At 32.8% G+C, this 205,056-nt stretch overlaps 11 protein-coding genes and 1 long non-coding RNA gene across 14 annotated transcripts in view; 11 read left to right on the top strand and 1 right to left on the bottom strand.

Annotated features, from left to right (window-relative positions):
- Window positions 1–10,219, top strand: part of LOC134251449 (uncharacterized) — a 22,992-nt gene extending 12,773 nt beyond the window's left edge. The window contains exons 1-8 of one of the 2 annotated variants that reach the window (XM_062733871.1): window positions 852–1,245; window positions 4,593–4,617; window positions 4,725–5,306; window positions 6,862–7,761; window positions 7,846–8,412; window positions 8,675–8,710; window positions 8,814–9,389; window positions 9,637–10,219. In XM_062733871.1, the coding sequence (XP_062589855.1) occupies window positions 1,195–1,245; window positions 4,593–4,617; window positions 4,725–5,306; window positions 6,862–7,761; window positions 7,846–8,412; window positions 8,675–8,710; window positions 8,814–9,389; window positions 9,637–9,644 (2,745 nt within the window). In that variant the 5' untranslated portion in view covers window positions 852–1,194 and the 3' untranslated portion in view covers window positions 9,645–10,219. Of the gene's footprint in view, window positions 1–851; window positions 1,246–4,592; window positions 4,618–4,724; window positions 5,307–6,861; window positions 7,762–7,845; window positions 8,413–8,674; window positions 8,711–8,813; window positions 9,390–9,636 lie in introns of those variants that run through there. The other variant, XM_062733872.1, reaches the window with a different exon arrangement.
- Window positions 10,220–15,851: 5,632 nt separating this feature from the next.
- Window positions 15,852–23,924, bottom strand: LOC134251441 (collagen alpha-3(VI) chain-like). Its single transcript, XM_062733861.1, has 9 exons — window positions 23,783–23,924; window positions 23,613–23,637; window positions 20,912–21,493; window positions 20,652–20,693; window positions 18,560–18,610; window positions 17,910–18,464; window positions 17,722–17,754; window positions 16,694–17,251; window positions 15,852–16,352 (listed from the first exon to the last, which is right to left on the bottom strand). The coding sequence occupies exons 1-9, from the start codon at window positions 23,834–23,836 to the stop codon at window positions 16,345–16,347; spliced, it is 1,908 nt and encodes a 635-aa protein (XP_062589845.1). The 5' UTR covers window positions 23,837–23,924; the 3' UTR covers window positions 15,852–16,344.
- A 14,949-nt stretch (window positions 23,925–38,873) lies between these two features.
- Window positions 38,874–42,465, top strand: LOC134251429 (heat shock 70 kDa protein 12B-like). The gene is made up of 8 exons (XM_062733836.1): window positions 38,874–38,988; window positions 39,108–39,293; window positions 39,416–39,604; window positions 39,692–39,771; window positions 40,084–40,381; window positions 40,519–40,737; window positions 40,819–40,975; window positions 41,158–42,465. Exons 1-8 carry the CDS (start codon window positions 38,914–38,916, stop codon window positions 42,129–42,131), a joined length of 2,178 nt encoding a protein of 725 aa, XP_062589820.1. The 5' UTR covers window positions 38,874–38,913; the 3' UTR covers window positions 42,132–42,465.
- Window positions 42,466–50,527: 8,062 nt separating this feature from the next.
- LOC134251430 (uncharacterized) lies at window positions 50,528–51,769 on the top strand. Its single transcript, XR_009988741.1, has 3 exons — window positions 50,528–50,579; window positions 50,874–50,971; window positions 51,593–51,769. It is a non-coding gene; the product is annotated as an uncharacterized LOC134251430 (long non-coding RNA).
- Window positions 51,770–51,773: 4 nt separating this feature from the next.
- On the top strand, window positions 51,774–55,041 carry LOC134251417 (polycystin-1-like protein 3). The gene is made up of 7 exons (XM_062733826.1): window positions 51,774–51,821; window positions 51,974–52,129; window positions 52,379–52,721; window positions 53,336–53,415; window positions 54,078–54,311; window positions 54,504–54,674; window positions 54,883–55,041. Exons 1-7 carry the CDS (start codon window positions 51,774–51,776, stop codon window positions 55,039–55,041), a joined length of 1,191 nt encoding a protein of 396 aa, XP_062589810.1.
- A 2,614-nt stretch (window positions 55,042–57,655) lies between these two features.
- On the top strand, window positions 57,656–61,203 carry LOC134251418 (polycystin-2-like). The gene is made up of 4 exons (XM_062733827.1): window positions 57,656–57,728; window positions 58,546–59,136; window positions 60,476–61,033; window positions 61,115–61,203. The coding sequence occupies exons 1-4, from the start codon at window positions 57,656–57,658 to the stop codon at window positions 61,201–61,203; spliced, it is 1,311 nt and encodes a 436-aa protein (XP_062589811.1).
- Window positions 61,204–61,588: 385 nt separating this feature from the next.
- Window positions 61,589–63,752, top strand: LOC134251402 (uncharacterized). The gene is made up of 3 exons (XM_062733811.1): window positions 61,589–61,761; window positions 63,184–63,373; window positions 63,612–63,752. Exons 1-3 carry the CDS (start codon window positions 61,595–61,597, stop codon window positions 63,723–63,725), a joined length of 471 nt encoding a protein of 156 aa, XP_062589795.1. The 5' UTR covers window positions 61,589–61,594; the 3' UTR covers window positions 63,726–63,752.
- A 7,509-nt stretch (window positions 63,753–71,261) lies between these two features.
- On the top strand, window positions 71,262–89,712 carry LOC134251419 (uncharacterized). The gene is given in 30 exon segments (XM_062733828.1): window positions 71,262–71,277; window positions 73,200–73,336; window positions 74,112–74,214; window positions 74,632–74,738; window positions 74,871–75,113; window positions 75,425–75,580; window positions 76,855–77,200; window positions 77,991–78,020; window positions 78,167–78,255; window positions 78,433–78,666; window positions 78,890–79,060; window positions 79,234–79,403; window positions 79,783–80,467; window positions 80,561–80,648; window positions 80,818–81,080; window positions 81,720–81,891; window positions 84,248–84,343; window positions 84,739–85,329; window positions 85,511–86,062; window positions 86,190–86,221; window positions 86,444–86,628; window positions 86,740–86,953; window positions 87,076–87,171; window positions 87,350–87,583; window positions 87,674–87,794; window positions 88,330–88,450; window positions 88,547–88,589; window positions 88,677–88,701; window positions 88,898–89,221; window positions 89,438–89,712. Coding segments are annotated over 30 exon segments (5,658 nt in total). The 3' UTR covers window positions 89,452–89,712.
- Window positions 89,713–97,481: 7,769 nt separating this feature from the next.
- On the top strand, window positions 97,482–119,067 carry LOC134251420 (uncharacterized). Its single transcript, XM_062733829.1, has 31 exons — window positions 97,482–97,554; window positions 99,997–100,119; window positions 101,511–101,647; window positions 103,618–103,720; window positions 103,965–104,059; window positions 104,193–104,435; window positions 105,331–105,486; window positions 105,789–106,137; window positions 106,848–106,877; window positions 107,101–107,189; window positions 107,435–107,668; window positions 109,321–109,491; window positions 110,384–110,538; window positions 110,835–111,519; window positions 112,346–112,442; window positions 112,899–113,161; window positions 113,488–113,659; window positions 113,838–113,933; window positions 114,050–114,640; window positions 114,771–115,322; window positions 115,417–115,452; window positions 115,638–115,803; window positions 115,934–116,132; window positions 116,385–116,489; window positions 116,625–116,858; window positions 116,941–117,061; window positions 117,295–117,415; window positions 117,627–117,669; window positions 117,764–117,788; window positions 118,055–118,378; window positions 118,600–119,067. Exons 1-31 carry the CDS (start codon window positions 97,482–97,484, stop codon window positions 118,605–118,607), a joined length of 5,796 nt encoding a protein of 1,931 aa, XP_062589813.1. The 3' UTR covers window positions 118,608–119,067.
- Window positions 119,068–141,340: 22,273 nt separating this feature from the next.
- Window positions 141,341–145,871, top strand: LOC134251413 (probable tRNA (uracil-O(2)-)-methyltransferase). The gene is made up of 11 exons (XM_062733821.1): window positions 141,341–141,726; window positions 142,189–142,315; window positions 142,712–142,919; window positions 143,132–143,200; window positions 143,290–143,397; window positions 143,509–143,580; window positions 143,865–143,971; window positions 144,168–144,351; window positions 144,568–144,889; window positions 145,125–145,241; window positions 145,607–145,871. The coding sequence occupies exons 1-11, from the start codon at window positions 141,354–141,356 to the stop codon at window positions 145,819–145,821; spliced, it is 1,902 nt and encodes a 633-aa protein (XP_062589805.1). The 5' UTR covers window positions 141,341–141,353; the 3' UTR covers window positions 145,822–145,871.
- Window positions 145,872–147,720: 1,849 nt separating this feature from the next.
- LOC134251425 (protein Spindly-B-like) lies at window positions 147,721–153,453 on the top strand. The gene is made up of 2 exons (XM_062733832.1): window positions 147,721–148,697; window positions 151,376–153,453. The coding sequence occupies exons 1-2, from the start codon at window positions 148,673–148,675 to the stop codon at window positions 152,968–152,970; spliced, it is 1,620 nt and encodes a 539-aa protein (XP_062589816.1). The 5' UTR covers window positions 147,721–148,672; the 3' UTR covers window positions 152,971–153,453.
- A 10,818-nt stretch (window positions 153,454–164,271) lies between these two features.
- On the top strand, window positions 164,272–200,680 carry LOC134251433 (uncharacterized). 2 transcript variants are annotated; one of them, XM_062733839.1, is made up of 10 exons: window positions 164,272–164,364; window positions 167,323–167,351; window positions 180,633–180,812; window positions 181,370–181,474; window positions 181,718–181,880; window positions 181,973–182,103; window positions 183,583–183,615; window positions 188,504–188,536; window positions 192,360–192,392; window positions 198,154–200,680. In XM_062733839.1, exons 1-10 carry the CDS (start codon window positions 164,327–164,329, stop codon window positions 198,243–198,245), a joined length of 837 nt encoding a protein of 278 aa, XP_062589823.1. In that variant the 5' UTR covers window positions 164,272–164,326; the 3' UTR covers window positions 198,246–200,680. The 2 variants fall into 2 exon arrangements, with proteins under 2 accessions (XP_062589823.1, XP_062589824.1); XM_062733840.1 differs by lacking the exon at window positions 192,360–192,392.
- The last annotated feature ends 4,376 nt before the right edge of the window (window positions 200,681–205,056 follow it).

Consider the following 205,056-nt stretch of genomic DNA (forward strand, 5'->3'; position numbering starts at 1 on the left):
CAGTGCGTTTGTACTTTATAATGAAGCACTTACTTCCGAATGGAGATAACCAAAAATATTTATCCATAAGAAATAAGGGAATATATTGATAAATAATTATATACTGATTTTGAATAAAATCAAAACAAAACGAATAACATGTGAGCAAAACTGGAAATAATTCATTTCATGTTATGTAATATAATTTTTTTACTAGCAATTAGGACCCTTAGCGTAACATGCTTGAAAGATTTGCAAAAGCGGTGACCATGTTTTGCAATTGGTTCAAGGAGTTAGTTTGAAGAAACCATTTGACTGCTGATAAGTATATTTTAGATAATTTCAATTTTCAGAACAGGAAGGAAAGTTCGACATCACAGAAATAGACATTTATCAAGGAGGATGCTAGCTAAAAGTGTATTAATGATGATTAATTTATGCAAATAGTGTTATTTTCAAACGCTTTGTGTTTAAACCCAACCTGCAGCCAACTAATCAAGAAAGAAGTCTTTTAACAATTTAAAACAAAACATTGAACACAGTTCCTTAATACAGTTTACACCCACTTTTCTATGCTCTTCAATATTAATGAAAACTACAAAAATAGACCGGTTAGACAGTTATTTGTCGACATGGGGCTTATGGCTTACAGATGTTCTTGTCTTCCATCAAAACAGCTAAAATGCTTCATTATTCCAAGACCTCAGAATCAACTCATAAAGGTAACCACATCTTAAAAAATTACTCCCACAATCTTCGTGTTTTAAGTTGGAAACAAATTATGATTATGAACTCCCAATGATTTCATTGATGACAAAAATAGCCAAAATTCCACTTGTAATTCCCATAAGATTTTAGTCATTCATTGGGAGTTTTACCCCGCATTATGATTATACAATTCCAGCTGCTAGTGAAATATTCGGATAAAGTTCTGACATATCTCAGGTAGATGTATAAATTTCAGGGATGCTTTAAGAGTTCGGTTGAATGATGCTCCTTGATAAAGATACATTGGATATTGAGGAGAAAAGATATAGAAATAATCCTAGTGGTGCCTCATCCTGATTCTCCGCCCACGGGCACCTGTCTTTGTTGTTAAACATTAATGGAATAACTGTTTCATGACAGCCCAGTGATGTTTGATACAGAAATGTTTGGATAATAAGAACACGCCAATTAGTTAAGCTGACGAAAGGAATAGATAGTTTTTTCATTATGGAACCTCTCAGAACAGTATCACTGCTGGTCCTACTGATTCCTTTAACAGTAAGTTACTTTCAGAAAAATAAAATAAAATACATTGTTACGTACTGTATATCAATAAGTTTAAATTTACATTTAAATTTATACTAACGCTTTTTAACATTAAATGAATTGTAGGGTTTTATATATTTTGGAAGACGAGAGATGATAAATAAAGATGATGTAAGCTCATCAATGTCTTCTACAGTCTTTATTAATGCATATATTACCGAAGAATAATGAAAGATTCTTATGACCAACGGCATTTTTGTAATGATAGCACTTTATTCTAATCTTTATGTAAAATGATCAATTTAAAAAATAAACTAAAGAAGTTAAAAGTATTATCCCCATATTCATTTAAAGTTTGTCCTTACAAAGTTTCAGTTTCTACTCCTCTACTTAAATATACAAATTTTAACACTCTCTCTCTTTTAAAGACGATTGCTTATCCTTCTATCTGTATTCTTTCCTGTAGTTGCGAAAAGAAAAGTTTATTTTCTAAGAAAATGATTATAAAATCTGTAAACAACCATCTTTAAATAATGGTCAAAGAGTTAGCATTCGACTTTATAATATATTGTTCTTGCTGACAAAGTCATTGTATAAACCATAGAATTTCGAACAAGACTATTGACCAACTTTTTTCACAATTGCTTGCTTCATATTACAAATTGTTCGAAGATAAAGTATGCTCTTGCATATTGATTCAACTAAGAAATTAACCTAAAATGCACATGATAAGAGTATATTTCTACATTAGTAAGGGAAGTTGACGAGGAAAATTGAATGAAGTCATCATAATTTTTTTTTTTTTGACAAATTGAGTTTTTGATAAAATATCCAAATATGAAACAGATGTGTCAGAATGAAAACACAATGATTTATATGTTAAAAAAAATACTTGTTTGAATATAATTTTGTTGTATAATGTCATGATACAATATGATTTACATCTTTATCAAGCATTTCATGACACGATTGAGGGTTCAGGGAACTAAAGTGACCCAACTGATATACGTTTTTGTGTCAAGGGCAGATCATTTAATGCCGTGCTGCTTAATCATTGGAAGATAAAACGACAAACATTGCATGTCTTCAACACATGCGCCATCTATCGGACTGGAATGCCGAAAACATATCTATAAACTATTTCAAGTTTCTTTATCGGTGGCGGAGGTTAATTGCTACAAGGTGGTGATCTGTTTAAAAAAGTAGGAAGAAGCTGTTTTGCATTATACGACAGCTATTTACTGAAAGGTTATTTTTAATAGATAATTTCTGGCGAGTTTTTGCTTGAGTGATAGGAGCCACCAGAGAGTTAATATTATGTTGTTCATAAACATCCGTAAATCACAAATATATTCATACATTAATTTCATGGCATATACATGCTTGTTTTGTTATCAATAATCATAAATTCACAATTTCATCATTTGGTATTGCGTAGACTTCAATTTGAAAATCACATATCAAAGATGCAAATATTTCGCTTATGTCTCAAAGCGTTCCCCCGAATCTTAGAAATAACTCTTGTCTTTTCCAATGCAGAAATTACCTGTTTTCAAAAGTTCAAAGGCATACTTGTCTTTATTTTGTAATCCATTTGAGAAGATGAGGCAAGCTCTTTGAAGTTTAATTACCCCAAAAGGCAAATTCAGTAACGTATAGAAAATTAACGATACTTTACAATAATTATAATAAAATGTGGACGACAAGAAACAATTGCAATTTTTAATCTCAGATGAAATCTGACATGCTCCTTTGAGTAGTACATTACTGAAAAGGATAAACCAGCTAAGCTGAAAGCTGATTATAAGATTAGGGTATATATATATATATAAAGTATTAACCTTTATAATGTTACTTTTTATGTGATGTATTTATGTGTGTATTTGCATTATATGTTTTTACAGTCACTTTTAACTTAGCTATGTTCATTGTATGAAAAATAAATAAGTGTTTGGTTTTGAAATTAATTGTGATTCTTTTGTATTTGTTTATTTTTGTTAATGTTTAATTGCATGGTTAAAATTATAATACTAAACAAGATTTATATTATGCATTTCAACATATATATGGTGCTTTGTTGAGGTATAGGAAGGAGGAGGCATAAATATATATATATATATATATATATATATATATATATATATATATATATATATATATATATATATATATATATATATATATATATATATATATATATATATATATATATATATATATATATATAACTTTATATTTATTTTATCTTGAAATTAAATAAATTAGATGAATATTTTCGTGATTAAAATTGTAATACAGAAATTATGTAACTAGCTTTGTAATGTTATTTTAAAAGAAATTGAACCTATAAAATTTTTTTTTACATTCCAAGTAATAAAAAAAACTTAACAGCATTAAACCCAAGATCTAATATCTTGAAGCAAAGGTATAAATAAATGCATGACATAAATAATCTTAAAGATTTTCTGATATATTACTATACGAACAACTTTATAACAAATGGTGTCTTATCTTTTTTGTCGGCTAGACGGAAAGATATTTTTTATATAATGGGTTACTATGTCAGCTAAGAATATAGAGCGTGTAAGAAACAGAAAAAATGTTGCAAAGTCCTGTTTATCTGAAAAGTAAAAAAAAATATGAGAGAATGATTGAAGATTTTAAAACCATTAATAGAAAGTTATTTACAGTTAGCTTCGAAAATGTTACAATACATTCGTGTAACACGGAATGGCATTTTTCACAGGATTGCAAGGTTAATTAAACAATGTAAAAAACTCAGAGTATTCTTAAAATAAAAGATAGGCATTTGGAGAAACAACGTATATTGATTGTAGATTTATTTTAATCTGTAACTTGTGCCAACTTAATCACGAGAAGGTAAAATGGCAATTGGCAATAGGAATCTTTGCAATCGTTGAATTCCTTTACTTAAGCAGCAATATTCCCTTGTCACCTGCATACGGGGTTTACTTCTCTCTGTTAATTCAACTTGCACGAGCATGCTTTACCTATGTACAATTTCTATAAAGAGGTAAATTATTCACACACTGCTGAAACAAGGATACCAGCAGTCTCGTTTAAAGTCATCATTTCGTAAGTTCTATGGTCGATACAATGACCTTGTCAGTGAATACAATTTATCATTAAGTCGAATTCTTACTGACGTTTTTCATACTAACAGTTAGGTCATTATTTTCACACTAAATTCTCGATAGACTTTCACGTTATTTCCCGATCATGACAAGGAGCACACGGCGGATGTGACCGGTAGGCAATCTTATGTAAGAAAAAAGTAACGTAAGCAATTTTATAAAAGATTTATTCACTGCCGAAACTTTATTTTCTTTATTTTACAGATTTGTCAACTGACCCTGTTAAAAGGTAAGGGCTCTACGAAGAACACTTTGTTGGTTCAAAGATTTATGTGACACGTTCGAAACGCTTTAAAAATGTGTGAAACCATTATTTATTATTTTCTTTTCTTTTAGAAAATGAATATTTCTGCGGCAACAAGCCAGCTGATATAGTTATCCTGCTTGATTCTTCTAATAGTATATGGGCTCCAAACTTTCGAACGCAGATTGACTTCGTAAAGAACGTGACTTCTATGTTTGACATTGGAGCAAACAAAACTCGTGTCGGTGTTGTTACATATAATACTGACGTTGTAGAAGAAATAGGACTTGGTGACTACACAAACAAACCAGATCTCCTCCTTGCCATCAATAACATACAGCAAAGAGAGGGATATCATACACATACATTTCAAGCCATAAAATATATGCGCAAACGAATGTTTAAAAAAACTTTCTTGGAAAGAGGAAATGCCGCCAAAATTGGTATTATTGTCACAGACGGACAGTCGTCAAATGTTCTTTTCACCATATGGGAAGCTGCAAGGACAAAGAGGAGAGGCATTAGACTTTTTGCGGTTGGAATTGGGGATAATACAAATTCTCGAGAGCTGAAAGGAATTGCTAGTAAACCTGAAAGCGATCATGTTTTTAAGATAGACAACTTCGGAGCCCTGGATTCTATCAGACAAATATTAGCAGTTCGTACTTGTGAAGGTAAAAGAATATAAATATAAGAGAAAGCATACCAAACTTCAAAAGTAATTATCATCTATACAAGGTATTTAATGTTAGACTTGAAATATTCACCTGAGCAACCAGGAGACATGTTGCTACTCGTCTGCGTACGTCGTCACCCCTTTTGATAGTTTCTCCTCTTTTAAACAATTTTGGGTTTAAAGAGGACAGACATTAGAATCCCCTTTCTCGCCAGGACAAAATTATAGAAATCTGTTGTACTTAGTAGATTTAAAACTATCTTCTCTATAATTGGACCTGAAAAGGTTAATGATTTTGAATGTCTGAATCACAAAACTTTGACGTTTTTGACCCTTGGAGAATTTTAAAAATTAAGGTAAAGTATTCAGACCTAAGGGTGGAGTGAATTGATCATGATACAAATACATCGTACAGTATTTGTGCAAAATACATTGATTTACACCATAATATATCAATTAATTGGTAAAATAAATCTTTGGAAGCTCAAAATTTCGGTTATTTTCTTGCTTAGCGGATCGTAGCTATAGATCTGTAGCTCGCTGGTATGATAAAATTTGAATAGAACGACGACCAGAAAGCTACAGTGTCATAAAGATTGCAGGGTAGGGCTTTGTTTCATTTTTTTTATCATTTTCTTTGTAATATCTAGTGTACTTGTACTTGGAATTTAAAAAAAAAATATGTAAATATATTTCAAGGCCTATCAGTTGTATTAGGTGGCTTCCATCAAAACTTTAATACCATAACTTTTAAAAAGAATAAAGAAAACATTAGAAGGTAACACTCCATATGAAGGCAAACTATGAGCAACAGATATGAAGGGACAATGACCTGACTCCGGGGCCATAAAACTGAGACGAGTTCACTTTTGATTTCAGTCTCGCTTTTTCAAAAGGGATTGATAGTGGAAAAGTAAGGCTTAGATTGAAAGTGAGCTCATCTCAGTTTTATGGCTGACGCCTGAGGTCTTCATGTCAAAATCAAGGTCAGGGGATAGATTAATTAATCAGATATCAGTTCATTATACTTTCTGTTAAGAATAAATATAACATTCAGTTTGTGTATAAAAGTCAGATAAGCATGATGAACTTAATATCATGTATTGGTGGCTCAAGTTTTAGAGAGCACGTCGAAATATTCTTGATATTTGAAGATTAATGTAATCTCTCTTATTTACTAACTTCACTTTTGGAGCATCATATATTCCGAATCCATTATCACTGTCAATAAAAGAAAATATCATCAAATATCTGACGAAAAACATAAATGAACTATGGGGAGATAACGAACAGAATTCAGACTCAAAAGTCCAAACAATACAAAATTGGAGCAGAGCAAACACGGACCTCCAAAATATTCAGAGCGGGATCAGATGCCATGGCAGTGAGAATCCCCTGCTGACCAGTCACACCTGCAGTGTGTTCTTATATACACATGGACCGCCTCCTGAATTGTTTACAGTGCATTTATATTTCATTTCTGATGATCAAGTTGTCGAACAACGAATGTGGTTTTAAAATGCCTTATACATGTCTTATCTGTTCTTTTGTAGTTATACCAGAAACAACAACAACGACAACAACATCCGCCACAACGACAACAACAACCACACCCACCACAACGACAACCACACCTACAACAACAACCACACCTACTACAACGACAACGCCCACTACAACGACCACACCAACCACGACAACCACACCTACAACGACCACACCAACCACGACAACCACACCTACAACGACAACACCAACCACGACAACCACACCAACCACAACAACAACTACACCTACCACGACAACCACACCTACTACAACGACCACGCCCACTACAACGACCACACCAACCACGACAACCACACCAACCACAACAACAACTACACCTACCACGACAACCACACCTACTACAACGACCACGCCCACTACAACGACCACACCTACCACGACAACACCAACCACGACAACCACACCTACCACGACAACCACACCAACCACGACAACAACACCAACCACGACAACAACTACACCTACCACGACAACCACACCAACCACGACAACCACACCAACCACGACAACGCCCACTACAACGACCACACCCACCACGACAACTACACCTACTACAACAACCACGCCAACCACGACAACCACACCTACCACAACAACCACACCTACCACAACAACCACACCTACAACAACAACCACACCCACAACCACGACAACAACACCTACAACAACGACCACACCCACTACAACGACCACACCAACCACGACAACACCAACCACGACAACCACACCCACCACAACGACAACGCCCACCCCAACGACAACACCTACCACGACAACAACAACCACACCTACTACAACAACCACACCCACTACAACGACCACACCTACCACCACGACAACACCTTCAACAACAACGACATCGTTTTTACAGTATGTCAGGCAAGGTATATAGTTTTATCCGCGTCAAAATCCAAATGTCTTGATTTATACCAATGAAATCAGTTGCTTACATTTTAATTTTATTTCAGCCTGTGCTGGAGACAAAAATGATATCATGATAGCTATAGATTCTTCAAATAATGTACGGGACCACGAATTCAAATTACAACTTAAATTTGTGGAGGAATTAGCCAGAAATATGAACCATAAGACACTCAGTACTCATATTGGTGCAATATCATATAGCACTGTCGTTGACAGCATTGTGACTCTCGGCGAATCCCAAAATATAAATCATATCGAACAAAGATTAAAGAATGCAAAAAGATCTCATGGCAGAGGAAGAGTAGATGAAGCTATAAGATACGTAAGGACAAAGGGATTCCTCAGAAGCACAACGAGAAAGGATGCCACACAGATAGGCATTATAATAACCGCTAGCCCTGGAACTGCAAAGTCCATTCGAAAGTCAAAAAGACAAGCCTCAAAGGCAAGAGACACAGGGATTATTCTCATAGCTATAGGGATAGCTGACATTAATACAGAGGAACTAAAAGCGATTGCTGGAACTTCTGATAGAATTCTGCAATATCATTTTCCATCAGCTAGATACCTCTCTGCAAATTTAGCAAACTTGGCACATGGAATCTGTACAAGTAAGTATGTCAAATTCAGATGGAAAATTGTGTTGTACAGTATGCTTTTGACTTCATTGACAGAATTGTAAAAGATATTGGACTGTAAGTGATGTATCCTTGCAAGATTCGTTTCTTTTCCGCCGGCAATATGAATATTAACTTAAATCTGTGAATTCTTTCATTGAAAGCAATAGACCTACATCTTAACTACTGTTTGAAAAAAAACAAACTTAGTAAGTGCACCAATATTTTATATATATATTTTTTTATATTATTTCAGTTGATAGAACATCTGTCAAGGCACTTTCAGACAAATGTAAGTACCCGCTTAATATACAGAATACATCGTATCAAATTAAATGAATATAAATGTTTGCTATAATGAATAATTTACCTAGAATATGGCTTATACATTCCAGCATGTGGCTCTAGACAAGAGGCAGACTTTATGTTTATGTTGGATGGGGTAAATGCCGGAAAAACCAATACCCGAAAGGTTTTAGCTTTTATACAGGACATAATGAAGGACGTGGAGGTTGGCCCTAGAAAGGTGCGAGTAGGTGTCGTGTCAACACAGCCAGATTGTGGAGAAGACTTTACTGGATTTAACCTCAATACCTACAAACACAACAAAAAACTTAATCGCGCCTTGGAAAAAGTCAAAGGTGCTGATGTATCGGCAGTATTAAAAAAGTTAAGACAAAATATGATCTCCCGGGCTAAAGGAGGAAGAAAAGGTGCTAAAAAGGTTGCCATTCTGTTTATAGATGAAGGACTAGAAGACCCAGTAAAGGCCTTTCTAGAGGCAGAGAGAGCTAGCATTCAGGGAATAGAAGTTTATATTGTAAAAGTTGGTAAAGGTCTTTCCATCGAGAGCGATAAGATTGGACAAATGATGAATGATGAAGCACTTAAACAAAATAATGTCTACCACATCTCAAATTATGATGAACTGCCAAACATTAAACAGAAGATTTGGTACAATATGTGTGATGGTAAGTACAAATTTGAAGGCGTTGTTCGTAGGTAATGTTCAAAAGAAGGGAAAAGAAGGATACCATATTGTCGAGTTTATCTGGAATTTTAAACCGTAAATTACATCTTTAAAGTTATTTTTGATTTGTAAAAAAAAAATATAGGTACATGTATGAACGGTATGTCATATTTAGAGCCTTTCTTTGGTTAAAAGAATGTTTTTGTTCCAAAACCCTTTTAATTCCATGATTTTGTCATTTTAAACAGAGCTTTGATCGGATGCGAGAAACACTCTTGAACTGGGACCAATAAAATAAACCAGACCCATGATCCTGAACATGGAATCAAAGAGAAAGATGATCCAGGACTAATATTATTATTTTCCCGCAAATGCTGTCTAAAAACATACTTGTTACAAAAAGCACAGCACGCAGTGATCTCGATGCCTACAAATATTTTAGGAAAAAGGCAAATTCTAGACAAGCTAAATAAAGAGAGATCAATATCTCTACAGAAAATGCATCCCATCTCAAACTCAAATTATTCATGTCTGACACGATGTCAAAGAGCTGGTAAGTTTTATCACAAGGAAAATCCCCTTGAATTGAGTGTATGTATGTTTGTGATAATATTATATCGTATATATAATTATGCAATACAAACTGTTGTAATTTGTATTGGGAGAAAGAATGTTTCGTATAAAAGAATTGTGTGGACGTGATTATTTTATGTTGATAAAAAAAAATTGTTGCATGATTTACCTTTGCTATTTTTATACATTCTGGACTAAAACATTTGTCTTTCTACTTATTTTTATAACTTTTGAAATATTTATTAAAAATGAATACATGATTAGTTTCTTTTCACTTTAACTAATAGAAAAGAAACAATTAGCGGCCTTACAAAAGATGCGATTTGTCCTACGTTTTGTTTTTAGGAAGATAAATAGGAAAAAAATCTTACGAGCACTGCCTCTGCAACAACAACAGCGAAGACACAGTTTTTTTTAATTCTCAGTTTATCTTTTTGTGGAGGAATGAGAAAGATGCCACACAGTTATCGTAAAACTGATTCTGAACTGTCAGGAAACACGATAAATCTAACCTATACGTGTTTAAATACATAGAAAGCACAGGTACCCTTTTTACATTTGTGTGTAGTCCCCATGCCAGATAATCAACAAATCGTATGTCGGATCTGCAGACAAATATCTCCCAAAAATACAACAGAAGTATTATAAAATGATTTATAATCGACACAATTATTTTAAAAGAAAAAAAAAACCCATTAGAAAAAATCAAGGTCATGAAGTCAGTTATCTCAGAATTTTACATAAAATCGCCTTTAGTCATTGTAAAATAGTATTGTATATAATGATTAAATAGTATTGCTCTGATTGGGTGAAAAAAAGCTCGGCAGAAACGGGGAAAGTGATACCTGGGTATCCTTGTGTCTGTATTATTATGTTGAAAATTCCTCTCTGGTGATATTTATTGTCTAATAGACCTGCCAAAGTCAGACAACTGTGGAATATTCGGGACAGACGTGGGATACCATTGAATGGAGTACCAGGATATACTAGAACCTTTACGTCAGATAACCGTTGACTATATTAAGTGGTCATTTAATCAAGATGAAGAAACGGTTGTGGCATTTTGTTTGTTTTAAAGTGGTCAACAAAAAACCCACCGTTTACGAACTCTGTGTGTAACGCCTCGGTGATAGATGATAGATTACCAAACAACAGCTCGGCACATTGCCTATCCAAAAAAAATATTACCGTCTTTTTGTCAAGTAAAGAAAATAGAATGTCAGAGAAAATTTCAAATATCTAAGCTTTAATTTATTCTTCACGGGAAGTTTATGATTGCAATCCGGGCATATCAAAAATGTCTGAAAAATGTTAATTACATATAATATTTGACCGTATGCTCCTTCCCATTCATACACTCTTTTAAAAAGCGCTACCAGATGTGCTTTGCAGAAATCTGACAGTAATCTTACTCCTCTAAAATTACACATTTAGGTTTCACTAAAATTTTATTGCATAGCGCCGCTGTTTAAAGGTGCCTTATCTACTGGCACAGTAATAAAATAAGTAATTTACTGCGCTTGTTTGATATGGCATGCTTTTGAGATGCATATCAAATCTGCTAAAAACAATTGAGGACTATTTGAATGATCTGTGAAGCATTTTGCTTTTGAGATGTATATAAAATCAGCTAAAAACAACTGAGAACTTTTCATAGACCTATGAAGCATTTGGCTAAAAAGACAATGACAGAAGAAACTCTTTACACAAAACTTCACAATTTCAATGATTTAACATTTCAAACACGTATCAATACACTCTATTATTATAAAACCATTCAGTAACAGAATAATGTTAATGGGATAAAAAGTCTGAGAAAGTCCTTCTGAAAAATACCTGTGTATTGATATACTCTATGTATATGCTATTTGTATTCATACAATGAAATGAAGTAGCTATTATATATGATATAATAACTTCTTTATTTACTGAACAATCTCTAAAATTCCTGGTATTATGAGACAATTAGTAAGAGGGATATAAACGTCGGATGAGAAGAAGACTTTGTTTTTTATGAATTATTCCGCTTGTGGCAGTTCCAAAATGAAACACAAAACAAGAAACAGTGCCTAAAAGATTCAATTACAGAGGGATTTATAGCATAACTATGTTCTTTGTCTAATACATTTCTAATGGTTTAGCTGCCGCAGTAAGAAGAAAATAATAGAAACAACATGAGACATGCAATTTACAGAAAAAGGAGAAAAGAAGCACGCAGTTAGCCCGTCACGATCAATAAATATCATGGCTTCCTGCAGGTGTCCGTAATAAAACATAAAATCTAGAATCTTGGCAAATATAAGTTTACAAACATATTATGCACCAAAAAAAAAAACTCTGGCACTGGCATTGAGCGTCTTAGGTACTCAAAAATTTGTTGTTATCTCATAGATAGATATGCATTTGTCTCCTATTCTTAGATATATACTTGCATAACTCGAAAATGTTACACTCAATGTATCAACAACAAAAATTTCTGGGAACGAGACTCTTTCAAATGAAATTCCCAGTAAGTCATTGCTATCTTTCCTTGTAAATTATGTGGTATAAAATCTTCACGGTAATGCAATAAAGTTCTATCTGTAGTGCTATTATACAATTTAGAAGGGAGACAACACCAGTTATCTATTTATTAATTAAAAAGAGTAGAAAATAGTAATTTATCAAACCTTTTGTCTTCTACTTTGCTCTGATTCCATACTTTCAAAATATGTAAACAGACAACTTTGACGTCATCGTTCACTTAGAATTTATTGTTTACCGATCCCGCATATTTAGCAATTGTGTATGTGTAATTATGAATTAGAGTTATCTCGCTCAAACCACTGTAATTTCATTTAAAGGTTGACAATAAACTTGTAACCCTGCATTCTCGTTTACGCTATCTCATCGTTATCTGAAGGGTGAGAACAGACTTTGTCACCCTGCGCGTGAGGGAGACATCACACCTCACGTGACATGCTCTAAGCCAATTAGACTGACTGTGTATAATTCTGAAGGCTAATAAATAGGAATTGTCAAAATTGTTAAATAAAATTTTCATTACTTCATGTAGAATGTATCTGTAAAACTGAATTTATTATCAAAACTTAAATTTGTAAAGATATATCCTAAAGAGTGTCATTTTACATTTTAATTTTGTTTAGTACTTTTTATTTTATATTTCATATTTATAATTTTTAAAAATCTTACATGTACCTGTTTGTAAGTATGTTGTATTGCAGGGCAATTTTGAAAACTAGCATAGCTGCTAAACTATGTCATCTTAAATAAATAAGAGCTGTATTATTATTGTCATTATTCTAATTCTCATATCTGTATGATAACAAATTTAATTTCATAGACGTCAGTTATTCATATATTTGGTAAGAAATCATTTCATATTTTTCTTACACAGTCGGAAAAAAGTGTCAGATAATTTAGATGGGTTTGTCTTTTTTTCATTCCAGGTTATTTTTCCTTATTTATTCATTCATTCTTCGTTCATTCGTTGTCACGAAAGAGAAGATTTGAACCTTTATCTGGACTACTTTTATTTTCTATAACGGATGTCCACGTCCCCCATTGCATGTTAATGATATAAGGGCTTTGCTGTAATATCCATGTGTCTCAGTGTTTGTGAATGCTGTTTTCTCTTCTATCATCATTGACGCCTTTCCCAATTTTTTCTCCTGAAACAATCGCGAACAGATCCACTATGTATAGTTATGCGTTGAATCATTGCTTTAATAATAGTGATAACATCTCAACATTTCTAATCTAATCATTTCATAGTGCATTAAGAATAAGAGTGCTATTTCTGGAAACAGAAGTTGATGAGGCGCTGCTGATGCGAACTCTAAAAAGATTCATCTGCTTAATAAAGACAGAAACTGATGAAACATTTCATGATAGGAGATAGGAGAGCCGACCTAATGACATAATAAAGGACCCAGCAAAAACCCACCTGTTGATTAGGATACATAGAATAAATGGCGAAATTGACCAATAATATATATCAAGAAAATATATGCACATATTTTATTATTATTTTTCGTAAGCAAAAATGATAAAATTCAGAATAAGCTGCAGTATCTTAGTGAGCTTTGTCAAAACAGACAACAAAGAAACATGGTTTACATCATGATATATTCCAAATGTGTAACCAAAACTGTTAAAAGAAAGAATTTCCCTATTGCTCTTTCTCAGTGAATCGTTAAAAAGTTAAACATCTTAACTTTAAGAAAAAATATGTTTATGCTGAATGAATCACAAAAAATCCCCTATCAAAACGTGAATGACGGGAAACTCATTTATAATCAAGATCAGCATATCTGATAAGAATAAACATATTCAATATATAAAATTAATATTAAACCATTGAATAAAATAATCTTATTGCTTCTACTCAATGAATGATCATAAAATGGAGAGAAAAAACGATAATAAAAAAGGAAGATGGTTATAAATTAATGTGGAAAAACTCCAAAACTTATTCAGAGCAATTTGATTTCACGGACAATTAATGTAAGGTACAGGGATAAAACATAGGACATAAGACGTCTGAGTAGTAATTCTCAAACCAAGAAACTGTGGTAACTTTGTAGATGAGAAAATAATTAACAATAAGAGCGCCCCGTTATTACCAGACCTATTTTTGTAATCATATGAAGACCTATCCAACACCTCAAACATGAGAAGAAGAAAATGTTTGCTATGGTTTTCGATATTTACATATATCGACAACGTATCATAAAAAGTTACTTCCATTCATAAATCGACACAATGTATCCGATATATCCCAGTGAGCTTGAAAGTAAAGATACCACCGAGTCTTAATAGGAAATAACATTAATGGTAATCTAACAACCAATCATTATCGTAAATGTTGTGTCTATACCTTTCCAATCACCAACCTCCATTATGTAGCAGTTTACACATATCACCTGCATATGTTGATATTGGGAAACATCTCTCATATTCGATACGCTACGGCATACTCTCCGTATGAGCAATTTCTAAAAAAAACAAGTTTATGAAACAAGAATATCAAACATCTCGTATAAACCATCACTTCGAAAGTCTTACGGTCGACACAAATACCCATCAGCAAATACAATATATCATGATCATTTCACATGCTGATGGGCGTTTTTCATACTTGTAAGGCTATTATAAACTCATCGAATTGTCTAGGGATTTTCTCAGGTCAAGACAAGGGGGACTATACGAGTGTATTCGATCAGCAGGGGATGCTACGAAAGCCTAGAAGGCTCATTCGAGATTCAAATTTCGGAATACGAGATTCAAAATTCGAGTTTCGAAATTCAAGATCCAAACTAACCAATCAGAAGCGTATTTCGTATTTTGAATCTCGAATGAGCCTTCTGGGCTTTCGTAGGATGCCTACTCCTTTTCATGACATCTGATCCCATAATGATGTTTTAGAGGTCCATGTTCGCTCTCCGCCCTATTCGTATTGTTTGAATGGATTTTCGATCTATTGCTGTTCAGTATCTCTAAATTTCATGAGAATACATATAAGCAACATTTTGTATCTTAATAAACTCTGATATAATTGATATTACTCATAAGAAACACATTGTATCTTAGGTCTCTTCATACTCATAAACATCACTGTGTACCGCAATCGACTCGGATTCAAATAATATTACACATAAGCAGGGTCATACCAACAAACGACTTGGATTTAAATGGTGATACTTATCATAATGATTTTATGCCCAAAACCACTCGGTATTTGATGAAGATTCTCGTATGCAAGATTTCGTACCCTAAAGCTTGGATTAATGGTACTTACATGCAACACTTGGACCCCCTAAAAATGATATGGATTTGCAAGAAAATACTCCTTTACAGCAGATCCAACTATCCAATAAATTTAACAGCATTTTTGTAAAACCAGTTTAATGAATCATTCAAAGAATAAAATATATAAACAATAAATATATCAACAACAAAAGTACAAAAATATATAACGTATAAACAAAAGTACTATACAATCACATAGAAATATTGGATTAAAGAAAATTTGATGAACAAATCATATAGGTGAATGATATGATGAGGTTTAGTGTTATGGAAAAAATATTTTTTCTCGGGTACAATTTCTCAACTGTGTAAATGAAGTAAACAGCAGGTAGCTTTTATATATTATGCAATACCTTTATAAGACACATAATGGAGAAATAAGATGCTATAAATATTTACTCCTGTGAATGACTTCTCGTTATTGATGGCAGTCACATTTACTGAACTACATGTATTTAAAAGAAGACCCGCATTCCTTTGTCTACAAACTGTTGTTCCTTCTGTCTGGCAGTGGATCAATGCATCCAGTCTCGAACAGGAAGATGGCCACAACATGGGATTAAAGATTAACATTAAAGTTCTGCAAAAAAGTAATAGAAAAAAGATCAGAATTTTTGAAAGTGCTTACCTTCTATCCATGAGATACATTTTAACTAAAGTTTATTTCCATCTCAAATGACTTTTAACGTGGTCTAATCAAATCTACTTATAATTTTTCCACTAGTATTATGAACAGCCCTGCCAATGGTCATTTTGAAATATCACACTACTTCAATGTTGTTTTTCCTTAAACCATTTCTATTTTTTGTATTAATCATCATTTTTTCTTAACTTTAAAGCCATGACCAAGACCCACGTTATGAGATTAAATGTTCAATAAAATGCACTGAATAATGAAATTAAAAGAAATTCAATACCGACCATCACATAAACTGTCCCAAATTTTCTGTTTCACTGCCGGAAGATCCTTGTAATCCGATACTTTGAAGAATGTTTCCTTGGAAGGAGAATCGCACATCATCAGAACCTCCTCCTGAGGTTTGTCCTCTCCCACTTGAACCACAATCACTTCAACTCCATGAAGCTTTGCTCTTTGGGCCTCGGTGAGTGCTCGAAGTGGTTTCTCGAGACTTCCATCTATGACGAGTACCGCCACCTTCTTTGCGTGACGTCGTCCCCCTTGGCGATGACTAAATGCTCCATGTCGCATTTGTTTAATTAAAGCAGAAAAGTCTACCGTCTTGGCCTTCGTTAGAGCATCTTTTACTTCATCTCCATTTTTGTTAGAGCTAAGTGCAAACCCGGGGCTGTCTTGTTGACATTCAGCCGACATCAATCCAACCTGAATTTTGTCTTTATCGATAGCTAGTTCTTTCGTAAGATCTTTGAGGAAGGCCAGTGCTCTCTTCGTATTTGTGCGACCCGCGTTTACACTGTCTAATATAAACATTATATCCGCCTCTTGACGAGAGCCGCATGCTGAAAAAAAATCAGAATATACGTATTACACGTTTTAAACGAGTCAAAAATTTCATACTAATATTTTCAATTTCGTGACAAATTTAGTCAATGCTTAAAATCACATGACAGTTCTTTTATCAATTTTTTTGTATATATTATATTTTCAGGCTGGAACATCATTAACGCATACTGAAATAAAGTTTTAATAGTTTATTACAAGTAGTATATCTACCCTAACGAAAACCACTATGTTAATGATTATGCATTATTTTACGCAAACCACTTAGTTTACTGGTATATTAAATAAAAAAAACTAAGCTTACTAACAACTCTAATGCTACATGATTCAAGACTTTAATGGCTAACCTTCACTTCTTTTGATATCAAGGATTTATAAATTGATTTTGATACCAAATGCTAGTATATTACGCATAAAAACAGATATATTGAAAGCAGTTTCAAATCATTAGGAATTAAATCATAGGTACCTTGATCCTGTATGGGTGTCTCAGCTTTTGGAACTGCAATACATAAAAAAATTATAAAAGAGTGTACATGCTAATATTGACGAATCTTAAATATTCACGGTTTTTAAAATACATGTACGTTAAATACCGGTAAACAAAATTTTATATAATTATATAGTAACTAACAATGAAATAATGACAATAAATACCTCTACATGTTTCCAAAGCCACCTCTCCAATAAGGCTAGATAAATCCTTGAAAGAGGGCACTTGATAAAAATGTCCAGAGGGACCAGCAATTGATTTTATTTCCTCAACGTCGAAGTTCCCTACACCAATAGGAATGATGGAAATTCCAGAGTTGTTAGATTTTTGAGCTTCTATCGTTGTATATTTCTCATAAGTGGAAGGAGATCCCGTGAACACAATAGCGAGTTGAGCAGAATTCCTTCTAGCTAGACCTCTCCGAAAGCTTTTGGTGCGAATATGTTTGAGGGCTAAATCCAGTCTGTTATTTCCGGCAGTTCTTTTGGTTTTGTCCAGGGTTGCTATGACATCATCTCGGTCATAAAGGTCATTCAAGTCCAAAGCGTTAACTACCTGGTCGCTGTATAAGATGGCTCCTATTCGAGTGCCATTACCTTGTACATTCAGAGTGTTAATAATTTCTTTTGCAAACGACATTTGATTGTCGAGGTCCAGGTCCGAAATGCTCGTTGTAGAATCAAATGCAAAAATGACGTCACTGACTCCATCTTTACACACTAAATGAACAAAAAAATAATTTAATTACCTGTGAATCTATTTTTATTGAAATGATATTGGCAAACCTATTGAATGAAAAGTGCATACCACTTACCTTCTCGTGCTACTTGAAGCAATGAAGTCGTCGTCGGGGCTGGAGTAGTAGCTGTAAAATACAAAGGCTACTTATAGACATGTATACTACATAGAAATAGACCACTTCCCCATTCATCTTGAATTCTTATCGCTTGTCCTAAATGTTGCTTTTTTCATGGGGTTAACTGATTTTTTTTTAAACATATAAAAAGGTTGTTGTTGATTTATATCTTATTGAAGTAGTACTTGAATGTTGACTAGTTTATTTTATTACCCCGAACGAAGTCGAGGCGACATGTTATAGTTCAACGCGTAACTTTGGTATCATATTCTCACTTATGGCTTGGGCAATCCCAAAGAACTCACAGTTACAGAAAAATGACCAAGTCTATTTTTGTTTTCAAGATTATATTATCAAATGGTAACTACACAAATATATGAAAATAAACTTAATTTCATTTTTTTTTCAGTCTTAGAATGTGAAACATCAGAGAATTATTTTTGCATCCAATCAAATGAAAAATGAAGAGGACAAACAGAAGTCATGCTCAAAAGTCTACTGAAATAATACAAATCAGGAGGAGAGAAAACAAGGACGTCTTAAACATCAGAGAAGGGGATAATGTCCAATAGAGAACTGAGCACTTTCTGTCGTTTAATTACGCTTTTGCAACCCAAAACACGAAAATGAATCGACTTGGGCAACTTTTTGTAAAGAAAATAAGGAAAAAGAGAAAAAAAAATAATTTTTTTTCTTTAAAGGGTTTTTAAATGGGCAAACGTTTCCGAAAAGATTCTATGTTTCTAAGTTGTCATAATTTTTATTTCCTTTACAGAAATACTGGATTTTTAAAAGTTTTTTTTTAATTTTGAGATATTTTGTATACAAGATTAAAATGAACTGGTAGAGAACATAAATAAGTCTGATAAATTGCATTAAAGACGCAGGTTTCTATTTCATGGGATGAGTTTTAGATGATAAAACGGGATGAAATGGATTATAAGGGTCAGATGTGAAAATGTCAATCCCCTCGGTGAAAGTGTTTCACCTCTACCGGAACGCACCTTGTTTTTGTTTTTTTTTTATCCCGACTCGATACCTGAGGGGGAGGCTTTGTTGTACAGATATATCTTGTGCTGATTGTTACTATCAAATGAACAAGAAAATGCTTATGTTCGTTTAGTAAGAAGAAATTCCCTTCAATTAAGAAAATAACAAAAACTTTTTGTGTACGGTAAGTTGACTAGTAACCTTACATAGTTTTACCGTATACTAGAAAATGTAATTACTTTTAGAATAATAAATATTTCTGTTGATTTGAAATACTGTTACACTTAAATTTAAAAAAAAAATGGTTTACTTTATTTCAACTTCGACTTATATAATTTAATTTTTAGTAAACAAAGCGCCTTCTACTTGTATTATCTGTTCGAGAGGAATACATAAAGTAATTTAAAACCCACTGTACAGCTCTACATACATGTACGTGTACATAATAAAATATTGTTGTTTGTGTCTTCTTGAAAAGAAGAGACTCACATTTGGTATTCTAAATAACTTTTCGCATGCAGGAGTGCACGAAATGTGGGAAACAAATACTCTGTCTTTAATATTTTCAAACCTTTGAAAATAAGATGGAGAGGACTTTTGAAATATACGGAGATAACAAACAGTAATAAGCTCAAAAATTCAATAAAGAATACAAATTTTGGAGCAGAGAAAACATGGCCTTATAAACATAGTAGGTAAGATCTGGTGCCATGGAGAAGTGAGCATTCTCTGTGGACCTGTCACACCCTGTGTATGCTCCTTGTCATGATCGGGAAACAATGAAAAAATCCGTTGACAATTCAGTATACAACGCCTTCTTTCCAATTCTGTTAAGAATGTTTTTGATAAAATATGTTTCAAAATTAAATTCAACTTGATCTTAGTGTACATGTGATATAGGCTGCCTTTGCTAATTTGTGACTATTCCGGTTTTGTAGCAGCACTTTAATATGATTATCCTTTTACTAGAATAACAAAAAATTACTGTCATTAAATTATTTTCTTCTTTGATTTTGGAAAGTAAGAAATGAGTTTTAGAAATCAATAGACGATAACTCACTTGTTGTCGTTGTTGTTGTCGTCGTTGTCGGTTTTGGTGTAACTGTCAATGCAAAATCAAAAATATATTCAAAGATGAGGAAATAAAACGTTATTTTTTCATAAATGCTGTTAACAGATGTACCTTTAAATTATTTCTAAAAAGTAATAAAACATTGGCAATAATAATAGGTGTTTTATATTTGTCGTTCAGGAATTCAGCTCAGGTTTTGTTAGCATATTATGGAAGAGTGCTTGCCAAAGAAAATGATGTAACTGTACCTCTACATGTTCTGACAGCCAGAATGTTTTTTATGTTCTGAAGTGCATTGAAGTCTGAAACTCTGAAATAATATTCACTGGCAGGTCGTGTGGCCATCATTCGGAGCTCTCTTGCATTGATCCTGGATCCGATTCCAATTGAAAATATGTGGATATTTTGTCTCTTGGCTTTGGAGGCCTCCCACACTGTCATTAACATATTACTCGATTGTCCGTCCGTCAGAACGATTCCAATTTGAGGCACATCCTCTCTTGCCCCATTGTGAAACGAAAACATTTTTTCCCTCATGAATTTAATAGCCTTGTTTGTATGGGTAGCATATCCGTGCATCTGTTTAATGTTACGAATTGCTGAGAAGACGTCCTCCTTTGTATAAAACTTGTCAAGATAAAATTCTTTGTGAACACTAGATGAATAAGTTACAACACCGACTCTGGTGGTGTTTTTACCGATTTGGAACATGGATACCACATCCTTGACAAATTGAAGTTGCTTCTGGAAGTACGGTCCCCAAATACTGTTGGAGGAATCGAGTAGAAATACGACGTCAGCTGGCTTGTTACCACAGTAATATTCGTTATCTGAAAAAACAAAATAAATCAAAATTATTTAGATTTCTTCAAATAAACGATATTCGTACATGTTGATCTGTTAAAATCATATTTTAATTATGTTGAAATAAGGATAATATACCGAGACACTTCAATCATATGAAGGTCACTGACTTGATTTCTTAACCTTGGCTTATTTGTAAACATTAGCAAATACACTGTGACTGAATATAGAACATCAGTAAAACCGACATTTCCCCTACCGCATAGATGAACTATAATGCAACAAAAATTCTAATTTAATGTATCATTAAATCGAGAGAAAAAAGAGAAATTAGGACAACATTGAAAATTATTTTGAATTAACAAACGGAGCACCTTGGCAAGAAATTCATCTTTTGCATGTTTGAATTTGTATATTTAAAGAGGCTACGTTTTCAGTTAACGAAGTCTTTAGATTTACTTAAAAGTTTCAAGGCCCTGATCCTTCATTTACTCGGATGCCCAAATGCTCAATTAAAAACGAGTATAATCTGTCTGTGCCTTATTTTTCTTTTAAGTGGGATGACTTACAGACACAAAAGTAAACTTTTCACTGTTGATACAGCATTAGTTTAATTACGCTCTTTTAAAATCACAGATAATGGAAAAGTAAGAAATGTCAAGAATTCATAGATTAAAGAGTTTTGTTTTTCTAAGATTTTTTTTATTGTTCTTTAGAAATAAAAACAAAATCGGAATTGAAATGTTCTGAGGAGTAGAAGTTATTTAATTAAACAAGAATTAGCCAAGTTTAATACATGTATCTTCGCACATTTGCCCCACCTTCTTACTTTGATTATGGTAACAGAAGACTTAATGTTCTTTACATAATTGTATATTAAATACCTTTTAGATGCAATTTAAATCAAGTCCCTTGTGCACGTGCGGTAAAGTTGAGGACACATATCATTATTTTTTCGTATGTCCAAAGTATGCGAACGCCAGGAATGAATTTTTTCATAATTTTTTACAATTTGATACAATCCACATACTAGATACACATGTTTTATTATGGGGGGTTGAATCTCTGAGTGCTGCAGAGAATTAACATCTCTTTTCTTTAGTTCAAACATTTATTAAGCATTCTGGTAGATTCCCTTGTTAATTACTGTACCAATATTGATATATGAATTTATTTAACTTTTATATATTCATACATATATGCAAAATGCATCATACTTTTGCAAATTCAATATTTTATATAGCATGTTTAACTGTGACAATATAAATTGTAATTTACATGTATAGGGAGAGGGCGTTATAAGTATTCAGTACTTGTGCTCAATCCCTTTGTAATTATATTACAATAAAATATGTTCAAATCAAATCTTCGCACATAGAATTAACACTTTACATATTATTTTCATTTAATACCTGTAATTGGCCATTAGGGCTTTTGAGATATAAGAGATAACCTTCCTTGCCATTATCTACTACGAAAGGGGATCTCAAATTATATGCGCTTGTCCGAATGACCTCTTTGCAGATCCCTCAGTGGGATTCGTACGTACATGTAATTACGACTCCTTACTCCGTCACTCTGAAATACCCATACCACTGCGCCAGGTCCTTTTGAATATGCACGTAGAGAATATTCGCAGAGCATTGATGGTGCAAAGGAATACTCTCTGTATTAAGAGAGGTTACCTCTAAGCTTAAAAATTGAAGGGTATTTTTTTAATTTGCAATATCAGAAATAGATCCCTATTTAGTTTTACACTGTATATAATTCTCTCGTTTTATTTAAAACACATGGAAGCGAAATTCTTATATTAAGCACAACAAAGTACATAAGGCAAAATTTGAAATATAGAAGATATTTTACTTTTTTGCATGTTTTGCTGCATAAACCAATTATAGTTTACCATTTATTATTTTGAATTTTCTTCATGCATTGCAAAATTTACATAGTACAAAGAAAAGGAACTAAGTGGAAGTTATAAAAATATCGTATTGACGTCCATGATTTCATTTTGATTTTGGTTAAATGATGCTATTTATTCTTAAACAAAGTCATGCATTGTCTCCTCTAACTAGAACGATTCAAAATAACCCTGTTTTAAAGGACAAATATTGGCATCAATTTTGCAAAGATGCTAGAACTTACCATCAAGTCTTTGAGCTAGAATTACCTAGAAAATAAAAATATATATAAAACATTAATTCAGCTGATTTGAAGGAAAATTAAATTCATTTGAATTTTATAGATGTGCAAACTTAAAGAGGATGGGAAGTAAAATAAAAATAGATATAAAGACTATAAATATAGAAACTCACCGCCCCAAACGTCATTAGAATTAAAATAACATAATTCAGTCTTAAATCCATCATTTTGATTTTTGTGTTCCCTCTATATTGCACTATATTATGTCTCGTCGTTTGTTGTTGTAACCGACAATGCTTGAATGGGTTTTAAATATACTTTCTCGGTGAATTCTCTCATGCAGTGGGCGGTCTTAACTAACCAGTCTTACGTGATTTACTACAAACCTTGAAGCTTCTCGTTAAGAGTCAACTTTGTTATGTCATTGACAAAATATTTGACAAAAATTGCTATTTTTGACAAGGAGACAGGTCTGATGTTTTATATGCTCCTCACTCTTAAAAGCTCTCTGTATGTTATGTAGTGTCTCCCACTCAATATGATTACAGCGATAAGACAGGTTAATTCTAAACTGATTACTCAGATTCTTATTTATGTGTTGTCTTCCGGAAAAATTATATAGGGCTCAACTTTTAATGTAAATTGGTATAGATTCCTATATAATAAGTGTTTTGTTGACGCTTCATACGTAAAATACCTAAGATTCTGAGCGGCTGTTTCATAAAATTCTTACTTATTTTAACATCAAGCAAATATATCTATGAACAAAATTGAATTTTCGTCCATTTTCATGTTCATTATTTATAGTTTTTTTAAAAAAAAAGATTCATTCACATGTTAAGTGCAAATTTATGGAAATTCAATCCATGGCAATGATAGGACACCATTTGCAATCATTATTATCATAAACTAGCACACGTCTAAGCGTTTAAGAGAGGACTTTACTTGCAGCACCATCGTGATCATTGCAATTTTCAAATGCAATTTCATAATATGCTACACATTAGCATATATGAAGTATTTTACGAACTGTTGAAAATTTTTGAAGAGTACCTATTATTTGTAAATAAACATCTTTCCACTTAATTTTTCTTTCATATTCGCAAGAAGAAAAACATCGTGCAAACATTTACAACTCAAAGTATTGCAAGTTAAACAGATATAATGAATTTATAATGAAATCGTGAGTAAATATCATTCATTATTTCAAACGTTGTTTGCAACAATATTTTAAGGCAGATAATGACATAAAACCATCCTCAATAAACGGATAAAAGTTTTATCCTTTTGATTTATATCCTTGGAGGAAGTTTAATATGGTTTAAGGCGTATGCCAAAGGCATATATATATCAAGAGACACAGTTATATGGTTTATTATATAATTACGTAACTAGAGTCACTCGGGTGACACATTGTTATCTGATATCACCATATATTGTACGTCTGTAGTAAACTTTAGAACATTTCAGAACATTTTAGAACTTCAATAATTTCAGGGATTTTTTTCCAAATTTTTGGCCACTGACCCAAAGATATCAAGAGGGAGATCAATATATGTAGAAAGGAATTGAAAGCTCTCAATAGCCTCTTTATTACTCAGGGACATATGACAAATTGTTTGTATGATTAAATGAGTAGCAAAAATTATTAAAATTCAGATATTGTACTGAATGAAATATATGGAGATAAAGAGCAGTATTCAGTCTCAAAAGTCCATTACACAATGTAAATTTTGGAGCAGAGCAAACATGACCCTCTTAACATCGGAGGTGCATGCACGGATCATATGCCATGGAGGAGTGAGCATCCCCTGCCGACTGGTCAAACCCGCCGTGTGCTTCTTGTCATGATTGTTAAATAAAGTTATTATCCGTTGATAATTCGTTGTTTAAATAATTGCCTTACAATTAGCATTGAAAGCTTCAGTCAGCATTTGACATGACACCTGATCCCTCCTCAGATATTCTGGAGGTCCGACTTTTGAGCTTGAAAACTCTTATCGTCATATACAGATTGCACATGCTGACAAGACCATTGTATCGACCCTATAGAAATGAAGACCTTAAACGAGATTGCTGATATTCTTGTTTCATTAACCTGTTTGTCAATAACTTAACTCGTTTTAGAAAGTGTTTCAAAGTAGCGTATACTCTGCGTATCGAATCAACTGAGAGATATAAAACTCGAAAGCAGTTATGAAAATATATTGCTGCATAATTATAAGAAAGAGAAGTTGACGATTGAAAAGTTAAAGTCATCTCGTTTATCATAAGATTTTGTTGTTAGATAAGCATTAAAGTCTTTTTCTAGTTAAATATCCAAATATGAAAGAGAAAGAGAAACACAAATTATAAAGCGAATTTTCAAAACTTTTATTCATGACTTTTTTATTTAGAATTTATTATTAACAAAGAATTATTTCATCGAGGCAATGAAAAAATAACTCCTCATAATTCCCCATGTGCAGATTTTAACATAAAATTAATGCAAATAGATCTGCGGGTCCTGCGGTCGTTCACATCTCACCACCCTGAAGCCAGAGCTCCAGTATTCGGAGTGTTTAAAGTGTTTAAGCCTGAGAACCTCATAATACTCATATGACTGCTATTTTCTCTGATTATTTTACACTATATCATCTTAATGTCTGCTTGCCCTTCCTACCACATCAAATAAGAACATAACTCCTCTTTAAAGAATAAAAATGGTCATTTATTGAAATATGCAATAAATGACAGTGGATCAAAAGCACAATATAAAAAAATTATTAAATATATATTCATATATCAATAAAGATAATTCTTATGCAATGTAAAGAATATTTTTTGCACAGTAATAACAATGGTATATACACTGTGACATTAATTATTGTTTTCTGCTTGTAATGTGCTGGGTTTATGTACAGCTGTACATGTGCATTTAAATTTTCAATTTTGATGAATTAGGCACTTGCACACCAAACTTCTACTGTTACAAGGACGGTTAGGAAACTCAAATATAATTATCTATCATATGACAGAGATGTAAACTGGAAATAGAAATCATCTTTATTCAATGCTGTCTCTGAGATTTCTATGATATATTGTAACTGTCTTTTCCCTGCGTATTAACCTGTATTCATGAGATATACATAGCTGTTCTACATATCTAATGAACAGTTCATACAACAGAGACATAAAAGGCTGAGGCCACTCAAGTTATAGCTCATTTCTAAGTAATCTGTACATTCTTCAAAATGTATATTTCTGTTAGATGATTTTTTTTGGTGTCAAATCAAGTACTAATGCAGAGTTAGTTAAAAGCGATTATTAGACTATTAGACTATGCAGACAATATCTAACTTCTTTGACTTGAAGTCCAAATGACGAACTATTTGCGAGGGACCCCAGGTCCTAGTTGAGCGTACGTTTTATCCTTCTGCTGTCCGCAGATGCAAGATATCAAATATCCAATAAATATCCTTTGTTCTTTTTTTGAAAAAGACGAATTACCATATTCTCAGCGATTGGCACTTATCACTCTTTTATTTAAAAAGGGCGACAAGAATAATCTTAAAAACTACAGACCACTGAGTTTAACAAATACCGATTACAAGATTATAGCTTTTGTTCTCGCAAAAAAATTACAAAGCGTCATAGATAAATTATTAGCAATAAACAATCAGCATATATCAAAGGTCGTTACATAGGTATAAATGCAAGATTGATTTTAGACATTTATGAATACTGCATGGAAAATGAAAAAGACGGAATATTATTATTTTTAGATTTTGAAAAAGCTTTTGATTCGGTCGAGTGGAATTTTCTTTTTCAAGTTTTAAAAAAATTTAACTTCGGTGATAATTTTCTTCAATGGATCCGAATTCTATATAATAAACCAATATTCAGAATTAAAAACAATGGTTGGATTTCTAAAACATGCAGCATGAATAGAGGTATTAGACAAGGATGCCCTATTTCAGCTCTATTGTATCTATTTATGGCAGAAATACTGGCCTTAAAATTAAAAATAACAATGAAATACAAGGAATCAATGTTTCAAACATGAAAAGGGATATTAAAAATATTCAACATGCAGACGATATCACATATATCTTCTTTGAAGGTTGCAATTAAGACTGTTAATGATTTTTGTAAACACGCTGGTTCAAAGGTCAATATAAGCAAAACACAATGTATATTATTGGGTAGTACACTAACATAGAAGGTATCCAGGTAACAAATGATGCTGTTCGATGTTTAGGTATACACATTGGCCATAATAAAATTCAATGTTATGAATTGAACTGGCTAAAGACTTTTCAAAACATGGAAAAACTCTTTGAATCTTGGAAAAAAAGAAAATTGACTATTTTTGGGAAAGCATGTGTCGTTAACTCTTTAGCTACGTCACAACTTATAAACATGGCTTCAATATTACCAATGCCCGATCCCGAACATACTCGACAAATTAAGAAAAGCATATTTAATTTTATATGGAATAAACGCGATAGGATTAAAAGAGATACTGTGATCGGAAAACAGGAAGATGGCGGAATAGGTGTGATAGATACTGAATTGAAATTTAAGGCCTTAAAGGCAGCATGGACTAGATACTTAATAGAAGAAAACTGTATAATTGGCGAAATAGTAAGAGGATATTTAAATCGTCTTAATATTGATATTAATTATCTATTAACATTATCGGAGACAAAACCCCCTGACTTTCAAATCATTTCAAACCTTCCGGGTTTTTTTTATAAAGAAGTACTTTGCAGTTTTAACGATTGTACTTTGCAGTTTTAACGATTGTAAAAGATACATAGATGAAACTAAATTGTCTAATGTAAGTTTTGCTCAACAACCAATATGGAATAATAATATGTTTAAATATGAAAACAAAACAATATGTTTTAAACATTGGATCAAAAGTGGGATAACACATGTTAAAGACCTTTTTAACAAAAATGGAAAATTTAAAACTCTGCAAGAGTTGTCCGGTGATTTAAAACAAAAATCGAATTGGATGTGTGAATACAAAATAGTAAAAACAGCAATCTATAAAAAATCTTTAAGATTCAATATGACTTGTTGTGTATACATACAAAATATAGGGAAGTGTTATTTTAATTTTGTAAATGGTGTACATTGTATTGAAGATAAAAAATGTAATTTTTTTTACGATAATTTACTCTTTAAGAAATTTAAAGCTCCAGGCCATCAATTAATGTATAAAAAATTATTTTCTGTTGCTCAAGAGAGTTGGAAAGATATATATAGAAACAAGGTTAAGGTTATCTATGACAAAAGAATATGTGAATTTAATTACAAATTGTTGAATAATACATTGTTTTGTAACAGTTTTCTTTTTAAATGCAAATATAGAGCTTCTGCTTTATGTAATATGTGTGATGAAATTGAAGATATTAGACATTTAATTTTTGATTGTGAACATGTTCATATACTATGGAAAAATCTGAGTTCTGTGTTAAATTTTGATGTACAGTGGAAGCATGTCGTCCTAGGTTTTTATTCTGAACGGAATTCCAAAATACAATTTATAAATACCTTTGTGTCTTTCATAGCATATAAAATATATAAATTTAAAATGTTTTGTAGAGTTAAGAACAAAACTGAAACAAAAGATATGTTATTTTCTTATGTAAAAACAAATATTAAAAACAATATGGACATTTTACTGAATTTAACAAAGACTCACATGTATAAAAATAAGATGGTGACATTTGTAGAAATGCTTTAATTAATATATGTTGTTCTGTTATTTTTGTTATACTAACTATCCTGGCCCGGGTTAGTTAGAAATTGTAATCGGGTGTGCATAATTATTAATAAACTTATTTAAAAAAAAAAAAAAAAAAAATCCTTTGTTTTTTTTTTGTTGTTGTTGTATGTTCCGTTATAAACATTCGTGCTTTATACATGAAATCAGTTTGCCATTTTTGTTATTGATGAATGTAAAACTATGCATTTTTTAACCCCAGTCGCACAAAATCAGGAGTGTTTAGAAATTTTTTTTTACTGTATAGCTAAATAGAAAAGAATCTTAAACAACAGCATTGCATGTGTATGAAAATTCATCTCAACACTCAATCACATCTATTACAAATTTTGGTGTTTTAGTAGGGAAAGACATTGCTAGAAAACTGTTAAAATTTGCGATAAACTTGATGACTTCAATATTTATATCGACAACGTCTCTTTTGAAGCTAAGTACGATTATCACATGCATACAGGTATATGAATTTTATGTAATAAGACACCGCGATATAGCTGCTGAAGTTGTAACACATGTACATATACAATAATAGTAGACAAAAGAATATAACATATATTTAATACAGGAATAAATTGTTTGCCCTAAGAACTTGAAAAAAGTATGATTGACATCGTTGACGAATATCTGACAATTCATACTATTTACAAAAGTATTTGCAGTCTTTGAGCTGCTTTGCATATCAGTACTAATGGTTGTTGGGTGTAACTACATGCTGCTTCTAATTCTTGGCAGTTGGTGTATTAGGAAATTCAGACATGCGCGCCGAAATCTACCAGTACTGTTACAATTAAAGACAGTTAGACATCTCGTATACATTTATCTGTCACTTGACAACAATGTATGATGGAGAAAGAAATAATCTTACATTCCATGTCTTACAGGTCAGACTAGGATTATTCTTATTCGATTATACTACGGTTGTTCAAATAAAGTTGTCATTAATATAAACATTATTGATATAATGATAAGATATATTGTAGTATTTTATCAAATCCCTCTACTTATTCCTTTCGCTTTAAACAATTTATTCCAATTTTTGCATTGACTTTTCACCAAATTCTACTCACAAGCCTGAGAAATAACTATTTACTAAAATTTTAACTGGATTAGTACTAGAAATTTTTCCCAAGTGTTTTTCATTTCATTTGTAGTCTATTTTTATACAGGAAGTTTTATTTACCTCTTAAGTTGGAGAGTCATTGTACCGCGGAAAAGGAATACATAAACCTCAATGCTGAATTAAAGTACTATTTATTTTTAATTCAACATTAAAATTGTTGCCCGCATTGCGCAATGGCTAAACGTTTTTTCCTAGATTGTGATAGCAGTCGATTCTTACGTCGTGCGTTTGAATCCAACAATGGACGTGGAAACCAGCACTTGTGATGAGACCGTATAAACCGGTCCTCTGTCGTAGAAGGTGCTGACATGAAAAAGCCTCCTCATTACTGCATGGTTTTTAGTGTCGAGTATAGGTCTTAAATTTGAAACTCTCCACCGGGAAGTGGTGGCATCTCATCAATCAATATGAATGAAAATTCTTGAAAAGGAAGTTAACAAATTTTCAAAAATTAAAACGATTTAAATTTCAAAATGTCTATCAGACACGTAAGAAAAAACTTTTTAAAAGCTAATTAATAATGCATGGAATGTGAAGAATTTTCGCATTGACAACACCCACTGTTTTTGAATTCATCTGAAGCTGAAATTATTCAAACAATCCTACCTGAAAACTGTTTTATGAATAACAATTATTCTATACCTTTGGTCTATGAAATACGAGGGGTTATCAAAAAGTTCGTGGACTGAGGCAGTAAAATTAGCACTATGTATTCTGTGCTTTCAAAATTTGTAAGGGACATAAAGCAACAAAAAATAAAGAAATGTTGAATATTTGAGCTTGATTCGTTCATTTTTTGCTAAAATATGATAAAATAAAAAAGACATTATATGGTTACCCGGCGCCGTCGCCGTTTAGTTTCATGACGTCCCATAACGTCATTGTTTTTCAATGTCCGCTTCTTCTACCTCATACAATTAATTTGATGAAATTCCCTGGAGTTGAGTAAGGACTTAAATCCGTCTTGTTTTTATGACTTTACAATGTCAGGAACTGCGGCTTTAAATGCATATAATATTGCAAATGGATTGGTACATTGGGAGAGATTCTCGCTCGATTGTGCCAGCATATTTTGCTTTTGGGAGTTTAATACCTACAACATATGATCAACGTCATTTTTTGACGTGAATGATTTTTCACACCTTGACTAGGAATCGACATTAACTGTGCATCCCTTTTCTCTCAGAACCTTTTTTACATTAAAAAAACAAGTTCTCTGGATGCATTAATTTTCTCCATAGCCAGTTTAAACATTTCCTAGGTCTATACCACTTTTTTCAGGGCCAATACTTTATAGAATGTTGGAAAGTGAAACCCCTCCCCCTTTTGACGTCATTTTCAAGGACTTATTTGTTTAGACACTCCATGTCAAATTAACGATAAATTTTCATAGAACTTTCAGAATGAATTGAAACCTTCATATTTTATGAAGCCATAGTGTCCCAACATATACCTTAATTAATCAGATTTTTGGATGTCAAATGTTCATATCAAAAGAGTTTTTCTTAGTTATGCTTCGGTCGAAAAAATGCCATATTGGAGGTTGCGCCGCTTGGACATACCATAGCTTACAAAAACATTATTAATTTATTTAAAAATAAAATTTATGATCTGCGGTTTATTCTATAGATAGAAAAGATGATGCTAACCAGATATTTTAAAATTCATTGATGTACCTAAAGCGGTTTTAATTTTATGGCGACAGTCCACGAACTTTTTGATAACCCCTCGTATATGGAGATAAAGAACTGTATTCAATCTCAAAAGACTGTATTCAGTCTCAAAAGGACTTTTGTAACATCAATCCATTCTATTAAACCCGAAATAGACGACACCACAGAGTCCGACATATTTGTTCAATATTTGGGTATTTAGCAGCGTAACAAATTGGGGGCAAACTGACAACTTGACATGATAAAGGTGATGACTTCTCTCTGTCATCATTCCTCCTTGGTATTTAAGCAATATGCCTTTAACACCTACATTTAGCTTTTATGTGTCTCCTAGTTGATTCGATATAAAAGGAAGATACTCTACCTACAAATAATTTCCAGGAGAAGACGGCTATTTACTATTTCAAGGCACCTGATCCAACCCCTGTTTTAAGATGTCCATGTTGGCTCTGTGCAAAATTTGTGATTTTTTAGTAAACTTTTGAGAATGATAACTGTATGTTTACGAATTATTATTAACCTCGGGGTCCTTCTGTGTAGGATGTGCATGCGTAAACACACAGGTCGAAGAAATAGCTGTTTACGATATCAAAGAATATGGTCTTTCATTAAAGGTGTTTGATTTCTTTGTATTTTATAGCTGTCTATAAATTCATATTCTTTTTTGGGTTTTTTTCTTAAATAAATCAGTCTAAACTGTCTTGTTGAATTTTGTTAGAAGTAAAAACAAGTTTTTTGCAAGTTGGCACCCTAATCAGGATAATATGATTGTTAAAAAAGTATATTGAATCATTACCGAGCTAAGCTTTCCAAAAACGAATATTAAAGAATATTTAAGAAATGCTTGCAATTTACTTTCTCGTGAAAAGAGAAACTTTTTGGTGATTTGCATTTGCAGTATTTAATCATCGACCGGCGTGACACAGTGGTTAGAGCGTCGACTCTAGAGTAGCGAAGTTGGGAGTTGATCCTTACATCGCGGGTCCGTATCCCACAGTGGGACATGGAGACCGGTCCTTCGGATGAGACCGTATAAACCGAGGTTCCCTCGTCGCAGTAGGTGCTGGCACAAAAAAGATTTCTCACTGCTCGATAGCCCTAAGTGCCAAGTATATGACAAAATTTGTAGCTCTCCACCAAGTGGTGGCGTCTCCATATGAGTGAAAAATGCACAAGAGGGACGTTAAACAACAATCAATCAATCAATATGATCATCGTATACAAATTGCCATCGAACCTCTGAAAGTTAAATACCAAATACGTACTTTTGAGGTATATCAAATGCAAAGTTAAGTATATGAAAAAAATTGAACTTGAACTTTGTCAAAGGGACATACTGTAGAAACTTTTATTTGTGTGCGAAAACTGTACGCGAGTCTCGTTATAGCGAATATTTCTCGCCACGAACCGATCCAAAAAGTCTCTGTGTCCTTTAACAACAGTTCCTAAAAGGGCATGATCGCCGATAACTAATCGTCGCGAACTAGTTTACCCCCGGTAAATCACGAAAATAAGTCGTCGCAAATATAAGTTGGATTATAGTAAGTTCAAGGTGATCTCATGATTCTTAATTTTTTAATTTATCTTCCTTTTGGCCAACTTGCTTTATAAAAAATGGCCGTCATCGAAGTTTCGGGCATCTTCTATTCAAAGACTCTCATAAAAAAAAAAAATTAAAAAGCTTTCAGCTAAATTATGGGTCAATCGATTATGTGAGAATCTAATCAATTTATCACCTGTACAGATTAATCATCAAGGAACAACGTCAAACGTAAAATCATTTTAACAGCAAATTTCTCTCGTAAATGTTATACCGTATAACACGATCAATGTTTTACTTAAGCATATTATGATATTCTTTAGATAATGTTTGAAGAATAACATTGATCTGATAAAGTGATAAACATTAACTGAATTTCTTGCATAACAATTTCGCTTTTATCTCTAAAGAATGCATTCTAGTATATTTGTAAGTCTTAGAGTATCTTATTCATTTCAAACGTATCCCTTAAAACATCTGATGTGTAATGACCGAATTCCAAAATGGAACAAAATGCCTGCAACAAAAATCTATACTACATGTATATAAGTAATGTCATTTCCATTATACTTTGAACTGTTTTATTTGACCAGTCTTAGTTTGTATGCATGATGAATATTCCGATTCCTATTCTGATAGACTTGTACGTTTTTTTTTTTTATTAAGAAGCAATACTTACAAATTGTAACATAAAAAAATCAAACCAAACCAAAATCGAGCCAGCTGTTGAGTGTGCGATCTTTTAATGTTTATTCTGAAGCAATGTAATGTTCCGTAAATTGCTTGATTGTTTAAAATATAAAAATATGATTCATACTTTGGTGGATTGGATGTACTTGTTTTCGTCTTTATCCCTTCGTTATGGGTATTAAATTTTTGTTAAGTTCTCTTTATTTTGAATTAGTGATTTGATTGCCTTCAAACACTGAATCTGAATTTGAATGATGTGAATACTTTCAAACACGCATCATATTTTAATATATAACTTAAATACTTGAGATTTCTCTCTAGATTTTAAATCAAGTAAACTTTTTTTTTTTTTTTTTTTACAGAAACAACACATTACATATATGTTCGGAAGCGAACATTTGGCACACTCACATACAGAAATACACACACTTACATACAGAGTGAGACACACGCCTACAATATTACATGTGGAAGGGGGGTGAAATAAATAAGAATCAAGTAAACGTAATCCGTAAAAAAAGATAACTTTCTTTAGTTAGCTAACTTTACATATCTACTTTCTTTGTACATCTAGTAAAATTTAATTCACCAAATGTACAATTTATGCATATACTGTTATTACATCCATTCCGAAAATTTCCACGAAGTCATAAAATGTTTTAATTTTAATTAGGTTGAAAACAATATGTGTATTTTAAATAAATTGTGTGATGCTTTTCAAAAATAAAAGTTCTGTTAAACACATTCAAAGCATCAGATGCATTCATGGAATCATGACTTCATGTTCGATAGAAGAAAACAGAGTGAAAAGAGCATTTTCCCGTAGAAAAAACTGACTCTAAACAATTTGTGATATACTTTATAACCTAAAAATACAATATCCCTTCTTTTAAATCAAATTATTTAAGTAATTTAATACAAAGGCTAGACACTCGATTAAATCTGTAACACAAAAAGGGTGTCGAAAGGTCAAACACAGCATCCTTTTCTGTACATTTTCACACGTATGATATGTTAACCCCTGTATATGTTTTGTTTTTAATCTGACCTATCTACATTTGATGTTGTATGTAAGTTCATTTTTGCATGGTGTAAAGATCAGACTAGTTGAAGACTACAAGCATGAAAATGTATATTCTGGCGTCTCAAAAACTGAGAAAGTTATAAAATAATGGAAGAGAAAATTCACCTAAAGAAATTAAAGCTAGATCCCTTCAAAGCCAACATATTATATATGTTAATTCATTAGTTAAAATCTTTTTGAAAATGAAAAAACCAACGAGTTGTTGCGAAGCAAAATGAACAGTGTTTAGAAATAAAATTAAAAAATCAAAAATAACCTAAAGGCCATGAAGACAAATCACAGAAGCTATTTTTTTTTTATTTGTTCAAACGATTTATTGATGAAAGAAATGTAACTCTTCTTTGACACAAGTCCTATTTGCTTTGTGAAAAGCTTTTTCTGGGCCCTCCACTATAGGATGAAGCCATCTGTGAGATTTTTAAGTCAAGTCCACGTTGCCATTTAATTTTTTTATAACAAATGTTAGGGTTAATTCTTTATAATTACGTATAATGCGGTAAACCGAATCTGAAACAAAACCATCCAATGTCTTTGTGATTTCCTTCGATCACCTCATACTTTAGACCTGTTATTACTGGTGACATAAATAATAAAATATGTGGAGATAAGTATTATTTAAGCTAAATAGTCCAATTAAACAATAAAATCAGGAGTAGAGCAAACAAACACCTCTACAACATCCGAGATGGGATCTGTTGCCATTGAATATCACCTGCCGAAGGGTGTACAGCCGCAGTGTGCTACTTGTCACGGTCGGGAAATAAAGTAAAAATCCTTCGACAATTTAGTGTGAAAATACTAGCCTAACAATAAGAATGAATTTGCACTTGACTTAATGATGGATTGTATTTGCTGACAAGGTCATTATATCGACCATAAAATTTACGAAATGATAACTTTATACAAGACAATTTATATTTTTGTTTGTTAATAATTATATCATTTTAAAAATTGTTCCTATGTACATCATGGTCTTGCGCATCCAATCAATTGAGATATATGTAAACCCAAAATGCAGCTAACAGAGATTAATTGCTGCATTGATAGGGAAGCTGACAATTGAAAAGTTGGTGTCATTACATTTCACATAAAGCTATGTTATTATATTAGTATTAAACGCTTTTTTTTTCTAGTAAGATATTCAAATATGAAGCAGATGTGTCAAAAATTAATTTTGAAATAATAAAGGCCTTGAATCACTCACTTTAAGAGTGACAAATTGAAGGGAATCCGAAGGGAATCAAATGGCAAAATAATTTCATAGATATTATAAATTCTGCAAAGGATTACGCAAGGCGATATAAGGGTTAGTCCTTGCGAACCATTCGGCTGATAAATCTATTCCTTTCCATTTACGGATTGAAAATAGGTTAACTTTGCACCCATCCGAGAGATTAAGGGTTAGCTTTTGTACCCACCTAAATATCTTGCTAAGATATAATACACTCTTACGACTGATTTGGGTAAGTCACACATATCCAAGAGATGATGAGTAGACTCACTCTTAAAATTAATTTATATCTTTTTTTAAACATCGAATCTCTAAACATTGCGTGGTATTGCAATTTGTCGCAGCAGCACTGTGACTTCGGAAACGTTAATTGTCATCGGTCTTTGTCGTGTTTGATTAACCAAATACTTTAAAAATTTTGAGTTTGGCGTGAACATCGAACTGAAGTACATGAAATAATCTGAAAGCTAATTCAAACTGAGGAAATGTAACTTTAAATTATCCAAAAATGCGAACGTTCACAATACCAAATGACACCCACTCAATGATATATAGTTTGTTAATTACAAACAAGTGAGACAGTGGAGGGAAAAGATAGATTGCATTACTTTCAAGTTATGCTTCATAGGGAATGCTGATCAAATTCTCTAAATCAAATACAGCTACGTTTTGATTTAAAATCTAACAAAAGTAATTATGTCATTTTTTAAATTTAAAAAGTAAATCAAATCTCTAGATTACTAATCCTGTTATTTTATGAAATGTTGTTTTATCAGAAGTTGACAGCAATCCTTGAAATTTTGACCTTGTGGAAAAAATAAATTCTTTAAATTTCTTTTCACATTGAATGATTTTACATGCACATTTGCATAATATACTATTTACAATATGTTGTTCATATTGATTTCTGTCTTACTATACAAGATAAAGCTGAAAAATACATTAATACCTGGGCTTTTGAAAATTTTAAGTAGATATTTATCTTAGATTAGGTTCTTAGGTTTTTAGATAGGAATCCTTGAATGTAACTATACTCAAGGAAACGGAAATACAGGGATAATACCGGGGTAACTTTTGAAGTGATTTACTGTAATTATTTTAAACGTATATTTCAAACATTATTTTCTAAAATTTCAACTTTACCTAAAACTTTCCTTGAACATTCAGAGAAAATAGAGAAGGGTTTGTGAAATTTTTCAAAAATAATTTTAAACACAGATTCGGATGAATGATCATTGGTGGATGTTTTTGTTGTTGTTGTTACTTGCTTACATTTCGTTTTGTTTAATTGATAGCATTGTTAACGTGAAAAAGTTCTTTCTGGAACGGTAGACAGCGACACACGGCTCGTACTAAGGCCTTCCGAGCATCTGCTCCGATTTTGTAAATTTTGTAAATTAATTTCATAAAATATTTTTTGAAAACTAATGAATCAGTTTTTACCCTTTTCATTCAACATCACATGGAATGTCCAACGCAGCGAAACGTAATAAACTGTTTATGTTTACGTTTACTTCTATGTTTACAGAGATAATCATCCAAGCTTTTTTAAAAGTCATTACTTGTGATTATAATTTTTTTTACACGTTTGAAACAAAGTTGGTTATGTTTTTAAGAGAAAAAAAAACGCCATCGCTTGTGAATATTGATAAATGTGTAACATTCTTTAAACACAGATAATCACCTCTTTTTAAAGAAGAGAAAGAAAAGAAAGCCATGGCTTTTGAATTTATAAAACTGTAACATTTTGAAATTTGATATGGTTCCGTAATGAATGCTTATTGTTTAACACACTCAATATACAGCATTTAAACTCCACTACCCCATTTTCCAAAAACGACTTCAACCCAAAAGATCGATAATCATCTACATAACAACCTTCCATACGCCTTGACCCACTATCAAGTTTTATCTTGTTAAAGCTCTAAGACAAGACAAACATGCAGTTTGCACAATTTATTTTACTGTCAGTGCTAAGAAACTGAGGTCAATTTTAACTGCGAGTACCTAAAAGTAAGTACAATAGTGTGCTAAAAATTAAAGTTATCTATCGCTACTTCTTGAATGTAACATTATTAGAAAATGAAAATTGAGAGGAGAGCAATAACTTACTCTCGAAACTAATTTTTTTTCAGACACATTTTTACAACAAAACATTGAATTTTCGAAATAAAAAAAGGAAATCGTAATAGAATGTCAGGGCCCGACAAAAAGCAAACGTCCAATCCAGTGCCACCACCAAAACCACCGAGGACATTTGCGTCAAAGGTAATATGAAACAAATGAATAGGAAACAATCATTATACTCATCAATTCGAGAAAATATGTCCTAATGAGAGACCATGACATGCATACATGTACATTAAATTTTGGGAATTATTTTGCAGCCAAAAACAAGTGCAGTTAAACCAGATCAAGTGGACAAGGAATCGGAGGATTACGATACAATCTGGCCTTCCAAAAGTGAACATCTTCTGAAGAAGATAGAAAATCTTAAAGTAAAGAATGACTCTAAACCACATAGAGAAGACTCGGGACATACTACTTTGTCTACCACAGGTGGTCAAAGAAAGGTAATTTAAAAAAAGAAAGTTTTAATAACTTATTTTGACACTATACATTTTTAAAGCCAGTTCTCAGATAAAGTACATGTAATGAATTAGTAAATTGTGTGCATTTGTATGTTTCAAATCAGGGACAGGAATCTACGGGTTCTGTTAAGGACAGGATACGACAACTCGAGCAGAAAAGTTGCAATGCAGAAGTAAAACCCATGCAAGAACAAAAGCGTGACAATTCTACATCGACCATGGTACCTACGCATGTAAAAGGAGAAGTAAATAGAAGACCACCAAAACCAAAACCTAGATTAAATAAAAGAAAGGTAGGGATTTAGATCATTAATAATGTCAGATGATTATGGATTTCTCATTATGAATTTTGCTCTCTAGACATATTATACGCATTTTAGAGCAATGAAGAACAAAGAATGGAACGGGAATTGAAAGATGAGATTTATGCAGAAATAAATGATGAAGAAGACGACAAAAGGTGAAACTGAAATATAAAATCTATTTATTTCATACAGCATCATAATCAAAAGTTTAATTAGGAGAAATTTAACGTAGAAAATACAATGAAGCAAAGGATATGTTTATCTTGATTACACCCTGTCACTATGTACACATCATCTTCTGCATAAAAGGGGCAAATTACATGCAACAATAAATGCAAATATGAATGATATAACTGATATAAGCTACTGCAGTTCCTATCAAATCCAGTCACATAGCTTTAGTTTGTTTTATTTTGCGGTTTTACACCTTTAGATCGTTGTGACTTCCCATTTTTGTATATTTCCAGGAGCAATTACGAATTTGTAGCGGCAATTGATATCGGAACGACTTATTCAGGGTACGCCTTTTCAAGCCGCGAGCAGTTCAACAGTAATCCTTTGGATATTTTCACCCCGCGATGGAATGACGGTCTGTTCCTATCCCTGAAAACATCCACCTGTGCATTGTATAATGAGAAAGGAGAGTTTGACTGTTTCGGATATGAAGCTGACAATAAGTACTATGAAATGACTTATAATGACCCAGATCTTGTGGAACGTTGTTTGAAGTTTACAAATTTTAAAATGAAATTGTATGATACAAAGGTAATTATACAGATCTAATTGTTTAAACATCAACGATACCAGGAGTGAAACATTTCATATATTACCTGTATTATATAAAGGTCAGAAATGTTTAGTCAACTGATTAAAATTAACTCTTGTAATTCCGTTATTTTTAGGGATCTTTAGAAGGCTTGGTCCTAGAAGCCGATCAAGGAGGTACAATGCCAGCTTTAATTGTATTTTCGGACGTTATTTTTCACCTAAAGAGTAAGATTATGAATGACATTCGCCAAATAAAATCTAATGTCATTGAGGATGACGTGCGATGGGTTCTCACTGTTCCCGCAATTTGGAATGATGAAGCCAGGAAGTTTATGATTAGAGCTGCTGTAAAGGTAAGGGGACACAAATATTTCCAGTAATGCAGGACAGAATGATTTAGACCATAAGGCGACCTCTCTTACCTTTTATTTTAGGCGGGACTTCATGCAGACGATCTATTTCTCAGTTTGGAACCGGAAGCAGCTGCTGTAATGTGTAAAGAGCTGAAAGTGCAAAACTATATCCAAACAAAATCCGACAGTGTTTTAGCCTTCATGTTGGGTACAAAATTTGTTGTTGTTGATCTTGGAGGTAAGTTAACTGGCTAAGAGGGTTTAAATTGTAGTGCTAAAAAGGGAATGGTAATTTTTTTATGTAAATTTGTCAAAAATTGGGAAAAATGTTTAAATTAGTACAACTTTAGATGCAATTATGGTTGAACGTTTTTCTTTTACTTTATCATATTTTTGTTGTTTTTTCTTTTTAAAAAATAGGTGGTACAGTAGATATAACAACAAACGAGGTTCTCTCAAATGGCATGATCCGGGAACTCAAGTGTTGCAGAGGAAGTGACTGTGGAGGAACATGCGTGGATAAGTGTTTTTGGAAATATATAAGAAAAATTCTTGACTGTGATTTCGAAACTTTGCGTAAATCATATCGAACTGAAATGCATGACTTATGGAGGAGCTTTGAGATAAAGAAAAGACAAGTCGATTCACAAAAATCTCAATACGTCATGCTCCAAATACCATCTATTATAGCTAATAAAATAAATTCCAAGAAATTAAGCCAAGACAATGTTCTTCTGGTTCGAGACAAACTTAAATTTCCAATACAGGTTTTCAAAGATTTCTTTTCTTCGTCAGTCTCAAGCATTCAGGAGTGCCTTCGTGGGGTTGTTACTGATGATATTCACTCAATACTGCTCGTTGGCGGCTATGCTGGTTGCAAAGAAATCAAACAGGCCATCAAGCAAACCTACCCATCAATTCGTTTAGTCTGTCCCCCTGACTCCGATTTGGCTGTAGTTAAGGGAGCAGTTATTTTCGGACACAATCCAGCCGTCATTTCTTCGAGAATAAGTAAAATGTGGTATGGTATTCAAATAACACCTGACATTTCTCCTATCAACAAAATCCCTGAAGGAAATTTCTATCATGTGACCAAAAAAGGTCAACCGATAAAAATTGGTGAAAAGTCACTTCACAAATTTTACATAAGTGAGAAGCTGCAAGACGATGTTCTGAATCTTAGGCAAGTTAGTTCCTCTGATGATAAGATGCCAGTAAATGTTGAAACAAATTGCACAGTTTCGGATCTACGCATACCTATTCCTGTACATCAGCACCACATGAAAAGAATTCTAAATATCTCAGTGAAATTTAAAGGAACAGAATTTGTGTATTCTACATTTGTTACAATGAAAGCCTGCAGTCCAACTAGACTTGTTGTTAAGGTTACCTGATACTTGAGCAAATGCTTTATCTTTGGTCTTAGTGTCATATAATCAGGTTCTGGAAACCACATATATGGAAATAACAAGTCAAGATTTGGTTAACAATTATAGTTTTAGAAGTAAATTATAATTTATAAAGAAATAGCAGTCAAAATGCGCGGTGATGAGATTTTTAAAGATAATTTTAAGAGTATGATTTACAGTAAATGCGCGTACAGAAAAGTTAAGTCTTCAATATTTGCAAACGCTGGCTTCTGTAAATAGACTTTTACTAGGAATTGTGTGCTTGCTTTCGTTCTATTTACATCGATGTTGAATGTATTTGAAATACATCAAATTTGAATTTGTGTTTCTCTTTTATTTTCCTATGCACTTGCGTTCAGAAATCTTGCATGTATTGGTATCAACTTTTTAATCTATCTTTGTATTATAAATGGGGTTTGGATTTAATTGAACGATTTCTTCTTAAATGTATTGTTTTAATATTTATTTTGATTTCCTTTTTTAAGAGTTGACATTTTACACCAAATTCTTTAATGAAAAATAAACATTTCTAATAAATCTGTTAAATGATTAACGTATACGTAGTGAAGAAGAAGGTTGCTATCGGTGAGAATAGAAAATTTCTGTAAACAATTAAACAATCATACGTATTTTTTGAGTTGGATCGAGTAGCGAGCTACTCCCTGTTGACATAGCTGTTTCAGAGCTGTAAACTTTCTCACGCATTCATCAAGGTGATCCATACGCCAAATATTATAGTTCTAGCAAAAATTGCTTTTGCTTGAGTGATTGTATAAACTTAGGATGTAAAAACTGTATAAAATTTCATACTGTATTATTATTTACGTCTTCATGCTTTTAAAGAAATTTTTGATTAAATATCGGCACGATGTACAATTACTGCGTATGAATATATGTTCAAGCACATTAGGCGGATCTAATCTTCCTATCTGAAGTTTATTTATAATTGACCTAGAATACTCCCTAACACAAACACCTGCTGTTCTCATTAGCTGCAGCTAGTGTGCTTGAAAAATCTATTTTTAGAATCCAGCTTTGCAGTGGGAATCTTTAAACTAATTACTCCATAACACTGACCACTGCAGCTAGTGTGCTTAAATTCATTGTAGAATCCAAGTTTGCATTGCTGCTTCTCACAGTAATATGTACTGTACGGAAGCCCATTAGTGCCAACCTGTATATATAAAGGAAAAGAATTATACACTTTATTTTTTAACCGAGCATGGAGACTTATAATATTCAATCGCTTAAGATGCAAAATAAACTGAATATAAGGTATGGTGTCCAGATGTATGAAAAAGCTAAATTAACACTAGCGAGTCAACTCGCAGGCCCTTCAGGCCTTTGATTCTTCTATTTCTTAATTAAAAAAACAATATTCGTAAAATTTATTACGTCAAAAATAGAAAAGAAAAAAAAAATAATTATTTTATATTAAAGGTTTCAAAGTTGTATGCATTGCAATACTGAAAAATCCTAGTTTGAAATGCACCCTATTGGTATGCTTTGAATGTGGATATTTTGAGCTGTTAATTCCAGAGGCAGGACCATGTACGCAGGGTGAGTAAGCTTCCCCTATTGACAAGTCACACCAGGAAACATCCAAATATGAAACCAATGTGACAAACTCTCAGGTGTCTTTTATTATAGTGCGATATATTGTGTCGAGATACGAAATGAATAACTTTTAATTGACAAAACATGATTTATCGGAATGTGGAATTAAAGGCCACAGCTAGTGTTTCTTCTACTTGAAAAGAAGTTTTTGAATAAAGTTTGCTTTATACGAGTAGGTATATAAAAACGGGTCAGCTAATAAAGGAATGTTCACAATTATTACCCATAAAAATATGGCCATCGATTGTCCAACAGCTTGTCTCCGAGGACTACCTAAATGTTGTCAATGAGGAACTCCAGCATTCTTTTAATATCGACTTCGGAGTACTTGTGTGTACTATCAAAGTGCGGTTTAACGAAGTAATTTTGCTGATGACCAATCACAATATGTGAAAATGTTCCTACTTCATTTTATCTAAATAGCAGTTGTCTACGATATTAATAATTCTAGATTTTATTTACAGTGTAATTGCGAGGAATTGTTGTATAAAGTGAAGAAAAGTTGAAAGTTTTGATAATATAAACTTAAGAAAAAAATTGGGATATATAAGTCTCTGACTAATTATAAAGTTCTTTAATTTTTCTTTTACACCATATCTAGAAGAATCTGAGGCACAGTGCGTCTGACGTTGCCCGTTTACAGGAGTGAATATTTTTTAAAACAGTTAAGATAAGGGCTTACTAGAGTATTTGCTGAATCAACCAATGTTTGTATGAGGTTTAGGAATCCGAGATTGGTGCGGTACACCACACTCACCTCATCAAACTGGTATATTAAAAGTATTAATGACTGAAATGTTATTATGATGAATATTTCCCTTGAAAGCGATCTGAAAGTATTTCTTGGATTATCAGAGTTACTGACGTAGAATTAAAACCAAGTTCTTTCAAAATACAGTTTTAATAGTGAACATTACAAAACAAACAAAGAAGATATTGTAGCAAGCGTCATCTGATGGAACAAAAACATATTACTTTTGTTTGTATAGTCTCTCGAACTATTTTATCACTTGCAGTTTATTAAAAAGCAAAGATAATATAACATCCCATATTTACGTGGGGTGAAGTTTTCGTGATAGGAAATAAAAAAAATAATTGTGTGTGGAGACTTGTTTTTCATTTTCGTCAAAATTGTGCTCCATAGACAGTCCAAAAGGCGTAACTGTCCGCTCATTCTCATCAACGTAGTGATATGATATTATACCTGTGTTTATGTATTTAATTAGATTGCGATATTCAGGCTATAATCTTATTTTTATACAAAGATATTTTCATGTAAGATTTACATCTGATATTAAAAAGTTATTAATTTGTACAGATCCCTCGATCTTTAATTCACTTAACATGACAAGAGGGGTAAAATTCCTATTTGAGTAGGTGTACAAGGTAGCTATGACCTCTGTGAAATATTTAAGAAATAAACAACGTTATTCAGTGAACATGGCGTTATGAATAGCAATTGCTCTGCTGGCATATTCCATGATGCGCGCTAGGAAAATATGCCAGCGGAGCTATTGCTATTCATGACACCATATTCACTGAATATACGTTATTTATTACTTATATTTGCATTCTTTGATGTTGCCAAGAATATCAAAGGAAATCCTGACTTCCATCAGGACACGGCTTCTTGTCTTCAGTAAAGAAAAACAGACGGCTATGAAATCAGTAGACCTAATAAATTAATGCACATTTTCTCTAATAATTCACAAACAATTTCTAATTTAAAGTATTTGCCTCTCAAACACTGTTATCTGGATACCAGCTGCCCCGTCATCACATTCTCTTAATTTTTTTGTTTTGATGCAGTTGTGACGTAATCAATCAATCAACGTTATTGAAACCCTCTGACATAAATCAACATTTACATTTACTTTATTTAACTATAATAAAAAGTATTATAAAATTTCAAGTTATAAATACACATAACACACAAGACCAAATCAACAAAGTCTGTCTGGCGTATGAATAAAGTGACTTCGCCATTACAGTTTAAACAAATACAGTGTTGACGTAATCAATCAAGTTTAAAGTGAAGAAAAGTTGAAATTTTTGATTGAAACCCTCGATAAACTCAATATTTACATTTACTTTATTTAACCATAATAAAAATGTCTTATAAAATTTTATATAAATACACATAACACATTCATTTGTATTTCTTTGTTTCAAAATATAGTTTATCATTTAAGATTGAAAAATAAAGAAAACTTTGATTATTGTTATTTGTTTCATTGTGCACTATTTTCGTTTGCGGATTTTGGATTGTGTGTAAACGAACTCTGGCGGGAAACTTGGATTAAGCTGTTTCAAAAGCTCTTCTATCAATTGCAACTTGCATGAAGGATAAGGCGGGAATTTTAATTAAAAGAATCAAAATTGCGTATCATGGCGCACATTTTCTTCTAATAATTTTGAATATGTCATCACATTCTCTTAATTTTTTTGTTTTGATGCAGTTGTGACGTAATCAATCAATCAACGTTATTGAAACCCTCTGACATAAATCAATATTTACATTTACTTTATTTAACCATAATAAAAAGTATTGTTATAAATACACTAACACACAAGACCTCAAACTGTCTGGCGTATGTAATCTCTGGCGGGAAACTTGGATTAAGCTGTTTCAAAAGCTCTTCTATCAATTGCAACTTGCATGAAGGATAAGGCGGGAATTTTAATTAAAAGAATCAAAATTGCGGTAAATACAGGGGCTAAAAAATGTAAATATAAGCATTGAATTATCATTTTTTGAAAGATGCAGTCTCATAACTGCAATGGTGTGTGCAAAGAAATTTTCATAACGCGCTCAGGCGCGTAACTCAATTTGTTTGCAAACACCATTGCAGTTATGAGACTGCATCTTTCAAAAAATGATAATTCAATGCTTATATTTACATTCAATGCTTAAATAAATTTAAAACTATGATGAAAAAAGAGAATGCTTTAAAAATGATTATAACTCTTGAATGCTTTTCTGATTTTTTAAGTTCTTTTATTTATTATTAAGAGCTGAAATAGATTTTGTAAATGTTAAAACACCCAAGGAGAAGAGTTATCCTTCTTTGTACAAATATGCGAAAATATCATGAGAAAAAAAATATGACACTTCTCTTCAATTTGTCAAACGTTTTATTATACAATGAAATACATTGACCAAAATTAAATTTTTAAAAATATAAATCAGCAATTTTAAATTATTCTGAAGTTCTTTTTTCCATATTATTAAAAACTTATATTTATTACTTTTGCAATACATTTCATATATACACTTCTGAACGAACGTATCAAGTGTAGTAAAGCTTGTACACTGTACTATGCGAGTGTGAAAAAGGAATTGCACTCATAGCAGTAGAAGATGCGTCTATAGGCCTATGGACGAAAATGAAGCCTGTAGGTTCATAGTGGGAGAAAGCAGAGTGAATGCAAATATCGGGATATAACGAACAGTATTCAAGCTGAAAAGTTTATTAAACAATACAAAATAAGAGCACGGCACTCTGAAACATCAGAAGTGGGAAAAAGAAATCAACATAATCAAAACAAGAAAAAATAAACCCTGACTGGGATCACATCAAAAATCATTAATATGAAAGGATCAGGTGCCAAGTAGAAGTGAGCAGCTCCTGACGACCGGTCGCTCTCGCTGTGTGCTCCTTGTCACTAATTGACTAACAATTAGTACGAAAACGTCAGTCTCATTTGACTCAATGATTAATTGTATTTGATGTCAAGGTAAATAGTATCGACTATCGACCATAGAACTAACGAAATGATGACTTTAAGCGAGACTGTTGATATCCTTGTTTCATCAACTTGTTTGTCAATAATTTACCCCGTTTAAGAAATTGTACATACGTAGAGTATGCTCTTGTGTATGGAATCAACTGAGAGTTATAAACTCCGTATGCAGTTGATGAATGTATATTGCTGCATTAGTAAGGGAAGATGACAATAGAGAAGTTAAAGTCATCACGTTTATCATAGAACTTGGTTGTTAGATTACCATTAACATCTTTTTCAAGTAAAATATCCAAATATGAAACAGATGTGTCAGACTCTTTGGTATATTTTATCTCAAGCTCACCGGGATATATCGTATGGACAATTGAATGGAAATAACCATTGCTAACTGACAATACATCGTCGATATATCTAAATGTCGAATTGAAGGCCATAACAAGTGGTTTCTTTTATCATGTAACAGATTTTGGACAATTTTTGCTTCGTATCAATACAAAAAGAGTACTGCTAATAACGGGCGCAATTGGAATTCTAATAGGTTGATGGAAGACCTGGTCTCCAAGATCAACAAAGATATTGTCAATAAGAAACTCAATCAGAGTACTTTTGTGTACAATCAGAATGTTTTTAACAAAATAATTTTGCAAATGACCAATGACAAGGTTAGTAAATTTACAAGTTCCATTTTGTTATTGAAAAAGCAACTGGATAAGGGACATATCAATAAAAGATAAAATACAATAAACATGTTTCCTCTCTCGTGTAGATTTTTTTGTCATAAATACTTGTATCTGTCACTAAATTGCTTAAAATATACAATAATGTATACATGTATACTAATATTTAAATATTGTAACCCTTACCCTTTTGGCAACATTAACTTGTAGTCTGGGATGGGCTGAAGATGGATTTGTTCAATGAAATTTGTGTAAACAGAATACAATTTCGATTGAGTTAAAACGTGAGAGATGAAAAATAAATAAGATAATGCGACATTGTTTAATCAAACGTTATGTCAAAACATTGTTCCATCTTTGAAAAAAGCTTTAGTTAGTAGAACATTTACTCAATATTGAGTGTATGTCAAATAAACCAAACAAATTACCTATTAGAATTGGATTGAAAGTTTATTTGTGGTTATTTGAGGTTCCCACTTATATATCACAATGTAAGTAGCTGAAACACAATAGTACATTCGACTTTAAAACCTTTCCAGTTTTCCTTTTATTCTTGGAAAGCTGTGCTGGAATCAGACGAGAGAGGAGGTATGGAATAATATTCCATGATATAGATGTATTATGTAAATAGTTTTTACATTGCAAATATGAACTTCACATTTTTCGTCCATAAGAAATTTTTTCTTAAATTCTGAAAGGAAAAAAGAACATAAAAACAGGAAATTGTTTCAAATTTATTCCGTTAATCATTGATGTGTTCGGCCAGACTGATAGAAGGTTAACCTTAAACATATTTTTTTCTTTTCAGAGTACGGCATGGAGTCCATGATAAGGCTATTTGGTATGATAAACTATCCCTAGGAAATATTTCTTAATTTCTTATTGAAATCGCGATCTGTTTCTATGGTTGTAGTTCAAACTTATTTTTCTTCGATCTCTCAAAGTTTATGAATCACTTTTCTCTTTGTCAGTCATAAACATTTGAATTTACCTTTTAAACGCAAAACCAAAACACACTTTTTTAAATTTTTTCTGATTGCATGGATATCGTTTTTTTCTTTTAATTCTAGGGGAAACATGTAACTAGTAGGGGAAAATCATAATCACTCAAAAACTGAAGGAGATCTTATATGTATAGAAATTGTAAGATATTATAAGATCCCGATTTACTCCTTGTTGGAATATAGTGCATGCAATCCCTACGAATATTTTTCCTTTCGCGGACAGTAGACTAACAATTCTTTTTATGTTGAATGTGAATTTGATATGTTTATTTCAAGTGAAGGACTAAATGTTTTCAAGTTGTTTATTTCTTTAGTTTTGTGTACAAAGAATATCATCAGAATTCTAGTTTATAATCGAGGTACTTGATAATATTTGTGAACTAAGTTCTCAAAAATATGAAGCATTTTTTTCTGGACACAATCAATGAAGACTTACATGTATAATCCTGCTGTACTTAGAATTATTCATCAGTACCTGCTTGACTTTTGCCAGAATATATTTTAAACTCATTTAATGCAATCATATGATATAATACCAATGTTTATATTTTTCAACAGCTGTATTTGCCATTGTGTTGAGCTTTTCACACATCGGAACACCTTGCCCTTGTTCTAACGGAGGCACTTGCCTTTACGATAAGTTTGGTGTAGGATATTGTGTCTGTACCGTAGGTTTTTATGGTGGACACTGTACGGATAGTAAGAACATAATTAATTACAGCAATATAAAGTCTGGAGAGTTTAAAGTAATTTCTCTTTTTACTATATTTTATCATTGATACTTGCCTGTATAATTACTTTCTTAAATTAACTAAATTAATTTGATCGGAGATGCTTTCTTTGGTTTAATATGTATCCCTTTCTCTTAAAATGTTTTTATGTTCGATAGCAAAACATTTACTGTATAATCTGAGAGATAAAACAATGATGAATTTTGAATTACTTTTTGAATATTTCAGATGCTTTGATCCCTCTAAAGAATTCAGTGGTTAATGATAATTTCACTCTACCACAAGCAGAAAAGTACATGAAAGATGCGCATGAAATTATTCAAGAGCATCTGTCAGCGAATTATCAGCTTTCAAAATCTATCGCAAGTATTCATCATATCTGATTGGAATGCCTTTATGATATTTTCAATGCATATATTATAGTGTACTTCTGCAGGAGTCCAAAAGTATGTAAACTTGCTTCGTTAAGAACTTGAATTTAGATAGATATCAAAATAACATATGTATTTTATATTTTACAATTTAATGTATAGATATAACTAATTTTTTTTATATATTGTTAGTATTATTTAGCATGCATTGGTACCTTAGTTGTTGAGGAAATGGACGAGAAGTTCCAAAGCATTCGATATGAGGACCTTCTGCCCCTAACGAAAGGTACCTTTTGTTTTAGATAAAATGCTCACTGCTACATAATTCACAATATGTAATCACGAAGTTGATTGTAATAAATAATAGCTTAAAGCAATTTCAAAAAATCTATAAACAAAAGAGTAATTTAGGAATCAAGGAAAATTATTGTAAAACACGACTGTTTAAACATGATAAATTATTATTATTATTGTTTAGCGCCAATATTGCGATTTGCCCGCCATGTTTTTGGCTGTTTAAACTTGCAATGGCGTCCATAGAAAGTAAACCAAGTAGTGGAATATTAATTCTTTATTGCAGAAATGGCGGCCAGTATAAGTTTTGTTATATCTATCCTGGATATAGAGGGATGCCAGTTACAATTACCAGTAGCTGATTGTAAAAACACGACAGAAAACGTAAGCTTACATTCTCAATATTTAAACTCAATTCAACGTCTTATTCTCTAAAGAAATTGTTTCAGGATTTTTGAAGATTGCAACCGAAAGCATGCTTTATCCTACTTGCAAATTTACAGCTTACATAGTTATTGTGCTTTATATTCTGCTATCACCTGCATATGATGTTAACATCTTCAAACCTAATCGATACTCGAGAGGGCATGCCATGCTCAGAGTACAGTTAGTTCTTAAATTGAGACAGTTACTGATAGGTTACTGATAAATTGATGTAACAGGAATTTCAAACACCTCATTTTATCTCAGCATTCGTAAACTCTATTGTCATTGTTGTAATATCATTATTAGCAAATATCAATAGGTAGTATTTTGAATGATCAATCTACCAGATTATGCAATGCATAGGACTCATATAGCGCACGGCGGGTTTGACCCCTCCAAAGCACCGGATGCCACCTTTGGAACTTCAAAGGTTCCGTGTTCATGCCCTCTACACTGATTTATATTTTATTAAGAGATGATACGTTGATATGTATGAAATTGTTCAATAATTTCATTTTTGATAATCTTTGAAAACAATTAAAAAAGACATTGAGAAGTATTCATTTGAATGTTTTAAAGTGCACCTATTTAATCGAAAGAACTGAGGCTAACCTTGTTAAAGTGACAAACTTATACCTTGGATCTGCTTATGGAGAGGGGGATTTTATTACCATCGACGAGCGCCCAGATGATCCAATACTATCCCTAACCGTCATAAAAACATCTGGAAGAAAGGCACCTTTTCTCTATCAGGCCCGATATGGATCACTGGAGTTACCTTACTGGGGCACCCTCCAAAACCACATTGGTTATAGTCTGATAGCCATCAATGTAATTCAAATCTTATTACAAAATCTGAAATCTTTGATACATTATCTGTAAATACAATGAATTACTCAATTTCATTAAAAACAAGCATTTATGATTCCAGATATAACCATTTTGTCTTAAATATATCAGGTACTGACATACAAAAGTAATCCTTACAAATATTCTGCAAATGCTGCAAACATCACGTCCTCTGTTGTGAGAATTGTTATAACTGACAGAAGAGGAAATGACGTCAGACTGTATGATCTACAGGATCAGTTAACGACTACAATGGACCTCAGTCAGGTGCGTTACCGTTATGATAAATTTTGATTTACCCTTAATTTTGCTTTGTCTATCATGTGTTTATTCGTTCAATTTTAAAAGAATTCACGAAGTTACTTTTAGCAAACAGTCATTTAAAAATACTGGCCCCTTCAACTGATTTAATTATAACATAGTGCCAATTTTAAAAAAAATGGAATTTACAAAAAAGAATTAAACATACATTACAATGCTGTATGCATTGTTACATGGCTATCCAACAATTTTCAGGTCTTGTCTGGAAATACTGAATGGATAGACATGAATCACAACGGAGAGGAATGGAAACTTGTGGCACATACAAATTTATCAGTGGAGGCAATGGTCGTCGATATAAAGCTGAAAAGTCGGTACGACTGTACTCTCTATGGGCTGTTTGGTTGGACGGGGTATCCATCACGTAGATCGTATAATATCAAGGTGGTCACCCGAGGTGACAACAAGATTGTTAGGAAGAGCCCGTGGAGTCTACCTTTATTCTACAAAGACAGCGAACTTCAAATTACAATCTATAACACTGAATTTATCGATGGAGGGTATATACCTCCCTTGTTGATGACCGTGAAATGTCAAGGTAAGAATGTTTATATTCCTAACTCCTAGACTTTGAATGATTTGCTTAAAGATAAAAATCACTTTTGGAGAAAGCAATACAGAACCGTCAATTGTTTGCAGTTTTCTGATTAATAAGTCATATTGGTGAATGTAAAAATATAAAGTCATTTCTTGTGATAAGTCGAAAATAAGAGAATCATTTCATTTACTCGTAAGTGTCACTGCTTTTCAGCTCCCAGAATTTCAGATGGATATATCTTAATAGTAAAAGTGTGGTGACATATCAATTTCTTTGATGAATTTCATGGTCAGTTATGATCATTGTAGGTATAAAAAGAGTAACATACGCATTGATATCCTTTTTCAGACGACGATTTCTCAAGAACTTCACGTAAGTAAGATGTATCTGATGCATGTAAGTAGTGCTTTTGATAAATACAAACTATGCTAGATGAATGCTTAAATAACTTTCAAAAGGACATGATCTAAAAATAATTGAAACATCTATTATATTTTATGTAAATTATATTTTCACAGACTTCCACTGTTTATTTATTTTGTTTGTTGAGATCTGTCACTTTTCGTTATCTGTTCGTTATCTTCCCTTTTACATTATTGTTAACACCTGTTCAGAAATCCACCAGTACCGGGTCTTGGATCTGGAATCTTACTACCTGGAGAATGACGACTGGAGCAAAAGTAATAAAGCAAGGGTAGGTGTCGCCTTTTTTCGTTATCTTACTCAACTTAGCTTAAATGAAATATATTCATGTATTTAAAATAATTTAAAATAATAAAAGTGAAAATTATTAAGAAACTTATTTATAATATAGTAATGATTTATGAGATATAGTCCGATGTTCAGTTTTTTAAAATGTATTTTGAGTTAATGTATATTACGGAAGTCATTTCCCTTATTCAAAAGATATGAGAAATTGAAAATAATGTTAAAATGCTTGAAATGGTCAAACTGCAAGTCATAGTCATGGGGGTAAAAAGTCGTAGCTTATTTTGAAAGGTCTTGTCAAACGCAATATACATGTGAAATATGAAACCATATCGTGACAAAATTACAGACAGACAGACTGACAGACGAATGGGATTGAATGTGATTTGTAGACTTGATTTCGCAAAAGCGGGAACAAAAAATTATTCCCTAGAAAATACAGTTAATGCTCATCAAAGTATTTGCCCCCCCCCCCCAAAAAAAAAAGAAAGAAAGAAAAGAAAAGAAAAAAATCTTTTGAAACAAAATAAGTAAGAAATGTTCATCTGTTTCCTTTGTAACAGATCTGGAAGATGTTTTCTCAAACGTATACTTGTATTTCATTTTCTATAAGAGTAATAGAATATCTAATTTGATGTTTTTTGACAGGTATATAGTGTACAGGGGACGAATGTTGTGATCAAAAACTCTTTTTTCGGGACTTTTGCTGCCAACTCTTTATTTATCCCTCCAAGCCCAATCGATTTTGATAAAATCTTCGAGAACTTCCTAGAGAGGCTGACCAGCACTCCTCATGTTTTAGTGGCGATTATCATTGTACTGCTGGTAACTATACCGGTCAATGTATTCCTCCGCCGGGCAGATAAAGAGGACCATTACAGGGTAATTATTAAAAAAATCAACTGTACGATATCGGTTATTGTTAAATTAAAATACGAAAATAAAAGATTTTTTTCATTAACTTTTTGATTTTTTTCTTTAATCATGCAAAAATCTTGTCATATCAAATAATACCTGGTACTTTACCAAAGGATTCTAGAAGCAAGTTTACTGGAACTTATTAAACTTTTTCAGTGGCTATACCTTCCTCTTATTGATAACGGTGAGGGAGAAACCTGTATGTATTTCCTCTCCATTTATACGGCGGTGCGATCGTCGCGGTTCCTGACGTCACACTGTTATTTTAATCTTAAAGGCGAAAGTTCAACAACAGGCGACAGAATTCTAAGTGATGGGTGTCGGCAAGTATGAATTTGACTGTATTTAGCTATAATATATACATGGGTAATTTCAAATTTGCCGACAGTACTGTTTATACTTTTAAATAAATTTACATTTTCTTGAAACCTAAAACATATTAAATTATTATTATATTCTGTTCTATCATTAAGTTGATATTAAGCTATTTTGTTTATAGTTGTTTTGTTTCTGTTTGTTATTTATTTACCTTCAGAACTTTACACGTGGTACATGTTGCAATTTTCTTCTGACAACAAAGCAAGAATTGGGACAGCTACAGAAGATCACAGTTTGGCATGACAACAAGGGAAATAATCCTAATTGGTTGTTGTCTAAAATCGTGATAGAGGATGCACTTACACGTGAAAAGTAAATCTTTTTTCTCAATCCAATAAAATAATAAATTCTACAAAATAGAGCAGGTGTCCTAAAACTGATTCCTATTCCATCTGTTTACATATACGTTCACAATATAATCACTAATAATCAGTTAATTTTTATTCATTAACCAGGTACATATTTATTTGCGAAGAATGGCTTTCCTTTGCTCACGATAGCAAGACCTGGATGGAGTTATCACCCTTGACCCAGGATCACGTGAACGGAAGTCTCGTTTTCAATGAGAGTAGTCGACGCGGATTCTTTGATGACCATTTATGGTTTTCACTCACGATGAGACCTAATGCTAGTAAATTTACCCGTGTTCAAAGATTATGGTGTCTTGTTGCTCTACTGTTTCTCTCCATGGTGACGTCAGCCATGTGGTTCAAAAGTAACCCTTCATCGTCCATTGATGAGGTTAATCAAATGAAGCTCGTCAGCCTTGGTCCGTTTACATTCAGCTATCGAATGCTATATGTGGGGTTCTGCTCGTCATTAATTACTTTCTTACCATCATTTGCATTTGTATTTATTTTCAATAAGAGAAAACTTCGTGTGAGAAAGCCGACTGAACAGTATGTATATCAAAAGCCAAGTCCTGATCACCAGAAATGCCAGTTACCTTGGTGGACAATAATCGTAGCCTATTGTTTGATCGGATTGTCAATTCTAGCAGGCGGGGCATTCACATTTTTCTACTCTTTAGAGTTTGGCACTGAAACGACAAATGATTGGCTTATGGCGTTCGTCTTTGGTACACTTCAGAATATATTTCTACTAGAACCTTGTAAGGTACGCTCACTTGAAGGTTATACTACTAAGTCGAGTAGGTTATATGTACATATAAAAAGAAAATGAAATGATTTGTAAACTTATATTCAGTAAAACACACTTATAGCGAACACACTTATAATGAATTGACGCTTACAACAGTCTAAGACCTGACATTTTACAATTTACTAGTATGTATTCAAATCCAATTATACTTCTCTTTTTCAATTGAAGGGAAGGGAACATTAAAAATACTATATTTTTCAGGTTTTCATATTGGCTGTAGGATTAAGCTGTATTTGTTCTTCATCTTTACATCAACTTGAGAACACGGAAAGCATCTCCAATCCCACTAATGGTAGAATCAATGTAAAAAAGGTGTTGATAAATGGACGAAAGCTAATATGATTAAAAATATAAAGTTATCATATTTTCATTCACGCTTTGATGCGTTATTTGTAGGTGAAAATGTGACAATATACGAAGAGAAAAAAGAAATAAAACTATTTCCTTGTCCTCAAAACCAAGAGTCAAAGGAAATCGAGGATAGAAAAAATCGTCAAAAACTGGATTTTCAATTAACACAGCATCTCCGAGCATGGTTGTTGGTAGCTAGTCACGTGACATTGGTGGCAGTCATTTGCAATCATAATGATATTACGGATTCCTTTTGGCAAAATGAACATATTAAAAGAGCAATAAATTCGTCTTTTAACGTAAGTATTATTGTACCAAAGTAAATTTTAATCTTATCATAACTTTCTTTATATTATCTTTATTCAAATATAAAATCTAATAATAATTCATCATACACAATACATTACTTTTTTCATATGCATGGAAATAAATTTTGGAAGAATTAATAGTCTAAATTTGTTATTTTCTTTCGCCAAGTCAGATTATAAGGAAAAACATGCATATATAATATATTTTATGATTTTCTAAGGGGAATACAACGGATGATATATTCACCTGGTTTGATACTTACTTTATACCTTCAATATGGCCAACACACGCTTTGAATGGAGATACAAAGCTTGCTTACGAACAGAGATTTCTGATGGATGAGTACCATTATAGAGTGTCGTTAACACAGATAAGACAAGTCAGGAAAATGGGTGAACACAATCAACTCATCTTAAACTTTTACTCAAATCCAACTATCAAGGGTTCTGTGGACTTTTCTGGTCAAAGTTTGCTTTGGGTTCTTACGTCTTCCTCTATCTATTAAGTCAAACCTGGCACCATGTTAAAGAAATTACTAGTTAAACTTTTTTAATTTATAAAAAAAATATCTATTTTGGATAGTTAAAAATTCAATAGTTTGATTTCTTAGAGACAGAAGATCTTGTTTAGAACTATATTTTTTAAGTTGAACATATGGGTCAGAAGTAAACATGGGAATATACTCAGTAAGTACATGTGATAAATATCCTTAAATATCAGCATTTTAATTGTATGAACGTTTGAGGGTTGGGGTTCATTTGCATGGGATTTTATGTTTTTTAGCGAAAAAACAAGAAACACCACAGATAAATGCGCAAGCATCCCCATTCTTAAGTTTTGATCGCACGTTTGCCCTGGTCATGGCTCCTAGCCCTAAAAGGAAACCAAGATAAATGTCAAAGTATTTACTAATATACTTAAAGTCTAAGCTTTTCTTTATAGCTATGTACATTAAGGAATTCGACATATTACACTATATCACATTAGAATGCTAGCTAAAACATGTGGATCTCATTTTTCATATCTTTGTTATTTGTTTCATACTAAAAAGCTTATGCTGTGTATATATATTTTATCAAGAAAACTGCACTGAAGCTATTCCGGGAATAATGAATCCGGTGGAAACTGTGTGTTATTCAGAATTTTATTTCCTTGATTCAACAAATGAAAATTTCTGTAAAGGTAAGTTTAGATTTTCTGGTTCTGCGATATCCTTCTGATTCGAAACATCTGACAATGGATAAAAATACAGTCAGTCCTTAAGTTATGAAAAATTGCTTTGTCGAATTTTCAATTGTCAGAATTGAAATTAACTTTGAAGTACACGTACATATGTATATTACTTCACAGTTCCTTGGTACCCTCCCTACTTTGTTAACTGGACAGATATGACTGAAAATAGCACATATTTATTTGTCTGAACAATTTTTTTTTTAGAATTTCTGAGGGCCACAAAAGACCCTAAGTGGCTCTTGCTCTTTGTTCCATAGGAAGATGATTGTTTCGGAATCAACATCTCAAATATTAGATAGCAAAAACTTGTGTTTGGAAAATTATTGCATTCAGTTCATAATTATGCAGGTTTTCAATATTTATACATGAAGAATTTTTTAGGGACTGAAAATTTACCTTTGGATATTATATCCCAAGCTGACAGTTTGTACCAATCTCTTAAGGAAATTCCGTTCCTCATTGATATTCATCTAAATAATTGATACAGGGTGGTTATCTCTTTAAACTAAAAATACATTATGTAGATTAATTATCCTCATTTTGACAAATGCTTACTTTCTACATGAAATCAAACTGGATGAGAAGAAACGGGTGTCTATTTTGTGTAGTTACTCTAAGTGAATGGGTATTGGTGGATTACCGAACTTAAAAATAATTTATCTCCACGGTCTCATTGAATATTCAAATTTTTTAAAATCTATTTTTCAGTGAACTTGAACTTCACATATCCATAAATTAGTGAAAACGTGTCATTGATATTTTGCAGACTGGACACCTGATAACGGTTCTTGCTTTGACGATAACGAGGCTATTGACATTAGCTTCCGGTTCCGGACATCAGATGAGTTGAAAACACTACCATATGTTGGTGTGTTTTCTGTATACGGTGGAGGGGGATACAAAATCGATATTGGTCCAAAACAATCATTGGCCATGGATTACCTATCACAGCTGAAGTCTCTTAATTGGATAGATCTTTATACGAGAGCTGTGTTCGTAGACACATTTCTGTTTAATGCTAACACAAGACTATTTACTAACATCAAAGTTGTGTTCGAAATATCTGAGTTTGGTTCAATGGAAATGAAAACAAATACATATTCATTCAACATGTTTCCATATATCACACCGTGGGATTACTGTGTGTTGATCTTTCAGTTACTTTTTATTATAATTGTTGCTGCTAGATTCGTATTCCTCGTAGTAAATATTGTAAAACTTCGCTTAAAATCGTTTTCGTATTTTGCAACGTATTTACGAATGGCAGAGATTGTCCTTTCCGTCTCTGCTGTTATACTTTATATTCTCAGGATTGACCAGACCTTACAAGGCGTTACAGATGTTGGAAACTATCTAGGTAACTCCCCTTAGAGAAATCATGACATGGTCGTAATTAATTGACTATATTCCTCACAAAAATGTTCCAATTCAATGAAGCTGTGCTGGAGTTATCTCTAAGAAATAACGAACATGTTCATTGTCACTTCTAGTACCATTCTATATCAGATTTATTCGAGATTAGTAATTTTCAGACAAAGATGGTGGTGGTATATTTCCTCTTCCTTTTTTAATTTTTATGTTGCTCTCATCAAAAAGATTGGGGTATATAGTTTTTTGTTCTGTCCATCCGTCTGTCTGTCTGCAAAAATATAATAACATTGTCATTACTTTTGATTTGTTTGTGCAATGGCTTTGTATTATATTTGAATTTCTTATGATGTAGCCTTTATTTATGTATCAACATACTTTTAACTCATACCCATTTTGCCAAAAGTTAACCATGCTTTTATTTTGGTCAAATTTTGTTTGGTCATTTTGACAACACTACATAGTTTTTTTTTTAAACTATGACCAGGAGTTTCTCTACTGTTGAAATATCTTTTCCCTTTGAATAGTTTTTAATATTTTTTTTATATTTCACAATTATTTTTCTTGAACCAAGACCCGCGTGGCACAGTGGTTAGAGTGTCTGCTTAGGAGTCCCGAGAAAAATTGATCTTTATGTCGCAGGTTCAAATCCCACTGTGGAACATGGAGACCAGTCCTGCGGATGAGACTATAAACCGAGGTCTTGTGTCGCAGTATGTGTTGGCACGAAAAAGATACCTCACTGCCCAATGGTCGTAAGTGCCGAGTATAGGACAAAATTTGCATCTCTCCACAGGCAATTAAGTGGTAGCGTCTCCATATGAGTGAAAAAAGTATCGAGAGGGACGTTAAACGACATATAATCAATCAATCAATCTTGTGACAAGATCTTCCCTTTGTTATTCTTACTTTTTGTCCTTTGAGCTTGACCCACATATATGAAAACAATAATCTGAGTCATAACCTTTGAACGAATGGTGTTAGGGTTTTCATATTTCACAGGCATATTTCGGCTTGCATATTTCACGTGAATATTTCTTGTGATTAGTCTTTTGCTTTGGATAAGAAAAATTTTTGATTTCCTGACCTTGACCTTGGAAATTTGCTTGCAGTCGAAAAGAATATTATTATTTGCCATGAGTAGCCATTGGGTGGCATCGGTGTTTCACAAACACAGCTTGTTTTTCACAGTGAAGTTAATAGTTATCGCTATGTTGATGGAATATTGTTAAAAATTCGTTGCATCTTTCATTCAAAATGACATTTTAGTAGCCAATTTTCTTACTTTTATGAATGCAAAATATCATGCTTGTCAACTTTCTTTGTAGAATCACACGTTTCTTTTGAGTTTGCCATGATGTACGACCAACTTTACCAAGAGGCGCTGGCAGTTGTGATGTTTATAGTGTCCCTGGATTTGTTAAAACCTCTTACCTTTAACTCCCACCTACACATTCTATACTCATCCCTTAGCAATGGAAGAAAGGAACTCTTATCTTATATGTTGCTCTTTATGATAGCAATATCAGCTTTTGCCTCCTATCTACACATTACCACTGGGTATTTGGTGTACGATTTCCGCAATCCATTTACAGCCATTTTGACCCTGATGCAAATTCTGTTATCGATGATTTCTTTGAAGAAACACCCGGAGATATCGTCTCTTCAAGCTCAAATTGTTATCTCCATATTCGCTTTTGTAATGACGCTTGTTTTTCTTAACTTCTTTATCTCTGTGCTTAACTTTTACTTTTCGGAGGGAAAAGAAAACTTAGAAAAATCTAGCCAGTTTCTTAAACATCTGAATGACCATTTTTGGTGGAGATGCAACCGCTTTAGTAAGGAGTTTTGGAGAACGATTTCATGCCAGAAATTGCAGACACAAGGTATATTTCTTTACTGAATTGGAATTTAAACCGTTCATAAGATACATAAATTATTTGCATACAATTTTTCATTACTTGCAGATGACCAGATCGAAGAATTGCTCCGTCTTTTGAAATCCGTAAGAATTTTATTTATTCTGAACCCTCATTTAGATTACTCAAAACATTAAAGAAAATATGATCCCTCTTGGCTCAATTCAGCCAGATTTCAAAATTTGTCCAACTGAAGCTTATGTGTATATGTTTGATCATATTTTCTACAGGTCATTTACATACCATAAATACGTAATTCATATTTACCAGCAATTTTACGTTTATTTGAATAAGAAATGTCGAAAGAAATCTTGATTTATCTTTATAATGTAAATCATGTATCATCAAAACTCGTAGGATTCACTAATAGTTTATGAACTAACATAAAATGCATTTGGGTTTATATTATATTTGAAGTACTAATATAAGATAATTGAGAATGGACAATAGAAAATGGTTATATTTTATCTAAACGTGCAGAAAATGTCCGCATTATTGTTGTTTACTTGGTAGAAATCTAGAGAGAAGATGCTTCAAGACATGGATGTTTGCAAGAACATGATTGTAAAACTTTTGCGGGAATTACAAGAATTTCATTCGACAGCACCAAATACCTGCGCTTCCATATATGAGTCTAACACTCAATCTCTAATGGATTGTCTTATTATCCATATGCCTAACAGGATAGAATGCAGGTAAAAATAATCAAGGCTTGCCATTTCAAAATTTATAATTTGTAATAATCAGTCATATATTTTCAAAATTGTTCGTGATTCTTAACTGCTAATATCCTGTGCTCATAACTTAATAAAGGTACAGTGAACAACATGCAGTAGCTATCAGGTGACCATAAGGATTCATAGGCTTATTGAATGTTTACTCCTTTTTTATTGATGGGAAATTTAGGGAAAAAATATGACCTTATCATGATATCACGATAGTTATAGACCCAGTGTGGGTAAAATTTCATTTGACATTTTTTTTAAATTTGTTTTTTTAATAATACATGCCCTATACATTAAGTATGCACACTCTTGATTAAAATGAATAGACCTTCTAAAAAGAATTGATTTCTGTTGATTTCAGATTTAGACACCAGGACAGGGGCTACATTTATATTAAACATGGAAAATGCATGCCGCATTACATGTTTTTAAATATCATTCCTTGTTGCTGGACATCTAGTAGGAATATAGATTAAGTTTATCTATAAAATTAGGCACATAGTTCTATACTAAAATTATATAAATAAAAAATAAACACAAAGCCCTGGATCTATAGTCTAGGCGTCCGAGTGTTGCCAGTCGGCCAGTTATAGAAAATATATTACACTTAATAAAAACCTTTAATATTTAACAAGCGAACTATTTGCATGGTTATAGTAAGAAACAATCCCATAAATAAAATTGGAAAAATTCAGTTTCAAAAAATCTTGATACATTTGAAAATAAGTTCAAGGTTGCAATTTCATATTGGTCCGATCTTTATACAACTCAGTACCAAAGGGTCTTTTCTTAATAATACAATGACTAAGTCTCTTCAAATGAAATTGGTTGCAAACGCTGGACTTATCTCTCTTGGTACAGACACGAAAAGTCAATTCAACCATAGCGAAAAAATTGCATGAGCTGCTTATATTTCTTATACCATAACTACAAAGTTATTGAAAGTTTTTCATCATATAGAGAATATACTTGGGAAAAAATTGATATATTAATTTTACTTACTAAACATGTTGACAGAGAGAAAGAGGAAATGAGTGAGTGGTCTTTTTTTCTTTTATTAGACGGATTAAACTTTATAACTTTCAGCTATTAATTTCCTTCTTTTAAAGGAAAAGTATTCGAAATTTTATTGAAAACTGTTCCGATATATATTATAAATGAAAGATATGGAGATAACGAACAGTATTTACGATCAAAAATCCATAAAACAATACAAAATAGGAGCAGCGCAAACACGGGCCTCCAAAACATCACAGGTGGGTTCAGGTGCCATGGAGGAGTGAGCATCCCCTGATGAAGTTGTGAGAATATGCGTTGTCAAATTACTTTTATTAAGGGCATAAGGTTAGTTACGTATTGCAAAAATAATCAAACGTTCTAAACCTATTCCAGATTTTACAGCATTTTGGACGACGGAATGAAATTTACAATTGCCGTTCCGCCTGTTGCTTACTCTTTGGTGCCGGATCTTATCTGCTACGAGAATAATGTTGATTTATTTGTTGATCGTCTTCCAACTGCCAATACTAAATTGTCGTCAGGGATATATGAAATAAAACAATCAAAACCATACGGTCTAGAGGTATGGACAATGACTAAAACAAATGGTCCAAATATGTTCAATTATCTCAATGGAATTGATACTTATCCCTTTAAATCAATGTATTTACATTTACTCTTTACACATTTCCATCGTTTGTGACTTTGATCCATCTCTGTGAACTTTGATATTGTTGTTAATTGTTTTGTTGTATGGTCATCAATTACATTACACAGACGATATTGATTGTAAAACAGTAATCATTGTTATCTTTTGACAGGTACTCTACTGCTTAGAATTACCAATACGTGGATGCAAAGAGCACCAGTCTATTTTGTGTAGCTTCGACAACGGCCAAAACTGGTCGATCTTGACATTAGAAAAGGTGCGGTAATTCCAGAATTTAGTTCTCTCATTAATTAAGTCATATAATGTTAATTTGGGGATCAACTTCTGCACAATATATGTATTGATATCATAAATCATGTACATAGATATCATAATATGTCAAAGTTATTTGTTCTATTCATAGAGCATTGTTCCATGGCCACTTGATTGTTATTAAAAATATGTTTGTGGAATATTAATAAAATTTATTTTATCGACAGAAGACATCTTCCTTTCAAAGGATATTTGAGGACCTACCTTCCCATTTTGCAATGACTGAGTGATATTGGATGAGATTGTGTTGCTGGAGAAATATTAACCAAATGAATATAACTATGAGAGAAAAGCCTGCAAATTATTCAATTTTACTTTATGTAATGTAACTTCAACTACTAACCTAAAAATCAAAAGATTATTTCTCGTATCGTGGTACTTGAAGATTTTGATTTTATTAATTATGAAATTGATAGGAAACAAGACATCTACTTCCCCTTGCACGCACATTTCTACATTCAATATAAGTTGCTTGCATTATATTCTAATGTTCATCTTAATTTAATAAGGGAATATAAATATTTCTACTTCACTCCATACCTTTATATAATTATTGATAAACTAGAAATATCTATATTCATTAACCAAGATACTTGTGTATTACAATTCATTTGGGATAAGTGTACCTAATGAATATTTACTTACTGATATTGTTGTTTGTATAGTTTAAAATACAAGTAAAGTTTTTTTGACGCCATAAAATGATTAAAGCGAAATCTAAACAATGGATGAGTTCTAGTTTGGTCGCATTGTCCTGAGAGCGAGTTGTCTAAGGGAATATGCATGCGCAAACCCACCTTGCATATATATATTTTCTGTGTGCACCTCAAGATTTCACGCAATAAAATAGGAGTGAAATATATAGAGACAACGAACAGTATTCAAGATCAAAAGTCCATAAGGCAATACAAAATAGGAGCAGAGCAAAGACGGACCCCAAGAACATCGGAGGTGCGACCAGGTGCTCATCTTCTTTTGCTAAAGAAAGTGCAAAACGTTTTACTGTGCTTATTTAAAAACGTTTTATTTTTTTCTCTGAGGATCAAGAGAAATGCCTTAAAGTCATTACTTTTGCATTCACCCTTGTTACCAAAAGATGCAATTCCATGAAATATATACTTAAAAATACTGACCAGTCAGAAAAAAATGCAAAATAATAGACACCAGTCAATATATATTTGGATCGATTTTAATAAAAAAAAAATTTAATTTATCTTGATTCTTTTTGTATTGGTTTTGGTCACGTGTAACTTTTACCGAGATGTAAACCATACGCATACAACATTATTTCTTCTCTACCAAGTACATAAAGCTTCACCTCCATTACCTGGTAAATGGACATTTATTAATATTTGATTGGTCGGAATATTTACGACAGATCCATCTTTTATGTTTATTTGCAGCACTAACCCTCCTTAAAGTTACGTGAAAATCCTGTCAATAGTGATGAAGTGTTAATACGTCCGAACATTGTTTCTAATTCATGAACAATGTACTTGAAATTAACAGTTGTTGGCCTGGTATTTAGGAACACCAGATGTACTTTGAACTTAATTAAGAAACTTTCGAATTTTGAATGTAATTGTTAATATAATGGTTACCTATGCATTTTAATTCCAGAATAATGCTATTATTGCACAATACTAATATACTAGCTAAATAGAAAATAGAATTTTTTTCTTATAACCAGTAAACTTCTTTCATAGAGCTCCTTAAGAAATCGACTTTCTGGCACATTCGTCAAATAAATTATTCATAATTTGGATTTGAAGTTAAAAATTGATTCATATATAGATCCTTTTTTTCCCCTATAAATCGATTCTGCACGAAGAAATTGCTTTAATGCTTTTGTTTTCATGTTTAAACAATTACAACTCAATAAGAGAAATTGTTTATACTATTTAACAACAAATAAAAGGTTAGTTTTTATTTGCTTACCAGGTATTGTGTAATGGTCAGGGCATTCACTTTTTTTACGCAACACTCGTGTAGAGGAATGTGATTCAAAAAGAAAATTCATTTGAAGTTATTAAAAAAAGAATATTTGTTTGACAATCTTATGATTTTATATATTGTATGTTGCCTATCTTATTCTAAGTTGAAACGATTTGTTTGGCGAACAAAGGAATCTGATCAACTCTTTAATTAAATTAAAATGTATATAAATTTCTATAAATCATTTGTAATAATGTAACTACGTTCACACTCCACATTTTACGCTCTTACACCACAACATTGGCATTGACATTTGAGTTTAGCCCAAGGATTCCTAATATTCAGTATGAAACATGAGATAATGAATACGTAGTACTCAAGATCAAAAGTCCACAAAACAATACAAAATAGGAGCAGAGCAAACACTGACCTCAAAAACATCAAAGGTGGGATCAGGTGCCATGGAGGAGTGAGCATCCCCTGCCGACAGGTCACACGCGCCGTGAGCTCTTTGTCATGATCGGGAAATAACGGGAAAACCCGTTGTCATTCAGTGTATGGACACTTAGTATGAAAAACACCAGTATTTGACTCAATGATGAATTGTATTTGCGGACAAGGCCATTGTATCGACCATAGAACTTACGAAATGATGACTCTAAACGAGACTGCTGATAGTCTAATTTCATCAACTTGTTTGTCAGTAATCGTTCTAGAAATTGTCATACGTAAAGCATGCTCTTGCGTATCGAATCCATTGAAATATATAAACTATATTTAATCAATTTACATGGACAAATATTGTTCTTGTTAAGAATATAATTATATAATCAGTAAATTTCTAAATTCTTTATCGAAATTTAACTTCATATATGTTGAAGTAGTTTCAAAAGACTTCTAGATATTGGTCAAATAAAATTACCGGATCTCTAGTATTTATAACTAAATATTTATTTTCAAACGAACGACAAAATCTTTTTTGGAAAGGCTCACGAGTACTATTCTTTGATATATCAATATAAAATCGATTTGTTGTTTTCCTTTCGAATTAGTATTCATCTGATAAATTTGAATTGAGCGTTGCCATATTAATTGTAGTTCAACACAGCCTATAATTAATAGATGTGATACATTCTTAACAAGTTAGATCGTTAACCATCCTCCATTGTATCAACACAGAGCATTTCTCCAATACTTCTGCAATGATTCTGTTATTAATGGTAAGTATTTTTATGCATCCCTGTTCAAACTAAGCTCAAAATTATAAGGATTTTTTGAAGAGTACATTATGATTTAAGGAAAATACGAAGAAAAAATTCCTTAAAAACTATTTTCGCTATATTAAAGTTCCACATTATTTTTTGATTTATATTTAAAAAAAATTAAAAAAAATGTTTAATACATTCTTTAAAGCAATTCTGGAAAAAGTATTAAAATTCTAAGCTAAACAGATCTAAGCTGTCAGACTTCATAAGCAAAAAAAAAAAAAAAACCTAGAAAACATTGATGCTGACATCGACATACGCCGTTATATATGTAAAGAAATTCTGATTATTTATTTAGTTTGACTGTTATCAATGTCAAGAAAACGATAAAGATAATTTGTGTGTTTCAGAATTCAAAACTGGTAATATCAATAATACATGTATCAATAATATGAAAAGAAAAAATAAGGAAAAGATACGGGAATGATCTATCATTTTTATTATTAATATATTTTTCAAAATTGTTTTTACACATTGAAATAAAAAAAATACGACACTGCCTATTAAATGACATTTTAAATTCAAATCTTATCAAGCAAATCTGAGTGTAAAAAAAATGAAATCTGATCGTGTTAATCGCAATTTATACTAGAAACAATATTTTTTTAACAGGTCGGAGAGAATACTCGAAATCGGGTATTATCTGTGAAATCGCGTATAATACCCGATATTAGGGTATCGTTGAATCCGCGAAATCGGGTATAGGAGGCGTAATCACCTAATAAAACTTAAACGATGGGATGGCGCATGTTGCCGAGCTAACTTTCATCTAGATACACATATTTTCTATAGGTATCACTAGCCAAGTAAGAATTTGGGCGCCAAGATTAATGCGCTCAGGACAACAAATACCCGTGGAGCTCAGTACATTTCATGATCATAACACAAAAAGGCATTCGATTTGCTTTATATTTTTCCTTATGTTGAAAGTATATGCATCTTCCTAAAGTTCATTCCCAACACAACAGAATTGTAAAGTATCAGAATTCGGGAATTTATAATAATTCAACATCAACACGACAAACATGAACAATTTAAATAAAGAAATCAAATTATACGGAAACACATTTCACACACAAGATATGATGCCATGTATAAACAAGGAATTGTCTATAGTATCTAATTAAGCGTCATTAATTACTTTCACATTCATCTTGTGCATAAAATCAAATTTATTTATGAATGTATAAATAATGTAATGATAAAAATGTCTAAAATTTCGGCCAAAAAAATCCTCTTTCTCTCTCTTTTTTTTTGAAAATCTTTTTTTTTATCATTCATACATATTTGCAGAATATGTCTTTAACATTTTAGCAGAGACAGTGATAGTTTCAGGAATACAGCTTATGAGAGAACATAACTGTTGATCGTTTAATTTCGCTAAGTCATCAATATTTTACCAACCATTTCTTGGCGACTTCAAGGGGGGGGGGGGGGCTAAAGGCTTCTTGACCACCTCTGACTAAACAACCTCAACTGTGTTCTACATGTGTCCAAGAAACCTCTCTTTGAATGTCACTGTAATATATCTTTAATTGTAGGGAAGATTTATTCATCAAATAAAAATCATATAGGTAAACAAAAAGCAACCTGTTATTTTCTAACACAATATGAGACTACAAGTAACTAGAATTCATCTTTATTTTTTTAACACATTTTTTCATTATAGATGAGTATTAGGAAAAGCTATTGCCATGAGTAATAAGTATCATAGATATAATAACTAAAAGAAAACTGTGACATATTGTCTAGAACCAATCAGATAGTGCGTTGTATTAGCATATTATAATGAGGTAGAAGATAGCGTTCTCAATTTACACACAAATGCATAAAATAAAGGTAAAATAGCATATATCTTGTATCGATTATATTAGCATATTATAATGAGGTATAAGATAGCGCTCTCAATTTACACACAAATGCATAAAATAAAGGTAAAATAGCATATCTTGTATCGATTAAATGCAACCAAAAAATTTACGGTGTCTTTGAATAAAATTTCCATGCTAAATTGACATAAAAAAGATGCTCACCTCCAATTAGCTATTTTCAACCTGTTTTCCCGTGGGTATTTTTTTAATCTTATTTTATTTTCTTCTTTATAATAACGTTGGTATTCCATTATGGCAGAGATATACAATTATGACTTGCTTATATTGTACTCTGTAACTGTTAGGAATAATTTATATTTCACGTGAAAGGAAACCCATACATTTTTCAGTAAAAATACATAACACGGCGTTAGTCGTTTAATTTCTTTAAAATTTCACATTTTGTGAATAGTGCACAAATAAGAAAATTAAGTATATGGAATACTTTAATGGGAAATAAAGACAAACGAAGTTTAGTTTTTAGAAATTATATTGAAAAATGATAACGCCATCGTGTCCTCTTTGTCATCCCAGCAGTGTTTGTCGTGTGATTTTAAACTTATTTGACAACCGTATGAATTAGGTTTAATAAAAATAAATCCACAAGATACTGATGTACAAGTAACAGTAACTGGCATAATGCGCCGTTGCTTTATTCTTTAGTTTTTAATAGAAAGTTGCACGGAATACCCGATTTCGCGGGTTGAACGATACCCTAATATCGGGTATTATACGCGATTTCACTGATAATACCAGATTTCGAGTATTCTCTCCGACTTGTTTAAAGCAATAGTTACAAGAATATTTCAACTGAAGAGATAAAAAGAGTAGCTGGCTGGTTTTGCATGGTCAAATGAGTTCTCTTGCTACATATTTTCTACTCTTTTTTATATAATCATTATTATAATTTCCAATTCTATTCAATAGCAGCATGCACAGGCACTTGTTTCGGAAATAAAATCTAACCCATAGTACCGTTTTATGGTTTAGTTCGACTTTTCAACTCGGCGAGCAGGGTTTTGACGCTGTTTACAAAGATAAACGAAAACAAAGACATGCATGTCGCATATGGTTGTGAAGATAAATTATCGTAGAAGATAATGGTAACAAACACATTGCAATTGCATTTTCTCTGAAATTTTAAATGTATGCATTTCTGAGGAGGGGGGTACTGAGTGTAATTCAGAGTTACATGTAGATATCTTGTGTTATTATTATACTATAGGTTAAAATTTTATGTCCGAAACAACTGCCTGTGGCAGCGTGATACGCATTTCGTCAAAAATTCATTAATTACTGCAATTTTTTTAATCAATTATTTAAAATCTTAAATTGATAGAATTTTTGTAATAACAGATGTTCATTTACTTTTTGACTTCAATTTTTAGAAAGATGTCTGTGAAGAAAGTAAAAAGACACATTTACGAAATAAAGAAAAACGAATCTATTATTTTAAAAGTAAATGTATTGAATCATTCATTTCAAAATGAATCCATATATTAAAAAAATTAAGCCCGTTCAACACATTTATTTATTTATTATCAATTTACAGATGAAGCTTCAATGGACTCTTGGAATTATGTTCCTCAATTTTTGTTCGTATCATTACTTACTATTTTTGCTATTTATTATCTAAGTGTCGCAACATTTAAAATACACAGTAAATGTGGAAGATTAACAAATATAAGTTAAGTATCCATATGAACCAATGTTTTAAAGTTATTCAATCATTAAAAATACATGTACACAATGCTATAACCGCATTTTTAAAAATGGAGAAATTATTTCCATTGAGAGGAAATAATAATAATAATAATAAATAATCAGGTTTAATATTTTTAACAGACTCTACTGTGGAAAGTTCCTGTACATCTGATTACTGCTATCACGGCGGTACGTGTACAGGCACACTTGTGGCCAAGTGCACGTGTACAGTAGGATTCGTAGGGAAACGATGCAATGAAAGTAAGTAATACCATGAGAAGTAATAATGTGCATATGATATGGGGAAAACGCATCCATATTTCCATCATTTGCTGGGGCATCGGGACCAAAGATCTTAGCTAAGCCTGTGCGTGATTTTTGATTTCTCTTCCTCACTAAATACTCCATTTGTAAAAGATGTATTATGAACAAAATTGAGGTATCCAAGTTCAATAGACCCTAGGCCAGGTGCCTAGATGTAAGCGCCCCCTGCCGATCGGTCACGACTGCCGTGAAACCTATGTACTAATGTATTAACAAGGTAGACGGAATTTATGCATTTTTTTAAAAGTAGAACATGAGGGCTTAACAAAAAGTATTACATAACATCAATCAAAACGACCAAAGCTGGGTTATATTGCTAACAATGGACAAGAAGATAGGTCATATTGCTAACTGTTACAATGGACACAATGATAGGTCATATTGCTAACAATGGACACAAAGATAGGTAATATTGTTTACTGTTACAATGGACACAATGATAGATCATATTGATAACAATAGACACAAAGATAGGTCATATTGCTAGCTGTTACAATTGACACAATGATAGGTCATATTTGCTAAAAGTGGACACCAAGATAGGTTATATTGCTAACAGTGGACACAAAGATAGGTTATATTGTTAACAATGGACACAAAGATGGGTTGTATTGCTAACAATGGACACAAAGATGGGTTATATTGCTAACAGTGGACACCAAGATAGGTTATATTGTTAACAATGGACACAAAGATAGGTTATATTGCTAACAATGGACACAAAGATAGGTTATATTGTTAACAATGGACACAAAGATGGGTTGTATTGTTAACAATGGACACAAAGATGGGTTGTATTGCTAACAATGGACACAAAGATGGGTTGTATTGCTAACAATGGACACAAAGATAAGTTATATTGCTGTATAATAAATATAAATCAGATGTGAAAGACTGTACTGTCTTTTATTTATTATATTACTTATTTTAGTTTACTGAGATATATAAAGTATTTTTTCTTAATCGACAAAACGTCATCGATAAATTTGATTGTGTAGCTAAAGGATATTTCTAAAGTGCTTTCTACTTCACATGTGGAATGTTTTTAATAAATTCTTCTTGACAGGAATATAAAATCAGGTTGGTGAATAAAAGAGCAATATGAGTTCCCATGAAAAGAACTATATGCGGTATATTGCATATATTTGCCCCCACAAAAGTCAAATTTTGAAAACTTCCTGAAATGTGCTAAATTCAATAAATTGTATGAGAAATATAAATTTACAGAAAATATTATAGTGTCAAAGCAGTGCATTCACAATTTTTGTTTTTATGACGTCACAAACTAGTCCGATTTTATATCCTTTTTCAGAAAGAGGACAAAATGGACAGAATTTCAACAATTTTAGCTTTAAAATTTATAGAGCGCAAGTTTGTTCAGGAACAATATTGACATATTTCATTGATATTATCATTCTACATATTATATCAAAATATTGATCCTGAACACACATGCGCTCGGTGACTTTTACTCAAAATGTCGACGAAATATGTACATTTTTCTGTAAAATTCATAAAAAACTGAAATTTACGTCATGTTTGTGACGTCATTATGTAGATATGGCGTCATTACTTATGAAAATATTCAGTGCTTTGAAGTCAGCATATACTCCCCTGTTTAAGAATTTAATTAAATATATCTCCATCAAAGTTTGATTTAGGGGGCAAATATTGGTTATTACCGAATAAAGTTCTTTAACAAATAATTTGAATACATGAAAAAAAAAATCTAAACATTCTGAAGACCAGCAAAGGCATTTAGTGTCTGAAATTTATTATGTAAAAGCATCTTAATGTAGAAAACAATTCAATTCTTCAAGAGGCAGGGTGGAGCTACAATAATAGAGTTATAAAAAGTTATACATAAGAATATGCAGGACAAGGTGTTTAAAATGCTCTAGTAAACAGGCAAATCATGACAAAGCATACTGACATGCAATCATCTTCAAAAAATTTAAATTCAAGTTTGTTCAAATAAGGCCTTTGAGAATATATTTAGACTACAAAAAGTGGAGTCAAAGGTTTTACAAGACTCTCTGTTATTTAATGTAGAATAGATATCAATTGGGTATAGTAATTATACTGTTGAATCAACCTAAAAAGTGAAGAAAATACATACGAGGTTAATATCTGATACAATTATTCGAAGAATGTAGCATACAACTGTATCTCTGTAATTGGCGAAATTAAAAATAGAAACGTCATAAATTATATTATCAAAAGTGTCCACTAAACGTGAAAGATTGAAGCGTAATCATTATAAAAAAACTGATAGGCAAATACTTTAAAGATATTTTGTACTTATTTATTTAAATTTATAATTTGCAGATGGCATGAAAAGCTTCAGAGATGAAATTAACAGTAGGGTGGGATTTAACAACACACATGCCAAACAAGATACAGAGAAAGTAAAACAAATTATACAGGAACACATTGATTATAACTACCAACTACCAGAGACTGTGGTAAGCATATTTCGTATGCAGCTTTATCATTATGGTTTTTTACTTTGTTAAACAAAGTTTATTTGAAATACAGAATCTCAGCGCAAGAACTAAACGTAAGAGATGTTTTTATAAAAGCAACATCTCCTAAATGCTATGTAGCAACCGTTAATGAAAAAACGCGGTTTGATGTTATAAATTATTGCATTTTAATAGCTGTCTTTCTCAATCGCTTATGCTCAGTCGCCGCTTATTGAAAGAATTATACCATTAAGAGGTTTAAAATTTCAATAATTTACTACCTTAAGCGTAGCATTACAATACTTAAAGATATTTCTATGACTAGGCGGCTTTTTATCATTAGCGATTGCTACTAGGCAGGCATGAAATTAGTTATATTTTAAAAATGGCTACTGGTCAGTTAGGGGAACCACAAGAGATGATACATTGTTCACTGAATCTTGCATTATTTATCATCCAGTTGTTACATAAATTGACGTTTCTCCTTAAATACATATGTAGCTGCAGTCTTCTGCAAAGTACAAAATGGCGAAAAACAAATGTATATTTTGGCAATGCTTATCTACTGTTTATCAATAACGAAATAAAATACCAATCACTTCTTGACCACTAGGAAATGCATGGTTTTTTAAATATAATTTTTTTTTACCGCGGCAGAACAAACATACACGTATAAGGTTCATAGAATGGGAAAACAGTTTTTTTCATTAATTCCAATGATAAAAATGCATATCTAAGTGTCCCTTGCATGATTATTTTTGTTTTTCTACAACAGAAATACATGAATGAGATCTTGGAGCATATAGCATCTGTAATGAGGAAAGAATCAAAACAGAATAAGGCAATGGAGAATGCAGACTTTCTGCCTCTAACTGAGGGTAATTTTACCAAAACTAAAGACTTTTTAATGCTACCTCTACCTACAGACCTTATATTTATACCAAATAAAAGAGGTCTGTCTGTAAGTGCAACAAAAACAAATTTCATAGAAATGTAATCAATATAATCTCATGACTAAAATATCTAGTCACAAGTCCTGAAGAACCCTTTGAATTTATTTTATCTTTGACAAAAAAATGCAGATCGATAAACTTTTAAGGATTGATTTGAACTTTACTTTATTTCATCTGCATAACCTATGATAATCAGAAATAGACCGTACGTTTAAGCTTATAATGAGTAAAAACAATAGCAAAAATTTACGTGGTAATACTATCATCTTGATAATTGCAAGAACATTATGCGGATGGATTTCTTCTAAATGTTATTGCTTAACAATAAAAATTTAATTTTAGATTATGTTGATATTCTTGCATACGCTGTCACGGTACTGAACAACAAAGGATGCAATGTAGGACAAACAGTTAACTGCACCGTAAACGTAACAGAGGTAACGGAATAAGTATTCGAAAGAGGAACCACGTGTCATGTCTTTATTGAATGAGTACTGATCTGTACTAAATTCTTCAGACTTTAAAAAATGCAGATAATAACTAAGGTCTAAAATGATGCCCTTCTTTTTTTTGTTTTTCAGTATTTATCCTTGCTCGACAAGGCAGAGGATAATGTGATACGAATAACCAGTGTAATGGTACTGACCAAGGTCGAGGAAGGACAAATGACGACAATAAACAAGAAAGACATAATCTCTTTCACAGTCCTCAAATCAAAGGGGAAAGATCTTCCATTTAACTTCCAGTCCGCCTATGGATCCATCACTCTACCCTACTGGGAGACTTGTCAGGATACCATTGGAGAAGAGACAGTTGCTCTTAATGTAGATATCAATATTTATGCTCTTTGTCTGATAGACGTTCAGAATTACTCGTAAACTTTCCTAAGCTTTGAATTTAATTGTTCATTATGTATAAGTCTATAAGTAATTTCAGCCTGTCAATCTGTTTTCAGGAAGTTAATGCTTTTCAAATAAAGGACCTGGTTTTTGAAAAAAGACATTAAGGATTGACAGTTGGTTATTTTGTTTAAATACATTAAGCACTTAATTTGTTCCTTTGTTAACCGAAAATTTTACGACAAAAACACAAAAACTTGTTAACAGCATAATTGTCATATATTTGGATTTCACAGGTGCTGACATATAAGGAGAGTCCATATGGGTTTGTAAACAACACAGATGCTGTGTCGTCAGGAATAATTAAAGTGGCGATAACGGACAAAAACGGAGCAAGAATCAGTCTTAAGGATCCGGATGAACCCGTTGATATGACAGTTGAAATGTCTCAGGTTCCTATCTATATTTGTATTTTTACTATATCACGACCGCAATAAACATTTGAGGAATTGATTTATGAATCACTAAATCCATGTTTAGAATTTGACCGACTATTAAAAACTTTGACCTGGTTAAAACTGGCATAAGAGCATGCCTATTCCTTGTGCCTTTACCTTTCCTTGCTTCCTCACAATTTTTTACCTTTTGATATTGACCTTGAAATATTACGTGCGTTTGCAAACTTTAATTTTTGTGATAACTTTTAATGCTTTTAGCCAGGACTATTAATATTATTTCCCGGAAATAGCCGTTTTTACATTTCTAAATGGATTTTTCGGGGGCTTTCATTTTTCACAGATGCATTCCTTTTGACAAGACATTTTTAATAACATTTTTTAATCTTTTGACATCGATGCATGAATTGTGTTTGAGAGACTCTAATCTTCGCAAAGTTGCCATACAAGGGTATCAGTGTTTCACAAACACATCCTAATTTTGATTACTATTATCAAGGAAATTGTTCCAGCTTGTGTGTTGTTAATGAAAATAGGTTTCCAAGGCAAAACTTTTTATAATTTTTACATATTTATAAAAATATATCAGACCTACATATCACTAACTTTTGATCACTAACTTAATCGTTGGGTGCATAATTTGGATCTTACTTTGGTCCATTTACATTAGATTAAAATTACATTTTAATGACTCTAAAGAAAAGAACTGATTTATCCCCAGTTTATTGCTTTAAAAAAGACACCAAGTAAATTTAGTACATTAACGAATTATCTGCATTTTAGACAGACTTTCCGAATGAGGTTTACAAATAATCTTTTATTACAGCTTTCAAAGTCGATACAATACAAGGTTACACAAATATTATAATATATAGAATCAATCTTTTTATGTCCTCTAAAATAAGTCACGTTATTGTAAAATGTTTTTTGTTGACTGTATATTGAGATTGATGCGTAAAATGAACTACTAAAAGTAAATAAATGTTCATATCCATATACATAAAACGTTCTTTTGTTTATTTGCTTCAATAAGAGTGTTTCAATTAGAAAATTTAGAATTGTTTTTATTCAGGTTTTCTAAAAATGTTTTTTTTTTAGGTTTGAAAAACATTGATTAACTTTTTTAATTTAATGACAGAGCATTTTCAGCTATTTAACTGCTGATTTTCGAGACCGTATTAAGTATTCTTTTTGCCATTCACGTATTTATGTCTATAATATATACTTGCATTGTTTGTTTTCAATGAGCTATTGGCATGTCTTTTTAACAGGTATTCTTGGCTACGCACACTTGGAAAGAGATGGAGAGACTGTCAGATGGCCGGTCCCTCTGTGTCGCCTATAAGAATTCAACTTACGCATCTTTTGTTTTGGAATTAAATATCAAGTCTCAGACAACATGTGAAGTGTATGGTATCTATGGAAACACAGGCTACCCAACTAAAACTAAACGTGATTTAGCCGTGAGAACAAAGGGGATCAATAAAATCCTATATTCCAGTCCCTTTGGACTTCCCTTAAACTTTGCAAACCAGGTACTTCAGATAACCATTCATAACCCAGAGTATACCAAGGGAGGATATATGGACCCCCTTGTTTTAACTATTAAGTGTGCAGGTAAAATGAAGATTTGTTATACACTGACCATCAAATGCATTGATCAAGATTTTGACATTAATACCCCAAGGATCAGGCGTTCTGGAGTAAATGTAGAGATCTATTGATCCTTTAGTGAAATTCACGGATTGTTAAAATATTCTAATCTCTACCGCTATAAAATAAGTACACTGATTATTTAGATAGTTATGATACACAATATATCTTCTCTTAAAGTTTTGAATTTTATGGCCCCTGTTTTGGTTATATAGTGCAAATGCATCTGTGTTTAGAAAAGAAAATTTTGTTTGCTGTTCCTGGCATTAGGCTGATAAAATAAAAACTTACCTAAGATGTTCCTTTTACAAAATCTTGAAGCCTGGATCTGTGGTTCCAAGTGCTAGGGTAGGAACCTATTGAATTTTAAGTGAAAATGCATTTTTTTAAAAATCTTCAGTACTACAGTATATCTTATAATAATCTTTAAATTTTGCGTAAGCTTTTTACTTAGAATCCCTCTTGACAAATCTGAAGATTTTTCTTTTAATTTCAACTTTTTGTGTAACCTTAAAAGATTTATTAATTTATTCTGTGATCGAGACTTTCTGACTTTTGGAATTCGAATATTCAAACAAATTAAAGTTAATATCGGCTTTATTGATATATTGACGCTTTTTTAAATTTGTTACTTGTATGAATCTTTCATAATCAACAATCACTTTAACTATATGTACAAACCTTTCATAATCAGCAAACACTTTTACTTTATTCATATTATGAATATAAAATATTTTGCTCTAATTACATGTAGATGATGTAGCAAAACGAAAGAGAAGACAAGGTAGGTCTGCTTCCTTGCTACCGTTGGTCGATTTTCTTCTTTGGAAGAGCCTGTGATTTTACGCTTGATCTGGGGTAAATAAAAATGATAAAAAGAATCACAGTTAAGGATTTGTCATATCACGATTTGTTTTTCTGTTTGAAAAGCTTCTTCAAATATCCATCAATATCGAATACAGGAACTATCCCTGTCTCAGCTGGACGGTGTTCTATGGAAAGATCCTACAGAAGCAAAGGTTATTTTCCTTATAAATAAAGGCAATAAGTGACACTGATTCTCTTCAGTGGGTTTTTAAAAAAAAAAAAAAAAAACTAATATTATGGGGAAACGTAAAGAAACAGACACTTAACTTTATCATTTAAAGCAATGTAAGTGTTCAAAAGTAATTGATCATTTCTTTGACTAATTTCAGATTGATAAAGCAGAAGGCAGCCATATCAAATTCAAAAGCACCTTTTTTGGGACATTTGCATCAAATACGTTATTTATTCCACCAACGGAGATTAACTTTGAAGCAATTTTTCTGAATTTTTTTGAACGCCTTCGGCAAACTCCTCATGTTCTCATTACCTATATAATTTTGTTTACGGTGGTTATGAATTTGACTTTATATCTCAGAAGACTGGACAAGAGGGATCATTTTATTGTAAGTAAAGAAGAATATAAATCACCAGTCCTTGATTGTTAATTTGTTATTACCACTCTTTATATACAAACTTGTTATTTGTTTTTTAACACATGAGTGATTTTTTTTTTTGCATACCCGTAAAATGCCGCAGCTTAGAATATTACATGTAATTGAATTCTGCTTGAACGTACAATTACAAACGTCGCATTTCATAATCTTTTTCAAAATAATATTTTAACAGTGGGAGTACTTACCATTGGCTGACAATAAACAACATTATTCATTTAAATACACGATTTCTGCATTCACTGCCATCAGATCTTCAAATGTGCTTACATCCACCCCGTATTTTGTTCTTGAGGGATCGAGGGGGTCCACCGGAGACCGTATTCTTTTTGATGGACAACGCGAGGTACCCTATAGAATTTTATTAAGTATATGCAGTGTAACTCCATCAAAAGCTTGAGAGAAGATACATTTACTAATTTTTGATAAGACGATATAGCAAACTGCCTTCTAAATGCAAATGCAAATTTCTAATATAGATGTATGGCACATGTAAGTGTTAAAATATGCTTTTTCTAGAACTTCAGAGGCGGCACATGCAGTAACTTTATCATGACAACAGAGGTGAATTTGGGAAAGCTTAAAAAATTAACTATATGGACTGACAACAAGGGATCTTCGCCGGATTGGAAATTATCAAAGGTCGTTGTGGTAGACCTTTCTACACGTCTACCTTTTCCAAAAAGTTTGTCAATGCAATTATTTTTTTTTCATAAAGTACTAATAAAAATAGCCTATATTTGCTTTATATTTGATATTTTAGGGAGGGGTACGTGAATTTATCATTATATATATATTATTATCTATATAAAATTTAAATGACTATTGGAACATGTCAATCAAACTTTTGTCAAATTAGGCGAATTATTTTAAAGGCATGATTTTTGGGGGATATTAACTAATATAACCTACCTTTTTTAATTACGCGCAAGTTACTGCAATGCGTTAAGTTTTGATTTTTAGTACTCCATATGAAATGAAGCTGCACGAAAACGATTTATAGGAGAGGGGGATTTAACATAGTTATAAGTGTTTATTAAAATTATTAATTTCTCTTTCTTTCAAAAGATTTACATTCCTTTGTGGCGAATGGATATCCCAGAAATATGGCAACTGTGACATGTGGGTAGATCTTCGCCCTCTGTCTAAGGACGTTTTCCTTCGGCAGACAGTTTTCAGGGAAACAACAAGAAAGGGGTTCTTTGATGACCACCTCTGGTTTTCTATTTCCAAGCGTCCACAATGTAGTCAATTTACCAGGGTTCAAAGACTCTGGACGCTAATGGCTCTCCTGTTCCTGTCAATGGTTGCGTCGGCGATGTGGTTTAATCAGGAACCATCAGAGGACGACAAGGACCCAGACGCTGTTAGTGAAATCAGAACTGTGGAGCTGGGACCGTTCAAATTAAGTTACAAACAGCTGTATGTAGGGTTTATGTCGTCTCTGATTACATTTCTGCCATCAATACTTATTGTTTCTATTTTTAAAAATAGAAGACTTAAGAAGAAAAAAGGCTCAGCCATTTCAAAGAATGAAGAAAAATCAAATCATCTAACAGAACGTGAAAATAGAAAACTTCTTCCATGGTGGAGTGTGTTTTTTGCTTATGCTTTAATTGTTCTCTGCATAACTACTGCAGGGACATTCACATTTCTTTACTCGTTAGAGTTCGGTACTGATAAAACAAATGACTGGCTATTGTCATTTGTGTTTGGAACATTTCTAGGGGTCCTTATTGTAGAACCCGTAAAGGTATGATATACTTGTTTTCCTATCTTTTGAATTTTATATTTTTAATAAGAAATATATCCATGTTAATTTTTTATCGCAATACATTTTTTCTAGGTTTTATTTATTGCTGTACTTATTGCGTGCTGTCTGCAAAGATCCATAGAAACGCTAGTAGTTCTAGAGGAATCATTTGAGGACATAGGTATGTAATTTCTATTTGTTATGTCATAATAATTTCAATTTTTCCGCTTGTCTACCTTAATGTATCAGTTCATGTTGATTTTATTCTCAAGAGATCCAACATCTTTTGCATATTTTTGTGACAAGCTTCAGACTGAAAACAAAGGATGTTTCTTGAATTTGCATTTTAGAGCAGGACTTTGAAGCTGGACGAGGCATGGAGGAAACAGAAGCATTCTACTATCCCTGTCCAAGTATCAAAGCCAATTCTAAAAGGAGCCTAATAAAAAAGAAAAGATTTAAACTGGATAATGACCTAGTTAACTATTTTAAGTCATCACTTCTGTGCATACTGTATATATTACTACTCGCTATGATCTGCTCACACGTCATCATAACAAAAGCTTTTCATCAGAACGAGGCAATGAAGATTTCCATTAACAACAGTTTCCTGGTAAAAAGGATATCTTGTATTTTGTTTCGCTTCGTTTGTTTGCTATTAGTATCTTACCGGGAAATTTTCACTCATATGAAGACACAATAACTTGCCGGTAGAGAGCTGCAAATATTGTCCTTTTCTCGGCACTTCAGGCCATTAAGCAGTGAGGCTCTTTTTCGTGTTCAACACCTACTTTGACATGGGACCTCGATTTATACGGTCTCGTCCGAAAGACCGTTCTCCATGTCATACTGTGGGATTCGAACCCTCGATGTAAGGATCAGCTCCTTTTTTTCGCTTTTCGAAAGCAGACGCTCACACCACTGTCCCATGCAGGCGACTTTTGTTTTATAAGAAAACGCATTCAATTGATTTACGTGACTGGGTAGTTTCAAAGCCTAAAATCATAAATATACGTTCAACAATCTGAATATTATTTAAGGTAACGTATTAGAATCTTGAGAGAGGTGGGTATCATTTCTTTTCACAATATCCAATTTTGATTTGCTCGCTCAAGTACTAAAACTACCTTTAAGGTTGTTTATATAATATTCGTCAGTCTTTAGAGAATTTTTCACTTTATCAAAGCTCTACTTTATCCGTATTCATTAAACTTTACGAATTTTTTATTGCCTAACTTATGATAAAATTTAGGCTAACACAACTGATGATATCTGGAAATGGCTGTTGAACTACTATACCCCTGCTGTGTGGAGAAAAAAATTCTTCAATGGTGATTTGAGAACAGCTTATGAACAAAGATTTACTTCTGACGGATACAATTACAGGATGTCGTTGATACAGCTCCGACAAGTTCGTTCCTATGGTATGTACCCTGTGTTTACTTTTCGAGTAAACATGAATTCGAAGTTGAACTTTAAAGAGTGTCTTTACCAAATATACTCTTTTTCATCTTAGAAATTTGGCAACTGAACATTAATTCAGATAATTGATAAAATACTAATTTTTTGTGTTTTGAATAATGTTAACAAGTCCTATCATCTCAAAAATTCTCGTAGAAATGTAAATATAAACTAGAGCAAAGCTCGTTGCAAAGCAACGAGTAGGTCTTCTGTCCTGTTTGACCGGAAGTAGCTTTCATTTTTAACAAAAATGAGAAATAACGCCCAAAAATGGTTTGAATCCTCTAAACCTATGTTAATTAATGCAAAAATAAGCCACTTTTTGCTAGTTCCGGTTTGACCGGAAGTAACGACGACGGACGGAAAATTTATTTTCATGCTCCCAGAGACATATGTTACATAAAACTTGTCAAGAACGTACGCGTTTTCGACTACTCCGGTTTGGCCGAAAGTGACGACGCCGTGCGTATTTTGACGACTCCAATAGATTGGGATTGACATTTTGAACAACTTTGCTTCTTTAACATGTTACAAATTCTCAATACTTTTTGGGATATTAAGGAAAATCTTTTGGCTCCTCTAGGCCCTTAATTATAGGGGCCAGCCCTTTTTTCGAGATATCATTTGAAAGATCATTTAATTCTACACTTCTTTTGTTTTATTTGTTTTAACAAAATATTTCTAGGTAAAAAAAAATATCGAAGAAAAGATGTCAGAAATTTTGAAATTCGCGATAGGACTATTTTCGGGCCATAGCGAGCGTCGGCGCTTCGTACTTCCGATGGTTGAGATATACCAAATTAAATACACATCTCCAAAGGTTCCTCTATCAGCACTGAAAATTTCATGCTTCTGTGTTAAGCGCTTTCTGAGAAAACTGCCGGACAAAATGACCCTCTAAAAATCACTAAATCGCCGAAAATTAAAGAAAAGCGCCTTAAGTTCATATAATTTGTCATCAATGCTGAAAGTTTCATGAAAATCCATTGACGCATTTACGAGAAACCGCGTGCACAAAATCGGTAAGAATAATAATGATAAGACTAGAGCAAAGCTCGTTGCAAAGCAACGAGTAGGTCTTCCGTCATGTTAGACCGGAAGTAGCTTTCATTTTTAACAAAAATGAGAAATAACGCCTAAAAATGGTTTAAATCCTCTAAAGCTATGTTAAGTAATGCAGAAATAAGCCACTTTTTGCTACTTCCGGTTTGACCGGAAGTGACGTCGACGGACGGAAAATTAATTTTTATGCCCCCAGAAACATTTGTTACCCAAAAATTTGTCAAGAACGGCAAAAATACGCGTTTTCCGGCTACTTCCGGTTTGGCCGGAAGTGACGACGCCGGACGTATTTTGACGACGCAAGTAGATTAAACTTGACATTTTGAACAATTTTGCTTCTTTGACGTATTACAAATTCTCAATGCTTTTTGAGATATAAAGGATAAACTTTCGGCCCCTCTAGGTCCTTAATTTTAGGGGCCAGCCCTTTTTTCAAGATATCACTTTAAAGATCTTGGAATTCTGCACTTCTTTTGTTCTATATGTTTTAACAAAATATTTCCAGGTAAAATGATATCGTAAAAAAAGTGTTAAAAAATTTGAAATTCGCGATACGACTATTTTCAAACCATAGCGAGCGCCGACGTGCGGCACTTCCGATAAAAATGAAGTACCTTATACATATCTATAGACTTTGGTCTATCATACCTAAAAGTTTCATGTTTCTATCTTGAGCCATTATTGAGAAAACTGCCGGACAAAATGACCCTCTAAAACTCACTAAATCGCAGGAAACTCCGAACCGGAAGTGACGTCATCAAATAAAAAAAGAACGCCTTAAGTTCTTTCCATTTGTCATCAATGCTGAAAGTTTCATGAAAATCCATCGACGCATTTACGAGAAATCGCCTGCACAAAATCGGTAAGAATAATAATAAGAAAAGTTGAAAAGAAACAACAGAATAATAAGAAGGTCTTCCGTTGAAACGGAAGACCTTAAAAAGTTGAAAAGAAACAACAGAAAAATAAGAAGGTCTTCCGTTGAAACGCAAGACCTTAATAAAACAAAATCTCGTGCATCTTATCACATCTCTTCTGTTTCATAGGCTTTATGGTATGGCTTATTTCTTCATTTTACATTATTTCTAGGATTAATGAGATTAATCATTATTATTTACCTTCATCTTCTCCACTTTGACCATCTATTTTAAATATCTGCTCAGTATTATTTTTATACATGGGCAGTTCTGGGACAAATTAGCATTATCAACAATTTAATTTCTTTTTTCATTATTAAGATTTTTCTGTGTCTCCCAGGAAATTGCAATGGTCCAAACGTTGTACAATACGTCGTTAAAAAATGCACGAACAGCTATGATATCGATGCAGATCCCATTACCTACTTCTGCCCCGGTAAGTAACATGAAATTCTCTCCAATTTTTGAAACTTGAATTGAGTACTGTAAATTCCTTATTATTCGCGAATGGAGGAATGATAAAGAGATTTTACCTGGATTTCAGCTCCATAAAATTTGATTTTGCGTATGGTGCTTCTCGCGAAATTACGCAATAATTAATTCCACGCGTATATATAGGAATCTACAGTGTGTATGGAGTTTAAAGACTATCTTCCAAACATTAATACATAAGTAAAATTCATATTAACTGGAAATTATTTATTCTGAAGACTGATGAAAAAATTTAAATGAAAACATATTTATGGCATTTTCATGGGTCCATAGATGCTTGTCAAACTGTAACAATAAATTGAATTTGTGTTATTAGGAAATACATTTCCATTTCTCTAGGTTGGGCAAATTTCAACTCTTCTTGTTTTGATGAAAATGAATTGACGGACTATAGTTTCCACTATAAGTCTTCAAGTGAATTAAAGTCATTGCCATTCTTTGGGACATACGCATATTACAGCGGGGGAGGCTACCGAATGCAGCTTGGTCCTAAGCAATCATTGGTCATGAAACATATTAATGAACTGAAATCTAAATCATGGATAGATGGATATACTCGTGCAATTTTTATAGATTCGAACACTTTCAATGCCAACAGCAGACTATTTACACATCTGAAAGTCGTCTTTGAGATTTCTGAGTATGGCGCCATTACCATGACAACAATATCTAAGTCCTCCAATTTATACCCATATGTGTATGCATTAGATTACATCATTCTTTGTCTACAGATAGTGTTTGGAATAATAATTGTGGTTAAGATGATTCTGTTTGGAACGAATGCCTTTAAATTGAAGTGGAAATGTTTTGTCACTTTTGGCATGTGGGTAACCTTAGTCGAAATAATTTTGGCATTATCGGCTGTAGTGTTCTTCATTATCCGAGTAGACAAGACTATCAAAGCAGTGGAAGACATCAATAACAATAACGGTAAGGCCCTGCATTTTTTTACGTGCATCACACTTATTTCAGCATCATTCTCTTATAACACAAAATTTGAATTAGTTGTCTCATATCAATTACAAAAGTTTTCATTTCTGTAATTGTTCTTTGTTTACAATGTTTGTATTTGTTAGAATGCTTTACTTTATAATCATTTACATACTTCTAGGTGCTTTTGTGTCTTTTGAGGAAGTCGAAATATGCGACGAAATGTACCGGATCTTCATAGGTGGGGTCTTCCTTATCGTTATTCTTAGACTTTTACAGCCATTGGCTTTCAACTACCACCTCTTTGTCCTTACGAAATCTTTGGACAAAGCTAAGGTGGATTTAGTTTCCTATATAATAATGCTATCACTCTGCTTAGTGGCGTTTGCCTCGTTCCTTCATTTGACTGTAGGTAGGACAACTTCCGATTTTAGAAGTATGATAACTTCATTGAGGACGTTGTTACAGATGCTACTGTCAATGATCTCCTTCCGGTTTAGTGTGGAAATGTCTTCCATGCAAGCACAAGTTATAATCAGTTTGTTTGCTTTCACTGTTTCAATTATTGGAATCAACATTTTTATTGGTATCCTCACCTGGACTTTCTTCTTTGTCAAACTCTTGCAAACCCATCCCGAAACATCACAGGAGCTACGCTTCAATCAGGAACTAAACGACCACTTCTGGTGGAGAATAAATCAATTATTGCAAGGATGGTTTTTCAATGGATGCGGTAAGCACATAAAGCTTAATAAGCTAATGTTAATCTTCTTATTGAATTTTTTTTTTTGGAAACTATAAATGTAAATGCATTATTTAGGCCATTGTTATATATTAATGTTTGACTTTTCATTTTTTAGCACAGATTGAAATAAAAGATATCAACAATAAGGCACGTAGAAATTTATGACATAAATCCTATACCTGTCCATGCATAGAAAATATATCAAACTTTATTGAATCAATTTTTTTCCTCACAATTTTGATGATATAGATAAGAGAATCTCAATGAATTGTATTCAAACATTTATTAATTAATAAAGATCAGGAAATGAATATGTTAATGCACTCGTTATAGTGCTATCTTAGGATCGATGGTCTTTAATAATTTTAGAGGATAGTGCAGACAATTGAAAGCATAGATCAAAGGCTTAACAATATTCTGAAGGAGGAAATAGAATGGACATTTTATACGTTAGCAATGATGTTAATTTGCAAGAAAGAAAAATGTATGGGAGACAGTATAAAGAATCCCCTTTTATGTCATATCGCCGCACAAAACAACAACATTCAATACAGGTCAGGAAAACTGTCACGATACTCGATTTGAATTTATCTTTGAAATATTTGTCAACTGTTTGCCTCTTTTTAGTATATTTGTTTATGAAATTGGTGATATAACATTTACAGATTTTTTGACCAATCGTCAAAATTGACAAAAATAGTTCTTCACCTCCCGTATGTGAAAACCGGGGATGCCCCAGAAATCGTCTGTCGTCAAGTTCCGCTTTTGAATTTCACGGCGATTGGTATCAGCATTCCGTACAGCCAACGAGCAAAGACGGTTATGTTTGAGATGATTACAAAGTTACAGGGAATAAAGGTTGCAGAATTCTTTTGTTTTGTTGTTGTTGTTGAACATGGTTGAACGTGTAAATGATGAATGAAACCGCAAATACGTTCGTCTTATCTAATGAAAAGTAATAATACAATCTGTAAATGTTGTTTTTATTGTGAAAATTTCAGAAAAGATGCAGAATAACATTTAAATGCAGGGCTGAAGATATCGTTCAATATAGCTACAATAACATGAGAACATGGAAATCAAAGCTCTTATATCAGGTAGCACTTTAATGAATTTTAATATTCTATTAAAATTATTTTCAAGTAACATCCACGGATCAGATAATATATGTAAGCTTAATACGTTAATGTCACATTTAACAATGGTAAATAGGTATATACCTTTTTTTTGTCAACATTAAACATGATATTTTTCCTATTGAATTCTGTTTTGTAGATCGAATCCCTAGGTGTATTTTCCTGTAATTTTTCCAAACTTCCGACACACTGTTTCGTGGTACATCGGCAAGAAACCATTAAATTGGACATTGGAGAACTGTATACATTCCCAGATTTAGAACGTCATCAGCTTTTGAAATTTGGCCAGTGTATTCGACTTCGCACAGATGACAGAATAAATATTACTATTTTGCCAAATGCTATACAGGAGAAAGGAGATGTTATTATTTTGGTGCGGATCAAAGATTTATTCAAGACGTTTTTTAAGGTGTTTGATACAGTTCTCATAGCGTATCTTATAAGATAATTCGCCTTTTTGCAGGTGGAGAAACACTTTGCGGCAATATGTCCAGTGTTACAACTCTATTCTACAAGAAAAATTAACGGCAATATAGGAATCTCTTTGCCCTTTAATTACATGCCCGAGAAAACTTCTCAAAATGGTACGTATTTCTTCAGCAGATTTCGACTTCCTTCTGGGTTTAGAATGCAGTAGCCGAAGCATTGAAAAGAAGTTTTGTTCATTTCAATTTAGCAAATATGTTTTCCTTTAGAAGTTCAATTGTATCAACCCTAGGTTCTGCAAAAGATCTTAAAAAGGGAATGTTCATAAAGTTATATTATGACCTAATTTGTGTATAGCTTTTCCTGTTTATAAATAAATTGTACAAAGAGCATTTTCTTGCCTTACGAACCAGCTAATGAACGAAAATAATAATAGTTTATTGCTTCATACACATGTACTAGCATAAGGGGCTTCGACTATAAGTTAAGAACTTCATACTATCATAAAGGTTTGTTGCTAGTTTGCCATTAGAGTCTTTTTGTAGTAAAATATAGAAATACATTTTCATTGCTTGTAAATTATATTGATTAATAATGACATAATAAGTACATAGTTAATCCATCAAGTATAATGGAGAGGCCCGGGTTCACCGGATCCAACATATTTTTTGTCAGAAAATTATGTCATTTTAGGGGTAACAAGAGAGCTGTGGGTGTTGATTCGCGAGAAAAATGCAGACTGGAGAAAGATTCAATGCCAAGTAGTGATGGACTTTGGCCAAATTGTAATGAATATAAACGGCATAAAAATGAAGTAAGATACAGTTAATAAATTATCCAACATTCAGTTACATATTTACGTAACATTATCACAGCTGTTTTTTTTTCATCTTTCTGTTTTATTTTTCAGAACTCCCACTGCTCTATGTGTGAAGGAAGTTGTACTTCCCTGGGTATGAAAATAATTTTATTAATGAGAATATAACAGAAAGATAGATCTCTTAGTTTATAATCTATGAAGAATGACATTTTAATTTTAGGGACAACTTGTACCATCGACACAAGGTAGGTTCATCGCCGACGCTTCGTCTTTTCTTTATAACACATTGATTTGTGATAATCATTATAAGATGATGTATGAAAAATGTAAACGATGTTTTAATTTTTATGATAGCCTGCTTAAAGTTAGATATGCCACATAAATGAGTGATTTTGATCTTTATATAACAATAATTTTATATTGGCTATAATCTTTAAACAGATTGGAAATTTCGCCAAGAAATAAATTTGCTGAGTCATGATACTTGGTTCAAGAGACACTGGCGAGACCTAGCTGAGAAATGCTCCGTGACATTGAGCTCAAAGTTTGATGAAGGGCATATTCCCTATTTTATTTCCGTAGAGAATAGGAATTACGCTTTTAATATGAACAGATGCTCGTTCAGGCGAATCACTATGCTTCCGTTTTCGGATGAGGAAAAATGTCTGACAGTCTTATCCACGTGGCTTAAAGGCATGAGGTCAAGGACAGGCGTGACGTCATTGATATCGTTGCTCAAAGAATACAATCTACCTTATTTACCAGGTCATATGATTAAGTAGAATAACTATAGAAAACATAAATTATATTATTAGAATATTTCTTACCATAAGAAATTTTATTATAATTAAAATATATAATATATATAAATTAAAAGAGTTTGACCAGTTTCTCTGTGGATGAGTTCAAAACACAGTCCCACAAACATTATATTCATTTGTTTGAAGAGGGTGTTTTGTCACTTGCTAAATTTTATTTCAGATGTCCGTATATAAGGAATCATCCTAACTGGTTGAAACGGTTGCTGTCGCAAATGATAACCAGATAAAATTTGTAAGTGGAGTAAAGACGACGGATTCCGAAAGATTTTAGTCGAAATGCAGGATCACTTCAAGTATTAGAGAAAGGCAAAATGATTTTAAAATTGCAAGAACATAGGAAGGATTTCCAACTGACTTTTATTTTGTTTACCATAAAATCTGCTATTCATACAAGCATAACAATGATAGTGATGTTAAAAATATAGGGCTGTAAAATATAAAATAGAATATAACCAGGTTTTCTATTTTTTATAACGCTGAATTATTTGTACTTCATATTCCAAGGTCTTTGTTTGTTTTAACGTCCATTTTGAGAATTTTTCCCTGACAAAAACATTTTAGTTAACTCTAGTTTAGCATTGTTAACTATAGTGAATACTTTGACATTATAAAAACTTTGATTTACTATAGTAATAACCACTGTTGGGTTAAAGAATTAAACCTCAATAGAATTGAAAGAAAGAGCGGTTGGTCCACTTTTTAGCTCACCTGAGCCGAAGGCTCAAGTGAGATTTTTTGATCACATTTTGTCCGTCGTCCGTCCGTCCATCTGTAAATTTTTCACATTTTTGACTTCTTCTCAAGACCTACTGGGCCAATTTTGACCAAACTTGGTACAAAGCATCCTTGGATGAAGGGAAATTTAAATTGCTAAAATGAAGGTCCAAGTTCCCTTACAAGGGGAGATAATAAAAAAAAATAGGGTGGGTCATTAACAAATCTTCTTCTCAAGAACCACTGGGCCAGAAAAGCTGAAATTTATGTGAAAGCATCCTGGGGTAGTGTAGATTTAAATTGTTCAAATCATGACCCCCGGGGGTAGGGCGGGGCCACAATGGGGAATCAAAGTTTTACATAGAAATATATAGGAAAAATCTTTAAAAATCTTCTTCTCAAGAACCACCTGGCCAGAAAAGCTGAAACTTATGTGGAAGCTTCCTAGGGTAGTGTAGATTCTAAATTGTTCAAATCATGACCCACGGGGGTTGGACGGGGCCACAATGGGGAATCAAAGTTTTACATAGAAATATATAGGAAAAATCTTTGAAAATCTTCTTCTCAAGAACCACTTGGCCAGAAAAGCTGAAACTTATGTGGAAGCATCCTGGGGTAGTGTAGATTCTAAATTGTTCAAATCATGACCCCTGGGGGTTGGGCGGGGCCAGAATGGGTAATCAAAGTTTAACATAGAAATATATGGGAAAAATCTTTGAAAATCTTCTTCTCAAGAACCACTTGGCCAGAAAAGTTGAAACTTATGTGGAAGCATCCTGGGGTAGTGTAGATTCTAAATTGTTCAAATCATGACCCCCGGGGGTTGGGCGGGGCCACAATTGGGAATCAAAGTTTAACATAGTAATATAAGGGAAAAATCTTTGAAAATCTTCTCAAGAACCACTGGGCCAGAAAAACTGAAACTTATGTGGAAGCATCCTGGGGTAGTGTAGATTCTAAATTGTTCTAATCATGACCCCCGGGGGTAGGGCGGGGCCGCAATGGGGAATCAAATTTTTATAATGGGAATCAAAGCATCCTATGGTACATGAAGTGTAAATTTCAAAGTGTCTAAATTATGATCAGTGGGGTAGGTTGGGGTCACAATATGTATTACAAGGGGGAAATCTGGTAAAGAACGGAATGGTCAAAGCTTCTCATGTGAGCGATGTGGCCCATGGGCCTCCTGTTCTAAAGGGTGATTTTATTTTAAATTTTTATATTCGATAAAAAGTAATGCGCTCTACAAATATGTTATATTCATTAATTAACATGAGTGTAAAATTCTCGAAAGTGACGTTAAACAACAAGCACTTATACATAAACAATGTTTTCCTTATTATTTTTCCATTTTAATTTGCAGTAACGTATCGATATTTTTGCTGGATAGACAGAATAATAGTTAAACTTTATCCATTCTAAGACATGCGTATTATTTTATTTTATATCAAATAAGTTAAATCCTTCTTTTGCTTAATTGGTGTCCTTCATTGAAAAAGTGCTAATTAGTGAATCAATTAACACCAAAAGAAAATTCACTCTCCTTGTAAATTCTGGAAAATGTTGATACAGAGACAAATAGTTCATCAGAGACGTACAGTGTAGGTTTGAAAATCGTTACCTGCCTTAGATGCGTAAATAGTGTTCATAATAAACAAAGAACTGGATATCTTTTTTTATAAGTAAACATTGAAACTTTTAAAAAGACTTTCATGAAAATTTTATTTGAATAAAGTTTGAGCTGCATTCAAGTCTCTTTATTAATTGAATGTGACTGCTTTTGTTGAGATGATTTTACAATAATTATTTTTTTCTATTGACTAACACATTGATTTTATTCTAAAGAAAACATTGATATTTTTTCTTAATCAATTCCACATGTAATTAGTTTTAATGGGGTAGTTTTAAAATACTATACATGATTAGCATGGGCATTTGCATTCATTCACTCAGCAATTATTTAGTATGTGTTGAAATCTGAAATACCTTTTCAGTAAATGATAGATTTCATTTAGAAACTTGTGTATCTATTAAAATTTTTGTTGCCCTTCATCTATATCTGTCATATTTTTGTTACATTAAATTTTAATTATTTTGCTCTGTTTTAAAAATAGTAAGATCCACAATGTAAAACAATTCTCTCCCCACCTCACGGAATTACATGACAAATCAATGGCAATATATCACAGATTAAAATGCTTTTTAGTGCAATGGTTATGTAAACAGAATAAAAGTAAACTAATATTTCTGATTTTTTTGTAATCTTTTAATAAAATTTTATGTACTACAGATATTACATTCAGTATTTAATCCAAACGTTTTTCTTCCTTTAAAAATTGAAAGAAAAATAGGTTTGCTCAATCCAATATATTAATTCGATTTTAAAGACTGTTATCATCAAATTCAATATTATTTTATTTTATTTAAACAGCAAAATTTTGATCTCATGGCCATCCACGATTTGTCCCATAACTATGTCATAAATAATCGTTATTGTAAGATTGTAGACTTAATATAAATAACAAGCCTATTTTAGCGGAAGTACAAGCAAACACGGGGATTTATGTAACAGCCACTTAGGACTAGTAGCAAGGTTGAATTCTTTCAACAAAATTTTACTTAGTGTTTTAAAATTTATTTTATTTTAAAATTACAAATGAATTTATTTCAAACAGCACTTTTCACCGATGTCAAAGAAAAATGGTTTAATAGAAAAATTGAGTGGAAAAAATCTTTTTGTACCCAAAAATGTATTGAATTGGACGTTTTGTACTTTTGATCAATTAAATCAATGTATTGGCCCCCTGTCATCCATTTATGAACCTGACATCTGAGAAGTCGCAATGTGATTTATTAGATGCTGCTGAATCGATAGGAGATCTCAATTTGAGTTACACAAAACTGTATGGATTTAGTTATTATTTAAGTAAACAATTTAATTATAATGCTTTCAATTTCATGTTAATTTAGAAAACACAAGTCCTGTGAATGAAAGGCTCACCTTGGAAGTTTTCCTTCATTCAATTAAATTGTAAACTCATATCTCTGTTCTACCGTACAGTACATACTAAATATTATTTGTGGGTTAAAACTATATTTTACAAGTATTTAAGAAAAGGGTCTCTGCTTATTGTTTTGGAAAAATCGTTTTTCGTTTGTTCACAGAAAAGAGACGATTTCGTTTTCAATTTGATTTAACCTTTCTTTATCTAAAAAAAACTCCAAACAAACCACTATATTTATTTTCTCTACATCAAGCATCAAATGTTTAATACGTTTAATCTGTCTGAAGTATCATCCTTGAGCCAATTCAACAATTATGGGCATTAATTAAAATAAACCATTCGATTACATTATAATTTCTATTTCTTTACTATTTAGTATATCTTTGCATTAAAAAAAATCAGATTCTTTGTCGTTTTTCCAAATCTAAAGTTTTAACTAGACAGAAAAAATAGGTACAGTTTAAAGATATGAGACAAGTCTTTCTTGCTCAGGTTAACTAATAAGAGGAGGACATTCATTTAAATTCAAATCGATGTATTGCTTTCTCTTTGCGTTAGCATTGGTATTTAAACTAAGTATTTCTTTGTTAATTGGACAGGTGCTAAGTTTTTCCTTCTGTGTAACGTTTGTCGTTACACTTGAAATATTGGTGTTTAATATTTCCAATTATTTCTGGGATTTGGGAATCGTCCGGATTATGGTATGTTATTCTAAGTGTATGTGTAATTATATTGCAAAAAAAAAAAAAATAAGAAGAAAAACAAAACAAAACAAAAAAAAAACATAAAAAAGCAAAAGAAGTTTAAATTCAAGCAGTTTATATTTGTCTTAAATTACTTGTATAAAAAATAAAACGATTTTTAAACGTTAAAGAATAGATAATTATTAATGTTAAATGCTTGTTTCATTAATTATTTGGGAAAATTGTTTCAAAATTCACCAACCCTGCATTGGATGTAAAGAAATTTAGTTACCTGGTATTTGACAGATGCTTGTTATAAATATCAATTATGTCATAAATATTATCTAATAAAAAGGGTTTAACATAAATACTAAAAATGAAGAGAGGACGGGGTAATTTATTCTAAACAAAATTTGGACATGCAGTCTGTTATTGGACACTTCAAGTTTTACATAAAAGATATAATTATACATTTGCGATATAAAAAATTTACAATACCAATTTTCGATTTGATTCTGAGAAGATATTTCTGAGAACACAAACGTTACCATATCGGACAAATATTTTTTATTCAAAGAATTGTCTATAATCATTAGCAGACCTTCTTTTTGTATTTATGAGAAGCAAAATTTGTTCGAGATCTTAAATCTAAAAAGAAGAGAACACTTGCTGTAACCTTCAATCGACATTTAGACATATCTACGACGTATTGTCAATTAACAATGGTACATTTCTTATGTCGATACGATATTTCTTGATGAGCTGGAAATAAGATACCATAGAGTCTGACACATCTGTTTCATATTTGGATATTTTACTTGAAAAAGACCTTTATATTTATCTAAAAAGTAGACTTTATGATAAATGTGATGACTTTAAATTTTCAATCGTCAACCTCCACTACTTATGAAGCAAATACCTTCATTACCTGCGTACGAGGCTTATATCTTTCAGTTGCTTCGATATGTAAGGATATGCCCTACGTCTGTGCAATTTCTAAAACGAGGTAAAATATTGACAAACAAAATGATGAAACACGAAACTTACTGCATGAATTTCAATGATTCAGAAAGGATGATTTTTTTTTATCTCGTACATCACTTCCATATTTTAGAAAAATAAAACCAAGACAATATTTGAATCGAAACTGTTCCCTGTTCGTCAGAACTACAGTAATGATCTCTTAAAAGAAATGAATTACATGTGTTAATTTTTTTTACAAACAATCAACGCAATGGTCAAAATATATTACTGGTGTTTTAAGGTATTCTAAAAATTAAAAAAAAAAATCAATGTAGAAATGTAGTAAATATTAAAAGAATCAATAAAGGGTGTATCGATATTTAATTTTTTATCTCTTAAAATCGTCTGACCCTTATAAGACTCCAAAGAACCAAAATGAATTTAAACTACCATATACATATTGGATTCCTAAACTTCATTAGAAACCTTAAAAACAAAGATACATAGCGGGTACCAGTAAATATTCTCTTTCTTTACTCCTCACTCAGATAGTAATAGTAGTGAAGGAGAAACTTCAAGAGCACTGTGCAACAATATATTCAAGAAGTGGTGTAAATCAGATGTGGATACTTAAAAATTCTAAGGAACTTTTAGACAATCACAAGATTTTACCAAAATTAACAGCTTACAAACTTACGACTTTTCCAGGCGTGTTTTGATATCATTGGCAGCTGCTTTTTCAATAAATATGGAACTTGTAAATTTACTTACCTAGTCATTGGTCATTTTCAAAATTATTTCATTAAAAACATTCTGATTGTACACACAAGTACTCTGAAGTTGACATAAAAAGATGCTTGAGTTTCTTATTGACAATATCTATGTAGTTTTTGTAGACAATCTATTGGAATTCCCATGGATACGAATTGCGCCCGGTCTTTAGCAGACCTTATTTTTTGTATTAACATGAAGCAGAATTTGTGCAAAATCTTGTGCGTGAAAAGAAGAAATCACTTTTTGTGGCCTTCAACTCAACATTTAGATATATCGACGACGTATTGTCAATTTTTAATTATAATTTCCATTCTTATGTCGATACGATATATTCTGGTGAGCTTCAGATAAAAGAAACCACAGAGTCTGACAAATCTGTTTCATATTTGGATAACTTACTTGAAAAGACGTTAATGATAATCTAACAACCAAGCTATATGATAAATGTGATGACTTTAACTTTTCTATCGTCAGCTCCCCTTACTTATGCAGCAATATACCTTCATCACCTGCATACCGAGTTTTATATCTCAGTTGATTCAATACGCAAAAGCATGATCTACGTTTGAAAATTCTTAAACGAGATAAATTATTGACAAACAAGTTGATGAAACAAGAATATCGGCAGTCTCGTTTAAAGTTATTATTTCGTAAGTTCTACAGTTGATACAATGACCTTGTCAGCAAATACAATCTATCATAGAGTCAAATGCTGACTGACGTTTTTCACATTAATTGTTAGTCCATTATTATACCCCCGCTTGAAAAGCGGGAGGGTATATAGCAATCGGTATGTCCGTCTGTACGTCCGTCCGCCCGCTTGTCTGTTACGCTTTGGGGTATCCATCTCCAATCCAAACTCCTCTCATACCACTGAATGAAATTTGATGAAACTTTCACAGAATCTTCATAACATATTGCCATCGTGCAGCTTCTATTTTACTTTTGATCTGACACATATTTTGGGTTTCCTACAACAAAACATGGATACTCCCATTATATTCAGATGGGGGGCGGGGGTATCATTTCGTGAGCTCATTGCTCACAGTACCTCTAGTTTATACACTGAATTGATGACAGATTTTCCCGTTATTTCTCGATCATGACAAATAGCACACGGCGGGTGTGACCGGTCGGCAGGGATGCTCACTACTCCATGGCACCTGATCCCACCTCTGATGTTTTGGAAGTCCATGTTTGCTCTGCACCTGTTTTGTATTGTTTTATGGACTTTTGATCTTGAATACTGTTTGTTATCTCCATATGTTTTATGAAACAAATTTCATTGTTTTTGTTCCATCTGAAATTTTCATATCTGGGGATTGGACATCTATTTTTTTTTTACACGTTCTGCTTCTTCATACATTTTACCTTAATATTGTTATTAAAAAGATACTGAACTTCCTAATTAACAACATCCTTTGTGACATTTACCTGGATGTTATCACATGCATATTGTGCTTATGCCTTCCAAATGATTGGTTAGGGAAGGACATTTTCTGGGTAATATACTTCTTACATTGAGGCACTCTAATAACAAGTACGTGGATGTGACAAGGACCTCTACAATTTTTAAATTTTACGAGTGCTATAATGACCTTCTTTGTAAATAAGACCTATATTGAATCTTTTTTGTTGTTGCTGAACGTTTTTCATACCAGATTAATATACTGTATCGGGTGTGTCGGCTTGACAGGTGATGTCTATTCGTCTTATAGTCTCCTAGGCATGGGATACTATCTTTGTAGGTTCCACGGGTTCATTCCTTGTTGTGTACATGATTTATATTATTGTTATCCCAACATTCTGCATAAAATTCTAGCTGTATTCATATCTCTGTTATTAATTTAAAAATGAAAAAGATATGACCCTTTACGATGCTAAAGACCTGTGTTCAGTTAGGTGATGGAATTTAAGATTGTCCACAAGCTTGTACATTCACTCTCACATCAATAATTTTATCCTAAAAATGCTTTTTATCAAGTTACAGAAAATTTCATGTTAACCATGAATGTATTTTGAAGGGCATCTAAGGACTGGAACTAAGGTCCGTTAAGTAAGAACAATGTCATACAATAAACAACCATCCATGCCAGAACCAATGTCTGGTCGGGCTATTGAAGACATAATTATGAAAAGTAAACAACTTTAAACTTTTTAAATTCATTGTCAGCTCCCCCTCTTATTGACTATTATATTTGTCTTTCCTATTTAATTAAACAGTGCAAATGATACTTAAAAATTACATTGATTGGTTAGATTAGTAAGCAACTATCAACTTAACAATCGAGCACAGTGAAAATTGATACCTAAGCACGCCGTCCATATTTTCGGCTTCTTTTCCCCTCGCTCAGGAAATCAATGAGAAAAGTACAACATTGCCAGTTCATTGCTTGAAAAGCTCTCAATTAGCATTTTATAAACATTTTTATAGCAAACATATTTTATTAATCAACAATAGAATTGCTCAATATAAGCCAGAGTCTTATAGCCCAATAACGCTTTCGAAATCTCATATCATTCAGATTGTATTTCAGCGACAAAATCATACACAGATGTTATCAACTTCAAGCAACCAACTTCGAACTTCTCGTGACCGTGACGACATGTTCTTAATCAGTATAAAACACACATAAAGCAATGAAAAGGCAAAAAAAACTGGATTTGGGAATATATTTATCTATATTTCAAAATTCATCACATATCTGATGTTCGAAAAATCCTAATGCCCTTCTGTAAAGATCTCTTGTGACATGACCCGGTGAGTTTTCCTTTGAAGTCAAGCATACTGTAACTGCGATACAGAACACTTTTTGTGGGCGTTTCTTATGCAAATGAGCAGAAACTGTACCGTATCTGCAAAATATCAACGATACAGTACGGTATATATTTAGCGATGACGGAAAGCTGTATCCATATACAGACATACCAATCGTTCAATTCGCCATAGAACTGTTAGTATTTACTCAAAAATTGAGGTGAATTAAGAATAAAATTTTACAACGTAAAGGTATTATTGTCGGATTCAAAAATTTTAGAAAGGAGGGAGTGGGGAAGTTCACAAATTATTACTTTGACCCCCCCCCCCCCAAAAAAAAAAACGGAAAATCGTATTCCGTGGGGTTATATTTATAATCAACCAACACCTATGTGCGTCATTTCGTTACTTGTTGACGAATTAAAAAACGTATGTATACAAGATTAGGAAAAAAATTATTTACGAAAGCGAAAAAGAAAAAAAACTCAAAGGAGGTGGGATGGGGGCACTAGTGAGTGCTGTATTCCCCTTTTTATAGTTACTCTACATTTTAATGAAAACATGATCGTAAAATACCCCCCCCTTTCCTTTCATCTGCTTATTTCAATTTGTATATGACAACCGGTGGAGGACATTGTCGGACATTTCTCTCAGAATCTACGATCTCCCGAAGCATTTTTGTTTCAAAAATATTCCCACATGATTCTTATCAAAATGTTTTGCATTAAATCGTAGCTTAAACTGAAAAAAAAATGTCAGCAAAAGCTGCATAGAGAAAAAAAAAACCCTGCGCAATCAAATCTAAATAAAATTTTTGGAGAACAAATTAATTTATGCATCCCTTAATTAATTTTAAAATGATAGATACCTGCACGTCCATCACACTCGGCATTTCAGTTGCGAATGCTTAAAATGGGATACTAAATCAACTTTCTGCAAAATCATCTGATTGGTTGGGAGGTATGTACCCAAATACGCATGTAAATTAGTGAGGTCCTTGGAAAGGTCATGTCACAAGTCATTTAGAATACTCGTTTCTTACTGTATCAGAGATACAGGGCGGGGCCCGGCTCGAGCTATCGCTCTCGCCTCAAGCCCCGCCCTGTATCTCTGATACAGTAGGAAACTCGTACTCTAAATAATACTTTGAAATGATCTTGTGTTGAGTCACGTCAAATCTTTAAGTTAAAGGTGCTTGGGCACAGACTTGAAGATTTCAAAAAAATTCTTCATAATTTCATGACTTATGTGTTGCTATTGCATTTTATACAATAATATAACAAAAATCTTATTTTTTCTCGCAGTTATTGAAACTTCGAATTTCTGTTTTCTGAGTCCCGGGATTTTTAATTCCAATAATATCTAGAAAGATAAGTTTTTATCATGTTTTCGTGTAAAATGCTATAGCAATATATATTCGTGATATTTTACAGAAAATTTTAGAAAATATTAAGATCAAATCTGTGTCTAAGAATCTTAAACAGGAACGCAAAACATTTGACTTTCATTTTAATCAACGATGTCAGTGTTATAGCTCAATCTATATATAACTATCTCAATGATTTTGATCTATGAAATAAAGCCCTCAAAGAAAGAAAAAAATAAGGTTGATGACAATACTTTTCAATAATTTTCCCTTTCAAGGGCTTGCGCCTTTTATCTAACTAAATTTTAATTCTATCTTTCAGATAAAGATTGGAGTGACGGTTGCTTTTGTGCTTGTTACAATTTGTATGTATATATTTACGTGGATCTTTTGCTATTTTTTTTCTTTTTTGTAAATATATGGAAATATGTGGCGACCTTTTGTTTTATTTTCTAGACCCGGTGGTGGAATCGGTGCAATGTTCTTCAGGATTTTGTTTTCACAGTGGAACGTGCACTAATTCACCTAATGCAACCTGTACGTGTTCGGTGGGATTTGTTGGGAGTCGATGTAGTAAAAGTGAGTATAATATCTGGTGTGATTTATGTACAGACATGTTATACAGTTTTGGGTAAACAATCCGTTGTCAAATAATTAAAACCATTGGTATTAAATATGTCATTCAAAATACCACCAAGAGATTTTTGCCAGGAAATATATTAAAATGACCTTAACAACCCCAAAATGCAATATACTGTGTAATTCTTTTTCTGGAGAAAGTGTTTGTAGCAAATTTCTAATTATTTAGATTGATCAATTGAGGATTCTAAATAAAACTTAAAAGAACTTAAGGATAATTAAAAATCTAAAATAAAATCAGACTTCTAGAGCATCAAGACACATGACCACTCTATGCTTTTTGTCAACATTCCTCATGATATATTTAACATCAACTCAGGTCCTTCCACAATAAAGATCGATAATTAGATGTTCGTTTCTTGCGATTGATCAACTCCAAAATTACATCATTCTGATTTTATGTACAAGTAATCTGAAGCTGATTGATAATTAATGACGAGCAAAACCCAACATATAGCGTTCGATAGGGTAAATGGGCAAATAGTGATAACTTAAACGTGTAAAAATTAAGTTATTTTATGACAAAATGAACACTTCTGCTCTCTCTTGTTTGCCTCTTGTGTGTGCATGGTATTTCAAAGACACTTTATTTTAGAAGTTCTGATATTTTTGCAAATTTTTACCTTACATAAGTTTACATTATGTAAAGTAAAAAAAATCACAAGTGTAAGTGAAATTCTAATGAGATATGTGTTATAAATAAGTATAATTTTTCGATTCTTATCACGCATGAAGCAAAAGTGTTGAAAGGCTTTGAAGGACTGATTTGTGAATTACTAGTACTTCCCTGCCTTATATAGTTTCATCGTAATAAGAATAATTATGCTCTTGAGAAACCAAACCAGTTTGTAAAATTAAATATTATGTGCAGTTGATAGTTAAATACATGGTTAAAACAAGGAGAAATAAAGATTGAAACGCAAAACTTATGTTTGTCTTTATTAAGGTTTACTTATTACAAATGTACCTTGTAAGTTAGCCATTTATGTTGACGATCCATATTCAAGAAAATAATTCCTTTCAAAACGATTTATTAACATTTAAATATTGTTAGTTGAAGAGGAAACATCTTCCCTTTTGTGTAAACTTTTCAGTATATCAGAAATCATAACGTGACCAAAAGTATTTTTGAAGGATTCATTTTGCAACAAATTTAGTTCACGTCTTGACGCTTATGTAAATTTTTTCATTGATATTTGCCTTAGTGTAAAGGTGATTTGGAAATGACAAAGTTAAAAGTTCACAAGTAAATAAACTTAGTTACAGCATGATCAAAGTTTCGGAAAGCAGTTTGTGTTTCACTGTATGTACATGTATTAATTATGTTGCAGACGGCATGAAAGACTTCCGAGATGAACTAAACAATACGTGGGGGTATAACAACGTGACAGCGAGTGGATATGTCGACAAAGTTAAGCTAATTCTAGAGGAACACATCAACTACGATTATGAGCTCATTAAAACTGTGGTAAGAAATCAGTAAAAAGTGATATTGTTGTATCGAACTTTTGAGCATGATTACTGTATTTTATCTTAACATTTTGTTGATATTGATTACCAATTAAATATTCATGTATTATTTACGCTTGCATCTACAGAGAATATACAATAGTGTTTCCATCTCCTATTACATTAATTTACATTAATCACTGAGTTAAAAGTCTAAAAAAAAATTGGATGTTTATCTATTTTTTTAGACAATGAACAAAGAGTATTGTCAAAGAATTGTGCTAATGCAATAAATGTGTACGTTGTTTTAATTTATGTTGTTTAAGCTGCCATTCAAGAATTCATTTATGTAGATAAGTTATTTGCCGAAGGTGAGTGCCAGGAATTTCGACCGATGAAGGAGGAAATAACCATTCTTTCCAAAGGACGCGTTTTCTTTATTTTTAATGCAGGGGTATCGAGCTGAAAATCCTATGTTAGTCGTCTGTTTATAGTTTGGTGCATTAAAAGAAAAAAAACTAACTAGGCTAGTGCAATCGGTATAACACTGACAGAAAGATAATTTAATTTATTTATTGATTTTGAAAAGATAAGTAAAGCTCTTCACTTTGAATTCAAGATCAAAATGTAGAAAATTAGTTGCACATTATTTTTCAACATATTTTTACACCAGTTTTACTGATTCCCGAGAACTGCAGTCTTTTATGGAAAATGACTTACAAACAAATGCATTGGTTCGCCGCCAATATAAGTTCATTTTTTTTCCCAAAGTAGTCATGTTTCAGTGATTGATTTCAAATTAATATCATGTTTGTCAATTTTCATAAAATTCCCATTATTTATCATGAGAAAGAGAAACAACTCTTATTTATATATAATTGGACAAAAGCACAAAATCCTCAAAGAGAAAGAAAATCTTAATCAATTACTGATTCATAATTGACTCATTGGCAGAAACTTTTAAACAGAAAAATCCATAGAAAATTTAGTGTAAAAATAATGGTCTAACAGTTAAAAACGTCATTCAGACGTCACCTTATTTCGGCGTAGGGCTTCAAATATAAAAAGGTACTCTGGATCCTTCAGCAACGAGGGTTTTTTGTGATAACAACTACACTGAACTTATTTTTAAAGTGATTTTCGAAGATTATTAGTTCAGAAATAATGCCATATTTATGACGAGGATCGAACGACACAGTGGAAGTAAATCATTCAAAGCGAGCATCCCACCATTCTTACCCTTCCCAAAAATATTAAAAAGAAATGTTGCCAATATGATGAATTATACGTGTGAGAATGGGAGTAAACTAAACTTTGAACCGTGGATTCGAATTAGGGTTAAAGGGTCAAAATACACGTATTTTTTTTGTGGCACGATAAAGATCCCACCTTGCTCAAAGGCCGTAAGTGCCGAGCACAGGCCTCTCAATGGTGACGTCTCCATATCAGTGAAATATTCTGGAGAGGGACGTTAAACAGTATACAATCAATTGAATTAGGGTTAAAAGGTCAAAATACACGTATTTTAATTCTTTTTCGACCTCTCACGCAATCTCATATATATTGAAGTCGCCTTCGGCGACACTGCATTTTAGCTCGTCTTTCTGGGAACCAGAAAAGTAAAGTCGTCGGGTGTGACCGGTCGGCAGGGGATGCTCACTCCTCCATGGCACCTGATCCCATCTCTGATGTTTTGGAGGTCCGTGTTTGCTCTACCCCTATTTTGTACTGTTTTATTCTCTTTGATATTGAGTACTGTTTCGTTATCTCCATATCCTCAAATATTTTCAACCGTTCTGGATTCGAGAATGCAAATATCAGTAAAAATACTAGCATATACATGTTTCAAACTCTGAAAGTGCTAGTGATGTGTTTTTAGAATCTAATTAATTATAGGGGAAAACTGATTAACATTAATTTTGTTTACTGCAATTGAGGAATTATATTTGAGATAATAACACAAAGGGACTTACTTTTATTTTTTGGTAGAACTATACAAATGAGATCTTGGATAAAATTGCCACTGAATTGAGGAACCAAACCAGAAGGAAATGGGAAATGAGAAATGCCGATTTCCTGCCATTAACAGAGGGTATGATCTTTTGAAGACATATATATGTAGCTTTGACTACCTTTTACAATAATTACAGTATATGTCTGTCATGAATCATTTTATTGAACAATGCAGTCAACGTTTGAGATATTCATAATACGCCAGTTACCGTCCAGACCGGTCGTTAACCATACTTTTTCTTTATAACGGCATTTATCTTAATATTGCATGTCATAACTTTGATAGTTTTTCGTACTCTTTATATAAGTATTTTTGTTTTCAGACTATATAGAGATACTTTCGACGATTGTCACGATATTGAACGGTGAAGGTTGTGGTGTGGGCCAAACCCGAAATTGCAGTGTCAATGCGACTTTGGTATTTTTTTTTCTAAATAAAAAAAATTAATTAAAGTTGGCTTATTTTACAATTATATAAAAAAAAAATCTTTTTCTTTCAAATATATTTCATAAGATATGAAAGGAAAGTCAACTGAAACAACATTTTTCAGTATTCCAGCTTCCTCTCGTATGCCGAGGATAACCTTGTACAGATTTCAAGCTTAATGGGGATGACGAGAGTTGAAGAGGGAGAAATGAAAACAATTGAAAAAGACAGCGCCATCTCTTTCACGATCCTCAAGTCAAGGGGGAAAGATCTACCATTTGTTTTCGAAGCTGCGTATGGATCTGTCACGCTGCCTTATTGGGAGACATTCCAAGACACTATAGGCGGAAGGACAATTGTCCTTAGTGTATGCATCGGTTATTTGTCTACGTAAATTCAAATAGAAAATTTAACTCATTGTTGTAAAATTATCATTCGAATGTATTTCATTACGTCCTTTAAGACGTGTCTGAGTATGTCACCAGCATCCTGTTATATGAAATACTTAATACTTGGTGTGAAATACTTTACTTGCAGAAAGATGATTTTTTCAACTAATTTTGAATGGCCATGCACAAGCTTTTTTATGTAAAACAATATTTAAATTGGCACATGTAGTACAAGATTCCTCAGTGGCACCTGATCCCAATTCTGAGGTTTTGGAGGCCCGTGTTTGCTTTGCTCCTGATTTACATTGTTTAATGGATTTTCGAGTACATGTCTGTTATCTTCTTATATTCCATCATTGAATAATTCAAAGTTCTCTGATTAGCTGTGATACAAAAGTGTAAAATCATTACCAAGCTATGTTCACCTGCACAAGCCCGACTATCGAATGGAACAGGGAACAAATGATTTAATTATTTTTTACGTTGGAAAAATAAGAATGGATCAAAAAAAACCTCAAATTCAGGGTGATGTTTTACTTTTTACCCCTTTGAAAATATAAAATATAATGTGATTTTGAATAGTATAACAAAATACAACTAAAGGTAATGTTTCTGAAAGTCAATTATTATACTACTCAGTCGGTAATTTATGAAAAGCAGCTATAACTATGGCGTTATATACAGAACAAGATAAACCCTTCCGATTTAATTATAAACATATAACAAAGTATTTGACAATTGATTACAACGAAAATGCTGTGTATAACTTATTCCTTTACATTTTTCTTATAGCATCGTCATTGAAATACATTTTCGATGTGTTTTGATAAATAAAATGTGAGCTATTGTATTTGTTCGTTATTATATTTACAGGTGCTGACGTATCATAAAAGCCCGTATGGTTTTGTAAAAAACATGGACGCTGTAGCCTCAGGAGTAATCAAAGTCGTTGTGACAGACAAGAACGGAAAACGCATCGACCTCCGAGATAAAGACGATCCTGTTGACATGTCAGTAGATATGACACAGGTACCTCTATCTCCCATGTTGTTTACTTTTTTCTGAAAGTTTATTTCATTTTATTCAGATTCCTTGATGATTAAAAGTGAAGATGAATTGGTTGATTTTGATATTTTTGTTTAACTTGGTTTAACATTCAAAAACAGATTTTATCATTTTCTAATTATGAAAAAAAGTATTTTTATCAGAGTTTCACTGGGATGAGATATGTAGTTGGGTACGTGTTCAACGTCCCAAAATCTCAAACATTTTGCTTACCATGCATATGTTACCAATTTCATGTCATGTGTTTTGAATATCAATTAAATAAGTATTGTCTGGCAGCAACTCACACCTGGGAGGACATGAACAAGTTGTCTGATGGCCGATCTACATGTGTAGCTTTCAAGAATGAAACGTACTCCGCTTTTGTTCTAGAAATTAAAATCAAATCCTTGACAAAATGTACTTTGTATGGTCGTTATGGAACCATTGGATATCCCACCAAAATAAAGCGTGACATTGTGGTCAAAACCAAGGGTAGGAACCTGATTCTGGATTCAAAACCATTTGGACTTCCGGTTAATTTTGACAACCAGCTACTACAGATCACGATATACAATACACATTATGCTAAGCGTGGCTATATGGACCCCCTTGTAATTACTCTTCAATGTGAAGGTAATAATCTAATATGTAGGCACAAAAGATAAGCTTTGTTAACGAAACATTTGATTTGAGTAAAAAGTACAAATGAATAAGAAATACGAGGACTGTTGCCCTTTGCTTGTGACGTCACATTGTGAAATTGACGTCACATATATACCCATACACAACTTTTACAAAAAATTTTGTTTTGCTCCTTGCGTTCACACTGTGTAAAACGGCTGTAAAGTTTATGGTTTATCTTGTAAATTCCTTTGCAGTAGCGTATAATGTTGTACGTGTACATAAATTGGCGTATTCAAATTTTAGCGGAATCACTGGGCATTGAGTTATTGGCGTAGACATGAATTAGACATGAATTACCTGCCATATTCTAGTATATGAAGGGCCATACTCAAAAATGTGTTTTAAAAACAATCAGAAATTGGATAAAAATATTAGGGACATGTTTTTAATTTAAAGAGAATAATTAAGTGAAACCAGTAAGACTAAATCATTGAAAAGGTTTTTTTTTTTGTTTCTTTCGGCGCACCGAGGACATTACTTATTGAACAGCCCTCGTATGTTGTATCACAAAGCATAAACTAGTGTTTCAAACAGTATATAATTAGCTGTGAGTTTTAAATCATAAGGATATTTATTTCTGCAATATTGTTGGTAAACGTCTTAGTCGTTGTTCTTGCTATCAAAAGCGAGAGTAGAAAGTATACTTTTATTTTCTACAGATGACGTAGCAAAACGTAAGAAAAGACAAGGTGAGATAATTATATTATTTACATTTATTTCTAGTTTCCAGTTTGTAGAACTAAAAATGGAAGAAAAAATACATAATAAATATTGTGTTCATTATTTTCAAAAAAAATCAACTACCCTTTGATGAATACATTAAATTTTCATTCAAAATAGTCTATTTTTATTAAAAATAAACTAATAGAAAAAAGTAAAGCAAAAGCAAAGATTTTCTTTGTTTTAAAACAGCTTTATCAAATGTCCATGAGTACCGTGTGCAGGAAATTACTTTGTCACAGCTAGGCAGTACGTCGTGGGCGGATTCAAACTCAGCACAGGTATTTATAATATCAAAAATCATATAACATTGCAATTCTCTATAGATGAAGACTTTCTTTGCATAATAAATGTGTTGAACTTCACGTAAAACAATATTGAAACAACAATGAACCAATGGGAATAAATATAAGAAATAAATTATTACATGGATTACAGAAGGGATAAGGAAAGCTACAAAACATTGTTTTAATTTTTTTTATTTCTGAATTTTGAAATAATTATTACTCTGTGTATGTCATTTAAGATTGACAAGGCGGAAGGAGCTGATATTAAATTCAAGAGCACTTTTTTCGGAACCTTTGCATCTAACACGCTATTCATTCCGCCAGCCACCATTGATTTTGAGGCCATTTTTACCAACTTCTTGGAGCGCTTAAGGCTCACCCCACACGTTCTCGTCATTTTTGTGATCTTATTTGTACTGGTTGTTATTTTGACTATATTTCTTAGAAGAATGGACATAAGTGATCACTTAATTGTAAGTATAAAAATCTAGACATAAATAAATAACACGTGTTTAAAGTGGTTCGTAAGGGGGTGTTTAAGAAAGTTCGTTCCATGGTGAAAATTTTATCAAATATTTCAAAGTACTGTATATCTTAAAATATGAATTTTTCAGTCTGATAAAATCACATAATTATTATAAAGATTTATAGCAAGCAAATTCTTATATGAAGTTAATAGTTTTTTTACCATATGAAAATATACGTATAAAACATATTCAAAGCACCCAAATGAAAGAATTTTTTTTTTTTGTTGTTTTTTTTTTGTTTGTTTGTTTGTTTGTTTAAATGTAGAGGTTTTTATTTTTGTTTCTTCACAGCTTATCTTGTACATACAAAACTGATGAGCTTAGGTATAAGAAAGATGAAACATAAGGAGATAACGAACAGTATTTGAGCTCAGTCGACCGGTCATGTCCACTGTGTGCTTCTTGTCATTATCGGGAAATAACGGGAATCCCTGGACAACTCAGTGTGTGAATAATGGCTTAACAATCAATATGAAAAAAAGTCAGTCAGCATTTGACCTCATGATAAATTGTATTAGCTGCAGATCTGTAGCTCTCCGAAATATATATATTGACAGACCGGAGAGCTACAATGCCACCCATTGAAAAAACTGTATATTTATTGCGCACAAAAAGCTGCGCTTAGTTTTGGATTAATTCTTCCAAATTCTTTCCTCAATTGCGAAAAAGCGTAATTTCAAAATATTCCTTACTCCTTCATCAGGTACTCTCGTAATTGACATCTGCGATAAGCGTATTGTGTGTGAATAAATAGACGAATTTTTCTATGATCTCAATTTCAGTCCCAGAAGGGCTATTTACAAGAATTATAAGGAATATTTTGTTGTGGATACAGTGAAAGAATATGTTAGGAACACACGGTTAGTAATATTTTGAGGGACAGTTTTTAAAACATGGAGAAATAAATCGAGAAACAGCGCACTTTTTTGTGCGCAATAAATGTACAGTTTTCTCAGTGGGTGACACTGTAGCTCTCCGGTCTCTCAAAATATATTTTCGGAGAGCTACAGATCTGCAGCTAAAATTGTATTTGCTGACTAGGTCATTGTATCGACCATTAAACTTACAAAATTATGACTTTAAACGAGACTACTGATAATCTTGCTTCATCAGCTTGTTTGTCAATAACTTACCTCATTTTAGAACGTGTTCATACATAGAACATGCTCTTCCGTATCGGATCAACTGAGAGATATTAACTCCGTATGCAGTAAATGACAAGGGTATATGGTTGTATAAGTAAGGGAAGTTGACTATTGAAAAGTTTAAGTCAGCACATTTATCATGAAGTTTTGTTGTTAGATTACCATTAATGTAAAGATCAATCATTTTCAAAAAATAGGTTCGTCACAATGAAATTTTGATCTGACTTGATAAATTTTGCATAGTATTTGAAAGGATTATTTGACATATGTGCTTAATATATGTCAAAAATATGATGCATGTAGTACTTGAACATTTAAGCATTTTTGGAATCAAACATTTATGCATAAACATACTCTTTATTTTTAACATCGAAAGAAATAAATTAGCATATTCTTTGGTTTAGCCTCATTAATTATTACACAAATGCTAATAAACAAATTTCAATGTTTCAGTGGGATTACTTGCCATTGGCGGACAATAAGCGACAAGACACGTATAAATACACAATTTCTGTATTTACCGCCATCAGATCATCTCGTATGCTAACATCAACCCCTTACTTTGTCCTCGAGGGGTCAAAGGGTTCTACTGGAGACCGTATACTGTTTGACGGACAACGTGAGGTGATTTAATAAACCCATAAAATCAGTTAATTTTTTACATTTGTAAAACATACATTTGAAGGGGGGGGGGGTGAAGATTTTAAAACTTTTTTTTGCAAATATATACATAATATAGGCATTGAAAATTGGGTTGTACCTTTTTTGTTGGTTTAGACCCCCGTTTTCATTTTCAATTTGCTTCCGGCGCCTATGTAAAGTGAAGATTAAATGTTTGAACAATTTATTTCTCCTGTTGCCCACGTTGGAAAGAACGTTTTTTCTCTAAAAGAATTTATGAAATCATATAACATGACGCCGCATGTCACAAAGGGAACTCCAAGTGCTCCAAGGCTATGATTGCCAAATGCAGGTCAAAATTTGCAGTTTTTTCCAAAACTTGTGATGTCGGTGGAGGTCTGCACATTAAAACCTGTACTTTGTACTTCGGGTCTCTGAGTAGTGTAGATCTCCTTCGTGGAATCACCTTCTGTTCCATCCGAAGGACTGGTCCAAACGTCCTGCAGTGCAGCTTGAACCTAAATAAAACGTAATAACTAAGGTTAAATACGTTAGTCCTATAGGATATAGATTACTTGATTTGTATGATTATTTATATTCTATAAATGTGGAAAAAAAACCAAATATTTATTTCTAAGTGAAACTACTGTAATTCAAAACAGGATTTTAAGCAGGGGTGGGACTTTAAATTAAGAGATTTTCCATCATTTCCTTTTATAGATTGTTTTATTGTTCCGTGATGGTTTTTTACTTGTATCAAATGAAAAGTCATGCACTTGCAAAAAAAGTAAGAAATGTTTCTGAGCATAATTAATATAAGTAATTGCATTTTAATATCAAATATCGAATATTTATAAATGTATAAGTTATTAATCATTTAATGCTCTTTAAACAGAATTTTGGTGCAGGCACCTGCAGCAACTTTTTAATGTCGACAGACGATGAATTAGGTAAACTAAAAAGAATAACAATATGGACTGACAACAAAGGAAGTTCCCCGGACTGGATGTTGTCAAAAGTTGTCATAATAGATCTAACTACCAAAGAGAGGTAACCGATAATTTTTTATGCAACATGTCTTCTCCGACAATAAATTTTATTTCTGTTAGAGCAATCAATTACAAAATATATATTACTTACTGCATTAACACTAATTGGGTTATAAAATAAATCTATGACGCTTAACGTAATTTTTGCAAAAATATTAATAAATTCTAACTGGTAATTCTAACCAAATAATGGTAATTGTTGTTATTTTAGCAAAGCTTAGGGTCTTATATAATAAATGTATAGCGATGATTGAATTTAATGAACAATTTTTAAACTTTTTCCTTTAATTTTTGAAGCTATACATTCCTTTGTGGCGAATGGATATCCCAGAAATATGGAAACTGTGACACGTGGGCTGTTCTCGAACCTCTTTCAAAGGGTCTTCTTGTCAGGGAAACCATTTTCACAGAAACAACAAGAAAGGGGTTCTTTGATGATCACCTTTGGTTTTCTATCTCCAAACGTCCAAACTACAGTCAATTTACCAGGGTTCAAAGACTCTGGACGCTAATGGCTCTTCTGTTCCTGTCAATGGTTGCGTCGGCGATGTGGTTTAATCAGGAGCCATCAGAGGAGGACAAGGATCCAGACACAGTCAGTGAAATCAGAACTGTGGAGCTGGGACCGTTCAAATTAAGTTACAAACAGCTGTACGTAGGGTTTATGTCATCTCTGATTACATTTGTTCCATCTATAATTATAGTGGCAATCTTTAAAAACAGAAAGATTAAACAAGGGAACAATAACACTTCCGACCCTGAAAAATCAGAAGTAGTAGCAATGGAAAACAAGCAACGGAGACTCCTTCTTCCTTGGCAGAGTGTATTTTTTGCATATGCTCTTATTGGTCTCTGCATAGCTACTGGTGGAACATTCACATTTCTTTACTCGTTAGAGTTCGGAACTGATAAGACCAATGATTGGTTAATGTCGTTTGTGTTTGGAACTCTCTTGGGCGTCCTTATCCTGGAACCAATCAAGGTGGAGTTTTTTTTTCTATCCTTAAATGCATCATTCATGTCTCTCTTAGTTTCTTTGTTATCTTTGATATTTTCAAAGAAAGAGGGCGTTCAATGCGTGGACATTCCCCCGCTCTGAGATAATATGTTTTGTTATTTTCAAAATTCACGGTAAAGTGATATTTTTCTAATATCGTATTCTCAGTAATGTCATTTTCAAAACATTTTACCATTTTATTTTACTGAAAGAGATCATTTGACAATCATTTTTTCAAAGTTGACAGTTAAGCATATTTAGTGGAAAATGGGTTTACTAAAGTTGAAAATGGGTTTACTAAAGCCATAAAAAAAGAATTTTGAACATGAATGAGTCAAGTTTCCATTCTTCGTTAATGCTAAAATGATGGTAACGTAAATGTTAAATCTATTTCATTTGTCAAAAAAAATAGAATCTGAACCTATTCTATATGAAAATCGAATATTTCTGAAAAAAATATATACGCTTCAACAAACCCGTTCATTTGTCTCACATTGACAAGCATCGATAACACATATACATCGTAGCATAGTGGTTAATGCGTTTGGTCAAACCCTGCGATATGGAGGGAGTTCGAATCGTATTTGAAGCGTTTTCACGACTGAAAAATAAAGTATTAAGAAAATATTAAGACAATAAAAACAATTAAATATGTAAAAGATGATATTGACCATATAATTTCGAAAAATCTAACTTTTCATAAACTTTTAGAATTGAGAAATGTCTTTTCTTAGAGCGGGGGATTGTCCTCGTCTTGCACGCCTCCATTCTTTCGAAATATATGTGACTCATTGAATTCAAAACATTTCAGGTCCTCCTATTTGCAATTTTAATTGCATGTTGTCTGCAAAGATCAAAAGAAATCCTTTCAGACGTAGGAAATCCATATCAAGATGTATATGTAAAAGGTGTGATTTTTATGTATACTGGTAGGGAATTACATTTTATAAACCTAATTATGTTTTGTGCTTGCTTTACGTTTTCCACATGAAGAATATTATATTACATTTTATTTGTTCTTGATTTATTATATTGTTTTTGTTTTTTAATGCTTTATATCATTTTTAAATAATTTCTTTGTTGCTGTTGTTTTTACTGCTGCTTATGCAGTTTTTTTTTTTCAAAAAATATTATTTTATTTGTATGAATTTGTTTTGCGTTATTTTATTTCTTTCCTATTTGTTTGTTTGATACGGAATGGGGATGTGGAAGGTTTTTTTGTACTTACCTTTTAGAATGTTTTTCTACAAATCATCGTTTAAAATAATTGAAAATTGAATTCTAAAAATTATATAATATTTTTGTCCATTCTTCTTTACTAAAAGGTAATGTCATAACATTTTTTTTAAATTTTCCTTTATTAGAGGACGATGCAGAGGAGGAATCGGACGAGGTGGAAGCGAAACTCGTTTACCACCCTTGTCCAATCGCAAAGGCAAATACCAGAAAAAATCAGATGAAAAAGAAGAGACTCAAATTAGACAACGAATTAGTAGAACAGTTCAAGTCTTTCCTTCTGTGTGTATTATATATATTTATCCTCGCTATGATCTGCTCACACGTCACCACGACGACGGCTTTCCGCCAGAACGAGTCTATGACCATTTCCGTCAATAGAAGTTTTGTGGTATAAGCTGATATTTTGTTGTTGTTGTTGTTGTTTAGAGAAATAAAATCAATATATATTTAATTGGTGCATATTTGCCATAGCTTATTCAACTTGTGAAAAAGAAAACTATTAACATTGTATTCTCTCTTTCTTATTTTCATCTTAATGCATTTAAAAAAAAGTACCCGTGTATCTCACCAATTTTTATGACCTGCATGTTTTGAGTTTCAAGCTTATATAGAATTTACAATTGGTAATCAAGTGTATGTGCAGTAACAAAACAGCTAAACTATTTACCATAAATGTGTAACAATGTTTAGGATTTGACCATTTTAATTTTGAAGGTAACCACGATAGATGACATCTGGACTTGGCTGACCGACTACTATATTAATGCAACTTGGACCAAATATTTCGTGAATGACGATCTGAGGACGGCGTATGAACAAAGGTTTACTTATGATGAGTACAGTTATAGAATGTCATTGATTCAGCTTAGACAAGTTCGCTCCTATGGTAAGTAGGCTATTTCAACAACACTAGTTTAACAATTACTTGAATCAAGTTCTCTTTAAAAATCGTAAACATTCCAACTTTTTGAACTACAAAATGTTATATCTATTGATCTTACTAGATATAAAAAAGAAATCAAATTTCCTTATCGAAATTCTAACAATCTAATGTCCCTCTACAGGAAACTGCAGTGGACCGAAGGTTGTTCAGGATGTTGTTACAAGGTGCACAAATGATTATGATATCGAAACAGCATCCACTGAAAACTTTTGTCCAGGTGAGAAATATATATGAGAGAGTTTTTCTATGAGATTGATTTCTGATAAACTTTAAATCATGAAACAAGAAGAAAATTTAATACAATGTACAGTCCGCATGAATTTGTATTCACAGGTTGGGAAAAATTCAACGCTTCTTGTTTTGATGAAAACGAAATAACCGACTACAGCTTTCAATATAAATCCCCCGAGGAACTGAAATCTTTTTCATATTATGGAAAATATGCGTATTACGGTGGCGGAGGATATCAAATGCAGCTGGGTCCAAAGCAATCCTTGGTTATCAAGCATGTCAATATGCTCAGATCTAAAACATGGATAGATGGAAACACTCGGGCAGTATTCATAGATTCAAATACGTTCAATGCTAACAGCCGACTATTTACACATTTGAAGGTCGTTTTCGAGATTTCAGAGTATGGAGCTATTACAATGACAACAATATCAAAATCCTCCAATTTATACCCGTATGTGTATGCATTGGACTACGTCATTCTTTGTCTACAGATAGTCTTTGTGATTATAATCTTGACTAAAATGGTTCTGTTTGGGATAAAGGTATTTAAATTGAAGCGAAAGTGTTTCGTCACTTTTGGTATGTGGATAACATTAGCAGAAATACTATTGGCTTTGTCGGCTTTTGTGTTCTTCATCATTCGAATCGACAAGACGATCAAAGCAGTAGACGACATCAATGGTAGCAACGGTTAGTTCTTTTCCATTCCTATTGCATCTCCAATCCATCAGTATATTGTTGCTCTAGGAAGTACTTTGCATGTCCTGTATAAGATGTCTTTTTTTGCAGAATTAAAGGCTTTTTTTTCTTTTCTTTGCAGGAGCTTTTGTGTCGTTTGAAGAAGTGGAATTATACGACGAAATTTACCGCTCGTGTCTAGCTGGTGTATTTTTCTTAGTCATCCTTCGGCTATTGCAGCCTTTATCTTTTAATTACCACCTGTTTGTCTTGGAAAAGTCTCTCTCAAAAGCCAGAACAGATCTCATTTCTTACAGCATTTTGCTGTCAATTTCTTTGACGGCGTTTGCTTCGTATCTTTATCTTACTTTAGGCAGGACTGTTTCCGATTTCAAAAGCATGGATGCCTCGTTAGGAACTTTGTTTCAGATGCTTCTGTCCATGATATCCTTCCGCTTTAACGTGGACATGTCGTCTTTGCAAGCGCAAATTGTTGTCAGTTTGTTCGCCTTCACAGTGTCAATGATTGGAATCAATCTTTTTATCGGAATACTTACATGGAACTTTTATTACATCAAACTCTTACAAACCGACAAGGAGGCCACAGAAAACCAACTTTTTAACCAAGAACTCAACGATCACTTTTGGTGGAGAGTTGATAAAGCATTGCGTCAACTGATTTTCAGAAGATCACGTACGTTTTTTTAAATTGTCGCCTTAGGTGTGACTTCAGATAAAGACAAAAAAATTAATTGCATATATTAATTTGTGTTTTTTCTTTGTTTCAGCAAAGAGTAAAAACAATTATGCTCTTTATAAGGCAAGTCTTACACAATATTGATTGTCAACATGGATTCTATTTCGAACAAATTAAAACAAACCAAAAGTATTTTGAAAAGAACAATTTGTTCCTAAATTTTGGATTTTTACTTTAGTGTTGTGCACATTCTTAGACAGATTGTACAAACAAAATATTTACAAATAATTATGTGTCACCCATTTCAGAAAGTAGAAAAGAAGATTGATTGTATAGATCAAAAGTTTAATGATATCACGAAGGAAGAAATCGAGTGGACATTTTCTGCATCGGCGATGATGTTTATCTGCAAAAAAGATCAAAGGAGAAAACTTCTGGGGTGCTGTATAACCGCACACAACAACGACATTCAGTACAGGTACTACCAAATTCTAGGACTCACTTGACGAATTAAATGATAATGTACGCTTATACGATTCTTGATTTTAGGCAATGTGAGAATTTTAGTATTCTAGAACTTACTACAATTTTGTTAATATTATTTTCAGATTTTTTGACCAAATGACGAAATCGACGAAGATAGTCCTTACCCTCCCGTACTTGAGACCCGGAGATGCTCCCGAGATCATTTGTTACGAAGTCCCCCTGCCTTTATTTATCCTTAGTGGATTCAAAATTCCACACAGTGATTGTGCAAAGACTGAAATGTTTGAATTTACTATAAATGGCAATTTACACACAGCTAAGGTAAGAGATTTCACTTTATTTTTGTTATGATCCCCAAAAATTGTGTAGTGTAAATCACTTAATTTTCGCGACACCTTATTTTCGCGAGATAGTCATTGAATCTTTATTAGCGAGAAAAAATGTTCACGAAAACGAAAATGAAATTTTCGCGAGCAAATTGTCTCGCGTAATTACGCGAAAATAAAGTTCTTGTGAATAAATAGTGATTTACAGTATTTGACAGATAAATGAATTATTTTATACATTTTGTAGTGTGGCTCCAGAATAACATTTAAGGCTGGTGATATAATGCCGGAAGATATCGTCCATTGTAGCTATGACAGCATGAGGTCATGGCAGACGAAGCTCCTACGTGAGGTTGAATTTTTAAAAAAAATAATTTATAACGAATAATTCTAAAGTCTTTAAATATTTTTCTTGTGGACTGAGTGAACAAATGGCCTTTTAAGGTTGTATGTCAGATCTAAACTGGTTCCCGAATTTTTTTTCCAGGAAGAATCATTAGGAGTGTATTGCAGCAAGTTCCATTCGGTTCCTTCTCATTGTTTTGTGGTACATCGACAGGAATCTATAAAACTCGATATCGGAGAGCTGCACACATTTCCTGATTTAGAACGTCATCGGCTTTTTAAAACTGATCACTGCATTCGACTCCGGTCTGATAAACGTATAGCCATTGCTATATCGGCAAACGCTATACAAGAAAATGGGGATATCGTTATTATGGTATGCTCAATAGAAGCTGGAAAAGTTGTTTGAATTTGGGTTTTTTTCCTATAATTGTTTAATCCTTCTTTCATTAATTCAGGTGGAGAAACCATTTGCCGCATTATGTCCAATATTACAGCTCTATTCTACAAGAAAAATTAGTGGCACAATAGATATATGTTTGCCATTGAGACATCAGCCTACTTCACACACTCTTAACAGTATGTTTAATTTTTTTAATTATTTTTTTCTATACATGAATGCAGGGGCATGCAATGTGTCTGAGTTAAACATTGTGGTGGATAGATATGTAATGATACAGTTTTGAACATTATATTATTTTTCTTCAAGTAAATTTTGCGTTGAAATCATAAAGACAGGTATCTAGAATTCCTCAGATTTGCAAAAAAAGTAAGAAAAAAAAGTTCTGAAACAATTATTTCTTCTCATTAAGGTGTGACACGAGAGTTCTGGGTGTTAATTCGTGAGAAGAATGCTCTTTGGAAAAAGACTGAATGTCAGGTGGAACTGGACTTTGATCGAATCGTACTGTGTCTTCACCTCATCAACATGAAGTAAATGCTTCATTTGTATTCTACATCTTACTTTTAATATCTCTATATTCTATCAAATATATTTTTTCTTGTATGAATTAAACTGTGAATTTTTGTACAATTTCAAAATGTATTAGAATACAAAATAAATTAAAAATGATTCATAAATACTGATAAACATGTATAACCAGTACAAAATTAATTCAGCTATTCATCGTTTTCTGTGCTTCAGGACACCCACAGCTATATGTGTCAAGGAAGTTTTGCTACCCTGGGTAGGAATTCTAATTTTCAGTTTCACTCAGCTTTGGACTTTTCTTCTTTCTTATCTTTGAACTTACATTAAATATGTATGTCTGTGTTTTACAGGGGCAACTACAGCCTGCGACGCAAGGTATATTTTTGATTCAGACATCATCTATTGGTTAGACTGTACTATTCAGTTAACTGAATCTTGAGGGAAAAGTCTGGAATTGAGGCGGAAGACAGGGTTCTGTCACTCAGTCATATTTCAGTTAGCTGAACGGCATAGTTTCATCCTCTGGTATCGTGCAATTGAATGCATAAATATCTCTTTTGGGCTCTTACATCTAAAACAAAAAAAAATGTTTTACTTACTAGGTTTTGTTAATATTTTACCATTGTTATATTATTGAACAGAGTGGAAATTTGTGGGAGAAATAAGCAAGTTGAGCCAAAATGCAGCGGTTCAGAAACACTGGCGGGATTTAGCAGAGAAATGCAAAGTGACCTACACCTCCACGTTTGAAGACCACCATCTTCCCTATTTTATCTCTGTTGAGAACCGGAAGTATGTTTTTAACATGGACAGGTGCTTGTTCAGACGAATCACCAAGGTCCCCATTTCTGATCAAGAAAAATGTCTGGCCATATTGTCGGCATGGCTGAAAGGGTTAAAGTCGAAGACTGGCGTGTTCTCATTGATTCCTTTGTTGAGAGAATATAACCTGCCTTATATTCCAGGTACAACACATTTTAAAAGTTTTGTTTAAATAACTTTCTTATTTTGTACAAACATTTATAATAATAATAAAAAACATGCCATTAACATAATCTATAAAATCTGGTTTCTTTTGTTGACTATTAAATATATAAAAAGTGAATGTGATTATTCTATTCATTTGCGTTACATGCATCAGAATCTGCATTTTTTTTTTATTTTTATTTATTGAATTTATTTTTAGATTTGTAGCGAAACCAAAAATGTGAAAACCAGAAAGAAGCTGCTGCTATTGCCATCCAGCATTAATCTTCATGTGGAGAAAAAAAACTTTTTTTTCATTCGATAGGCCGTGAACAAACTACTGGCCATTGATGCAAATATATCATGAATCGGACAGCTGCAGCATAATTAATTGAATAAAATCCACAGTTTATGTATTAGAATTTTTGCACAAGCTTGTAATCTTGAAGTCTCTAACATTATGACTTGAATGAAAATTTACAAAAATATATGATTTTAAAAAGAAAGCAGTCTATAATACTAAACTCTTTATCATATAGCTTATTTATAGTCCGCTAGCTCATTTATATTCTGTTCTGTACACGCTCAAAGTGTTTGTTACTCTATGATTCAAGTAAATATTTTAAAAAATATTTTTACGACGGCAAAATGCACCAAGAGCATTATTTTTTTAAAATACAGTGATCAACCAAGGATCAAGATCGGACTTAATTTACAGTGCTACATGTATTATCATGGTATTACTTTATGATGTATTTTTAATATTGTTCTTAGCTCACCTGAGCCGAAGGCTCAAGTGAGCTTTTCTGATCACGTTTTCTGATCACATTTTTCCGTCGTCCGTCCGTCCGCCTGTAAACTTTTCATATTTTCGACTTCTTCTCACGAACCACCAGGCCAATTTTGACCAAACTTGGTACAAAGCATCCTTGGGTGACGGGAAATTTGAATTCTTAGTCCACTCACAAGGGGAGATAATCAAGAAAAGACAAAAATAGGGTGCGGTCATTAAAAAACCTTCTCAAGAATCACTGGGCCAAAAAAGCTAAAACTAATGTGGAAGCAACCAGGGATAGTGTAGATTCTAAATTGCTCAAATCATGGCCCCCGGGGGTAGGGCGGGGCCACAATAGGGAATCATAGTTTTACATGGAAATATAAAGGGAAAATCTTTAAAAATCTTCTTCTCAAGATTAACCGGGCCAGAAAAGCTGAAACTTATGTGGAAATATCCTGGGGTAGTGTAGATTCTAAATCGTTCAAATCATGACCCCCGGGGGTAGGGCGGGGCCACAATGGGGAATCAAAGTTTTACATAGAAATATATAGGAAAAATCTTTGAAAAGCATCCTGGGTTAGTGTAGATTCTAAATTGTTTAAATCATGGCCCCCGGGGGTAGGGCGGGGCCACAATGGGGAATCAAGGTTTTACATAGAAATATATAGAACAAATCTTTGAAAATCTTCTTCTCAAGAACTACTGGGCCAGGAAAGCTAAAACTTTTGTGGAAGCATCCTGGGGTAGTGTAGATATTAAATTGTTAATATCATGACCCCCGGGGGTAAGGCATGGCTGCAATGGGGAATGCAAATTTTGCATTGAAATATATAGAACAAATACTTAAAAATCTTCTTCTCAAGAACCACAGGGCCATAAAAGTTGACACTTATGTGGAAGCATTCTGGAGTAATGTAGATTCTAAATTATTAAAATCATGACCCCGGGGGTAGGGCGGGGCCACAATAGGAAATCCAAGTTTTACAAAGATATATACAGGATTTTTTTTTTTAAATCTTCATCTCGAGATCCACAGGGCCATAAAAGTTTACACTTATGTGGAAGCATTCTGGGGTAGTGAAGATTCTAAATTGTTAAAATCAAGACCCCCGGGGGTAGGGCGGGGCCACAATAGGGAATACAAATTTTATATAGAAATATACAGGAAAATTTTTTTTCTCAAGAACCAGTTGGCCAGGAAAGCTGAAACTTAGGTGGAAGCATCCTGGGGTGGTGTAGATTCTAAATTGTTAAAATCAAGACGGGGATGGTGGTGGGGAGGGGGAAGGGGTAAGGGGCCACAATAGATATAAGAAGAGGGGAAATCTGGTAAAGAACTGCATCACCAGTGTTACTCAGGTGAGTGATGTGGTTCATGGGCCTCTTGTTTTTTTTTTATGAAACTATTTCATAATTAAAGAATTTGTTTGGAGTTTATTTTTAAAAGTCTTGTGTGTATTGTTTAATTAATACGTCCATTTCCAATGTCTTTGTCCGACATAAAATTACAAAGTGTACGAATACTTAAACCCCAGTCACATTTCCAAAAACGACCGACGGTCGACGGGTTTTGAAGCAAAAATGGGATTCTTCGGGTGACAGTCGTCAGTTCATCGGCCGTTGTCTTGTCCGATTTTAACCTCTTTTTTTGTCGGCCGACCAATTTTGTGTCCATCGGTCCAAGTTATAATTCTTTATGCGTCGGTGGCCGATTCCTTCAATTGAAGTTATCCGCCGACCAACCTTCAATCATCGTCCGACCATCAGCGGTCAGTTTATAAAGTCGGTTATCCGTCGTTGGACAACAAGGTTGTTTAAAATTTCGGCCGACGCTTAAAATCAAACTGTAGCTCAGAGCTCGATGATCGGACGACGATTGGCCGACTTGTGAATATTTAACCTAGTAAGGATCCATAACACAAACAAAATTTTGATGCATGGATTGATATAAATTTTTTGAACGGAAATAACATGAATAATTAATCCGTAAGATATAAAGAAATCTTAAGTATTCTTTGCTGCTTAGATATGCACCATTTGTCAATTTTATGCAATTCCATACAGAATTTTGCACACATTTTCAACATTGAGCCACAATTTTATAAGATTCTGCCACTTTGCCTCGCAAACATTACTCACGTCACCTATCTGAATATAGATCTATGAAAAAAATATTGCTGAATTCTAAAGAAAAAAAGATTTTTTGTGTTATTTGTCCAAGTCATCGGTGTCCCTAGGAATTAATGTGACTGCTCTTTGTCGCCCGATACTGTATCGGCCGATCATGTTCTTTCAGCCGACAAGACCAGAAAAATTTAGTCGCCCGACTATCGTCTTAAATGTGACCTAGGCATAAAACCCCAGTCACATTTCCAAAAACGAGCAACGGCCGACGGGTTTTGAAGCAAAAATGGGATTCTTCGGGTGACAGTCGTCAGTTCATCGGCCGTTGTCTTGGCCGATTTTGACCTCTTTTTTTGTCGGCCGACCAATTTTGTGTCCATCGGTCCAAGTTATAATTTTTTATTCGTCGGTGGCCGATTCCTTCAATTGAAGTTATCCGTCGACCAACCTTCGATCATCATCCGACCATCGGCGGTCAGCTTATTAAGTCGGTCGTCCGTCGTTGGACAATAAGGGTGTTTAAAATTTCGGCCGACGCTTAAAATCAAACTGTAGCTCAGAGCTCGATGGTCGGACGACGATTGGCCGACTTGTGAATATTTAACCTAGTAAGGATACATGGATTGATATGATTTTTTTTTTTGAACGGAAATAACATGAATAATTAATCCGTAAGGTATAAAGAAATTTTAAATATTCTTTGCTGCTTAGATTTGCACCATTTGTCGTTTTTATGCAATTCCATGCAAAATTTTGCACACATTTTCAATACTGAGTCACAATTTTATACGATTCTGCCACTTTGCCTCGCAAACATTACTCGCATCATCTATCTGAATATAAATCTATGAAAAGATATTGCTGAATTATAAAGAAAAAAATTGTGTTATTTATCCAAGTCATCGGTGTCCCTAGGAATTAATGTGACTGCTCCGTTTCGCCCGATACTGTATCGGCCGATCATGTTCTTTCAGCCGACAAGACCAGAAAAAGAGGGTGTTGCAGTTCTTTTGTTATTTTCCCTAAATGTGTAGCATATTAAAAGAAGAATTTTTTTGTTGCAGAAACTCATTTTTTTTTTCAAATGCATCAATATAAAGCACAACGAGAAACAATATTTGGAAGCTGCGTATTGACTTCCAGTTTGCCACAAAATGATGTGAAAATTAGTCTCAAGGCAAAATATATAAGATTTTCCGCGTTTTGATTAGGGAATCCCCATTGTTCTGAAAAAGTGCCTCCTTGAAACAAAATAATTTTGATATATACACAAAGAGGCAGGAATTTTCTTCAAAACTGCCATCTCCGATTTTTGTTTCAAAGAGGCACAATTTTGAAAAACGCAAAAATTGAATAAAAATTTATTAGATACAAACGAAATGCAAATTGTGTACATTAAATAACACTGGAAAACAATCGTGTCCGAATTGGTCTGGTTGATATGCTGGTTGGTTACCAACTCGTACGTTTATCAGAGAATGGGTTCAATCCTGGAATGGGTCATTTTTGCATATATATTTTTTTCTCTATTTTTTTTTTCCATATGTAATGGTAGTGCAATGAAATTATATATTTTTGAAAGAGAGAGAATGTCAAGAAGTTAATTGTCATGAGTAATAACTATATGCAGGATAAAATTATTTTCCTTGATATGCTTTGACTTAAAACTAATACTTTATTTAGTTTTGTCTTGGAAAATAATTTACTGTATTGTTTAAATAATTAATTTTTTACATACTGTAGTTATTGCAGTTTTGAATAATTCTGGTCTCTTAGTTAGTAGTCAAGATTTGATTTGAAAGAAATGAAATGTCTTGGATGTAGCACCAACAGTGTGATTATGGGACGCAATTTTATTTCACGAAAAATACTTTCGCACGATGTCTACAGTACATCTTTCAAACTACTGCTTTAGCTATTGTGATTTTTGTTGTTCCAACCTTTTTCGTGCAAAATGACGAAAGTGTTTTGCTGTATCAAGCAGGATATACCCGCCGTAAACATAGTCCTCTACGTAGCTGTATCTATATTTATATAACCGTCTAAATTGTGCATTCACTACACTAATGTATAATACGGAACTCCAATATGCAGCTTTAACAGATTTATTAACAAAGAGGACAGGCTCCGCCATATAGCGGACGAGAGCGCTGTCCAGCGTGGCTGTCTTGGCGAAAGCCAACCGATATCGTCCAGAGATAAATGTTTACTCAAGTCTTTAACTCTGAAGTCCTTGACACCTGTTCAATTTATAATTAATCTGCCCGGAGGCGCTTTGATCTTTGTCCCGGATTAACACTAATTTCCTTGGTCATATTTGGTCCTCCTCCGGCTAAGAAATGTCCTCATTTCTGGTAAAAACATAACTGTACACACAATAAACACACGGGTAGAATATCAAGACACAATAGAATAATTAGCATCAAACAGTGAGGAATGTGTGACCTAGCAGTACTAATGGAGTAGCTGTAATTAATTCACAAAATATGATAAAATGTATGCCAAAATTTGTGCAAAACTGTGTCAGAATTTTAATAAAAAGTAACTAAGCACACTTATAATCAAAGTACAATTTTTTTTAGAGAGGGTCATAATAATATAGCTTTCTTTCCTTTCTTGTTTTTTTTTTTTAACCAAAACCTTATTTGTATAAATTTATTTACATTTATGAAACATGGACAGCACATTAAATGCAGGGTATAGGGTTATAAAAAGGAATCAAATCTATACCACACTTTTTTTTGACTAGACTATATACAGTATGTTCTTGAAAATAGGGCAACATGTTCGAAGGAAGAAATATATATTTCTGCACGATAAAGCACCCTTTAATTGAGCTACAGAATCCAATCAACTGCAAAAGTACCTAACAAAGCAACTGCTAAAATGGTAAATTGTCTCATTTATTGCATTTTTTGAAAAATTTTAAACGTCCAGTCAAAGCGCACGAGTTTTATCGAAGGATTAAGCAGAAAATTATTTCAGATTTCAACGTTTATACTAGCTAACTTTCGTATCTATTGTAAAATATTTTATACTGATTATTTTTAAACTCAGATACCTAAATGAAAATCAATGAATTATCTGGTAACAATATAAGACAACAGAATTTGAAATGAACTGTAAAAGATGACCAGTCTCTTACAAGATCAAAGTGAATGCTAAAAGTGGGTGGTCACTCCAACTAGTAACAAACACTGGATCTAAAAGAAAATTAAAATTAACATGTAATTGCAATTATGATTTTCATTTACGATCTGAGCCTGCGTTTCCTACGTCGATTGTTCAAGGTACGCGTTGAATGAAATTGTCGCAAACTCTCATGTGGTAAGTTTTCACGAGGTTCCCATGTTTTTTCATCATAACCTTTCCATTTAATCAAGTAACGCAATGATCTACCCTGGCCTTTACATTTGATGATCTTTTCTATGTCATAAAAATCGTTTTGTTGCGTTTGATTTGACGGAGTTTGTACGTTTTGCTGGACAACTGGAGCTTGTCCGTCGTTTTGTCTGTGGGCAGTTGGATTGTCATTTTGTGTATTCGGCTGATCAGGAACCTCGTCGATTTCCTCGGGATTGAGATCTTGACGTTCGTCTACATTGTCAGGAGGATTGGTCGGGCGGGTGGCTGGATCATAATAGGCTTTCAGACGATTAGCATGGACTGATGCCCGTAGAATTTTATGGTCAGAGCAGCGTCTCAAACGATATGCGTAGTTGCCGAAATCGTCACAAATATAATAAGGTCCAACCCACTTTTTGGTGAGTTTTGGCGAGAGACCAGGAGTTGTGCGCTTGCAATAGAGCCAAACACGATCGTTGATTTGAAAAGCAGGCTCTTTCGTAGTCTTATCGAATTGTTCTTTGTATTTATTTTGTGCGTTTTGGATATTTTGGGACGCAATTTCACGAGCAATAGAAAGGTCTTGACAGATAGACTGAAATTCTTGTTCGGCATTTCGACCAACCCTCTGAACTGCATCCGGCCTCAACATAACGTCTATAGGCATCCTAGCCTCTCTACCGAATACCAGATAATACGGCGAATATCCCGTTGACTGAGTAGCTACAGTTGTCCTGTAGGACATCATAACGCTAGGTAGGATTTTTGCCCAGTTTGTCTGATTTTTATCACAGTAAATTCTGAGAGTTTGCGCGATGATAGAATTCATGCGTTCGGTGGCAGCATTCGACTCGGGGTGGTAACTACTTGTTTGGATTTTAGTAATTTGAAATATATCACACAATTCTTTGATAATTTTTGACATGAAGTTTTGTCCCCTATCGCTTACAAAGGAGCGCGGCGCACCGTAGCGGCAAATGATATTGTCATACAAAATGCGCGCGATTTCAGAAGCCGATCCAGATGTAAGGGGAAATGCTTCACACCATTTGCTATAAGAGCAAACGACGAGTAGAATTTGGTTGTACCCTTCAGTCGTTTTGGGCAAGTTACATAGAATGTCCATATGCATTTGCGAGAAAATACCTTCGGCAGGAAGCGGTTGAAGTGGGGCTTTTCGCGCGTGTGGATTGTTTTTAGCTGTTTGACAATCTAAACAAGTCTGTACATAAGTTTTAATATCTTCCCACATGCGCTTCCAAAAGTATTTGAGGCGAATATTGTTGTATGTTCGCTCATGACCGGGATGACCTGACATAAGGGAGTCATGGTAAGACCTTAAGATGTCGTCTCTTAAACTTCTAGGTACGACGAGCTGTTTTATTACACGCTCGGACAAGTGACCTTTCCCTCTTGGATGGTACAAATGAAACAGTATTCTATCATCCATAATATAGTGATTAGATTCTTTGAGTAAGTGATCTGCGGCCTGCTTGTCATCGGGCAATATTTCGTTCTCAAGGTACTGTATCAAGGGAAGCAAAGAGACATCTTCACTTTGAGCATTCCGGATTTGCTCACCGCTTAAAGTAGTGGTTTGTAGCAAATTTTGAACTGGATCTAAGTTCGCGTACCGTTTCTCAGCGTCAAAAAGTGCTGCTAAAACACCGGGTTCTTCGTCTATAATGTCAGGTTCAACTGAACCTACTTCTGGAGGCGTGTCGTTTGACTGAACGGCTTCTACCGGAACTGGCTCAGCATTATAAACTCGCCGACTGAGCGCATCTGCATTTAGATTGACCTTGCCAGGACGATAATGAATTTCAAAATTATAAGATTGAAGAAATATCGACCATCTCGCCAAGCGACCTGTACTCTCTTTAATTTTGTGCAAATACTGCAAAGCAATATGATCTGTATAGACGTGAAATTTTGCATTCGCAAGATACACATGATACTGTTTGATCGCCTCGACGAGTGCTAAACATTCGCGATCTTTGACATCCCACTTACGCTCCGCCGGCCTAAGCGCACGGCCACCGTAAGCTACTACGCGTTCGCGTCCACTCGCATCTTTTTGCGCCAGAACGTACCCTATGGCATGACCCGAGGCGTCCGTGTTTAGAATGAACTCTTTTTCAAAATCTGGGTAAGCCAAAACTGGGGGAGAGACAAGTTTCTGTTTTGGAGCTTCGAAAGCTGTCTGACACTCTTCAGACCATTGAAATTTTGTATCTTTCGTTAATAATTGATATAAGGGTGTTGCAGTTTTAGCAAAATTTTTAATGAACTTTCTGTAATAATTGCAAAGCCCCATGAACATGCGAACCTCTTTGACATTTGTTGGTCGCGGAAATGTTTGAACTGCATCTGTTTTTGTAGTATCAACCGCAATGCCGTTTTTTGAAATGACGTGACCCAAATACTCGACTTGTTTGCATGCGAATTTGCACTTTGCGGGATTTAATTTTAGATTTGCTTCTCGAAGTTTGTTAAAAAGAGCCGACAGATGAAGTAAATGTTCGGAAACTGTGCGGCTAAATATGAGAATATCGTCAACATAGACAAGAGCGCATTTCCAGTTTAAATCGCGCAAAACCTCATTCATGACAATTGAAAAAGTGCCCGGACTATTTGCTAGTCCGAACGGAAGTCGCGTAAACTGATGAACGCCCCTGTGTGTTACAAACGCCGTTTTTTGTTTTGAGTTTTCATCTAGTTCTATCTGCCAAAAGCCTTGCCTCATATCTAGAACGCTGAAAATTTGAGCTTTACTTTCTCCCAAGGTGTCTAAAACATCGTCCAAGCGCGGTAACGGACAAGTAATAGGTCGAGTAACAGCATTTAACTTCCGGTAGTCTACAGCAAACCGCAGCTGACCATTCTTTTTAGGCATCATAACGACAGGACTCTGCCACGGCGAAATAGACTGTTCAATGTAGCCGTTTTGTTCCATTTCGTCAATTTGTCTTGAAATTTCTTCCTTAACTTTAGGATTTGCGCGGTACGGATATTGTTTTATGGGCTTTGCATCGCCGGTTTCTATTTGGTGTTTATAAATATTGCAACTACCTAACTCTGAAACATCTTTAGCAAAAGCGTCCCTGTTTTGTCCTATCATTGTCAATAACTGACTCTTCTGTTCTGCAGAGAGGTCAGAATTATTTACATCTACGCCTAGCTCGCGTGCAACTTTTTGAAAGTATAGACTATTGTCTTCATTTGTATTTGACGCGACTGCTATGTCAACAGCAGAGTCGTTAAGTTCACCTAACACCATTTTATTGTCAACTCTTGAGAAATTACCAACAACACAATTCTTTGGTAAAACAACATTTGCATTTGTCGGATTAAGTAGCTCAATACAAGCACGTTTTGACTGAGATTGAACCAGACACCTAGCGGCCATGACATTGTTGTGTCCAATTAGGCTAGCTTTAGGTTCTATAACACCCGTCACGTGACCTTCTGGGATATCTTTAATTTTAACAGGTATAACTGTGCGTGACCTTGGGACCAAAGTAACCTTAGCTATGACTTTGACTAAACTTAAGGCATCCTCGTTAGACTGAGTGTCCGAGAGTTGGACTTCTGTCATACCACCCTGCAATACTAAAGTTTGGTTAGCAAAGTCTAAGTTAGCTTTTTGCGCTCTCAGAAAATCTCGACCGAGAATAATTGACATGCCTAAATCTTCAATTAAGTGAAATTCTTGCACCATGTCTAGATTTCCTATGCGAATTGGTAGGGACACTGCTCCTACTACTCTCATGACTGAACCACTGACACCTCTGACCATGTAAAACTGTGGTTTGGTAATCTTAAATTGCTTTGACAATTGTGACCTTCTATACAAGGACTCTCGCAGAATAGAAATACCAGCACCACTATCAACCAAAGCGGGCAAGATCTGATCCCCAATTTTTACACTAACTTTGCATTTATCAGTGCTGCTTGAATCCACAGATAATGTAGGGGGGATTTTGTTTTGTTTTGAGTTATCTGGAACTTGAGATGCTTTTGTAAGCTTCTGAAAGAAATCATGTACAAATTTCAAATGTTCATTTTGACTCATTTTTCGTTCATTTTTGATTGAATTTGAAACACCTGACACAGTTGCTACACTTTGAGTATACTGATTTTGCCATTTTTGAGCAGAGTTACGTTTAGTTTTCATCTGAACATTTTGGAATTTTGAATCAAAGTTAGTGCTACTCCATTTATTTTCATCTTGATCACACATACCTTTGACTGAATTTGGGAGCTGTAGTTTGTCTATTGCACTAGCACAGGCATCGATGACAGCTTTTTCTATCTCCTCTTTTTTCTCCCGCTCGATGTCATCTCGGAAGCGGCGGATTCCCTCAGAATGTCGGGCTGCTTTCACTGCATCTGGTTTGTCCTGATCCTGGTACATATGGTACTGTAGATAAAAATCCTGCCGGAGTTCTGGGCGCAGTCCATTTGTAAGCGCGGCGCTCAGGCATCTGTGTGCTCCTTCTCCGGCCCATAGAGCGTATCTTTCGAGTCTAGCCAAATACGATGATACAGACTCATTCTGCTTCTGTTTTGCGTGGAAATAATTTTGTATAGCATCACTTTTATCAAAATAAGTTGGTCCGTAACGATCTAAGAAGGCACTGAATAGATGTTCACAATTACTCTTAACTTCCGCGTTAAGTCCTATATACCACACAATGGCCGAGTGTTCTAAAAACAATGGGAAAGCTCTTAAGATTTCTACATCTGTCCATTGCCGAAATGATCCATACAGCTTGAACATTTGGAGCCAAAGATCCGCATCTGCGATGGTGTGCGCACAAAATTTATCCGGTGTCGCATAATATTCGTTCCGGGTGTTTCGCGTTCCGGCCGGAACCTTAAAATCATAATATTGGTTCCGGATTTTACTGTAATATAGGTTCCGGCCATGAGTTCAATCTTCGAATCGCGGTATCTGTCCAGATTTCATTCCACATTGAGTCATGGAAGTAGTGGGGTTTTTCTTGATTTTCTTGAGGTTTTAGCATGACGCAGCGACATTCTATTTTCGTGCGTCGCGCAATGTTTTGTACTTACCAATTTTAAAAAATAGATGAATAAATAGCCTGGTGATACTCTTTCAGGCTTTGTTTATCTTATGTATACAAATCGGTTATCCACAACTCAATTCCTTTTGTTTATTTAGTGCATGCCAGGTGTGAATCTCTCGCTTCAATGCACGCAAACCCGTAAAGACAGGTAAAGAGCATAGTTAGGAGAAAAACAGTTTAAGACCGGGATTACGAAAGACTAACATTTAAAGAAACACAATGTCAAAGAATTAATTAATTGATAATTTTTTTATTTCAGAATTCGATAAAAGTAAAGAACAAATACTGATAATTATATATTTACGGAATGAAATTCTCTGTTTAAATGATATTACACATGTTGACATTTCACCAAGTCGAGGCTCAAACACGGCTTCCATTCCTCATAATTAAAGATTTTTTTTTCATAATTAGATATTATTGATGAAATGGCATGATAATATGGTTTATATTCCATTTGAAATATGTATATGATTCACTGTTGAAGAATGTTACGTATATGGTTTATTTTCTTCTAAATTAATCTTTATACTACATGTAGGTACAGTACATGTATTTCATGATGATGTGATTTATTCTGTAGTGAAATAAACATGAAAACATAAGAATACAAGTATGGTTTATTCCCTTTAATACCCAAAAAGCCAAGCACGTGTAATTAATGAAAATGATAATTTTTTTAATCGTCGGAAGAAAAAAATAGTAATTGAGATATGAAAAGTAAAGACAATATATGTTAACTGGCTCGGCTTTTTATTTAATACGATCAAGTTTTTTAAAAAAAATCATTTTTTTTCTTTTACTTTTCTTTCGTCTTTTTTTTTTTTTTTTTTTTTTTTTTGCCATTTGTTTGTTTTAAAGGAATTAAAATGCACATTAGTGTTACCTCGAGGAATGTCCTAACCACCAACCGCTTAAGATATGTGGTAAAAAAAATTATTTCTGCATGGGTGTTTGAATACATAAAACACGATGAAGTTGGTAAAAATATGATCGTTTTATACATGTCATTCATAGGCGTCGGAACCGGAGGGGGTGGGGGTAGGGAGCCTTAGCCCCCACTTTTTTTGTTGTTGCAAAAATAGACATAATATAGACATCGTACATTGGGGCGTAGGTTTAACCCCCCCCCCCCCCACACACACACACACACACGCACACTTTTTCAACCGACACGTTGCAGTTGAGTTTTAAAAAGGGGACATGGTAGTGTTTGGAAAAATACTGGCACTGGAAGACGTTCTATCGTGCACCCCCCCCCCCCCCACCCCCACCCCCACGAAATAGAATTTTCGTGTTTAGACAATTGACACATTTTCTTTTTTTTGCTTGTCAAGAATTTTTTTGTAGGTTTGATTTTTTTCTTTCACTTAAGCCCCCCCCCCTTTCAATTTGCTTCTGACGCCAATGTCATTATGTTGAAATAATCTCAACTGCTTCGGAGAAAAATATTGAATAACTACATGAAGGTTAAAAAAATGCACATTTACACAGGTACATGTAGGTTAAAGGTAAACTGCAATAATGTTCATGTAGCTGCGCTACTTGTTTTAAAAACCCCTTCTCCAATTTAAAAGAAAATGGAGATTATATTTCAACAGCCCCACAAAATGAAAAGTTGTTTATCAATATTCCAACATTTTGTTATGGGAGAGTTTCAATTATAACAGTTGCGAAAATGTAAAAGTTTTATTTGATTTTTAATTATTAATTTGCAAAACATGGAATAGAGTTCTATTTATTTTTTCTGGAGCATCACTGTTGTAGAAAAGAAGAAAATTACGTAGCAGGATCATGGCATATTGTAGATGCTTGTCTGCACAAATCGTGGCAATTGAAGGTAAGACGGGACCACAATTTATAGGGAATAAAATTATATTTTTTAATTAAAATATTATACATACAGAACAAAATGGATCCGTAGAACCAACTGGGATAGCGGAAACAAGTGTCTAAGTGGAGTGATTTTTGGGAAAACAGAAGCTAACATGGAAATACAAGTGTATAGAAAGAATGTTTTAAAATGTTCTCAATAATACCCAAGGTCATGCAAACATGATTTATAAAACAAGCTAATTCAGAGAATCTATGTCCCCCGCATTACGGAAAGAAGAGCATGCACGAACCGAAGGGGGAGGGGGGGGTTAAGACGGGTGTGTGTTAGGGAGTTATGGAATGACATTTCATTGCAAAATCGTAAACGCTTCTTGAGATATCGTCCATGGCCAGAAATGAAAGTTTTACACCCAGAAAGAATATACAAATACATGTATATGAATTAACGATGTTGACCTTTGGAATTTTGACCTCAAAACCAATAGTTTAGAGGCCTTCCTCATAATTAGGACATAGGGAGTTGTGGTATAAAATTCCGCTCAAAGGCTTCTCTCCATAGATATCGCGTGGAAACGAAAATGTTAAAAATAATTTATGAATTCATTACCTTGACCTTTGACCTCAAAATCTTTAGGGCTTTCTTTAGGCCATAGGAGGTTTTTAAAATTTCTTTCCTATAGCTCAAAGGTTTTTTGTCTGTATACCTGTATTTCGGGCTGTCTGTCTGTCTTTTCCAATCTTTGACTATGATAACTCAGACTGGAACCCAAATTATGGTCATATTTCTGGGTGACTATTACTGAGAGCTATTTTAAAAATCTTTTGCTATTTTGAAGTTCCTTTTCCACTTTGTGTCGAAGATAAGTTAGCCCGGAACCAAAATTATGATCATATTTAACGTTCCGGGTTAGCATCACTGGGCGCATTTTCAACTATTTTTGCTACTTTGAAGTTCCTTTTCCACATTATGACGAAGATAAGTTAGCCCGGAACAAAAATTATGATCATATTTAACGTTCCGGATAAGCATTACTGGGCGCAATTTCAACTATTTTGCTACTTTGAAGTTCTCTTTCTTTTTTATGACGAAGATAAGTTAGCACGGAACCAAAATTATATGATCATATTTAACGTTCCGGGTTAGCATTACTGAGTGCATTTTCAAGTATTTTTGCTACTTTGGTGTTTCTTTTCCACTTAATGACAAAAATAAGTTAGCCCGGAACAAAAAATTATGGTCATAATAAATGTTCCGGGTTGCAATCACTACTGAAAGATATTTCATATATTTTTGCTGCTTAGTTGTTTCTTTTCCATTTTGCTACGAAGCTAAGTTAGCCCGGAACCAAAAATTATGCTCATAATAAACGTTCTGGGTTGCAATTACTGAAAGATATTTCATATATTTTAGCTACTTAGTTGTTTGTTTTCCAGTTTTTGACGAAGCTAAGTTAGCCCGGAACCAAAAACCAGCTCATAATAAACGTTCCGGGTTGCAATTACTGAAGGATATTTCATATATTTTAGCTACTTAGTTGTTTGTTTTCCAGTTTTTGACGAAGCTAAGTTAGCCCGGAACCAAAAACCATGCTCATAATAAACGTTTCGGGTTGCAATTACTGAAAGATATTTCATATATTTTTGCTACTTAGTTGTTTCTTTTCCATTTTGTTACGAAGCCAAGTTAGCCCGGAACCAAAAATTATGCTCATAATAAACGTTCCGGGTTGCAATTATTGAGAGATATTTCATATATTTTAGCTACTTAGTTGTTTCTTTTCCAGTTTTTGACGAAGCTATGTTAGCCCGGAACCAAAAATTATGTTCATAATAAACGTTTCGGGTTGCAATTACTGAAAGAAATTTCATATAATTTAGCTACTTAGTTGTTTGTGTTCCAGTTTTTGACGAAGCTAAGTTAGCCCGGAACCAAAAACCAGCTCATAATAAACGTTCCGGGTTGCAATTACTGAAGGATATTTCATATATTTTAGCTACTTAGTTGTTTGTTTTCCAGTTTTTGACGAAGCTAAGTTAGCCCGGAACCAAAAACCATGCTCATAATAAACGTTTCGGGTTGCAATTACTGAAAGATATTTCATATATTTTTGCTACTTAGTTGTTTCTTTTCCATTTTGTTACGAAGCCAAGTTAGCCCGGAACCAAAAATTATGCTCATAATAAACGTTCCGGGTTGCAATTACTGAAAGATATTTCATATCTATTTGCTACTTAGTTGTTTCATTTCCAGTTTTTGACGAAGCTAAGTTAGCCCGGAACCAAAAATTATGCTCATAATAAACGTTCCGGGTTGCAATTACTGAGAGATATTTCATATATTTTAGCTACTTAGTTGTTTCTTTTCCAGTTTTTGACGAAGCTATGTTGGCCCGGAACCAAAAATTATGTTCATAATAAACGTTTCGGGTTGCAATTACTGAAAGATATTTCATATAATTTAGCTACTTAGTTGTTTGTTTTCCAGTTTTTGACGAAGCTAAGTTAGCCCGGAACCAAAACCATGCTCATAATAAACGTTCCGGGTTGCAATTACTGAAGGATATTTCATATATTTTAGCTACTTAGTTGTTTGTTTTCCAGTTTTTGACGAAGCTAAGTTAGCCCGGAACCAACAATTATGGTCATAATAAATGTTCCGGGTTGCAATCACTACTGAAAGATATTTCATATATTTTTGCTGCTTAGTTGTTTCTTTTCCATTTTGTTACGAAGCTAAGTTAGCCCGGAACCAAAAATTATGCTCATAATAAACGTTCTGGGTTGCAATTACTGAAAGATATTTCATATATTTTAGCTACTTAGTTGTTTGTTTTCCAGTTTTTGACGAAGCTAAGTTAGCCCGGAACCAAAAACCATGCTCATAATAAACGTTCCGGGTTGCAATTACTGAAGGATATTTCATATATTTTAGCTACTTAGTTGTTTGTTTTCCAGTTTTTGACGAAGCTAAGTTAGCCCGGAACCAAAAATTATGGTCATAATAAACGTTCCGGGTTGCAATTACTGAAAGATATTTCATATCTATTTGCTACTTAGTTGTTTCATTTCCAGCTTTTGACGAAGCTAAGTTAGCCCGGAACCAAAAATTATGCTCATAATAAACGTTCCGGGTTGCAATTACTGTGAGATATTTCATATATTTTAGCTACTTAGTTGTTTCTTTTCCAGTTTTTGACGAAGCTAAGTTAGCCCGGAACCAAAAACCATGCTCATAATAAACGTTTCGGGTTGCAATTACTGAAAGATATTTCATATATTTTTGCTACTTAGTTGTTTCTTTTCCATTTTGTTACGAAGCCAAGTTAGCCCGGAACCAAAAATTATGCTCATAATAAACGTTCCGGGTTGCAATTACTGAGAGATATTTCATATATTTTAGCTACTTAGTTGTTTGTTTTCCAGTTTTTGACGAAGCTATGTTAGCCCGGAACCAAAAATTATGTTCATAATAAACGTTTCGGGTTGCAATTACTGAGAGATATTTCATATAATTTAGCTACTTCGTTGTTTGTTTTCCAGTTTTTGACGAAGCTAAGTTAGCCCGGAACCAAAAACCAGCTCATAATAAACGTTCCGGGTTGCAATTACTGAAGGATATTTCATATATTTTAGCTACTTAGTTGTTTGTTTTCCAGTTTTTGACGAAGCTAAGTTAGCCCGGAACCAAAAACCATGCTCATAATAAACGTTTCGGGTTGCAATTACTGAAAGATATTTCATATATTTTTGCTACTTAGTTGTTTCTTTTCCATTTTGTTACGAAGCTAAGTTAGCCCGGAACCAAAAATTATGCTCATAATAAACGTTCCGGGTTGCAATTACTGAAAGATATTTCATATCTATTTACTACTTAGTTGTTTCATTTCCAGCTTTTGACGAAGCTAAGTTAGCCCGGAACCAAAAATTATGCTCATAATAAACGTTCCGGGTTGCAATTACTGAGAGATATTTCATATATTTTAGCTACTTAGTTGTTTCTTTTCCAGTTTTTGACGAAGCTATGTTAGCCCGGAACCAAAATTTATGTTCATAATAAACGTTTCGGGTTGCAATTACTGAAAGATATTTCATATAATTTAGCTACTTAGTTGTTTGTTTTCCAGTTTTTGACGAAGCTAAGTTAGCCCGGAACCAAAAACCATGCTCATAATAAACGTTCCGGGTTGCAATTACTGAAGGATATTTCATATATTTTAGCTACTTAGTTGTTTGTTTTCCAGTTTTTGACGAAGCTAAGTTAGCCCGGAACCAACAATTATGGTCATAATAAATGTTCCGGGTTGCAATCACTACTGAAAGATATTTCATATATTTTTGCTGCTTAGTTGTTTCTTTTCCATTTTGTTACGAAGCTAAGTTAGCCCGGAACCAAAAATTATGCTCATAATAAACGTTCTGGGTTGCAATTACTGAAAGATATTTCATATATTTTAGCTACTTAGTTGTTTGTTTTCCAGTTTTTGACGAAGCTAAGTTAGCCCGGAACCAAAAATTATGGTCATAATAAACGTTCCGGGTTGCAATTACTGAAAGATATTTCATATATTTTAGCTACTTAGTTGTTTGTTTTCCAATTTTTGACGAAGCTAAGTTAGCCCGGAACCAAAAATTATGGTCATAATAAACGTTTCGGGTTGCAATTACTGAGAGATATTTCATATATTTTAGCTACTTAGTTGTTTCTTTTCCATTTTGTTACGAAGCCAAGTTAGCCCGGAAACAAAAATTATGCTCATAATAAACGTTCCGGGTTGCAATTACTGAAAGATATTTCATATCTATTTGCTACTTAGTTGTTTCATTTCCAGCTTTTGACGAAGCTAAGTTAGCCCGGAACCAAAAATTATGGTCATAATAAACGTTCCGGGTTGCAATAACTGAATGATATTTCATATACCGGTATTTAAGCTACTTAGTTGTTTCTTTTCCAGTTTTTGACGAAGCTAAGTTAGCCCGGAACCAAAAATTATGTTCATAATAAACGTTCCGGGTTGCAATTACTGAAAGATATTTCATATATTTTAGCTATTTAGTTGTTTCTTTTCCAAATTTTGACGAAGCCAAGTTAGCCCGGAACCAAAAATTATGCTCATAATGAACGTTCTGGGTTGCAATTACTGAAAGATATTTCATATATTTTAGCTACTTAGTTGTTTGTTTTCCAGTTTTTGACGAAGCTAAGTTAGCCCGGAACCAAAAAGTATGCCCATAATAAACGTTTCGGGTTGCAATTACTGAAAGATATTTCATATATTTTAGCTACTTAGTTGTTTCTTTTCCATTTTTTTTTACGAAGCTAAGTTAGTCCGGAACCAAAAATTATGCTCATAATAAACGTTCCGGGTTGCAATTACTGAACTACCTATTTCAAGTTACCATCATGTATAGATGTAGAAGGGGCGGGGTGTTAGCTCCCCTTAATTATTTAAAGAATTTAGTTAAAACAATCGAATTAAATTTTGATCCACTTGCATACTCGCTACCTCATTAAAGAAATCATTAATTTACAGTAAATAGTTGATTTTTTAAACGAAAAACATTCTTAATTGTTTTCCTGACACCAGCGTTTCTTAAAATAACCTAAGATATGACATGTCCGCAGTCATCTTAAAGTTAGGACTAAGATTAGGAGGTCTCCTAAAATAGGATAGCTTCGATGGCCTCACTTAAGACTAAGATATGTCGTAAGTTCGTCTTAAGAGATGTTTTAGTCCTAAGATAGCTTCATAAGCATGCCTGCAGGTTTTCATTTTAAATTAAGATTTTACATTCCCATCGAGTTCTAGAGCGGAAATACACGTTTTATCAGAATTAAAGAGAAATGTTTTCTTCTTTTCCAAATAATTATAGTTTTTGAAAGTTCGTAAAAAAAATCTATTATATCTATATATAGGAAAAGTCATTCAAAGATGTCTTTTGAAAAATCAGGTAGGCGATAGAACAAACGTTCGCGGTTGCCTTCCCCACTAAGACTCCTTTGTTTGTTGAACACATTCAACAAATTGTTAATTAAAATATAGAAAATTTCATACCAAGCAGATCAAGTTTTTTGTCTATTGTTCACTGCAGGGGAAGGGGGGGGGGGTGAGCAGACTTCACAATGATATTCATGTAAATAGTAAAATACAGATCTGTGTCTGTAATACATTTCTTCTTCAGTGTTATTTTTACGAATGAATACAAATGTACAAGTCTTGTACTTAAGTGCATAAATAAAAATGATTTGAATTTTATTCAAAAGTTTTTAGCCGTGTCATTGAAACATTTCCAAGTTGATTATGTGCATGTTTTGTTGACATGTAACATTAAAATTCAAAAAAAAAAAACTTCACCTGACGAAGAAAAATAATCAACAAAAGGGAAACACTTTTCCTTCGTATTAATTGCTTAATTAAATTATAAATTCCCTTTTTAGATCCGGCATGCACTCGTTTCCCATTATGTTCTTGTATTTTAATTTATTAATATATTTGGTTTAAAAAAAAGCAACTACATGTATGGGTGTTTAAAAAATTGTAAGGAAATTAATATATTACCTAATAATTAAAGTATTTTATCGTAAATATAATGGTTTATTCCCCGAACGTCTAAAACCTATATAAACATTATAATTATCACACTCAATTAAGAGGCCCTCTAAGGAGCACAGGTAGAGTTTACCTATGTTATCTTGATTTAATATTCTAAATCAAATATATATATTTTTCTGAGAAAGTTATCTTGATTTAATATAATTTTACTCTAAATAGAATATTTATTTTTCTGAGAAAGAATATGTACCAAACCATAATTTATTTGATTAGATTACTATATTTCAAGTGTTTTTTCATATACATTTCATTACAAGTACTATGACACAATGTATGTAAAGTGATGACAAGTTTATTATTTACAAAATTTAATTTTTGAAATACACGAAACACTTTCAGCAATCTTCATTAAAACTACATTTTGGTACTAATTTAATAAGCTTTTCATATCTTATATTAATATGGGAAGCAGAGTTTATATCACTTCAATTCTATACATTTATTAGCACTTTTTTCACATTTATTGCGTTTAATATCTCATCTCATAAGCTCAGATTTTGAGGCTGGGACAGGTGTAAAATGGGCCATCACAGGAGAAGTCTTATCTAAATTTCAAAGTGAACTGATCTAACCAGTCTCAATACCAATTATTCATAATTTATGTTGTTAGTGGAAATTCTTTCATAATTCACAGTACAGTGATTTGTTTTCAATTATTGAATGAAAAATGTATGCTTCTTTGTATGTTTTCATAAATACATAAAATAAAATTAAAAATCTTATGATTTAAGTTTTATCATGGAGACTTAAAACAATTTTGAACATGATAAATTGTTATTACATGAAATATATTCAGAGTAAATGCTTAAAACTTTAGCTAAAACGGACATGAAAATTATTAAGTACCATGAAAAAATAAAAGAATTCAACGGATGTATTGAAATAAAAATAAAATATATCTACTATGTCAAGATCAATTAGCACAATAAAATAAACTTTTTTCTAATGAAGTGAAGGTAGTTTTATACTATAAATTTAAAATAAATACTTTTAAAAAAATTTAGTAGAAAAATATTTTGACATTTGAAAAACATTTTAATTCAATTTATAGGAATTATTGGTAAGATTTTTGATATAGATTGACTAAAATACTTAATAAATACTTTTAATATTTGAGTAAAAAATATCTAAAAATTTGAACAACATTTAATTCATTTTTTAGGAATTGCTAAGATTTTTCCAATATAACTTACAAGTCTTTGAAACAGTCATATAAATGCAGGTATTTCATACAGTTAAAGACACGGGTAACACAGGTAAACCCTACCTGTGCCCCTCAGAGGGCCTCTTAATTGAGTGTGATAATTATACTGTTTATATAGGTTTTAGACGTTCGGGGAACACACCAATATAATTAATCTATCACCAATATCATCTGATCAGGGTGGTCATGTGTACTTACGGCGATTCGCAAGACTGAGCAATTATTCCTATCGATAGAAGCCAAGTGTGTCGTAAAACAGCACGACGGGGGTATATCAATGTAAACAAGTTTCACACCTTCTTTTGTTTACAAAGAATCAAAATAATCAACTGGAATTTCATGGATTAATATAATATCTAAATCAGAGACATCAATAAATATATAATGTCTCTGGTAAAAAGACCGCATATTCTGACTTGAAATGTAAACATATATGTATGTCTTACGATTAAATCCTGCTGTATCATATACGAAGGTATAAAAGTAAGAAGAAAATTAAAATTAACAGCCAATATTAAATATAAATAGAGTTTAATAGGGTGCTTGGTTGCCTGGAACGTTTTTTACGGCCGGAACCAATCTTACGCGGGCCGGAACGTTTATTATTGCCCGGAACCAATATTATGGGTATTTAGCGTTCCGGCCGGAACGCCAAGTTACCCGGAACGTATATTATGCGACACCGGTCGGGGAACCTCCATTACGCTGATTTTGGGGAATTAGCGTCACTGGGTAGACACTCACTGGCAATGAGAGGGCGGGAAGGACCGGATTCTCCCCAAATATAACCGTCTAAATTGTGCATTCACTACACTAATGTATAATACGGAACTCCAATATGCAGCTTTAACAGATTTATTAACAAAGGGGACAGGCTCCGCCATATAGCGGACGAGAGCGCTGTCCAGCGTGGCTGTCTTGGCGAAAGCCAACCGATAACTGAATAAAATGTACAAAACAGCAAATTACATACAATTACATAATATTTACAATAGAGTTATTTATCAATCAATTAAGCAATTATTTGTATCGTCCAGAGATAAATGTTTACTCAAGTCTTTAACTCTGAAGTCCTTGACACCTGTTCAATTTATAATTAATCTGCCCGGAGGCGCTTTGATCTTTGTCCCGGATTTAACACTAATTTCCTTGGTCATATTTAGACAAATACGGGGTGTTTGAATGTCCCTCTCGATATATAGGGAATAATCGCGAGTTTCTGCAACACCTTCTTTAGTCGCCCGACCATCGGCTTAAATGTGACCTATGCATAAGTCTTGATTTCAACATACATGTATTGGTTCATCGATATGCGTGGTTTTAAAAATATCACGTGCAGGGCGGGACAAATAGAGACAGAAGCGGGGCCTGTAGCACGTGAATTTGTGGAATGAAAAGAATGTTCAAGTTCAGTTTATTTCACCCAGACCAACCTACTGGTACATGGGGTATGTGCATGAATAACCTATATATACATTATATACAATATATACAGTCTGGTCAGAGGTACATGACAGAAGATTAAGGGTAAAAAATAAGAGTAGGGAAAACATATCGAGGACAGACAGCAGCATAAAATTTTTGGATAAACATACAAGGTTTTTTTCAGCATTTTTTCGTTTGAAGTTGACATAATTTCCGTGAATAAAAATAACATTCGGCCTGTGAGAATAATAATTGCCCTTTCTTACATTAGCTAAAGTTTTACATTCTAAGATATATAATGAAATTCATCTGCAATTTGAATGGAGTTTTTTTTCTTTTCTTTTCTCTTTTTTTTTTTTTTTTTTTTTTTTTTTTTTTTTGGTGTAATGACAATGATCAATCGATTGGCTTGCGTGATAAATTTATGCATATACAATCAAGAGGGTTTTTTGCACATTCTTGTGATTATACCGGGAAAAAATCATCCATTCCATGTAACTATGTCTTCTTATTTTAGCGAGCAATGTTTATTTCCTAAACAAAAATTGGAAGTGAAATATGGAATATCGTGAAATTAATCGTTGTTTAGACGCTTTTAAATGTATTAAGGTCGGTGAAAAATCAACAGTCGGTAGTTTTGTAACTTTCTGTGATGCATTAACTATCTGGATAAACAAACCTCATGTTGTAAATCGGCGACTTTGTGGTTCAAAAGTTGTGTATCAAGACAGCACGAGAGAGACCGACATTCACAGTTTTGTAGACAGATGTTTATTATCGTCCAGAAACTACCAACCAACACATAAAACTGATGAAGTAGAAGAAGTTCCACCCCTCTCATCTTTGGTGGATATGAAGTTTTATTTTATTATTCGAGAATTTTTCTACAAACAACAGAACCAAATACCAACAAAAGAGGCCATTATAATAGGTTTTGTGAAAAATGCCAGAAATTATACATATTAGATCTCATTTGTGTCTCCTTTGCAAATTATTCAACAAGTTAAAAGAGAACTGTTAACATTAGTTTTTCGACTATTTGGTGACATATGTTGCATATATAATTGTCTTAAATAGATAAATGTCTAAAATGAATCAATATTAAAATCATAATAGAATAAAATTCTCTCTGATGAAATTGATCAGTACAAATATATAGATCCACAGTCACTTTTATATCCTAAATACATGTGAATAAAGGTATTTAATTGTATATGGAACTGTGTCTTCCATGATAATTATTTCCAAGAAAAATGAAGCTTTTATTCTTTGTATGTTCAAAAACTTAATTTAAATCACAGGGACTGGTAACATGCTTATTTCTAATTTTATGTACCGGTAATCATAATATGTACGAAAGGGACTTAATGCTTTTTTTTTAATTGATTATCAGATTTTGGAAATAAAAGTGCAACATTCCTACCAGTTAATCATCACAAGAGAGATAGTGAGGGGGACTGTGATAAAAATGTTGCAGTGCCATATCAGTTGTGCTTTAAACATGAAAGCAATCAAACATGGTATGTGTTTAAGGAAGAGATTATATTTAAAATGGTAATAAAAAGTGATCAGGAAAATAAAATATCAATATATATTCTTTAGTACTTGTATTTAAAGCATTTGTGAGGAAATATGAAGCTTCAACATATTGCAACATAAATTACCTGAAGGATGTATAGTATGCATATTTTGTATTCCTAAATCTTGCAATCTTGCTTCATAGGGTGTAAACATTTAGTACCATTCAGTAAATTCAGTTCTTTAAAATGTAAATTTAATGCATGCATACTGTCTAATCTGGAATATTTCTATAAAACCAGTATATAAGACAAATTTTACTGTATTTCTTGTATTCACTTTGTAAATTACCATGTACAGTAGGTGTTAACTTTTCTATTTTTTTTTCATATTTACAGGATAATCTTAAATACAGACACTAAATTAGCCGAGTCAGAGAATGGGTATATTGACTGGCTAAGAACAACTTTGTTGACAAAACTAGTCAATTGGAGTTCTGAGAAAAATCTCAGAACCTCAGTTACTTCCCTTAGATTGGTCCCTGTCGACAGGTACAACCAACTCTACAACAGTCTCAAGGACAAATATGGCAGGAAGTTTGTCAAGGTTTGAATTTCATACTGAATGATCATTGTATATTTTCAAAGTCATTAATACTAATTAATACACTCAAATAAATAGAAAATACATATAAGTATTCTATGTATGGAAAACATCTCTTAGGAAGTTTACGACATCAACATATAATTTGCATGTGTAAATCAGGTACAATTTGTTTACATGCTTTAATAATTAATTACCTACTTATTTTTCTACAGATATGGCCAGAGAAAACAGATCCACAGAAGTTTGTATATGAAGATGTTGCTATTGCCACTTATTTATTAGTGGGTAAATTTGACCATGTATTAAACATATTTCTTCTAATTTAAAACAAGAGTTGCTTTTCTTTGTAATATTGATGTAAATTCTGTAGATCATATGGGAAATACAAAGGAAGGAGCAAAATCGTGAAGAATTACAGAGTTTTGTGGACTTGGGATGTGGAAATGGATTACTAGTTCATATTCTCCAGTCGGAAGGGGTAAATTGATAGTTTAAAAAAAAAACAAAGCAAAAGCAAGAATGAAGACAAATCATACAAAAAATTGATGAGTAATTCTATATAAGTAACTGTATTTCATACATTTTAAAGCATCCTGGTCTGGGGTTAGATGTAAGGAAAAGAAACATATGGGACCTCTATGGTGATCAAACTAAACTGAAGGTTAGTCATTGTCTGACAAGTTGAAATAAATTAGTGATCAGAATATTAAGTTAACTTTTCAAATAAAATATATACATGTATATATATTAAAATATATGATACGAGCACTTTGTTCACAAAGAATCATTTTGTGTATGATTAAGAATGTTCTATCACTAGAATGATATTGACTTACGGACCTGTGTGATGAAGGCTTTCCCCAGGACAGAGTTACATGTGGATTAGTGTAACTTCTGGGTATTAACTATTCTATCATGAAATTGTATATTTGTATTTTTGACCAGGAAGAGAGTATTACACCATCAGCAGAGAGTACTTTCCCTGATTTTGATTGGCTTATTGGAAATCACAGTGATGAATTAACTCCGTGGATTCCAGTCATAGCTGCAAGGTAAAATTTGAAAAAAGTTAAATTTTAATGTTTTTTGTGATTTTGAAAACTTTTCCCTTAATTTCCCTGTACCAGTGTGCTCTTAGATAGCACCAAGTTATTCTATCTGAGTTTCATTTACCTGTAAAATATAGTGAAGGTGATATCCTTCCTTTGATGTGACTGTATAGTGTAACATAAGGGCTCCTACTTTCAGGTCCTCCTATAGGTGTAGTTATTTTGTCCTGCCCTGCTGTCACTTTGACTTTGATCGTAAGTTCAGCCAGAGGGAGGCTAACGAGAGTAACTACAGATCGTACCTGAACTTTGTGCGTGAGGTCGGGGAGGTGTGCGGCTTCACTGTCATGGAGGATACTCTAAGAATTCCATCCACAAAACGAGTCAGTTTCTCTTGTTACATGTTACTGCCACGTTTATGACAAAAGACAGTTTTTGAACCTCTAAAATATATTTATGTCAAACTAACAATGCATAATTGAAATTTGTTAGCTCTTGAGGGTTATATCCAGTATTAGTCTAGTTTAACCGCTTCCATGGATATTTGACATATTTTCCTATAAGGTTTGAGTAAATAAACATTTTTTCTTTTGATTAAGGTTTGTTTCATTGGTAAAAACAGAAATTATAAGCCTGAAGAAATCAACCTTGTTGATGACAGAATAGCAAACTACATAAAGTTAAGAAGTTCAAGGTCATTGTCATCAGACAGTGATGGCATCCCAGCCAAAAAACAGAAGACAGACGATGCCTGGTCAGTAGGATTTACCCCACGGCCGAGTGAAGAGAAGTCACGTAACTGTAAAACTGTGGCTTCAGAGACTGTGAATCACATTGTGAGGACGGTGTTTGATGTGTTACTAAACAGTCCAGACTGTGAGGAGAGGCAGTTAGAGGGGGGAAGGGTGTGGAGGAAAGGAGGTAGGTTCTTATGGCACACAAGGAAGAATGCATGTAGTAATGATTGAGTGCTTTTACCAGGGTCTCAAACTTTAAGTATTTCCTCTATTTATAGTAAATAAATGATTGCAGATACATCTCCCATTTTTTCCCGATGTTGCATGTGTTTTAGATTTTTAAAAGTGTTTTATCAATATTTTAAACAAGATTCCATCAATTCTTAAGAACTTGCAATTCGGAATCTCCACTATTATAGGCAAGAAGTGTCTTGGTGATGTTGTGAAACTGTTTGATAAGGATGTCCTGAAACAGTTGAAGTCAGAGTGTGGTGGACTACAGACATTGCTTAGGAACCACAATAGTGTATTTAATGGTGAGAAGGGTTTTTGTTTATATCAAATTTTATTATTTTTTGTTTTTGTCTCTTATCTCCAGGTTTTCAGCAGAGTGATTTCTTAATATAAACAGAAAAATATGTATCGGTTGGCTAAACTTGAGTTAATGGACCTTCAAATATTTTTTAAATAGTAGATTCTTTTATAATTTAGGGTGGTGAGATGGAATCGTTGAAATTTGATAGATGGAAGCCTTAGCAGTCTATTTAAATAAAACGTTTTCCTTTTAGGCTACAGTGATGAGATTTGATTGTTGGAATAAATGATAAATGTCTTCAATGTTTATGCATTATCAACACTTCCCTGTTTTGCATTGGTAAACATATCTTCTTAACATTTCCAGTGTCTGGCGGCTCAGTTCAATTGAGGGATCTGACTTTGGATGAACCATACAGCAAACACTCTAAGTTATCAAAGAAGGATAAAAGTCAACATTTTAAAACTGTACAGTGCTGGTTCTATAACAATCACCCTGATGGTTGTCCACTAACAGCAGAGAAATGTCACTTTGCTCATGGAAAACAAGACATGAAAATAATGGAAACAGCCAATAAATAGCATTGTTAAAGATTTACTGTGTCATTTGTTTTACATTTGTTTTACTCATTGCTAGATCATAAATTGTTTTCAACCAAAAAGAATCTAAAACATCAGATTTGATACAACATTGTTCAAACTCTCCACAGTGATTGCATTCACATCAAAATTATTCTCCCTCTTGCTCTCTCTTGAACTTGTAACAAACACATACCCCTCTGTAAAAAAAAAAATAAAATTCAGTCATACTCTAAGTCCAATGAGAATGTTGAAGCACATATTTTTGTGGGGATACAATTTCGTTTGTTTGAAATATTTCATCAGAATTAGGTCCATGGGCATTTAATTTCGTCGTTTTGAAAACTAGTAACCGTATTTTTAAATAGTCATATAAAAATTTCGTGTGGGATATAATTTCGTTGATTGCAAACAACGAAATAAATGAAATTTAATCCCTCACAAACATTTGCTTTTACAGTATGTCATAATTATGCAGTTTACTTATCTTCAGAACTCCGAACTTCTATGAGTGAAATTGAATGAATGTAATAAATATGAGTCCTTTTTCAACCAAAGCTGTTTTATATGTATGAGACATTTGGCAAGAGTTCAGTTTCTATTGGACTAAACCTGCCATGGCCTGGTTCCCCTCAACATCCATTGGACTCTTGTTTTAAACATTTGAACTTTTTTTTTTTTTTTGGAAATCGAGAATATTAAAATGCGGAGTTCTTTTATACAACTTTTTAAATGTTCCACAGGAAGTTTCAGCTCTGTCGGGACAGCACTAGCTTTGTCGATTTGTAAAGACTGTATCTTAGCTTTTTCTCGGAGTTGCAATGGAGAACCATTCTTTAGATACCAAAGTTCGTAGAATTATGTGAAATAATTCATGAATTTAAACGGATCAAATCGGGAACAAATTCGATAAAAAAGAAAGAAAATGGTATGTTAAAAAAGCTTGTAGGAATTTAATAAAGAATTTAATTGAAATCTACGTTGAAACAAGAGATTAAATCGCGTGAAGATGATTTGGAATGCCGCAGAAACATTGCAATTCAATAATAAGCCGAGGCAAATGTTTCCAATATCTGACTTAGCAACGTTCGTTGTGATTAAGTATTTCATCAATTATAATCGTTACATTCTAATCATGCATTTATTTAATAAGACCGACTGGTCCTCCCGAGAAGAATTCCATGTGTGTGACTTCATACAGGTGTCTGTCTACAGTCGATATGAAAACAGCGGATAAAGAGCGCTGGTAACCTGTACAGTTTTCCACTAAATTTTATCTTATTGAAATGAAATAAATCTATTGAAATGAAATAAATCTAACATTAAAAATATCTCATTTCAAGTCTGGTAATGTTTGAAATGCGGATTGAATTGATTTTATTTTGAATGAGACTGAATCCCAGATTTGTCCCTTTATTTATTAATGGGCGTCATAGTTAGGGACCCTAACAACCTTTCAAACAGTTTATGAAATTGTTACAGTAGAAAATGTATGTAAACAAGGATTTAATAAATGAACATTTTAAAAACCATTAAAATATTAAAAAGATTTGTTTGTTCAAGGATGTTTTTCGTGCATTGAAAAAATTTTAAAATGACACTTCTGTATTTTTATTACGTGTAAAAGGATCTTTACATTAATGCAGCGAAAATCATGTCATAAAACATACAGTATTAAAAGAGAGATAAAAAACTCTTTTTAAGATCTTTCGTACCACACACACAAAAATCAAAGCGACAGATTTTATAGAATTTATTTACAAAAATCATATTCATGATTGCACATGAAGAAATAAATCTGAATTAATAATTCAAAACCAATTGAAAGCTGGTGAAAGAAACAGAGTGCATAAAGAAACATTGTTTTGGCCATCGTTTAAAATGTCGAGTAATATTGATATGCATTCATCCGCATTTAAAAGCTCCGATTAAATGTCTTCTCAATTCTCCCCATCCCTGTACCCCACCAGGTCTTAAATTCAATATTGCGTTCTATAAGAAGACCCCTGTGTTCCTTTTCCTCTGTGCTAACGTTCACTTCTTACATTTCAACATTCAATATATCCCACAGCCTGGCGGTGAGTTACATCGCTTGGAAATTCTTTTGTGTGCCGATGGATTGAAAAAGCAATCGGACCATGTTCAGATTATTTTATATGCAATGAGTAATGGTATTTTTACGAAGGAAGAGAAAACCCGCGCACAATACTGGAATCAATAAGCTAAATAAAATCTAAACGGGATATACAGGGGATTCTCGATCTTATATCTTTGATATGGGGTGAAAATCTCAGTATTTACTGAATAGGGTATTTATTTTTTTTTTTTAAATTTCGTATTGGATGTTTTACTTTTATGGAGTAGGAAGTTCCTTTTTCTGGCGGCGTATTCAATAAAAAGCCTGGAGAGGAGTTAGGATTGTTCGTTTTTTACATACAAACGATAAGTTGAATTGTCTAAGATGTTTGCTTTCCCCACTGGAAGAAAAAGTATATAATAGCGATAATCTCGTATATCGTTCATACGGAGGATATTTATTGCCCCCATCAATATCTGGCAATAGATACAAAACTCAAGACTTGATTTAAAAGAGTTGCATTTGATAGCGCGATTGAATTTTCCTGTGATACGGACCATTTGGCGATAGTGGAAATGCAAGACCGTATCACAAAGTAAGGATTGGGGACAATTTAACCGAGTGTTATATGATCTGGGGTGATAATTGATAGACAATTGACTGTGGACATTGTGTAGATGAAAATTAACACCTCCATAAACGGATGTATATTACGGCCATGGGGTAGATAAGGATTTTACTTTGAAAACGACGGTGTGTCATACCAAAAGGAGAGACATGGCGGGGTTACACGGAATCGAAGGTAACTTTAAAAAATAAAGATTCATGTATAACTTTTGATGATTTTTTTTATATATTTTTATTTAACTTTTTAAAACTCTCTCTCTCTCTCTCTCTCTGTCTCTCTCTCTCTCTCTCTCTCTCTGAATTTTGTTTTAAGATGATAAGATTTATAACTATATAGAAAAGTACTCTTCAAAAATTATTAATTGATAACTTAAATAAATTGATATCTATCAATATTTTTATGACAGCCTTGTATCAATAAAAAAAAAGAGGATATAGTTTGTTGCTCTTTAATAAGTGGTAGTTATTTTTAATATTTTATGCTTCGGCTTTACCTTGGAGATGAGAATAGCCCTTAGACAGAATCTAACAATCTTCGATATTGTGATAGTACTCATTGCGCTTCAGTCTCAAATGAATAAAAGCTTGATGAGACGTTTGATGAAAATTGTATATCATTAAATCAGTATTAATCATGATAAGTGAATTTAGCCCGTGGAAACCTTTAACTCTGTTAGCTAAAGAGCGTGGTTCTATATAATATAAAGACCACAGTACAGCAGTTCCCGTGTATTTGTCTAGCAGATTTCCCGGAGGTATAGATTTATAATAAATTAATTTTACGGATAATCGCCATGATACTTATTTAAAATTCAAATGTTTCTCATAGGATTTGTATTGCAAATTTTGTTTAAGAAACCACTGCAATCAACTCAGAAACCTAGAAATAAAGTTCCTCATTATGTGTTTCTATGGAAACATTTGCTACAATTTATTTCTCATGAAACAAAACAAAATCGATAGATTAGTCTTTCAGAGTAAGAGATCAGCTGTTCTTCAGTAGCGTGGGGACCTATAGCAGATTGATAACTGGGAGCTAAATTGTCATGTAAAGAAAAGCTTCTCTGATTTATAATGGCTTATTTATAACTCATCTTTTTGGCTGTAAGATATGTATACAAATGAGTTTTTTCTTCAACATTTAAAAGCATTTTAATCGATTTTCTTTCTTTCTTTTTTCAATTCATATATATTTTTTATAAATAAGTTAACTATTGAAAAAAAATGTGTTGATTCAGGCTCTATATATTTTAGTTGAATATCCATGTTTATGCCTTGGTGAATCAGATTTATTCTGCATTGTCCAACGACTCAGTGTCATCGTCTAAATGTAAAAAAGAAATCTATTCAGTACTGAATAAAATCAATAAATCTAATACCCTTTGATTATGTCAGGATTCCAAAAAGACACATTTTATCAGGTTAGGGAACTTTTCAAAATCTCCAGTCATACTTTTTTAATAATTGAATTATCAATGCAACCGAAGCTCCAATTAAATATTCTTGTGTCCCGAACAAAAGGTTAATCTGAACTTGTAGAATTTTGTCAATAAAAGAGAAATCTTTGCAAGGTGTTATTATTCGTGGAATCAAAAAGGCTGATCACAGAGTAAACATGCTAGACTGATTTTTCTAAGTTTTACATATATTTCACAGAGGATCCACATTTCATAGCACATGTATTCAAATGTGGAACAGGACCCGATTTACATGATTTCATTAAAAGCCTTTAAAGATATTCATAAATGCTCTTCCTGGTAAATTTGTATAAATTTGCCTAATCCCGTTCATCATAATAAATTTATTTTATGACTTGATGACATAATACATGTAAACCATACATCCCGGCTATAAAGACGAGCATGTCACATCACGATTTTATTACTGGGTAAGAGTTATGCTATTTAAATTCATTTAAGTAAAAGCGTCTCAGTTTAAAAAGACATGCATTTATGTAAATAGAACAAGACCAATGCATTTCTTATCAATGATCCAGATATTTAATACAAAAATATTGCAAGACTGTGATGCATTCTTATCGTGGGTGGAGGAACGAATTCGAATCCCTAAATTTAAATTTTTGACAAAAGAACATACTCATTTATGTATCTCCAGGATCCGGGTTCATAAAACTAAAGTGAACTCACTTTTGATCTCAGTCTCACTTTTCAACAATACATTCTTTTTGTAAACGTAAGACGAAGATCAAAATTGAGCTCGTCAAAGCTTTATAGTCCTGGGAATCGTTTTCCCTTCTGTTAAAGTGAGACTGAGATCAAAATTGTGCTCGTCAAAGCTTAATGGTCATAGGCACCGTTTTTCCCTCTGTAAAAGTGAGACCGAGATCAAAATTGAGCTCGTGAAAGCTTTATAGTCCCGGACACTGTTTTTCCTTTTGAAAAAGTGAGATCGAGATCGCTCAAAATTGAGCTCGTCAAAGCTTTATGGTCTCGGACACTGTTTTAAAATTTAACATCACAAAAAACATGCTTACATAACCTCACTCTCCATCCTGCTGACAGATGAGTGTTGTGAAAGCATCCCTTCTTTTGAAGCTACACGAACCCTTTTCATCATTACCCAATAATTAGATTTATATAGTTACTAAATTTAGACATTTTTTAATGGCATGTAAACGTTGTTATTTCAAAAAAATGTTTAAAACCCTATAAGATCTATCTCATAGGGCGTTGCTAGAAAAAAGGAGTTATATTTTTATTTGAAGTTTTTTCCCTCATTTCGTCTAAATTTTAAATGCTACAATTACCCATTTTAAATGCTACAATTACCCTTTTTTAACTGAGTGTATATTAGAACTCGTACATAATAAACTTTTTTGTTTGTTATTTTCAGCCCTTTTTCGGGAACATAAGAGACTGGCATCAAAGCTGACGAAGGAAGAAATGCGGGCCTTACGTAGTTACCTTGACAACCGACTAGTTGCGGAACACAGCGATCTGCTATTTAATATCAAAACTTTGAAGACAAACTTCGACATGAAAACGCTACAAATGGAAGAAACAATAGCAAAACTACAGAAGGAAGTAGAATTGAAAAACGAGTTGATGCAACAGTACAAATCTACTGATACGAATTTAGCAACAGTCCATAAACGCCGAGAGGAAAGATTGGAGAGGGAACAAACTATTCTTCATACAGACATGGAAAGACTGAAAACTGAAATTCTCTCTCTTACTCATGAAATAGAAGTCATTACCCGCGAACGTAATTTATTAGACAAGGAACTCCAAGACGCGCGGATTAATATTTCTGATTTAGAGAGAATTGCGGCGAAGGTGGAGGCTGCTGAGAAATTGATTATCGACAATGAAAAATTGAAACAGGATGTAATTCGGTGTAAAATGAACGTGGACAACAGAGATAGAGAAATCCAAAGGCTTCACATGGTGAATGAAAACTTATCAAAAGAATTCTCTGAAAAGAGCAAGTTGTTAGCTAAGCTCAAGGAAGACTTTGAAAGCTGTCGCACTGAGATAACGCGACAGGCAAAGGAACTGGCTGTAAAATGTGACAGTCTTGCGATTGCTAGACACAATCTGAATATAGAAAAACAAAAGGTGCGTGATCTTGAAAATGAACTGAAAATGCTACAAGAGGAGAAAGAACATAAGCCCGAAAATGGTCGAACAGATTCGTTGGCATTGCGTGTTGAGCTACTGAACATTCACCAAAAGCACTTGGAAGGGAGGGTCCGACTTCTCGAAGAAAAAGTACAAATGTATCGTAATCAAGCGAGAGTGTTGGGTCATGATCTTGCCAAAATTGCACAAGATATCTCAAACCTTTCTCAGCTCAAAGACAAAGTAGTTCTTCATGGTACGACTATTGTCGAAAAGCTACTAATAGAGATAGATGAAAGCCTTCAGAACAGACGGGCAAACATGGAGACCGTAGTTAATGATTTATCAGCTCAGGTGCCTGCTATTATATCTAAAGATGTACTGGCTATCAAACAAGACGTTATGGCAGTCAAAAAGCAAGCAGAAGCTTTCAAAGCTACAGAAATAGCAAACAAATGTTTCCGTCTCGTTCAACGTATTGAGGCCTGTGAGAAAACCCAAATGTTTTTTACACCGCCAAAGGGATCCCTAAACCCTTCTTCGACAAATGGTTTAAAGGACAACAATGACAATATCGTTCTGACATCACCCAGAGCGGAAATGGATAAAACAAGGCGACGATCCGATAGCATGGTGAACGAGGTTTCCAAGTCCCAGCCTTGTTTTGTGAAAAAGAAACCCCCAACTCCCGTGCATCTGCTTCGTTCCCGCATGACTCAGCCACCAACCCCATTCTCTGCCTGGCGCAGACGAAGCTCTGTTTCTTTTGATACTCCTCACAGTGTAACCCCCACATTAATTGACTTAAATCTAACTTCACCCAGAGCCCAGAGTCCAAGGGAAAAATCAAAAACATTCTTCCCCTAGTATTTACCTGATATATATGTCACTCCAAGTTGAAGAAAATAATGTTAACTTTACACAACTATTATAAATACATATATTTGTGAACTCGAACTCTCTCTCTCTCTCTCTCTCTCTCTCTCTCTCTCTCTCTCTCTCTCTCTCTCTCTCTCTCTCTCTCTCTCTCTGAACTCGGAATGATAAGTTTATAAGCTATATAACGAGAATTTCTCTTTTATTGATCATTTGAGGTGGCTCTAGATGTTTACTAATGGAAAGATGTTCTCATTATTCTATTTTTCTATGTACTTTTGGCATTGTTACACAAGATACCAGTACATACTAGTATGATGTCGATTTCATACATCTTTTTAGTTACATGTTTGTAAATGTAATACTTTTAATAATTATATCCGGAAAAGAATGCATAATATTTTGTTATCTGTAAGACTTTATTATTTCATCATTATATTTGTGGTTATTATTGTCTTTCAATGTATATATTCATCAGTTTATCCTATATTTTAAGAAAATTTTCTTAATCTATAGGTGTGTAGAATTTAACAATGAATGGATAAGAATGAGATTTATTCTTTTCTACAGAATATGAATCATAAGTACCTTTAAGGAAAAAATAAAAATGTAAACTTTTCAAGTCTGGTTTGTAATTGTTCATCATCAAATATTAGCTGGATTCTATGATTATGAATCCTGCTTTTTTACTGCTAAGTTTAAAAGCAAAAGACAAGAATTCTAAAAATAAAAAAAATAAAAAAAACTACTTAAAGTTGGACAAAGTCAATGTTACCTTTGATTTAAGTAATATTCTTAATCGGAAATGTGTCATGTTTTGCAATGAGTCATATTTCAAATCCACAACTTGTATTCATTACCAACATTCCATTGTTCCCAAGCATTATTATTTCAAGAGTTTTCTACAGTGCTTACATATCGAATATTGAACCCTTATCCTCCTGTACATGTAAAGGTTCTCCTATTGCCTGCTATCCTAGTCCTGCTGGACACGTTTATACTGGTGACGTGATTCTACTTAACAAGAAAGACATTTTTTTATTACATACATTTAAAGAATCAAATTCAATGAAGCATAGATCTTCCAAATAAGGCGATATCATTTCGACAACTTTATGGATTCTGCTGAATACTGTAAACGTATTATATCAGATGATGGGTCAAATATATAATTATAAAAAGAATCTCAACACTTTTCAGAACGGATGAAAAGTTCAATATGTAATCCCGGTGAGCTTGAGACAAAAGATACCACAGAGTCTGTCACATGTGGTTCATAATAGGATATTTCACTTGAAAAAGACGTTAATGGTAATCTAACAACCAAGTTTCGTGATAAACGTAATGACTAACTTTACAATCGTCAACTTTCCTTACTTATGAAGCAATATACCATCATCACCTGCATACAGAGTTTATATATCTCAGATGAATCGATACGCAAGAGCATGCTCTACTTATGAACAATTCTGAAACGAGGTAAATTATTGAGCAAGTTGATGAAACAAGAATATCATCAGCCTCGTTTAAAGTCACCATTTCGTAAGTTCTATGGTCGATACAATGACCTTGTCAGCAAAAACAATTTACATGTATCATTGAATCAAATGCTGACTGACGTTTTTTTATAGTTATTATTCATTATTTATAAACTGAATTGACGACGAATTTTCAGTTATTTCCCGATCATGACAAGGAGCACACGTCTGGTGTGACCACATAAAGGGGATGCTCATTCCTACATGGCACCTTATCTCACCTCTGATGTTTTGGAGGCCCGTGTTTGCTCTGCTCCTATTTTGTGTTGTTTCATAATTTTTTATCTTGAATACTGTTTGTTATTTCCATATATTATACTTTCATGTAAATTAGTTGAATCTGGTTGGTCGAGAAACATTTGTTAAAAACACTATTACCTGCTGAATAATGAAGCCACGTCCTTCAGCGTAGCAACAGTCAACATTGCTTGACGACCGGTGATATTCCACAAAATAGCGACTGCGCAGAATTTATGCGCGAACGGTTCACTGTAATATGTATTTGTATAAAACATTCAGTATTAATATAATAAATATTGCATGTAGTAGAGTGTAACATTGAAAATTTTCAATCCTCGAAAACAACTGTCAACCTCGTCTGCGCCTCGGTTGACAATGATTTTCTTGGGGTGAAAATTTTCAATGTTACACTCAACTACATGCAATATTTATATAATGTTTCATTGTTGAAATATTATGATAAATGATTAAGGATCAATATAAAAATCACCAAACACTCTCTCTTCAATAATTTAGAAGTGAAACAAAAAAGAAAACACGATTAATATGCATTGATTCCAGCTGACTATGATAACGTAGTATTTGTTTATATAGAGAAGTGATGTTTATTAGATGCTGAGACATAAAAACCCAAGAAATGTCTTTTTAAAAGTAAAATCAAAATTAAACCAAATCTATCACCACAAACGATGCGACTGTTTAACCCTTTGCACAAAGATTTCTCAAGACAAATTGCTATTTGTACTCCGAGGTTGGTACTAAAAGTATGCCTGAGTTTATAATTGACAATCAATCCCCCACCCCATTCGCCCCTTGCAGTATCGATACATGTATTTCGTACTGTAATGGTTAAGGGGCGTTTAAATAAACGCAGAGAAGATCTTGAATAATGAATAATGGAATGACCTGACTACCCTTGGAATAGACCAGTCCAAGGATATATATAAAGCAATGCTTTAGGAAAATCAGGCATTCAAAAGTTGGCAGAAGAAGCCAACAGAGGAATCAGAAGCTAAGAGAAAAGATTAAAGTAGTAAGGCATTCAGAAGGATATGGCCGAAGTAAGAAGACTGAAAGAGAAAGTCACAAAGAGAAGTAAAGGGTAAGAACAAAATAAGCACCAGTGGCAGGTAATCTAGGAAATTGATGGTAAGTTCTGAGTGCAGTAAATCTGCAGAAGACACTCAGTTCTTTCCTATCAAAAGGAACCTAGTGTAGAAACGTGGTGCAGTAGCAATACCCAGTCCACGTCTCTAGATAACAAAAATTTTAAATAAATTGTGATTTTCCCTCAGATAGAGCGGCCGTACAATTATTAGTCCAATCATTAACTCAGACAGAGTAAGACAAAAAGCTTTATACTGTACATATATCCCTTGTAGAACCCAATCATACACGTTACAGTACATGTTCGTTTTGATGTTGACTTGTCGCTTTATTTGAAGAAGTGCGAACGATAGTATTGTTCTCCCGCCTACCTCCAAGTCAATTTTCAAAAGTTAACACATTCGAAGAATTTTTAATATTGTTCTATAGATAAATATGTGGATTTTCATAAAACATTACTTATTCGGGAAATCAAAGAGAGATGACTTTAAGATTTGGGTAAAACTTGTGTTTTTCACTATAGAAATCAACGGAAAACGGAAAATATTTTTAAAACATTTTTCCTTCCCATGTCACAAAAATTCCTTTTTACAGGTAATATGGAATGTTATTTCACAAATTCATACCAAAGCTTTTTGTTTGTACACGGGGGGGGGGGGACATATGTTTTTTGACAAAAAACGATAAAAATGCTAATTTTCCACCAATTTCAAAGCGATTTACAACTGAAACATTATATTTTATTGATATATTTATGTTTTACTTATTTGCCTAACCATATAAAAAGATATAAGGAAATTAAGTCATATCCAAGACTATTTCAAAATATGGTGATGCTTGAAAACTCCGATTTCAATGGAAAATATCGTCTACCCCCCTTTTTTTCAAGAGCTGGAATTATAGATAATATACTGTTTAGCGCTGGTATAAAGACAAATCATCAATTAACATTGAACTGTTCTTTGTATTAAACAAAGATTTTATAGCCAAATTGTTTATTATATTAAATTAAATGGTTCCAAAATGTAGGCGGGAATCGAGAGTTAGCGTGCGTATTTCTTTTTTTGCTTTTGTAAAATCATATGGATTTAAGAAGTCAAACTAAAGACTCCTTTGTATATTGTATAAACTTCATTAAAGTCTGTTGCACTCGTGCATGTTTGCTCATCCTATATAAAGTGTTTTTGAGTTTTATTTTATAAAATAATTTATGTTCGGTTAAACTGGTGAATTTAGTACATAGAGGTGTTTTATTGCAATGACAATGATTGGTCGTCTAAAGAAAATTCTTTGTACTGCATTAGCTTATAATATAATGCCAAATTTTACGTAACATAAAAGACTTTAATATAAAAGAACAAAATGGGTTTCGGGTTTCAATAAGTTCTACAGAACATGCTTTTGTAATGACAGAACTGTATTTACTTGCACATGATTTACCCGATTTTATCACACACGGTGGAAAAACAAGTCTGTAAATATCTCACCAGGGTTGATAAGTAAACATGATATGTAGATAAAATCCACTGATATTTATGTGTGTGTCATTATTTAACATTTCACAATCTTCATTGGGTGTATAGTTGTCAATTTCCGTTTAAACAGAACAAAGACAGTAATTAATTTTCACTTGTCTAATTTTTCCTCAGAACTATACAGATAACTTTTAAAAGATTTCTATAGGGTTAATTAATTAATGTCTAGCTCAGGGAAACATATTTAAGCCATTTTTAAAAAAAAAAAATGCTAGGTTGCTGACTAAAAATGGCCCGACTCAAAACTTTTTCTTTACATTCCAGGACAGCTAGGATATTTTTCTTTTTATTCTTCTAATCCCGACAACACATTTGTTGAAAAATTCTGGGAAAAAAAGATTTTGCCACCTAACTACCGACCCAGTAATTTTAATTTAAGTCGTCAGACTGAAAACAAATATTATTATGAAGATAGCCTTATTCTGAAAAATGTGTATATACACCAAATTTTAAAAGGTTTACCCTAAAATTAATATGATTTTAAAATAATAATTCAAGAAATTTTAAAATGCAAGAACCTTTGTTCTACCTCTTGCGAATAACCACATTCTACCTTATGTGCGAGCTAGAACATATATAGGGTGGATTCTTATCGCCACGGATCAACGTTCACATCAGTGTTTGCATTGAATTCTTTGGAGTTATTGACAAATTGAGAAAATTTTATTTAATCAAGCACATTTTCCATGTAATGTATACAAGAAGAGTAGACAAGAAGACATTATATACATGCATACATACAAAAATTCCCAGGCAGAGGAATTTATTATTTCTTATTGAAAAATCTGCAGCATAACACTGTAACAGTTAGCTCGTAAATTTCTAGTGCTCTACTTTGTTTAATTTACCTGATCTATCTTATTAAACAATTGTGTTAAAATTGCTAGCATCGTATGTATGTAGTGAAAATCCAAGTTTCTTTAAATTCTACCTCAGTCTTGGGTCACAATGATCATAGGGATTCTCCTCTCTATGACGATCATCAAAATTTTATTTTATTAGATAAAAATATAAAAATTGAGAAGCAACCCCTTACTTTAGAATCCATTTTATTTTTCAGCTTTACTGGTCAGAAACCAGAAGAGCTCCAATTAAGCTGACAAAGCAGATAACAATATTGTCTTTGTTTTCAATTTTCTTTATAGAGGAACTTAAATTTAATTCAATGCACGTGATACTAGTATTCTAAATTATCCCAACAGCTCCTTTTCTCCAAAACCTTATGTCAATTTTAAATAGGGATGTCAAAGAATAGTCGGCTATTTGACTATCAGTCAAATTACCGATGGTCGAATAATGAAACGTCTTCCGAATGATATGGAAATTAAATAAAAGAGTGAAAATGAAAAAGAATTCTCATTACAAAATTGAGAAACCTCTTTTCTTCAGAGACAGTCAATATGATAATTTTTCCCATCAAAAACGGTTGATTTTGCATGTACTTATAGAAAATACAGTACATGTAATTGTAAGTGATACCCTACTGACAGAAATGTTTCTGTGTTAGTGTTGTTTCGGTTATAAATTACTTACTGGATGTGATCTTATTTACCAATTATTTTTTGTTACTTTATGATTGCTCAAATGCAAGAAACAAACCATAGATACGACGATATGCCTACTTTTTAAATTGTTTAAGAACGCGACTGGATAGTGAGTGATGCGGTATATGTCTCAGTTGATTCAACACAAAAAAAACATGCTCTAAATATGAACGATTTCTAAAACGAGTCAAGTTTTTGACAAACAAGTTGCTTAAACAAGGATATCAACAGTCTCATTTGCAGTCATTATTTCTTATGTTTTATGGTCGATACCATGACCTTGTCAGCATATACAATTTCAAGAGTTCAACAATCTTGTTTAAAGACAGCATTTTGTAAATTATATGCTTGTTATAAAATGCCCTTTTTTTGCAATTTTAACCTATCAGTGGGTCGTATAATGGTTGACTTACTTATTTTCATACCAATTGTTAGGGCTTTCTTAATAAACTAAATTTGAGTACGGAATATTCCGCCTACTTAATCAATACATACCGCTCACGACGTACGTGTGACCGATCATCAAGGGATGCTTATTCCTTATAGGCATTTGATCCCACCTCTTGAATTTTTATATAGTTGTCCGTTTATTGTTTATTTGTATTGTTTAAAGAATTTATGAGATATGTAGCTATTCGTTATCTCCTTCCTTTTGCACTGAAATCAACCCTGCTGAATAACTAAATTATTTGATTAATACGCAGCTTTAAATGTCTGCTAACGGCGCTGAGGCGGCAAATATGGATCAAGCACGGCAAATAGCATGCACTAACAATTAAAAAAAAACATCCGAGTGACTTCCCTTATTTCCGTGTTGCATTAAATATACAGAGTACTTTATTTTATTAATAATCAGATTTCCGTCACAGGGAAATATTATTGTCATGAACTGGTATAGGAAATTCCGCAGCTCTGTTGAAATTTACTTCCTGCAACTGTGTAAAAATTCAACAATTGTTTGTAACACATGTTTGTTATTTTTTATCTTCTCTCCAGTATAATATGAAATGTATGGAGATAGGCCTAATTGTACGTAAAATTTCTTTACTCTTAGATTTAAAGTTGTAAAACTCTTTTCTATAAAACTAAGATTCCACATGCAATGGAATAATATTCAGACAGTATCACATGCATATTTCGTATATTAGACCTACCTGAGTAGTTACAAGTATGGCACGCCATTTCATAAAAAAAATTATCTAAACGAAGTTTCACAGTTCATCAACTAGGCTTATCGACTGAAAACTACAATTTTTTGTAGGTAAACTCTAGGTTATGACGTCAATCAGTTAGTATACCTTTTACATCTTTAAATGATGCTTTATTTTACTACAGTTATCGCAGAGATCTAAGAATTTTTCAGTAAATCGCGAACGTCATTACATGATTATGAGACCAGAAACACACCTTAAACTTTGTATAGGTGAAATGAAAATACCGCGTATAACTTTAAAATACAATATTTATTTAGATATCATTGTTTAGTCTTCTGCAGTTCAAACACTATGTATTGCCAAAAAGCAACTAACATAAATGTCTAGCCTTGAAGTGATCTGTTCAATGTCCTGGACTGTCCTCTCCACAATCTAAATACACACCGTGATTTTACCGATGAAGCAATAAAATCGACATCTGGTTTCCTTTATTTACCGGTATTTGCATGTTACAAACAAATTTAGAAAGATTAGAGCGTTTTAATCAAACAAAAAGATCAAATTCTCTACACATTGTACCTCTTTTATTTTATAGAACAGTGTACTATTTATTAAGTACACTGTTAGTTATAATTTTAACATGGTGATCTGGTCAAGTTTTTAATAGGCAGTGAAGTTTTGTATCGCCTTTCTCGATTGGTTCCGAGAGATTTTGTATCGAAAATTATCGTTATGTAAACTACATTTATCGGCTGTTAAACATTTGTTTATGAGTGTGAATTATATTTATGAAGATGATAAAATCAAATTTGCATCATAGTTTATCGCTCAAAACTATTATAAACGGACACAAGATAATAGTTCACGTCTGTTCATTATACAGGTAAATTATGAGTAAAAATAACTGTTTTCTATTACAATAGTTTATGACTGAAATACATAATTAACAAATGTTAAACATAATTTATCTGAAATATTAACATTTATCATAATTTTCTTTACAAAATATATTTTGCATTCATATATCCAAGCATTCAATACCCTATACACGTGAAACCTTGTCACAGCTGGGTCTGTATGTATTTTCAAATAGTCTAAAACATAAAAATATTGCTTTCGTTAAATTTCATAAAAACATTTATCTTATTAAATTGTTTTTAAAAAATAAAAAATATATAATAATAAATTATTTTACATTTAAATAATTCATTTTATTTTTTTTTTATTTTCATTGACGTTCATACATTCAATTTACAATTTTTGAAAACATGAAAGGGAAACAAAGAAATAACAAACAGATCAAGTCCAAAATATCCATAAAATAATATCATTTGTGAGCAGAGCAGTATATATTTTTTATGGAAAATGAATTGAGAACGTTTATATACAGAAAGGGAAATATAGGACATTCGACTAACTATTAAATAACATTTTTTAACCCTTTATCCAGTGGATATCGATATCACTCATTGTCCGACTGCTGTGTCGTCACAATGGATTTTTCATTAAAATATAATGAGGTAAATTCTGTGGATTTTTTTATACTTACATTTAGTGTAATTTTCTTTATGAAACTCGTTTGAGATCCACGACACTCAAATCCCTGTAATAAAAAAACTTTGTCGCCTTGCGCGGTTGAATACACAGTAGGAACTAGATGCATTTTTTATACTCTAAAAACCAAAATGTATATTGTTTTAGCTCAGTTAGAATAAAAACAAGTATACTTATAAATTTATGTAAAAATATTACAATTAAACCTTAATCTTAAAATTAATTTTCATTTCCCCCTTCAATCATTCACTGAGTTATTTTACTGTTCAGTGTCCAATATCACAACGGATCTTGCATCTATTTAGCACACGAGTTCTGAAAGGCGTTAAATTCATAATTAGAATTAGTAAAATAAAAAACCATTAAGACAGAAAATTAGAGAATGTAAATGTAAGCACTGAATTCTTAGTTTCGAATGTCGTTGGTCCTAGCATCTAATTATCATACCGCGCTAATAGGCGGTATTTATTTGTTTTAAATTTGTTGACACACTTGCCCCTTAGTACGTTTTAGCATTTTCTTACCTGTATTGCACAGTTTACATGATATAGGAACAGATCTGGCCCGGTGCTGTTATAGGACCGATGACATAAAAAAATAAGAATAAGTGTTCATAAATTCTTTAATACAATATTGACTTGAATTATTCAATTCACACTATAACGTAAGACATACATCTTGTATACAATATAAGTTTATAACATATAAACAGTAAGAGATAAAGCAGGGTTTTTTTCTTTAACAGTTAGCATAATAATTATTCAATTGGATTCCATGGTACAGAATGTACAAAACATTTTTTTTTATTTCTTTAAAAGACAGTATCGCATTCAGTTCGTATAAGATAAAAGCATGGTACAGAAACTTTCTCAAATTACAAAGGTCCTTAACACTGTGTGCACATAACAGCTGTGTGATCTTAACCATAGATGGTTTTCCCCGGTTAAATGTTTAATATATTTTACTCATGAATCCGTATGTTGTGGAAAATTAAAAACAAAAAAAAATTCGTCTTTAATTTCACCCCTAGATACAATTCACATATTCACAACTTAAAAGCGACGACGAAGGAGACTGTAAAGGGTGTATGGCAATGTAACCGTGTCTTACAAAGAAAGAACTGTTGGGGATGTTTATTGAAGTGTTCATAAAATATTTTGGGATCGACATTCGATTGATGTGATTTTCTTTTTTGGAAATTCGAAGAACCATTGTACGAGAACATTGAATTTTATGCATAATGTGATAAAAATAATCTCCCATGACTGTGATTAAAAATGATTTTTATCTCACTCGCCATTGCTCAAAGAAAAACATCTCGTTGGATAAAAATCATATTCAATCACAAAAGAGATTCTTTTCATCCTATGTTTAAACATTACTATCAACATTTTACACTGTTTTAAACAGGAATATACATTATATTACCTAATCTATCTCACGCAAGATTTTTAAAAAGCATCTCTATATGTTTCATCCAATGAATAATATCCATGGGATAAAGGGGTAAACATGGGAAAAAACTTAAGGATGATGTTTACTCAGATGACAAAAAATCCACTTATAAGAACAAAAAACTCCTAATATTATATGAGGACAATGATAAAATTATTGAGATACATGTATATGCGTGTTTTCTGAAAGAGTTTTTATTTAAATTTTTAAATTTCTTAATTTCATGTCATTCCATTATTTGAAATAATTCATGATCTTTAACACACATGATGTTTCCAAAATGATGTTGAAATATTACTATTTAATTAAGGAATGTTTTTAAGTTTTGTGTGAGTTATTGGTGTGTGAATCACACAGACTTGTCACGTAGGCATATTTCATGAAGCGCGTTAGCGCTTCAAAAATATGCCTACGTGCAAGTCTGTGTGATTCACACACCAATAATTCACACTAGACTTAAAAACATTCCTTATATTTACATTTTTCATGTTTGGAAGCACCAAAAACATACTCAATATTTGAATTTCTCTCTGTCCTATATCGTTATACATTTACTAACGTCGCTGTAGCCTTATTGTGACGTCAAGTTAACGCACGTTTCTCCGTGTATATTTACGCGTGAGTATACACTATAAAATGGTATTCAAATCAATTTTACAGTTGGCTTAGTAGAAAAACACAGCGTTTGTAAATATTTGATATAGCAAGAAATAAAAAATTTGCTGAATTTCCTCTGCATTTCCATATATTGACTTTTGTTCTTGCAAATATTTTCTTCAAATTATAAAATATTAAAGTCTGATATTGACATTGAGTTGAAACTTGGTCATTTTATTTATTCATAAAAAAGTTTTGACTCCTGATATTGTACTTTATAACATTTCCTTTCTGTCTTCTGAAGCATTGTCCTCGTACTTTCTGTCTTCTGAAACACGAGTAAGAGTCATCCTTTAAATATTATAATTTACACCGTTATACTTTAGTTTTTTTAGCTTACAAGTATAGTTTGCGGATGAAAAATGTAGTTAATCGTAAACTAATTTTATGGTTCTACAACTATAGTTTACAATCGATAAATCTGGGAATTTATCAAATTTTTTAGTGTTTTTTTTTTATATTTTAGTGAATTTTAGCTGATTTCGTGTGCCATACAACGTTATCATCTCGGAAGCGATTATTTGCGAAAGTTTATTTTAAGTATACAAATAATTCATAATAACATGATTCCTGATATGTGGTATAGGTATTCTTGGTACACGTACGTATTAATTCTTTTATTTTATTACCCTCATTCGTTTTTTCGCCACTACAAAGATGATCTTTGTAATGGCAAAGAAAAGAAACTACAAAAATACCTAAATTTTCAAACATGGCGTGTATAGATTTGGCTCAAAATAGAAAGGTAATTCTTTTAGGTTTATGAAAGATTTTTTCTGTTATTATAAAATTTAAACCAATCGTGTTTCAAATAAATGAAAACAATAAATAACCTATTTATTTAAATCGACTCCACACAATGCTACATTTAAGATTGTTTAAGGTAGGTCAATCGTCAGCTTTTTGGAAAAGTTCACGCAGAACCTCTTACTTCAAAACTACTTATCAAAATTAAATTTTTAAAAAATATTTGATTTCAACAATGTTAATGTTTTAACATTCAACAACAACAACAACAAAAAACTGCTCAAAAAGCTACAAAGATGAAAGACTTGTGAGGGATTATTTTTTGTGGTGGAAGGATATTTAGCAGATAATTCTGCAAATCTGCACATTTATTAAATTTAATATCTTGGACTTTTAGCCTCACATACTTTTACTCGGAGAATATTTTCCATTATGATATTGCTAGGAATGTTTAATATAGGTCTTAATTTATATTTTAGAACAAGTTTTACACCTTCCTTCCACAAACTTTGCCAAAAAATGAAGATATGTCAAATAAGTCAAAATAATATTAACACCATTTTTTGCCTGAAAATCATATATTTTTACCAATATTTCTAAATTAACATCACTGACCCCAACTTTTTCTTTCATTATTTTAAAGTACTCAGTACTTGTGACTGATAAGCACTTAAGTCGTAAAAAGCTTGATTAAGAAAATGTTTTATTGCCTATTTAGTTTTTCAATACCCCAAAATATGTTACTTTTTATTGCAAAAAGGTCACACAATAATTTACGCGCATTAATTTGCAAGATTTTTTTCAATGATTAATATTATTCAAAATATTTTACGTAAATAAGATAATATTTTTTGCAATGGTTACATTTGATAAAATATAATAAATGTAATTAACCAAAGAGTTAAAATTTAAGTGCAAAAAGGTCAACTTCATTGTACCGTAAATCAGTAAGATGAATACTGACCCCTTACTTTCTCTGCGATTTTGAGTCACTCTATATGAGTACTTATCAAAAATATACTTCTCAATAAATCCTTTATTTAACAAATTTCACGAGTGACATACCTTAAGGAGGTTCGACCCTGTGCTTTTGAGTAGCTTTTGGTCTGCTGAACCTTTATTTATGAAATTCTGCATCATTTAAGTTTTCACACCAAATCTGGATTCTACAATGCAAATGAAATAATATCCAATGAAATAAAAAAAAAATAACGATTAAATCCCATTAAGAAAGGATTAAGCTGCTAGAACCTATGTTTTGTGGTGGAAAGTTTTTTAAAGGAAAATGTTCAATTTTTCCCTTTTGAAATATGTACGGTATTTAAAGTTTAGATTCTTATTTTTCCATGTTTAATTTGTTTTTCCCCGTAAAATGTTTTATGCTGGTTCTAGAATATATATCTATTTAATTATTTGTTATGATTTCTTTCATTATAGTTAGTATATTCTGAAAGTCCAGGGAAAAATAGTGTAATATTAACATAATTAACGCCTTTTTAGTAATATCTAAAAATTACATCATAGACCCCACTTTTGTTTTTTTTTCTTTTCAGAATGTATAAGAATTAAGAAAACATTGATTAATCTGCTTAAATTCAGCAAAAGTTAAACTATTTGAAATTATTTTCTTCCATGTTAAAATTTTCAATGCCAAAAATATCACATTTTGTGAGTGCAGAAGGGTAAATTAATTGATAATGTAAAGCAATTTATTTGGACAAAAACAGGGGAGGTAAAACTCAAAGATGTGACTTTTAATTAAGACACACATTTCAGTGTAAAAAGGTGATATGAAATGTTATGTAATATGAAATGCTTTTTTTTTTTTTTGGAAATTCAATTTTTTTCTTTTCGAAAGCTTTTGGTATATAATTGGTGTTCTACCTTTTGTCATATTTTGGACAAATTAAGGTACTGGTGTCCAAGGAAATCCATTTCCTTAGCAACGGGCTTTATTATAAATCCTTATGAAAATCAATTATTTATAGCAATTTTTATTTGAATCCGTTTTCTGTACGTTATAAGATATATAGGTATTTTTTTAATTCATTATTTGTTTAAAGAAAAATTTAACCTATTCTCCAAAGAAAACAAAACAAAACTTGTAATAATATTGCTGTCATGACAATAAGACAAGATTTTGACATCAAAGCTAATTAATTTTGGCAAAAGACTTGTTTATCACTAGATATGAAAAACTACAACCATCGCTGGAAAAATGAATGTTGTGCTCTTGTTAGAGGTTATCTGTATGTCATATATGTGTGCATAAAATAAAATAAGTGGGCAACTTTACTTTTAAAAAGTTATGTAAGGTCAAAATGTATAAATCTGGCATTTATAAGCTTTTTGAAGGGGTGACGGAAACTGAATACATGTACAGTGTCCATCATATTGGTTATATACTTTTTCTTATCAAAGCTTACTCATAAATATACTATTAGTGCATATTCAATTTTACAATTTCATTCAGAGTAACATTATACATCTTAGATTATAATAATTTACTTTAACTACCACTAATAATGAGGTTAAATCCTAGCTTGATCGTTACTGATAAACGTGATATAATTTTCATTTTGTCACCGAATACTGGTGGATAAAAAGCTAGATTTAATTATAATTTTTAGAAAATCAGAATTGTAGTGTTACTAGTAATTTGTGCATAATAATATTTTTTGTAGCTTTGTGTCAACTTCATATCTGTGGTTTGCTGAGGTTGAAGTCTCCGGCCACAACTCTTAGGAACATTAATAAACAATTGCAGGAGCAGATAATAATTTAATTGCTTTACTGTATATCTTCATTTCAGGTTGTTCTGTGTATTTCATCTGTACATTGGTAAGCACTTTCAATCTGCATGAATAAAAGCAAAAAATTGAATTTTTTATAATTTAAATAATCTTATATACTTTTGATAATGTCAACCACAAAGAGACTTTTTCAATGAATTCTTAAATATTTTTTTTTAAAAAAATGAAGCATGAATGCTTTGCACATTGTGTTGTTGAAACCAATACAGGGTTTTCGAACATTTTGTCTTACTATTTTTCCTCATATATATAAACCTTTGATCCTCTATTGCAGGCTTACTCTTAACTTCACGATTAACAAGCATGTATCTAACTGCCTGTCGATGCTTGCAGTATAATATCACTGACTATGGTCATATTGTCCTTCAAAATATTACCTTGAAATGATTTTTAATATACAGTAATAATTTTTCATATTATCAGGTAAATTTTAGCCGCTATGCGTCATGATTTGAAAAAGATTGTATCTGCATTCATTTTGGAATGCTGGTTAAGAGAGACAATATGTTAAGAAACAAGTTGATGATACAAGAATATCAACAGTCTCGTTTAAAAATATAAATTCTTATGGTCGATTCAATGATCTTCTTCAAATACAATCTGTCATTAGGTCATATGCTGACTGACGTTTTTCATACTAAACGTTAGGTCATTATTCACACACCAAATTGTCAAATGATTTTTTTGTTATTTTCCGATCCTGTCAAGGAGCACTCGACGGGTGTGCGCATTCCACAGAGGATGATCACTCCTCCATGGTACTTGATCCAACCTCTGATGGTTTGAGGTCCGTGTTCGCTCTGCTCTTGATTTGCATTGGTTGAATGGACTTTTGAGATTGAATTCTGCTGGTTATCTTCATAATTATACATATCATTACAATTGTAAATTTCTGTTCAAGGTCTTTTTGTTCTTGAGAGGAAATTTTTTATATATTTTCCACAAAGGCACTTGTTTCGTGAATAAATTTTAACCCATAGTATAATAATAACACAAGCTTGTGTTATTATTATACTATGTGTCAAAAATTTATTACAGAAACAAGTGCCTGTGATTTTCCAACATTACTTTGATTCCTTGTTATGCTCCCAACCTAGCTACATGTACATAGGGTTTGACTTCTAAAACAAAAATCGGGATTTTTACATTATTAAACTTTTTGGCTTAGTGGTTCTTAAGAAAAACATCCTTTCCAATTTTATACTGATTTCTAATTTATTCACCCTTGAAGAGGACCTAAAAGGTGAAACGTTTATGACGAAACAATAGCGACGATAGTCAAAGGGATAATTTTTTTATCAGAAAAATTTCGTTTGGACCTTTGGCTCAGGTTAGCTGTAATCAAAGTCTGAAAAATATAAACAATAGTCCCGAAGTAGAATAGTATGTTTGTGAGTTGATGTCTGGCTTGTTTGAAAAGTTACTTTCTCTTTCGTCAAACAAGGATATCTCATGCTTTAATCAATAGATAGCATACAAAGGTTTACGAAACCAAAAGTATAAATCTACATACCCTCTAGTATATATATTAGCAACGGAGAACATCTTCACTTGCATACATTATCTTTTTCGTCAAGAATGATATATTTAAGCGTGTGTTGCCTCTCTGGGGTACATGTTCTAACACGAATAATCTTATCGTTTAAAGGGGTATATCAAGATAATCTATGACCTGAAAATATTCAGTGCAGATGTATATTGGGAAATTCCTTATTCAAAACATACTAATTAGTGACCATTTGGTGATCATCTACTTTCTAAAAATCTGACGCATTCAACGTATATTGTATTTTAAAATAAACACTATACTCATATCTTTATCATGTCCGTTTCTTTTAAGGACTTAGTTTTGTTTTGCTATGTGGGTATGTATTACAGGTACATGTGTACATCTAATTTACATGTTCTGGGCGTGTCTTTCAACAAAAGAACTTTATATTATTCACTAAAATTTGTCCAACTACTCCTTTTGGAATGGTTTTAACACTGCAACATATAACCCAAATCAGTTTAACATTTGTTTTAAAATTAATAATTAAGTGACCTATACTAGACTGACACCCAGCTTACAGATTTGTGTTACTTGAGCATAGCTTTCAAAAATTTTTCGTATTAACCAATACAGTATGTATTAAAAAATAATTTATACTTATTAATTAAAGAATTCTGAATTTTCCCACATTGAATTTAAATAAGAAGAATATCATTTTATTCCCCTGAAATATATTATTGCGCTCAAAAATCACCAAAAAACAAACTTAACTGCACTAGTACAATTGACATTTTTTTTTAAATTCAAAAGTGTAATAATGAAATGTCATTTTCTCTGCTAGGAAAGACTTCTAAAAAGTTTAGTCATTTTACCGGTAACGAATCGGTTTGTAGTAACGTATTGCACAACTCTTATGTTTGAATTTCCTTTTCTTTGTTGTTGTTAAAGAAGAAGGTATGGTTTGGGCATTATTGTGCCCTAAAAATTAAATTTTCTTTGAACAATATGAAATTGACTTAAAGATAAGTTGAGTAGATGAATAGGATTAATCATTAAAGAATATGGCATGAAAGTGGACCATTCATTCTGGAAATAAGAGGTCATTAATTTGGTACAATTCTAAGTTGTTTTGCAAAGAAGCCCCGCAATGACTAATTTTTGTGATTTTCCTTTGGAAAATAGTCTCTGCAGCCGACTCCACTTCAATTTTTATACCCCCCGCAAACGAAGTTTAGGGGGGGTATATTGGAATCACCATGTCCGTCTGTCTGTCTGTCCGTCTGTCCGTCTGTCTGTAGACGAGACTTTGTCCGGACCATTACTCAGAAACTATTGGAAGGATTTGTCTGAAAATTTGTACACATATTATTCACCATATGAAGTTGTGCACCTGATATTTTTCATCTTGATTGGATTATTATTTTGAATTTTACAGGTGTTTTTTCATTTTTATTTTGGGGTTTTGTTTGGACCGTTTCTCAGAAACTATTGCAAGGATTAATCTGAAAATTTGTACAATTATTATTCACCATATGAAGTTGTGCACCTGGAATTTTCAACTCTTTTTGTTAATTTTTCTGCATTTTATAGGTTTTTTAAAATTTTAATTGACTTGTTCATTTTGGGCTCATGTATAAGGTTTGAGACATAGAATCTAGAATATCTGTACAAAAACGTGAACTACAGCTTAAAACTACTCATAAAAACTTTTTCAAAAAGGAAACATCAAGTGTTAAAAACAGTTTTTACATTGCACAGAAGATAATGTAATTTCATTTGTCTCTTGGGAATAATGACTGGACATGCATCCAGTTAAAGATAAATTAATGCGTTTGGTGTTGGAAGTTGTTTAGGCATATCTCTTATCAAGTGTGTGTGTGTTATCAAATCTTCAGGGAATAAGGCACAAGAATTAAAGATCTCCCTTCTCTTATTCTCTTAATTGTAATTTATTGTCTGTCAAAACACTTCATTACTGGATGACCAGTTCTTTATTTTCAAAATGCATTTCAAATTGATATATCAAGATTAATTTGATTTTGTATAATGGTTTTTTTTTTCAACAATCAGTTTGCAGAGTGACATAACACATAATTGCAATATATTTTTTTAATGCAGTAATGAAGAAAAATTAAATGAAAAAAAAATGTTACAATGGAATTACGATGTATTACAGTATTAGTATTGATGTTTCATTTGGTTGCACCTCCGTTTCATTCATTAAGAAACATGATGAGCAATTATATTTCACTGCAAATTTTTTAAAGTAAATTATGAACATCTCTAGATCCATAAAGTATTTATGAATTGGCACCTTCTCTGAAAAACCCAGCGGGGGGTATTTGTCCCTATTGGACAGTTCTAGTTGGATATATTGTGTAAGAAAAAAGGGGACAATTCACAAGTTCGTGACGTCACAATTAGCATTGAGAAGGTCATATGAGAAAAATGATTTGTATTTTCTTACTGCATGGAATTTCAATACTTCAGAAAGGATAAATTCGAATTTCTGACATAACTTTTAGATTTAAGAAAAATAAAGAGCCAGATTTGTATTGAAACCATACATTGTTCTTCGTATTTCTAAGTTTTATTTTCAAATAAGTGTACCAAAAATATGAATAGTACGGGTACAGAGCTGTCAAACACAACACACTCTATTTTCCTACTTTCGAATTATAAAGTAAATAAAATTCATAAAGCATAATTATATTTCTTGTTGGTATAAGTGATTATTTTACTAAAACTGAACAATATGAAAAATATTGAATTTTTGAGAAACTTTATTGATATGCTTTATTAAAATTAAATCAAACATCTCTGAGGCATTATTTTCATAGAATGTCTTTTCTTTTCTTGTAAACTGTTTTGATAGTATTTTTACTTACGTCAGCTTTTCTTGTTTCTTCATCCCGTAAATGGCATTTTTCTTTCTTTGAAATTTTATGATTTGTAGCGAAGAAAATACCATGCGGTTAGTTTGGATGTTAAAATTCCATTCAAAAGTCAATTATTGTTTCATTTGATATTTTATCTTTTCATATTTATCGTAAATACTGATCTCGATCGACAGCATATCGAAAATTTTTATTTAGACGCATTTGTTTTCACATTCGTTTTCTATGACTTGCACTTGCGCTCGTTAAAATCTACGTCATTGTTTCAAATTGTTAACAGTGTGAAAAAATATCTTGCAGATATTACAACAAAAAGCCCATGGACCACATCGCTCACCCGAGTAAATTTGGTAATGCTGTTCTTTGTCAGACCCCTCCCCATAATACGTATTGTGACACACCCTACTCTTGGGGGTCTTGATTTGGATAATTAAGATTCTACACTACTCGAGGATGCTTCCACATAAGTTTCAGCTTTTCTGACCCAGTGGTTCTTGAGAAGAAGATTTTTAGATTTTTTCTATATATTTCAATGTAAAACTTGGATTCACTATTGCGGCCCCGCACTATCCCCGGTGGTCATGGTTTGAATAATTTAGAATCTACGCTATCCCAGGATGCTTCCACATAAGTTTCAGCTTTTCATGCCCAGTGGTTCTTCAGAAGATTTTTTAATGACCCCACCCTATTTTTGTCTTTTCTAGATTATCTCCCCTTGTGAGGGGACTTGGCCCTCTATTATAACAATTTAAACTTCTCTTTACCTCAGAATGCTTTGTACCAAGTTTGTTTGAAATTGGCCCAGTGCTTCTTGACAAGAAGTCGAAAATGAGAAAAGTTTACAGACGGACGGACGACGGACAAAATGTGATCAGGAAAGCTCACTTGAGCCTTCGGCTCAGGTGAACTAAAAACACAACTCAAGGGTAAATATGCATACTTTTATTGTATTTTACCTAGTAAGATTTTTTAAACCCGTCATAATGTTTTTCTAGAATATTTGAATTTTTAAAAAAAAATTTAAACTGTCAATATTCGTTACCGGGGAAAAGACTGTATAGCAAAAAATAATAAAACAATGATGTATTCAATAAAGTCAAAGTTTCTTTGAGAGTTATCTGTCCTAACTGTTACCTAGCAATCGATAAACATAAGTAAAGGCCATCTTTTCATAAATGATGAAGGTAAACATACGTAAAGACCATCTTTTCAAAAATGATAAACCTAAACATAGGCAAAGATCATCTTTTCGTAAAGAACCAAATTAAAAAATGCACATTATTCATCAAAATTAATGGACACATACATGTAATGAGACAACCTGTCTTCTGAAAACGTAAAAATCAGTCTAATAGCTACTTCTTTACAAGGCACACAGAGTTCTAGAATGTAGTATTGTGTGTTTATTTTTTTTAATGCACTGATTAAATAAAAAAATGTAAAATTTAGATATTTTTGAAAATATTCAAACAAAAAAAACCAGAACACATTTCTTACCGTTGTCGGATGAGATCTAGGTGTGCATGAAGATTCCCTTCTACTGTCTTCGGCTCATTGCCTTTTAAACATGCAATGAACCAAAGTATCAGACCTCGATAATTATTTAGCACTGTTGTTAGTTTGAATAATAAATTTAAATATCCCCAACAATAAAATTGAATTTGACATACAATATTGTGCCTATACTAGCCTCCTAAACTTCATGAATATTCTTACACAGATACATAGCGGTTTTTGTTTGTTTGCTTGTTTTGTTAATGTTCTACCAAGTTTCGTCCTTTACCCCTAAAGAAAACATTAACAACAGAAATGCTGAAAAGAATAACTTGCAGAAACATACAGCTCAACGCACTTTTTAAACTCGTATGGTTTTTCGCACAAATTAAGGTCACATTTGTTTTGCAATAAAACCTAAAATTAACGACCTTCAGTGCGAGAAAAAATCCTTATACAGGTATTGTAAAATATTTCATGATATGGGTGCATATTCTATAAAATCATTATATCTTAAGTCTTAAAACTCGATGTGTCAATAGGGAATGTGTTTATAAATTGTATGATGTTACATGTGTATTATTTTACCATAGATATTCACAAATTAATAAATCGAGCTTTCTTTGATACTATTCAGTTGAAATGTTCAAATTGACCTCTTACAGATGAGTATTTTTTCTAAGTACTTTGCACATTTTCCGTCATTGTCTTGGTTTTGTCGAAATGCAGCGCCAAATAATGACAAAACTGCATAAAGAAATCATGTCAAAGGATAGGATAATAAAGTATTGATTTCTTTCAACATATAGTGAATTGTTACTTTTGAAAAGAAAATTCTTTTACATTTTATGATCTAAAACTTCGAAATGTTTCGTTTGAAGGTATCTTTCTTGATGCTAGATTTCAGAAAGTTAACCTGAAAAAATTCCATCTTTTTAACATGAAAAGCAGTTAAACAGGCGAGAAATACTTCTGTCATCTTGCGCCTTAGTGTCATATTAATGTACAGAAATGCAAAAGAAACATAAACTGCACTGTTTCTGTATTTAGGCAAGGCAAAAGTTTACTTTAAAATGGACGGATACAAAGACGGTTGCATTTGACTAGAAACCATGAAAAAACCATATGAGAACTGTCATAATCTATCATCCAAGAGCATATAAAAATCCTACCAATTACTATGTGTGAATTATATATAAAGGAATGGAATAAGATCAAAATTAAGTTATAAATCACTTTTAAAATGTATTTTGTTGTCATTTTACACAATTTTGCATTATAATGATGTGACCATAATTTGTGCGAAAAACAATGTGAGTTTAAAAAGTGTGTTGAGCTGTATATGTATAATCGAATATGGTATAACTATTAATAAAACGTGGATGCGTCAAAACTCCAAGAAAGTTTTTTAAAACTTGTACTAAATTCAGAAGTATCAGCCATTCCCCATGATTAATTGAAGATGTTTTGACACCAAAGAAAACTATGAAACGCCAAATTAACATATATTCAAATATTTGTACCGATCTTCAAATAATTGTACCTATCTTAATTCAAATCAATTGTACCTATCTTCACTCAAACCAGTTGTACCTATCTTCGAATCAGTTGTACCTATCTCTAATTTAATTGTACCTATCTTTAATTCAATAGGAATTCTACCTATCTTTAATTCAACTGTCTTTATCTTTAATTCAATTGTACCTATATTTATTTCATTTGAAAATACATGTATGTACAATTGATTTGAAGATAGGTACAACTGAATTGAAGATAGATACAAATGTATGGAACGCCAAATTGACATATATTCAAATATTTGTACCTATCCTCAAATTAAATGTGCCTATCTTCAAATAAATTATACCAATCTTTAAGGTCTTTCCATCCTCACAATTCTAATTGTTCAAAGTACAAAAATTCATTTATTTTCATTTAATATACTTTAAATTTTTCCAATTATTCAAAAAAATATATAGGTCGCCATATTATTTAAGATGGGAGACATAATTAAACAGAAGTATATGTCAACAAAAAAAATCGCACATTTTTTGTAAAGAGTATTATGAAAAATATGTAAAAACTGATTAAAATGCATAATTTTGATGCTTGAATGTTCTTTAATACTTCCTACTTATAAGATACTTTTGAATTGTGAGTATCAGGGAAACTATTTTACATTAGACGTACAATAAAGCAATTGACCTGAGAAGGAGTTATTGCCCTTGTCAACATTTTTTAAAGACTGAAGAATTGATTAAGTAAAGAAAATATGCGTTTTTAATTTTTTTTTTTACTTAACAATATTTATCAATACACCTATTGAAAAGCATTTCTCCAAAAGATATTGTTTTATCAGGTATGAATTTAAACTAATTACAGTTTTTGCAAAAACCAATGACATCATTGGAGGATGGATTACCTTAGATCAATTGTACCTATCTTCAAATGAATTAGAGATATAGGTACAATTCAATTATACCTATCTTAATTCATTTGAAGATAGGTACAATTGATTTGAAGATAGGTACAAATGCAATGAGTCGAAGATAGGTATAATTGATTTAAAGATAGGTACAAATGAATTGAATGAATACTTTGTACAGTTCTCCCCGTGTTCAAGTCGCTGTCAGGGGAAGGTTTCATTATTTTCAATAACAGAAAAAGAATTCAACCCAGGAAAAATGAATTAAACCTGTCTTTAACTCTTTTATGGATATGTCTCAATTGTACATATCTTCAAATCAATTGTACCTATCTTCAAGTCAATTGTTTTTATCTTTAATTCAATTAAACCTATCTTGAATTGAATAAACCTATCTTCAATTGAATTGAAGATAGGTATAATTCTAATATTCTATTAAAGATAGGTGTAAATTATTTGAACTTAGGTTTAGTTATTTAGTGATAGGTATACTTATTTACACCTATCTTTAATTCATTTAGACCTATCTTTAATTCAACGGTACCTATCTTTAATTCAGTTGAAGTTGGTGGATGTTAATTGTGATTTGCTACCTAGCAAACTAATTTTTTTAAATTCGTGTCATTGAAAATATCTTTTGTCTTTGCCTTAGATTCTACATATATACATATCGACGACGTCTTATCACCCCAAAAAATATTTTCATTTTTCTTTATTGGATTTATCTTATTTTACTGAAAATAAAAGACTTCGTTGAGTCTGACGTATGTCTTTCATATTTGAATCCTGAAATTTTGTGAAAGACCTTAACGCAATCCATGAAATTAACGTTGGAATACAAATAACGACTTCTACTTCCCTTGATTTTATAGTAATGTACCATTATATCCTGCATATCGGGTTTATGTCCCCCATGCAGCTGTTTTGATACACAATAGCATCCTCTACTCCTTCTAACAATTTCATAAAGGAGATAATAAGCTATTGACAAATCAGATGATATAAGAATATCAACAATATCGTTTAAAATCAACATTCTACATTTGATACAATGAGCTTGTATACAAATCCAATTTGTCCTTAGATCGATTATTGACTAACGCCTTGCATACACATTTTTAAGCCATTATTTAAACAAATTTTACCCAGTCATGACAGGGACATACAGTGGAAAGGGGGTTGCTTACTTATCCATGGCACCTTGTTTTGTCTCTGTTGCTCTAGTACAATTTATATTGTTTTAAGCATTATCACTTTTCTTTTTCATTGAATGCAAGGGAAGTGGGAATTTTTGATTTTGTAAAATGTAATGGTTTTCTGGAGGTACACAAAGTGGTTGGCGGCGGTTCAGTTTGCTCTATAATTTCTTTGCACAGTTCAAACTTTTCAATATGTCTGCTTAAAAGCGGAATTCAAAATGCGTGTGAGAGAGACATTGTCACTTCAATATAAAGAAAGGGGACATAATAATGTGGCTAATCACAGACAAATGTTGCATTATTTCATGACAGGAAATAAAAAGATGTGCTTTCAGTTAAGGATTTTTTTTCAACTTTATACACAACCATTCCCCACGACAAGTCCAGGCTTTTTGATATTATTGACAGATATTGACAGCTGCTTTTTCAATAAAAGGGGAACTCGTAAATTTACTTACCTTGTCATTGGTCATTTGCAAAACTATTATGTTAAAAATATTCTGATTGTATACACAAGTACTCTGAAGTTGAAATAAAAAAGATGCTTGAGTTTCTGATGGACAATATCTATGTGGTTTTTGGAGACCAGGTCTTCCAACAATGTATTGGAATTCCCATGGATCCCAATTACGCCCCGTTATTAGCAGACCTATTTTTGTATTCATATGAAGCAGAATTTGTGAAAAATCTTATGCGTGAAAAGAAGAAAACATTGCTGTGGCCTTTAACTCGACATTAAGATATATCTACGACGTATTTTCAATTATAACAATGCTAATTTCCATTCTTATGCCGATACGATATATCCCGGTGAGCTTGAAATAAAAGATACTACAGAGTCTGACACACCTGTTTCATATTTGGATATTAAAAGACGTTAATGGTAATCTAACAACCAAGCTCTATGATAAACGTGAATATTCAACTTCCCTTACTTATGCAGCAATATACCTTCATCGCCTGCATACGGAGTTTATATATCTCAGTTGATTGGATACGCAAGAACATGCTGTACGTATGAACAATTTTTAAAACGAGGTAAATTATTGACAAACAAGTTGATGAAACAAGGATATTCAGCATCATTTCGTAAGTTCTATGGTCAATATAATGACCTTGTCCGCAAATACAATTTATCATTGAGTTAAATGCTAACTGCATGGCATTTGTCATACTCATTGTTAGTCCATTATTTATACACTGAATTGACGACGGATTTTTCCGTTATTTCCCGATCATGACAAAGATCACACGGCGGGTGTGACCGGTCGGCAAGGGATGCTCACTCCTCCTTTGCACCTGATCCCACCTCCGATGTTTTGGAGGTCTGTTTTTGCTCTGCTCCTATTTTCTATTATTTATGAACTTTTGATCTTGAATACTGTTCGATATCTCCATATGTTTCATTTTAAAGTTTTCTGTAAGTTATCCGTGTATACTTACAACCCCTGAATATCATTTCCCTTATTTTTTATGAAGACCATTGCCGTTAATCAGTCCATGAATGACATAGAGCAACCCGCGTGCATTTTTGAAAATGGCTGTTCCTTCATTTATGCATAAAATGACATATACGTCTATAATACAATATTTAACATATTTAATTTAACTTTGAATTTTTTTTTTCATAAAATGTCTTTGTTTGTTAGAACGGGAATTAAAGTTGCAGCCTTAAATCTGCAGAAAGTATTTCATTGTTTAAATACCCAGTATATCACACAGACTTGTTGCATATTTCATAAAGCGCGCTGGCCTTCGCGCAAGTCTGTTTGATTTAAACAAAATTATTCTCAGTAAACTTAAAGCATTCCTTATATGAATATTTCACATGTTGAAAGTATACTCAATATTTGAAAATCTGGCTGCCCTATATCGTTGCATATTATTAATGTCTCGTAAACTAGGCCCCTGGTAACGCCACTTTAGCGCGAGTTTCTCCGTGTATATAATTCTACGTTTGAGTATACACGAAAATATTTTAAAGTCTTCAAATGCTAGACAACCTCAGTTTTTGAATAAATCAAATTAAACATTTTCATAGAAATGAATATGTCGTTTATTAAAATCACGGTATAAATGTAAACAATATAATGCACAAAAAGGTGATCAGACTCACAAGCTCTGGTTGTAAGTTACGTAAAAGATTATAATATCTGATCCCTCGAAAAAGGAGAACAATAAAGTGCCTTTAAAATAAGACAAACAAAACATTACAAGAAAAAAATTAGCAAAAAGATGGCACATCAAAACAAACTGGGCCACAAAATGTAATATGCATGTCACAACAGTGTAAGATGTGACACGCAGATCTCATCCGTACCATCCTTTACACACGTATTCTCTATGTAAAGTGTAAGAAAGTTAAGGCATTCAAAAACAACATAACAGGGAAAGGGGGTCTATGTTTTACTTTGACGTCACAAACATTTAACGCAATTGTAGTGCAACTTATAAGGGGAAATCAAAATTCACACTTGGCATTGAACAGAAACTAATGCAACAGCGGATTTAAATGTAGTGTATTTCATTTTCAGTCAAGGTGGGAAGTTAAATGTATATATATATATATATATATATATATATATATATATATATATATATATATATATATATATATATATATATATATATATATATATAAGCACTGAAACACTATTTTTTGCCAGATATATGTACTGCGACGGTGTGTACAAACAAACTGAAAAACGCGTTAAATGGTTTTCAAATGAAACATAATGACATAACGAACAGTATTCAAGCTCAAAAATCCATAAAACAATATAATATAGGAGTAGATACAGACCTCTAAAACATCAGAGGTGGGGTCAGGTGCCAAGGAGGAATGAGCATCCCCTGCCGACCGGTCACACCCGCAGAGCTCATTGTCATGACTGGGAAATAATGGAAAATTCCGTTGTCAATTCAGGGTGTAAATAATGGACTAGGAATAATGTGAAGAATGTCAGTCAGCACTTGTTTCATCAACTTGTTTGTCAATAATTTACCTTAAATTTAATTTAATTTAAATTGTGCATAAGTAGAGCATGCTCTTGTGTATCGAATCAACTGAGATATAAAAACTCCGAATGCAGGTGATGAAGGTATATTGCTGCATAAGTAAGGGAAGCTGACGATGGAAAAGTTAAAATTATCACGTTTATCATAGAGCGGGGTTGGTAGATTACCATTAACTTCTTTTTCAAGTAAACTTTCCAAATACGAAACAGTTCTTTCACTCTGTGGTAACTTTTATCTCAAGCTCACTGTGATATATCGTATCGGCATAAGAATAGAAATTACCATTGTTAATTGACAATACGTCGTCGATATATCTAAATGTCGAAAGGCCAAAGCATTCTTTTCACGTATGAAATGTTGGATAAATTCTGCTTCATATGAATACAAACATAGGTCTGCTAATAACGGGGCGCAGTTGGTATTCATGGGAATTCCAATAAATTGTTGGAAAACCATTTCACAGTATAAAAACAGCAAATATTGTATTTGCTGTGTGCGCTAAAGTGAAATTACAAGGAAACTACAGAGACGCTAATAAAAATGCAGCGATATAAGCATATTATAAGACAGCAAGAAAATCAAGTATTATGTAAATTTTTGGTGCTTTTAAACTTGTTAAATGAAAATGAAAGGTTTTTGATTTAATTCTGAATTATTGATGTGTAAATCAAACAGACTTGCACGTAGGCTAGAACGTGTCATGACAAGTCTCTGTGATCTACACACAAATAACTCACTCAAGACTTTAAAAATACTCCTTAAATGTTAATATTTACCTTTTTAGCACGATCTTTCGGACAAGACAATTTTTATCCAGTTACTTCCTGTACCGATGCCAGACTTAAAGATATTCCGCTAGAGCTACTGCAAGCATGTGCTAAAAAAGGCTTCTTCATCCACTGTCTCGCAAAGGTATCCGATGAAATGGGGCTCAGTTGTTTTGACACCATTTGGATAGAAAAAGGTAAGCAAGCTCCAGAAGACATTGTGATTATGGAGTTATTCTGAAATATTTAATGTAATATCAACAGCAATCACTGCAATCGGTAATTAGAAAAAAATATTTTCTAACAAGATGTGTTTGTGAAACACTATGCGCCCGGCGGCAACAAAGTTAGAAAAAAGCTATTTTAGCATATAGGTCAATGTCAAGGTCACCAGGTCATTGACCATGGTGTCATTTGAAAGAACTTGAATAGTAGAATATGCATACCAAATATGAAGTCTCTATCTTGCATGGTTCAAAAGTTATGGCGAAGGTTAAAGTTTGCAGAAAAAAAAATATTTTTAGCATATAGGCCACAGTCAAGGTCACAAGGTCATTGACCTTGGTGTCATTTGAAAAAGCTTAATTAGTAGAGTGTGCATACCAAATATGAAGTCTGTATCTTTCATGGTTCAAAAGTTATGGAGAAGGTTAAAGTTTCTACTTGTATGTATTTCTGTACACAGGATAAATGGATTAAAAAGTTAATGCTATCAATCTACATAGTACTAATTGATGTTAAATGATACTTCCAGGAAAATGTCCTTACTACAACAGTTATCAGGGGAATCTGGACGAGAGGGATTGTATAGGATCTGACTGTGCGACGATGACATACAAATCACTTCTGTCTGTCAACTGTAAGAATATTTACATTATAAACATATAACTTTTATTTTTAATATGACGTTTGTTTTCTTAACAACAACCTCAAAAAGTCAAAAACCAGATTAAGACTTTCAAATATGAAATAATCTATTGATAAAGGTTTACTAGATTTTGAATTTCGTGAATTGATTCAATTTGTAAACAATACATGCACTACATAGCGAAGAAACTTCAAGTTGAATCTAAACATCTTTTTTTTAAATTTCACATGCAAGATAAAGGATGTTACCCAAAGGAACTCGCATCGACAGTGTCAATAACTACAGTGTCAAAAAATACAACTACTGTCATGATCCAAACTACACAACAAAATGCAACAAAAGACAAAATGCGTTCAACAACAAAAGAAGCAGAATCAAACAGAAAAGAAATCATTAGGTAGCTTTTATCATTTATTTGTAAAATGTTAGAGAACTCGAAATGACCATTACAATAAAATATTTATTAAATACGTTTTATTTCTTTTTCAGGTGTTCAGAAGAATCTTTTCTTTCACTGGCAGTCGTATCTATCACCATAAATATTTTGTGCTTTATCGTGATCATTGTTGCACTGGTAAAAAAGACCTGGTATCAACGAAGTAGAATGAACTGCAAAACTCGTAAGATGTCTTTCCATTTTTTTCTGAAAAGGAAAAAAACAGTGATCCATCATTGAGTCCTTTTTGTTTTGTTTTTTCAAGACAATTTTTATTCACATGTTTACTACTACCGATATACATGTACATGATTTCAAAAACAAAATGAAGAATCGGTACAGTTTTTCGGTATATTTAATTTAAAAGTAAAAGTCCAAAAAGATCACAATATTTATTACCGCAAGCGCTTTCGTCTTGTTCGGCTCTTCAGGCAGTTATACAAATGTCAGGTACGTAGATCAGGAAAAGACGAACGAGGCGAAAGCGCTTGCAGTTAATGTGTTGGGATCTTATTAGATTTTACTTTTAAATATACATGTGCATGTATATACTCATTTCCTTGTTGCACACAACTTTTGAAATTTTTGTAATTGAATTAACCATTCAATGTCCACTTAAATTTCGAGACAATTTTACAAAATCAGTTTTGATTGCGACTTTTCAGTTCATCTCTTTCTTGGCCTAGACAAAGCTTCACTTTTGGGGTTACCCGAGTCATCTTATTCTTGCTATAATGTATAAATTATGTTTTTGTCCGTCGTCGTGCTGGGTGCGTCGTTCGTAAACTTTCACATTTTCACAAGGGAAGTATATACCCCGGGTACTTTTCTAGGGTGTGATAAGGCAAAAATTAATAATCTTCTACCTCAAGAAAAGAAAAATATTATGAAGGCTTCCTGACATAATATACATAAAGCTCATTTTCTAGGGATCCGATATACTTCTTCGAAATCATATGTCACTTTTGAATATATATAATATTTCTAATAACCTAAATGAAATTGAATTTTCATACCTATATTGGATTCAGAAAGTTAATAATAATCTTCACAAACAGATACATATAGCGGGTTCCAGTAAATATTCTACCAAGCCTCTTTCTTTACTCCTCACTTAAATATCAACAGCAGTAAAGGAGCAACTTCGAAAATACTGTGCCACAATATATTAGAGAAGTGGTGTAAATCAGAAATGGATACTAAAAATACCAAGGAATTTTTGGAAAATTTGCAATTAAAGTTAAGCAAAATCAAAAACATCGAGAATTACGACTTTTCAACTTTCGAATCCCAGGATTCTTCATCTGAGTGAAAAATTTTCGAGAGGGACGTTAAACAACTATCAATCAATCAGTCTTTTTACAACATTGACAGCTGCATTTTAATCAAAAATGGAACTATTCTATTTACTTATCTTGTCACTGATCAATTGAATTGCAAAATTAGTTTGTTAAAAACATTCTGAATGTGCACACAAGAAATGCAAAGTTAATATTATAGAAAGTCATTCTGATTGTACACACAAGAACTTCAAAGATGATATTAAAAAAGTGCTTGAGTTTCTGATGAAATCCTCCAACAATCTGTAGAAATTTTTATGCCTGTTCTAATACTTATTTTTGAATTAAATATTACAGTATTTCATTTTTTTTCATACTTGTAGTGTACTTTAAAGTGCGTGGACGTCCACCTAAAGGTAAGATTGTTAAAAAAAAATGACTTTCACTTCATAGTTGTACAGAAAGAGGACATTAATATATGGAACGCCATAGCTGCATTATGTGGCTATTTTCATGAGAAGGTGGTGCTTTATTATATTATGCTGTGGTTATTTCATATGAAAGTGGTGCTTTATTATATTATGCTGTGGTTATTTTATATGAAGGTGGTGATTTATTATGCTGTGGTTATTTTATATGAAGGTGGTGATTTATTATATTATACTGTGGTTATTTTATATGAAGGTGGTGATTTATTATGCTGTGGTTATTTTATATGAAGGTGGTGATTTATTATACTGTGGTTATTTTATATGAAGGTGGTGATTTATTATATTATGCTGTGGTTATTTTATATGAAGGTGGTGATTTATTATACTGTGGTTATTTTATATGAAGGTGGTGATTTATTATATTATACTGTGGTTATTTTATATGAAGGTGTTTTATTATGTTATGCTGTGGTTATTTCATGTGAAGGTGCTTTTTTATGTTATGCTGTGCTCATTAATTCTGCACAAAAAGTTAAAATACGCTTAAAAAGAGCGTTTGTGTTTTTTTTTGAAAAAAAAATGGGGTGATAACTGTCGGCACCTTATTAGGTTATTAGGTACCAAAATGAAAAAAAATGAAAATTCTGCAGCCTAATTACACATCCATAAGGCACCAAGTGAAGAGTTTTCCACTACATTATTTGAAATAAGAAAGTTATAGAACCACGTATTCTAGAACATATCATTTTTTCAACACCCATTGCCCCCTGAATTAAACCATAAGCGTCTGAACCGGGGGCTGGGGGGGACTGAATATATATCTGCTTGTATTAATTATTAATATTTTCATGTATTAATTGGATTAAAAATGTATACTTTCTTGGTTCCTAAAACGAAAATAAAACATCCTTAAGCTTTATGTCCACAGTCATGATATATATTCTGTGAAAAATAGTTTTTACTGCCTCCTGTAAAGTACCAAAATTCCATTAATGACCTTTCATTTCCACGGTGTCCATATGTCGTTTTCACTATATATTGTCTCGTTTTCACAAGATAATATTCCGTTTTCACAAGATAATATCTTGTTTTCACAAGATAATAAGTCGTTTTCACAAGATAATATCTCGTTTTCACAAGATAATAAGTCGTTTTCACAAGAAAATATCTCGTTTTCACAAGATTTTAAGTCGTTTTCAGAAGATAATATCTCGTTTTCACAAGATAATATCTCGTTTTCACAAGATAATATCTCGTTTTCACTAGATAATATTCCGTTTTCACAAGATGATATTCCGTTTTCACAAGATAATATCCCGTTTTCACAAGATAATAAGTCGTTTTCACAAGATAATAAGTCGTTTTCACAAGATAATATCTCGTTTTCCCAAGATAATAAGTACATGAATTTTTCACAAGAAAATATCTCGTTTTCACAAGATAAATAAGTCGTTTTCACAAGATAATATCTCGTTTTCACAAGATAATATCTCGTTTTCACAAGATAATAAGTCGTTTTCACAAGATAATAAGTCGTTTTCATGAGATAATTTTTTCCCAGTATCTTCAAAAAAATATTAATGTGTCCTAAATATACCACCGTATAATGCAAACTTTTTGTTGAATTATAATCGGCCGCAGCATCTATTTGTAGTTGTGTTAGAGTGTGCACATGGGGAAATGAGACGTTATTTTTTATAAGTTCAATAAAATAAAATTCTTCAATGACATATAAAAATCATGTGTAAAATATTTTAAAAACTTGCTTTAAACTTAGTATTAACTGTTGTTATTATATTTCAATTATTATGTCTCAGTGGATAATTGATAATTTGTGGTTATATAAAAAGAGGTTACAATAGATACTCCCCAGCCTGGGAGTGTTTAAGATATGAAAGGAAATCGTCATGATGTCATGATTCCGGTGTAAAGTTGAATTTTGACCCGGGTTGAAAATTGACCCGGGGGTCATTTTTCAACGTTGAATACTGAGACCAAAGGTGTTGAATTTAGACCCTAATCCGTTGAAAACTGAGCCGGGTCGTGGAATTTTGATCATGAAACCGGTTCAAAATTCAAGAGCATAAAAACACATATTTATGATTGGGTTTTCACTTCTGTGACTTAATTCATAGGTATGAGGCCCCGTTTTGGTATTTACTGGAAAAAGTAATATCCCCTATTTGAATAAGTGATATCACCTGTTCCAATAGATGATATCACCTATTTGATTTGAATTTGTGATATCACCAATTCGAAAAGTGATATCACTTATTCGAATTGGTGATATCGCCTATTCGATTGGGTGATATCACCTTTTCCCGTCGAACATCTGTATTTTTTTTTTTGCTTACAAATTAATTTATTTCACTTATATATCATTCAAACAACAAGAAAATCGTAGAAAACGCATGAAAACTGGGTGGTCCGAATTTTCTTGGTTCCAGTGGTAATCTATATATTATAGGGATCATTCATTAATGACTGTTGTAAGAAACTCAAATAGGTAATATCACCTTTTCGAATAGGTGATACCACTTATTCAAATAGGTGATAGCACCTAATTAGCTCGAAAAGGTGATATCACCTTTTTTTCTAAGCTATCTGACTTGATCACATGATTAAGTATATAACAGCATAAAGACTTGAGTTACTATTTATAGAATCTGAAATGCATATTGACTTTATGTTTTTTTTTCTTGTGATCATATGCTATATTGCAGGAGTCCTTTTAGAAAATTTCATTAAAGTGAGTGACATAGATCCCCCCTGCCTGGTTTTCTCATAGAACAAGTGTTAAAATGGAGATGATTTTTTGTAAAAACAGAAATAGTATTGATTTCTCAATTAAAGATAATATAGAATATGACTTGATGTTTCTGAAAAAAAAAATTACTACAACTTGTATTAATATTTTTTAATGTTCCGTAATTGATGAGACGTAACAATGCCTTGAAGTCTTTAATTAGGATCTACATGTACTTTATATTAAAACATATTGGATATCTTTGTCAAAAATTGATGCGAGACATAATCAAATAATTAAATCAGCATTCTGAATAACTAAATCCTCTATAATTACTCCACCAATGTATAAAACGAAACACATTTATTTAATATTAAACAGCAACAGCTTAATTTATGCTGATCCCTAGTCTCTAAGTCTCGAAGAGAGAAGACTTGTGCCTTATTCCCAAAATTTTCAAATTTTGTTTTGTCAATTTATGTGATAAAATGATTTATATTCGATAATAATATGAAACTTGACATTCCTATTTAATCGAGTTTACAACCAATTCTAGTTTAATTTGTCATATTTCCCAGAATGCAGTCATGGCAATTATTGAAAAAGAAAAAAAACATCGCATAGGAGAACATAGAGATAAAATTATGTAATAAGATGAGAAGTTTATCAAATAGGAATCGTATTTTTTCGAATAGAAATGGATGCTAGTATGTTTTCGAACAACAACTTTATTGCATATAAACCAAATAATTATCGAATAAAAAAAATTATCGAATAGGAATGACAAAATTAGCGACTAGCAACCGATTGTTTTAAATATTAATGACATCGAATAGGAAAGGCGTGTTTTCGAGAAAAAAAAATATATGTAAATTTTATGATATATGAATCATATTGTCACATTTCCTGTAATTGGAATAGCAATTTATCGAATACAAATTACAAATAATGGAATAGAAATAACAAGTAATCAAATAGGAATCACATTCTATAGAATAAGAATGTTTTAGAATAAATTTTGATATTTTTATACTGAATTTGACTAGATGGGATGTTCCACCCACCTGATCAATATATATAGGGCTACTTTCTAGATTGCAGATTTTTAAGATTTTTGTTTTATGCCCTATTCGTTGTTTTGTAGTTATTTATGGATGCCATGGATTTTGGAAAGTATTGTCAAAAATAAAGTTGACATGCTTGAAGATAACGAAAACCGTGCACTGTTCAAAATGTACATGTATACACGGGGTGATACTGTATGTTTATTTCTATTATTCTTGAAAAGGAAAAAAAAAATGAAACCGAAATATAAATAAAGTGATACTGATAAATCCCGTAAAACAACTTCCCAGCTAAAAAAAATGTTCAAACTTTGAGTTGGGGTCAATATTCAACAGGGTCAATTTTCAACTTGTTGACGTCATCAGGTGTAAGAAAAAAAATATCAAGCTGTTGAAAAATGACCCCGGGTATAAATTCAACGACTTTTGGTCTCAATATTCAACGTTGAAAAATGACCCCGGTTCAATATTCAACGTTGAAAAATGACCCCCGGGTCAATTTTCAACTCGGGTCAATATTCAACGTTACACCGGATAATAATGACGTGGTAAAAAAGCATGGTGAATAAAAATTGAAAAGTTTTTCAACTAGTAAAAAATGCTTTGAATATGCTGTAAATGACACCAAGATATTTTTTCTACATTTTTTCACCGCGGCTTGCAGAATAGCCTACTCTGCAGAAACCATAGGTATTTTCACGTGACCAAGATCTAGGGTATCAGCACGTGATTCATCTTCATTTTGATGACAATAAATCATTCATCAATGTTCATTACCTTTTTTTACATCGATGAATCTATTATCTGTCTATTTTAATCTATTTATGAGCAAAGGTTTTTTATTTTGCTTTGAAGACCGCCTGAAATAAAATTGATTCAACTATTTCACCTTTGAATATCTTGAAGTGCTTTCCTCAGTTGCATGGACGCTTTTAAAATTGTGAAAGAATTTTTTCATGCTTAATTTTGTTTGCGGCTGATTTGATGCTTTGCATTAATTTTAACTTGTTTTTTTAGTAATGATTTTTAACCTAACCATTGTATTTATTCTATTGTGATTTAGACATCGGACAGCAGGAAATGAAAGACCAAAATGGTACGTAAATGGGCTTGGCTTTTTATCTAATTGCAGATGCATGTTAAAATGAAAATTATTCTTTTTGATCGAGTTCAAAAGATGTGACATGACGTTGAATACTCATTATTTTGTAACAGTATAGTAATATGTGTTTTGTATTCATTTATTAGGTCACTTGAGTCTCTCAAATGAGGATACTAGATTCTGTTTTTGTCCGTCAAACACTGTATGTTGTGCGTCGCCAGTTAAACACTTTCAGCTTCTTCTTTGGAACCACTCAACTATTTTCAATCAGTTTTAGTATATATCAATTTCAATGTCCCTATATCCTTAGGACCCGTGGTGTAGGACCAAAACATCTATAAAAATCTTCTTTATTCGTGGACATCATACAAGTAATCAAACTGTTGTCATGATTGTATTTACTAGTAGCACTGAGCCCTTTACCAGTGTTTTAAAATTCCCAAGGGTTCTGTTATTACTCTCAGTAGGTTGAGGCTCTATTAATGATAGAGTGAAGAAGCATAAATTTTTTGATCCACTTTTACACAAAATTCTAACCGTTCACGGTAGCTCAGTCGGTAGAGCGCTCGCTCCGTGATCGGTAGGTCGTGAGTTCGTATCTCGGCCGCGACTGACCCAGTCGATAAAATGGGTAGCAACTGTTCCTTCGCCATGCGCTCGGCACTTTGAAGTAAAAGTTGCGGGTCCTTTGGATGAGACCTTATAAACCGAGGCCCCGTGTCAGCGGCAGGCGTTGGCATGATAAAGATCCCTCACTGCTCCATGGCCCTGAGTGCCGAGTAAAGGTCAAAATTTGAGCCCTTCACCGGCATACCGTGACGTCTCCATATGAGTGAAAAATTCTCGAGAGGGACGTTAAACAATATGCAATCAATCAATCACAAAATTCCAAACTTTTACTTTGACCACTTTTGAACAGTAGATACAATGACGCTGAAATAAAATGTTGATAATTGTCGGCACCTTATTAGGTTATTAGGTACCAACATGAAAATGAAAATTCCGCAGCCTTATCACACATCCATAAGGCACCAAGTGAAGATTTTTCCACTACATTATTTGAAATAAGAAAGTTATAGAACCAAGTATTCTAGGACATATCATTTTTTTTCAACACCCATTGCCCCCTGATTAAAACCATAGTCGTCTGAACTGGGGTGCTGGGAGGACTGAACCCCCCCCACTTTTTTGCAAATATATACATAATATAGGCATTGAAAATTGGGATTTACCTTTTTTGTTGGTTTAGCCCCCCCCCCCTTCAATTTGCTTCTGACGCCTATGAAAACAAATTCAAAAGATGAATTGGCTACTATTTAAAATTGTACGACAGATAGATTGACCAGGAATACATAAGTATATGTCTGAACATCCTTTAGAAAATGTTGGTATATCAATGCATTTAAACAAGTCATCTGCAGAATTTTGTCTCTTTTGAAACTTTTATTTTATTCAAGACCTTACTTAATAAACAGTATTTCCGTTTTGCATATAAGCCATGAGAAAATGGTTAACGCAATTGAGCAAATAATGAAATTAAATCACTCAGTTCTAAATTAAAAAGGTTAAAAAGACTACAAGAAATGTTTATAATGCAAACTTTTTGTTGAATTATTGTCCCCCGCTTGAAAAGTGGGGGATATTAATTTAGGTTTGCCCGTCCGTCTTTCTGTCTGTCTGTAACGCTTTCGTTTCCACACGATATCTCGAGAAACCCTTTGAGCTTTTGAATTGAAATTTTGCATAGCAACTCCCTATGGACTGAAGAAGACCCCTATCGATTTTGAGGTCAAAAGGTCAAAGGTCAAGGTCATAAATAAGCAAATTCTGTCTGTTATAACACTTTCGTTTCCACACGATATCTCTAGAACCATTTGAGCTATCGCAACGAAATTATACATAACAACTCCCTGTGACCTAATAAAGACCCCTATTGATTTTGAGGTCAAAAGGTCAAAATTCAACGTCGTAAATTTATACATTGTGTCTGTGTGTAACACTATCATTTCCGGGCGATATTTCAAGAAGATTTTGAGCTTATGCAATGTAATTTTATACCAAAACTCCCTAGGACCTCTCTCACCCCTCTCAAAGTGCCCCGCCCCGTTTGTTGTCCCCCGCTTGAAAAGTGGGGGATATTAATTTGGGTTTGTCCGTCCGTCCGTCCGTCCGTCTTTCTGTCTGTCTGTAACGCTTTCGTTTCCACACGATATCTCGAGAACCCTTTGAGCTTTTGCAATGAAATTTAGCATAGCAACTCCCTGTGGCTTAAGGAAGACCCCTATTGATTTTGAGGTCAAAAGGTCAAAGGTCAAGGTCATATATAAGCAAATTCTGTCTGTTATAACACTTTCGTTTCCACACGATATCTCGAGAACTATTTGAGCTATTGCAATGAAATTTTAAATAACAACTCCCTGTAGCATAATAAAGACCCCTATTGATTTTGAGATCAAAAGGTCAAAGTTCAAGGTCGTAAATCTATACATTCTGTCTGTGTGTAACACTATCATTTCCGGGCGATATTTAAAGAAGATTTTGAGCTTATGCAATGTAATTTTATACTAAAACTCCCTAGGACCTCTCTCATCCCTCTCAAAGTGCCCCGCCCCGTTTGTTTGATTAGTATTTATAGTATTACATGTCGCTATTTTTAGCACAGGGGCATGCGGAGAGTTATTGCGTATAAAACAGGTTCTCGGCGGACTTTATGTTCTTATTACATCTATTAGAACTGTTTAATAAAGGCTAAATAAATCAAACACCATGGATTGTGTAAAATTTTGACAATACCGAACATTAATATATACATGTATGTGACTTGACTTCTCCATATACTTGATATCATTTATAGCGATTCCGTGGTCTAGGGGTATGTCTCTCGCTTCACATGTGAGATGTCCCGGGATCGAGTCTCGGGCGATCCCTTTTTTTTTTTTTTTTTTTTTTTTTAAACTTTTCTTTTTTTTTAAATGATAGTATTAAGCATGTGAAAAGAATAATTTATGAGGTTATAAAATAATCATTACAGTGTGATAGATATTCCATATCAAAAGAATCTTCTATACACATAATAAAGAATAAGCAATCAAATCTTTATACGCATAATGACATACATGTATTTTATTTGCTTCAGTATATATGTATACATTTAATAATTCTACAAATTCAGTCAGGGGATCCGACTTTTTCCCTAAGCGGGGGACACGAATTCTCTGAATTAGCTTGTTTTATTAGTATTTATAGTATTACATGTCGCTATTTTTAGCGCAGGGGCGTGAGGAGAGCTATTGCGTATAAAACAGGTTCTCGGCGGACTTTATGTTCCTATTACAATTATTAGAACTGTTTAATAAAGGCTAAATAAATCAAACACCATGGATTGTGTAAAATTTTGAGAATACCGAACATGAATATATATATGTATGTGACTTCAGTTCTGCATATACTTGATTTCATGGAAAGCGATTCCGTGGTCCAGTGGTATGTCTCTCGCTTCATATGTGAGAGGTCCCGGGATAGTATTCAGCATGTGAAATGAAAAAATTACGAGGTTATAAAATCATCATTACAGTGTGATGAATATTCCATATAAAAAGAATCTTCTATATAATAAAGAATAAGCAATCAAATCTTTATATGCATATTGACATACATGTATTTTATCAGTATACATGTATACATTTAATAATTCTACAAATTCAGTCAGGGGGGTCCGACTTTTTCCCTAAGCGGGGGAACGAATTCTCTGAATTAGCTTGTTTTTTATAGTAATGATTTTTAACCTAACCATTGTATTTACTCTATTGTAATTTAGACATCGGACAGCAGGAAATGAAAGACCAAAACGGTACGTAAATAGGCTTTTAATCTAATTGCAGATGCATGTTAAAATGAAAATTATTCTTTTTGATCGAGTTCAAAAGATGGGGCATGACGTTGAATACTCATTATTTTGTAACAGTATAGTAATATGTGTTTTGTATTCATTTAATATTAGGTCACTTGAGTCTCTCAAGTGAGGATACTAGATTCTGTTTTTGTCCGTCAAACACTGTATGTTGTGCGTCGCCAGTTAAACACTTTCAGCTTCTTCTTTGGAACCATTCAACTATTTTCAATCAGTTTTAGTATATATCAATTTCAATGTCCCTATATCCTTAGGACCCGTGGTGTAGGACCAAAACATCTATAAAAATCTTCTTTATTCGTAGACATCATACAAGTAATCAAACTGTTGTCATGATTGTATTTACTAGTAGCACTGAGCCCTTTACCAGTGTTTTAAAATTCCCAAGGGTTCTGTTATTACTCTCAGTAGGTTGAGGCTCTATTAATGATAGAGTGAAGAAGCATAAATTTTTTGATCCACTTTTACACAAAATTCCAAACTTTTACTTTGACCTTAACTTTTGAACAGTAGATACAAGGACTTTCATATTTCACATATGTATTCTTTGTGGCAAGACCTTTTATTGGATACCTACAACTTCGACCTTGACCTTGGATATATTCCTTACTTATGGAAAAACTTTAAACTTGGTCATAACTTTTGAACGGTAAGGGCTAGGACTTTCATACTTCACAAATTTAATTATTGTGATAAGACCTTTGATTGGATACCAAGAACTTTGCCCCTTTGACCTTTGAGTTTGACCTACTTTTAAAAAACAAATCTTGGCCATATTTTTGAAGGGTTAGAGCTGGGGCTTTCACACCTCACATATGTAATACTTGTGACAAGACCTTTCTTAAGAAACCAACAACTTTGACCCTTTCACCTTGGAGTTCGACCTACTTTTCAAAACTTATCCTTGGCCATATCTTTTGAAAAGGTTGTGCTAGGACTTTCATATTTCACAATCATGTTTCTTGTGAGAATACCCTACTTTGGTAATCTCTGTTGAGATTCTGCTAGGCTAGATATTTGGATTGACACCGTCGCAGAATCTCTGAACAACAATTAATAATTCACGTCTGGAAATTAGGCCCCAACTTCGGCCGACTATAGCAAGAATTATTCACCTAGACCACACTGCCATTCGCTTCAATTAAGTCATTTAGTTGTTTATTTGACTCTCTGTCAAGTGCTATTATTTCTACATAACTTACCGTTTAGGCATGTAAATCCCAACATGAAAATATTCATTGAAATCTGCATTTAAAATATGGCTCCCCTGACGAAATTGTTTACCTCCTCGAATAAAGAAGTTCCTATAGTCTGTTCTTACCCTATGTGATTCTGAACCAAGTCTACTGTGGCTATTGAAATCACATAGGGTAAAAACAGACTATAGGAACTCTTTTATTCGAGGAGGTAAACAATTTCGTCAGGGGGGCCATAGGTATTTTAAACGCAGATTTCAGTGAATATTTTCATGTTGGGATTTACCACTGTATAAAAAGTGCTAATCGAAAATCTACTTGATTTGGGTCACTTGCTATATTGCTTTGGGTACTCTGATGCATTATGGATAAAAAAGAAAATTCTGCAGGCAAAATATGGGTAAAAGTTACTTTAAGAAGTTAGAAAACTTATTAAACCTTTATAGAATCAATGTAAATTTATTTGAGAAAATTTTTAAGTTGAAACAAGTTAGAAATTCGATACCATTCTCATTTACTAAGTTAAAATGGGATTTTTGCTCATTTTGCATTATTTCAATTGTTCTTAATTTTTTCAAACTATATTCTGTTGTAAAAGTTAGTGTATCTTAGTTTTTGCCTCAATTCACCCACGAAACATCATCTGATTTCTATAAATTACGCTTTTTAGAGAAATTTGGCTATTCTTGTTTTGAGTGAATGCTATACTATGTTTGCAACGTGTTTTTGCGATGGCTATACTTTTTTCGGATCCTTTTTGTGATTTGCATGAAATTAAGATTTATTGTTTTTTTTGTTAAAATTATCGCGATTTAAACAGTTTTGAAAAAGGTATTGGCATTTATTATCACAAGAGAAAATTTATCAGTCGAAAGAAGTGAAACAGAAATAAATAGATATAGAATTTGATGAAATGTGCTATCATTGCTGGTGTTTGTGCGATACTTGATTTGCGTTTTGTCACGATTGATACAGAAATGATATGATTTATTTGAGTAGAATAATTCTTGAAGAATGAAGCCGTATATAGTGGGAGTACAATGTATAATCCAAAGACACTGTCTCGAGTTTATGTCATTAAATACTTAGTAAGTTATTGATAAATACACGTAATATATTTTTACTTATGTTTTAAAGGTATGTAAAACGGAAAAAAGGGCTTCACAAACTAATCGAATTTTTTCCAAAGCTCATGATAGGCGTAAGACTGAATGCGTTAACCACAATATGCTACGGTGTCTTCTTGTTGTTTGTGTGTCAGTTTGCTTAAAAAGAAACGAATTTGTTGAGACAAATAAGGTTTTTCAACCTGTCCTTTAATTTATCTTGGTTCGTTTTTTTTTTTTGGCTTACTTCTCTCACCCAACAGTTAGACTTTTGTTTTTAAACTAAATTTGATTACGAAATGTTCCATTCACTTGATCAATACATAGGGCTCACAGCGTGTGTGACCGATCAACAAGGGATGCTTACTCCTCTAGGTACCGTTCTAATCTCTGGATCTCTGGTATTCCGGGGGGGGGGGGGGGGGGGGGGGGGGTTCTGTATTTATGCCCTGCCCACATGTTCGTATTGTTTGCATATTTTTCGACATAAATCAATGCTCATTAGTCTCACTTTTTTTCATTTCAGAAATATTCAACTTTTAGATAGAATGGGTTCAGACGCCATTAAAAAAACACAATGCATTTACTAGAATACCTGGTCCGTTCATATTCAAAAATAAATCTTTATAGCTAGAATCATTTAATATAAACGTGCCCATTTTCGACTAAATAAGTCTAAAAACAATTTTCAATCAATATGCCTTTCAGGACAATATATGAATCTAATATGTTGAAGATGATATTACCGACAACATAATTTTAGAAAAATAAAACTTTTCCGTCATAGAGCGGGTGATTGTCCTCGCCTTGTACACCTTTTTTCTCTCTTTTATAAATCTATGATAAAGAAATTATAATGCAACTTATGTAATATTTCACCTATTTTCACACTATCATCAGACATCAGAACTTAAAACTAAGAATCTGAAACAGAATCTATGAATGTAAAAGTAAATTAAAATTTGGCATTATATCCCCATAGACAGATCCAAAAAAGCGGATAAAGGTTAGGGGATCAAGACCTGATAATTTTTTCAAATTCACTAAAATTTAAGAATATTAAAGAAACCATATCAAAATAACTCCCCCCCCCCTCCTTCCCAAGAAACGCAAACTCTTAACAGTCAGTCTACGATAAAAGAATATAGTTACCGAAGTTCACTGATTTTCAGGGATATGTTATGATTTCTATGAAAAAAGATCCATGCATTTCTTTGAGAAATGTGGTAACTATTTGTTTTCTTTTTATTACATGCAATCTCTTCTTAACGCTTATTTGGCTGAATTGAAATTAGTAAATGAACGAAGCGGCATGAAGATTTGAAGTTGAATGCGTTCTAATTACTAGTAATCATTTTTCCTATTAAAACATTTAAATGAATATTAGTATATTATAATTCACTATATATTTACAAAACCATGTGTGTATATAAAATCTAAGAGTTGAAATCGATCTTTAAAAATTTTACAATATTACATGTTTATTGGTAAGCAACATGAAAATTCTTAACTTGGTATGTTCTTGTTGATGAATGAATGTCGTAAGTTGATAGGAAAAATGAGAATATATATGGAAGAATGTAGCTTGTCCACCAATTAAGCCGACCCCATCCCTAACCATGAAATAGGATTTTTGTGTTGGGATCTTTTAGTGTTATGGACAACAATGTAACCCCCTCCCGTTTCCCGAAGAAATTTATGCTTGAGAAAAATCCTTTATTCCGGAATGAAAAAATGGAACTAAACCTATAAATTAACGAAATAAAAACGTCATTACAGTTGCTTCCATTAGAAATTAAAAAAGATACTGTCACGAAAGGTTCAAAATGTTATAGATAGGGGTATAATTTATTTTATTAAAAGAAAAAGTAACGTCAGGTGCCTGTGTGTTTGTACTCTCTTAAGTAACTTACCAAGAGGCCACACTACTTTTTCTAAAATTTATATAAATACATACCAGGTATGTATCACACTCACCGATTGAGCATAAAATGCTCAAGGTGAGCATATGACACATGAACCTCCTACGGACTGGGCCATTGTTGAAATGTAAGGGGAGTCTTGGGAAGAAAATATTGTACAGTACTGTTGTAAACACAAAGTAACGTCAATAAATTATTTTACTAATTGCACCAGGCCTAAATGCTATATGTATACTCGAAAAAAGTATAGCTGTCATGACAACAAAGATAGCTTTCTGGATATTTTCTACGCAAACATAATATAGCTCTGGAAAAGTTGGGTAGGTGCATATTTGATGTAATTGCCAGGTTATAAAGAAGACCTTGTGGTCGAATTTGATAGCTTACGTTTGATAAAGATTCATATTAAACATTACAATAAATGTTTTATTGAAATAATGTCAACAGTCCATTCCAGAGGATGATTAGTCGAAAAATGACCATTAGATGGGTGAAAAACTAGTGCTTCCGATGTTTATGGAGGGGTAGACTAAACAAAAATATGATTATCTTTAAATATACCAAGAAGAAGTCTCATATTGTTTGAAGTAGTTTTATTTTCAGTAAGAAAACGTATATAAAAGCACATTTTTTGTCTAAATGTGCAGACAGAAACTTCGAAGGACCCAAACAAATATAGCTAGTGATCCAAATCAAGTAGATTTTCGATTAGCACTTTGTATACAGTGTTTACATGCTTAAACGGTAAGCTATATATGTAGAAATAATAGTGTCAGAGAGTCAAATAAACAACTAAATGACTTAAATGAAGCGAACGACAGTGTGGTCTAGGTGAATAATTCTTGCTAAAGTCGGCCGAAGTTGGGGCCTAATTTCCAGACGTGAATTATTAATTGTTGTCCAGAGATTCTGCAATGGCGTCAGTCCAAATATCTAGCCTACTAGGCTAGCAGAATCTCAACAGGGATTACCTACTTTGGGTACCAGTATATTCAATTTGCATTTAAGAAAAGTTTAATTTTCGCTATGTTGCCATATGGGAGCATCATTCAGTGTTTCACAAACAAATCTTTTCCTTTTGACTGAGAAGAGATAGGGCTTTCACATTTGACATGTGCATTACCTGTGACAAGATATTTCCAAGCATGTTATGATTTCTGACCCCTTGACCTTCACGACTGACCTTATTTTTAAAAAAAAAATCAACTTCGGTGATAATTTCTAAATGACATATGATTAGGCATTCATATTTGACACAATAAAGACATCTCATCCACAAAGACAACGAAAGCGGGGGACCTGACAATTCTTTGAATTTGTTCGTTCAAGTTTATACCAGTAGTTAAATTATTGTTACTTTATAACTATTTAGTAAAACGTACCGTTCCACGAATCCTTTACAAGTTTTACTCAGATGATCGTTAAGACCCTTGGGCCTCTTATTGATACTCGTGCCACGGTTTTTCTTTCATTGAAGGTGTTGCTGATGACAATATTGACGCTGAAACGCCTTTAAATCAAGAAGATACCTGTTCTGGTGAAAGGAAACCTGTAGAAAGAAACCTGTAAAAAAACTGTAAAAGAATAATTTACATAGTTATTTTAAAATGTCTGATATATTGTTCGGGCTATGAACTCTTCTGCTAAGTATGATACAATCTCGATCATTATGTCAAAAGTTTTTCAGATATGATTATTCATTGGCATATAAACTGCATGCTTAATTATATACTTCAGTGTATGGATCATGAAACCTGGGAAGCATGGAAAAGTTTTTAATTTATAATTTATTACTGTCGTTTTTATGGAAGGTAAAGAAGGTACATGACAGTCAAACTTTGACAGATGCAATACTTGTATGTTACACATACCTTTTTACTGTCGCATCGCAACGGAGTTGGAGAGGAAATAGTATAATTTAACGTGTTTGCATGTATCTGTGTGTGCGTTAGTTTGTGTGTGTGTGTGTGTGTTAGTTAGGGTGTGTGTGTGTGTGTGTTAGTCTGTGCGAAACGGAAGTGACGTAATTTGCATCATCGGCATCGATGTCGAATGCTGCCTTGATATACTCAGTATAGATATGCTCTTTGTAATGGGATGCCCCGCTTTGCGGTGTACTTGTTTCAACAATTTTTGAATTCAGTGAGAGAGAAGCACGAAAGTTGTCAACCCAAAAGTATTTTAAAGTGTTGATGTAACCCATATTAGCAATCCCTTAACACTCCCTGCTTTGCTATTATGTTGATGTGGCCTTACATACTTTTTCATTTTATTGATATTCATATTCATTGATATTCGTTGTAAAATATTTTTAACTTAATTCATGGCACAGTGAAGTCCAAAATTATTAGAAGTAATGAACCATAATATTGTAAGCTTGTGATTATCAAACTGTAGGTCATGTTGCACAACATTTTTTATGTTATGACTATTTATTGCCATGTCCTTATTTCTATTTTAAATATTACTTGATACCGGTATTGTGGGTTAGTATTGTGCCGGGTTTTCTTGAAAATGTGCAAAAACAGATCCGGTGTTCATTTTTATACATGTATTCTTTATTGAGATAGAAGTTAATGGTTCCTTTGAGAGGGCCATCAACTTCTCAGTAGAAAATATTATTTATGTTGTATTTTTTTATTTAGATAGGAAATGTTGAAAAATTGTTAAGTCGTACGAAAATTAGACCATCAGAAAGTTATCTCCCTTGCCTTGAACAGCATTTCAACCAATGAAATAATTGAAAATTTTCTCATCATGCAATTTCTATCAAACACAAAAGAGAGGAAGTGCATAGTCCGAAGACTGTAAAAAACTTCAACTATATAATACCGTCTTCTAAGGAAGACGGTAATAACTTTTGAACCATGAGAGATAGAAACTTAATATTTAGTATGTTTACTCTCCTTATTAAGCTCTTTCAATCGTCACCAAGGTCAATGACCTTGTGACCTTGACTGTGACCTACATGCTAAAAATAGCTTTTTCGAACTTTCGCCATTTCTTTTGAACCATAAGAGATGGAGACTTCATATTTCGTATGCCTACTCCGCCAATTAGGTTCTTTCAAACGACACCAGTGTCAATGACCTTGTGACCTTGACTGTAACTTATATGCTAAAAATAACTTTTTCGAATTTGTTGCCGCCGGGCGCATAGTGTTTCATAAACACATCTTGTTTTTTTAACGACAATACTTCTACATTCTTGTCATCCGATTTAAATAGAACTAGGTGAAAATTGGTTCATTCTGTGTTAAAGCATTTTCTTTTGAAATGGTGTAAACAAGTCGTGGACTCCTGTTGTTTTTAGGGAAGTCGGAAGCTAGGTGCCATGTTAAGCTTCCTAGTTTTAGGTTGTTTTCATTAAACATGCGGATTTAATTCTTTCGCAAACTTTAAGGATGACAAATGACAAAGAAATTCCATTGATAAAAATGAAAAACTGTACACATATGATTCTTGTGTTTAGGTGTTATTATTCACTTTCAATTAAATAAGTCAATGACCTACAATTCATGCGACCGTTCCCTAAGAAACTCAATTTTTTCATTTTATGGAAAATATTTTCTTTATTTGCAAAATATTACAAGCAACAAAATTCTTTAATAGATAACGAAATATAATAGTTGTGCGACATATGAATAAACAATTCACTTTTAATTTTTTCCAGTAATTGTAAAATACTTAAAGAATAATTGCTTGGGACTTCCAAATCGCTTCGGCATATCCATGGTATTCGAGATATCAGAGTTAGAGATATCGAAGTTTACTTTTTTTATTAAACATATTGAACTTCAAATATTATAGCTATGTGCAATATTCTGATAAGTACAATTGTGTTCAACAATCTTATGTATTATGATAATTTACATGCAAAATGTCTGGGTTTTTCCTTAAAATAACCTTATTTTGATCTATTTTTATTTTGAATGTAATGAACGTCTACATAAGTGTTTAATAATTGTTCTTTTTCTGCCATTTTTAATAAAGGATGATTGCGTCTCTCTTTACTTCTGTTTACCTGGATCTACACAAAAAAAAGAAAATAAACTTACTCTTATAAGATAAATGAAGTAAAGAACTTCAAATGTTCAATAGATGTGACTAGATAAGTAAAAATTTTCACAAGCAAAGATGTAGCTCTTTTGAATCACTTAAAAACATAGGAAGAACTAGAAAAGAAACTCGTTGCGAGCAACGAGAGGTCTTCCGTCCGATTCTGAACCCCCCCCCCCCCCCCCCCCCCCCCGCAAAATTGAGCTGAAAAAGTGATAAAACTTTCATGGAAACAAAGGGGATTGAACCCGTGTCGCCAGCATGATAATCCAAAGCGCTTACTATTACGCTATTGGGACCACAGCTCTAAATCTACTTTTATATACTTCTGAAACAGTACATCTGTCTTAGAATAATGAAAGACGGTTACTATTAATAATTTTGTGCCAAACGCCACAAGTAAATCTTTGCGCCTTTTCTTTGGAATGTCCCATTACATAGGTGTTATAGCTTCAATGGAAATAAAAAGAACGTTCTTATAGCTAAAATTTCAAGGTAAAGAAATTGTTTTAAACACATTTACAAATTCTATGCATAGATAGATTAGTAACACTAAATCAGCGAAACTGCTATATTTTTTTCACTTTTAAAAAATTTCTGTTTATCCCCATACTGAACTATCCCTATTAGTTAAACTTTCATAAAAAGGTTGAAATGTTTCACCGAAAAACATGTGTTGCCCTAAGACGGCCAAGGAATCAGATACCATTGTTGATCAATAACTTAAATCTTTTCTTTGAGACAAGAATAATAATATAAACTCAATTCTTCTAAAAAGTGGTTTTACTATGTTTGTCTTTCCTATTAGTTTAATATGACTCAAGTGTGCTTGAGCAAAACAGGAGATACGTTTAATACTTACTATATACATCGATATTGTTTCTTAAAACTATTATTTGTTAACTATGATTTAAGATCTTTTTTTCCGCAAAACAAATGATAGTAGGTATGTATTTCATTTGCACATTTAGTCTTTTCTTTTTCTTCTTTGAGAACCAGCCAAAACCAATTTTAGAAGACGTTTGAGACTATCATCGATTTAAACTTAATTAGACACAGAATTGCAACGTAACTACGTCGTGATAATCCCCATATTCCTTTACATTTCATTTATCCTTATTTACTTTCGTTCAAGCAAACGCTTGGCTGCCTCTGAAAACCCCTATTGCGAAATGTCGGAGTTGACATAGGCAGCCGCCATATTGGACCCGCTTCAGATTTTCAAATGTTAATATCTAGAGTTAGGATTAATAAATGTTCAAACAAATTATATAGTTAGCATTATAAGAACGGTTTCTATTAACATTCCAAATAAATGAAAAATATTGAAAAACAAAAAAGTTAGAAAATACGGACTTTTTAAATTCGCTTCCGCTAGCGACCGGAAGTACTGACGACACACGAAAAGGTGATTTCACATATCTAAAGGTCATCATCTATTATCTTTAACAAGTCTCCAGTTAATATCTTAGACCATTTTCGTAAAAAAAGGGGGACAAAAATCCATTTTAAAATCAGAAAACTGTCAATAACTTGGAACCGAAGGTGAGTATTCCAAATTTTCCTTCTGATGAACAAAGTTCATATAATGACGCATAATTCCTGAAAGTTTCATAGAAAACCACCGAATAGTTTTCGAGAAATCGCCTGCACAAAATTTTGGGGAAAAAAATAATAATAATAATAATAATAACTAGAGCAAAGCTCGTTGCAAAGCAACGAGTAGGTCTTCTGTCCGGTTTTGACCGGAATTGCTGGAAGTGACATCAACAAAAGATAGCAATGAGATAAGTCGTCTCCAGTGACTTTATAATTTAAATTTTGCATCAAAACCTTCAAAATAAGCTATTTTTGGCTACTTCCGGTTTGACCGGAAGTGACGACGACGGACGGAAAATTAATTTTTATGCTCCCAGGGACATATATTATCCAAAAGCCTATCAAGAACGGCAAAAATACGCGTTTTGCGACCACTTCCGGTTTGGCCGGAAGTGACGACGCCGGACGTATTTTGACGACTTAAGCAGATAAAGCTTGACTTTTTGAACAACTTTGCTTCTTTGACGTATTACAACTTCTCAATACGTTTTGAGATATAAAGAAAAAACTGTCGGTCCCTCTAGGCCCTTAAATTTAGGGGCCAGCCCTTTTTTTGAGATATCATTTGAAAGATCTTTAAATTCTACACTTCTTTTGTTCTTAATGTTTTCACAAAATATTTTCAGGTTAAAAGATATCGAAGAAAAGGTGTGAGAAATTTTGAAATTTGATAGGTCTATTTTCGGGCCATAGCGAGCGCCGACGTGCGTCATTTCCGGTAAATTTGATATACCTGATGCACCTCTCCAGACATAGCTCTACCTAGCCTCAAAGTTTGAAGTTTCTATCTAGAGCCGTTTTTCGGGAAAATTGTGGACAAAATGACCCTTAAAAATAAGAAAATCGACGATATCTCTAGACCGGAAGTGACGTCATCGAAACGGAAAAAAACGCATAAGGTTCAAGTGATGTTCCATACATCCTGAAAGTTTCATAAGATTTCGTTGAGCCGTTTTCGAGAAATCGCGTGCACAAAATCGGTAAGAAAAAAAAAATAATAATAAAAGTGAAAAAGAAACCGAAGAAAAACAATAAGGTCTTCCGTTGGAAACGGAAGACCTTAATAAGAAACAGTAGAATCACTAGAAGGTCTTCCGTGAAGACGGAAGACCTTAAATATGCTATTCACCACCATCAAATGATACTACATGTATAATGGAGTTTTATGGACTTCCTAGATTGTTAATAAGGTCTGTATAGACTTTCAGATTTAAACCTTACTGAATAAAGGATAATGAATTTCAACAATTGAAAAGCTGAAATGCAGAAATGGTCCTGGTCTAGCTTTAAAAAGGAGGGGTGGTATGATTAAAACAAATTGAGTCTACACTAAGTAAGGATGCTTACATATTTCTTTCACTAACTGCAGCTTTTAAGGTCACCTGAGTTTACTCGGGTGACCTATTGCTATCTGTTTTCATCTGTCGTCCGTCATGTGTTAACATTTAAACATTTTCGGCTTCTTTGCTGAAACCACTGAACTAATTTCAACTAATTTTTCATCTGTCGTCCGTCATGTGTTAACATTTAAACATTTTCGGCTTCTTTGCTGAAACCACTGAACTAATTTCAACTAATTTTGACATATATAGCATCTATGGGTGAAGGAGAATGTAAATTGTGAATTAAATTTTTTCATGGTTCCTGCCCCCCTAAGGCCTGGGTGGTGGGACCAAAACCAGTAAAATTAATGCAATTTTTTAAAATCTTCTTTACTCCTGGATATCAGGCAGCTAAACTGTTGGCATGATTGTAATCAGCATTGAGTCCTCTACCAAAATTTTGAAATTCATGACCTCAGGGTCAGGGGTTCTGGTGTTAGGGCAGGGCTGTTATCATAATATAGTGAAAATGCAAACATTCTTTGATAATCTTCTCCTCTGTTCCTGGGTATTTTGAAAACAAACACAAAGCAAAGTTATGATGAGGAAGGTTGCCTCTACCAAAATTGTGAATTTCATGACCCCTAAAGAGGGGGTTCTGGTGTTAGAGCGGGGCTCTACTGACTATATAGTGAAAAGCATTTATTCTTTGAAAATCTTCTTCTCTGGTCCTGGTTATTAAACCAATGAACTATGTACATAGGTATGATGAGGAATGCTGCCTTTTCCAAAATTGTAAATTTCAAGGACTCTGGCTCAGGGGTTCTGGTGTTAGGGTGGGGCTCTGTTGGGTCCATAGTAAAAATGCATCGATTCTTTGAAAATCTCCTTTGTTACAGGGTATTATGCTGATAATCAAAGTTCATAGTTATGATGAGGAAGCTTAAGGGTGCTTCTTTCAGAATTGTGAATTTTAAGTCCCTTGGACAGGGTGGCTAGGATGGGGTCACTAGGGTTGGGTGAGGGGCTCTAATGATTATACAAGTATACTGAAAATGAATTGATGCTTTGAAATCTGCTTTTTGTTGGAATTAATTAAACATTTATGATGAGCAAGGGTGCCTTTCCTTGGGGCTCTTCTGGTTATATAGTAGAAATGCACATTTTCTTTGTTCCTCTGCCATGTCTATGGACATTAAGTAATCAAAGTAAGCATGCCAAGTGTCTATAGTTATCATGATCAATAATGCAACTTTCAAAATTGTGCATGGCCTCTGGTTTAAAATACAAACCAAATTCATTTGTTGGAAAGTTGTTACATGATACTCAGGTGACCTATAAGGCCCTTGGGCCTCTTGTTTCTATAAGTTTGAACTTTCTTTGTGGCCCCACTCTACCCAC

This window comes from Saccostrea cucullata, unplaced genomic scaffold (genome assembly GCF_032062105.1).
Source record: "Saccostrea cucullata isolate Sc308-1 unplaced genomic scaffold, CSIRO_AGI_Scuc_v1 ctg65, whole genome shotgun sequence".
Taxonomy (NCBI): domain Eukaryota; kingdom Metazoa; phylum Mollusca; class Bivalvia; order Ostreida; family Ostreidae; genus Saccostrea; species Saccostrea cuccullata.

Excerpts from the sequence above, each read along its gene's own strand:
- LOC134251417 (XM_062733826.1), top strand. The coding sequence starts at position 51,774 with ATGGATCACTGGAGTTACCTTACTGGGGCACCCTCCAAAACCACATTG. Across the intron at positions 53,416-54,077 it reads GCAAAAGTAATAAAGCAAGG|GTATATAGTGTACAGGGGAC; the intron begins GTAGGTGTCGCC and ends GTTTTTTGACAG. Across the intron at positions 54,312-54,503 it reads ATAAAGAGGACCATTACAGG|TGGCTATACCTTCCTCTTAT; the intron begins GTAATTATTAAA and ends AAACTTTTTCAG.
- LOC134251413 (XM_062733821.1), top strand. The coding sequence starts at position 141,354 with ATGGAATATCGTGAAATTAATCGTTGTTTAGACGCTTTTAAATGTATT. Across the intron at positions 142,316-142,711 it reads CATGAAAGCAATCAAACATG|GATAATCTTAAATACAGACA; the intron begins GTATGTGTTTAA and ends TCATATTTACAG. Across the intron at positions 144,890-145,124 it reads AAGGGTGTGGAGGAAAGGAG|GCAAGAAGTGTCTTGGTGAT; the intron begins GTAGGTTCTTAT and ends CCACTATTATAG.
- LOC134251441 (XM_062733861.1), bottom strand. The coding sequence starts at position 23,836 with ATGATGGATTTAAGACTGAATTATGTTATTTTAATTCTAATGACGTTT. Across the intron at positions 23,638-23,782 it reads TTCTAATGACGTTTGGGGCG|GTAATTCTAGCTCAAAGACT; the intron begins GTGAGTTTCTAT and ends TTTATTTTCTAG. Across the intron at positions 17,252-17,721 it reads GACACCCATACAGGATCAAG|CATGCGGCTCTCGTCAAGAG; the intron begins GTACCTATGATT and ends ATTTTTTTTCAG.
- LOC134251402 (XM_062733811.1), top strand. The coding sequence starts at position 61,595 with ATGCTTCAAGACATGGATGTTTGCAAGAACATGATTGTAAAACTTTTG. Across the intron at positions 61,762-63,183 it reads CCTAACAGGATAGAATGCAG|ATTTTACAGCATTTTGGACG; the intron begins GTAAAAATAATC and ends AACCTATTCCAG. Across the intron at positions 63,374-63,611 it reads CAAAACCATACGGTCTAGAG|GTACTCTACTGCTTAGAATT; the intron begins GTATGGACAATG and ends ATCTTTTGACAG.
- LOC134251433 (XM_062733839.1), top strand. The coding sequence starts at position 164,327 with ATGATTCCTGATATGTGGTATAGGTATTCTTGGTACAC. Across the intron at positions 180,813-181,369 it reads CACCATTTGGATAGAAAAAG|GAAAATGTCCTTACTACAAC; the intron begins GTAAGCAAGCTC and ends TGATACTTCCAG. Across the intron at positions 181,881-181,972 it reads AACAGAAAAGAAATCATTAG|GTGTTCAGAAGAATCTTTTC; the intron begins GTAGCTTTTATC and ends TTTCTTTTTCAG.
- LOC134251418 (XM_062733827.1), top strand. The coding sequence starts at position 57,656 with ATGAATCCGGTGGAAACTGTGTGTTATTCAGAATTTTATTTCCTTGAT. Across the intron at positions 59,137-60,475 it reads AGATGTTGGAAACTATCTAG|AATCACACGTTTCTTTTGAG; the intron begins GTAACTCCCCTT and ends CTTTCTTTGTAG. Across the intron at positions 61,034-61,114 it reads CCAGAAATTGCAGACACAAG|ATGACCAGATCGAAGAATTG; the intron begins GTATATTTCTTT and ends CATTACTTGCAG.
- LOC134251420 (XM_062733829.1), top strand. The coding sequence starts at position 97,482 with ATGTCATACAATAAACAACCATCCATGCCAGAACCAATGTCTGGTCGG. Across the intron at positions 103,721-103,964 it reads TTTCCTGCCATTAACAGAGG|ACTATATAGAGATACTTTCG; the intron begins GTATGATCTTTT and ends TTTTGTTTTCAG. Across the intron at positions 106,138-106,847 it reads AATTACTCTTCAATGTGAAG|ATGACGTAGCAAAACGTAAG; the intron begins GTAATAATCTAA and ends TATTTTCTACAG.
- LOC134251429 (XM_062733836.1), top strand. The coding sequence starts at position 38,914 with ATGTCAGGGCCCGACAAAAAGCAAACGTCCAATCCAGTGCCACCACCA. Across the intron at positions 39,605-39,691 it reads CTAGATTAAATAAAAGAAAG|AGCAATGAAGAACAAAGAAT; the intron begins GTAGGGATTTAG and ends TACGCATTTTAG. Across the intron at positions 40,738-40,818 it reads TGATTAGAGCTGCTGTAAAG|GCGGGACTTCATGCAGACGA; the intron begins GTAAGGGGACAC and ends CTTTTATTTTAG.
- LOC134251425 (XM_062733832.1), top strand. The coding sequence starts at position 148,673 with ATGGCGGGGTTACACGGAATCGAAG. Across the intron at positions 148,698-151,375 it reads GGGGTTACACGGAATCGAAG|CCCTTTTTCGGGAACATAAG; the intron begins GTAACTTTAAAA and ends TGTTATTTTCAG.